General features: G+C 43.5%; 1 protein-coding gene and 1 long non-coding RNA gene across 8 annotated transcripts; one reads left to right on the plus strand and one right to left on the minus strand.

The window, feature by feature from the left end:
- The first annotated feature begins 9605 nt into the window (after positions 1-9605).
- RNF144B (ring finger protein 144B) lies at positions 9606-158848 on the plus strand. Of its 7 annotated transcripts, none has more exons than XM_079147096.1 (8): positions 9606-9737; positions 90449-90649; positions 120344-120448; positions 131070-131130; positions 150153-150357; positions 152006-152150; positions 155457-155546; positions 156645-158848. In XM_079147096.1, the coding sequence occupies exons 2-8, from the start codon at positions 90485-90487 to the stop codon at positions 156783-156785; spliced, it is 912 nt and encodes a 303-aa protein (XP_079003222.1). In that variant the 5' UTR covers positions 9606-9737; positions 90449-90484; the 3' UTR covers positions 156786-158848. The 7 variants fall into 7 exon arrangements, with proteins under 7 accessions (XP_079003222.1, XP_079003223.1, XP_079003219.1 ...); XM_079147097.1 differs by lacking the exon at positions 9606-9737 and adding an exon at positions 9762-9986; XM_079147093.1 differs by lacking the exon at positions 9606-9737 and adding an exon at positions 18384-19074.
- A 21892-nt stretch (positions 158849-180740) lies between these two features.
- On the minus strand, positions 180741-186265 carry LOC306664987. The gene is made up of 3 exons (XR_013764884.1): positions 185891-186265; positions 185390-185490; positions 180741-180834 (listed from the first exon to the last, which is right to left on the minus strand). It is a non-coding gene; the product is annotated as an uncharacterized lncRNA (long non-coding RNA).
- Between the last annotated feature and the right edge of the window lie 102093 nt (positions 186266-288358).

Consider the following 288358-nt stretch of genomic DNA (forward strand, 5'->3'; position numbering starts at 1 on the left):
AGATGGTGGCAAAGCTCTGAGACCAGGTGGGATCATGGACAGTGAATGCAGGTGGCCGATGAGGGAGAGGTTCAGGACTGTACCCTGAGTGCTGCAGTGTTCACAGGTTCTGGAGAGAAAGAAGAGCCAACCAAGGAGATGGGAAGAAGGACTGAAAACAGTAAAGTCGGGGCGGGGGATCAACTGGAAGCTGTGTCCCAGCTGCCAAGTGACAAAGGAGTGTCTTCTGAGGAGAGGGTAGTTGACTGGGTCAGATGTGCTGCAAGGTCAGGTGAGATGTGATCTGAGGGCATTGGATACAACAATGTGTTGTTGGCGACGATGACGAGTGTCTCTGTGGGGTAGTCAGGGTGAGGTGCCAGGCGAGGGGTGTAGAGAGATGGGCAGCAAACGCCTGCAGACACTCTGCCCAGGAATTCTGCTGACAGGAAAGCAGAGAGACGGAAAGGTAGCTCAAAGCGAGTTTCATTTTAAAAAGGGAGATATTATTGTGTAATTGTACTAGGACGGAAATGAATCGGGAGAAGGGGAAAGGTGGAAACCAGGCCCAGTGGTATAACCTGCGATCCCAGCCACTCAGGAGGCCGGGGCAGGAAGATTCCAAGCTCGAGGTAAACCTGGCCAACTTTGTGAGATGCTGTCTCAAAACAAAACATAAAAAGAGGTGAGGATGTAGCTAAAAGGTAGAGCATCCCCTGGGTTCTCTACTACCACAGACACTACCCCCCTCCAAATTAGTATCTTTTAAGAAGCCAGGTGTGGTGGTACACACCTATCATCCCAGCAGCTTGGAGGCTGAAGCTAGCCTGGGCAATTTAGTGAGACCCAGGCTCAGAATGTTATTTTATTTTATTTGGTATTGAACTCAGGGGCACTAAACCACTGAGCCATATTCCTGCCCCTTTTTATTTTTATAATTTTGACACAGGGTCTCACTAAGTTGCTGAGGGCATCACTAAATTGCTGAGCTGGCTTTGAACTTGTGATCCTCTTTGCCTCCCTGGCCGCTGGGATTACAGGCATGCACTACTGTGCCCGGCTCCATCTCAGAATTTTAAAAATAAAAATAAAAAGGACTGAGGATGTAGCTCAGTGGCAAATCGCCCTGGGTTCAATTCCCAGTATTACAAAAGAAAGGGAAAATTTGACGATGGGCCAGAAGCAGGGGACAGAAGCAGGAGCCAACCGAAAGCAGGAATGTCAGGTTGGGTTTTCTGTGAGCAGATGCTGAAGAAGAATTTGGGGCACCAAATTGGCGGATGAACAATGCTCCACACTGAAAGGAAAGGAGAGGAAATAAGATTGGGCAGAGGAAGAGGTCAGACCACAAAGCTGATCTGACAACCTTCAGCCAAGCCCCTGGGCAGCTTTGCAGTGAGCACTGCTCTTCTGAGAGTCCTGCGTGGCTGGGCTCTGAGTCCCCTCAGTGATCAGGCACTGCATGTAGGCTGCCCAGGAATAGCATGGCCTCCATGCAGTGCCTGCAGCTTTGGCAGGTCCTGAAGGAGTGACAGTGGGGCTGTCTACTGACTGCTGGCTTCCGAGGAAGGATCTGGGGGCACAGAATGTGACAGGAGATGGAATCTAGTGCACAAGTGAAATTCTCCTTCATTGGGCAATGGACAGTTTCTACATATGTCTTAGTCTGATCTCTCTTGTTATAACAAAGATACCTGAGACCCAGTAATTTATAAGGAAGAGAGGTTCGTGTGACTCACTGTTCTGGAGGCTGGGAAGTCCAAGAGCGTGGCTTGGTGCCAGCATGAGCTGAGTCCCTGGTGAGGGCCTTCCTGTTGCATGCTGTGAGAGGCCTCAGATGCTGAGACAGAGCAAGCTGTGCCAGCTCAGCTCCGCCTTCCTCTTCTTAAGAGAGCCACCTGTGCCATCCTAGCCTCATGCTTAAGATGTTACCCAACCCCAATTACATCCTTGAAGGCCTCTCCCCCAAATACAACCACGTATGATGTGGGGGGATAAAGTTTCCAACACATGAAGTTTGGGGACACATTCAAACAGCAACAGATTAACCAGAGGGAAGACAAGATATGTGTGCAGACTCAGGGGGGAGGTCGGCCGGTGGGTTGGGGATTTCAGAAGTTCTTAATCCTTTAAGTTTCTCACTGGAGTTAGGAGCAACACCATTGCCTGTGAGTGTGGAAGAGACTGTTAGAGGTCAAGAAAGAAGAAATGTGAGAGGAATGGAGTAGAAAAAGGAGTGGGTGCCAGGCAGCTGCAGGACCCTTTGAGGTTCGTGCTGTGCAGTCAAAGTGAGACCAGTTAGCATTACTGTTTTTCTCCAGCCATCTTCAGCTACCTGGTAGTAGGTACAAAATGGAAGAGGCAGCCGGGCGGGCCGGCAGCTAAAAGGAGAGAAGGGTAAGTAGAAAATAGGCACGAAACAGTGACTGGTGATGGGCCACAGCGTGCTGAGCAAGGAGGGAAGAAAGACTGGTGATGGGCCACAGCGTGCTGAGCAAGGAGGGAAGGATGAGTCTGAGTCCAGGACAGGATTACTAAGTTACATCTTTTTTCCGGCCTTTGCTGCATTTATCACCACCTGAAAGTTCCCCACTAAAATGTAAGCTCCCTGAGTTGCAGGCTTCCTTTCTCTTGATCATCACTATATTCTTATCACCAAAAGCAGTGCCTAATTCAGAGTAGCTGGTCAGTAATTATTTGCCTAATGAATGAATAAATGCAAACCAAAATAAACTCGTATTATGAAGATTCAGCATTTTTAAAATTAATGTGATGAGAAACTATATTAGGTTAGAATAGACTACTTCGTGGCTTAAAAGTTTATTTTTTGCTCTATTAAGCTCTCTAGTTAGTTCAGGCAGCTCACCTGGGCTTCTTTCCATGCATGTGGTTTACTCATTGCTCTAGGCTACTTTGATCTTGAGAACCTATTACCTCAACAGTCCTTCATGTTCCTGGTGGTAAGGAAGAGAGCAGGAGAACCCATACCGAAGGCCTTCGGTTACGTCTTTCCAGTGATGAGTGACCAGATCAGGCGTAGGATTCCCCCTGGGGCACACAGGGACTAGCTGGTAAGCACTGCTGCTCTTGCTGTGGAAGGAGCCAATAATTGCAACCTTGTCTTGAATAACTGGAAGGAACAGAGAGGATGTGCTGGGAAGTACCTGTTGGCCTTATTTCGGTAGTTGTTAAAACCTCCGTTCTTAACATTTCTCTCATTTTGCCTCTGAGGTGTTTTTACGTTCATTGCATGCCCCTTCGGATCTTTCTCACGCACATATCTATCCTTCCCAGGCTGTAAACTTCGTGGGCAGAGACTGTCCAGTCTTCCATTATGCGCTCCTAGAGTTTGGCACAGTGCCTGACATATAGTAAACACTCTAAAAATATTGGTCTAATTGAAATGCACCCTGTTTTGGTTCTTAGACAGTGGTATGCATCTGTTGTCTACATGCTATTTAGAGACTATCTAGCAATATCCACTCAGTATATTAAAGTGACTTGAATAAGCTGATGACCAGATTCTTTTTTAAACCAGGTCATAAATATAAATACAGGGACACATTTGGTTCTTCTAAAAACAAGATATCATACTCTATTTTTGGTAGAAAGAGTTAGCCCAAGTACACAGTTTGGTAATTTGAGATTAGGTTTGAGAGTATCTGAATGCAGCAGTGACCAGTTGGTCAATGATAAACTGGGTTGCTCTAGCCTGAAAATGGCCAAGTAAGCAGAGAAAAGGAGGGAAATGGTAGTGAGACTTGGAAAACTCAGAGGTCAAAGGATGAGTGGTTACCCAACTTCTGTCCCTAGTAACTAATTTCGCTCTATACCTTATAGGTATCTTTTGTAATGCATTTCATTAATGTATCTTATCAGCTGTTCCATGTAAGGAAACCAAACAGAAGCATAGAGCTTTGGTATATGGGTTTGTCTGCTGTAAAATAAAGAGATCATCTCAGTAGGGGGGGGTTTTCTGCATATGGTGCATTTAATGTCATTATGGTGTCTGGTTGTATTTAATGTCATTGCGCTGGCTAGGTCGTAACATCAGGAAGGATGTTTTTCACTAAATTTGTCTGAATGTCCTCAACAATTATAGGACTCAACATGAAGTATCTTAGCGAATAGATATGTCTAACTCTAAGATAGTCCTATCAATTTATTTTGAATCTAGACCTTTATAAATATTATAATTTATTCTAGGGAACTAGAGAGGGTTTGAGTATGTACACGTCCCATAGGCTGCTTGGGTTTAAAAAATTAAATTCTTTCCTCTGAAAGACATATTTTCCAAGTAGGAAAAAAAAAGGATGCCACCTCCTAATATGTTTTTCACCAAGAAATGCACTTATTGTATCTTCTGTGCACATGTGTTCGTCAACTGTCTGTCACTGTAACAAACCCTGAGACAGCAGCTTAGAATGGCTTCATTTTGGATCACAGTTCTGGAGGTTTCTGTCCATGGGGGATAAGCCCTGTTACTTTTGGGCCTGTGGTAAGGCACAGCAGCGTGGCAAAAGCACGTGGCTGAGCAGAACCACTCACCTCATAGCAGAGGAAGGAAAGAGAGAGGCCAGGGCCCCACAGTCTCCGTTAAGGGCACCCCTGCAATGACCTGAAGGCCTCCCACTAGGCCCCACCCCTGGGCATTTTCACCAGTCTTGATGGCGCCCAGCTGGGGACCAAGCGCTGTGGGTGTGAGGCCATGGCTACTGTCCCTCAGCACCACAAAACAAAACCGGGAAGGCTCTGTTGACATCTAGTGAGCAGAGGCCAGGGATGCTGTTAAGCCTCCTGCAATGCTCAGGACAGCCCTACAAACAAGGGATCATCCGGTAGAAAACATCAGTAGGCAGGAGTGACAAGCTCTCATCTAAAGCGATGTGCAGTCTTCTCCACCATTCCAGGAAAACTGCTCATAGAGACGAGCAAAGGCTTCCAAATAATCGAGTTGAAAGGCTTTTTTCTTTTTCTTTTTTTAAACTGGGGATTGAACCTAGGGGTGTTTGACCACTGAACTGAGCTTCGTCCCCAGTCCATTTTTTTTTTTTTTTTTCTTTTTTTGATACCAGGCTGCCTGACTACTCAGTCACTTCCCCGGTCATTTTTAGTTTTTATTTTGACGCAGGGTGTCACTGAGTTTCTCAGGGCCTGGCTAAGTTGCTGAGGCTGGCTTTGAACTTGCAATCCTCCTCACTCAGCCTCCCAAGTCTTGGAGTACAGGTGTGCTCCACTGCGCCCTTGAATTCTCTGATATCGGGTTCTACACAGCAGGTTTCACACTGTTTGCCCTCTCCTTGCAGAAATTTACTTTCTCTTCCATGACATTGCTTTCTCTTGCTTCTCCTCCTTCTGCTGTATCTGGTGGTCTCTCAAACGTCCTTCAGGGATCTACCAGGGGCCCTTAGCTCTTTTACTGTACATGATTTCCATGGCTAATCTCTTCCACCCCCATGATATCAATGGGTCTAGATTTTTAAAATCCAAATCAATACATTTAACAAATTATTCTCTTTGAGTATCACACTACTAACAAGTGCCTATTGTATACCTCTGCTCAATATCTCATCAATATTTAAAATTCCACGTTATAAAAAACCTAATTCATTTTCTAGCAAGTATCTTCTCTTTTTCCTGTTTTACTTAATCTCATTATTGCCTACCTTGTCATGTGAGCTTGACAATTGGAAGTCATCTCAGGCATGTCCTTGTTTCCAACTCCTCACATCAGGAAATCGGGATTCTGTCCTCTAAATATCTCTCGTGCCTACCCCATTTTCTCTCAGGCCAGATCAGCTCTTGACTTAACTGTTATTAAGCTTTTTCCCTGAGCCTTATCTTGTCCTTTCCAAACCAAAAAACAAGTCCACCAAACAAGGAATAATCTTACAAATTCTATAGACTAGCTAGTATAACTGGCAAGCAGATTAATCTAGTAAGATTCAAAATTTTGCCTTCTATTTTCTTTTTTTTTATTATTATTTTTCTATTTTCTTTCCTTTTTTCTTCCCTTTTAAAAGCATTGCCTTCTGAATGGAGCATTTCTCATGTCTCTGAAGCTGAGACACTGGTCCTCACGCTTCATGTGTCCCTGTAGTACTTGGCTCCTATCTTTACTATGGTGCTATTTGCAATTCTGCCCTTAGAGCAAACATCTACTGAGTTGTCTTGCGGAAGCACCCTTTCTGAAGAGCTGTCCTTCCCCTCAGCCTCTGAAATCCATACAGGTAGATGAAGAATTCTTGTAGGCATGTTTTTACATCGTGACTTATCTCAGTAAGGCCAGTTAGTCTCCTCTCTGGGAATATGGATTTGAGAGAGAAAAATATTGATTCCACTTGGTAATTGGATCTACAACATATAAAGTTAGGGACTGGTGGGAAATTTTTCTGGTATGTGAGTGGGAGAAGCCCTAGTCTGCAGGGAGAGAGAAGAATGAAGATGAAAGAGGATTGAGTTCAAACAATGTGATGGTTAGTTATGTACATTAACTCCACAGGCCGTAGAGTGCCCAGAGAGCTGATAAACATCACTTCTGGATGTGTCTGTGAGGAGGGTGTTTCCAGAAGAGATTAGTGTTTGAACTGGGGGACTATATTAGTCATGGTTCTATAGAGGAACAGAACCATTACACACACATGCACACATGATATTATATATATAAACATATATATATAATATAACATGTGATAATATAGAATTAGAAGAGATTTATGAGGTTGGTACACATGATCAGAGGCTGTAGAGTCCCACAATGGCTGGCTGCAGGCTGAAGAGACAGAAACCAGTAACTATACAGTCCAAGAAGATGGAGCCTCAGAACAAGAGGGACCAGTGATGTGGCCCTAGACCAAGACCGGAGGCCAGGAAGCCCCCTGGAGAGTCAGTGTGAGCCTTGTTGAAGGGCTGAAGAAGCTGGAGTTCATGTCCACAGGTAGGTGCTTGGCAGCATCAAGAGTTGCACCTGTTCAAGAAGAACTGAGCCGCCCGTGCTGGCAGGCTTCCCCTTCTGCTTTGTCTTGTTTTGTTTTTTGTTCCATTGGGCCCTCAGCCTATGGGACGGTGCCACCCACGTTCAGGGTAAGTTTCTCCAGTCAATTTGCTGTTCTACATCCTCGTCATCTCTGGAAACACCCTCACAGATACACCCAGAAGTGTGCTTTACCAATTTTCTAGTTGTCTTTTAATCCAATCAAGTTGACAATCAAGATTGACCACCATAGAGACTGAGTAAAGCAGCTACCTCCCCTATGGGGATGGTGTGGTACAAAAAGACTCTTTGTGACTGAGCTGGGACATTGATCTTCTCCTGCCTTCAGTGTTCCTGATTTTCAGGTCCTCAGACCGGTAGACAGCTATGTGTCAGCTGCAGGTGTCCTGAGCATGTATAGTATTTTTTTGTAATCATTTCCTAAATAATATGGTATAGCAACTATTTACATACTTTTATATTGTATTAGGCATTTCACGTCATGTAGAGATGATGTAAATCATGGGGAAGGAGGTGGGATGCTTATAGCAAATGCTGTGCCATTTTATATAAGGTATTGAGCACCTTCAGATACCTTTGGTATCCTCGTGAAGTACCCCCCCACACACATCTGGAGCCAATCCCACACTGGGGGATGACTGCATGTTGTATATACCAAAGTGGCTCCTGTGTGTCAAATTTCTCTTCATCCTGCTACTCTGTTACAAATCAATACTCTTTTTATCTTTGAGCTATGTGAGATAGTCACTATATAATTAAAACATTTAGTTTAAAAAGTCATTTATCTATTTCTAATTTCAGTTCACCTCTTATTGTTTCTCAGTTGTCTACTACCACTGGCCCTCTTCGTGCTATACCTTCCTTCCAAGACTTGTCTCTCTGGGGACTTGTCCTAGGACTGAACTTAGATTTCACACAGGCACGAGGATATGTATGTTGATACTCACTGATTCAAGTGTCGCTTTTAGAGTCCTCCTCCTTTATAGGTCCTCTTTACTTTCATCCTCCCTCCTATCATCATTTATTCTCTGCCTACAGCCAGTAGTCATTCTCAAATAAAAATTGATCTCTCATATTACTTGGCCAATAATATCACAATGCTTTCCTCTTGTCTGTGGAATAAAGTGCAGTTTTTAAAATGTGACCTAGAAAACACTACATGATCTGGCCTCTACTGACCTCTCTAGCCTTATACCTCCATTCTTCTTTCCAGTCATCCCCTAAAGGCCCCCCTGCCCCACCCCACCCAGAGATGGTCCTTCAGCCATAATGAATTTCCTTAAATTATTTGAATTGCCAATTTTTTTTTCTTTTGGTTTTCTCTTCATGTTTTCCCCTCTACTAGAAAACTCTCCTCCTACTTTTCTACTCCAGGCCAAATTACACTTACCCATGAGTTCTCAGGCATAGTGCCCTCTGTGTGTGCATTCTCCATCAAAGCATCTACTTTTGCCCCTAAGCTTATGTGTCTGTCCCCCTGCTGGGCTTCATGAGGGCAGGACAGGGATGTTGTCTTGTTAGCTTTTATATCCTCAACACCTATTTACAGTAACTTTAGTGAGTTTATATTCCAACATCTACTTCTTGCCCAGTAAAGAAATCTGACAAGTAATTAGGAAGTACCCCCTCACACACACATCTAGAGCCCTCAGGTTAGAAAGTTATTTGATAAATTCAGAATAGGATTAATATGAAGGTCCTTTAATAAGTGTTTGCATTTCCAGGGCTCTGTGTTATAAAATGATTAAGAAGTTAATTCCTACCAGCCTATAAGTTATAACATGACTGAATAATGTTATACTACTCTTAACCTCTCCCATAACTATATATTATATTGATGGGCCAATGAATAAGTAGATTGTCGTTTGACAATGCACCTTCCACATTCCCGGTGGGGATTATGTCACTCCCAGCTCCTGCACGCTAGTGATAGGGGATGTTTCCTGGCTCTCTTCCCATCCTTTCCTGTCTTCTGTATTATTCAGGAAGCTCTGCCCATTGCTGGTTCGCTCTCCATTAGGTCCCCTCTTCTTTGAACACATCCTCCTGCTCCTTCCTGGAACTGAGCCTCAGAAGCGGGTCTCTCCTAAGGCTCAGGTGGGGAAGGCTCAGTAATCAAGGTGTAATCAAGGTTCCTCCCGGGACTCTGGGCGGTGACAGGTGGCAGGCATCAACAGTGCTGGCAAAGGAGACTTGCCCTGACTTGAGGAGCTGAACATATCCTTCCGGCAGCCAATGAAAGGTCCTGGCAACCCAAGTTTAAGTAGTGGGGATGTCGAGGATGTTTTGCATTTTTAAAATAATAAAATGAAAGGTTTGTTTTGGTAAAATCTAAGTGACTGGCAGGCGAGTCTCAGAACGCGATCTGTACAGGAATCCCGAGCACTAAGTGATGTTGTGGTAAAGACAAAAGAGAGAGGGCGGAGGATGAATGTAAATGCTGCCTTGAACTTCGGTGAACAGATCAAAGGTTTCAAACGGGTTTTCTGAGGTTGCCCAGCGTCGGAATTTGCAGGCGCACTTGCGCTGCCTCCTTCCTAAGGGGAGTGCGCTTCTGGGGGAGGTGCGCGCAGCGGCGCGAAGGCCGGAGAGGGGCCGCGACCAGCGCGGGGCACCGCGGGAGGGGCGAGCGGGCGGAGGAGGCCGGGCGCCCGCAGGAGCCGCAGGAGGGGCCGAGACGCCCGGAGGCCGAACGCCTGCGCCGCCCGAAGCCGCGGCTGGAGCCCCTGCGCCCTCCTGCTCGGTGCGCGGACCTCGGGCTCAGGTAAGGGCGCGGGTGCCGCCCTGCGCTGCCGGCCGCGCCGTGCCAGCTGCAGATTCGGTCTCCCCCGCTGTCACCTTCTGGCCGGGTCCGGGGATCCCTCGGCGCCCAGCGTGTTGCTCCGCTGCCCGCGGGACCCCAGCCGCCTCTCCACGGTGCACCCGTCGCTTTCTCCCCGTCCCGGGTGGCTTCGGAAACGCCGCGCCCCGGGCTCTGGGTTCGGGGAGACGGGAGGTTCCCCGCCTTGTCCAGGTGAGTGGCAAACGCCGACACCCCGATTTCCCCCCGGGGCTGCAATGCTCTCCAGGCGGAGAACTCGCAACCCCTTCCTCCGGGACACACCCGTCCTCCGACCCTGCCCTAGCTTGTGAGCACACTGACTGTTGATCAAGGTGGACGTACCGCCCTCCTATCTGCACCCAACAGTGGATGGGGTCCCCCTTAAAGACGAGGATCGGGCCACAGGTTTCCTGAATGACAGCGGTGCTCGAACTTTATCACAGCACAGAGCTCTTACTGGGCGTGGGACCCCGCCCTGAGATCCTGGTTCACATCTGGGGGGGGGGGGTGTGCCCGTGTGTGTTGCATTTAAAAAGCACCTCAAGTGATGGCGAAAACCCCCTCCAAAAAAAATCTACTCGAAAAAAGCCAGTAAGGGGGAGAGAAGGGGCACCCAGTGTGGCCAAGCCGCACCTGGAAATGTTAGAGCAGAGTGGCAACAGAGAAAGCCAGACCTCCAGCTGATGAATTTGGTGCGGTATCTGTGGTTCTGAGACGACAATTTTGGGAAGGGAGGGTTAGCATTCATTTAAAATTCTACTGTCATGTACAACTAATTAGAACAAATAAAATTAAAAAAATAAAAAATATATATAGGGTGGGGAGAAATGCCATACTTCGCAGAGACTTGGTTGTAGAGTAAGCTTTTACTTTAAAAATATTTTTATTGATGCATATAATTATACAAAATAGACGAGTTAGCTTTAAAATATCAATTGAAAAATTATCAGTGCTGGTACCTGCTAGGCAAGCACTGTACCACTGAGCTACACTCTCCTGGCTAGGTCATCACAACTAGAAATGGCTGAGGGTGTGGCAGGGTATGGTGGCACATGCCTGTAACTTCAACTACTCCGGAGACTGAGACTGGAGGATGGCAAATCTGAGGCCAGACTGGGCAACTGAGTGAAACACGGTCTTTAAAAAAAAAAAAAAATGTGATGTAGCTTGCTGGTAAAAGGCTTCAGGGTGTTCCATCTCTAGTAACACACACACACACACACACACACACACAGAAATAAAAGAAAAAAAAATTCTTCACTCACCACTCCCTTGACTTGTCAGTTTCAGAATACAGGCCGCTGGTAGTTTTTAACTGTTGCTTACTTTAAGACAAAAGACTCAAATGGATTATTATTTCTAGGCACCAGGGGAAGGAATGATTATTTGCACTAAACTCTTCTACCTTGAATTGGTTAAGAGAGCCTACAAATTACATTGTATTTACACAAATGCTGTTCCTCCATCTTTCACTTTGCATGTATGCGTATCTGCTGCTTTTTGTGTGGGTCCGTATATGTACCTGAGCCATTTTAGTGCCTATCAAACCATCAGAAGGTGACTCCCAGGGGAAATAAGTATTGCTGTTTGTTTGTCTTTTGGTAAATTGAGGTGAAGGACTAATTTTTTTTAAATCCTGCAAAAATAGGTGTAATAGGTATAATATTAAAGCAAGTATTTCCTTTTATGAAATGAAATGCCTGTTATGAAATCAGGATGATACTCAGTACTTGCTTTCAAGGATGTTGAGGACAAGCTGGAGACTATAAAGCCTTTTGAACTTTTAAGAAAAGACTTGCTGTCTAGTTATTGAGCCAATGTGATTGTTTTCCTGGCAAACTTTTTTTCCTTTCTAAAATTAACTCTCCCCCAGGAAAAATAGTGCAGATGTACATGATTCAGCCCAACCAAGGCTAGAAAACACTGTGTTTGAATTTTAAAAGTGGCCTTAATCCATCCCTATAGATCTGGTGTTTGCAGCCCATGCCACAAAACATGCAGAAATACTCACTGCTTGCTGACTTTTGCAAAATGGTGGTTTAATGAGAGTAGTTATGGACAGAGTACAGTATCATATTATAAATTTTATTGGTTTAGGCAAAACTATTATTATTTTCCTAAGGTTTTTGTGTACATGTGTGTACGCTGGATCTGGGACTTAGCATAATTATATATATGTAACATATGTTTTTAATAGGAACAAAAAACCCACAATATTTTTCTCTGTGGCTGGAACATTGTAAGCATTAGGTTTTGATTACTTTTTTCATGGAAATTTTAATGTGACAGAACTAAGAGCCTCAAGAAAATGATTCCACAAAGTTCTATTTGGAACTAGAAGTTTTTTTTTTTTTTTTTTTTTTTTTTTTTTTTAAGATATTTGAAGTCCTTAGTCTGCTCAATGCTCAGCCTATGTGGAATAATCCTTTGTAAGTAAGGGTGTTGGATCCAGTTCTGGCAGCCTCAGAGGGTAGATGATTAGACCCTGCCACTCTTCTGCAGACCTTTAATTTAGTCTGTAACTTGATGCTTCACTGACCCCACACTCTCCCTGCTACACTAGCTCACAGAGGAATTGCTGGCACTTTGGACCGAATTTTTTTTTTGCCTCCCATCAATTAGAACATGTATGCATAGGTTGCAGAATGCAGTTACATTTTTAGCTCAGTAGGCAAAGAAATACCTTTGGCTACAAAGAGACAAGGCTTCCTGTAGCCTGAATCATGAATTGCCTTATTTCATTGTGCTGTGTTAATTTCCCAGTGATTCAACTGTGTAGAAATAATAGAGTCATAGAGCATTAAAATTGGAAGGCACTTTACAAGTCATCTAGATTTTAATCATTTCTTTCTACACATGAATATTGAAGTGCTCATCACCATAATCCAAACTTTGAGAATGGACAATAAATTTTATATCTTTCCAGTTCTTGTAGTAATGAGTATTTTGTTCACTTTGAAATGAATTTATATATGAGTTCAAGAATGTGGCGATGGCAGCAAAGTATGTTGCAAATCTCAGCTAGATTTCCGCTGAAACTTGAAATGTAGCATTACAGGCAATGTAGGTCATTTGAAAGGCAGTGAACTCTAACATCCTGGATTCTTCATTGCACTGGATGCTGACCACTTCAACTGGCTGACAGAAGAAAAACGGTGTGCTAAGACATGTGAGTGTAAAAAGAAGGAAGGAGAGCAGGTGTGTGTGTGGAGAGCGCAGCTTATTAAGTCAGCAACATTCAGGAGTGCTTAACATTCAGACCTGCCCCAGATTTTAACCTAAAATAATAAAAATAATCATTGGAGTTTCTTACCCTTAAAAACTCTACCTAATTAAGCCTTCCCCTGCAAGTCCAATTTATCGATGCTTCTATCTTTCAAGATCTTCTATCTTGAAGATCTATCTTCCTAAGAACCTAAAAATACTTCTGAGAATATTTTTCCTGGGAATATTTTTCTTACCATTATAAAAGCTTTATGCTCATAGGTAGGCACTAGGGAGGTTTGAATTCAACTTCTAGAGATCATACCGGATATAGAGAAGTATCTTGCTTGTACCACAGTTTGCTACCATTTATTGAGCACTTTACATACATTAAGACAATGTCTTCCCAGACCTAAGAGGTAGCCATTATGACCCCCGTTAGCTTTTTTATACCTGACATTACTTTCTTAACAAGTACAAACTGTTGAGTTTGTAGGTGACAATATGCTAATTTTGGGATATCTGAGATATTTCCTAATTCCAAAAAGGCTTTATAAAGTCTTCATATATTTTTATACTTCAATTTATGTGTATTCAATGTATGAAACTCAACAGTCTTCCATTGATTTAATGATTAAAGACAACTACTACATCTCAAACACATGTTCCAAAGTAGCAGCAACCTCAGTGACCAAGATGTCCTTAAAAATAGACTTTCTTTATAATTTCATGCAATTTTGGTGGTTCACATCTACCAACATGGCTAATTTGCACACTCTTACTGCTCTCTCAAGGGTGATGCTCCTTCAAGGGTTTTTAGAAATTCTTTTAGTTTGTCCTGCCACAACAGTTACAAATTAAAACATGTACTACTTAACTAAAGTTTACTTTCTTTTGTGTTTCTTTATATTATAGTTAGGATGTCCTATTTGTTTTGTTTTGAGAGTGTATATGTTTGGCTACATTTTCTGTGAGTTTCATTTCAGGATAATAAAAGGGTAACCTATAAAATATTTGTCATAAAAATGAGCCTGGGTCTGATGGAACTGAAAGTCATCGTTCTATAAAAAGTCTATCTTACTGGATGAGACAAATATAACAATTTAGCAGCAAGACCTTTAGTTTCATGAATTTCTATATTTCAATCTGCTACCTTTAGCTTTTGTTATTTATTCTGCTTGATTAGCATTGTCTTGGTCCTCCTAGTGTCTACTGTTTTTTCATTCTACTTTAGACAGGTTGTCTCTGTTAGTCCTTTAGAATTAGGAGTCAAGATGGGTCCTGTGGCATGTGGTGTGGACCACTGTCTGACTCCATGGTCAGATAAAAGGAGAAGTCACAAATTAAAATGTGTTGAGATTTCTTTCACCACTTCAGAGAAAAGAGAAGAGAGCAAGAGACAGATGAGAATAGAAAAGGAAACTTTGACTCTAAAAAATTTTCCTTATTTTAAAATGCTTGAACTTCATTAACATAGAAACCTCTTGTCCCAGTACTTTAGCTTTCTTTAAAAAATATTTTTTTTAGTTGTCAATGGACCTTTATTTATTTGTTTATATGTGGTGCTGAGGATCGAACCCAGTGCCTCACACTTGCTAGGCAAGTGCTCCACCACTGAGTCACAGCCCTATAATTCAGCTTTTTGTCTCTGTAACAAAATACCTGACGAAGACCACTTATGAAAAAGAAAGGTTTATTTAACTCACGGTTCGGAAGGTTAAAGGGCACATGCTGGCACTGTTACAGTTTAGTGACGTTTCATCCTGGTGAATAGAAAGCTGTGAGTGTGTGTGGGAACAAGCACGTGACTACATCTTGAACCAGGAGCAGAAAAAAAGGACAGGCAGGGCCAGGTTTGCTCCTTTTATAACTGTCCTCTCAAAATAACTCAAGGAGTTTCATGTCTTTTATGGCCTAAGGTCCCACCTCTTGGCAGGGCCACCCAGGGACCAAACGTTTAAACACAATGAAGCCCTTTGGGGGACATAAGCCATATTCAAACCATGGCACCCAATTTTCAAATACTTTATAATTGTCTTATCATTAAAATAATTGCTTTAGAGCTGAAGGACAATGACCTTTGGATTTGGAAGCTTGTGGATTGAATACTTTCCTAACACTAAGTGGAAACTTTGGCAAATTTCTTTAGCTTTCAGGCTCATTTCCTTTTCCTGAAGAGCAGGGTTTGAACTCCTGGGAAAGGTAACAGTGGCCTCATAGAGCTATCAGGAGTGCATGGGGTGATAGTCCTATGGATTGTCAGAACACAAATGGGTGATAGTAGCCACGCATGAGGTGGCCCAGCGGGGGTGAGGAGTGTGAAGAGTCCTTCAGTAGAAAAACTCTGAGGATACAGAGGAGTCCGCAGCAGGAGGCTGAGGAGCGCCGAGTGCAAGAGAAAGACCAGGAGAGAGTGAGGCTGGGGCTGCAAAGGAAATACAGAAATTTAAGATGAGAGGAGCTGTTATTAGAGTCATATATTAATTATGAAGATGAAGAAGTTGCCATTGGGTTTAGCAATTAGGAGCTCAGTGTGACCTTAACCAAAGGCAATTTCGGTAGAGATACAGGTAAAAAGACCAGCGGAATGATGAAAGAGTGTAAGATTGGAGAACTTCAGAAAAGGTGTTTATCCTTTAGGAGCAAGGGAAAGGAGAAAGAGGTCAGCAGCTCAGAGATACTAGGATCAGATAGGATCAGAGTATTCAGATTTGGGTCTGAAGGGTTACCCAAGTTTCAAAAACAAGTTAGAGACCTAAGGGGAGCCAATTTCAATTTTTTTCAATTAAGGGTGTTAAAAGCAACCATCTAACATGATCTTAGAAAAGATAATATTAAATTGAAAAGTTGAATAAATTAAGTTTATGAGAAAGTATCTCAGATCGTGAAGTTTTCTTTCTTTCCCTTAAGAATTTTCTTCCCAGGGTTCCAAGTCCATCTCTCCTTCTCCTTTAAGGTCCTGACTTCATCAGTGGTCTTCTCAGATGTTTCCCATGCCTTCTCTGCTGACTCTTTCCCATTAGTTTATGAGCACCGTCTGCTCCCCTTAGATCAGAAGAGATGGGGCGCATTCAGGGTGGTATGGCCTTAGACCACCCCCCTATCTTAGGAAAGCAGGGTCAGAACGAGTGAGGACTCGAATGAAGCAGCACAGTGGGCAGGACCCACCGGCATTTCTTTTCCCCAGAGCCCACCCTTAGACCTCATTTTCTGCAGTTGCAGGTTCAGTGTTGCTTATCCAAATGGCTTGGGACCAGAACTGCTTCAAATTTTGGATTCTGGAATATTTTAATATGCATAAAATAACTTGAGATCCAAATCTAAACACAATATTTGTTTATGTTTCATGTATGCCTTGTATACACATAATGTAAAAGTAATTTTATATAATAGTTTAGAGCACCAGTGTTTGACTATGACCCATGAGGTCAGGAGTAGGATTTTCCACTTGTGGTGTCATACCAGTGCTCAAAAAGTTTCTCATTTTGAAGCTTTTTGGATTAGGGATGCTCACCCTGTATATAACTATTGGGAGTGGCTTCTAGGAGTTTCCATGTCAACAGAATCTGTGTGTGGGGTTTATATATATAGATGCTTACATACACACATGCATATAATACACACATACATATATACACATACATATACATACACACATGCATATACACACATATACATACATGCATATACATACATACATATACACATACATATACATACACACATGCATACACATACACACATGCATACACACATATACACATACATACATATACATATGCATACACACATACATATACATACATATGTATATATGGATATACATGTGTGTATATATATATGTTTTTACTGAAAAAATAAAGATAAACCAATTGATAGAAATATGAGTATACATGTAATCGGATGTTAGAATGGAACCTTTTTAGTTTCTGTGTTAGCTGTGGCCCAAGACAATAAAGGTCACATTCCAAAGTCAAGAGAAGAAGTCAGCTTTAAATGCCCACCACACCGTCAGATTACCAGCCTTCCTTAGATCATAGTATCTGACTTGGTCAAGGAAGAATTTTCCTGCTGCCTCTTCCTCCCCCATCTTATCCCCAGAATGAGGGCCTGGGTTCAGAAATTGGAGTCACCTAAATTAGCAATATGGAGAGAGCAGTCTTTCCATGTCCGTCTTTCCTGGACAAGTGGCCAGTGTTCAGCAGGCTATAGCTGAAGGAAGGAAAAAGTTCATCTTTACGTGCATGGAATAGTTTGCTGCATTAGATCGGACACATTGATAACAAAACTGTGATTGATATTCTAGACTTTGAGTGACTTGAAGAGTCTTTGGTGACTAGAAAGGTCATGTCAACTGTCCTGAATTTAAATCAAGGACAAGGAAATACCCAACCCCACATAGTAAACTTAATAGAGTTCTCCAGAAAAACAGAAGGGATAGACTATATATCGCTCTATATAGGGGTATTATGGATGCCGAAAATTCCCCTGATCTTAGGACTGCAAGTTAGAGAAACTGGTGGTTAATTCTGTTCAAGTCTGAAGACCCCACAACCAGGGGCTCCAATATCTGGGGGCAGGAGAAGTTTGTGTCTCAGCTTAAGAAGAAGAATTTGCTCTTCTGCTGCTCTTTTCCTTCTAGAGGCCTCTAATGGATTGGATGATGGCCTTTTGCTTTGGCGAGGGTGGATCTTCTTTGCTCAGACCACTGGGTCAAATGCTAATCTTTTCTAGAAACACCCTCACAGACACACTCAGAAATAATGTTTTACCAGCAACCTGGGTATTCCTTAGTCCAGGCAAGTCAACACAGACGTAATCATCACAAAGAGATAGTGGAGAAAGCATACGAAGTAATTTTTCGATTATGCCCCATGAATCCTGCTTGTTCATTATTATGGTCATGAATATCAAATCATTTATAATTTTCAATGATATGTAACTGAGGAAAGGATAGAAGGGAAGGGCAGAGATGATTATTGTAAGAATTAAATTTATTTCACAGAAATGTCACAGTAACTATTTGTGTTTCATAAATGATGCTAGGAGCATATTAATTAATCAATTTAAATACACATTAGGTAATTTTAAAATGAGGTTTGCAATCTGTTCCACAGCTGGGGAAATGATCTGAGATATTGCCTGTGTGTAATAAGCACCCAAGACATTTTACTCCGTCTGCTTTCAGAGAAGCACAGAAGCCATAAATGGCTAAGATTAATTGTTCACATTTATATTCTGTCACTGATCAATTAAAAAAAAAAAGTGTTCCTGTAAAAAAATAAAGATGATACCCATAAGCCAATAAGCTCTAAAACACACAAGAATGCTAATGGATTTATCTTTGCAGCATTTGGGAATTTTAAACGGGCTTTAAATTATTAGCTTCCTGATTATCTTCCAAGAATCTGTAATCTTATTCAATCAAAGTCTCTTAGTGGTAAAGAAGTGACAAGGGGACAATCCAAGTAACTTTTCTCTCACTGTGTTCCTGAAAGTCGAAAAGACAACTTGAAAAATACATGTGAGTCTCACGTGAAACATTTACAATGACAGAGAACAAGAGCAACTTATTCCACAGAAGTAGAGTTTGGAACCCAGAGGCAGGACATGGGATTGGCCTGAAAGAATGGAGACAGGTGGTGAGTTGGCAGGGAGACATGACTCAGTTCTCTGTGGTCCTCGAGGAAGCCCTTGCTGTGCCCTGAGGATCCTGAGGGCCTGGCAGTGTTGCTGTAGTGCTTTTGTAAATGCTGCGGGGAGCAACTTGGTGCAGGTACAAGCCAGAGTGCTAGACATAGGCTACCAGTAAGGCGTGTGACCTTGGAGTTGTCATTTACACCTGCTTTTTCCCTGTGGCCAAATTCTCTTGTCTCCCAAAGACTCCCACCTGCTGGTGTGCTGCAGCAGTGGGTTCCTTGAGTGAGGGCGAGACGTGTGAGGATGGTGGAACGGCTACTCCCGTGTCGAGTTCCATCAGCTCTGTCAAAGTTGGTTGGAAAGAGATTCTCCTGCTGGTTCTTGGGATGCAAGTCACCATGTCATGGGAGGGCCCAGAGCAGCCACTAAATTTGTGGTGAGTTGTTTCATGACTATAGAAACTAATCCATCCCCCACTTTCTCCCGTCTGGATTCTCAGAGTTGTCATAAGCAAATCCTGGAAATTCTCATTCTGTCTCCGTGTCTTTTTCCAGAAATTTTATTCCTCTATATTGTGCCCTGGGTTTCTTTAGGTTTATCATTAATTTCATGAATTCTCTCCTTCGCTGACTGTATTGATCAGCTTTTGCTCTGATAAAAAAATGTTCTAAATAACCTTGAAACATCAGCGGCTCATAACAACATTTATTTCTTACTCAAGTTGCACATCAGTGGCTGCAGTAAGTTCAGTGTTTCCACTCCAAACGTGGATCAAGTTCGGTTGCTCCCGTGGGCCTTCTCATCTGAGACCCAGGCTGAAGGAGCCCCTGTTAGGATGTGAGGTGCTTGTTGTGCACAGAGACTTGCAACAGCTTCCTCTGGCCTCTGCTTATGATGGCCAACACAAGACAGTAGCCAAGCCCAGCGTCAATGAGATGGAGAACTACATCCTTCCCAAAAGGAGAGGAGAGAGGCACTTTTGAACAACAGTAAGTGCAATCGACCACGATGGCTGTTTCTTTTTCATCAGTGATATTTTAAATTCCAGGTCTCTATTTGGTTCCTTTTGAAATCTCCTTGTTCTTTTATTTCATAATGTCTTAGCCCTTTGGATTCTGTTCCATCTCTTATCTTGGCAACCATTTAGAAAACATTAGAGCTGAAGTCCAGGTGTTTTTGGTGGAGTCATTTCCCTTTTGTTTCATCTGCCTACAGCATCTTTCTCGGGTGGGTCATTGGCCCCCGTGCTGCCTCATCATTGGCTAGTTCAACACGTGGGCCCCGCGTCCCTGTCTGTGGAGGTGTTCCTCTTGGCAGTTGTGCATTTCACTTGTAAAGGCCTGCGTGCTTAGTTTTGGATCTGGTTTCCAATGCTGTGTAGCTAGCGTTCACTTGAATTCCTTCCGGAGATCTAGAATTTACAAACTAGAGGTGTGTGTCAAATCCTTTTGTGGAACATTTTCAAAATACTCATGAAACCTTCTGATTTAGTAGGTCTGGGGTGTGGATGAGTATGTAGGCTTGGCAAAGTTCCCTAGGTCATTTGATGTACTCTTCTGGTTGAGAACCATTTCTTTAGTCTAGCCCTTTAATTGTATAGATGAGAGAGTTTTCTTGGAAGAAAGAAAACTGATTCTAATTTAAGATTGCCTTGGTTAACATAGGTAGTTAGCAAATTGAAGTCTTAATGATTCCATTTCTCCAGTTCTTTCTGAGCTCATATTTCACCACCATCAAGTTGCAATTTGGTTTCTGACTTAATGACTTGGGCTTTAGGTAGGTCTTTATTTTCAAAACAAATCTCTGTTTTTCTATAACGCTGATGAATGAACAATGCTCCCCACTGTGTTTTGGGTTCAGAAATCGTGAGACGCTCTTTAATTATAATGATCCAAGCTGTTGTAAACATTCACAGCCAGGAGGCAGCACCAGAGCTGCTGGACCCAGTGCTGAAAACCACACTGAAGTTTGTATGGTGTCCATGGGACAAAGACTCAGCCCTGGGCAGGAACACAGCTTTTAAAGACCCATGAAGTTTATTTTATATTCACATGCATCTAAAAAAATGAACAGCCTGTATAATCAGTGCATCTCCTGCCCTGGATATGTTTAATGGCTTTTTGAAACCAAATTTTGCAACATGGTTGATAAATCATGAAGTTTGCATAAATATAAAGTTTACTTTTTCAGATGGGCAAAGCAGGATCCCATAGGCAACTGCAAAGCGAGAGTGTCCTTTCACAGAGAAGTCTGTCATTTGTGTACGAGGAAGGAAGGTAGTTAATTTTAAACTTGGTTTAGATCATCTGCCCTCGTTGAGTATTATCTAACCAGGACTCTTGTTTTTTTTCACTCATTAGGTCCCCAATTCAGTTTCCTTCACAGCACAGGTCAAGATATTTAATAACACAGGATCTAAATAAAGTATTTGGGTTTAAGTGACTTGCTTCATAATTTTTCCTTTTATTAGGAGATAAAGGGAGACGTCATTTAAAGAGTCATATTTCTAATTTCACATGTTCCTTTTTCAAAGAGGAATTTATACCATTCTATTTCCATATTATATAAAAACCTAACAATTTTTTCTATAAATATTAGTCTGAATGCCCAGCATGGTAGCTCATGCTTGTAATCTCAGCAGCTCTGGAGGTTGGGGGCAGGAGGATCATGAGTCAAAGCCAGCCTAAGCAACTTAGCAAGGCCCTAGAGCAACTTAGTGAGACCCTGTCCTTAAATAAAATATAAAAGACTGAGGATGTGGTTCTGTGGTTAAGCCCCCTTGGTTTCAATCCCTGATTAAAAAAAAAAAAAAAAAAAAAAAAAGAAGAGTCTGAATGATCAGGAGTAAACATGAGTGTCCATATCTCAATTGATTGGACAGAATGACCTCAGTTCAGGTCAGGTGTTATGCACTGGGTTTTGTGAAGAAAAGTTACAGGATGCATTACTGTCTGGTAGAATGAAGTATTCTCTCGGCCTGGAAGAAAAGGGACAAATAAAAACAGAGAGAAATATATGACCAAAAGTTTATGCACCTAAACATAGCAATGTAGTCATGTCCAAGTGAACAGAAAACTTTTGCCTTGATTGAGGAAATTACTTCTAGATGTTGATGTGAGATTCTCTGGAGAAAGCTTTACGCCACCAGCATGCTGTACTTCCTTGAACTATGTGAGATGTTTTGCTTCTGTAACTCTTTTAAACAGCAGCAGCAACAACAAAGAAAAAAAAAAAAAAAAAAAGAAAGCGAAACCCCCACAATCAATAGATTATCATTATCCTTTGGATGGTAAGGTTTTTTGAAATTAAAATTTTTATATTCGAATGTTGCTTTTTTTCCTGTCCTGGGGATTGAACCCACAGGTACTTTACCACTGAGCAACATCCTCAATACTTTTTATTTTTTATTTAGATACAAGGTCTCACTAAGTTGCTTAGGGCCTCAATAAGTTGTTGAGAGTCTGGCTTCAAATTTGAGATGCTCCTGTCTCACCTTCTGAGTCACTGGGATCACAGAGATGTGTCACTGCACCAGGCTGAATGTTGCATTTTTAAGAGAAAATATCTTGATTTTAGTATTGATAATGTAACTAGTGAAAAAAATTTCTGTACACACTCCTAAATTTTTTTAGTTAGCATTACAGCTCTTATAAGACTAGACAGGTCCTCAGAAATCATTTAGACTCACCTGTGACTTCGCAGATGAGGAAGCTGAACAGGACTTCCTGGGGTTGCCAGTTAGCTAGCAGCTAAACAGGGGTCTTGCTGGAAGTTTGGATTCTTAGTGACAGTCCTTTCAGCTTCTTTTGCTGTAGGATTAAGAAAAATAGGTTCTTAATTCACTGTTGTGTATTCGGAGAGGGTGGGGATCCAATTTTTCGTGTTTCAGAAATATATGGTGTGGTAGTCACTTCTGTTCTTCAACTATTGCTGGCTTTCTGAAGGTGCATTTCCTGACCCCCTGTGACTACTGTGACCAATGATTTGTAAAGAGAATTGCGCCACTTCTGAGTAGGAGTCTTTTAGATTTTTAATTTGCAAATATTGGATATATTTATGGTGTACAATGTGATGTTTCTCTCTTTGAGGTATATACAAATATAAAGTTTGCTTTTTTGGATGTTAGAAGCCTCCTGCAGACAACTGGAAAGCAAGAGTGTCCTTTTCTTGTGTTGAACAGTAGGAGGAAACCCCATAGAGTAGTGCATTGTTTGTGTAAGAGAAAAGGAGGTAGTTAATTCAGTTGGTTCCCTGCCTTCCTTTCTTCCTTCTTTCCTCCTTCCAGTCATCAAGTCCACTTCCACTCATTAAGTCAGTCATTGAGTCCAGACTTCCACTCTGAAGTCCAGTACTCAAGCAATCTTCCTGCCTCAGCCTCCTGAGTCGCTGGGTGCAGGTGCATGCCACCACATCCGTCTTAAGTGATGTTCTGATATCTGTGTACATTGTGGAATGGCTGAGTCAGGCTTATTAACATGCCTGAGTAGGAATTTTTAACCCATGCTGTGAGACTCCAGGGGTTGTTTGTAACCCCTGGTTACAAACCTGCTAAAGAGTGTTTTATTGAAAGAAAGAAAATGCTTCTAATTTAGGCTGTAGTGTTAAAGGGAAATGAAGAATTGAGAAAACACATTTGGTATTTTAGAGCAAAATAGTGTTTTTTTTTTTTTTTTTTTTTTGCTTAGTTTGGTATTATGTTTTTGTATCATTATCTTGATTCTTCACTCTTTTAAAAAAAGATTACCTGTGTTACAAAACTATATAAGGAATGACTGTTATGACCAATCTTAAAAATGTTTGAACTATTGTCATTTTAAATTACAGCTACAATTTAGTAAATGAATTGAAGAGTCAAGGAATCCAGGTCTTGGTTTTTATCTTGTCACTGCATGACCTTCAACCTGGTTGGGTCTCAGGACACACACTCATCTATAAATAGGTGTTGAAACAGATCATCCTGAATATCTTTCTAGCTCTGTTAATCTGTAATTCCAGGAAATCAAAGCAATATGCTGCTAGCTGTTATGAAGTAGGGAATTCTTCTTTCTTTTCTCTCATTTCTGGTCCCAGGAATTGAACCCTGGGTTTCAGGCACGGTAAGTACAACTGAGCTGTATCCTGAACCTCGGAGTCAGGGATCTTAAACACAATTTTAAAGTACACGGACTAGACCTAAGAATAGCGTGGTGTAGCAATTCGAGGGATAGTTAATGATTCAGTCATGCAAAACTTGAACTGTCCTGGGACATGATATGTTGTACTTTTAGTACTATGTCTTTTGCGATTTTTAAAAATATATTTTTGAGGCTTTTCTGATATTTAGATGTATTTGCCTTGTATTTGTGAAAATTTTTCTTCTCTAGCTTTCAAAAACTGTTTCCCAGGGATGTAGTGGAACTGTGCCTCTGGTGTGTTTAACTTGCTTTTTAACGTGACCGTGGTTTCTTACAGTGGTGTGAATGGCAGGATCCTACTGCTTTCTCATGACATGGGTCAGCTTTCTCTCCCTGAGTCCTAAGACCTTAGAAAAGCACTGGCGGTCTCGGCACTAGATTTTCCTTTGATGGAAGTCTAGCCACGGCTGCATCATGGTTCAGCTCCCAGATCTGTTAGAATGTTTTGTTTGCAGTCAATTTGGAAGGAAGGCTCAGAAACAAAGCCCTAATGGTGGAATTGGTGTCACTGGTTTCTTTCTTTGGCTTTTTGATTTCTATCTTCTCAGAGCCCAAAATAAACTGGCTATTGAGTCTCAAAGCCATAACACCTGCCCAGAGGTATCTGTCTAAATTGTATTGATTTTTTCAGGTGTGATGGCCAACTCCTATAATCCCAGTGACTTGAGAGGTTGAGGCAGGAGGATTGCAAGCTTGAGGCCAGCCTCAGCAACTTAGCAAGACCCTATCTCAAAGTAAAAAAAAAAAAAAAAAAAAAAAAAGTATAGGGGGCGCTGGGGATGTGGCTCAGTGTAGGATACCTTTGGGTTCAAATCTCAGCAACCAAAATAAATAAATAAGTGAAAATTTCATTTATATCCCAATGGATTGGCAAAGCTACTAAATGATCTGTAAAAACCAGTCCAGTTATTTCTGTTATGTGGACACTGTGCTGAACTCTTCGTTTTTTTACTTCACTCTTTGCACTGACATGTCAGCATAATACTCTGTCTTATGGACTCAGCCGATGGAGAATGCTACTCATACTGATTGCCATTCCCCTTGGTCTCCTTGGTTATAAAGTAAACTTTTATAGAAACAGAAGCTGCCTGAAAATATAAATCTACTCAGGTATACTGAACGTTTTGTTTTGATTCAAGGCAAATAAAATGTTCTTTATGTAAAATGAATTTTTAAGAAAATAGAGTTGTGACATTTTGACTGGTGTTACTTATTTTGCATTCCTAAAATATTTTCATTTTTTTGCCTTCATCAGAATCTTATTTATAAAGGGTTTCAGTGCAGTTATCCCAAGAAATAAAAATAACCTAGCATGAATACAAACATCACTCAGTCATGGTTCTTATTAAGCTTCAAGACCCATGTACAAAAGCACCATTCAATGCCTTAAAAAGATGGACGTGGTGATCTTAGAGCTGAAAAATCATATCATCTTTGGCTAATCATTCTGCCCGACCTTGAACATAGACTACTGTCGTGTGGTGTGGTGTTGGAGAAGGTGATTCAGTGTCCCCAGATTCCAGTTGATATTCAGGAATGCACTAGCTCCCAAGGCCAAGGTAATGCACTGTAGGTCTTCTGTCTATTTGTGAACCACACTCTTGGGGTCTCTGGAGAAGGGCAAGAAATGTTACTGACTCCTTTATGCCACCAGGCTCGTAGCACTCAACTGAGCTAACCAGAATCCACATGTTCCTACTTGGGTGGCTTAATTCCTAAGGAGTGTGAATGGGTGGAATGCAGTAATGGAGAATGTGTTCAGGTTTGATGGTATGAGAGATATGCACATTTCACATGATTATTTTCAGTGGAACACTTGCTGTTCTAGACATTCTTTCTTAACCTTCTAAAAGCAAGTTGTGGTGTTTGCTTGATTTGCTATCATAGTCATTTCTCAAAGTTCAGCAAACAATAATATTAAGAAAATCCTAATAATTACATCAAGCTTTCAGTGACTATACCTCAACTATTCACAAAGAGAATGAACTCTATTCTCATGATACTTAGCGTTTGAGATAAGTGCAAACCTTTTTCATTCACACTTTGGAGGTTTTACAGCACACTTAAGTAACTGTACCCAGCACGCCCCAAGGAAATGATGACAATAATAGGTCTAATATTTGGGGAAAAAATTGTTTGAGTTCATTGAAGTGAAAGCAAATCAAAAAGCAAGGAAAATATTATTCTTGCATAAGTGTTCTAGGAACTCAGCTGTGTTGGGCTCCAAGGGCAAGAGTGAGCCACTCTTCCTAACCGAGTGTGGGGTGCCAGCCAGCATCAGCTGCTGCCACTAAGTGTCAGTTATGCAGGGCCCCTGACCCTTTTCCATTTTCAGAACAAGAATAGAACTAATTGTAGCATCAGGATGCAATGCATTCCAAAATATATTTACTCCAAAGCAGTAATCTCTTTCACATCCTGAAAAATAACCAAGAAGGACATAATTTTTGCCACTTAGAACATTTTTGACATTGGATTTGAAACTCTAAACTTCAAATGTGCTGAAAAATACAGTTCAAAAAATTAGATTTGGGGCTGGGGTTGTAGCCCAGTGGTAGAATACTTGCCTAGTATGTGCGTGGCACTGGGTTCAATTCTCAGCACCACATATAAATAAATAAAGGTCCATTGACAACTAAAAAAAATTGTATATAATTCCAAATAGTTTAATAATGAACTTCACGAGACCATCCACATTCTTTACTGTTGTGGAATTGTAGGCTATTAACCAGTACTTGAAATGAGTAAACCAATTTTAGAAAGCACTTCCAACAGTGGTGTTTGTCATAATGGCACTGTATCTGTGTCCACATCCAACCCTTGGTCAAAGCACAAACTTGGTAAAGTTTACATCTCTCTTCTTCATTTTCTTTGTTCTTTCAGTTTTCTCTAGCGCTCTGAAGTCATTGCCATCATTCCAATGAATTCCAGTATTGGACAAAGTCCCTCCTTAACCATGTAAAAAACCCTGATCTTCAGAAAGATTGCAAAAGGATGTGCACTGGTCTAATTAATCAGTAGCTAATAATAAGCAGTCGTAGGAACCTCTAACTTTGTTCCTGGACTAATTTCTTCTGACAATAAGAAGGTCTCACAGTTTCTGCAGGACTTGGAGCCACATGATCTGGGTCTAAGTTCTGGCTCAGTCAGACCCCCAGCACTCCATATTTCTTTCTTTTTTAAGATTTTTTTTTTTAGATGTTGATAGACCTTTATCACTTATTTGTATGTGGTGCTGAGGATCGAGCCCAGGGCCTCACACATACTAGCCGAGTGCTCTGCCACTGAGCCACAACTCAGTCCCTGCATTCCTTCTTTCTGAGCTTCAGTTTGTATGTATCACTTGGGGGCAGCCATGAGTCCGTGAGACGGTGCACACAGAGAGTTTTGTAAAGTGTTAAGGCTCCCTAACTCAGGAGTTTAAACATTGCTTTAAAATCACACAGGGAACTCCAAATAGGAAGTCAGAAGCCCTGTGTTTAGTCAGCTTTCTGGTACTGTAGCAAATATCTGAGAGAATCGACTTATAAAGAGAAAAGGTTTATTTTGTCTCCCAGATTGGAGGTTTCAGTCCAATATCACTTGGCCCCATTACTTTTGGGCCTGTGGTGGGGCTGCACATCATGGCAGGATACATGGTGAATCAAACTGCTCATCTTGCAGCCAGGAAGCAAAAAAGAACAGGGAGTGACCAAGATCCAGTAATACCCTTGAGGGCACGCCCCCCCCACCCCCAACGGTGCCCAAAGACCATCCAGGAGGCCCCACCTCTTAAAGGTCCCACCACCTCCCAGCTGCACCACCCTGAGGACCAAGCCTTTACCACGAGGGCCTTTGGGGATAACTACCCCCACCATAGCCGTCCTGCTTTGATACTTCCTCCCCTCTGAGACCTGAGAAAAACCTTCTAACCCTGCCAGACCTGTTTCTTCTCCATAAAAACCTGCAGGTCAAACCAGAGCATCTCCAAATTCCCTTTCAATGCAAGGTACTTTACAATGCCATGGATTAATATCATTTACAGTGAAAAAACCATGACATCTAATACTAGGAGCAGAGAAGGTGCAAGAGTTTGACCTGGGAAGTGAGTAGAGGGACGAAGGAGGTGGTGATGATGGGGAGGGGGCCTGGCCTCCCAGAGGAGTGACGAGGGAAGCTGTAGCACAAGAGGCGGGACCCCCTAGAAGCAGAGGCATCAGTTTAGATGAGTGCACGGCTTTGGGGTGAAGGCTGCAGGGATCCTGAGGAACAGATGATGGTTAGTAGAACTTTTTCTTTCATGGGAGATGTTGTGTTGTGGGATCTAAGGCTGCAGGGGTTCCAGCAGTCAGCAAATGCAGGGATGAAGGATGAAGATGGAGGAGGAGGAACAGAGGACAAGGATAATGAAGACAAGGACAACCTCTTTAATTTGTCTCTTCCTTGGATCACCAGGCGGTGAGAGTGCTCAACTTAAAATGTAGATCAGGTGACTTCTTTCTCCCCATTGAATTCTTTCACGTCTCTTTGTATCAAGATGACAAATTCCTCATCGCTGGCTTTAGTGTCTTTGAAGGAAGGGACACTTGCTTATCTCTCTAATCCCCCTGCCCCCTGTTCCACTCCACTTCCTCTCCAGCCACACCAGGCAGCTCGAGGCCACCAAGGTGCATGCCTGACTCTCCACCATCCCTCACAGGTCCTCTGGTTCTGTGGGATCTTAGTTTGTCTTCAGACAGGCTCTCTCTGACACCCTGCCTGTCGTGCTGTCCACCGAGTGTCCTGCCGCACCACCACGAGCTAGAATTGTCATGCTCTCTGGTGTCTGAGCAGAGGCTCCTTTATCAGGTGACTGAATGAATGAAGAGTTGACGTTCTTTTTTCCCCCTTCTCTCTCTTCTTTCTATATTTCCTGTGCTTTTTGTTTTGTCTTTCCCTCACTTATTTAAAGCTGTAGCTTATATAAGTTTCTGATTATAAAGGCAGTACATACCCATGCCAAAGAAGTGACACTTGAAAGCACAAGGAAGAAAGCAAAGAACATCGACATTCCATCACCCAGAGGAAAACCAGAACTAACATTTTTCTTTTCTTTTTTTTAAATTTTAAAATTTTGTTTGTTATAATTAGTTGTACATGACAGTAGAATGCATTTACACATTTTGGTAGGTCATGCATAAATAGAGTATAATCTCCCATTTTTCTGATTGTACCTATTGCAGGATCACATTGGTTATGCAGTCATACATGTACATGAGGTGACAACGTCTGCTTCACTCTATTATCATTTCTTCCCCCACAGGCCTCTCCTCCCTTCACCGATCAATAAATGGGCTAAGGAACTGAACAGACACTTTACAGAAGATACACAACCCATCAACAAATATATGAAAAAATGTTCAACATCTCCTTTGTTTTCTTTTTAAAAACAGACACATAAGAGCATAAAAAATTATATGTAGCAGTGTGGTATAAAAACATTAAATATCCTGTCTTCTAACCTTTTTTTTTTTTTTTTTTTTTTTTCCTTTTTACTGGGGATTGAACTCAGGGGCACTCGACCATTGAGTCACATCCCCAACCCTATTTTGTATTTTATTTAGAGACAGGGTCTCACTGGATTGCTCAGTGCCTCGCTGCTGCTGAGGCTGGCTTTGAACTCGTGATCCTCCTGCTTCAGCCTCCTAAGCCACTGGGTTTACAGGCGTGCACCACTGTGCCTGGCCTGTCTTCTATCTTTTTGAGATGCATAGCACATAATTGTTACCTGTCGTCACCCTATTGTGCAGTAGCACACAAAGCATCTTACTGTAATTTAGTATACATCTTATTCCATATGCTTCTGAAGTTTTTCAGTACAGATGAAAAATGCAAGACGTGTTCTGTTGCCTGTGCTCTTTTGAGCTTCCCCCTCTACTTAGTGACACACATGAACCATTATTTTTCCCTTCTTTCCTCACACTCATTCCCCTTCCATAACAGCTTATAATGTGGGACTAAAACATGTAATTATTAATTGTCTTCATTGGAGAGTTGTAATATCTGGTTCTTAATTTTAAAAAGCAGTTGAAAGTAATATTTTTCTTTCCAAATTTCAACAAAACCAAGTTGTTTTTCCCTTAAAAGACCTTTAATCAATGGAGTCTGTGTACCCTGCCTCCCATGGACATCAGAACTATTCTTCTCTGCCTGTGGGTTAGGCCCTCCCTGCCTTTTCCAGGCATAATCCAGCATTTATCTTTGGTATAAAAAGTAACTGTTATTCTTGTCTGTCACTGCCAGCATTGCAGAATGGGCATTTAAGTGCCTTGGATTGTGTATTTAGAGCAACTAACAGCTGCATGTGCTATTTCCACTACTCTAAGATCCACCCAGGATGTGACCATGGGAATGCTTGTCATTTCTTTCTTTCTTTTTAAAATTTGGGAGTGATATGCAGAGGTGAGAACTAGGTGAGAGATTCTTCAACAGATTGCGGGCTTGCCATTTGATAGCTAGAGAAAACTGCATTCCTTGGAGAGGCTCTGAGAATGCTAGTCTGCCTGAACTTGGGTCAGCCACACAAAGTGCCTGGGACACTCAAGTAATATCAGTGTGTTTCCAAAACAGACAAGCAAGCAAATTCCACACTTGTGCATACATACCCCCATGTGCATATGTATACACATGACACTGTGACACGGCCTGTAAATCACTAACCAACTAACAAACCAAACATTCAGATGAAAACCCTCAGCTTTTCCCTTGAAAAAGAAAACATGAATCAGTTTCAGTTGGAGGAAATGGGCAAATCTTCCTATCTTTCCCTTCCTTGAAGTGTCGCCATGCACAGATGAACCCTCTTTCTGGTTGTTTCTGTGTAGCGGGAGCTCCATCAATAAACATGAGCACTGTTTGGTGATCAGACTAGGTCCAGAAATGCTTATTACATTTTAATAGGGTCAATTTCATGGATTTTTCTCAAAATAATTTTCAGTCCAAGTCAGGTGCTGTGGTGTATGCCTATACTCTCAGTGCCATGGGAGGCTAAGGCAGGAGGATCACACGTTCTGAGGCAGCCTGGACAACTTAGCAGAGACCCTGTCTCCAAATAAAAAATAGAAAGGGCTAGGGAGGTAACTCAGTGGTAGAGTGCCCCTAGGTTCAATTTCCAATATGGAGAGAGAGAGAGAGAGAGAGAGAGAGAGAGAGAGAGAGAGAGAGAGAGAAACCAACAAGCAAACAAGGAAAAAAAATTCAGTTCAAATCCTAATACGAAATGAGATTATTCATGTCTGTCCTTTTCATATTTTATGTTGTAAGAACTTTGTGCTTGGGAAAGTATGTTTACAATTGGAATGACTCTCCTTGGCCATAACTACTTGAAACGACATCACCACCAGCTCCTGACCATTGTCTGGTTTGGTGCATGGTGGCGGCCACGCAGTTAGCACGTTAGCACTTGCATCATGACGCCCGGTAAGAATATGTTGGAAGGACGTAGCAGATGCTGTCCGTGCCCTGCCCACGCGTCATTTCATGGCGATTCACGCTCCCAACCCGGGGCGGCGATACCAGCCCCCAGAAGCCCTCCCCCAGTGGCGGATGGGAGCAGAGCGTGGCCACCCCGGGTCCCCTCCCTTGGTCGACGCGGCCAGGCCCGCCTGTCTTCAGTGCCCTGCTGGCCTTAGGTTCCAGTCACTAGTTCACCCACGCATTCTTCACCAGCAGTCTTCCCCTTCCGGCCCCCTTGCCAGGATTGGCATCGAATCAAGGTCTCAAATCCAGCCAGATCCCTGTTTTGGTGGCTCCCTAATCCAAAACAAACGTCCAACCCTCAGGCAACATTTTAATCTGTCTTCCTAAGTAGGTAAAATAATTTTTTGGTTTAATCTACTATTTATCAAGCCCTTTATGTGTGTTTCACTCTCTGGTAGCAGACATTGCTAATTGTCTACTAAATAATGTCTTTGTTATTTATCTTTTAAAGGAAAAGCTTTCCTACATCTAAAACAAGATCGAAACAATTAAAAGGCAATGAAAGTATCAGATGAATAAGTATGTAGGTTAAACCCAATCATATTTTGATTCCCAGTCTTGACAGTGACACTTAAAGGCAGAGCAGAGCAGAATACATATGTACCAAAGGCTAAATTTAGTGATCGAACTTTTATTTTTATCATTGCTTTTCATAACATCTTCTGTATTAGAGAACACCAGAGGCTTATCCAGAATTTGTCGTTTCAGTGACACTGAGGAGTAAATCGATAAAGCAATTCAAACATAGTGTCTGATGAACAGTAAGCTCCTGGTAGATGGTGATCATGGTTAGGGTAATTGGTTGTCCACACTGGTACACGTTCAGAACTGGAGGGTGGTGCTACGAAATACCTACAGGGGCTGGGAGCCAGCCCAGGAGGTGTGTGGCTCCAACACTGCAAAAAACAAAAACAAAACAAACAACCAGAATTTATTATTTTAATTTAATTTCTAAATTATATTTTGATGCACAAACTAGTTTTATTATATGACTAGGCCTAAAAAATAGTTCCATTTAAAACTTTCGAAAAATAAAATTCTTCCCTTAAAATAGAAATAGCAAATATCCACGTACATTAAACTAAAAATTAAACCCTTCATATCTTCTTATCAGAACAATGAAAATCACATACAGTAGAGTGATTATTTTTGTTAGTCACAATGCTCAGTTTTTTAGTCATATCTGTCTCATTTCATGCCAGTTTTTGAAGGATGCCCTTTCCTTATAATACATTTTTCTGATATGAACTGATTTTTAATTTTTTCATAATGCTTGGAATCTTTTTTGAAGTTGTACTCTACATGAATAAAATTTCACTATTCTGTATTATTGTTAGACACCAATAAAAAAATAAAAGTTTCTCCCCACCTGTAGATATATTCCAAAGAGCAATTAGAGAATTTCTAAATTTAATCGTGGACACAATTTGAATGTGCATTATTCAGGTTTTCAGTTCTTCCTTGACCGTGGCTGGGAAGTTTCAGTACCTTCTCCTTTGTAAGTTTTGTTTTCCAAAATTACAATTCTCCAAAAGCCTCAAAAGCAGAACTCTTTTCAGGCTCTGTGAATTCTTTGATTGAAATCTCTAATTGATATTGAACATAATGCATTTCAAATCTAGAGGACTCGATAGAAGTGTTCAGTATCATTGGTAGGACACAGACTGATGTGCTAAGGCGTTCCTATTGATGATGCACAACAGAGAAAGAAGTTTCTGGAGGTTAAAGTTTATTTTTTTTTTAATGTTCTGTTTTTGTTTTTGTTTTTTTTGAAGGGGTTACCAGGAATGGAACTTAGGGGCACTTGACCACTGAGCCACATCCCCAGCTCTGTTTTGTATTTTATTGAGAGACAGGGTCTCACTTGTTGCTTAGCAACTCACTATTGCTGAGGCTGGCTTTGAACTCATGATCCTCCTGCCTCAGGTGTGTGCCACCTCAACCCAGCTATCTTTTTTTAAGTTCAACATCAACTTTATCACAAAAAAGTTTGTAGTGAAACTATCCACTATATTTGGAATTCAAAAATTTTAATAAATAGTTTCTATTGCAGTTGGTACAATATTTCAGTTTCCTTTGATTAAATTATGATTTGTTTATACTCTAATTCTATCTCTGCTTCATATGTTAATTTAACAATTAGAAATCTTAATTTAATGAGGTTTTTTTTTTTTTTTTTTTTTTTTTTTTTTTTTGTGAGCACCATGATCCAAGAGGCTGCCCCCCACCTGCCCACCAGTGCCAGGGATTGAACCTAGGCCCTCATGCATTCCAGGCAAGCGCTGTACCACTGAGTTACACTGCAGACCTCACATGTTGAACTCTCGTAAGATTCAGAGTAATGTTACATGTTCCATCTTATATGAACCAAATTTCCAAAAAATGTTGCTTTGATTTCACAGATTAGAATAAAAACATGAAATCATTGCTGAAATTAATTGATCCTTCTGGAGGCCTTGATAACTCTTATACAAAATTCGCAACAGCAAACTGTTTATAAAATTCCTCTGCTTTTAGTACCAACACATTATAGTGTTTGCTTCATTTTTTGGTACAGGAACACAAAAACTTGAAATAAAAAATTGGCAGTCAATTTAGAATACCATTCTGAATGTTACATAAGCACCTTCTGCAGCTGCATGTGATAAATCATAAAGTACAAGGACAGGGTTCTCAAAATAGTGACTAATTTTTGATGTGGATTATAATGCTTCTTCAGCAGATTTGTGTTCTTGGGTTTTTCACATGGTAATTGACGTTAGTTTGTTCCCCATGGCTGTAGGGGTGGGATGGGTAGCAGATGACGTCATTTTGTGCAATTTAACATTCATCATCAACTTACTTGTGTCAGAAATTTAGTACTTAATATTTTACTGAGTACGCACTTTCATTTTTTAGCTCATTGCTGTTGAAAGGATTTATTGCAAAATAAAAAAAAAAAAATTACCAAACAAGAATTTAATAGTTGTAGGAGCACATCATAGAAAAAAATGGCCCAATTCCATCGTGGCAAGGATGTTGTGTTAGTCAGCTTTCCATTACTGTTACTAGTTTCCGAGATAAATCAACTTATGAAGAGGAAAGGTTTGTGTTGGCTCAGTTTCAGAGGTTTCAGTCTATGGTTACTTGACCCTGTTGCCTTTGTAGACTATTATGGTGGGAGTGTAATTGGAGGAAACTACTCATCTCATGGCAGTTGGAAAGAGAGAGGGAGGAGGGGAGGGAGGTGGGAGGAGGAGGGGGAGAGGGAAGGAAAGAGAGTAAGGAGCTGAGCTGGAGTCCAGCTGTCTCCTCCAAAGGCACATCCCCAGCGACCTAACTTCCTTTTGCCAGACCCCACTCCCTCAAGATTCTGCCACCTGCCAGTTGTGCCACAGGTTGGCAACCAAGCCTTCAACACACGGGCCCTGGGGATGTAAAGAATCCGATCCATAGCAGGCTACAGACCTGCTCTCTCTTCTCTGAGCAGCACTTGCAGCCTCTCTCCCTGCGTCATCTCACATGACCCTAACCCTAGTCAGCTCCTTTCTACTGACCTCCCCTGACCTGTGCCTTGGCAGTTTTGCCTCTTGTGGGCCTTGGAAGCCCTTGTTTGAGGTGTTTTTTTTTTTTTTTTTTTTTTTTTTTTTTTAAGGTAAGCAAGTGCCCTTGAAAGGCAGATGTGTAAGTTCTACTGGGGGGGGGGGGGTATTGGAGAAAGTAGAGGTGGGCAGTTGTTACTCATCTTTCAGATTTACCCTCAGGTTAAAGCGATCCCTTTGCTTCCCATTCACATGTCGCAGGACTAGACAAGACCATGGCGGAAGCTAATACTAAACCAATCCCAGCTTATTTTAGTGCCACTATCAATGACAATTCCCCATTAAGGTGAAAAAGATCTAGCGGAATGTTAACAACCAGACAAGAAGGAAGGACAACAGGCCTTGACTAAGACCATTCAGGACAAAAAACAAAAACAAAAACAAAAAACACCCTAGTTACAAGGGTGGTACATTGTCTTAAAAGAAGTTATTGTATAGGAACACTAGAGGGCGCTTTAGACTATAATTAATAATTCTGCTTTGATTCATATACATGTACTATATCAGATTGATGTTATAAATTTCAATAGTGAATGTTGTTTAAAAGCTTAAGCAAATCCATATCAAGCTGTTTTATCTAGCATACAAGAAAATTTCAGAACAAGTGTTCTGGTGTCCTATCCCTTCTGTCCCACCCCGCTGGAGTAGAGATTATATATGTCTGCTTTACTTCAGATTTTTTTTTTTTCAAAGTAACTGAAGGTTAGATAAAGATAGGGTTGCAATCTGTTTCTGCTTATTGAGATTTTGGAGCGTGTGTGTGTTTAATTCAGCCAACTAAAGTAACTGTCGCATTATCCTTTAGAGATTAGCCCGGTGATGATGTTCTAGGTACATGTAACACTTGTTTTTTTCTAAGTACTAAGACAAGTGTGTTGTCTTCGGGTAGCAGTATGACACTGTGGGAGAAGGCCTCATTTGACTAGATGTCTGGTCTGGAGCTTGTGGTTCTGTCCCCATCTCTGTGACTTTGGGCAAATGATAATCTTGCTGGGACTATTTCTTAGTACTAAGTGATGAGTTTTAATTAAATGTCTCCTAAGTCCTACTCCAGTCTTAAATCCTGTAATTCTGACTCTTATGCTTATTTTTGATTCATTTTCAATGTACATTAGCACTAGGTGTCACACTGAGAAATCATCTTCAAATTCATATTGTGCAGCCTAGCGCCATGCTGTGAAAGCTTGATTCAGGAGGAAGTGGGGATGCAGGTGGCTCCATTTGGAGCCCTGATCAAGTTCTTTATAATGGCTCGTTTTACATTAGAAACAGACAACTTTTGGTCAACTGCTAGAAAACATTTATATAAGCACCACTACCAATCTTAAACTTACTCTGAAGTACAAATGATAGTGAGATGTTTATCTGTCAGGGATTAGATCCAGACTAGATTAAAAAATAAGAAGCCAAAATTATTTGTGCTTTTAAATTAAATCTCATTAGTCTTTCTTGATGCTACCAAAACACCCAAGACAGACATTTGCCAGGTAAGATATAGACTCTGTGTGTCCTCATATTATTGTGGTCCGCTGCTTCATTGAATATTGTAGCCATACAGTTTTCTAACTCCTGAAGAAGTCTCTGCTATTCTTGACTGAGTTCTACTTCTGAAACAAACAGCTTGTTAAATGGTGTATAAAAAGAAATGCTGGCAACATTTATGTTTGTTGGAAAGAAAATAATTTGGTCAATGGAGTTGTATAACCCTTTTATTATGTAGACATAATAGAATCATTTCTTAGTATGTTTCTAAATGTGTTAACTTTTCAATAACCTCTTGCAGATCTTAGTGTGTGCATCTGTGTGTATGTTTCTGTGTGTCTTGTGTCTGCAGGTGTGTCTCTGTGTGCTCATGTTTCAAGTGCACTGTTTTCTACACTTAGTAACTCTGAGACGGTAACTCATTTTACATTTTGAAGGTTTCTCCACATTCTATGGGTTTCCCACTGTGAAGGCGAAGTCAGCATTAAGGAGGTCAGAAGGGACCTTCCATCTCTTGACCATTTCTTCATGACTCCTAATGTTGGAACTGAGTGTTGAGAGAAGCAGGAAAGTGTACAGAAAGAGAGAAACCCAAGCAGAATGAACCAGCAGAGCGGGTGATCCTGGTGGACTCACTCCAGGGAACTGGCAGGTGGGTGGACAACTGGTTCAGGTCCCAGGTCCCAGGGCCCAGGAGTCAGTGCCAGGGGAAGTCAGCCCTTGCATTCGTCAACCTGTGTTGAGTGCCTACTTTGTGCCAGGTGCTACGGTCTGTGAAATGAATGTAGAAGTTTCTTCCTTCAAGCATTTGAAGGACTCGTGGGTAAAATAGATATGTCAACAAACCATTATAAAGTCATAGATGCTAAGAGGATTGCCCTGCAAGCCCCAGGAATTCCTGAGACAATCAGTGGTCTCAAATAAATTAGCAAGTCTATAAGGGCAGAAGCAGGTGCAGCTGGACTAGAGGTTCCAATGATGCCAAAGTCCCCTCTCCCTCTTGGTCCCTCAACTCTATTCCACCTGTCTGCTTATAGTTTGGAATCCCACATTCCTTTTTTTTTCTGTTTTTAAGTATATTGAGCATTCTAGTGAAAGAGAACTTAGATTGGGCTCCATGTGCCAGGTGATTGATGGACGGTCACTTTGGCCAGTATGATAGAAGTGATGATAAAACTGTAGGGGGAAAAAGTCTTCTTGCCTCCCATCTCCGTACTTTTGTTGGACAAAAGTTGCTTGCTTGATTTACTGCTTCCTTTCAAGCTTTATAAGTGGTGTCATCTATCAGGCAACAGAAAGGCAACCCTTCCTCTCCCACCAAACCTGGCCCCAGATTCCTTCTCTGCTGCCTAAAATACAGAGACTTGGAGATTGGTTTGATTTGACAATAAGAGGGAATGGGGAGTTGAGGTAGGAGAGGATGCTGTCAATCATTTGCACTTTAATGTGAATTAGAATAACCAGATCATTTCCAGGTCCCGGCTCGTCGCCAAGGGGACTGCGTAAGTAGGATTATGGAGTTGGAGTGGAGAGTGAAGGTGAAGTTCGGCGCGCTCGCAGAGCAGGCTTGTACAGACTTTGCCTGAGCCTCAGGCAACTGGGGAGAACCAGGAGAGAAGAGGAACTGAGGAAAGCAGGGGACAAGGGCAGAGGGGCCAGCTCTGCTCTTGCCAGTCTCAGGCAGGACCCAATGGGGCCCGCTCCTGCAGCCCCCAGCAGCTGTCATTTGATGCTTGTGAAGTCCCTAGCCTGCTGGAGTTTTGAAGGGGATGTGCAGAGCTAGATTCTGCAGTCTTCCCTCCCTCCTTGCAGATTCTCTGGTGATAAAGCGGAAGTTTCCAAGGCCAACTCTGGGTCAAGCAGTGAAAAACAGACTTTCTTTGTGGATACAGTTTATCCTCTTTTCAAAAGTTGGAAATTACTATGGCCTGGACTCCGAAAGGCTGCTGGGCAGAGGGGGCAGGGCCTCTTCCACCTGGTCAGTGTTCTTTCCTAGCTTTCTAACAGTGGATTGGTTGGTGGGGAATGGTCAGCGTTGACTGAATTACGAGTGAAGTGGGAGGCAGGAAGGAGGTTTCTAGGTCTGTGGTGCTGACCTAATTCTGGATGATGTTTTCATTGAGTTGATTATTTTTATATTCTTTTCTGGTAAGTGAATTACCTTCACCCACCTTCAGCTTTTCCATGTCCGGACTTCCAATTCTTCCAATTCCTCACCACATTGTAGGTGCACTTGAAAACTCACTCCTTAAGCTATTTTCATTCTTTCAGCCCAGAAGAAACAATTGCCTGCTTATTATTTCAACAGCAGCCTTGCTGCTGGCATAGTGAACACCCTGATCTGCGTAGGGAATAGGTTGACATTTGTTGTCAGGGCTTTAAAGGGGTTATCTTTAATGTTTAGTGTACCAGTCGACTCTTTTTACTTTAATCACCTTTGTTGTTGGGTGATTAAATATGAGTCACCAGACCTGGCTTTTTCACCAATCCTGAAAACTAGTTCCCTCTTAAACAAACAATTTACTTGTTTTCTAGTGTTACATTCACCACATACTGTGGTTACTGACTTTTTTTTTTTTTTTTTTGGATTTCAATTTCAATGAAAAAAATTTGTAACAAATCACTTTAAAAATATATGTTCTCTTTACATTTTGAAACTGGGGTATTTGTGTGTCTTGTGGTTAACTTGGGCATTTGTTCCAAGTTCAAACCCATGATTTGTTCCTAAAAAGTGCTCAATTCTGCCTGGTGTCTGCTGGTACAACATAACAAAAAGACTCTTGTGTAAAATGGATTTTGTATCATCCATCTGCTTTCCGGTAAACTTTAAGATTCTTTTCAATCCTAAAAATCAAGTGGAATAGTTACTAGATCAAGCATGACTTTTACAAATGTTAAATAAGTGGGGCACACACCTGGAATCACAGCGACCTGGGAGGCTGGGGCAGGAGGATCACAAGGCCAGCTTCAGCAACTGAGTGAGACCCTGTCTGAAAATGAAAGTGAATAAATACATAAAAAGGGCCAGGGATGTGACTCAGTGGTTAACCACCACTGGGTTCAATCCCTGGTACCAAATAAATAATAAAATAAAATAAAAAATAAGAAAGGCTGGGAATGTAGCTCATGGGAATGTAGCTCAGTGGTAAAACACCCCTGGGTTCAATCCCCAGTATCCAAAATGTAAATAAAATGTTAAATAAAAAATAAAGATATTGAATAAACAAGACTCATTGCTTGAAGATAATTTTTAAAAATGAGGACATTCCAAAAAGAATTATTCCCATAGAAGTATTAAGCCCTCCTTGTTACAGGTACTCTTGGTATGACTGGTGTGTGTGTGAAAACTATGTTAATTGTAAATAAGTACATTCGGTAATCCTTTAAGTAACAATTACCGTTCCCTCATTTCCTAGGATAAATATTTTGGCCTGGGCATGGTGGCACACACCTGTAGTCTTGAGAGGCTGAGGCAAGAGGATCACAAGTTCAAGGCCCGCATGGGCAACCTAGTGAGACTCTGTTTCAAAATAAAAAATAAAATGGCCTGGGGATGTAGTTCAGTGAGAGAGAATCCCTGTATTAAAAAAAAAGAAAAAAAGAAAAAAAAGGTAAGAAATATAATTTTATAATCAATGTCCCCATTTTTGCACATTAAATATGCAGGTATAGTTTTTTGTTGTTTTTGCTTCCTTTTCCTATTACTAATGAGAAAAATAACTTTCATTGAGAAAGCAGGAAAAATATTTTTGGCATCTGTTTTTCTGCTGTCGTAGCTGTGCTAATGAGTTCTGATCATGGAGGTCAACTTTGCAGCAGCCTCAACTAGTTTAGTTTAAAGTCAGATTAAAACAAGTCCCTTCTTCCTGTGCCTCCAAACCCATAATTTAGTTCTGAACTTTTAAAAGGATGCTTGGCCAGTTTTTTTCCCCTCTAACCACAATTTGATATAATTTCCTTAAAAGGCAAGAAAATTGCCACATTCAGAGATTCTAGAGCTAGTTGTTTAGGGGCTGTTTTTGATGATGGGAAAATTAGGTGGACCACCACGTAGTATTTTTGAGCAGTGGAAAGAAACCAGGGGCCGGGGAGACTGGGGAGAGGCAATCAGCTCAGCAGGAAGAATTGGCAAGATTGGGATTCCCCATCTTTGACCTCAGCATTTCAGTAGGCCTTTGTTTTCATGTGAATCCCCTCAATCCCCCCACCTCGTTTCCTTCCTATTTTTTTCCCATCATACAAGCATTTTCTTGAATGTGCCAATATTTGGATGCCCTCTGAGCTTTGGAAAGGCATTTTCTTTGGGTTCTGTCCATGGACTGCATTTAGTTCTGCTGTGCATTCATCAGAAAAACCTTAAGTGGAATGAAGCACAAAAAGTATGAAATTCTCTTAAGTTCCTTCTGGAATCATTTCAGCTGTAGTTTCTCTTCCTTTTGCTACATAGGAAATTGAGGTCTTTGGAAGCAGGGAATCCCCAAACCACAGAAGCTCTACTGGAAATCCACGTCCTACAAACCCAACATCTTCCCACTTCCCCATATAACTCTGCACATTTGCTTTCTGATTTGGTAAATGCTGGAAGGAGGGGCTCTGGTTTAAGCAATGATGAGAAGGAAACTTAGCTCAAATTCCACAGCACAGCAAAGACGTAACTCTGTAACCTGAAGATTTTTATTAAGTAGACAAACAAGGGATTGGTGTCGATAGGTGACTTATAAAAGAGGAAATTTGTGGTGGTGATTAAGACTAGAACCTTTGGCATTAGCCAAACCTTGTTTAGAAACCAGCTGAACCATTGTGGCCAGTTCAGCTGATCCTTTAGCTCCTACAGGATAGAAATCAAACAGGGCTAATAGTATCAGAAATAATCATTTATTGCATTGATTAATGTAGCAAAATGGCTATCCCATAGGCAGAGTAACCAGGCAAAGTAGGCAGGCAAAACCACCACTCCATAGACGGTGGTTAGGCAGCTAAGGGGTGAACAACATTTATGTAGTTATGCATCAGGAATCTGCATATATATAGGTTACTCAGCATTATTCACGATTATGTTGCAGCTTAGTGCACTACCGTGTTGCTCAGGGTCAAAAATGTGTCTAAAAGTGTGTTAGGTCTCCCTTCTGGGTGTGCCTTTTAACATGGAAAAAAAAAAATCATTTAAATGAACGTCCCAGTTATTTTCAGTCAAGGGGTTTTATTCAGCCTTGCTTGCATTGGTTTTGTTGGTTTTGATCTGGGGGAGGCCTTTCTACCAATCATCCTGGCATCAAGCATGTAGTGCTTTCCTGTCACCAATTTAAACTTCAGCCCTTTCTCCTGTCTCAAACTGACAAGCCGGGTGACCCTGATCTAAGGGTTTTGCATCTGTGAAGATAATATGTAATACTTAGTATTGTAGGACTAGTACGCCCATTGTGGTGTCCAGGACAAAGTAATTCCTCGGGGGCCATTTGTTTATAAGTGCATTTATTCATAAATGTTATGTTGTATGTACAAAGAAAGAAATATGTATTACTAATTTCTTAGTGTCTGTCTCGTTGAAATAAGAGTGACGGATATTGCTTTTGGTATTAAATGTCCCCATGGATAAGGTGACTTGGCATGACGTTCACCGGTATTGATTATAGCAGAGGTATTCTCTCTGCCTCCTGCCTGGTAAACTATTTGTCCTTCAGACCCTGTCCTTTCTCACCTTGGCTGACCCTCCAGACAGTGATTGGTCTGGACTTTTCTCTGGGTTCCTTTTGTATTCATGGGCACTATTTGGATCAGGGTTTCTGCTGTCTCCCCTTCTGGACTGTTGGCATTTTGATATAGGGATTATTTTATTTATATTCCCTCTCCTTCCCCGCTACTGTCCAGCGCAGGCATGGGGGTGACCACTAGGTGGATAGAAATGAATTGAGTTTACTCGAATCACATACCTGCCTTGAAAATAGGACTGTGGGGCTTGCAAGACCCCTGACTCATTTTATAGGCTTGTTTTGGATCCGACCTTCAGCCCTGGTTTAGGAGCAGATTGCCCGTCCATTCAATGTCACCCGGGACTCTTGTTGCAGCCCAACAGTGCGCTGTGTTATTCAGTGCCAGCAGATGTCAGGTTTCTCGTGGCTGCACAGTTGGATTTGCTATTTGTTCTCTGAGACATGAATGGCTGTGTGGTTCCGCCTTCTGGAATTAAGAAAAGATTGCCATAGGGAGGAGGAGGTCAGGCAGAAGCCAGGAACTGCGCTCAGATAGCCGGGGTTTCCTGGCAGCATTCAAATGGATTTACTTCTTTGTCAATAAGTGGATTTCTGTATTTGTAGCCTCTATTAAAGAACTTTTGTGTTCTTTGGTATCCTTTTTAAGAAAATAGGACTAAATTATTCTACTTATAGGGTCAGTCAAAAATAGCAGCGTTATCTTCAAATATTATTTAAAAACCCATGTGCCATATTTATTTACAATTTTTAAAATACAGTTGCCACATCTATTAGTAAAATTGCAGCTGAAATGTAGACTTCTTTGCAGGATATTGACCTTCTTGAGAGTTAGATATAATTTTAATACACGTTCTCCTCTCTGTTGTAATTCTCTGCTTTCCTTTCTGTGAGTCTTTATTTCTTATTCCAGAATTGATTTCACACTCTTCTATTGGCTATGATCCACCAAATGGGGGTTGGAAGGGTGATCACATTATGTGCATAATTAAAAAAAAATTTTTTTTATTGGGAATGGAACTCAGGGGCACTTGACCACTGAGCCACATCCCAGCCCTATTTTGTATTTTATTTAGAGACAGGGTCTCACTGAGTTGCTTAGTGCCTTGTTGTTCCTGAGGTTGATTTTGAACTTGCAATTCTCCTGCCTCAGCCTCCTGAGCTGCTGGGATTACCAACGTGCATCACCACGCCTGGCTACATAATTTTAAAACAATAATAAAACCAACTGAAAATCAGTCTGCTTTTTAATATCACCATCTGCTGGTTATTCTAAACAAATGTCAGTGATAAAATTCTCTTTCCTGAAAAAACTCGTTGGTTGGCCTAAGTCTTAACAACTGCTCTGGTTACTGTTGAGTTTTAATACTAAACCTGTAATCCACAAATGGGCACATTTGTATTGCTTATTCTTTAATAAATATTATTTCTGTGTAGAGATTGATTCTGAGAGCTCCACTTATTTACAAAAAATAAAACAAAAGCTTGCTTATTTATTTATTATTTATTTACTTATTTTGCAGTACCAGGGATTGAACCCTGTGATGCTGTACCACCGAGCTACGTCCCCTGTCCTTTTATTTTCTTTTATTTTGAGACAGGGTCTAGCTGCCTTGAGCCTTTGACCTCAGCCTCCCGAGTTGCTGGGATTACAGGTGTGCACCAATGTGCAGTGGCCTTTTCCCAAGAACCCATGTCCGCTGGCTGACAGCCAGAGTTAATCCAGGACGCTCATCTGAGCAAATGCATTAGTCCAGGTGTCACTGTTGCACACAAAACAAAATATTTTCAAAGAGATCAAATAATGGTGTGATTTTTAGTCTAGTGGGGTAAAGTGAACAGTGTTCCTGGAGAAAGAATCCTGGCTTTGGCCTTAGGAAAATCAGTGTATAACTCCTGCCTCCTTAATTTTATTAGCCCTGTGATTTGGAGCAAATGACTGTCGCTATGAGACTCAGTTTCCTTATCTCAGAAACAGAAATGATAATTCCAGCTGCTGGGGTTGTTTGGATTAAGTGGAATAACAGATGACAGAATGCCCAGCATATTATAGGCGCTATTCACTGGCAGGTATAATGGTGGTATTTAGCACCATTTTAGGCTCCTCTGAAGTTGTATCCTCTGTATGAGTTTCTGCCTGGACATCTGATACAGAGCACTGGTTTTCTTTGGAGTTAATAGGAAAATTCTATCAACTGGAAATAGTCCCCAAACACTTGGGGATTATTAGCCTGGATGTTGGTTCTATTATTTGCTTTAGGCAGGTTGTTTTATTATTCCTAAGTCATCTACCCTTGGATTTATTGGCGTCTCTTCCAGTATACTGATCACAGAGCAGTTGGAAGGCTGAAGGGGTGATACATTCAACTGGGGCAGGAACTTTTCCTGAAGGAGGGTCAGTATTTACCTCTTCAATACAGGGGTGATTCTCTATGTGGTCACAATGAGGGTAAGAAAGCACTTGGTTGAGTCTCTTACATTTACAGGTACAGAGATTAGTGACTATTCCAAGAGAGACAGACCATTATAATATGTGTGTGTGTGTATATATATATATATATATATATATACACATATATATATATATATATATATACATTTTTTTTTTTTTTTTTTTTGTGGTGCTGGGGATTGAACCCAGGGCCTTGTGCTTGTGAGGCAAGCAGTCTACCAACTGAGCTATATCCCCAGCCTGTGCATATCTTTTTTTTTTTTTTTTATTGTAAACAAATGGGATACATGTTGTTTCTCTGGACATGGCGTAAAGGCATACCATTTGTGTAATCATAAATTTACATAGGGCAATGTTTGATTCATTCTGTTATTTTTTCCCTTCCCCCCACCCCTTGTGCATGTCTTAAAAGGACAAACCTCAGTGTTTCCACCTTGGAGGGGAAAAATAGCTGTGACTTTCCCTTGTGTGAAAAAGCCCAGTTGAACTAATGAGGAACTTTATGGTAGTCTGACAACGCTCCTGAGGATCTGGACTAGTTATTGGACCTGTTAATTCAGTGCATTTCATTCTTTTGGGCTAAGGAGGAAAATTACTTTTTCCTTAATTTCCATATTAAATAAAACAGTCTGGTGTCTATTTTTAATGAATGACTATGAGAGTCGGCAAAAGCTGTTGAATATGTCAGTTTCTTTCTCTGTAAAATGAGGGAGCTGGAGGCACTCAAACCTTTTCTTCCCCCACAGTCTCTGATTATAATGCAAACCAGCAGGTCCCACTGTCTGCTGAACATCTATCTGTTGGTCATGCCTAACCTTCACAGGAGGGTTGCCTGGGCCCTAGAAGATTGTACACTTCTACTACTCGAAGGGAAGATGTCATTTAAACTTTTATATATGGGGGCCAAAAAAGCAGCAAAAGAAACTTAATTTTCTACTGTTATCCCCCCCCTTATCAATCAGCAAGTCATTGCTCCTGTGTTGAAGTTAAATAAATGTTTACTTCCCTTAAGTTTTCCCAGGTGACTTTGCAGGGCTGTGAGCTTTCCTCTGATAGAGCGTGCTCTGTAAAAACCTTGTCCTCCTTCTACTGGGATTCTTAACCTGTGCCCACTGGCAGCCACATCACATTACCCTGTTTTCTGGAAGTTTCCATACAAATGCAAAACTGAAGAAAGCAAAGTTCAGGTCACGTGGCACTAATGTAAGTGACATACTAGTTCTTGCCATCTATCAAATTTGACTCTTTTCTACTTTAAATTTCACTTATTTTTCTAGATATCTTGGTTAAAATATGTTAAAAACATGTTACCCCACCCAAGGGTTTAGAGTAAGTTAACAAGTATATCACATTGCAACAGTTTTCCAAGTTCTTTATTCATCCTTAAACCCATTTCATTGTCTCTTAAACCAATCGAAGTCTTACATCATGTTTTATAAAGTTAAGCATTGTTATAATTATCACCTTTTTATAGATTAGGAAGCTGAGATATAGGAAGACTGAGTAACTGGCTGGGCATGTTAGCATGGAAACCCAGGGCCTGCATTCAACTTCTATGATCTTCTGGTATTACTAGCTCAGTTCAAGTCAGCAAGCATGCTGTAACATGTCCCTTTTTGCAGTGTAAGGAATTTGTAATGCTAGAATTTTACTTATTGTGAAACTTTGGACAGGATTTCTCTATTTCTTGATAAATTACATAGGCCCCACCTCATAATTTGTTAAAGGTGGCCTGATAAAACAATGGAATTCATTTTAGCCACAGTGATGCATGCCTATAATCCCAGTGGCTCAGGAGGCTGAGGCTAGAGGATGGCAAGTTCAGAACCAGCCTCAGCAACTTAGAGAGACTCTGACTCAAAATAAAAAATTAAAAGGGATGGGGATGTGGCTCAGTGGTTAAGCGCCCTGTGTTCCATCCCCCATGCTCCCCCCAAAAGAGTATGATCCACTTTATAAAGAAGAGTTTCAAAATGTTCAATGCAGGAAAATTCCAAGGGCAACAATCAATTAATTCATTCAACAATTAAGTGAGGCTCCAGTCTTCTAAGGGGCTGCAGAAATGGCAGTGAGAAGAAGAGACAAAAGGTCCAGCCCTCATGAAGTTGACCTTCTAAGGAGTGAGGTGGGGAGACGGACACTGAACAAGTCAGTAAAATACACGGTGTGTGTCATCTGACAGTGATGTTCTGGTGATACTTGCTGTGGGGGAGAAAGGCATGGCAATTGTAAAGAATGTGAATGAGAAGATGGGATCTCGTCATTTATGCCTAAAAGGGCAGGTGAGGGAGGAGCCTGGGTAAATGGAGAGGTAGGCTCCCCGGGCAAGGAAACCAGGCCAAAGGCCTAAGGTGGACGCTGTCCTGGTGCCAGGGAAGCTGTCATCAAAGGAGGAACAAAGCCCACGGAGCCCTGCAGCAGTTATAGGAGGAACTTTAGCCCGTAGCCAACGGCGGCTGGATGGTTTGTGTGATTTCCTGAGGCCTTCAGCACTAAATGGTGGAAGTGAGATCCTTCCCCAAATCTTTACATACAAGGATAGTATTTTTGCCAGTTTTGCTAACACTTGTAGCAATTTCATTTTTCATAAATTCCTTTTTACTATATAATTGTTTGATTTTTTTCGGTGCTGAGGCGGGAACCCAGAGCCTCAGACATGCAGGCTGGCAAGTCACTGCCACTGAGCTCCCTCCCTGTGCAGCGTGCCATTTTACGGAACAGGCAGTACATTTACCAAGTGTCACAGTGTGTAAGTTTAAAGCGTCCCTTTAGTATCTCGGATACCAGTTCTTCCCCGGGGAGGCAAGGATATCCTTCCTTTCTTCTGTGCACAGGGAAAGGCTAGACAACGGGATGCACATACAGCCCCGAGATTGGGGCACCAGCCTGCGAGCCAGCCTCCTGTGTGGTTGTCTTGGTTTTGGTGCTCACCCTGTATGACCTTGGGCAAGTATCTCAAGGTCAAAATGCTTCCAATTTCTCATCTACGGAGTGGAGAAAATAATACGTGGTTGTTCTGAGGATTAAATGGGGTTTTCTTTGTATAAAATAATATAAAATCATAAAGAATTCATGTAATTTCTAGCAAATAATAAATATTCAGTAATTGTTTGCTGTTATCAGTGTACTTAAGTCTCCTTAGCAGCTTTTATGGTGCCCCCCCCATGTACACAGGAGGAAGAGTCTTTGAAAGGTCAAGAACTGTCGCAGGAAACGGGCTGGCCAGTGATGGCCCCGTGATGGTCAGTGGTAACTACAGTCCTGTGCACCTGGGTTTCCTCTGTGAATATTGTCCAGATGGCTCTCAGGTGTCTTCCTTTTAGCTCCATGAGCTGTGTAAATGGCAGATGAGTATAAAAATGACAGCCAGGTATTTGCTTGGGATCCTAATCACATTCCTTTCATTTATTTTTCTTATTTTTTGGCACTGGGGATGGAACCCAGGGGCACTTAACCACTGAGCCACACCCCAGCTCTTTTTTGTATTTTATTTAGAGACAGCATCTCCCTGAGTTGCCTAGTGCCCCACTAAGCTGCTGAGGCTGGCTTTGAACTCTTCCCTTGGCTTCCAGAGCCGCTGGGATTACCAGTGTGCACCACGCTGGCTTCCTTTCATTTATTTATTTATTTTTTGCGGTGCTGGGGATCGAACCCAGGGCCTTGTGCTTCCGAGGCGAGCACTCTACCAACTGAGCTATCTCCCCAGCCCCCTTTCATTTATTTTAATGGCTTCAGTCAAGGATATTTCTACCTTACTCAACACCCTTTCTTTCGGCAGATGTCCCTTGAGCACTTGCTACCCTCCATTCCCACAGTGGTGAAAGAACTAGACCACCCCCTCCCTATGATGGCTATAGTGGAAGGAGAGATTTAGACACATCTATCTTTAAAATACCATGTCATATTTGCTCCCACAGAGATTTATCCAAGTTGAGGAGAGGATAATTTCCTTAAGCTAATTTCCAAGACATTTCTTTCTTTTTTCCTTTGGAGAATTCATCAGGTTTATTGCTCAGGGATGTACATCAAATAATTCTTGGGAACGGTAGGCTTGCTTTTCATTTGGTATGCCTGAGAATATTCTAAATATTTGGTGCTCTTGCTTGCTTTGAAGGTTCAGTGGGTTGCAAGCAGGTATTTGCCAACAGAGAAGTCACTGGTATAGCACACAACGGAGAGTATGACTTCATAATGCACAGAGGGAAGACAATAGGTATGGGTTTTAAGTAGATTGTACTTAAGGTGGGAAATGTGAGTGCGGTCTGCCTTGAAGCAATGATAAATTATAAATGCTGTCAGCTATTACTTCTTATATGGAGGAAGTAAGAAAAACCTTGAACCATTAATTCTGATTTGTCTGGCATACTCAGCCCTACGTGCCCAGGGGAAATAAGACATATAATAGAAGGCTTGAAAAATAATAAACTCTTCAATCAACCTCAACCTCAATCAGGCTTTTTTTTTTTTTTTTGGTCATGTCTGGTTTTGTAAATTTGCAGATAAATCATGGTAGGAGCTCAATTAAAAAGAGAAGAAAGTATATGGTAATTTAACACACTTGCTTATTCATTGCCATCAGTGAGAGTCACTGGGCCTTCTTTCTCTCAGGAAGGTTTGCACACACCTTCTTACCTGCTTCCTCATGCCTGTGAGGTTGTCACTCTCACTCGCCCTTGACCTTGTAAGGTTTTCCTGGTAGGAAACCTTACGTCTCTACCCCTGCCTTAGTTATGGGTGGGACTTACCTGCAGAACTGGGTCTGCCTTCCAGTTCCACTTCACAAGATTGGACCCAGAGCTGACCACAGCCCACTTGAAGAGACCCAACGCTCACATTCATGGATCTGGACTATAGCAGCCAAGATGCTGTTAGTGCTGTTGTTGCTTCTCCTCCTGCTGCTGCTGCTGCTGTGGGGTTCTTTGCCAGACTTCTGCTATGATCTGAATGTTGTCACAGAAATCCCTGCTGTTGACATCTTAACCCCCACTCCACAAGATGATGGTATTAGGAATCGGGGCCTGAGGAAGGCCACTTGGTCATGGGGGCAGGGCCCTCATGCATGGGATTAGCACCCTTATGAAAGAGGTCTGAGAGAGACCCCTGCTGCTTCTACTATGTGGGGTTACAATAAAAGGTGGCTTTCCATAAACTCAGAAGGAGGCCCTCATCAGACCCTGAGTGTGTCTTGATCTTGGACTGTCCAGCTTTCAGAACTGTGAGGGATAGGTTTCTGTTGTTTCTGAGCTATGCCTGCTGTAGCAACCCACGTGGATCAGATACCCCTTCCTCAGCCTCTCTAGAACTTGTCTTTGTGCATCTAGTCCCGGATTCCTTTACGCCTTTCCATTCAGCTGTTGGGCATACAGTTCCAGAACTGTGAAGGCCTCACTGTGTGCCCACTGGCCTGGCAAATAGCTCTGGACCTCAGGAATGCTGGAGGACAGGCAGATTTCCTGGAGAGGTACTGTTGGATGGTCATCATATAATGTCACAAGCAGGTAGACAGGGAAAGCTTGGCATTTAGCATCCACTCACCATTGCTTTCCCTGAAGACACAGGCAGTCACTCCAGGCCACTGGCCAAATATTTTCTAAGACCTCAGATCTGCATCCTTTTCTCCACTACCTGAGAAGAAACCTAAGGCCTGATGAGGGGATTGCTGTTGTGTTCCCCTTGGTGAGTTGGAGACACCGGGTTTTCTTAAGGGCAGCCTCATGTCTTGTCGTTCCTCCAAGTGGGCGGACCTCAACCATTTGTCCGGACTTGTTAAGATTTGCCCTGGGAAGCAGCATGTCTGAATGAAGCTCCTGTCCCCTTTCAGACCTCAGTGAGGCCTGTCCTTTGAGTCACGGAGCTCCACAACTCCCTCTCCTTCAAGACGCCTTCCGCAGCCGGCCCAGTCACACTTACCTGGCGGGCACCCCACAACTGGCTCATTCTTTAGCCTCCAGCCTGCCAAATCCACTTGGAAGCTTTCACTGGCTATTTATTTGCCTTTTGCATAGGCTCTGCAGTGATTTGATTCTTTCCCTCAGCGTAGTGTGTCCATGACAATAGGCCTCATGTCTGACTCTCTGTTAAGTGGAATAAAATACATCCCACCTGGAACCCAGTGTTTGGTACGTGGTAGGGAGTAAACATTAGCTTGCTTGATCCTTTCTGATTTTTAAAATTTTTTCCTGGCAACAAGTAATGTGTGGGCAGGCTCTTGAACTTTCACTTGCTGAGCAGTATTACAGTGTTATGGTTAAGATAGCAGACCTTGATCCTTTACGTTTCAGGTTCAAATTCATCCTCTAGGTGACTCCAGGTAACCTAGTCAGATTGCTTAACCTTTGTGCCTCAGTTTCCTTATCTGTAGAGTTAGCATTTAGAAGAGTTCCTATTCATAAAGTTGTTGTAAATGTTTGTTGATAGGTGGGCATAAGACCTTGTACCTGGTACATAGTGTGGAATGTCAACTACAGTCTTTAAATTTCGGAGACATATGCTGTTATATTAATAGTGTGGCGCTCCAGAGGTTTCGGTGGTTTTTGTTGCTGTTCAGCATTAAGTAAGAAGAGCTCCTTCTTTCTTAGTTCAGATCGCAGCTTGGTGTGGCGGGTATGGGGGAAGATCTAAAATAGGGCTAAAAAAATTCCAATTAGCCTTAGTGGGGACTATAGTTTTTGACTCAGCTAAGTAAAAGGCACATTTCTCAAACCGCAGCATGGGAATCCTGGGGCACTAGCTAGATGCACAGACTCTGGGGGCCTTACCCAGACCTGAATCAGAATCTTCAGAGAGGGGCGTGGAAGCTGATGTACAACAACCCAGACAGATAATACTACCTGGAGACACTAAACAACAAGTCACCTGGAGAAGCTTAAGAAACACATTCCTGAGTCTCACCCACTGGATGTTCTGATTGGCTCCTTTAGGGGTTTGGGCATATATGCATAAGGACTTTTTCCCTCTTCTTCCTTCAATCTTTTCAGATATTTCTAATGTGAGCCAGGATTAGAAACCACTAAAATAGAGAATCAAACTTAAATTAGATTTTTTCAGAATTAGTTGGGGTCCATGCTTCACATATGTGTTTATAAGCCCCTGCTCCTGCCTGCAGAATTGGACTGGATGGTTTCAGGGGAAAGGCGAGGGCAGGCAGATGGGGAGGGAGGCCCTGGAATTTGCATTCTGAACAGGCTTCCCATATAATCCTTGTGCTTGCTGGACTATGGGAACAGGCTGCTGACTGGTGTGAAAAGGATGAATGACAACAAATCACCCTTTCCCATCCGCTGAGACCGACTTGTTAGCGATATGTTTATTCACGTACAGTAGGTAAATTTATTCTGTAGGCATGTTGACAGTCTCGGTAGGTAAATTGACTGTAGGTAAAGTCATCCTGTAGCTATGCACTGTAGGTATGTTTATTCATGTACCCTAGGTAAACTTATTTTGTTCTCCTTTGATTGGAATAGGGCTTACAGACAGTTGCCTCATTTTTTAACATGCTTTGATTTGCCCTAGGAGAAACTGATGGGAGTTCTTTTTGGTTTTCAAACAGCCACATGAATGTAGCAGGGTCAGATGATGAAATCAGGTAAACATGCTGCGCACACAGCCGACTGGCGGAGCAGGTTGGGTTCAGTGTAGGTGGCTGTGTTCCCAAGTCTGTAATCCAATGTCTGAAACCACCAAGGGCTGGTTGTGGGCTGCTCTCGATCGTGGAGACGGGGCACTAGGCGGCCGAAGCCCATGTGAAGCTCTTCCACTGCCAGCCTTTCCTGTGAGCCGGTTCTGATTTGGCTTACTAGTGCACCTGATGCTTGGGTTTCCCACGAAGTTTGTCTAGACTCTCACTATTGAAAGTGTGGCTCCCGTATATTCTCAGGCCCCACCCGACCAAACCCAGCATGGTGGGGCTTCCTGACACTGTGGCACCTGTTTTTCTGCCTCACACTCACTGATTTCTGTTAGAATGAGTCACCATTGGTGGTTTGATTGACTTCAAGATACCGATGAAGGAATTGCTGAGCCTGTGAGGCTGACAGCAGACTGGGCAGAGGTGAATTCATTAAGAGACTGCCACTGAACTGGTGGCTCATTGCCCTTCTTCAGCTCACCCTCCACTTCTCATGTGGTGCCCTTTAATTTCAGCACCGAGAACCCACTCCTGCTGCTGCAGATAACTGAACGGGCCTTGCTTCCATCTTGGCGTGAGCACTGCAGTGACCTCTCCTTTACCGCTGCAGGGACATGCGTCCTCCAGTAGCTCCAGAGCCATTCGGGACTTCGGCTGCTTCTGGAAGTCTCTGCAGATGGTAAGGAAAAGAGTCTTCCTGAAATTCTGCAGGGTGCATCTGTCTATGAATTGTTACGAGCATCGTCTTCCATTTTAAAGACTACTTATGTAGAGCAGCTTTGGGTTCACGGCATGTCCCAGATGCCCCTTCTCAGCACATGTGCGTGACCTCCCATGTGAGCAACCCCCCTTGGGGCGTCCATTTACCATTTTTTAATCAGCTGCAGCCTGTACTTTATTCCCACTGCCTTAGTGTTTACCTGATGGTCCTCTTCTGTCCCAGGATCTGCCCGGGACAGCACATTACATGTGGCTATCAGCTCTCCTTAGGCTTCTCTTGGCATGTCTCTCACAATGTCTTTGTTTTTGAAGAGCTTGACTGTTTTTTTTTTTTTTTTTTTTTTTCCAGTGCTGGGGATTGAACCCAGGGACTTGTGCATGCAAGGCAAGCACTCTACCAATGGAGCTATCTCCCCAGCCCCAGCTTGCCTGTTTTGAAGAGTATTTTTGGATGGTTCCTTAGTGGGAAGTGTTTTTTTCTGGTGTTTTCCTCATGGTTAGACCGGGGGTGTGGGTTCTTAGGAAGCAGAGCACTCTTCTCTTATGCTATTGGGGGACAGACTGTCAGTGTGACTTGCCAGGTTGATATTAGCCTGGCTGAGGCAGTTTTGGTTGGGTTTTTCCACTGCAAAGCTTCACTTCACCCACCTTTTCCCTACAGAACTCATTAGAAGGAAGTCACTATATGTCACACACACTTAAGGAGCAGGGTGTTATGCTGCACTTCCTTGAGGGTAGCGTGTCTACGTGCACAAATTATTTAGAATTTTTCCAATAGATTGGTCTATTCTCATCTATTTATGTAAGTATGGATGTATGAATATTTAATTTTATGTTTTGTACTATAATTTAATACTACTTTATTTTGTTGCTCAAATTGTAGAGTTTTTTTTTTTTCTTTTGGTTGTTTTGGGTTTTTCAATACTGATGAGATTGAACCCAGGGGCACTTTACCACTGAGCCCATCCCAGTCTTTTTCCTTTTTTATTTTGAGGCAAGGGCTTGCTAAATTGCTGAGGCTGACCTTGGACTTGCAATCTTCCTGCCTTAATCTCCCAGATCATTCGGTATTATCGGTGCATGTTACCATGCCTGGCTGGGTTTTTCTCTTTTCCTTTTAATTCTTTCTTTCTGTGCGTCCATTAAAAACCTGGGACTTTAGCCTTTGACTGGGTCTAGGCCTGCCTGCAGGCGAGAGGTGAGCACCTAACTCTGAATCCAGTGGCATTTCCCGCCAGTCTTCAATGGATGCTGTTTGAAGTAGTTACTCCTTCCGTTAGTTTGGAGGGGTGCTGCAGGGCAGCACCATGGCCTGAGTGGCTTGTCCAAGATCCAAGCGTCAGCTAGTTGGGTTTCTCCTGAGGTCCTCCTCTTTGGCTTGCAGATGGCATCTTCTCCCTAGGTCCCCACACAGTCTTCCTTCTGTGTGTTGGTGACATGATCTTGTCTTATAAGGACACCAGTTATACTGGGTTAGGTCCCACCCCCAGTGACCTCATTTTAACCCAGTTACCTCTTTAGAGACCATATCCTCAAATACACTCGTGTTCTGAAGTCCTGGGGGTTAGGACGTGAATTTTGAAGGAACACCCATTTGGTCCCGAAAGCTCCCTAAAGGTACCTTGTGTGCATACACATTTTTGCCTAGCACTAACTTGAAGAGGGAATTGTTGGTTGTGTTCTTTAGTTTACCTGATCAGTACCACCATCATTGCCATGAGGCAATGGTGTTCCTCCTCTTGGGTAGTTTAAGACCCAGGCCATTGGGGGGGGGGGGGGTTGGAATTAGTTGCTTTGCAATTGAAAGTACTATGATAGAGAACCCTCTGCTGCGGTCTCCATCATGAGACCGCTGGAGGCGCCAGTGGGTTTGAGGAAGTGAGGGGGCTCCAGGGCGTGGAATTGAGTAGGAAGTGTATAGTCCCATACTTTCTGTGCAAGATGCACCTGCCTGTGTTGAGAAGCATCTTACATTCATTGCTTGGTCACACACAGAATCCGTAAGGATGAGCTCAGGGTCAAATGTGTGTATGCAAACTGGTGATTTATTTTTCAGGGGTGAATACATCTTTGTAGACCTGCTGCTCAGTGTTCCTTCTCTATTCTTAGCTTAAGGTCATGTTACAAAAGACCTCCTGGCTTGATGCGTACCTTGCCCAGAACGGGTATGGGTGTTGTGCAATGAACACATATCCCTTGATCCTAAGCCCAGTGTTTGAAGCTTATTATAAGGTCATCATGACCCTATGGACAACAGATCCTGCTGGTGAATGTAGTTCCGTGTCTTCAGCTTATTCAACCATGGCAGAAGGTAATGGTGTTGAGTTTTAGTACTTGTGTTTCATGTCATGTAAATGTCTTCTAAGGCCAGTTATGACTTGGGAAAATTGGCCCGAATGTACAATAGTGATGACTAGAGGTTGGGAAGGGTCGGGGTGGGGTGGATAAAGGGCACAAAGGCACAGGTGGCTGGGAGGAAGCCCTGGTGTTCCACAGCACGGAGATGACTGTCATTCACAACAACTAGACATGGAGGGAGTGCTCGGAGGCTCCAGACAGGAAGAAATCATAAGGAGAGGGTGGTGCAAATTCCCCCGATTTGACCCATGCATGTTGGGTACAGGTGCTGGACCCCACGAGTATGTACAATTAATACATATTACTAAAAAAAAGTTTCAAAAATGAGGTTGACTTAAGCAAAAGAGAGCAAATTTGAATGGAGAGAGCCTGAGCTATGTTGCAGCTTTCTTCATCTGTGGCAGAACCTGCTGGCACAGATTCCTCCCCAGATTCCACTTTTAACTTCTTCAGCAACAGAACCTGAGCCCGGTTAAAGTCTACACGCCTCAGCCTCCACTGCAACCGAATGTAGTCACATAACTGAGCTTCAGATAATAAGATGTAAGTAGAAGGGCTGTGGGAAATTCCAGGAAGGCTGTCGAAGCGGGTGGGTCCTTCTAGAAGGATGTGATGGCTGGAATTTCAGCAGGCATCTTGGGTCATGAAGTAATCTTAAAAATAGAAGCCTGACACAAGGATTGTAGAGTAGAAGACAGAATAAACTCAGGTCCTGAATAACTCAGCCACTTTATAGGCATGATTATGTGCAGACTTAAACTTTTTTATATGAAGGAAAGAAAAAGCTTTTATCTTAAGACATTGCTCTTTTTTTTTTTTTTTTTTTTTTTTTCGTGTTATAGGCAACCAAACCTAATTCTTAGTGAATTCTAGGTACACATTTAAATCATCTGGGGAATCTGCTTAAACATATGACTTCCTGGACCCTCTTTCCAGATCTTCTGGTTTCACCGACTTAGCATTGAAATCCGGCAAGTGTTATTTTAAAAATGTGCACCCAGTGATTCTAGTGTGCCACAGTGTCCTCGCTGATACCCTGTATCCTTCAAGTAGCTACTCTGCTCCAGTAATCGTGGCTTCTCACAGCACTGTGGCCCTTGTTTTATTTCTGTACTGTTAGGGAAGGGAACAGTACTAGGGACAATCGATAAGAGAAGCAAATTGAAACAATGTGTGTTTTAGCTATTGAAAGCAATTTTTGGAATTCGAATGGTAATATGGATATGAGCAGATCCTGAGGCTCAGACAGCATCAAAATCATGCTGAAGATTGTGTCATAAAACTTTACTTCCGAGGAAATAAGTGAAACTCCAGTCTTCCACACGTCCCTTCCCTCCACCAAGTTCAATGGCACTTGTGGAGTCATGGAAAACAGAAGGGCTGGGAAGTGTTTCAATAAGTGTGTCTTAAAGCCAAGAGGTAGTTGGCTGTATGGAAGGGGAACAAGGGTAACTTTGAGCAAATTTTTTTTTCATGGATACAGTTAACGCTTGGGTGTATGAGGAGAATCAATGGGGAAGAGAAGTCTAGTTTCTTAGACCATAAGTTATACTGACTGGACAGTGATTTCCCTCTTCCCTATAGTGTTCTTTTAGTTGCAGTACTTTTGCAAGTCTTAAGATGCTAATCCCTTAATTCATTTTAGCATTCACACTATAAAGCTTGTGATTTTTGGATTTTTAGTCTAACATTCACGGCTTTGGGTTTGCTAGCAGCAAGATTGATTCTTGTCATATGGTAAGAATTTGAGATATGAACCTGATGTCAAAACTCCCCTTTATCCAGTTTCCTTTAGGTTGTTTGCTATAGAGTTTTCTGTGGGAAATCACAGGTAGGGAGAAGCAGGGAGAAATAAATAACCAAGGTGCATGTAATCAATTTGATTGCAAATAATGAAGAAAATTGCCATATTGTGTTTTGTTATTTTGGCAGAAGTTTTTATGTAAGCATCTTAGTGTTCAAAAACAATTAGCTTTAATTGATCTGACAGATTAGAGATAATCAATATGTTAGAGATGTGCTTTAGAAATATCCATATGTTAGGAATAATGAGCAACTGTTGACTGCAAGTAGCAGAAGCTTGGGTAAAATTGCTTTATGCAGAAAGTAAAATTTACAAGTTCACATAATCAGAAGCTTGGGCACAAGATGTTTCAGGAGCGACTGATTTAGCAGTTCAACGGTGTCCTCATGAACCGGTTGTTTCTATCTTATCTTCTGACTTTGTCCTCAGTATGGCAGCTGATGACTTGTGGTTGTCTGACAGAATGGCTGCAGCAGAGCCAAGCATCATGCCCGCATTTACCAACGGCAGAAAAATGGAAGTGGTCATGTGCCTTTTCCTTATGTCTGTCAAGAACAGACTTTTTAATAACCACTCAAGCTGGTTTCCCCCTGGAAGTTCATTGGTCAGTTTTGTGTCCCTGTTTTTTCCCTAAATGATATCCTGGCAGGGGAATGGAAATGCTCTGGTGGACCTATTCAACAAAGTCACCCCTTTCTCCTTGCTAGAAAGGAGCCCTGCTAGGAAGGGGCCAGCCACACTCAGTCTCGTCGCTAGCGATGCCTGTAACGCTCCGTCTCTGTTGGCCACTGGTCACTACCTCTAGTAAAAAATATTCATGGGAAGCTGGGCAGGGTGGTATATGCCTATAATCCCAGCTACTCAAGAGGCTGAGACAGAGAATCCAAGTTGGAGGCCAGCCTGGGCAACTTAGCGAGACCCTGCCTCAAATAAAATAAAAAGGCGGGGAATGCAGCTCAGTGGTAGATTGCTTGCCTAACACGTGCAAAGCCCTGGGTTCAGTCCCTAGGACTGCCACACACACACACACACACACACTTCATGGTTATAAGTAAAGTATGTATGATTAAGCATAAATGTCATGTGCATGCTTATATTAGTGCAGCACATAATTTTTGTGCATGATAGTACATAACATGTCCATAGTTATACATGTATAGTACTAGCACACACATGAATGGAGCAAGCAGATGAAATGACTGGAGCTAGGGAGGGGGCTGTGTAGGGGCATGTGGTGCAGATTCTGGAGAACTTGGGAGTGACCCAGGCTCTGAAGCCTTAAGCCGTCTTCCCGGTGGTGTGGATATTCAGTCTTTGCTTCAGCATCATCGATATGTTGCCATGGTTTTCTAGTAAGACCACTCTCTATTTCCTTAGCCTTCATTGATTCCTTTCACTGGGTCCCTTGGTTTTCTTCCTACTGCTGTGGTCATTTCTGTTTTCAACCTTTGCTGTCTCTATTAGTGTTCCAGGTTCTAAGCTGTCTTCACCTCAAACTTGTATGACTGTAGGTTAAATCAAAATCCATGGCTTCCATTCAAGAACTAGGTAAATTGACTTCTAAACTAGTATTTTCACAGACCTGTTGTCATAGAGCCCAAGGCATTCCACTGTATAGCTCACCTTGAAATCAACATGCTTAAGTCTGGACTCATTTTTTCTTCCACAGTTGCTTTGATCAGAAACATGGAAGTCCACATTGAATTATTGAACTCCCACATTACCAACATCCTTGCAGAAGTTTTTTGTTACTATCAGCATCATCTCTAAACCTGTACTGTAATACCCTCTGACCTAGAAACACCTGCATTCAATTTTGCTCCCCTTCAATCTGTTTCTACACTGTAGTCAAAGTGGTTATTTGAAGACTACAGATCTGGTAATACTAAAGAGGCTTCCTGTGGTCTGTTAGTTCAACTTTTACACTTCCAGATTCCTTCTTTCTCATCTGGCTAACCCCTTTCTCAGAAGCTGTTTCAACCTCTCTACGATCCAGCCCTACTGAATTCTTTAAATTCCTCACATGCATCATGCTTTTCTGCCCTCTGTCCTTTAACCATACAGTTTTCATTGCCTTTCATCACTTTTTTCATATTTATTTTCTGACTCCTGCTCTTCTCCTTTCCCAGCTTAGATGTCAGTTCCACAGGGGTTTTTCCTACCCTGTGACAGACTGGTGGTTCTCAGCTCTTCACTCTTCATTAGAATTTTTAAATTTTTTAATTTTTTGGGGGGAATTTAAAAATTTTTTTTTCTCTTTCCACGTATTTATTGGCCGTTATAGTTATACATACTGATGGGATGTGTACACATTCGTACCTGCACACAGTATGCCAATATGATTTGCCAGTATCACTCCCCAGCACTTACCTCCTCCCTTCCTGCCTTCTACTTCTTGGTCTCTTTCTTCTACTGAAGTCCTTGTGATTTCCATGAGACGCACCCCGCCCCCGCCACCTTTCTTTTTCTTTTTCCTCTCTAATTTTCACATATGAGAGGAAACGTATGACCCTTGACCTTCTGAGTCTGACTTATTTCGCTTACCATAATGGGCTCTAGTTCCATTCATTTTCCTGCAAATGACATAATTTCATTTTTCCTTATGGCTGAATAAAATTCCATCGTGTCTGTACCGCATTTTCTTGATCCATTCATCTGTCGATGGACACCTGGTTCCAGAGTTAGGCTAATGTGCACTGCACTGCTATAAACATGGACATGCATGTATTGCGATGGTATGATGACTCTAATTCTTCAGAATAAATGCCCAGAAGTCACATGGTGGGTCATATGGTGGTTCCATGCCTAGTCTTTGGAGGAGCCTCCATACTGATTTACATAGCAGTTGTACTAATTTATAGTTAGTTGGGGAAGCTTTAAAGGAACTCAGTGATCTAGCTGAACTGCTGTGGGAGGGGATTTGAATCAGAATCCCCTGGAGGGGGTTATCAAGCATTACCCACACTGCTGGACCGGGCGGGGACCCCACTTTGACCCCATTGCTCCAGGTGGGGCCAAGCCTGGGCCAGTGAAGGGCTTCCACAGCTCAGGCATAGCATGGGCACACTTCAGGAAGACTGCTTTTAAAAAAGGCTTTTCCTGCTAGAAAGGACGGACAGACCTTTTTACTGTGAGGTCAGGCACACTGGCTTTTTGTTTACCTTCATATCCCTGAGGTCTAGCCTGGCACATAATAAGGATTTATTTAATACTTATGCTAAATAAATGAATAAATGTTTCAGTTTGGGTAAGAAGGTAGTGTCCAGATAATCCACAAGTCAGTTCAGGCAGCAATAATGCAGACGTGAGACTGGACTCTGCCTACAAATCTACGGGTGACGTGGTTGATTTTGGTCTGTTCACCCAGAATCTTACTGAGGGTGCTGTACATGTCTTGAGGTGCCACTGTACCCGGTTCTCCTCAAGTTCACCCTTAACAAACATGAACAGCAATGTGCGAACATTTTTTGACTGACTGAGTGCAAGACAAGTCCATGAAAATCTGGCACTTATTTGTGGTGTGTACAGGTGTGTACTTCCATATTTGTGTGCTTGGTGGTGCATTCTTTAGCAATGACAGGGTAGAAGACAACCAAAGAAAAACCAAAGCTGCACATCATGCAGCGCTCCATTGCCCAAAATTAGGTTCCTTAGAATTGACTCGCAGAAACTTCCTTCCCTCAGCCATGCTTAGGTTGTTGTGGACTTAGTTGCATTGGTGGCGGTTCTGAAATAGATAAAAAAAAAAAGCAAAAACCTTTTATTGCCTGCACATTGAGTTTTTTATTTCTTGAGTAAAAGATCAGCATATAGTTTATAGTTATAAAATATTATATGGCTTATTTATTTGCCATTTAGGAATACTCTTTGTATGAAGCATAATCCTACAAATGACAGACACATTTTCTGCCTTCCTGCACAGTTCACCAAAGGAGAAATTCAAGTAGGCCAGTGATTAAAATATAGGAGAGTAGGGCTGGGGAGATAGCTCAGTTGGTAGAATACTGCCTTACAAGCACTAAGGCCTGGGTTAAATTCCCAGTATCACAAAAAAAAAAAAAAAAAAAAAAAAATATATATATATATATATATATATATATATACACACACACACACACACTCACACACACACAAACACACACACACACACATATAGGAGAGTAAATGCATGCTGTGCTTGTTTATGATCTGTCCCCTCCAAAACTCACAATGAAAAATTTTTTTTTTTTGTTTTTTTTTTTTTGTGGTTCTGGGGATTGAACCCAGAGCCTTGTGTATGCTAGGCAAGCAAGCCCCTCTCATGATGAAATTTGATTGCCACGGTGACAGTGCTGGGAGAGGGGTCTTTAAGAAGTGATTAGGTCTTAAGAGGGATTCATGGTCCGGCGCAGTGGTGCATGCTTGAAATCCCAGCAGTTGGAGAGGCTGAGTCAGAAGGATCACAAGTTTGAGTCCAGCCTGGGCAACTTAGCAAACGCTGTCTCAAAAATAAAAAATAAGGAAGGTTGGGGATACAGCTCCCTGGTAGAGCATCCCTGGGTTCAATCCCCAGTACTCCAAATGAATAAATTAGGAAGAAAGAAAGAGAGCAAGAAAAAAACAAGTATGGAGACTCCTAGGGTTTCCTAAAAAAAGAGGGGTTCATACCTTTCTCAAGTGAGTGAGTTCTTCCTCTTGAGGGGCTGGGTTAGCTACTGCAAGACTGGGTGGCTATGAACTGAGTGTACTCTTCACGTTTTGTCTCTTCTGCACATGCCTGCTTGTCCTTCTGCTTTCCACCATGAGTTGAAGTAGCACAAGAGCCTCACCAGATGCAGATGGCTGATCCTGGACTTACAGCCTCCAGACCCTTGAGTCAAAATGAACCTCTTGATTTTATAAACTACCCAGTTTCAGGTACTTCATCATAGTAGCAAAAGTAAGACAGTGCTATCATAGACCAAAAAGTCCACCTTGGGAATAGCTAAGTGTTTTCCAAGATTAGCTAGGACCTGAATGTTGTATTATAGCAGAAGGGGTAGTTGCAGGGGTGGGGGGGGGGCTCATTTTTGTAGGTTACCTCTTGTTTATGGGTTGTACCTTGGGGTACATTCTGAGACATGGAGAATTCGAAGAAAAGCCAAGTATAGAAGTTTATCATTATTGTTCAGTACTTGAGGATCCGTGCATGAGGTTCAGCAGGACCATATATGCCAGAAAATGTGCAATATTTCATATTTATGTAGTACTGCTCCATTGAATTCTACTAGAAGTTATAACTGTGCTGATTTTCACAATCAGATGTGGCAGTTAAGTGCATTTTCTAGGGGAGGAAACTAAGCCTTTAAAGTTTCCTCTAGACTAGATGGTTTCTTTTTAGGAGCATCAAAATTTGAATCTACCATTGGCAGAGTCAAAAGTCTATGCTCTTTTCATGGAATTCATTTTCATGGAGTTTCTCAGAGTGACTTACTTTATGGTAATATGGTTTAATGAAAGGGCTTCTAGCCTCAAATAACTAAAATAAATTCAAGCTAGCTTTAACAAAAAGGAAAATGTACTGTAAGGACAGGGGGTGTCTCAAAATGCGGAATGCAGATGGCTTCCAGAAGGAACTGGAACTGAGAAGGGGAAAGCCATCATTCTCGTTCTCTGACTCCTCTCTCACCTCCTCCTTGCACATCCGTTTTTTTGTTCCCTCTTTGGCTTATATAGGTTATGCAATATGGCTGCTGCTCCAACCAAGCACAGAGATTAGCCGCCCCTAAATCCCAGTTCCAAACTCCAGATAGAGAAAATTCAACTGGCTCTGCTTCAGATAGACATTCATCCTGGTCTGTGGTCAGCTGTAGCCAAGGAGGCAGAGTCACATCACCCAGGTGTGGCTGCCGTGGAATTTGGGGCACCCTCCTTTCCTGTAGGTAGGTCTGACTCTGGCCTGTTCTTGCTCCTCTGGTTTGGCTGCCTCCACTCTGGGTCCTGTTACAGGGAGAAGTCTAAGTTTCCTTCCGGGTCTCACCCATGATGATTGCTCTTTGAAGAGAAAACAACACTAGCAGAGGCATGGCCAATACGTCATTGAGTCAACGATCCTCCACTTTTGAAGGGCATCATTGCTTTCCTTCTAACTCGTTCCTTATCCTGAGTGTCTCTGCCCATGAACGTGTGCATACACATGAGTTCAGTTAGTGTATCTGTTCAGAAGAAATCACCAACTTCCTGTAGGGCTTGACTTGTCTCTTGGGCTGCAGCAGCAATAGCTCTACTTAACTCTCTTGGCTAACAGAAAGTGAATTAAATCTCCCCCAAACTGTTATCTTTACCGCCTCCTTATAATGTGAAAAGTCCCTTTCCCCCAAATCACTGTTATCCAGAAATGGGTCCAATGACTCTCTTCGGGCACACTGGGAAGAATAAATTCACCCTGAGTCCTCAGCAGCAAATGGTAGTCACCAACTCCATTCTCCATGGAAGTAGCTCCTAAGGGAAGGAGGTCAAACCTCAGTACCCTGTTACACACCTGTGTACTTTCTATTTTCTTCTACAGCAGTGAGGAAGAAGAAACTCAAGGAGAAAAATATATTGTTACATGTTTTATTGGTGGCCCAAACTTATGAATATTTAGCGTTCCAGAAGTTTGTTTGCAGACCAGTTGTTTAGAACTCGGAATTCACCTTACTATGGAAACGATACTGTCCTTGCCAAACTGTGAGTGATGGTTTGGCCTATAACATGGCTGAAATGGTCATTGTGACCTTGAGGTTTTTCTCGTCAATGGCTCTGAACTCAATAGCTTCCTGAATCCTTGTTCCTCAGAGCTTCTCTGAAGTTTGGTGCTTCTGGAATCTCGATTTTCTCTTACTCTAAAGGAGACAGGGAAAAACCATGGAGGTATTTGGGGACGCCGGGTGTGGGTGTTGAAAGACGCAGGGTGGTATAAAAGAAGGCAGGTGGAGGGGGAGGATGTGCATTTGATGTCCTAGGTGATTCCAGTGGGAAGGGCAGACTAGGCTGGGGAAGAGGAGCGGGAGGAAGGGCGGGCTGGCTGGCTGCATTTTTGGACAAGTAGGTATTGCCATTAATTGGTCAACGTCTGCCTTTAAAGTGCTCACTGACTCTTCTTTCTTGAATGCGTCTCTTTGAGTTGTTCTTTCCCCGCCATTAGCCTGCAGTACATTTTGACAGCATTCCTCCTTTGCTGAGTCTCTGAACTCACCCCCTGGGCTGAGGCGTCAGGACTGCATGAAGTCCAGCCAGGTAGCTGCAAGGTAGGAGCCAGGCCCCCACTGCATGGTTGTCATCGCAGCGTGCCTTGGCGGGTCCTGCGCATGTGGCTTCAACAGATGATTTCATCTCCTTCTCCAACTTGGAAACAGACAACCTCACATTCTCAGCAAACAGATGGACGACAAGGTTGAAAGAGGATCTGGTACTGAAATAGTCCTTGAGTCATCCTCTGACTGTTCCCTCATCCCGGGCACTTGCCTTCCCCTTGCAGAAGGCCAGTGCCGAGAATTCACTGTACTGGGAATTGCTGGCCTCCCGTCTCAGTGTACGCTTCATGTTTTTGTTTTGGGTCAAGGTTGGAACTCTGCTAATGTAAGAATTTTGTCTAGGACTAAGATATAGCTTGGTGATAGGGCACTTGTCTAGCACACATGAATGAGGCCCTGGGTCAATCCCCAGCACTGCCAGAAAAAAAAAAGAATATTGTCTAATTTGTTTTGGCAGAACACCTGGTCTTTTGCCCTCAGGAGATGTTTAAAAATAGAATTTATAATTAAAAGTTTTCTATCAACATTCTATTTTTGTCCTCTTTTAAAAAACAAAACAACCCCCCCCCCCCAAACCAAAAACTAAAACACAAAAATACAGCCCCTAACAGAAAAAGGGGAGTGTGAGTCTTGATGTCACCTGTAACATTTTTGGCAAGTGAAGGTAATCTGGTTGGAAATCATTTGACTTCATCCTTGGGTTCTAGTGCTTGTCTGCACTTGTGACTGTGTGTGAACTCTAGATAGTCAGTGTGTCATTTGGTGCTTTCTTTCCTCATCTGTAAAGTGGGATGCAAAACCTCAACACACTTCACTAGATTAACAGATTTCTATTAATTTCCATAGATTAGGGCTATTCTACAGCAAAACAGTTGATGAGCATAAAGCAATTAATCCACCTGAATATTTGCTTATTCTAAACTGTGTGTATTATGCTCAAATGCCCTTTATTTGATCCTTGCTGGAAAGCAGTTATTGTGTCCTCTTCTTTGTGATTACACCCTCCATTTGATTTGATTTTTTTTTTTTTTTTTTTTAATGTGGTGCTAGGGATTCCACCCAGGGCCTTGTGCATGCAAAGCACACACTCTACCCCTGGGCCACACTCCCGGCCCCTCTGTTTGATTTTTTAATGCAGTATAAAATGCACTATAGCCTAATTCAGGACATGTTATGGGTCACAGTGTCTCATCCTCATTTGGAGGTATTTTTTGCTGTCAGGCTTTCTGGTAAGAGATGGAAGCTGAGTGAAATCACAGGAACTTGAGGAGCAATCTGAGCTGTTGAACTGAAGCCATCAACATAAATCAGCAGGTGGCCACCCAAGGTTACCCCGATCTTTTGAAGATGAAGGTATCCACCTTCTAATTCCCTATCTCTCCCCAGTTTTGATAGTTTTAGGCAGGTCCTGTGACATCTGCTGTCCAAATGTGTGTAAAATATGTGTAAAAATTTTAGGAGGCAAAGATTGGAACTTTTTTTTTTCTTCAGGATTAAGTAGCACTGTGTAATGACATCGTTCACTCTCAAAAGTTTTCTCTGTGTTGCTCAATGCATGGATTACTTCCACCAAGAGGGTAACACTTGGGATGATGATTTTCAAGGTAACCATAGGGAGAGAGCTACAGCCTTTGTGTGTGTGTTGGATCACATAGGAGGAAGAAAGAGGTTTGACAAGCCTCCCCTGATCCCAGGAGAATTCTCTGGGACGTTTGGACTCATTCACCTTCACCTGGGGTGGTGAACAAGTCTTTTCTCCTCAAGCCATTTCTCTGTTTGCTGTGTTGATGTCTTATATGACTGAACTGTGCTTTCATGATGCTTATCAGAGAAGTCATAAAATACCCCTCTGCTCTCTAGATAAAATTTGACAGCTGTATGTGATGTTAACGTATCACCTAATGGTCCCCCTTGGGTTTAAGAAAGCATTGGGGGCTGGGGAGATAGCTCAGTTGGTAAAGTGCTTGCCTTGCAAGCACAGGGCCCTGGGTTTGATCCCCAGCACTGAAAAAAAAAAAAAAAAAAAAAAAAAAAAAAAAAAGGAAGCATTGGATATTAATATAAATTTAGGAATAAAGTTAGGGTTGACTTTTCCTAATTGTTTTGCTTTTATTAGCACTTGTAAAAGCTTAAAATTAGTAGTTCTAAATGTCATTTTTTTTCTTAGTTCCTCATTGTGTTTAAGAAATTTTGCTTTCCACCCTTGCTATGATTTTGCTTTCGATTTCTTTTGCCCAGAAAGCCCTTCTTCCTCCTGCCCCTTGTCTTCCCACATGGTTCTCTGTTAAATTCTCCAGATTCTGGAGGGCTGGGCTCAAGAAGCTGCCTGTCTTCCTGGATCCCAGAGAGGCCTGGCATGCTCTGACCAGTTAACATGTCTGACCTGTCTTTTCCTACACCACTTGAAAATTGTATTTTGTTTATCTTTGTGTTCATAGCACCTGATAGAGAACCTGGTAGATAATAGGAGCTTAATAAACGTTTTTCAAATGAAGCATTGCACCAAGAGAGGAATCCCAGAAGAGGGTATCTAACTCTATGTGAAGGGAAAGGTAGGTTGTGGAAGTATCCCAGAAAAGACAGACCTCGAATGACATTTCCTGTGAGGAGGAGCTATTAGCAGATGAGAAGGGCAGGGAAGAATGACCTTGGTAAATGGAAAACTAGAGGAAAACGTGAATGTGGAATTTGAGATGCTTAGAAACAGCAAAGTATAGTTGGAACTTAAATGCAAAGTGAAAAAGACTGAAAAGAAATTGGCTCTAAAAAGGATGGCAGGTTCTATGTTATTTTGAATTTTGTGCCAGTTAAAATGATTATTTAGGTTATTAGCCAGAATTACCTCTGTACTGCACTGATCAGCAGTATAAAAGCCAGGTGTGGGACTGGATTTCATGAGGTTATTTAATTAGAAGAGCTTTGCGTGACAATTACTTCAAAGGAAATGGATGGGTTTATCAGTCTTTGTTTGAAACAAATGTTTGCTAAAATCACAAACTAAGACCTTAAAAGGTTCAAGGGCATTCTTCCTGACTTAGAGACAAAAACCCTGGAATCTCAATTTAACCTCAGTGATTATCTATGTCTCATGTCGTGAGACAACTTTATAGCTGAAGCTGTATTTTTCATGAAGCTTTCCCGGTACATCAGTTGTCAACCACTTAAGGATGTGATACTCATAGTTCGTAAGTAGATAAGCCTAGATCATTTACTCCAATGACAAGTTTTATGAAGATCAAAGGAGGTAATATCTATAAAATGCTTAGTCCCAAGCACTATGCCTGGCACCCTCTGAGGACTCGACTCAACAGCATGCTCTGATTCTTCTGCCACCCCACCAGAGCTGAGGAAGCCTCCACTTTGTGATTATGAACTTAGAGAAGTAACTTTGAGAAAACAAGTCCACGCCTCCAATTGTCCCTTTGCTGATTTGTCCTCTCTTTCGAAAAAGTCTGGACTCTCCTTGGTGGTTTTAAGCAAGGCCTCCTTTTTCAGATATGCTTGCTGTGTGAGTCTTAGGCCATCAAGGATGTTCTGGTGGGAGGACAAACTCTTCACGCCTCCGTGTGTCTATGCGTTTCAGTGATTGCTTGTATTACAAATGCTCCTGGTCCTGCTCACCTGAAAGTTTCAGGGAATCACGGCGAGGCCTTCTTGACATGTCAGGCAAAGGTTTTCCTCTGTTGGTGGTGGGCAGCAGGTTTGCCCAGGTTTGTAATAATGAGGAGGAGCTGAGACGCTGCGGAATGACGAAAACTTACACCAGGGTTTTGGTGGGCATAATGTAGGAGTATCACATGCCTTTGGTTTGTTTGGATTAAATTCCAAGATGATCTAATCACCTGACTATTAAGCATAATTAATTGCCTTGTTTTCTACCTGGAGGTGTAATGGTTCCAGATTTGCAGGTTGAATGCATTCTGCAACAAGATAATGAAACATGAACAATTGTCCCTGTGATCTGTTCTGTGGCAGGGTAGGGCAGGACGCCCGTTGGCAGCACTCTGAGACGTTTCAGGTAGCATTTCTTTGGAAATGCACGTTTTTCTTGTGCTTCAGTTTGAAAGGCGATGAGGCTAGCCCGGCTTTCCCCCAGCTCTCTCCAGACGGAAGTGAACTGACACCTTTCTGTGAATAACTGCAGGCAGGGTGCTTGCTGGTAAGCACAGGTGCTGTTCCTACTGTGGCGCTCAGGACCGCAGGCCCCTTCCCGTCTACCGGGCAGGAGCAAAGGACTGTGCCCAGGCCAGCGGAAAGCGCGGGAAGTCTGAGTGCCCTTGGGGCCGCGGCTCTGCCATTTTTTGTATGATCTCAATCTGTAACTATTCATTTGTTGGCTCATAACTTTAAAAATCATTTTGGAACGACCCCTTTCGGCAGAGTATGAGCTTAAAAAGTGCAAGTTAAATGAAAAAAATCAAAAACCAACTTTCTGTTTCTCAAAGATGGTGGCGGCGAATCTGTAATTCACGAATCGACCCAAACAGCATCAGTGTGTAATTATCTTAAGAATAGTTGGTCCAAAGACGGGGATCGAGCATGTGCTGCCGCAGCGGGTGTCCCGCATTTTCCACTCGGTGAAGCATGACTCCTCCTTCAGTTCACATGACTTTTCCAAATCTGTTTTGCCTGTCATCAATATTAAGTTTTCTTATGCATGTATGAAGGAGTGAATTTAAAGTTGCCAATGTGAATGACTCCATTAGCAGAAGAGCAATTTGTGCACAGTTTTAAATCATGCAGTTTTTATACTAATATTACCAGATGCTTCAAATGGAATCCTAGTTTATTACTTGAAAGATTTATTTTCATCTAATTTATGGAACTAAAGTGTTTAGAAAAATCATTCTACTGACGTTTAAATACTATATTACTGTGAATTCTAATGTGAATTTGGTCCAAAATTTTATCATCAAAACTAAAATTTAAGCCGGGCATGGTGGCTGGTGCCTCCGCGGGAGGCTGAGGCAGGAGGATCATGAGTTCAAAGCCAGCCTCAGCAGCTTAGCGAGGCCTTAAGCAACTTGGGGAGACCCTATCTCAAAATATTAAAAAGGGCTAGGGATGTGGCTTAGTGGTAAAGCACCCCTGGGTTCAATCCCCAGTACCAAATATAAATAAATGAATAAATAAAATAAAATATATAAAAAATAAAATTTATTTTTAAATAGCTTTATGAAGGTAAAATTTGCACATCAGAAATTCCACCCATTCTAAGCTTATCACTTGTTGGCTTTTAGTAGGTTTATGCAGCTGGGTGATCACTGCCATCCAGTTTAGAACACTTTGGTCCCTCCACGTGATCTGGTGTCCCTTTGCAATCAATACCCACCTTCCCATCCAGCCTCAGGCAACCACTGAAAATTATCTATTTTTTCAGTGAACATGCAAATACGTGTTTTGGTGACATAATGTCAGAATATAAACAATGGAATTGCTTAAGAGAGAAATCCATGGAGCAGAAAATGGCACATATAACCCATTTCATTCAAACAAACTGCAATAGAAATAGTTGCCAAAATTTACAAATGCAAATGTTTTTCTGTATGTGACAAGTAGTCAAATTGCGAAATTTTTGTGACAAAACCGATGTTGAATATAAAGCATCTCTCGGCAGGCAGTGCATGTTTTTTCTCTCTGCAAACCATTATCAATCCAATTTTTGTTTTGAATCTTTGAAAAGCTACTGTGAAAATCTGTGCCTACTAATATTATGGACTTTTTTCTTTTTGCAAAGAAAGTTTTGGTTATATTTTCTTGGAAATTTAAAATTAAGGTAAATAAGCAAAATATTCACCTTTTGCAATTTTACAAATTGCACTAATGGAAAATGAAGCTTGAAAACAGGAATGTTCTGGAACTCATCCTTATAAATACAAGGTAGGACCTGAGCAGATTAAATAATAAGAACTCAAACAGACAGCACACAGGATTTCATTTGGAAGCCTTGTAATTATACTTGGAATATCGGGACTTGTAAGAATCTTTTGATGAAACTAGTGTTTTTAACAGGATATATTTTTCTTTTTAGAAGAAGTCAAAGTATACTGAACTTTAGAAGGCCTGCAATTTCTAGGTATCTAAATTTGGTTAAATAGTAACTAGAACCATAAATAGACACAATTTGTTTGATGAGTTTGGTTGGCATAATTTTTTCTCAAGAAAAGATATTATAAGCAAAAGATAATATTTTTGAAAATAATTTTACATATTACAATCTAAAAGAAAAATTAAGAATATACTTCATTTGAGAAGATATACCAGTGATTAATAAATATATGAAAAAGTGTTCAACATCTCTAGTAATTAGAGAAATGCAAATTAAAACAACTCTAAGATTTCATCTTACTCCAATTAGAATGCCTGTTATCAAGAACACAAACAATAATAAATGGTGTGGATGTGGGGAAAAAGGCACACTTTTACGTTGCTGGTGGAGTTGCAAATTGGTGCAGCTACTCTGGAAAGCAGTGTGGCGATTCCTCAGAAAACTTGGAATGGAACCACATTTTGATCCAGTTATCCCTCTCCTCAGTTTATACCCGAAGGACTTAAAATTAACATACTACAGTAGAGCAGCCACATCAATGTTTATAGCAGCTCAATTCACAATAGCTAGATTATGGAACCAACCTAGATGCCCTTTAACAGATGAATGGATAAAGAAACTGTGGTATATATACACAATGGAATATTATTCAGTCATAAGGAAGAATAATATTATGGTATTTGCAGATAAATGGATGGAATTGGGGAATATCATACTAAGTGAAATAAGCCAATCCCTAAAAAACAAAGGCCGAATGTTTTCCCTGATAAGTGGATGATGATACATAATGGGGTTGGGGGTGGGAGGTGAGAGAAGAATGGAGGAACTTTAGATTATGTAGAGGGAAATGAGGGGTATGAAAAATGGTGGAATGAGACAGACATCATTGCCCTATGTACGTGTATGATTACACGAATGGTGTGAATCTACATTGTGCACAACCATAGAAATGAAAAGAAGTACCCCATTTGTGTACAATGAATCAAAATGCAGTCTGTAAAAATTAAAAAAAAATTAAAAAAGATAAGGAATTGCCCTCAAAACTGTTGAGTAATATCTGGGAAGCCTAAGGCAACTTCACATGGCCAATTTAAATCTCCTAAGAGACTGTGCCTCAAAGTGTTTTAACAGTAGAGAAGCAGTGGACACTTACCCTCTGCACTAGGAAAGCTTAGGAATGCCAAGACCAAAACCACCCTGCGCCCCTGCACTCCTGCCTTAAGGACTTTCTCCATGAAGCCCACAGACCTCCTTTGTACTGAAACACAACCTTCTCCACAGAGCGTGAGCAACCTCAGAGCAAAAAGCCAAAGCTGCAACATATTTATCTCACTATACCAGGTGGCTAGCTCAAACCTAATCTGACTTCAAAAGGCTACAATATTAAAGAAGATGATAATGGTTCAAAAATGCTGCATCTACATACAATATATTTTAATGAACCATTTGGATTCATTAAAAGTCAAGTTCTGCAGGAGTTATTTTTTCAGTTAACTCTGACCTCTTTGAGCAAAATGTACAAGATAAAATTAAATAAATTGACGTAAGAGTTAAAAAAAATATACTTCATTTGGAATTTTTCCTGAATTTAGTAGGTATTTGAGCATAGAAGAGAGTATTTTCTCAAAATTATTATGGTCTACAGAAAAGAGTCAAGTGTCATCAATTTCAAATTTATTAACTATGAAATACACCTTGAAGGATATTTTTATTAAAAACATAGGAATCTCTATACTGCTTTCCATAATGGTTGCACCATTTGGTCCAGTTACCCACTCCTCAGTTTATAACCAAAGGATTTAAAATCAACATACGACAGTCACACAGCCACATCAATGTTTACAGCAGCTCAATTCACAATAGCTAAACTATGGAACCAGCCTAGGTGCCCTTCGATAGATGAATGAATAAAGAAAATGTGATATGTAGACACACACGATGGAATATTACTCAGCTTTAAAGAAGAATGAATTTCTGGCATTTGCTGGTAAATGGATGGAGATAGAGAATATCATGCTAAGTGAAATAAGCCAAACCCAAAAAACCAAAGGCTGAATGTTTTCTCTGATATGCTGAAGCTGATTCACAATAAGGGGGTGGGGCTAGGGAAGAATAGAGTTACTTTATATTAGGTAGAGGGGAGTGAAGGGAGGGGAAGGGTTATGGGGGAGGAATGATAGTAGCGTGAAACAGACATCATTACCCCATGTACATGTATGACTGCATGACTGATGTGATCTTGCAATATGTATAATAAGGAAAATGAGAGATTACACTCCATATATGTGTGAGATATCAAAATATATAAATGCATTCTACTGTCATGTACAACTCATTAGAACAAATAAAATAAAATAAATTAAAAAAAACATATTGAACATACTACATCCATGCTTATCTAATCAAACACCATTGCATGGAATAGTACCATAAATCGGTAGAAATCAGTTATTTGTGGAAAAAGTATTCGTAAAATACATTGCAGAAAAAGTGTTAATAACTGAAAGTTAAAAAGAGCTCTTATAAATCGACAGGAAAAATATCAACCATTGTAAAGCAAAACCAACAAAGAAGATGAATAGGCGATTGGCAGAGTGACGCTAAGATGCCGTGTGTGTGTTTGTGTGTGTGTGTGTGTGTGTGTGTGTGTGTGTGGGCGCGCACACACACACCATGTATGATTAAATGAGCACAGAGGAGATGTTTAGAAGACACCAGCATCTGTTGACCTTGTTTCGGGGTCGAGCGAGGGGCTGATGTGAGCAGAAAGTCAATGACAAGATCCCGACACTCTTTCACAGACGCCTGAGGGAGTTGCGTGGCTGCATCGTCAGGATGCCCCCCTGAGTGCCACAGCTGGGGAACAGAGGCAGGGCTGGCTGAGGCCGGCATGCCTCCCTGGGGAGAACCCCCACAATGCATCGTCTTCTTCCCTCCCGATGAGATCAGTCCTTGCAGCGAGTGACATGGCGGCTTCAGGATTGAGTACCCCTCGAGTGGTCAGGCCAACAGGCGTTCAGAGGTTGCCGTGCGGCCCTGGGAAGACAGCTCCTCGCAAAGGCGGGCTGCGTGGCAGCGACGGCTCCTTCCAGCAGCCCATCCCGCGTCCCATCGGATTTACTCGGAACGGGATTCACCTCCAGGGGAGCGAGGAGGATCTGCTTTGGGAACCTGACTTGTAAGAAGGCCGTCCCTGCCACCCTGTTTTTCTGGAAGATGGCAATATTGTCACATGCAGTTTGGGGTCCTTGCTACACTGGCCAAGTCCCCAAGGTGCCCCTTGTGAGGACCGTCCGGTGACACGTGCCTGCGAGATGCCTTGAAACCACAGCCCACTCTCCTGAGACCTGTTCTGTGGGGGACTTCAGGTGAGCAGCAGTGAATGTGGAAGGAGAGTGGACTTTTTCGTCCCAGGGGAACGTTTCTTCCTCATCTAACGTGAGACGGGCTCCCCCAACTCCAGGCACCCGCAGCTGCTGGTCCTCTCCCTACTCGTCCTCCAGCCCTGGCGCCTGTGCCTTGAACTCTGTTTCTTTGATCTCTGCAGATGATGCTGTGTGTTAGTTCTATCCAGCTTCTGAGTTCAAGGGGGACCTGGTGATTCACTCTCTTGTGGGAAGAGGAAGGTGGGGCGGTGCGGAGGAGAAGGTGGGAAAAGAAGAGTGTCAGTCATTAAGTCGTAGGGGAAATGTAAGTTTGTAAGGGACCTTTCCAGAGGGCTCCTAGAAAACTAACATCTGTGGTAGTCCTGTCGATGAATAATTTGGGTCTGAAAGAGCAGAGCTCCCCACCTGTTAGACCGAGATGTATTTTGACTTTATAATTTATTTTTGTGCTAAGACTTGAACCCAGGACACACTTCATCACTTAGCTGCCTACCTATGCACGCGGTCCCATTTGACTCTTGATTCACTGCAGCCCTTTGTATCACATTGGATGCCAATATGATATGAACCCGTCTGCACATTGCCTGGGATGACTCTTCAAACATTGGGGATTTTTTTTTTTTTTCATGAATTGTCTTTTGTATCAGGAAATTTGGAGGAGATGATAATATCAGTGGAAGGATTAATACAAATTTCACAAACATAAGGAATGGCAAGATGATTGAGATGATTTCATCCAACTGTGTGTGTGTGTGTGTGTTGCTGGGATTGGACCCAGGGACTCATGATGACTTCTCTACCATTGAGCTTCATCTCCAGCCCCTTATACTTTGAGTCAAGTTCTAGGTAAGTTGCCCATGTTGGCTTTGAACTTGCAATTCTCCTACCTCTGGGATTACAGGCGTGCTTCACTGCGCCTGGCTAACTCCATCTAACTTCCTAGTGGGGAATTTTCATTCAGAGGCATTTTTTCTAGAGACACTTGGGCACTGACTTCATTCTCCCATTGGTCCTGAGATGGGGCGACTGACTCCTCTGGAGTTCTGCTGTCTCGTTCAGCTCTCCACCCTGAGTTGTCCTGGGGTCTTGTGGCGTAATGACAGTGGCAGATTGGGACTGTCTGGCTAAGTTCTTCTGTTGGGGCCCAGTTGGTTGTGGCTGGCTCTGTGAGGCACCGAGGTTCATCTGTATGAAACAGAACGCAATGACACACCTCCAGCTTTTAACAACGCATGTTACTGACCTGCAGAGATGGCACGATGGCATCTCCGTCGTGATGGGCTTTCCGTGGAGCTCAGACTCCCTTCTTTACCTGGGGTGTACCTCTGGCATCATTTCCGTCATTATTGGTAATAGTCTTAGTTGTATTTCAAATTGTGCCTTATTGTTAGTTCTATACCCAGTGTGCTCAGTAAATGTGGGAAAAAACACAAAGAAGACGAAGCTCAGGAGGCACGAGAGAATGAATGGAAACGGAATGGGAGCCGCTTGGAATGAGCAGTGGCCAGGCCGGGCACACGCCACAGCCTTTGCCTGAGACCTCTTCCCATGGAGAGGGAACCGGGCCGGTGGCCGAAGCTGGTGACCCAATACTTGGGTTCTTTCTTCTGAATGAATCATTGGAAAAAACTTTAAGGCGCAGGATATAATTAGACTGTTAAGTCTAAGGCACGTGTTGCTAAGTTCGTAGGGAGGAAGAACAGAAGAGTAGATTCGAGAATGAACCTTGATTTTTCTTTTCCTTTCTAGATCAATATTGGAGCACTTTCTTTTTAAATTTTTTATTAACACATTAATATTACATGTTCATAGGGGGATTCAGTGTGATATTTCCCCACATGTGTAGACATCCGCCCCCTCACCCCCCCACCCCCGGCTCTGGTAATTACTCTTCCACTTTCAGGTCGACCTTTCTTAGCTTCTGCACATGCGAGAGACCATGCGGTACTTACCTTTTCAATTCTGTCTTATTTGACTCAACATAGTCTCCAGTTCCACCCATCTTGCTACAAATGACAGGATTTCCTTCTTTATGACTGAATGATACTTCATTGTGCTTATATTAATGAAAGAGAATTTTCCAAAGAAGAAATTAGATTTTTCTTACTTAGAATTATAATGCTTCAGTATTATATGCCTATTACATAGTATGTTACACCATATATAATATGATACATATTATTTAAGTATATTGCACATCTACACATAGAATGTAGTAATTATATATATGAACATACATACATGTGTGTACTTATGTATATACACACATATGTATACACACACATATATATATATATTAGCCTTATATGTGGGAAAAACTTTAAAAAAGCTTTGACTTTATTTTAATTTTGACTTTTGTATGACTTAGATATATTGAAATTAATATAATTTAGATTGCTTGCTATTAATGTCAAGAATTTGTATGCCTTTTCTTTAGGAAGGTCTGTAATTTAGGAAACAATTATTATGATGATTATCAACATGATTATCCTCTCTGGTGAACAATTTGTAATATATCTTTGCTCAAAAAGATTTAAAAATATTTTTGTGGATTGTAGTGTCTGGATTTTTCTTCTCAGTTTGAGATATCAAATATATTTATTTTTCTAGCCTAAAAGAAACGACTCTTTTCTCAGGCATAGCTGAAGTCTCCTCTTAACCTATCCTTTAAAAACTAGGGTTCCTCTGGGCTCTCTGTACTGGCCCCTTTCTTTTATGTCCACATTTCCTTTCCCTTCTTAGATGAATATCATTGACTGAGTTCCTATTGTGTATCAGGCTAGGACAGCTAAGCAGGTTGTGTACTGCACAACCCCAGGAAGTGACATGCTTTGCCCCACTTGCAAGACTTGTATAGTACAGGTGTTTCTGTCCCATTGGGACTGTGCTAACTATTTTACAAACGTCTCATTTACTCTAATAATAATTTATAAGATGAAAATCATCCTTCTTACTTTAAGGAAGAAAAAAACTGAGTTTATGTTAACAATTTACTTAAGGTTTATAATAACAAGTGGGCAGTGGAGTTTGTCTGGATCCAAAGCATCTGCTTCCTTCTACAGGATGCTACTTTTTATGGGTGACCTAACCTCGTGGTAATTTCATCCATAGCCACCACCTCAATGATGGCACTTTCCATAAGACACTCCACCAGGTCTCTGGTGGCCTTCCCGTATCCCAGAGACACGTGAGATTCTGCAGGATGTAAACTGAATCAGCATCGTCTTCCTCATTCCATCTCCTTAATTCCCACTCTTAGTGAAGTCGGCATCTGAACTCCTCTTTCTCTCTCTCTCTCTCTCTCTCCATATCCAATTCTGCTTTTGAATTCTCCCTTCATTCCTTTTCAAACCAAAATTGTCACTGCATTCATGCAGGCCTTTGTTCTTCCATTCTGCTCTTCCTAAACTAGGAAAAGCTTCACCTAAAATCTCCTGGCTAAGCCTTTGCACTCACATTGCTCTGCCTGCTTTCTCCACCCTGTCCGCCTTCCCCATTCAGCCACTGGAAGACTCTGGGTTTCATGCCTCCTCGTAGAAGCCTTCTTTGAGCCCTTTTATCAGCCCGCTTCCTTGAATTATTCTTCTCGGCTCTCCTGGCACACTGAGCTTGTGTCCCTCCGTCACATCCTCATCTCAGTATCCTGATCATTGATTTGCTTCTCTGATTCCTGCCTTGGAGTGAGAGGTCTTTGAGGACAGGGACCATGTATACCTTACCTTTATCTGCCTCACACCTAGCAACTTGTCTGGAAGGAGATCAATAAATGCTCAAGGGAGTGATATTCATTCACGTTGTGGATTCCTTAGGTGGATCTGAAGGGGTTGTTTGCATTATATTGTAGCATTGGACATGCTTATTTAGTCTTATTAAATTTTGACTGCAATTTTTGTGAATTTTCATGGTTGGAATAATTTTTGTGGTGATGTTATCCAATTACACGAAATATTTGTGACCACAGCCAGTGTGACGACGGCCTAACCGTGTTTCATTCATATTGGCAGACGCTTCATACCCTTATTCTACTGATAAGAGATGATAATTTAATTGCATGGTAATTTGAAAAGTGGACTTTGTTGAACTCTGGTTCAAGGCTCAGAAGATGAACATCAGGCACTAATGAGCAAGCTGCCTCTTTGGGGTGCTTTATCTTTCCTGTTTGCTGTGCACCAACAGTGTAGGAAGAAAATTCCTTGAGGTAGATCATGTAGAACCTAAGCCACTGCTCACTCTGAAGTTAGATGTCCTTTGGGGTGGTTTTCATTAATATGCACCTTTCTCATGTAATAAAGATTCAGGTCTCATGTCAGCTCTGTTCTGGTTTGGCCAACCACTTAAATGGCCCTGGGCATCAGTCTCCTTGTCTTTAAATTTAGGTGTTTGGATTCAGATAGCCAGAAGGGCTTTGCAGGCTCAAATACGATTTGGTGACATTTCTGTGGCTGTGTTTCTCCTGCCCTCTCCTGTGCCCTGTCCTCCTGTTCCCTACACGACTGGGCGGGTGCTCCTGCAGGTCCGAGCACCCCAGTAGTGAAGCCGTGCTCTTCAGCACTTGGCTTTGACCTACAAGTGTGCTTCCACGTGAGCTGAGAAGCAGGTGGCTGTGTCCTCTGGAGTGGCGCCATCCCTTCCACAAAGGACTTGGGAGTTCCTTCCTTTTAGGAAGAACTTTCCTGACAATGGCTGCAGAAGTAGAACGAGGTTGCAGAGTGAGCACAAAAAGAGGCCCGCGTCAGAGGAGGGACTGCTCAAAATGACCACGTTCCTGCATCCGTTATAAATGTCACGCGAGCGTCCGAAGTTTTGGAGTGCGGAAGGCACGTCGTGGTACTCACCTCCTGGATTGTCTTTTACATTTCCTTAAACTGAGCGCACAACTGATTAAGTTACCATGTGTTTCTTGAATAACTTGTTGACAAAGCACCTCCATGAAATCCTGGCCAACCCTTGTTCACCAAGGCTGCTGCCTGCGGTCTATGAGGCCAGCGGAGACCGCTGGCTGCCTCGATGTGCCTACATTCTAAACGTGTCGTTAAGCGCCAAAGGACAGATCAGGTGCAGGCTGCGGTGGGGACGTGCGTGGGAGTGCTTGTGTGGAACCAGGGGGTGGGAAGGCGGGTCTGGGCCGTGGGAGGACCGGAGCGCCGGGAAGGAGGAGAGGAGGGGTGGCCTGCGAGGTGCTGTGCAGAGAGGCGCCAGCGCCGAGGCGGGGCCGAGCAGGCTGAAGGGCGCCGGGACTGCGGCGCGGACACCCGGCTCGGGATTCCTGCGGCCGCGCGGGCCACCCGCGCCACGTCCTGGCACCCGGGCGGCGGCAGGCGGACCCGAGCGCCGGGCGCGCTGGCCGCGGAGCTCGGACAGGGTTAAGCCATCACCTGCCTTGAAGTGCGACCCAGATGGGAAGTAGGAAGTGCGGCGCCTGAGCTTCCTGTATAAATAAACGCGGCTCCCGGCGCTGCCGCCGCGCTGCGCCCCACGCTCGCCCTGCGCGGTTGCCCGCGTCGCAGCTGCCCATCAAGGCCGGGAGGCGGACAGGGACTCCTCCTCTTCCCCAGCGATAGGTCCGGGCGCGCGCGTCGCTGGCGATCCTGCGAAGTGTGAAGCTGTCAGCCGCAGAGCGCGGAGGGAGAGGAAAGGGAACTGGAGAGCGCCTCCGCCCCGGCGTGCGAGCCGAGCAGCCCGGGCTGGCGCTGCGCGCAGGATTGGTGCGGAGCCGCGGCCAAGGGGACACAGCCCTCCTGCCAGGTAGGTGCAGAGAGCTCCTCACCGGCCGCAGGCGGTGCACGCCAGGAGTGGTGTCAGTCCAGGCGACAGGGGAGGACGAGAGAGGCGAGGCAGCTGTGCCACCTTGGGGCTTGGCTTCGTTTTCCGCTTCTCGTGCTCACACGGTACAGGACTGCATGCGTTCTGAACGCCTTGAACACCTGTTAACTTTTTTAAAAATAGACGCCTTTGTCAAGGTAAAAACAAACGAGTTTCATTTGTAATAAAACGATCTTTACAGAACGTATCATAAGATCGAAGATTAGAGCAAACCTCCCTGAATCGGTAGGGGCGACCCAAAGTTGGCTTCATCGTGGATGCCTACCTCTTATTATTTGGAAATGCACGGCGGTATGTTGACACACGTAGCTCTGAATACAGCGTTGTGTTGATCATGGAATCCCGGCCATACATCACCATGGTTATTCTGACAATTACTATAAAATAGAATTAAACTCTGACCGGAGTCTCAAGTTGACATTAAAATGAAACCGATTTCTGTTTCAACAGGGGGAAGGCATCTTTTGCTTAACCTTTTACTTTTCTTATTAGTTTCAGGGATTCTGCTGTGAATCTGCTCCTGACGCATATACTTCTTTCATACAGATTTCTCAGGATGAATTCCTCTCTCTGAATAAATGTTCTCTTTCTTCATGTTTCCACTATAGATTGTCAGTTTCTTATTGTCTTCTGTCTCTCGTATCTTATCGACACATAGGCTGGGGATCCTAACAGGGACTATCAGTGTTCTTCTGGCTTGGCATTTCTGGGTATTTATTTGAACATCTAGAGGTATGAATTAAAGGATAATGTATTTAACATTTCCAAAGCAGGAGATTAGGGGTGTCTATGCCCAGAAGCAAAATAAATGAACTTTGTGATGACTCAGTTTTTAGGGTGTGGATGAGGCAAAAGGAACCCAGCCGGTCTTAACTGAGTTGCTGGCTAATTAAAGCATCTGCTGCAGCTTTCCCTGCGAGGAGCTTCCTGGGCTCTGGTCCCTTTCATGGTTTACTCCTCTCTGGCTTCCTCCCCGCCTTGCTGTGCCCTTGCTTCTGAACATTAGTCCTTTTCATGAGTAGCAGCAGTTCCTTAAGTATTTCTAAAACTATCCTGAGGAGAAGGAGAGAGAGAGAGAAAAAAAGAGAAATCTCCTGCAGATGCACAAAGCTACTTGGAGATAATTGTATTATGAAATTCAACGCTGGGATCTCACCTAGCGCCTGCCCTGCCCTTCCACGCCTGTGGCTGGTATATTATTCTTTGTGGTGGGCATCAACTTAGAAAAATGCCTCTGTTTCAAAAGTACTCTGACTATCTTGATGGGTTAAAAAAAAAAAAAAAAAAAAGGGCATGTTAAACATGTATAGTGAATGTGAAAAAAATGTCAAGAAGCAGAATTGGGTTGCTTGGTTTTTCATTTAAAACAGCTGCGCCCCCCCCCCCCCCCAAAAAAAAGCCACAAACCAATCACCTTAGATAACTTGCTCTTGCACTACTGTGCTGGAAGGAAGGTTTGAGCGTGGTCAGACACCATCCATTTACCCAGAGTTTTACAAATATTTACAGTCATTATGCCAAATATCTTCATGCTGAGCCCTGAAGAACATTCTCAGCATTCAAAAGCCCCATTCTCGTGAATGGTTTCAGTTCACTTGTAATTTAAAGGCATCCGGGTTTCCAAACTAGGTCAGTTGAAGATATGTCTTTTAAAAATAATCAGCTTTTGGGTCTCAGATTATGAGCCAGGTTTTTGCAGCCATATTCTACAGCAAAGAGAAAAGTATGCTCTCTCTAGAAAGAAAAAGTTTGTTTTCCCTATCTAGTAAGGCCAGTTAGCTTCCCTGAAGATATCTTTCTCTCCAACATTATGAGTACTTTTAATCAGGAAACGTACTCAGACTTCCTTTCTTAAAAAGCTGTTTCAATATTTCTGGTGTTTAGAATGTTTATATCTATGTAGGAACCATTTCTCTTAAGTGTGTCAGTGAATCCTGGCCTCTTTGTTTCCCCTGGCCTTGATGTGACATTACTTTCTTGTTGAGTGAGGTTCTTATATTTGCTGTCTCCAGTTTGAGGTAGAGGTCAGGAATCATGTTGAACCCAGATGTTGATGGAAGAACAAAGTCCAAACAGTTTTGGGACTGAATCTACTTTGTGCAACTGATTATTTGGAATGTGGGAAAGGGGCCAAGCTGCCACTCAGTCATCTTTCCACTCTGGGGAGTGGGTATTTGCTGTGATTGCTTCAGAACACCGAGACATTTCTTCCAGGGATTTCTGCCTGAACTTATAGAAGCTCCTTTGCTATACCATGTTATCAATATTTTAGGTTTTGGATTTTTGAAAATGAGTACAGATGAGAACCAGTTCTTTAATATTTTGTCTCCCCCATGTACAATCAATACTCTACTGTTGAGTGACTACTGTTTGCCAGGCACTATGCTAGATGCTGGGGATCTGAGGAGGTAGGAGCTACGTACAGTCTCTGTCCTGTAAGGATTCTGATAATCTTGGCAGTGACTTTGGACTAGGTGGTCATTCTTAATTCAGGTTGTTTTACCAGAGTGTGAAAACCACTTTAATGTTTTTCATCTTGATCATGTGTTTTTCTGTGCGTGTGTGTGTGGGGGGGGTTGTTGTTTTAGGTTTGTTTTGGTAATGTTTCTCTGATGTCATTTGATCCTTAAGTAACTTGAAGAGGCATAATAACACCTAAGTTCGGTTAGTTAATATTTTAATTTTATTTTTTCCACCTTTAAGTATATGGAGGAGGCTTTGGACTAATGTCTTATTTGTTTTAATTTGGCATTTGCTACATACTCGGTTGTTGAGCACTTCTTAACCCGATGTATCATACTGTACTAGTTATCTAGAAATGGAAAATGATACATGGTAGAGAATAAAGGTGACCAATGCTTTTGCAACATGGAATGAGAAACTTCCCATCTCTCATGGGCTCCCTTTTTTGATTGGAAACACAAGTGAAACGCAATCCCCTTATTCATAGCCAGAGAGACTTCTGATGACATGGGCTGCGTATCGATTAAGAGTGTATTTCGAGGGCTGGAGTTGAGGCTCAGTGATAAAACACTTGCTTAGGCACATGTGAGTCACTGGGTTCAATCCTCAGCACCCATTAAAAATAAACAAATAAAGGTATCGGGTCCATCTACAACTAAAAAAAAAAAAATTTAAAAAACAAAAGCATATTTTGAAACCCAGACCTTATTGGTTTCTAACTTCTCTGAAGTCATGCGTTTGAGTCCTGTCCCTTAGTCAACCTGTTGTTTGTCTTGGGAAGACAGAATAAGGTAGCTCATTTCTCTTTGATGGGCTTGTGGCTGAAACCATAAACCCATAGATTCTTCTGTATGGTTCTATGAAATCATCTGTTGACAACCTCCCCAGCTAGTTTCCCCTTTGTAAGTAGGGACTGGGTTTAATCACCTTTGCATCCCTACCACCAAACAGGTGGAATCTGGTTCTTTGTGGGTTGACTTTGTTTCCTGCATTATGGGTTCCTGCTGTCAGAACCTTATTTGGCAAAGGCATGGAAAATAAACACCCTGAACCTTGTTCAGCATGGGAGGCAGGAGACTCTGCTTCCAGATTGGTCTTATACTTATTTCTAATTAAAAAATTCTATATGAAGTTTTCTACCTTTATAGGAAGGATGATATTTACGCATGCATTTATTAATTTGCAGGAGAATTTTTGATTTAGATGTTCATGCTGTAGTGGCTGTAGTTTCCTGGTAATATCCTGACCCAAGAAATGAGCTGAGTTTTACTCTGTGGGGCTTTCTGGAATATTCCTTCTCCTTGATCTGTTAATTGCATCATTGTCCGACCTGCCAGTCAGTGGCCTTCCTTCCTGCTTCTGAGCTTTGTTGTTGTGCCAGGCAGGGGGAAGAAAAGTATTCAGCAGGCCTGTATAAATAGATGTGGGAGGCAGGGGAAACCATTGATTAAAAGGAGTGGGCAGGGCAGGCTGGTGGTGAGGTGAGAGCTGCCACCAGGGTGTAGAGTTACAGTGCCCCAAATCTCCAGTCTCTCCCCATCTCCTATTCACTCCTACCTTCTCTGAGAAGTTTGCATTGTTAGCAAAGTGGGAATGGATTTCCATCTCTGGGGCCTTGCCCTGTAGTGTAATGAGAACGTGGCCAGAAGACAGAATTGTGCTCTTTGCCAAAAGGAAGACCATAAACGTGATGTCCCCGATGCCACGTAGTCTGTAGGGTTAGGGTCATCCTCTCACTGTGTCATGTGTTCTGTTGGCCATATTCTCACATCTCCCTCAGTTTCTATTTTGTAGGAAAAAAATTTTAAAAATGAGATCTCATTAAAATAGTTGTCATGAACTTTATTTGTAACCTAGTTTTAAACAGCAAAGAGATGCTTTAGAAAACAGTTCTTGTGGGTATTTAACATGCTCCTCCTTCCTCACAGAATGTCTGGTTTTTCCACCCACAAAAATGATTAATGAGGTAGCCAGTCACGTGCCATAGGATGTCTCAACCAGGGCGGACTGCATGTCTGACGGTGGTCCCAGGGTTCCAGCAGAGCTAACACCTGACTGTCGCCTAGGGACGTGACAGCCACCCCCTGTGCGAGCATTCCTCAGGTGTTTGTGGTGGTCCAGGTGTAGACACCACGGCACACGGTTCAGAAACCATAACACCTCAACTCGCGTGCGGTATGTAATGCTTGATACTACACAGCTACGTTATTGGGTTATGGATTCACTCTGTTATGCCGCTCATCGGCACTTGAGAGGTGCCCTGTCACCGGCAGCAGCCTCTCACGTCTTCTGTCCACCGTGGCTCATGGTCACATCGCGAGGGCTGGCCTCTGCCGTCTGCGGTGCGCTCTGCCACATTCACACAGTGACGAAGCTGCCTCCTGAGGCGTTTCTCAGACCATGTCCCTGTCCTCAGGGGATGCTTAGCAGATCAGTTCCATATTTAGAAGATAATGGTCCACAGGTTACGAAGTTAAGATCTCGTCATCCTGGAATCTTGATGCGAAGATGCTGAACAGGAGCTGTGGATCGGAATGCCCTTTCGCCTCTGAATGAAGCTGTGAAGCGGGAGAAGACAGAAGTCCTCGGTGACGAGCAGCGTTTCACGACACTGCCACCTCACACAGCCTGGGCAGGGGATATTTACTTCCATGGCATCTACAAGCCAAGCATTCCTTGGGTTTGCTTCTGTCAGAATATTTTCTAATCTATGTTATTAAGAAAATAATGACAACGCATGCTGTGTGTGGCATCACGTGTTGACCAGTGCGCTGGCCTTGAGCACAATTCTGTCACACATTCCACAGATTTGAAGTATGCTTGAGTAATTGTGTTTCTCTGGAGCTCCTCTGCCGATGTTCCATGTGTCTTGAGCTCCTAGGGCTCATGCGAGAACTTTCTGATTTTGCTGATACTGGCTGGTTTGTCTTGTCCCTGAATGACTGGAGCCCTGATCAAAGACACAGTAGCGTGGAGCACTGCTCTGGGTCTCTGCTCCTAGCTCTGCCCTCAGGGCCTTTGCTCTTGCCTTGCTTCTGCTCCCAGCCAATGGGTCCACCTTGTACCCCAGGATGAATTGGGTGGAATTTCAGCAAATGGCTAATGACCGACACTGGTCAGCACTTTACTAGCTCAACCAGTACCATTCGAGTCCCCAGTAGCTTCTCTTAAGAACACAAACCAGTGGCTCAGTAAAGTACTCTATTGGGTAGAAGTGCAAAGGTCAATGCAGCACACTTGGATCTCTATATCCACAGGTTCCACATCTGTTGAGTCTGAGGATGCACCCAGTTGTGGATCAAAGATATTCAAGGGAAAAAATTGAGTCTGTGCTGAGCATGTACAGATATTTTTCTTGTAATTATTTTCTAAACAATTAACAGCCATTTATACAGCATTTCCATTATGTTGATAAGTACTCTAGAGATGACTTAAACTACACGGGAGGACAAGCATAGGTTATATGCAAATACTATGCTATTTCATGTAAGGAAGTTGAGCATCTGTGGACTTTGGCACCTGAAGGGGTTCCTGGAACTGATGCCCCATGGATACAAAGGGGCTACTGTACCGATTTTCAGATTGTGTTGTATGGAAGCTGCTGTCTGGCATGCCATTCTTAGCTGGAGTTGGGAAAACTTTCAGAATGGGGCAGTGATGGGTCCTTTGGATTGCTGCCTCCTTCTTTTCCACGAGAGCACGGACTTCCCTATGACACAGGCAGCCCTTCAGCCTTGCCTCCCACCACCTACCCTTCCTGCAATCCCTCCCCTCTGCCAGCTCCCTCCGAGTCTGCATCCACATCTGCCATTCCAGCTACTTCAGATTTAGGGTCTTGTAAGGACCTATAAATGTTTGGGAATATTCAGGTGTCTCCTATTCCTTCTTGTCCCTTGTTCTTAAGTAACTCTTAGACTTTCAGAGTGTAGTCTGGAATCAGGGCCTTTGCGTGGATCAGCTGGAGTTTGACTTACATTCTCTTACACCAATAATATTTAGTTGATTCATTCTGATAGTTTTCTATTTCCCTTAGTCTCTTTGTGCTTTGTTAGTTTATCTAAGTTTTCAGGGTTTTGCAGAAACCTAAAATTTTAAAAATCCTAATAACTAGATGAGCATTCCGATAAAACGCTGTCCAGTTACATTATCGTTTTTGTGCAAGGGGAGAGGGTTTTGATTTTGGATAGTCTAACAGGCATAAACTATACTAGTAAAAAATGCTGTGAATGTTGACTCTCTCACCCTCTGCACTGTGGGAGCAGATTGCTTTTTTAGACTGGCAGTAGAAGATGAAAATTCCTTATCCATCCTGTGCTTCCAGCACAGCTCCTGAAGTGGCCCTTTCATTGACGATTCCAATGAAAACACATGCGAGAAAAGCGACTTTCCCGCTCCTCTCCCATCAGATGGCACTTGCTGCTCATATAACAAACACTTTATAGTGCCAGGCACTCTTGGAGCTGGTAGAGTTGCTGGTTCTCTTTTCCTGGTAGTTTAGTGCAAAGTCAGATGGTTTAGAGTGACTTTCCTATCTTAGGTGGCCTGGCTAATCTGTCCTGCTGTATGGCTAGGGATTTGTAAGCACGTGAAACCTACCACCAGTCTTAGAAAGTTTAAACCCAAAGACAGCTGCCAGATTTCTCTTCTTCCCAACACGCCCCTGCATTCTCTGCCAAATTCTTTACCCAAGGGGTTCTTACCCAGTGAGGATCGCAGTTACATCTGTAATACGTGTAAAAGTAATTATAATTGTTACCTTTTAAATTCAAGTGGTAGGTGTATAATTCAAGTCACCTTGTTAGATAAAAATGTGAGGCATGAGGAAGATCCAGTGGAGCAAGCCAGCAGACCAGTGAGTGAGTTAGCATCTCTGGAAGACTTTTCTTCAAACCTGGTGGGGAATGGGAGTGAGTTGCCAGTGTGCCGTGGAGGTGTGGCTGGTGATAGGGGCAGGACAGGCCTGGAGTGTGTCCTCAGTGTCATGAGACAAGGGAATGATAGGAATTGCTATAGCTGTGTGTTATGCAGTAATAATAAGCTGTATTTGGTATTGGCCTAAACTTGAAACATTAAAATAAAGGCGCCTGGTGACAAACTTGCTGTGTGGCAGGATGGCACTCCTGCACGATGCCAATATGAACCTTTACCTATGATTTGAGTGGCGGCTCCTGGTCTAGTCGTGTTCTGGTCTTTATCCATGAAGATCAGAGCATGATTGGGCTGAAAATCACTTCTTAAACCCCTGGACTTTTGGAGCAAACTGTCAGCAGCACCGTGACCAGGGGACTCCACGTCGCTCTGTCTCTTGACTGCCCCAGCTACTGTCCTCTCCATCACTGATTGCTGATTGGCTGTTGTCACGGAGGCCAGACAACTAACCACCTCTCCCGCGGTGACGACTACCACCCAGCCTCCGGCTTATCGGACACCCAAGGCCAGCCAAAGACATCCGAGGAGCTGAGAGAGGCTACGGCTGAGAAGAATCCCCTCGGTCTTGCTGACTGACTTCTAGACTAAGAGACGTTGCGTTGAGTAAGTCCATGGGGACTGGAGTCTAGGTGAACAAGGAAGTGGCTCTTCAATGATTTGTGACTTGCTGTTATTAGGAATGTTGAGTTGAGTGTGCACTGCATGGATAAAATCCACTCGTTGGAACCAAACTCGATTCCTCTCTTACTCACTGCTCACAACACTCAGTCCTCCTGTGAACACACCCTCTGGGCTTTTTGTCATTTCCGAGGCAGTTTGGGGTGTGACAGTGAGACTGGTGAATTTTTTTTTTTTTTTTTTCAGTACTGGGAAGTGAACCCAGGGGTGCTCCAACACTGAGCTACACCCGCAACATTTTTTAAAACAATTTTTTTTTTTTTTTTTTTTTTTTTTTTTGGTGCCGGGAACTGAAACTAGGGCTGCTTAATCACTGAGCCCCAGCCCCAGCCCTTTTTTTTTTTTTTTAAATTTTGAGACATGGTCTTTCTAAATTGGTTAGGGCCTTGCTAAAGTGCTGAGGCTGGCCTTGAACTTGCAATCTTCCTGCCTCAGTCTCCTGAGTCATTGAATTACAGGTGTCACCACCATGCCAGGCTCCTTTATAAACTTTAAAATTTTTATTTTAAATTTTATTTTAAGACAGGGTCTCTCTAAGTTGCTTAGGTTGGCATTGAACTTGAAATTCTCCTGCCTCAGCCTCCCAAGTAGCTGGGGTTACAGGAGACTGGTAATTCTTAAGACACAAATGAAAAACAAGAAGAAACTTCTATAGTTATTCACAAGCCATGGGGGATTTCAATGGGGTACTTTGGAGTCTCCTGTTTACTATGTGAAGAGCTTGATTTCCAGTGAATCAATGGTGAAATGATTCCTTATTCAATTTTTTTAAATGAAATGCTTGCTATGTGTAGTTCATTTTTTTTTTTTTAAACATTCATTATTGAATTTGCCTAAAGTGAAAAACTCGAAGTGCTGGTTTTCTGTTTGTGCATGTAGTGGTCTTAGGCGTCTGTAATGGCACCAGGGAGGCAGGGAGGCAGTCATAGGGATGGCCCTGAGGCTGCCTCTATGAACCAGCACTACTTAATCTCTCTTACACAGTGGTGGTTTGGTAAAGATTTTTGTTTTTATGAAATTTCATTGCTTGAAGAATGTTTGAAAGCCATCACATTAGGGAATTGATGTTATTATGCCAGAAAATAAATTGTTTCTTTTTGAACAATCATTTTGAATTGTTAGTATCTCAAAAGAGATGAAATATGTGTCTTCTTTCCTGTATCTCACTGAGTCACAAGTCCTCTATTGAAATGCTTAGAATTCCTAATTTAGAAAACAAAAACAGAATGAGTTTTTGCTACATAAAAGGTTTTGGTGTCATAAATGTATTTTAGGATGGGGGTGCAGCTCAGGGGTACAGCATGTGCTTAGCATATGCAAGGACCAGGATTCCATCCCCAGCACCCAAAACAATGTATTTGTTTTTACATTGTTTGTAACTTTGATATCACAGCCTCTGGGCATGTAACTCACAAACTGAGGAGTAAAAACTTATACATGTGACAAGAGACATGGTTTTATTTCAGACACTCTTCCTTGGCTAGCACAATTTCTCTGCCATGTATAAGCTCTGAAAACTTTAGCCAATTCATCTATAAAATGCAGAAAATAATCATCCTGGTTATAAAAGATTAAATGAGATATGCGAAGGCATACAATGAACACTAACACTCTAAATCTTTAAAAAAAAATCTGTAAAGCTTTCTTGCGTACAAATGTTCATAACATCTTTATCAGAACAAAAACCTAGTGTTTCAGCCATTTTTAAATGTAAATTCAGTGGTGCTAAATCCTTTCCGTGTTGTGTAACTGTTACCACTATCCATTTCTAGAACTTTTTCAGCATCTCAGGCAGAAACTCTGCACCCATTAAATAGTAATTCTTCATTGCCCACTCCCACCTATTAACCCCAGTTACTTTTTATCTCTATGACTTTGAGAATTGTAGGTACCTCTTTTAAGTGCAGTAATAGTATTTGCCATTTTCCACCTGGCTTATTTCACTTAGCATCATATCTTCAAGGTTCTTCCATATTATGGTACATTAGAATCTCATCTCTTTTCAAGGTGGAATAGTATTTCTTTGTACATTTTGTTCATTTATCTGTTGATGGACACTGGAGTTGGTTTCCTCTTTGGGTTGTTGGGATAACACACAATGAATAAAGGTACAAATATCTCTTGGAGACCCTGCTTTCTGTCCTTTGGGGTATAGACCCAGAAGTGGAATTGCTGGATCTCATGGTAATTCCTTAACATTTTTGAGCAACACCTATTTGAAATGTTTTTGTGAACCTGCTGAACTGGTCGAAGTGATGCAACTCCTGAATGGCATGTTTATTAATGGCGGTGATTCCCTCCCTCCCCCCAGCTTTATTAGGATATCTGTGACAAGTATAAATTGTGTATCTTTGTAGTGCGTACATGTGAAATGAGTAAATCAAGATAATTAGCGTATCATCACCTCACATAGTTTTTGTAGTAAGAACATTCTAATTCTCAGCAATTTTAAACTATATGATATATTATTATTGATTATAGTCACCAGGCTGTACAGTAGGTCTCCAAAACTTATTCATCCTGTCCAGCTAAAATCTCATGCCCTGGCCTGACCTCACCCCAGGCCTCTGCCACAGTGGTCTTTTAATTCCCACAGCTCGTACGCTATGAATCGGGACAGCGAGGTGTGGTCAGCTTAGATTTCAGGACTCTGGGAATACCTTGCCAAGACATCAAGCTGTCCAGCCCAGGCTTCTCAGAAATGTATTAGCTGCACTCTTCGAGACCACCGAGGATGAGGATCTGCTCAGCTGGTCTCCAAATGTGTTGCTTAAACAATAGTGGTATCAATGCACATAATATTTTCTGCTTTGGCCCTTCCTGCAGGGATTGAGGAGACAGAAGAAGGCTGAGGACAGGCTGATGGGCTCAGTCGGTAGGCTCCACTACCTCACCATGACGGCTGAAAACCCGACGCCTGGAGACCTTGCTCCGACCCCCCTCGTCACTTGCAAGCTCTGCTTGTGCGAACAGACCCTGGACAAGATGACCACGCTCCAGGAATGCCGTTGCATCTTTTGCACAGCTGTAAGCTTTCCTTAATGCTTTTGTTACGAGAGAGTACAAAGGGAAAAACGGAGTACAGGATGCATTTCTGTGGCTTTTTGAGAAGCCAGGGGTTGCTACCATATGGTCCTGCTTGGAAAACAACGCCACTTTCCAAATAGTACCTCGCATGGTGAATCCAATGTTTCATGGTTTTTTAGTGAGTATAATGGGTAGATGAAATTTAATTACTGAATAAGTGGAGTTTGTTCTTAAGGTTCTAACTAAGGAATAAAATAGATTACATTCAACATCTCTAAGAAGGTAGCAACTTCCTGAATTTTCTTTCATAGACTTGCACACCACATACAAAGACATGATATACTATTGTTTTACGGTGTCATATTTCCTTTCTTTCTATAATATTCTGAATTCTTCTAGTTCCACATAAGAGAACCCTAGAGATATCCAGGGGTGAGCTTGTCTTCTTTTAGGGTGACACCAGGTATCAATGCCTGTGACCTTGGTTACAAGTTTCCTTGCAGGTTGATTGGTTAAGGAATGAAGGTAGGAGTTCCTGTAGGATTCAGAAATGGCAAAGAATATCGTTATGTCGTTTGTTCATCCCACACAGGTCTGTTGAATGGCACCTGTGTCCCAAGAACTGTTTCAGGGGCCAGGATTTTATCAGTTAGAGAAACAAAACCCAGAATAGATCTTGGCTCTCAGGAGCTTATAGTCTATTAAGGAAAGTTATACAACAAATAAAAATCCTAATAAATAGGTCAGTTAGAGAGTATTGAGGAAAAGGATTTAGGGAAAGTGCAGAACCTGGCAAGTGTGTGGTCGGAGGGCATGTGGCGGTTTCCAGGAGGGTGGTCAGGAGTGGGCCTCGCTGAGACTTGTATTTAAGTTGCTTCTCCTTCCTCTTCTTGCCAGTGTGCGTTGCTCTGTAGGAAGTGAGGAAATGACCTTGTTATCTCAAAGCAACTTCCGTTTCCTTTGGTCTTGCTTTGTTTCGGAATGCTGTTCTTCAGAGACTATTGTTTCTCTTTCTCACATATGTTTCGAACCCTTGCTAATCCTCGAAACAATGAGTCAGAGGCAACATTTGTTGAAAAATCACGATGGAAATTTTCTCAAAGGGTAACTGGCGTTTAAAGGCAGGATATGGAATTCAGTTTTTGCCATGAGGCTTCAGTGCAGAATTAAAGTTTGTGCGTCAGCACTGGGTAAAGAATACCCAGGCAAAGGTTGTATTTCTTACTCATAAGTAGCCATTGCTGACAGGTTATTGTTTCAATAGATTTTAGCTCCTAATTAAAAACAGCACAACTACCTCTTATTTCTCCTTCAGCAATTTGGGAGTCGGAGTTAGTACAATTAGACTATTCTGTCATCTAGATTCATACCTTCTTAGTGTCAGGGAGTGCCCCAAACAGAAAACCAATGGCTGGATACTTTAGTCTCCCTCTTCAAAACTTTTGTACCTGTAGGCATTAACCTCCCCTGGCCTCCTGTTACCCTAGGGTTCTACCAAAATAGGAAGTTGTGTATGTGATTACATTAGTGCCTGTACATTTGCAATTAGAATCAGACTTGTCTAAAATGCCGTGTTAACACTTGGTTTCTGTTAGAGATTTATTTCTTCTTTTTCACAAAAATATGTAAAAATGTGTCCAATACCTCCAGACTTTAATTTGCATTCAAATTAAAGCTATCAAGTACCTTTTGTGTTTTCAAGGTTGAAAAGAAATTTGTAACATTTTTTTCATATGGCTGTATTCTCCCAATTTCCTCTTCTAAATAGAACGATGACATCTCCCAATTTTTGACTGGGAATGACTTCTTATATATTCCATATTTTAAAGACAGTTTTACTGGTTTTGCTAAGAACTGCCCCCACCCACCCCTCCCCTATGGAATGGCCAAATGAAAGTCTCCCCGCTAAAGTTGGTGCTGTACTGCTATATTTTCATGGATTTAATGAAGTTTTTAAACATTCTGTTTTTGTCTCTTCTCCTTAAGAGGCATCCCGGGCCATTTTGCTGGGAGCTTAAATTCTTTTTGCTTCCAAGGTCACTGTTCCAGTTCCAGCTCTGCCTCAACTCAGCTGTGTGATTGGGCAAATGATTAATCTCTCTGGGCCTCTGTTTCTCAGCTGTAAAACAAAGGTGGCGGGACCCTTCACAGCACTCTAGCTGTGGGGTGCAGGGGTGCATTATATTCTGGGCATGCAGAGTGAGCAGATGTGGAGATCTGTCTTGGCGTGTCAGTGTTAGCCAGCTCCCTTCCTATCTTCAGGGAGAACTGGCCTCTCTCCGTCCTATGCATGTTCCATGGGCTGGCAGTTCTCTGAAGCCAAGATGATTCTTTAATAAAACTTCCACAGTTGGATTAGCTTGGAAACGTTCCCCTTGGAGGGAAGTAATGAATATTTGCATTTTAGAGGCTCTGTGAGAACTTAGGGGTAAGAGGAAAGCAGGGGGACCCTATCTAACCTCTTATAAGTACGTCATGTGAATCGGTTTTGCCACTGGAGTGCCACCCCTGTTTAACTTCTGATGAAGGACTGCCACCGTACCTTACCACCTACTGAATTGTCCACAACTGGGGCTTTGAAGAACACTGCTTTAAATTATGTCATACAACTTCTAGTGCTATAAACAAATTTAGTAAATTAGCAGGATATAAGATCAATATGCATAAGCCAGTCACTTTATTATACTCCAATTATGAGTCTGCTGACGAAGAAATTAGGAAAACTATCCCATTCTCAGTAACCTAAAAAACAAAACAAAACAAACAAACAAAAACTTGGGAATTAATCTAATGAAAGAGGTGAAGGGCCTCTACAATGAAGACTATAGAACACAGAAGAAAAAAGAAATCAAAGACGACCTTAGAAGATGAAAAGACCTCCCATATTCTTGGTTAGACAGAATTAATATTGTTAAAATGGCCATCCTACCAAAAGCACTATACAGACTCAATCCAATGCCCATGAAAATACCAATGACATTCTTCACAGAACTAGAAAAAGCAGTTCTAAAATTCATTTGGAAAAATAAAAGAGCCAGAATAGCCAAAGCAATCCTGAATAAAAAAGAGTGAGTCTGGAGGCTCAATAATACAAGACCTCAAAAAAAAATTACAAGACCTCAAATTGTACCACAGGGCTTTGGTAACAAAAGCAGCATAATATTGCACCAAAAAAGAGATGAAGGCCAGTGGAATAAAATAGAAGACACAGAGAGAAACCCACATAAATACACCCACCTGATACTAGACAAAGGTGCCAAAAACGTATGTTTGAGAAGTGATAGTGCTGGAAAAACTGGATATCCACGTGCAGAAGAATGAAGCTTGACCCACACCTCTCATTGTGCACAAAAGCCAACTCAAAGTGGATCAAAGACTTGGGAATCATACTGGAAACTCTGCAATCGCTAGATGAAAATGTAAGGACAGCACTCCAACATGTTAGGACAGAATCCAACTTCCTTAACATGACTCTTAAAGTGCAATAAATAAACACCAAAAGTCAATAGTCAAAAGTCAAAAAAAGGACAGCATCAAATTAAAATATTCTGCACAGCAAAGGCAACAATTAAGAGTGTGAAGAGAGGCCCTAAAGAATGGGAGAAGATCTTTGCCACCTGCTCCTCAGATAGGATATAATATGCAGAATATATAAAGAACTCAAAAAGCTTAACACACACACCACACACACACACACACACACACACACACACACACACACACAACACACACCATCGAATAATCCAATCAGTAAATTGGCAAAAGAACTAAATAGATACTTCTCAAAAGGAGAAATACAAATGGCCACAAATATATGAAAGCAATGTTCAACATCTCTAGCAATTGGAGAAATGTAAATCAGAACTACCTTGAGACTTCATCTCACTGCAGTTAGGATGGTGATTATCAAGAATATAAATGATAATAAGTGTTGGAGAGGATGTAGGTAAAAATGTACACTCATACATTGTTGCTGGGACTATAACCACTTTGGAAAGCACTGTGGGGGTTCCTTGAAAAACTAGGAATAGTTCCAGCAACTTGGGACGCTGACGCAGGACGGTCACAAATTCAAAGCCAGCCTTAGTAACTTAATGAAGACCAAAGCAACTGCATGAGACCCTGTCTCAAAATAAAAATAAATAAATAAAAAGGGCTGGGGATGTGACTCAGTGGTTAAGCCCCTCTGGTTTCAATCCCCAGTACCCCAAACCAAAAACAAAACCCAAACAAACAAAAGCCTAGGAATGGAGCCACCATGTGACCCAGGTATCCCACTCCCTGGTATATATCCAAAAGATCTAAAATCAACATACTATAGGGATACAGCTGTATTGATGTTCATAGTAGCAAAATTCACAATAGCCAACCTATGGAACCAACCTGGGCGCCTTTCAACAGGTGAATGGATAAAGAAAATGTGATGTAGATATATAATGGAGTATTACTCAGTCATAAAGAAGAATGAAATTATGGCATTTGCTAGTAAATGGATGGAACTAGAGATTATCATGCTAAGTAAAATAAGCCAGATCTAGAAAGTCAAAGGTCAAATGTTTCCTCTGATATGTGGAAGTTGGTCCAAAATAAGGGAGGAGGGAAGGGGGAGATTCCATTAAAATAGAAGAAAGATCAGTGGAGTAGAAAAGGGGATGGAGGCGGAAGGAGAAGGGACTATATGAGGGAAGACAGTGAGATGAATCTGAACTACCTTCCCACGTACACATAGGAATTTACCACAGTGATGCTCGCCATCGTGTACATCCACAAGACACTAATTAAAAAAACAAAAAAAAAAACAAAAAAAACCCAAGTAAATAGCAGAAAGATCAGTAAGGGAGGGAGAAGAGGAGGGAAAGGGGAAGCATCAGAGAAGATTATATCCCATGCTTTTATATGTCTAGATGCATCCTAATGCTGTATGTGACTAAAAAGAACCAATAAAAATGTCTCCTACAGAAAATTCTTGATTTAAATAATGTCCGGAGAAAGCAATGGATGTACATTGGTTCACTGAAACCATTGATGAATCTAGTTTCTTGTTAAAGGATGTTCTGTGTGTCCAGATAGCTTCTGTTAGACGGTCTTCTCAGCTTTAAGAAGATAGGGTAAAGCAAGAGAAATTTAGTATACAAGACAAAACAGGCATGGCTCTCACTAGTACGCTGAAAGTCACAGGTCATGAGGTGTGTTACAGAGCCCAAGAAGTTGATGTTTCGGAGTTACAGAGAGGTGCTGCATGATTAGTTGTCCTGTTCTGAAAGTTAGGTACCACAGGGATGTTAGTCCATTAAAGATATGAAAAGAGTATTTGTCTCTACTTTTATTGCCTGTTGATTTAAATAATCCAAATACGAAAATTCACTTTCCTTTTCTGACTTTCACAGCTCACTCTTTCAGATAATATCACAGAATTTTAATTCAAGTGAAAGAAAAATGGTCATAAAATTCAGCTATCAAAGTAGTGAAAATTTGTGGGTTTGATCTCTCCTGGGCAGTATTTGACTCTGATTTATTTTGGATGCTATTTCTGTCAGCCATGAATTAAGGAATAATGAAAACACAGTTTTTGCTTGTTTTTATAACCCAGATAATTTCACCTGAAAAGAGTCGGTATGTTGGGCATGGCCTATTTACCTTTCAGATTACAGACAGGATGTGCCGAGCGAAAGGAAAATAAAGTCCAGCCATATTCTTGCCTTTTTCCATTACATTTTATTGGCTCTAGGTAGTTAGAGCTCCTTTTACTATTCATTTCTCTGGGCTGAATGGATTTTCCAATGTTTAAAAAGTGAGAGGAAATATAACACTTTTTAGACCAGCCCTTCTTTCCCCGGGGGCTTGCTGGGTGACCTTTAAGAAAAGCCCACAGATGGTCTCGGAGACATCCATGTTCGGGAAGCTCATATTGTGTGTGCGCGTGTGTATGTGTGGACGTGCACGTACGACCTGGGTTGGCAACTCCAGAACGAGCGAAGAGCCTGCGCGGCTGCTTTGCTGGGTGCTCACTCACCTCTGCAGCGGGAGAAAGGAGTGCTGTTTTCCTCCGTCCCTGCCTTGCAGCCTAGCACAGTGGTTAAGAGTGCAGGCTCAAGTTCAGGCTTTGCCATTTAAACAGCAATGCTTGATGTGGGGCAAGTTCTTTGGCTTCTTTAGTCCTTAGTGTCCTCACCAGTGAGATGGGGGAGGGAGGAGTCGATGGTGCCTATCCTGGGGGGTGGTAGGAGGCATCAAATGAGAATCCCAGGGAAGCTTCTAGCACAGTGCCAAACCCGTAGCAGACTGGCATTGTTGTGACTCTTTTCCTTCCTAAGTTCCATTGTATAACAGCTGTTTTTTTCACAATGGTCTACAGAAAGGAAGGTCTGTAAAGATTTGACTAGCTTCCTCTTTAGCCTTTTAGAAAACGGTGGTTGTAGGTAGGAGATTTCAACCTGACCACTCTTCTGAGACACCCACAGACTAGCAATTAGGAGATGAGAGGGGGTGGGGAGAGACAGAGAAAGAAAGAGGAATATTTCTCTTTTGGGTTTGTCCAAAGTGTGGCTTACATCTGGAGTTTCAAACTGAAGTTCCAAAATATTGTTGGTCAGGAAGAACAAAATAAAACAATGCAACTTTAAAAGGGAATCAACAGGGACATTGCTGACGGAGGTAAAACATTCAAATGGAAGGGTCTCAAGCTGCCATTTGTTTAAGAGCAGCTTACCCCCAAGAAGAATTTAGTTATTTGTTGGCTTGATAGGGTAGTCTAGTATAATATTAGGAATCTTTTGTTGAGAATTCTCTGGAACTGCAAGAAACAACGAGGCATGTTATCCAGGCTGCTTTCTGACCCCTCTTCTGGCCTTGTGAGCAGCCAGTCTTTTCCGAAGCTTTGAAACCCTCCAGCTCTCCAGATTGCCATGCCTCCCATTTCTACTGCCATGTTTAGCTAATTAGAACAATTTTTTTTTTTAAAGTCAAATTAAAAAAAAAAAAGAAAGAAAAGGAAACCCTGCCTGTTGAAAGCACTCTATTCTATATATCTTTGTCCTACAGTGTATTAGTTTTCAAGGTTAGTTTTATGTTTCCCTAACTTTTGGGTGGTCAAGAATAAGTAAGTGAATTTACCTTGATCTTTGTAAAATGACTTCCGTACACTCACTGTTTATAGCTGTTAAAAGTTTTAGTGAGCCAGGAATGGTGGGCCATGCCTGTAATCCCAGCGACTCAGGAGATGGAGGCAGGAGGATCTGACTTGTATTTATCAGATACGTCACCGGTTTGAAGTGAAAATTTCCATTTTATGCTTCCCCATTGACAACTGAGCTGCTGCAGGGTCAGATGTCATCCGAGGAATAAGAGCAAGGAGTAGCAGCATGAGAAATAGGTTCGGGGACTCAAGGAGGAGTGGCTTCCCGAACCTGTGATTGCCTCCACGCCTGAGCTCACCACTTTTATCCAAGGAGAGTAGTGACATGAAGCAAGAGCAGCTGGAGGACACTGTGCCCTCAGGGTCCTGATGACTTCGTCAGCGCATCACAGGCCTAGGATTGGAAGGAACCTTCCATCTTCTCGTCCCTAACCACACCCCCAATTAAGGAAGTCCTTTTACTGGATGCCAGGAACCCATAATTTGGTATCTAGAAGAACGGGACTCAAGTTCAGTTGCCTGGTCTTGGTTTATTCAGCAAATGTTCGCTGTGTCATGCACAGTTCTGGTGATTAGGAGATAATAGCGGACATTTAGACCAAGGCCAGATTTTTAAAATAGCTCGAATTTTAATGCATGCTGCAGATGCTAACAAGTAAATACAGAAGTCAGGTGGTGGTCCCTGAAGCAGGATGGCAGAGGCAGTGAGCCCTGTGGGGCTGGGATTTTATGTTAGACAGTCAGGAAGTCTCACTGTTAAGGCGTCACTTGAGCAGAGAGCCCAAGGAAATGAAGATCAAGCCCTGCAAGTGCGCGGGGGAAGGATTTTAGGCAGCGGGGAGCAGCGTGGAGTGGCCTGGTGTCTCCCGACACAGTAGAGACCAGGTGCCCGGAGAGGGGTGCACACGTGTGGAGGAGACTGGGGGCCGGGGTCGGGAGGCGCTGGTGGTTGGCTGGTCTGCACGCGTGGAACCAACAGGGCTTTGCAGGCTGCGGTGAGGATTTTGGCTTCAGTCTGATTTGAGAACGGAAGTCTCTGGAAAGTTTTGACTCACAGAGTGACATAATCTGACAGTGTTGTAAATGGATCACTGTATTCGTAGTTTTCCAGAGGAAAGGAACCAATAGGCAACTACATATGTAAATATGTTTAGATTTATTATAGGGAATTGGTTCATCCAGTTCCAGAGGCTTAGCCCCACCACCTGCGATCTGCAAGCCAGAGGCTTGGGAGATTTAGTGGTGTAAGTTCCAGCCCGAGCCCAGCCAGGAGAGGTGAGGTTATGCGCCCCAGCGTGAGGCTGGGAGAAGACCAGTGGCTAGCCGCTCAAGGAGTCAGACAGAGGGGGCTTCGCCCCACTTCCGTGTTTTTGTTCTATTCATGCCCTCAACTGATTGGATGAGGCCCATCCTCATTAGGGAGAGCAATCTGCTTTAACAAACCTGCTGATTCAAATGCTAATTTTATTCCACAACACCCAGAAATAAAGTTTAACTAAGCACCAGGGAGTCCTCTGGCTCTGTCAGGTTGACACATAACATGACCGTCACAGTCACCCTTGCTGCTCTGTAGAGAGTAAATCTCAAGTGTCAGGACAAAAAGAAGCCGACCAGGTGGAAAGCGAACACCAGGATCCCAGCTAGAAATGCCATGCCGCTGGCTGGTGGCCGCTCAAGTCTTTGGGTTGTCCAGATCTTCATTTTTGTTTATATACTAAAGGGATTACAGTAAATCGTCTCATGAGATTGTAGAGAGCGTAGCAGTGGGTAACCCGGGTGAAGTGCTTAGTGTAGCTCCTGGACTGGCCCGCATGCCCAGCTCCGCTAGCCTTAGTGTGACAGGGCCACCTGTAGGACTGGGACATACCTTAACACTGGCTATTTGATTATGGGGTGCTTCTAAACTCGTTTGGAGGCTAGTTCTCTCTCTAGAAAAATGTTGGTCTACGGCTCATTTCCCGTTCCTCCTTGGACTCTCATTCCGCCTGCTGGCTTCGTATTATTGGAATGGTTATCTTTCTGTTAGGGGCGAGGATTAGATTGCTTGTTAAAAATCCCTCCGGCCCCCCTTCCTGTGTGGGAAGCAGAGAGAGAGGCTGGGTCAGTCCCGAGGATGAGTCAGCTCTGGCGCTGGTTCTAATTCTGTCTGTTACTCTAGAACTCAGAGCAAAATCATTTCTCCAGACTTTCCTCAAATGACAGCTTGGTTTGGAATACTGCTAAAACAGTTTGGGAGGCTTTTTCCTCCCAGTTGTCGCTTCTCTAAGCTGAGAATCCTCAATGACTGCAACCAGCCAGATCATTCTCCTATGGAGGATTTCAGGTTGCCGAGGGATATGTATGATTAAACTTACTGGTTACTGTTTCAGTGTACACTTATCTTCTATATTTAGATCCCATAATCAAGTGAGTAAGATCCTATTCCATTTGTGATAGAAACAAAACTGTCGTATTCCCCCAAATCCCTCTCCAAGGTGGTGTTCCCTTCTCCCTTTCCCAGGGACTGGCCTGCAGATGAATATAAAGGCCTGCAGTGACATAAAGGTTTTACCCCCTTGGTTTAATAAAGAACAACTTTGAAGGACTATTCTCCCGGCAAGGCACCTTGATGGATTATAGTACTGATTCGGGCCCTGACTATAATTGTAGTGCAAGTGTCAAGATCACCTTTTGCTAATTCTACCTTTCTGACTCTTGGGCATTACTTTGGTGAAGGTACACCCAGTAAGTCTTCGGTCTGAAATCCTCCATCTAAGAATCAATTTCTAGGGAGTATAGCTGTACTATAGTTAGAAGCTGTATTAGTTAGCTTCTCGTTGCTGTGACAAAATATCTGAGAAAATCAACTAAAAAATCAACTTATTTTTGGCTCTTGGTGTCAGTTTGCGGTTAGTCAGTTCCATAGTTTCTGGGCCTGTGGTGAGGCGGAACATCGTGGTGGACGTGTGTGGTGGAGGAACATCGTGGTGGATGTACATCGTGGTGGATGTGTGCGGTGGAGGAAAGCTATCATTTCTAGGTGGCTGAGAGCGCAGGCCAGGAGGCAGAGGGAGGGAGAGATTAGAAGGAGCTGGGGACAAGATAGAGTTCCCAAGGGTATATAAGCACAAGGACCCACTCCCTCCAGCTGGGTCCTACCTCCTACAGTTTCCACTACCTCTCAATAGTCCATTCAGTTATGAATCCCCAGCGGATGAATTCAGTGATGAGGTGAGAGCTCTCAGGATCCAATTGCATCCCCAAATCCCTACCCTGAACATTCCTGCATTGAGGATGAGGCCTTCAGCACATGAGCCTTGGGGGCACATGCCAGATCCAAACTGTGACAATTGAAGACCCAAATCCACAAATCCCTAAGTTATTATTTTTCTTAGCTAGAGCTCCTATCTTTGTAGCTCCGGATGGGGTTTTCTTTTTTGTTATTTAAATGAGCATCTCATGATTGTCACAGGATCTTCCCATTACCTCTAAATTCACCTAATGACGTGTGGGGGGAAATCCTTATGTGTGGTGTGTTCTTGCTTTGCACAAGTCTGTAGAAACCTTTTTTTTCTCTTTGAATGTACTCACCTCCTTGGAGTGGGTATAAACAGATGGTGCTTTATGCCTCCCAGCCCCCATGGACACAGTCCTTTTGAAATAAGCATCACCTGCACAACATTCTTGACTTTGATCATGGGCTGAACATGTCCTTCAGGCTGTTCTGTGTTGTCTGAAAAAAGCTTATGATATAGGGTTGGGGCAGAGCTATCATATGGGACAGACTTGTATTTCTTTTTCACGAAGTTTTTAAAAAGATGGGAGGTAGGTGATCCATAAACAAATGTCATATAGACTCTTTTTTTCAAAGCACACTCCTCCCAAAGATCAGTCCTTCAAACTGGGTATCACAACGTGGTGGACAGGCCAGACATGCACACCATGACCAGACAGCAGCCCCAAATGGGCTTATGAGAGAACTTCTCCCTACTCAGTCACCAAAGTCTATCTATTTGTGCTTTCAAAGCTGGACCCCATTTCCAGTCTCTTCTAAGCCTGCCCATCCATTTGGTACTGCTGTGCCAGGCACTGTGCTGACTGTGGAGCAGAAGAAAGTGTGCCAGGCGTAACCGGCCCTGCTGTCCTGTGGGCAGCAGACGCTCTGGTGAGGGAGGTACAGGGTGCTACGGAGCACATAGGAGCTCACCTGAAGTAAACTAGGGAGGCCGGCAGAGGTTTCCTGGAGGGCTGAGACTGAAGGGAATAGGAGGTTGCTAGATGGTGGTGCTGGTGGATGGTGGGTGGGAGGAGTGTTCCAGGGAAGAAGGACCAGCCATGTGTGAAGGCACAGCTCAAAGATGTTCCTGGAATACGTGGCTGGAGGCGTTTGTATGCGTGGGCATGAGCCTGGAGCAGCAAGCAGGGGCTAGATGGTGGTTGAGGGGCATACAGAGTTCCTGGAAGGCTTTATTTGGGAGTCAGCGGGGAGGATGGTTCTGGAATGAAAGTGGGCAAGATGGAACAAGAGGAGGAAGCACAGCAGATCGGAGGTGAAGCTCAGAGAACAATGCCCTCATCAACTCGTGCTATACATCTCATGGCAAACTCCAGCTTCGAGGTCTGGAATATATAAATCACTTCTATGTCCCCAATTTCTTTCATTTTCTGCCTAATCTACTAATGTCAGTTTTCTCAGAAGGTTGCTGTTCAGATACTGCTACCATCTCTAAGGACGCATTGTGCTTCTATTTGAGTTGTGAGCCCTCAGCCTGCTCTAAGTCCCTCCCTTAGCTGTCGCACAGTGTGTGTCCTGATCACTGGCTGCCACCTCTTAATTGGGGGCAACTCATACCACCGTGTCCTTTCTTCTGGAACTCTCCTCTCCCCTTCCTCTTTTACTCCACCAGCTGAATTCCTAATGATTTTCATTGCCTGGTTGGTGCACATCTCCATCCATTATTCAACAAAGACTTATTTTGACCAGCAGTATACTAGGTGGTGGAGGATTTATTGATGAAAAAGTCCAGCATGGTTCCTGGTAAAGTAAAATGGCCATCCCTTCTCTGCAGGCTTTTAGTTTTTTAAATTGAATTAAGCAGATTTTTTTAGCTATCTGCATTGCCTTATATTCTAGTTATTTGACATAGGTCTATCCTATCTTTCTGCTTAGAATTAAATTTTACTGAGAGCAAAAGCTCAGGAAGGCAGTTAGATGTCACTAGTAGTCATTACTGTTGCAGTAATAGCAGCTAGCGATTGTTGAACACTTATTCAGTGCAAGGCATTGTTCTTACTACTTTAATTCATTTTGTCCATATCATGACCCAGATTGGGATTAAGAAATCATCCCTGTTTTGCAATCATGAAACTGATATGCAGTAGCAGCCGTTCACTAGTGTACCAGGTTTTTGGATTTGTGCAAGCATGTTCTGAGCCAGCTCATGCAGATCACCCACCTAATTGCCACTTCCTAGATGTATTTGAAGCAGGCAGACTACCTGTGCCATCCCCTGATAATTACCCCAGCTAACTTCAATGACTGCTGCAAAGTTTGCAGTAATTTATGTTGGATTTTAGTTCCTCTATTTCTTTTTGGAACTAAGAAGCCAACAGGCATGAAAAGGGCCCCCAACAGAAGAATCCACAGGGAAGGCTGCCTGCCCCAGCTCTCCCCCTTGCACCTCCCAGGGCAGAGGGACTTTCAGCCCTAGGCTGGGGCTTCAGCTAACGCAAAGCTTCTGGTAACCAACTTCATGTCACTGATGGGAGTATAGAATTTAATGAGAAATATAGTGAAACCAGAAACAGTGAAACCTCAGTTACCTGTTTCTCTTCCTTCTATCCCCTGTTCCTTGCTCTCTTCTTTTTAAATTGGAAACAATTGACTTTAAAACACAAACAGAAACCTCAAAAAGTGCCGAGTGTATGACTCATTCACCTGTACACTTCCAGACCCTTCCCCTGTATGGAAATCAACATATAAATGGATATGTGTGTACACATGTAACTCTGTAGAGAAATGAGATTTTTATAGATGCTGTAACTTAAATTCAGTATATGTTGATATGTTTCTGTGTAAGAGTATGCAGACCCACCTTTCTTTTTATTATTTTATTTTACTATTATTTTTGATTCGTTGTACACAAATGGGGTATAGCTTTCATTTCTCTGGTTGTACACGAAGTAGAGTCAAACCGTTTGTGTGATCATACATGTACATAGGGTAATGATGTTTGTCTCATTCCATTTTCTTTCCTTCCTTCCTCCCCCTCCCCTCCCCTCATTTCCCACTACACAATCCATCCTTCCTTCGTTCTTCCCTTCACCCCTACCCCCCCCCCCCCCCATTATGTATCATCATCCACTTATCAGAGAAAACATTTGGTCTTCAGTTTTTTGGGATTGACTTATTTCACTTAGCAAGACATTCTCCAACCCCATCCATTTCCCTGCCCTACCTTTCTTTTCAAATGTTGTATATTGTCCTCTGGTGTGACTGTGTCAAATGTATTTAACTGAGTCCCTCCTAGTAATAGATTTTGAGGTTGTTTCCAACTTTTACTTTTATAAATGAAAATTCCTGTTCTTATATAAATGTGAAAATATCTCTCCCTAGGATAAAGTTTTAGAAGTGGATTTGCCTGATCGAAAGATATGAACATTTTAAGTCAGTGTGTGGCTGAATGACCTCGCCAACTTCTGCACCACTTTAGCTGTCCCACCAACAGCGTAGGAAAGGCCCCTCCTTTGACACTCTGGGTATTTTCAAACTTTTCACCCTCTCTAATCTTATATGTAAAAGGAACATATCTCACTATTCATCTGTGCTTCCTCTTTTAAAGAGGAAGAAAGTTGAAATAAAACAAGTTCATCTCATGAATCTTTCTTTTTTTTTTTTTTTGTGGTGCTGGGGATTGAACACAGGGCCCACTCTACCAACTGAGCTATATCCCCAGCCCCTCATGAATCTTTCTTTAAAAAATGTGTGCATAGTATGTTCAGGGTTAATAGAGTTCAGGCTGATTTTACACCTTGCTCACAATATTGTCAAGTTATAAAAAAGTGAGCTATACCTTGAAAATGATGTTATACGAATAAGACATGAATCAGTGAAAAAGTTTATAATAGTGGTTCTAAGGCAGAGGAGAGGCGCTTTTATCACAAAAAATTATCTACGTTTAGTGACAAGGTGTTACTAAGTGGAAAAGGAAGTTTTAAAAACTGAGGTAAGTTGAAGCTGAAAGAGATTGTGAGTTAACTAACTTAATTCTAGAATTCCATTTTCGGAACATTTCAGTTCATCAAAGATTGGTTGTGTAAGACCTGGGTGTAGATTCCAGAAAGGCAGCATACCTGTTGGAATCAGGCAAGACAAAGTCAGAGCCTCATATCCAGGGAAATAGGTAGTCTTGTGTTAATTGAGGAGGGTCTGTGGTTTGGACTCACTTCTCAGACCCAGCGGGTAGGTAGTTCCTTTTGGTTTGACTCTTCTGGAAAGTGTGTGGGTTATTTACCACGTGAACCTAGGGTGTTCACTCAATCTGTTTGAACTTCAGTTTATTTACCTGTAAAAATGAAATTAAGGAAGGAGGGAAAGCAAGGGCATTTGGATGCCTGACATGTCAGAGGTATTATGCAAGGGCACTGTTTTTATTTTATTTTATTTTTTTTTCATTTACTTTTACTCTTTAGTTGACAGATAAGGAAATCAATGCAGTGTTAATGCCTTGCCTAAGGTCTGTGCTCTTCATGCCTTATTGTAGTGTCTGGACGAAATAAGAACCACTCTGTAAAGACGTAATTGTACTACCTGGCACTTGGTATGTGCTCCCTAGATTTTTGTTTGTTTGTTTGTTTGATACCAGGGATTGAACTCAGGGGCACTTAACCATTGAGCCACATTCCCAGCCCTTTTTTGTATTTTATTTAGAGACAGGGTCTCACTGAGTTGCTTAGCGCCTCACTAAATTGCTGAGGCTGGCTTTGAACTTATGATCCTCCTGCCTCGTCTCCTGAGCCACTGGGATTACAGGCATGTGCCACCGTGCCTAACCCTCCCTAGATTTTGTCAGTGTGGCCCACATGAAGTTTTAATGATCATACCTGTAGTTTCTAAAGTTTGAGAATGACCTATATAATGCAAAACTGATGAATAGTGGAGATTTTATGTACATGAAAACAGTACACAGTAGATGTAAGGAGTAACTGATTTTAAAAAATATAATCCAAGGGGTTTTCCACAGGACAGAGACTATGTAGTCTCAGTACAGTGGTGACCAGGGACACAGGAGAGGGATTGCAGTGTGCTACGAATTTTGACCTATGTGACCTTGGGCACATTATTTGAGGACACCACATCTGAGAGGTTGAGGGGGCTGGTTTACACATTGAAAACTCCCAGGGCACTGAGTGTATTTTTGGTGTTGAGTCTGGAGTTGGGGTGTTGCCCTACGCTAGAGTGTCTCCCACTCCTCACACACACCTGGTGTTACGGTGTTACTGGGGTTCCCAAGAGGACCTTAGTTTGGTGGTTGTTTCCAAGTGATTCCTGTTTGCTGAGGTAACTGATGCATGGGTAACTCCAGAGCATGGAGACTATTTCTGCAATTGGGAAAAAAAAAAAAAAAAAAAATATATATATATATATATATATAGCTGTAACATCTGCTTTTCCTAGGTAGTTATAGGTTAGCTATAGGTTGTTTTAATATGAAACGGTGACTGGTCTTTGATTATCTTATGTTTTATGATATTGATAACCTTTAGAAAGAGAATCTTATTTTAAAGTTGTAAAGGTTCCAGTATTTTCTCATCTTTTAGTACTAATAATGTGGAAATAATCGTGACAAGGGAAAAAAGGCGTGGGCTCAGTCTCAATTAGGCCTTAACTGCTGTATTCATTGATCTTGTGCAGTGAGGGTGAGTTTCTCAACTGCTTTATGAGGAGCGTGGTACTACCAGTCAGTGTTGCTATGAAGGTGAAGGAGATCATTTTCAGGTGCACACTGTATCAGTCAGCTTCCCGTCACTGTGACGAATACCTGAGATGACCAGCTTATAAAAGAAAAGGTTTATTTTGACTCTCACTTGGAAGTTTTCGTATGATCAGTGGGTCTCATCGGCCTGTGGTGAGGCCGCTGGGTAGTGGCAGAAGCACATGGAAGAGCAAATCCACTCACCTCATGGCCAAGGAAGCAAAAAGAGGATGAGAAAGAGATTGGAGGTCCACAGTCCCCTTCAAGGGTGTGACCCCATGACCTGAAGCCTTCCCACTAGGCCCTAGGTCCTAAAAGTCCCTCCACCCCCCAGTAGCACCAACCTGGGGAACAATCTTAACACACGGGCCTTGGGGGTCATTACAGATCCAAACCATAGCCCCACGCTGACCTCACAGGAGTGTGGCGGATATTCTCATTCCCATCGTCTCGCCCTCTGTCCTGCCTCTCATGTGGTGGATGTTTTAGTTCCAGGCCGCTGGTTCTCAGAACCTAGAGCTCACTCCAGCAGCACCTGCGGACCCGTTAGTTATGTAAGTTCCTCAGCTCCACCTTAGACCTGCTGCGCTGGGAGCGCTGGGGATGGGGCCCGGCAGTCTGTGCCTCAGATGGTGCTCCAGGTGGTACACAGGCCCTGGGTGTTTGCAGAGCTCTCTGTTGGTGAAGCTCACATCCGCCGCTCATTGCCAAGTGCTGTGCAGTACTTAGGCGCCTCTCTTCTGCGAACACTGACGTGTATTTCTGAAACATCTGGTCATGTGACTTTGACCCAGGCTCTTTGCCTTGATGATCTAACATGCTAGAATATGGTGCTAACTCAAAGCCTTGCGAAAGTGGCTGTTCTAGGATAGTTTCCAGGATAGGTTTCAGCAAAGTTAGAACTAGCCTCAGATATGTCGGCATATGGATTTACTAAAAAAGAAAAGACTGCTGCAAATTATGGCAATCAAAATTAAGAGAAAGAAAGAAAGAAAGAAAGAAAGAAAGAAAGAAAGAAAGAAAGAAAAGCACCAAACGTAAAGTCCCTTGATTTCTAGAAACTTGTTTTCAAGAAAATGTTAAAAAAATCGCAGTTTTTCAGAAGAAACTCTTGGATGAATATTATAAGATAAAGAATAGTTACAGAGTTGCAGGTTTTTTTTTTTTTTAATTAGAGCTTCATGGTTATGTATAGTAGTTGGTTTTATCCTGACATACATGCATAGAAATACTTCCAGTTTAGTTGAAGTTTTGATGTAGTCTAAATTGTTATTAGAAAGACATTTTGCTGTGGAATAATTTAGTAAAATTAATTCAAATGAATTTTGAATAGACTAAGTTTCCTAATAACCGACCCAGTCATTGTTAAACCTTTTCTCTTTTTCAAAGTTCACATTTCTTTTATTGGATAGATTCTCTTTTGTAATATAGCCAAGGAGAAAGTTTGCCTAAGGCTCAGGTACATCCTAAACCAATGTCCTTAGTCACCAACTATCCCAATTATTATTCCATGTAGAGAAACAATGTTCTCTTAGAACAGCGTTACCTCTGGGCCATAGATGTGAACTACTTTGCATTCTGGATTTTTAGGTTATATGCTATAGAAAAGAGGTATTTGATGATGAGTTAGCATTGTTCTTTTATACAGTATAATATTTCAAAAATTTAGAGTCATTAATGATTATTACTGCCATTAATTTTAATAAAAAATTAATAAGATATTTTACTGTAAGAAGATATTTCACTACAATTTATTCAAATTCTGGTTTACATATTAAACTAGATATAAACTAGATAAACTACATATTAAACTAGATAAAACTTGGACTTTTATCTAAAATATAACTTTAAAATGTAATTTCTGCTATAAGGAACCTTAAAATTTGAGATTTGATGACTAGTATATATTTTTTATTTTGCTTTTTAGTTTCAAAAAATTGTATAATAGTTTGTTGTGAAACTTTTCAAATATATGAGAAAGGCAAAAGAATTTTACAAAGACTACCTATATACCCATCACCTCTTAGATTCTGTCTTACTCTGTTTGTGTTGCTATAACAAAATAGTTGAGACTGGGAAATTGATAAGGAACAGAAGTTCATTCTTGCAGTTTTGGAGTCTGAGAAGTCCAAGGTCAAGGTGCTGGCAGGATTGGTGTCTGGTGAGGGCTGCTCTCTGCTTATCTTTCAGAGGTAGGGAAGACTCTGTCCTCACAAGATGGAAGGCAAAGCAGGGCAGAGAGCTTCCCTTTTATAAGAGTGCTATGACCATTCATGAGGGTACAACCTTTGTGACTTAATCACCTCCCAGAGTCACACTTCTTAATACTGTGGCTTTGGGGATTAGGGTTACACATGATTTTGGAGGGGACACCATCATTCAAACAAACCCCTGCAGAGTCTCATGTTATCTTTTTACTTACTTTTTGGGGTATATCTTTCCATGTATCCTACTATCCTTTACATGACTTGGTTTTAATACTCATTCTGAATTCCCTAATAGAATATAAGTCCTCAAGGAGTTGGCTGACATTGGGTTGACTGGTTATATTTTATTCATAACTTGCATAACCTTACATCATGGGTGAAGGGATTTCTTGACCCTTTTCTAATTTGGCCTTGTTTCTTGCTGTGTTGGCAAAACCTTCCAGGCCTTCTGAGAGATTCAGAGGTGCTCTCACAGAAAGAGGGAGAAAGAGACAAAGGAACTCAGTGAAATCTGCCTTTGTTGAGCTCATTCTCACTGTCGGAGTAAGGCCAGTGTGCTTCAGCTCTGGTGCCAGCTGAGGGCCTACAGTTCTGAGGGGTGGTGTTTTTCCTGAGGAAATAGAAGGATGTACACTTGGCAAACCTCCTTCTTTTTTTTTTTCTCTCGGAGCCATCGGTTGCTTTTCTGGGTATACTGTGTCATAAGGCAGCACCTGGCCCAGATGGTTCTTTTGGGGACTAGTATAGGAATTGTTGCCTCACTCTCTTAAGAAAGGTAGCCCTGGTGGGACAAAAGGAAAAACCTCTGGAAGGCCAGTGAGGAGTTACGGAATTACTTACGTTGAAAACAGATCTTCCACTGCTAGTGGCTGCTCACGGCTTTGATTGGAATGTTCTTCCAGTTTAGCAGATTTGATTGCTTCATTTTGAGGACTGGACCAGCCTGCAACATTTCCAGTGAGTTTCTCCTCCCAGTATTTCAGTCCGTGAGTTTCTTAATTTAGATGTTTCATGATCACTTGAGATCAAGATAGAAGTATTTGATCACTCTTGCTTGGTGGGAACTGGAGGTACTTTTGAATGGAGCCCAGATTTAATCTCCCATATTGAATGTTCTCAAACTTACCAGGTGGAACTTTGTACCCTTTTCCAGAAAAAGTAACAGCACTATTTGGGGTTAAAGTATTTTAAAACTCTCAATCAGAGTTTTAAATTGTACATATATGATTTCCCCTGTAAACTTCCTTTACTTCCTGAACTAGCTAAATACATGTATTCTTCGGGGGGATGTTGGTTAGAAAGGACCCCTTCTTTTCTCTGGAGTTCATGTGGGTCATCATTATCAAATGTCTTATAAGCAGTAATGATGGATGTAAAAGTATCTTCCCTGATTGGAATTGAAGGCACGGATAGTACTGAACTAGTGGTTCTCAGGCTTGTTTGCCCAGTGGAATCACTTCAGTAGTTTAAATATTGATGCTGGTTTAGCAAGGTTGCAGAATATAAGATCAATATACAAGAAACAATAGTATTTCTGTACCCCAACAAAGACTCATATGATAGTGGAATTAAGAAAGCAATTTCAGTTATAATCACATCAGATGGAATAAAATAGTTATGAATTTAACAAAAAAGTGCAAAACTTAAGTTCTGAAAACTATAAAATATTATTGAAAGAAAACGAAACCATTGAACACTCCCAGTTCATGCACTGGGAGATTTAATATTGTGAAGATGATGATACTCCCTAAATGGTTCTACAGACTCAAAAACCCCACCTGTCTGTAGAAGTGTACAAGCTGATCTTAAAATTTCATATTGAAATTCGAGGGACTTAACATAGTGCAAACGATCTTGAAAAAGATGAACAAAGTTGGAGAACTCACGTTCTGATTTAAAAACTTACAATGGAACTACAATAATCAAAAGAGATAATACTGTCATGATGATAGATAGATTTATGAAATAGAACTGAGAGTCCACAAATAAATCTTCATATTTATTAAGAGTTGGTTTTCAACAAGATTGCCAAGACAATTCGGGGGGAGGCGGGGAGAAAACAACATTAACTCAAAATGGACCATGGGCCTGAATATAAGAGCTAAAACCAGAAAACTCTTTGAAGAAAATACAGGAAAACAGAAAAAAAAATGTTATAACCTTGGATTAAGTGAGATATTCTTAGATGACACACACACACACACACAAAAGAAAGATAAATTGGATTTCATCATAATTTAAAAAATCTATCTTCTGTAGATGACATCATGAAAGTTGAGAATGGTAAAAACAATGATGCAGGTCATCTTATAAGGGACATATGTAGAATATATGTAGAACTTTTATATCTCAATAAAATAACACCATGAATAACCCAGTTAAAAATGGGCAAAGGAATAAATAACTGCATAGATGTTTTTCCAAAGATGTGCAAATTACCAATAAGCACATGAAAAGGTACTCAGAATCATTAGCAAATAGGGAAATGCAAATCAAAACCACAAAGAGATCACTTCACACACATTAGGATGGCTGTAGTAAGTCAGAAAATAACAAATTTGGGTAAGGATTTGAAGAAATTGTAACCCTCATACACTGGCCGTAGGAATGTAAAGTGGTACAACAGCTTTGGAAAATCTCTGGCAGTTCCCCAGAATGTGAACAGACCTAGAGTTTCCATATAATATAAATACTCCTAGGTTCACTCAAGAGAGATGAAAACATGTCCACCCAAAAACTTGTTCGTAGCAGCACTATTTATCATTGTTCCACAATGGAAATAACCCATCATCCTTCAACTGGTGAATGGATAAATAAAAAGTAGCATATCCATACAGTGAAATACTGTTCAACAATAAAAATAAATGCAGTACTGATGCTTGCTGCAATATGTGTATGCACTTTATAAACATTGTACTTAGTGAAAGAAGCCAGTCACAATGGATTACTTATTGTATGATTCAACTTATAGGAAATGTTCAGACAAGGCAAATTTATGGGTATAGAAAGTAGTTCCGTGTTTGCCTAGGGATGGGGTGTGGAGGATTGGGAGGCAGATGTTATCATTCTGTTAGTGTAACAAATTACCTGAGGCAATTACTTACAAAGAGAAACAGGTTTTTTAGCTCACAGTTTTGAATATTGCAGTCCAAAATCAGGTGGTTCCCTTGCTTTGGACCTCTGGAAAGGGTTGAACAACAATGGTGTGAAGCATGTGGTGGAGCACACATTATGGATAAGCCAGGAAGCAGGGAAAGAGATGAGACCAGGGTCCCACAATCTCCTTTAATGGGATTAACAATCCCCCTTAAGGAGATTTAAGCTCATATGAGGCTCTACTTTCTAAAGATCCAACCACCTCCCAAAAGCGTCATCCTGGGGTCCAAGCTTCTAACATAGATTTTTGGGGGACACTCAGCATCCTAATGATAGCAGGCAAATAGGAGTAAATGCTCATGGGCACCAAGTTTCTTTTGGGATCACAGAAGTTTCTAAAATCAAATCTAGTGTTAGTCACACTCTGAATAAATATGAAAAAGTACTGGATTGGACGCTTCAAGTGGTAAGTTGTATGGTGTGTGAATTGTATCTCAGTGAACCTGTGCCTGTGTGAAGACTAAGCACTGATCCTTCTCTAAGAGAGTGTGGATTTACTCACCAGTGGCGTGGCCTGAAAATCTCCCCAGATGACTCTTGGGTGGCTAACATGGAGAGCCTCTGTCCCAGGTCTCAGTACTGACAAGTGTGGTCTTTGCGCCAGCTGCACCAGGACCTGGGAGCTTAGGAGGAGGCAGAATCTCAGTCCCCATCCCAGAGCTAGGGAGTCCTCATCTGTATTGAACAGGAACTTCCAGTGACTTGGGTGAACAGGTTGGAGTCTGAGAAGCACGGTTAGTAAGGCGGTTGAACAGCAGGGCAGGGGAATGCTATCTTTTGAGAGTCACTGCCTGCCTCTTGACGCACCCGCTCCCTCCTGCCGGGCCTGTCTCAATAGCGTCCCAATAGTTTCCAATGTTTCTTTTCCATAAAAACATAGCTGGCTTAAATCTTTTTCTTGAGGGTTCTACATACACACACACATAAATATATGTATATGTCTACATATGTATGTATATATGTATACAAATTATATATAATTTATATTATATATAATATAATTATATGCATAATTTTATATATACTATAATTATATATAATACACAATTATATACAATATATCATACATATAATTTTTATACATACATGTATTTATATACATTTTATATGTATATGTATATTAACTTTTTAGAATTAAAACCCTGTCTGTAGAAACCTCCCATCACCATTCACAACTAATCATGGCAAGAGAAAATATAAGCTCAGTTTCATCTAATATCTCAGTGATTTCTTAGCAGAAGGCAGAATTTATTTCTCAGGAAAAGCCCAGGCAAGAGGTAGCAGTGCCCAGGGTGGGGGCAGAAGAAACAAAGAGGTTCCCATCCTTCTCGATATTCGGGACATGGACTGATAAGAGTTGGGCTTATTAAGTCATACAACAGTGTGATGGGGTACCTTTATGCTTTCCTAGGCTCCTTCAGAAAGTAAGAAGTCCTTGTTCTTTCAGTGGGGGCAGCAGATAATGCAGCAGTAAGTAGTATTAGCTAGTGGTGAATGCTAGGAAGAGAAGCAGAGCCAGGTCAGGGCACCTGCAGGGGCAGGGAGGGCTGGCCTTGTTAGCTGGGGAAGGTTTATCTGGCAAGGTAACGGAGCTCGGAACAGAGAGTGCGTGAGCCATCTGGAGGAAGAGCCTTCCAGGAGAGGAAGTGGCAAGTGCCAACAGGACCTCACGGCAGGAGCAAGCCTGGCACGTTGAAGAACTAGAGAGAAAGTCAGGTTCCCAGACTCAGAGGGACAGCGGAGTGGCAGCTGAGAGTTGACGTGCAGGACCTTGCAGGCCGTGGCGAAGAGTGTGAGATGGAATCTCAAAAAGATGCACGTTCCTCAGAGGGTTCTGGGCAGGAAAGTAAAAGTAGGGTTTATGTTTTAAAAAGATGTATGAAGATCACTCTGGCTGACTGGAGGTGCCGTGAGGGTCATGGCACAAGTGATTGGACTGGGGACATATTTTGGTTGTGGGGTTTGAGGAAAAGGGGAATCAAGGATGATTTCTTCTTTTTGCTAAGCAAAAAGAAGTTGGACAGTTGGTGATATTCTTTACTGAGATGAAAACTGAGTATGTGGGGAAGCAGGTTTATTGGATAGGGTGTCCGAAGCTCTTGTCAAGTCAGTGGGTGAAGGTCTCCAGTGGCAATCGTTGGGAAGAGGGTAAAAGAAAAGGGTGGGGTGTCTCGGATGACTCCCAGGTAATGTGGCTAGGTGCATGGAAATGCCATTTAGAGAGGTAGAAGACAGGAGATAAGGTCTAGACTAAGGGGGAAGATCACAAATTCAGTTTTGTGTTTGTTGAGTTTGAAGTTCTGGTTCCTTCCCATCTTAGGGAAATGAAATTCCAGCAAAAAAAAAAAAAAAAAATTGAGTGGGAGAGATGGGGAAGGAGTGGCTAAGAGGAAGAGCCCAAGCCAAGAGAGTGTGGAATCCTGAAATCAAGGGAGAGAAGTTTCCAGAAGGTGGGAGTGGATAGCTTTGCCTGATGCTGCTGAGGTCAGGAAGGGAGAAACTCATGGACTGGACTCAGTGACATGCGGGTCCCTGGTGACTTTAGACAGCACTCTGGGGGAATTGGGATGGGGTTGATGAACCAGAGGACAGACAGCTCCTTCAAGCCATAAAGAGGAGAGGAAGGTAGAAGGTGGTGTCCACCAGGATGGGCAGCGTTGTATTATTTTTCTTTGATTAGGATATTGCTGAGTGTGCCTGACTGCTGAAGAAGGACCTAACAGAAAAACGTTCAAGACCCAGGGAAGGAAGTGGGTGATCAGGAGAGAGTGCGGGCTAGAAACTGGCTTGACTCCGGACGTGTCCATGAAGGAGGCCGGAAGATGCACGCAGGGGTGGGTTTGCATTTTTCAGCGATGGGGGCCCAAGGAGTCTGGCCCCCAAACCAGTAAGTGGTAGATTCAGGCTTCCAGCTCCTACAAGAGGCTGGGTGTCTCACACGTGCCAGATCCAGTGGTGAGTGCTTCCAGGGGAAGAAAAGGGGAGTAGATGTGATCCAGACCTTGGAGGAGCTCCTGGGCTGTTTGACAGAGAGGTGGTCACTGTCCTCGCAGTGCAGGTGCTGAGGCTGCGTGGCTCACAGGTACAACATGCTTCAGTTGTTAAGAGCTGCTGTTACCTAAGGTGGCCCGGGAAGACGGGTAAATAGGGAGGAGAAGCCAAGTCTTCTGGGGAGTCGTTGGGAGACACCCTGTGGAGTCTGATGTTCTAACATGTCCTCAAGGAAACATGCAGTGTCGACTCCCCCTTCTTTTGATGGGTTTATGTGGCTTCCTTCTGAAGAGTGAAATAATTAGAACCCCAACACTGAGCTATTTTAACATTAGCTTTATGAGAGTCTTATTAAAGCTTAGATGAACATAATACAAGGTATAAACATGTTTAGGTGTGTATCTTAAGTAACAAGCAAATGGCAGAATGAATGTGCGAGCTGAATAGTGGCTAAAATTAAAGACCAGGAAAACCCCAGAGCATTAATGTGATGGGTGATGTTTGACTTCAACCAGACCACTGTTTACAGGTAGGCTCCGAGTTTGGGTTGTTCCCGTGAGTACTGGTGATTGTATGATCCTGCCTCACCTCTGAATCGCTCGCCGTCCTGACTTGTATAGTTGTTGCCGGGTCTGGATTCCTCCACCCTTTCTTCACCTGCTTGTGACAACGAAAGCCTTCCTAACTGAAGGAGCAGACCACAGCACACGGTACCACAAACACAAGTGTGAACTTTGAACCTGGGTGAAAATAGGGAGTTTCCTGAGATAGTTCAGAGATGCTTTCACAAAGATTGTTGAGAAATCAAAATGAGGAAATCTTGCTAGGAGGAACTCACAAACTCCCAAGAACGCTTTCTTGCAATATGGAAAAGTTCAGTGCTAGCTGGGCTCAAGGTGCAAGGAGAGCAGATGGCCTGGGTGTCCTACCAGACTATGGAGGGAGGAGGCAGGGAAGAGTTCTGGACTGAGAGAAGCTGACAGATGAGAACTATGAAAACAAAGGTCTCTTTTTAACTGTACTTATGGCTTCTGTTTGATTTAGGGGTTCTTTTTAATAATTTGGTGCCAGGTTTTCCTATCAGCCCTGATGTCCTGTAGGTTGGCAAACACTTAGGATGAGGAAGTTGATCTCTATCAGTACTATCATTCTGGTTAAAAGCCAAGGTCTTTGGAAAAAGTTCCAGCATCAGACTAAAATTGGTCGCAGCTTCCAGCTTAGCTATAGACTGTTGACTTGTTTTAATTTTTTTTTCAAACCAGAATGCTTTTGGCATGTCAGTAGACTCTTGAATCAGGAGAAATACCATCATGAGTCGTACTAATAGTTGAACTCACTGGTATCCTACAAAGAAGGCTTTGTTCTCGGATCATGTGTGGAGATTGTAATTCCAACTGGAATAAACAGAATACTGGCCTCAATATGAGCTGATCTGTAGAACACACTGGAGATATTGTGATGAAGTTATTTACTGGGGCAGAGAAATGTCCATCTGCATTTGATGGAACATTTACTTTGATGTACATATTGTACCTGGAATGATAAAAAGCAAGTTGGAGATTCAAGGTCGGTATGGCTTGTGCTTGTAGGTTCTCTCTCATCACCTTCCCTCCCCCTCTCTGCCAAGTTAGGAATGAGACACCAAGAGAGTAGCCGTTCACCAACTCAGCTGCAGTTCAGGAGGTCTGCTAGTCCTTGCCCTCAGGACCCTGCATCCAGGAGCCACCGCCACTCTGGGTCTTTTTCTACACAATTGCTAACCATTTAGTTGCTTGGTTTGTGTGACATGCACAGGGCTTCTTGCAAGTGTTGTCAGTTCTTTTGTGCTTTATTAGTCAGAGGTATTGAAGAGGAGAGGGAGGATTTGAGACTAAGTTTTTTTAGCACAAGCGAATGGAAGACAATGAACCTGGGGTACTTGAAAATTCAGTAAGACACAGTAACTGGGACCAACTGTTTTCCCTCTTTGCTTTTGAGCAGAAATGCATGCCGTCCTGGCGGGTCAAGTGCCTGTGCTTTAAGATTACTGAACAACAGGCACTTGCAGATCTCTATCTTGAACAAGTGTTTCTTAGAATAAAAACAGAGAGGATATGTACTTAAACCCTGTAGTCAGTGTTTAAGTTCCAATTTCTCTCCTAAAATCATAGGTCACACAGTGTTATTTGCAGCCAAGAGCGTGCTTGTGGGAAGCTTCAAAATTCATTAGGTCGATGAATCATGGTTTGCAGTGCACCTAAGAACATTGCATTAGCCAACGACACATCCATTATAAGCTCTTGGGGAGGTTTATATTTCAACTTTACAAATTTGCAGTATAAGTTTAAATGATTTTTTTTTTTTTTTTTTTTTTTTTTTTTGTCTCTAAAGACTTAAATGGTGTCTCTGGTTCCTATTTGACATTAAACTTTTTTATAGACCCAAATAGTTCTAAGGAGAAGCTTGCCTAGGGGCATGTGGAAAGTTCTGATATGAACCTCTGTTTTATCTGTGTAGCTTCTCCATCTTAAGTGGTTTAACTGGCTCCCTGCTGGGAGCAGAGAAATGGTTTTGATAGAAAGTCTAAGTTCAAGTGAAGGCAGTGAAAACATGACCTAATATTCTGCAGTTTGTAAATTTAGAAGATAAAATTTCCAGGGGTAAGTGTGTGTGTCGGGGGTGGGGTGTTTTAGACCCTGTGAGGTAATTGTAACAGGTATTATTGTTCTCATTTTAAAAATTTAAGGGATGTAGGCCTGGGTCAAAGGTAGAGTCGTTTTCCTGTTGTCTCCTGGCAGAGCGGAGCTGGCTCTAAACCTAGTGGGAAGGATCTGAAGTTCATGGCACGCTTCACTTAGTTTTCCTTGGACTCCTTTCCCTGAGCCTGGAGACCATATTGTTTTGGAGTCTGTTTACAGCTGGGATGGGGCAGGGCAGTTGCTCTGAACTCACCTGGCTGATGGGAGGCAGAGAGGCCCAAGCAGAGCCCGTGGGCAGGCCTTCACATCATTGACCTTGGGATCACCCCCTTGTGTGAGCCCCTTTACTGTTTCTCTGGGGTGTTGACCTGCCCATTGAAATTCTCCCTCATGTTGCCTTGCTGGCTGATAGCACTGTTCCCGGGGCTGGAGATCATGTTTGGCACGGTGAATCCACAGCAAGTAATTGTTTACTCTTCTCTTGAACAAGAAAGTGAAAGTTAAAATCTAGTATATATAGTGAGGTCAGTCGCAAGGGAAGAGAGACTTAAGACTTACCTCTGCTCCCAGTTATTTTTTATTCTCTATACTAAATGGTATGTGTTTTCCCATGCCTTTACACATCAGCTGGAAATACTTTTCATGATTCTGCACCATCTGATTGTATGAATTTAACGAAATTTATTTTAAGTGTTCTGTGTTGGATAGTGAGGTTATGTTCTAGTTTTTGCTGTGATAGAAAAAAATCAACTCCTCGGAGAAGGGAACTTTTAACCACTGGCAGAGACACAAGTCTGCTTTCAATGGTTGCCCAAGGTCATTGATTCCTCAGTACATGTAGCATCATTTGAATCAGATGAATATATATTTTTTAAAAGTAATACGATAGTGATATTAGTTTACTTTTCAAATGGAAAGAATGATTGAAAAAAGTCAATGAAAGGCATAGATGTCACAAAGTGTATTCTGACCATAGACTTTTCTGTAATTATTCACGTATCGGTGCATGGAATTATTCTTAACATAGCAGGCTGACATATAAATGTGTAAATTTGAAAAATTGAAACTCAGTTATAAATAAGCCTCACTTTGCAATAGTCATGACTTCATTGACTAGCTTATATTTTGGGGTCAATACATTCCTCAAACATTTGAGCTTGACTTGCAAATAGAAAAAGACTCACCAATCTTGAGCAAACAGGTAGAAAGTGGGGACCAAGTTTTCAGATGTCCTGATTTTATTTGCTGAAACTACAGTGGTCCCTCAGTATCTGCAGGGAGTTGGTTCCAGGACTCCCCGCGCATATCAAAAGCCACAGATGCTCAAGTCCCTTATATAAAATGACACAATATTCGCCTATAACATAGGCACATCCTGTAAATATACAATGTAACTATTATATAAATAGTTGTTACACTGTGCTGTTTAGGGGATAGTGACAAGAGTAAAACTGTATATATATTCAGTGTGGACCCGGCCATGTCAGGCAACTACATAGTACGTGTCAGCCACAACATAACTTTTGTGTTCTGAATATTTTCCATCAATTTGGTTGAATCTGAATGTGTGGAGCCTGTGGGCAGAACGGGCCTACGCTAAGGCCTCCAGTTTCTTGTGAGCATGTGAGGCTGGGTTGGGAGGTGGAGAGGAGATGTTGGAGGTCTCCATGACAATGTCGGCTCTTCTCCTACATTCTCGGTCAGTCTCATGTCTCCACCAGCAGCCCAAGGCCCAGGCACAACAAGCAACGAGGCGATTCGGGCTGTGCTTGGTGTCCCCCTCTTTTCCTCTCGGGTTTCTTTTTTAAAATTCCATTTCTTCCTTCTCCAGTTGGCCACTGCCTTTTGCCCTACTCAATCCCGCTCTGTCATATATCCACCAAAACCTCCATTTGGGGGAGGTTCTCCTTTTCCCAAAGTCTTTGCTGCCTCCAGTCAGCAGAAGGCCACCTGACTTTCTCAAAGTTGATGCGACCTTTTGTTGTCAAGCATGTTCCGAGATCTGTCACTGCCTTAATCTTACTTTGATTCTGCTCAGATAGCTTGTGGTGGGGTCACAGAATTCCGCTGTACTCTGGGGCAAACTTGGAAGGAGGGGGCCACTAGATAAAAATGGGATTTGGGGGCTGGGGATATAGCTCAGTTGGTAGAGTGCTTGCCTTGCAAGCACAAGGCCCTGGGTTCAATCCCCAGCACTGCAAAAAATAAATAAATAAATAAATAAATAAATAAATAAATAAATAAATAAAGTGAGAAGAAAGTCTTTGCCAAGCGTGCGAAAGTGTTTCTTCTCTTCCCAGTCTATGGTGGATGAAATGTGTGTGCATACTTGAATAAGCCCTTGACTTGAATAAACTCTTTGGATGAAGTCATGCATAATTAATGGCCTATCTCTGCATTCTTTCCACAGTGATGGCTCTTAAGTGTTCACACTCCTGATAAGTTATGTTTCCTGAGTATAAGAACCCAGGACAGCCAATTAAGGAAGAGCCAGTGGTGGTTAAGCCATGTAACCTTGGTGTTCCTGGAGCGGGGTGGGTAACTGTCTTGTCTTTTTTCTTTTTAACTTCCAGTGCCTGAAACAGTACATGCAGCTGGCAATCCGAGAAGGATGTGGGTCTCCCATCACTTGCCCTGACATGGTGTGCTTAAACCACGGGACCCTGCAGGAAGCTGAGGTATGGGCGTCTGCCGCAACCTTCCTTTCTTTCCTGTTGACGTTATTTGTTGGATCTTGACTCTACACACCTCCCTATGAGGGAGGCTAGCAATGAAATACCAAGGTTCACTTTTTAAAGGAGGACTTTATTGCTACATACTGTTGGATTCCTCATACAAACTGTGAAAGCTGCCATGTAGCTCAGGCCTATTTATGTCTGCTGTCTTGAGTGTTGAAGAAGGCCTAAAATAGGTGAAGGCACTGGAAATCAAACTGACCAAATGTGAGGTGTGGAGGCTGTCTTGTGATCTTGAGTACTTTAAAAACACGTAGGCCATAGATTAGCCACAGTTACAGAACATATAAACTGTTTTGACTCTATAATGGTAACCTGAGTTGAACTCTTTCCAAAGAGCAAAGAGAGGCCTTTTGATCAATCTGTATCAGGCATTGGGAATGTCCTTCTTTTTTTGAATGAGTTACCTCATTTTCTTAAGCTGGCAATTTATCTTGTTCTTTGTTAGTTCGGTTTTTGAGCATCAGTCTGCCCTTAAACCTGCCTTTTAATCTTTGGTTCCTACTCACTTTAAATTGGAACATATTGAACTCTCACCCATTCTTAAGGAGTTTGTCAGCCTCTGAAAGGGTTCAAGAAGCAGATGAATGTCCCTTCAGTGAACACGGACACCTGCTTTGCACCCAGCACTCCGCTACTTCCTTTTGTGGTCAGTATATATTTAATTGTCTCAACAGACTTTGTGGAACTGGATTTTTTTTTCAGATACAGAAACAGAGGTCCAGAGGGCCTTAAGTAATTTACCAAAAAGTACCTATCTAGAAAGTAGAATAGCTAGAATTCTAACCTAGTTCCTTCTGACCACAGTAATTACTTGGCTTTAAGAATAGAACGAGGTCAGTAGGCAACACAGGACTTGATAATTAGAAGGTCAATGGTGTGCATGTTTGCACGCGGATGTAAATGTGTTCCTCTGAGGATGTGTGTGTATATACACGTGTTTTATGAATGTATGTGCTTTTACATATAGATCTCCTTTGCTTTGTAAGCAAAGTAGTCAGAAAGATGGCATAGACAGGGATTATCCTGTGTTTCACTTATGGACTATCAGCTGAGTGGTACAAGTGAGTTAAAAGTGTTTTTTAGGGAAGCACAGAAAGAATCCATAATGATTTAGAAGTGATTCATTTTAAGAAAATAAAGAAATAATGAAATTTTGATAAAAAGTTATTATTGAACATGTAACTCCTTCCATGAGGACGCGTGTTTACTTTTGTGGGGTAAGGAGTAGGAGGAAATTAATGTGAGGGAATTTAGTCTACCTACCAAGAACACTGTTGATTTTTGTAGAATTGCTCTGAAAATGAGCCTCAAGTATGTGGAAGCATCTTTCCATGCATACTCCTTGCAGGACAGAACTTCCTTTCTGATTTGCTTCTGACAGGTCACAGGTGTTAATGGAGAGAGTGCTGTGTGCGGGCCAGATGCCAGTCAGGGATGGAGCTGAGGCTAGGCAGGCCCAGCACTGTCCTGGTGGAGCTTCTGATCTAGCATAGAGATGTCCAACAGAGAATGTTGGAGAGTTATAAAGGGGTAGGCAGCAAGAGCTGGAGCTGGTGTGACGCTTACCTAATTCCTGTGTGCAAAATCTGTTAAAGGTAAATGAGTAATTTGGTGAAGTTTCAAAACAAGCCTATGAGATTAATCATAGACCTGTGCTGTCTAAACCAGTAGTCACTAGCCACATGTGCCTATTTAACTTTAGACTAGTTAAAATTAAATAAAGTTAAAAACTCAGTTCTTCAACTGGACTAGTCAGGAACTGTTTAAGTGCTCACTAGCCTCTGAGGCCCATGGCTACCTGATGGGACAGCACAGAATGGGGCATTTCTGTCACTGCAGAGAGCTCGGTTGCATAGTGATGTCCTAGGCTTCTCACAGATGGTAAGCACTGACCATTGACCCTTTGGATATTGGGAGTTAGGGCTAACGTATCCAGAGGAGTGGGTGAGGCAAGTTGTGCTTTCCACAATTCTCTGGAACAGAGCTTGACTCCTCTGATTTTCTTTGCATAGACTTTTTCTCTTCTTAGTCCCCTCTCTTTGTTCTCTGTGTCCTTTCCCCACTGTATACATTCTAACACTTTCCTGCTTATAGCTCTGTTCATTCAGTTGTACTCTAAAAGTAATTTTGCTTTTTAGGCTGCGTTAAAACCAAGCAAATCCGTAATGACTCTTAAAAATTATAAAAGTATATTTGAAAAAACAGAACAAAACCTTATTCCAAACTAAACTAATTTAAATTCTGCAAAGTCTTTTTCTCATTAGATGAGTAATAAGATACTCCCGGGCATTAACAAGCCATTTCTATTCTCACTGGTCTTGCTAAGAGACTGGCCAAAAATAAGCATCCATGTATACAATTGTCAAATGTTCTTTACCAATTTGCTACTTTTCTTCCTCCCCAGAGTTGTAAAATGATGTGGTGGTGGTGGGAATGTTTTCACTGTGAATTGAAAATCGAATAGGAGATGAGTTTGGAGATCTGAGTAGCTTTATTAGTTTACATGGGACTCCTCTGAAAGTAAATAAATACTACACACATAAAAATACCACTCAGGGGTGAGCTGGGCGGTGCTACCTTATTTCTCACTTGCTTTACCTCAAGACTTCATTAGTCATTATGATAAAGCATAGCTCGTAACCCGTGCATTTTTGAGTATATCACAATGGGGCTCATTCATATGATGGTTGACTGGATTCCATCTCTATGACTACTACTTCCCTCCACTTTGAAAAAAAAAAAAAAACCTTTCAATTATATGGGCAACACATAGACATACTTTGCTTGTGTATATTTCTGGTTAAACCCTTTGTCCTGCTGCTGTTTATGTTATGCTGTTTAATCCCTCTCATTCATTGTCTTATAAAATGTTGGAAAGTATAACATCTCTCCATCTTGAAAGGACACAGGAATTGAAGTTCTTTGCTCTGCACACTTTCCTGCCCAGGGCCAGCTATCCTAGTTGGTTTTAATCCCTGAGCCTGCCTTCTGGATTCCTCCAAATTGGCTCTGCCTCTATATTTATCTCTCAAGAGTAATCCTACTAGGGAAGCACTTAATGTCCAGTTCACACACTGTTCATGCAGGAAACAGTGGAAAATGGCAGCTTCCCTCTTAGTGCCCTGGAAGCTGGTGAGAGATGGTGATTCGGGGACAACCCGTGGCTCGAGGTGAACACTCTGGGAGCCAGAGAAAAGTGCAACTTTCCTTCGTTGCATCATCTGGTATTTTCAGCTGTTGCTCTGCAGGGCTTTTCCAATGTACTTCATCCGAGAACCTTGTCCAACATGGAATTATGAAGGCAGGACACAGATAGATTGTTCTGATAGCAGTACTTCAAGCAGAGCCCTTGCTTGAAATTAGCAGCCCTGTTGAAAAAGGGAGTGTCTGATTTGAGCAGTTTCCTTACAGTGCCATGGAAGTTGCACACCCTAACCCGTTTGAATAGTGCCTCCCATTCTATGGCCTGAGAAATTGAACTTCTTCCAGCTGCCAGCTGGCAGTGGAGGGCAGGGAAGAGCTTCTCACTCACCCGTCTCCTTCCAAGTCCTGGGGCCCTGAAATAACCAGCCTGCCTTTTACTGCTAACACCACAGCATGCACCAGAGGAAGGGTGGAGATAGCTGCCCTTGCCAAGAACAGGCTTAGGATTTCTATAGGAAGGGATTTAGAGGGTGGCACTCTGGAGGCCCAGAGGAGGGGGAGGAGTGGAGTGCTAAGGAATTGGGAGCTACATTTGCAAAATAAGTAGTTTTTTCTTAGAATGCACATTTATTTAGGGTGACTTTGGAAAAGGCTGCTGGAGTTACAGGATCCAAGCATTTCCCCCAGATAATCCCACAACACTGCCTGCTCCTGCTGGGCTGCCCTTAATTCTTCTTCTTTCCTGTTATCACAGTGGGAAGCTGGAGCAGAGGACAGGTGAGGAATTCCCAGGCAAGGGGGAATATTCCCGTGGCTGTGGTTTGAGGATCTGAATACAGGAAGGAATCGAGTGTGTCTAGAATGACCTTTATGATGTGCTGTGATACGTGCTGGCCAAAGAAAAGTTCAACTCTGGGGGTGGCAAGAGACGAAGGAGTCTGCCAAACCAGAGTTAATCTCAAAAATTCCCAGCTAAAAATTTTAAAGAACAGATTGAGGACTCCATTTTGAGATGCATTTAAAACTGCATATAAAGTAGAGAATAAGGTTCTAAAATTCTTCTAAAACTAGAGGCAAGTGCTGTGTAGGAACACCCAGCAGTGACAGGCTGCATGTGTCACATGGAGCTGCACACGAGTGTGTCCCACAGGTGAGCAGAGGGAGGAAAGCAAGAGGTGATAGGGGATGGTGGCTCTTGGTGTCGTGGTGCTCCGAGGCTTCTGCAGAACGTGTGGGGGAGCAGGGAGCTGTGCCTGCCCCCGGCCTGGATCCCGTTCCCTCCCATCTTCCCCTTCCCAGTGGGCTTGCACCTGCCTCTCAGGTGACGCTACCTTCTTTTTCCAATCAGGGTCACCTATCTAGTGTCTAGGTGCATTTTATTCAGGTGAATGTGCCATTTTTCTTCCATGTTAGAAGGAACGTTATCTCCTGGGTGGAGATGGAAGCTATTCTTAGTTTCTGTACTAGTGAGATTAGACGTTGTGCAGGAAGCAAGGGCCATCTCTCCTGAGTTACAGTAATGCAGGAATTGTCCAGGCTCGGCGGGTCATGACCATCCGCTAGTGGGTAAGTCCATCTACAGACGCACCTTTGCTGTAGTCTGTGTTCAAACCACCCCCACCTGCCTTTTTTAAAAAAGCAACTGTAGCAGAAGAAAAAAGGGCCAAACCTAAGGGACATCTTGGCTTCTTTTCCCTTCCGTCTTGACTTTACACCCTCTGCTGAGCAGTATTTCCCTGAAGCCTGTCCCTAACTTCTGTTTTGACTCTTTCATCTCCTTGACTGAGAATCAGTGTCCCCACTGAAAAGCAGCATCCATTTCTTCCGGCGTCACACACCACTTTCAGCATAAACGCAGCTGTGTGAGCAGGCTCCACCGTCTGCCTCCCTTTCTCTGCCTCTTCTTGTCATTCCTCTGTGTGTGTGTGTGTGTGTGTGTGTGTGTGTGTGTCAGCAGGTGGTGGTTATTCAGATGTTACGGTGGTAGTTAATAATACTGATAAGGGAGGGTGTGCCTTGCTTCTCCTTTCTTCCCAGGGTTGGAGGTTAGAGATACCCAGTCAACTGTTCCGCAGACATCGCAGTGTCCGTAGACTGTGGTCTGCTGTGAGTGGAATGGGGGAGCCCAGACTCAGCCGAGTAGAGGCTGAGTCTTTAATAAGTACACCCAGGTTCATTTTAACCTGGAAAATTAAACAAAGCAAAACAAAACAAAACAATCACCAACAAAGAATACAGGCAGGTTGTAGCTTTTTGTTGTTACTATTCTGATATTATTGCTCTTGTTTTCTTAAAATAAATCTGAAGTTATTTTATTTTTTTTAAATACCTTTATTTTAATTAATTAATTAATTAAATTTTTTGTGGAGCTCAGGGTCGATCTCAGGACCTCACTCTTGTTAAGTGAGTGCTCTACCACTGAGCCAAAACCCCTGCTCCTCATTTTATCTTTGAATTAAAGTTTTTTTTTTTTTTTTTCTTTTTGGAAAGAATTTCTAGGATGATGATGAGGAGGAGAAATGTTTTTCATGCGTGTATAGGAAAGAGAAATAGGTATAGCAGCACAAATTTCAAGAGTAGCAAAAAGTGATTTTAAATCAAATTAAGGACCTTTTAGTAGTTGATCTGAGGACGTGGCCTCTTGATAACTCAGAAGATACTTATCTTTGCTACTTCTACTAAAATATAGATCTGGTTAGTAATGGATTAAAATCCACTAAGTAAAATAAGTATCAGTAGTGACTATATTGACTTAAAAATGAGTAAGCAAATAAATGGGGCAGAAGAGATAGCTTTTCCTCAATATGAAATCTTTTAAAACTGACTTTTAAGTTGAATTTATTTTTAACTGGTGCAATAGCACACCAGAACTTCTTGCTCCTATGTAACCTGACAGCAGAATTCTAATCACCAAATACCAAATGAATGATGGAAATAAAAAAAAATCATCATTAAACAAAAAACACATTAATGTTTAGGGGGAAGAGTTGCCACTGGTAAGTAAAATTAGTGAGCAAATTTGTGATGAGAAACAGGGTTTGCATAAAGTATCCCCCTGTGGTAAATTATTATTATAATTTCATGTTGCCTTAGCATCCTTTGTGAATACAATTTGGACCTTCTCATACCAGAAACAGGGCTGAGTCACCCTTGACATAGTTACTCAGTGTGGTCATCCAGAAATCTGCTTTGTACAACTTCCCCCTGGTGACCACCTCCCTGTGGGACAGCTAGATGCAGCCTACTTGAATGCCATAGTCACCTTCACATCCTACAGGAACTTGCAGATACGCCACAGTGACCACTTCTCAGTCATAGCATGACCGCTGGTAACTGTGCCTGCTTTCTTTAAACCCACCAGTCAAAACCCTTTGTGTGAAACCTACTTTGATAATACCCTGCCCCAGTGAAGGTGTTGGCCCCTGGTCCCTCTCCCTGTCCTCTATGTGTATCTTCCAAGCATGCTCGTATTCCCCCCCCGCCCCCAGGACCTATACACAATAAAATATCTCTATCTTGTGTCTGTCTTTATTACCTTGAAGATCTTAAGTTAAAACACCCCCTACAAGATACTTACCAGTACAAAATATGGAGAAACCTGGTAGACGTCGCCTCAATCCAGTCAAGAAGTTGACATCACAGTAATGAGACATGTCCTCATGTGTCTCCTGATGACTCCAAGATCATACCTGATAGTCTTGCCAAAAATACATAACTCCTTTCTAATCATGAGAAAGAATCAGACAAATCCAAATGGAAGAACGTCATACAAATAACTGACTTGGGCTTTTCAAACATGTCAAGGACTTCTTAAACTGAAGCGTCACAGAAGGCAAAGGAGATGCCGCAGCTAGATGTAGTAACCTGCGTTGGATCCTGGACTGTAAAAAGATATTACTGGGACAATTTGTCAAATTTGAATAAGGCCTGCTGATGATTTCATTGTACATATCAATGTAAATTTCATTATTTCAATAATTAAGTGTGGTTATATAAGATGGGCTCTTTAGGGGGAGTTGAAATAACATTTAGGTACTCTATACAAGTTTTGTAACTATTTATAGATCTAAAGTTGTTTCAAAATAAAAAGCTAAAAAAAGATGTTCTAGTGTGATTTTGGATGATTTGAAATTTCTTTGTTGGCAGAAACAGGATAAATATACCCCACAAGACTCCTCTTTATAATCTTATTTATTATTCTTCAGGATTCTCAGTCTAGTCTCATCTAGTCTGATGATGACAGAATATTTGTGAATATTCTCAAAAAATTGCTTCTAACCCTTTACCTGCAGTCTGATTGAGTCTCCCAATGTCATCCTAATGGAGTTATTTCAACCTTATAATTGTAGAGGTGAAGACCTTGAGCCATTGTGACTTAGCTCCAAATGGCAGTGGAACCGGGAACTCAATATGTTGCATCATTTGTTATTTTGAAAATAGGTTCAGCCTTTCCTTATCTAAAGCCACAGTGTGATAGAAACATTTTAGAAAATTAGTCCTAATTTGAAAAATCCAACCGAAGACAAGCTCCCCGTGCAAATCTTTTCTCCGTCTTGTATGTGGGTGATTTCAGTTCCTTGAGTCCAACCTCTGTCTCTTTGGCCTGGCCAGGCATCATGCAGGGCTTTGCCCGTAGTGGACCATCACTTCGCATATGGAGAAGATGCAAGTTGACACAACAGGCTGGAGAAGAGATGGGTGTCTTCTGGGCATCGCCTTGATTCCAAAAGAATGAAACAGAGTGAGCAATGGTAGAAATAGCTTTTCATGATCACCAATGTTAATGGAAAAATGGAACTACCTTATTAAGGTTCAATTCCATAGGAACCTTGGACTTAGGAAATAATAAGGAGGAGCTTCAAAGTAAAGTAAGAGGCCAAAAAATTAGAGATTATGACGTTCCCATTGGTAGTAATAGTAATATGTACTTTGATGAAAATTCCTACTGTTGGTGATATTATACTGCATTAATTTCTGTTGTTTTTCTCATTGGCATTTCATTTGTGTCTAAACCATTTTTTAGTCAGGCTTTTCACTGCTGTGAATAAATAACCCAACAAGAACAGTTATAGAGGGGGAAAAGTTTATTTGATGGCTCACGGTTTCAGAGGTCTCAGTCCTTAGAAAGCTGGCTCCATTCCTCAGGGCTTGGGGCGAGGCAGAACATCATAGTGGGGTGGAGGGAAGCAGAGACAGATATCTCCATTTTCCAGATACAAAATAAGCACCCTAAAGGCACACACCCCCAGTGACCCACCTCCTCCAGCCATACCTTATCTGCCTTCAGTTACCACTCAATTAATCCCATCAGGGAATTCATTCATCGGTTGGGTTAAGACTCTTATAACCCAATCATTTCTAAACTTTCTTGTATTCTCTCACACATGCATCTTTGGTGAACACCTCACAGCCAAACCTTAACAAATATCTTCAATTTACCTTGTCTCTCATAACCTGTATTTGACTCAACTCTTATCTAAGTTGCTCATCATTGAGACGTTAAAAATTTTAGGGGTTGACGCTGAAGAACTTAAGGAAGTTCTCTTTTAGATGGGGGTGGGTGGGGAATAGGGCCACTCATAGAATCAGTGACTTCAAATAGCTGAGGCTTGCTGATCATGGAATGTGACAGAGGTCTTAGACCCAGAGGTTATCATCCTCAAATCAACTTGGTACAGAAGCTAAAGTCGCAGTTGGCTGTTTGTCCTCCACATGCAAAGATCACTGACAGAGTCAGAAAGGGAACTCTGATATCTGTGTCACCTGCCACTTTACTTGCTGCACCTGCTGTCTCCAATTCCGAATTTTATTTGAGAACTTTCATCTTTCAGGAAAGATGTTCAGGTAGTGTTATAACAAATGCACAAAGGTGGCTTTCAACATCGCGAAAGTCCAGTCATGCTTTTTTAAAAGAAATGGCAAAATGGTGATAACATAAAAGTCACCCTATTTTTACAAGGATTGCTAACGAGTGTTTATTTAAGGTACCAGATGAAAATACAATACTTTGTCCCTAATTAGAGAAAAACTAGAAAAGATGTTTATAATTAGATTTGTTTTACCATACTTCATTTGGAGTAGGGGAGATGGCACTGTGTTATGGTTCTTCATACATTTTAGTTCAAAACTTAGTTTGTTCATTTACAAAATAAACAAATTGAGATTATTTTTGTGAGGGGATTAATTAGATTTCTAATTCATTTCTAAATGTATTATATAGTTTTAGATATAGTTTTAGCTGCATCATCTTGCTCTGGTTTTCTCAAAGCTGTTTTCCTTTGGTTGTAAGAACCTCCATCCAGATAAGTTTTATAACAAAAACACATATATAAATGTATGTGCACACATGGCCGTGTGTGTGTTTATGTATAATTTAGAGGAATTGTCAAAACTGTCTTACTTTAACTTGCTTACATCCTGAAGGCTAATAGCAAATCCTTTTATTTTCTGTTATAAATCTTTTAAGTAACGTCAGTATACTTGTATCTTGACGTCAATGGAATTAATATTTTTTAGAATGCCAGTTTAAGAGTGGTTAGCCTTTTCTGCATTGGCCTTTGAAATACACTTTAAAATAATTAATGTCACTTGGTTAGGTATGAATCATTGTTCACTAGTAAGCCTTTGGTTCACTGTACTATCTGAAATGGAAATGAACGTCTAGCCATAAGAAGTACCTTAGGGCATATCTTTTTCTCCAGGGTCTGGGATGTCAATGTGTGGTTAACTAAGGGATCTATGAGTGATCTTTATTAGGAATAACTTTTTTTGTTGTTTAGAAGACACTATTTTCTAGGTGCCAAATGATGTCTTCCTAATTCCTGAGGCACTGTCTACTTGACCTTAGTTTTTAAGGGTTCAAAACTAGAACCAGTCTTTTTTTAAAAAAATATTGGTACATTGTGATTATACATCACAGGGGGATTCCCTCTGATGTGTTTGTACACGTACGTAGCATAATTTGATCAATTTCATTCCTCAGTACCTTACCCTTCCTCTGCCCCTTCCCCATCTCCTTCCTTAGCACCACTGGTCTCCCTACTTAGAACTATAATCTTTTTGAATTTTCATAATTGAATGTAGAAAGAAAGGAGCATCATTCATATATGTACGCAAATAATTTGGAAAGTTCAAATAAATTTTGGTTGTCTGGTCTGGGTGGTGCTGATCAAGAAAGGAGGGCAGTCGGTGAGTTTTATGATTGACGTTTTGGTGAGTCCTCTCTGTTTTAGCAGGTGGGGATGATCTGACAATTGCTGCAAGTTTTCCTGCATGAGCAGCGTGAAGAAAAAGAAGTTTGCAAACACTGGTACGGGGAGAAAATAGTAGGCAAAGGCAGAAAGAGAAATCATAAGCGACTGATAACTCAAGGGCCTACAGTGACTCGATCTCACCTCTCCCGTGTCTCTGTTTGCAGATTGCCTGTTTGGTACCTGTGGATCAGTTTCAGCTTTATCAGAGGTTAAAATTTGAACGAGGTATGCATTCTTCTCCTTATCTTGGTGGGGAATATGGTTTTCCATTGTGTCTTACACCCTTCAACTTGGAGGATTAAGGCAGCCCAGGGCTGTGACGAAGCAGCCAGGGGCTCCTCAAGGGGAAAATTGTAATTGCAACATAAAATTTCAACTCTCAGCCACAGTTGGGGGAAGACAAATGCAGATTAGCTGAAAACAGAATTTTCCCTATGTTGGTTGCTTTCTATTTTCAAGCTGGCTTATGTGAGAAAGGTATTGCAAAAATTAAATGATTTCATAACAATGGTAATAAAAACGAAGCAACTCTCAAGATGGATTGTTCCACCTGTTTCCCACTCTCAAAGGTCACTTCAGAGCATTAATCAGCTCAAACCTTTTTTTTTTTTTTTTGGTACCAGGGATCGAACCCAGGGGCGCCTAACCACTGAGCCACATCCACAGCTCATTTTTATATTTTATTTTGAGACAGGGTCTCATTAAGTTGCTTAGGGCCTCACTAGGTTCCTTAGGCTGGTCTTGAACTTGTGATCCTCCCGCCTCAGCCTCCTGAGCCGCTGGGATTACAGGTGTGCACCACCATGCCCCGCCAGCCCAAATATTTTTGTTGCCCTTTATGATATTCATTGTTTGTTCTTTGGGTACTACCTTTGTGATCATAGCGATGGCTAAGAGAGTTTAGTAGTGTCACCCTAATGCAATTTATGATGTTGGACTAATTTGCTTTCAGATATTTGGGCCTGGGGTAATTTATACAGCTTTTTACTTACAGTGCCTTATTTTATGTACAGGAATTCTATTTTTGCTCCTTTTGGCCTCTGATAGGTCTTTTGTAGGAGCCCATTCCCTTTGCTACTCCTTAAAATAGTCTTGAACGAAGAGGTCTATTTTTTTAGTATCTGAGAATTCAGAGGAAAATTGTCTCTCTCAGCACTCACAGGACGGGTATAGTTTCACTGAGTATATATAAAAAAGAAATCTGTAACCTAGTATGAACATTAAGTTTTTGATTGCTAACTTTTTAATCAGTATTAATAAAATCTGGAGATGAGGGGCTGGGGAGATAGCTCAGTTGGTAGAGTGCTTGCCTTGTAAGCACAGGCCCTCAGTTCAATCCCCAGCACCCAAAAAAAGAAAAAAGAAATAAAATAAAATAAAATCTGGAGATGAGAGTAGGGGGAAAATATACACATATCTATCATGTGCAATAAACTTGGTCAACACAATTACCTTTATCTCATTTAATTTTTGTAACTCTGCTGGCAGATAATTCCCTTTATGCTCATATTAGTGCATTGTAGTTATATGTAATAGTTGGATTAATTTGGACAGAACCATACGTGCATGGAATTTACTCCACTTCAGTCCCTGGTGCTGCCCCTTTCCCTCCCCTCCTCCCTCTTTCTTTTTCCCTTTCCTCTATTCTGCTGGTCTTCCTTCAACTCTGTTATTTATTTATTATTTATAATTGGTGATTATAGATACACATGAAGGTGGAATTCACAATGGTAGATTTATACCTGGCAGATAATTCTTGCAGGAGAAGGAGAAAGAAAACCAGGCAGAGTATGAAGAGGGCTATTGAAGGGATACTTGCAGGGGATTCTGGGAAGATGGCATTCGCTGCCTTGGACCGTGATCCAGCTTGGTCTTAGGGACTGAGAACACTGGGTTATTTATTTATTTTTAGCAAGCTAATAACAGATTTATCTCTTGTTGGTGGATCATTTAACTCATACAGCTGATATATTAAAGCTGAATATGCCAAAAAAAAAAAAATATATATATATATATATATATATCTTAAACTAGCTTGTTTGAATTTCAGCCAGCATGGCAGGTGCATTCTTGCTCTAAAGATTCGGTGGGAAGCCAGGAATTAGAAAGCTGTTGCACATGAAATCAGAACAAGGAGAGTCAGATGAATTTAGGGTTAAGAGATGAAGACGTCTGCTATATCGGTCTGTGTGGGTTCTGAGCTCACTGGAGCAGTTACCCCTGGGTGCAGTTTGTACTGCTCTTGCCAATCCACCCATGCAGGCTGACCAGACTGAGCATCGCCACCCGAGATTCCTACTTGTTGGACGTGGTGGTTGAGGATGAGAAGGGCCAGGCACGTGCCCTGCGTTCTCCCACTGTGTCCAGTGACCTCCACCATGCTTGCTCTGTGGGTGACTGTGTGGGCGGCCCCTGCCTCGGCGTGAGGGCTCCTACCTGCAGAAGGCCTGGGGTCGGGCTGGATTCTCTGGCTGCTCCTTCTTGGTGAGACAACAGCTTAGCAGCCTCTCAGTTCCCTGTGACCTGGTGCAGTTTGTTTATAGCCCTTGCTCTCCTCTCTCACGACCACCAGCTCCTCTCCAGCCACCCCACTGCCCCAGCAGTCCACAGCAGGCCTTAGTCCTGGTCGTTTACATGTGAGAGGACACGTTTATCAGCTCAGATGCCTTTTTTTGTCGTTAAATTCTAGCAATACCTGGAATTAAAACTTTCTGTGGTTTGTTCTCACTGAAGAATGTAAAGTTTTGTTTGATTTAAAAATACTGGCAAAAAGCCTGGTACAATTGCAGGCTTTTCTGCTTATTAGCTTCATGACCATGGGCAAGGTACTTAAAAAGACTCCTGTACCTCAGTTTCTTCATCTGTAAAATGGGGATAATAACCATCCCCATACCATAGGGTTGGGATAAGGATTAAATGAGTCAATACCTGTAGAACACTTTCTATGAGAGCTTCCAGTGTCTCAGTGTTCAAAATAGCAATAGATGTTGATAATGAAAATCCTAATAACTTGAAAGGTAGCACCTTCCCATCAGAGTGTCTTCAGTGTTCTTCCTTCTCCTTTCCCCAGATGAGATAATCGTAACATTCTTTAAGAAAAGTCCTCATTTTAAACACACGCGATTGTCTTGTGGTCACTGGGATTAGGACACTTTTGGTTAACGGGGCACATCCCCCGTCACATCCAAGTAGGAATAGCCTTGCCATGGATGAGGGGCACATGGAAACCCATGGGCAGGATCCACACTCTCTGCCAGATGCTCTGCTTTGTGACTGGGGCTTTTTGAGTTTCTTGTAGGGCTCCGTCCTACCTGTGACTGGCTTATGTGAAGGGACAGGATTTTCTCTGGTTACAGTCCTGTTGGGCAGTGGTTTTCAGAAGGCATTGCACATATCTACGTTCATCCATTACAAATTGATAAAACAGTTTCATTTATACATGGACTTTATTTTTTCTAACAATTTCTAGGCAGATATCCCACTATATGTCTCATGCATTCACAATTGATTATTTTATCAATGAAGAAACTGAAAATTTGGTTGTGATCTATTCTACCATATCAACTGTGTCTAAAGTTCTCATCTATAAATAAAAACCTTTTAATTCTGTGCTTTTTATTGCACTAAAATATATACCATAATAGTTGCCTTGTTAACCACTTGAAGCATACATCCAGTGACACTAAGTAAGTTCCTACAGGTGTGCAGCTCTCTGCACAGTCTTCTAAAACCCTTTCATCAGCCCAAACCGAAACTCTGTAGCCATCAATAATTGCTCTCAGCCCTCATAACCACTGTTACTTTCTGCCACTATGAGTTTGCCCACTGTAGAAATTTCATATAAGTGATATCTTACTTGTCCATTTGCATTTCTTTTATTTTACTTAGTATAATTCAAGATCATGTATGTTGTAGTTTGTATCCACATTTCATTCCTTTCTGTGGATGAGTTAATATTCCATTGTATGCTTATACCACATTTTGTTTATCTGCTCATTCGTTGATGGACGCTGGAGTTACTTTCACCTTTGGCTGTTGTGAATCACACTATTATGAACATTGGTGGACAAGTATCTGTTCCAGTTCCTACTTTCAAATCTTTCGGATATTACCTAGAAGTGAAAATCTTGAGTTGTATGGTAATTCTGTTTAGTTTTTGAGGAACTACCATTCTGTAAAACCCTATAAATATAAGTTTAATTAGACATTGTACTATTTAAAGTATTTAAGTATATAAAATTTGGTGACCAATTGGTTCAACCCTCCATTTCATATAAAAGGAAATTGAGACCCAGAGACATTGTGCTCTTAGATGATTTTGGAAGTCATTTTGTAATCATGTAATAATTCATTATCACCCATTACAAATAAATACTATTGGAAAATAGAAATTCCAAGTAAGAATAAGTTTGACATAGTGAAGTTCTACATAATGAAATTCACTTGATGGGATAATCTTTATCTAAATTGTATACCAAACTTCTACCTAATACACTTCCTGTCAATCTCCAACTCAAAACCTTTATCATTGGGTAACTTTATAGTCTATTTCATGAAAATATCTTATATGGAATTGTTACAAAGGGGATCTTGGAGTGCATTAAACATACAGTAATAATGCTGATGGTTAAGTGACTGAAAGTAAATCTCATTGGCTGGGTTGTGAGACAGAATTGTAGAAATTGTTGCTCTGGAAAAATGTAAAATCAGGTTAAATGAAGCCCTTTTTCTTACTTATGAGAATTATTCTTAACTTTGTCCAATTCCTGTTGCCTACCAAGTTCTTTTCTCGTTTATGGTTTGTTGTCCCATGTGTATATTGTCCTCTGCTGTTGCGTGTTTGATTAACTTGCCTTTTATGTCTTTGTCTTTATGTAAGTCTCCATGGAGAAAAAGCATATTGAATAGGATCGGGAAAAATTCCACCACAGCTTACATAAAACAGAGAAGCACCCTTTGACGTTAGTTGGTTATTCTATTCATTTTCCATTCAACAGCTTTTTCCATTGACTACCACTCCCTCTCTGTGTCAGTCTTTCAGTATTAACACAGTGAAGAGAATGGTAATTTTCACATGTGTTGATCATCACTATTTTCTTTGTTTCTTCAAGTACATGCCTATTGATGAATGCTAGAATTTTGCTTTGCTCTTGTTTACAGAATGTGCTTTTTCATAGTCTCACCCACTGCCCCTCGCCCTGAAAAATTGTGCAAAGATTATGTATCTCTAAGCTGAACATGGTGGCAAATATGTGTAATCCCAGTTACCTGGAAGACTGAGGCAGGAGGATCATGAGTCTGAGGCCAGTCTGGGCAACTTGGTGAAACCCTTTCTCAAAATAAAATTTAGAAAGGCCCGGGTGTGTCACTCAGTGATAGAGTACTTGTCTATCATGCACAGACATTGGCTTCAATCTCCAGTACCATTAAAAAAAAGAAAGAAAGAAAATTATCCATATCTAGTTCATAAGCACTCTTCTTATTTTGGGGATCCCTGTTTGGCTGTATGTACCTACCAGTTGCTTTAGCTACTCAGTAAGTCAATGTGTCTGTTCTTGGATATTTGTTGTGTTACCACAGAGTGGGTGGTAGCACTGTAAACAGAATGGAGTGCCGTATTGTTCTCCATGCAGAAATGAAGCAAAATAGGAATGTGTTTTTCAGGTTGTTGTTCATTAGTCCTACCGTACACACCCATGCATTCAATTCGTGCTTATTTATGTACTCTCTGTCCTGTGCCAGGTGCAGTTCCAGATGCTTCTGCAAGCTATGGGTCCATCTTTTTTAAAGGCCCTCTTGTTCCATGTATTCTTTGTAAGCCTTCATTTTGAGTTTTCCTATTTATGATGGTGCTCTTCAAGTTCCATCCATTCTCTTGGATTTGTCCTGGGTGAAATCTCCCCCGCCACCATCTTTTGTATCTGATCATTAGGGTTTTATCTCATCAGAACTCCCTAGGCCATTGGTTAGTTTCTTTGAGTGTTTTTTTTTTTTTTTTCCCTCTTTTTAAGACTATGTGATACTTATTGACTTTATCATCTGCCAGTTTTATTTGCTCACACCTTCCAGCTCTCGTTGGTCATCTTCCTTTTCATAGTCTTGTAATCTCAAGCCCATTGCCATCAGCTGTGTGTGCATGCGTGTGTGTGTGTGTGTGTGTGTGTGTGTGTGTGTGTGTGTGTGTGTATTGATCCCACACTTCTGGTCTTTTGTGGTAAATGTATGCCTGTGTCCGGAGTTTCCTTCCTATACGGTTCTGTGCTTTTGGATGATAACACTTTCTCCTCAGCTGCCTGTGTCCTCTACTTTGCCAGCCAGTTCTTTCTTGTTGATCAGTTTTAAAATCTAAAACAGCGCCCTCTCAATATTTCAGCTTCCTTCTGAAATATTGAAGAGAAGGCATTCTCGTGACAGACTTAGACTTACCAGCAGGTAGGGTGCGGTTTTTAAAAGATGATCTGAATGAGAGACACGTGTTGGGAGTTTGCTCCTCCCTGTGTGGATTTCCATCTCCTCATCTTTAAAGTCGGGGATGATAATGGAATTGTTATCCTAGGGTTGTTGAAGATAGTCTGTCACAGGATGCAATAAATTATTACTGCCATTATTTGTTATTATTTTTATTGTTTGTTTCAATCAGTTTTTTGTTGCTGTGACCAAAACACCAGGCAAGAACAATTTAGAGAAGGACAAGTTTATTTGGGGATCATGGTTTCAGAGGTTTAGTCCATGGTCAGCCAACTCCATTGCTGTGGGCCTGAGGTGAAGCAGAACATTGTGGAGCAAGGGTGTGACAGAGGAGAGCTGTCAGCTCATGGCAACCAGGAAACAGAGAGAAAGAAAGAGAGAGAGAGAGTGAGAGAGAGGTAATGCACATGAGAGTGCGTGAGGAGGCAGGGACAAAATATAATCCCGAGGACGTGTCTCCACTGACCTACTTCCTGCAGCCATGTCTCCCCCGCCTACAGTTACCACCCAGTAATCCATTAAAATTATTAACCCATCAGATGGATTAATCCACTGATTAAGCCACAGCTGTCATAATATAATCATTTAACCTCTGAACATTGCTCTGTTGTCTAGAATGAGCTTTTCTGGGGACACACCTCATATCCAAACCATAACTTTATTCATGACTATTACCACCAAATATTTTTTCCAGTTCTTCAAACTGGACTAAGAAAATGTCTTCCAGAATCCAGGTTATACCTTGGACTGAGTATATAGCACAATAATGTCACTACCTCTTTTATCTTTTTCAGCATATTTTTATCCTCAGTGCCCTGAGTTCTAGAGATGTGTGGAAACTTGACAATGAGTGCCAACTTCATCAGTCGACTCTCTCGTCAATTTCCTTTAATGCAGGTCAGCCTTACTCTAAGCACGGATCCCACCTTCTCTAACCACTTGCAAAGGGTGTCATGACTTACTGAGACAGGGCATCTAACATGGCTACTTTAAGAGAAAACGTTCCTGTAGTGATAGTAGAAGTTAAAACTTATTTAATAAAAGAGTTTGGTTTTTTTTTTTTGTTTTTTTTGTTTTTTTTTTTTGCATAGACAGTGGTATTCTAGGAGTTAAAAAAAAATCCGATCACATGCTTACTCAGGAAACCTGTTATACAAATGTCCAACTCTGTGCGTCTAACTACAACAGTGTTAGACTAGATCACCTCAAAGGTTGTTTCCAAGTTTGACAATCTGTGGTTCTCTTCAAATTTCTTGAGAGCAGATATCTTGAGACCTCCAATGCTGGTCACCGCTGTTTGAGTATATTTACTATAGCAGATGTTAATGCTGATCAGTTTAGTTTAATTGCATTTTAACTATCTGCAGAAGACCTTTGTTCTTTGAGATAACAGAAAGCAAATTAACTTTGGCATAATTAAAAATGCAGTGGGTCATAAACGTTAAAGCAGTTTGATTGATTTCAACTGATAATTAAATTAGCTTGGGTGCATGATGTTTTTTCCACAATACTAAAAATTCATGCGATGTCTTTTTTTGGCAAGACTCACAATAGTGGAGGATGGCAGGAAAACCTCTTTTGTTAATTCAGAGAATAGACAACAGAATAAAAGGCGTACTGTATGTATCTAACGTTATTTGTGCCAAGGGTCTTGGATTCGCTTTTTGAAAATTGAAAACAATCATTTGGGTCAGACATGGTTGCTAGTCCCATGGCAATTTTAGTCTCCCGGAATGTTTCTATTTCCTGATAATTGTCAGAATACAGAAGTAGAAAACAGTTTTAAATAGCATCTCCAGCCTTTTGCATAATTTACATGAACAAGAACAGTCTTAAGATCGAATAGCCCTGGGCCTTTACCTCAGTAATCAATTCTCCTTTCTATAAGTAAACTGCAGTTCAAGTCTGTGAATTTGTCTGCCTCTGATATAATTGTGTCACAGTTAATCACTCCTGAATCATGGTTCACATTAAAGTTTCAAGGGTCACTGTTTTGGAGGGGTGCTCTCCAGTTCTCTGGATTCTCCCTTTCTGGATTTTTTAACTTCTCCCCGTCTCAGAGTTACACGATGCTGTCATCCCTGCAGATGCAGTAGAAATTAGTTGAATGTTTATCAGTTCACTTTCTTTTAACTTTAGGTTAGACATTAGAAGGAGGAAGTGGCTACATCTACTATTGGGATCATTGTGCATTTTGTTTACATAATAATCGTGTTTCCTAGGCGAAGAGCCAGAAGGTAGGATTGAATGGCAGAACAGTAAAGAACGTCTCCTCCCCTGGACTCCTCTCGTTTCAGATCCCTGCCAGGACATTGTCAGGAGATGAGAAGAAGCTGCAGGTCTTCCTTGTGTGTCAGTGGTTTGACCACCCCCTGGTATCTGTCAATTTGCTCCTTTTGGCCTGAGTCCTGGGCAGTCCTGCCGGAGGCCAGGGCTGCCAGAACCTGATGTCCCTGCCACGCTTTCTCCTTTGCCCCTAATCCGGCCTCCAGGCCCCACTTGGCACGTACTCTGCCGCAGGAGATGCAGTAGGCTGTCTGTACAATGTGCCTGCCACGTCCAGGGATTCAACCAACTGTGGATTGAAAAATATTTTCTAAAATATGTATCACATGTATCACACACAGACTTGTCTTCTTACTGCTATTCCCTAAATGACGCAGTGTAACGACGACTTTTGTAGCATTTACTTTGTGTCAGGGGCCCTAAGGCATCTGAAGATGACTTGAAGTATGTGGGAGTATAGGCTACACAGAGTACTATGCCACTTTATATAAGGGACCTGAGCCCAGTGTTGTTACCTGCAGAGGTCCTGGAACCAATGGCCCTGTATGCAGAGGGAAGACTATATATAAGCAAAAGTGCTCTTAACGACATATTGGAATTAAAATAATTTTTTAAAAGAAAGGCAACTCTTTTACTTTCTGCCTACTTTTGCTTCTAGCTGCTCTTATAGGGGCTGAGCTATAGGGTATTCTGAAGGACAGGTGCCTTGCCACGCCCAGATTCCTTTTCTGTGGAATGTAGCTGTAGAGTATTCTGGGTTCCTATTCCTTTTGGAGAGGCTGTCCTCTAAGAGTGGCTCATACACATCTCTCTGGGTGATGCTTCTGTTTTCCGGAAGCATCTATGCGCAGGACCAGAGTGGAACCTTGCCGTCTGTGCTGCCATCACCTGTTGTTACAGCAGGGAATTGCTCTACCAATACTTTTTCTTGTACTTTTCCTCTGGGGCTTCATCATTTATTCAGTAAATAGTGTTCCAGACATCTGGCTAAGTCAGTGGTTCTCAGCTAGGGCTGAATTCATCTTCTGCAGGACATTCAGTGGCATCTGAAGACATTTTTAATTGTTACCTCTAGGGAACGGGTTGCTGCTGGCACCTGGTGGATCCAGGTCAGGGATGCTGCTGAACATCTAATACAAGGACAACCTCCTCCACTAAGAATTCTCCTGCCCAAACTGCCAGTAGTGCTGCTGTTAAGAAACCCTGCCCCCAATGAGATGGAATCAGTGATTGTTAACCCCCAATTTTTGCTCTAAAGAATTCTGGTGTGTGGGGAGCTAGGTAATAAATAATATGTACCATTTATGTAAATAAAGGTCATAGGAAAGAGATGGATGGAGAGGGTATTTTAGGTAGGATTTCTATGGGAAACCTCTCTGAAGAGGTGGTCTCTGGGTAGAGACTTGATTTGAGGTGTGCAAGACACAGGAACACCCATGGGAGTTCCTTCTCAGGCAGAGTGCAGAGTAAATACAAAGGCTCCGAAACAGGCCCAGCTCCTCCGCAGGAAGCTGCAAGGAGGCCTTTGTGCTGGAGCTAAGTGAGCAGAGGGTTTCTCTGACTGTTGTAGGAAGAATAGATGGGAGAGGAATGTGGGCAGCAGACAGATCTCTTGGGAGGCTCATGGAAAGGTCTGATCCACGATGGCTTTGGAGTGTGTGTTCCAAGAGGAAGCGCTGAAAGCTGCCCCCTTTGGAGTAGATTTGGAAGGTAGAACTCTCAGGCTTTCCCTGGTAGTTTGAGAGTGGAGAGGCACACAGGACCAGAAGCACATATTTTGGAGTCAGGTTGATACCCGTGACGTGGAGCTCGGCAAGGAACACAGTGTGGATAAAAAAGTGGTGTCAGGGCTGAGCCCTGGGGCAAGAGAGGTTTTGGAGGTGGCAGGTGGGGCAGAAGAGGAGAATCCAGCAGAAGAAGCTGACAAAGGATGGCCAGAAGACAGGTGACAGAAGCGTTGAAGGACTGAGTGTCGGCTGAGTCAGATGCTGCTGTGAGCTCAGGAGGGAGGAGGAGCGGAGTTAGGAACAGGTAGTAGAGTTCAGTGCCCTGGCGGGTGGGGCTGGGGGAAGAACCTGCTTGGAGAGGGTTCAACATGTTATGAGAGGAGAATGGGGTTAGTGGATAAGTTTTAAAAAACTCCTCGAAGGGGTGTTTTGTTGTCGTCTTTTAAAGAATCCGCGATCCAGCAGAGGGTTGACACAGGAGGGAAGAAAGGGGCAGAAGCCAAATCCTTGAGCTGCCAGTGGGTGGAGGCCAGTGCAGGAGGCAGGGCTTGGGTTTGCTCAGGGCAGACTCAGTTCTCCCATCTCAAGACGAAAGGGGAAAGAAGGCAGCTGGGGCAGGGGCGAGTGATCGGGAGCATGGGTTCTCTTTCATTGCTTTCTTCTCCCGAGGAGAATAAGAAGGGAGCTCAGCAGCTGAACGCGAGAAGAGAACAGGGGTACTGGAGGTTCAGAGTAAGAGGAGGAGCTTTATGTAACAGGAAAGTAGAGTAAATCTGGGAATAGTGAACACGAGCTTCCCACAACGCCTCCCAAGCTGCACACGTTCAGAAACCACTTAACCGGTGCTCACAGAGCCCAGCTCTCTGTCCGTGGCTGTGCGTTCTCAAGGTAGCTGTAACCCAGAAAAAGAAATTGATGTTCCTCGTGGTCCTCTCCATCTGCCGGTTGCGCATCTGCAGATTCAGGCAGCCCCAGACTGAAAAACTACCTATGAAAAACTGCGTCTGTACTAAATGCGTGCAGACCTTTTCTTCTTTTCATCATTCCCTAGACGATACAGGACAGCAGTTATGTACGTGGCATTTCATAGGCTCAGGCATGGTAAGCCACCTGAGATGAGTTAAAGCACATGGGAGGTGTGCGGGTGCTGGGCAAACACTGTGCCAGTTCATAAAAGGGACTTGTACATCTGCGGATTTGGGTATCTGGCGGGGGAAGGGTGTTCCAGTAGCCGACCCAGAATCCTGAGGTGCTACTGTACCTGGAAAGCCAGCACACATGCACACCCCAAGATAGAACCGACAGAACTTACTGATGCAAAATGTGCTTTCTTTTCTAATCTTTCGTTTTTTTAAAAAAATTACTTCTTAACGACTCAGTTGATTTCGCAATCCCTTGTTCGAAAAAAGCACCATGAGAAAAAAATACAGATTTGTGGGTCCCCTTTCAAAGAGTTTAAAATCACATTAAAGTTGAAGATTAAGGGGAACAAAAATGGGAAGAATTCCACTAATTCTTGTGAAGACCCTGCTCCGTGCTGGGCACTGTGTTCAGTATGTTATAGACAGTGTCTGTTTAACCTTGACTCCTGGTTTTTTAGGAAGAGACATGTTGGATTAAAGGACTGCTCTTGGAGGTGGTAAACCCACACTTTCTCTGGGATTAGGACAGCCCTGGCTGAGCTCCGTGAACACCAAGTCTCCTTCCACTCTGGGTTTTTATGCTTTTGTAAGACCAGACTGCTTCTTTACATGGGCACATCTCTACTTTTGCTTTATTTGGATCTATCAGATCAGTTACTTATTTGTGGTTCTAATCTATAGGCTTAAATGTGGCTGCTAAAAATGTGCAGTTATAAATAAGCCTCAAAAGCAGTACGGTTGGCTCAGAGTCATCTGGTTGTCACAGATGTGACAATCTCAAAAGATTTCTCTCTGGCAATTCTAATCAAATTAGCAGTTCCCCAATTGAAAGAGTAGAAAGTGTGCATTCCAGCTGAGGGGTCTGTGCCATGAATCAAAAGTAGGGGAGGTAGGTAGAAAAACAAATTATGTAAGTGTTCTTTGTGTCTAGGCCCAGAGGCACGGTGTGCCTTTTCTTCAAAATGCCTATTCTACAATAAGACCTGTGCCTGGCTATTCAGTTGCAAGGAATTAATCTCTTTAGTCCTGTCCCTGTATTCCAGGAAGAGAAATGGGCTCACTCACTGCTCTGAGTATCCACTCTTGCTAACTCAGCTCCGTGCTTTAAGGCAGAAATATAAAGCAGAGAGGACTGCCGGGGACTTGACCGGTTTGTGTTTCCACGCGACTTTTAATGGCTTGACACGCAGACGATGCTGGCAGGTATGTTCTACACAGCCAGAGCAGTGTTGAAAAGCCACAGGACAAACTCAGGCACCCACATGAGAAAATGAGGTCTGTGTCCAGCAGACCTCACGTAGGCACCTGCTACCGCCGGCTGTGTGGGTGGCCATTCTCCGGGCCATAATTGCGCCAGATTCCAGCTAGCAGGCCTCTCTTTCATATTTACTTAGAAAGGGGGCTTAGGGCTGGGGGTGTGGCTCAGGGATAGAGCGCTTGCCTAGCACGTGTGAGGCACTGGGTTCGATCCTCAGTGGCGCATATAAATACATAAAAAATAAAGGTCCATCAACGGCTGAAAAAATATCTTAAAAGAGTGGGCTTCATGGTAGGAGGGGGCCTCTCAGAGTAGTAATTACTTTGAATTCATAGATAACTGGTCACACCCTCAGTGTAGAGATGTTGGTCCTCTGCGGTTGACAGGGATGTACAGAGTGCGTCTCATCTCATTGGTGGCGTGAAGGGAGATCCAGAAACCTCTCTCTCTGTCTGTCTCTGTCTGTCTGTCTTTCTTTCTCTCCTTTTGTACTGGGCATGGAACCCAGGGCTTCACACATGTTAGGCAAGTACTTTACTACTGAGCCACATCCCTAGCCCTATTTTCTTTTTTTAATTTTTTATTTTGAGGTAGGGTCTTGCTAAGTCATCCAGACTGGCCTTGCACTTGTGATCCTCCTGTCTTGTGCTTCCAAGAAGCCAGGGTTACAGGAAGTAACCACTCCCAGTCAGAAGCATTTCCTTTCACTCTACTCTGACTTTATGTGGAAGAAACAGCCCGTACGCCACTGAGTACTTCAGTGGAACTTTGCTCCACAAAGCTCCACAAAGACTCCAGACGGATATACTAGAAGCAATTAATAATGAATCGGGATATAGAACCAGAAGCAATCTACTCTTTAGAAGATGTGTAGGCATGCGGGTTTTACTTTAGGTACATACTCCTATCTATGTACAGGATGAACGGGAAGTAGAAGTGGTTGTCAGCTTAAAAAACTGTCCCCACTGTGGCTTCTCTTCCTTCTGGACTGTGTGTTCTGCTCTTCACTTTCCCTCTCTGTGCTCCATGCTTTTCTGAGCTGGGTCTAGGTTTTATATTGTTGTGTTTACTCTTACGAGGGCCTGTGTTCCATGGTGAACAGTCTTTCTAGGAGGGGAAAAGCCAGCTCTGGGTTGTTGCACATGCCACTTCCTAAGAGGTAAATGCTTCCACTGTGATTGACCTGCTGCCAGTGTGCTGTGCTGTGACTGAAGGTGGGGTTGGGAAGAGCTGCAGGTGGCCTTGTGAGCTGCCTGGAGCTTCCTTCAGGACTGCTGGTGTCCTTGCTTAGTGTTTCCTTAAGTCCAGAATCTTAAAGCTGATATGTGGGAAGAGGCTGTTCTCTCCCTTTGTATCTTCCCTGTGCTGGCCACCTGCAGAGTTGCTACCTGGGAGGCTTCCTTCCTTCCTTCCTTCCTTCCTTCCTTCCTTCCTTCCTTCCTTCCTCTTCCTCTCCCTCTCCCTCTCTCTCTCTCTTTCCTTCCTTCCTTCCTTCCTTCCTTCCTTCCTTCCTTCCTTCCTTCCTTCCTTCCTTCCTTCCTTCCTTCCTTCCTTCCTTCCTTCCTTCTTTCCTTTTTCTCTTCTTTTCCTTCCCCTTCCCCTCCCCTCCCCTCCCCTCCCCTCCCCTCCCCTCCCCTCCCCTCCTCTTCTCTCCTCTCCTCTCCTTTCCACCTCTGCTTCTGTGGTGCTTTAGATCTAACTCCACTCAATCTCTTTGCGCTCCGCACACGCTGTCTCCTTTTTTCAGTGATTACGAGGGACTAGTTGAACTTTCTGATTTTAAAGTATTCCCCATCTTAAATGGGGAAATTTCATTGTGGATACTTGGATAAAAAAGCTCTCTGTAAATAACTCTTAAATGGTCCTATCTCCACCCCTGAGCTGCTCACAGATACTTGTTCATAATTTCATTTTTGTTGTCTCATGGGATGCACTGTCATTTATTTGAATCATTTGATTTGCCTTTTTTCCTTTCTTCTTTTCTGACATTCTGCTTGTCTTGCACATCTCTTTTCCTCTTCATACTCTGAGATGTCTGAGGAGGGAAGTCTCTGTTTTTCCAATTCATATGTTTTTCCATTTCATTTTAAACAGGTACCTGAAATCAGTCATTTGTTGAATGAACAGTGAAAAGGAGGCATAGCCCCAGTTTTCAGTTTTATAATCACAAGAGGTCATGCCTGAAGAAGACATCTGGAATAATCCAAATTAAAGTGAGAGTTGAGCCTAGTGGTAGCATGAGTCCTATAAGTAAGTAAAACGTGGATGAAACCTAGGACTAAGTCCAAGAGCCCATCCATGCCTTGCAGCAAAGGTAGCGAGACAGAGGGTGATCATGGGAAGGAAAGAGAGGGGAGGAAAGCGCCTTACCCAGGAGACACAGTTATAAGAAGACCGTCAGATGTGAAGTGCCTAGAGGATGTCACTTGGAACTTTAGAGAGCAGTTTATTGCAGTGCTTCTTTTAGAAACTTAGGAATGAGAAGCCATGAATGTGGATTCCTCAAGCAAAGACTGACGGGAGGTAAAACAGATGTGAGTTATAGAGAGGCAGTAGGGTTCCAGATGAGATGGTTATTTTTGTTTTCATTACTATTTGCCCTCTTGGATGACACTTCATAAAAGAGGTTTCATGTTGAAGTACTACATGCAAAGGTTTCATGTTTTGCTACATTGATGTCTTTCCAAATTTGAGAGCCCTAATTGAAGCGGGTGGAAGTCGTGGCCTACAATACATTGTAACATGCGTCTCACACCAGGACTATTATTGGGCAGTTTTAGTGTGCTAAATACATCTGTGGATGAGCACACTTGGAGAGAACTGGAAATTCTACTGCAAGGCAATTCAAGATGATATTATTAGTGCATTATTATAAGCCAGTTGTTTGCACGGAGGATGTCTATGCTTTAAAATCACCCGAAATTACTGCTTTAAGTCAATAGGTAGCAGTCCATTACCATGTCAGCAAATTGGAACACACAAATAAAATGAAAAACAGCTCTTCCCTATGAACTAAAGGGAGAAAGGCCATCTCCATGAAGAATTAGAGAATAGCAATTAACAGGATACGGATTCTGTGACCCCAAATTAAGGTAGCACATAATAGCGGTAGGTCCTTCAAGAATAGACTTGAGGCTTGGTAAAGAAGAAAGGGTTTTTAGTGAAAAGGAAAAGTGTAGAATGAGAATTGTGTACGTGGAGAAAAGTGGGAAACACAGGGGAGGTTTGCATATGTTTCAGTGTTATAAAAGGTAAACCATTCCCAGGGGACAGCTGAATTCCAGAATTATTTGTAAGCTCATTGCTCATATGCCAAATTGAAAATAGTTTTATAAAATCAGTTTTTCTAAAGTATATAAGTAGTGTTAGCATCTTTAATATTTTTTCAAGTTAATAATAGGGTAAATGATTATCTCTTTCCCCTATTTCTGACCTTTATGTAAGGGTAACTATTAATATGTTACTTCAACATTCTTCTGAAAAATGTTAAAATATTTCTCTATATACATATTTTATCCATATGGCTCATTTATATTCTTCTGCAATCTGCTTTGTTTTCACGTAGTTTATCGCAGAGGCCTCTCGGCGTTGTCATGTTGATTTACCTTATTTTTTTCACTCTGTGTAGTGCTCAGCTGTATGGATGTACATTATTTGTCTGCTTACCCACGTAAAAACCTTATAGATCTGGAATAGTGCATTAACTTTTTAAAAGTCTATAAATTTTTATTATGGTGCACAAGGTTTTCTACAGAGTGAAGTATGTGGACATGTGTTTTGTTTCAGTTTACACGCTCACATTTCCATGCCCCTCACGTAGAGGGCGATAAAATCACTGGTTGGGAAAGACTTTGGAGGCCATCTTGAACATGGTCCTTTGATTAAAGTAAATGCCACATGGAAGGATGAGTCCTTGTTTGAACCACAATTGCTGGAGGTAGACTTATTAGTAGAGGTGCTTTTACCTGCAAGGAAAAGAGTGTCAGACCACAAGTGACTGGAACAGCAAGGACTCTCGTTGCCTCACATAGAGGCAGTCCTGAGGCAGGCTGTGGTGGCTTTGGTTAATCTAGCTGCTCAACTTCTCTCCATCACTTAGCCTTCCCTCAGAGTTCCCGGTGGTCATGTGGTCCACACAGCTGTGCTCAAAGGCTGGCAGGCAGGACAAGGGATTCCTCCCTGTGCATCAGGGAGGGGAGGAGGATTTTCCCCAGAAGCCCTTGGTGGGCCTCCCCTGGCCTCCCATTGGTCAGAGTCATGCCAGGGCCCAGGCCTTCACTGTTCAGAATTGGGAAAGTAAGTCTCTGGAATATTCAGACTGTGGAGATATGTGTTTCAGCAAGGAAGTTTGAAAGGGGCAGGAAGAAGTGCTGAATACTTTACAGAACCCAGTTTTACTTTTGGACAGAGAATTGAAATCTATACCCTGTGTCTCCGCTTTGGTCATAGTTAAGCTGCATAAACCTTCCCCCCGAAGCAAGACTCTATGAGGGAAATACACATACCACATATGGATATTTAGCCAAGAATGAAACACATATATGAAGGTGGTCCCCTAAGATCACAGCACCAGTGACATCTCGCCAACTTAGTTTGGCCATGAGGAAGCCCTTCCTGTCTCCCTTCTCCCCATCGCCCTCACTCCTTCGCATGAACCTTTATGTTCCATTACAGTGGGGAGAATACAGATGACCACAGTGTTCTGTGACTTTCCTTGCCTTTGCATTGCACGGCGTGCCACAGCTGTCCTTAGTGGCCTTGTGGCAATTCATCAAAGTCTACAATCGCTTCTTTATTGTTTCTGCGTCTGCCGGACCGCCCTGGATACCTGAATGATAAACCGATGGCAGCCGGCCAGAACTTCTGCCCAATCATTAAAATTGATTGACACTACCCGGATGAACGCATCCTTGTGTCTGTTTAAGTGATCACTGGAGGTGCTATCAGCAGCATGTTATTCTGTTAAGATGTCTTAGTTTTTTTTTTTTTTTTTTTCATTCTTTTCCAACCAAACTTTTAAAAGACCTCTGACAGGGCTGGGGTATTGCTCAGTGGTAAAGCACTTGCCTAATATATGTGAGACCCTGGGTTCCATTCTTAGCACCCCCAAAACAAAACAAACAAAAGCCTCTGAGTGGTAAGTAGATATCTGATGTCTGAGTCCTTATCTCCAGTTTACACACTAGCCTTCAGTTCTTTGGGCTTAGGATAAGTGAAGCAATTATAGAAGAAGAGCTTGGAAGAAAATACTAAATGATGTGGAAGCAGAGACCCCGACCTTAGAACTTACCTATGTCACTACTCCCTTGACTTTCCAAAGTTTGCAGGTATTAGAGGGTCTATCTCTCTTAGAGTCTGAGAGTCTTTGAATAGGAGGATCCGTTCCTGCTGAAGAGGTTTGTATTAAGGGCCCATCGTTCGCCAATACCATTCCCCAGAATGGTCAGCTAAGACTGCGTGTTTAAGGACGTTATTTTAAAATGAAAAACACGTAATAAGGATAGATTGAGTTACTACTTTTCTAGGTAAGACATCAGTGGAGATAGTGTTTATTGGAATATTTCACATGTACCCTCTTCCCCAACCTTGAATTTAGGAAGTCATTAACTTCAAAAACTGAACTCCCACTTAAGGCCTTCACGTTCTTCTGCACCACCCTTTGGACTGTTTGCCTTCTATCTATACATCTCTAGGAATCACAAGCCTTAGGAGGTTGAAAACTAGACTCTCATCTGTTTGTTGTTTACAAAACAATGTTGCTTCAGAGGAGGAAATGCTATGCTGTCCCTCAAGTGACCTCGTTTTCCACCGGGTATGTTTCCTGGGAGGTCGTGTTATACCAAGAGCGATGGAGTCTGTGACCGAACAGAACAGAGAGGCTAAGCCAGTTTTGTAAACAGTCAATGGACAGTCGTCTGCCTCCCACCCATCTTCTTCCCTGTGTGCCTCGTGGACCTAGCCTGTGTCACAGGACTGGCTACCACTGATGGTCCGCGAAAGCCCCTGCCTCCTAGAGACTGTGGGTCTTTTACAAACTGTCTCCCACTAGCACATCGAACAGCAGAAGGCTGAGACTGAGGAAACCTGACCAGAGGCGGGAGGAAACATTCTAGGGCTGCAAAGTTCGATTGGAGAGAACACCCTTATCTGTTCAGGAAGGCAGTGGTACCCTGTTCCGTTGGTACCTACTTTGAGAAACGCGGGCAACCCTGCGGCTGGTAGGGTCAGACCCATTATGAAGAGTGACTGTAGAAATCATCACCCTTGGTTATATTATAGCCCATGTAAAAGGGTAAGGGAAGGGGGAAAGCCTCAAGCTTGAATTAGAGACAGACAGATCATCCTGTCTCTCCCTTTATGTTCTAGAAGTTCACCTGGACCCCCACCGAACGTGGTGTCCTGTTGCAGACTGCCAGACAGTGTGCCCTGTGGCAGCAGGTGACCCAGGACAGCCTGTGCTGGTGGAATGCCCTTCTTGCCACCTGAAATTTTGCTCCTGTTGCAAGGATGCTTGGCACGCCGATGTCTCCTGTAGAGAAAATCAGCCCATCGTCCTGCCGACAGAGCATGGGTAAGAAAGGAAGCTGTCTTTGAGATTACTCAGGAGTGTTCTTGGAAACCCAGCAGAGGTTCCTCGGGGGAAGAGGGATCAGTGTGGCATTCAGACTCACTATTTTCTTATAGAGTATCCCTGACAGGTGTCTCAGAGTTGGTCAACTGGCAACATAGAATAATGACAACAGCATTTCTAAAAGGGATTTTAGTTACTTGCCCCAGAAGAATCTTCCAGGTATTGTGAAGCTAGAGCTTGTGTGAGTCTGACTTTCTCTGGGTGGGGAGGCTCCATACTCTGGGGTTCTCGGTAGAGGGCGTGGCTGTCTGCTTAGGTACGGCATCTGCCTGCCTGTGGGCCATCTTCTCCTTTCTTTGTGCAGAATGAGGCAGATTATTTTCCTACCTGAGGAAATTGCCAGCTCCTGAGTGCACCAATCAGAGCAGAGAGAACACAGCAATACAGTAACAGTCCTGAATTCTTGGGAAATGGAGGAAGACAGCTTCACTTAGCACTATATTCTCTGAAAAATGGTGTGGAGATTTAGATTTTGTTATGATGAGAAGCTGTTAAACCAGCATCTCTTCGTATGGAGTTTCGGGGGGAGAGACCTTTGTGTTGGATCCCTTGCTTTGCCTGAGGCTGTGGTTGCTCTGCCTTGGCAAGAACGAAATGCCAGTGTTATGGGCCAGTTGGCTTCATCGCCCTGCACCCTCCAAGCGTGCGGAGCAGCCTTCAGGAAGGGTGATGCTGCCTGGAGGTGAAGCTGTGCTCGAATCTCAGACCAGACAGAGGAAGAACAGATTCAATACACACAGCAGGCACCGGCCGCCTTACCCAGGTTGAAGCCTCAGCTGTAAGTGCCTCCTACAGTCACGCTGTCATGGCAGGATGTGCCTGGGCCTCAACAGGCAATGTGAAGAGCAGGGAGGAGCAGATGATGTGAGTTCTGACAGTGTCGCTTGGCATCTGTGTGTCCTGACACAAGACACTCATCCCGAGTCTTTTTCCCCATTAGGGAAACAGGTATGGAAGAAGAAGCTGTCCCCCCGCAACAGTGTAATGCTCTTGCCAGTACCAAATCTGTCAGAGACTGGTAACGCCTTGTGCCTGAGATGTCCCTGCGCAGGAAGGCATCTTGAAGAGCAGTAGCTGAACTGTTACCCAGAGCCCTGGATCCTCCCTCCCACCTGCTGGTCCGGCTTCTTGTTTTCTATGCCCCTTCAGGCTGCAAGCTACATTGGCCTCATCATCTAATATTTTAAAGCACTGATTATTGAACCCCACTCCTCCATTTATCGACTGAGCAGATCATTAGATAGACAAGGCATGCCCCATCTGGATCCCGAGCTAGTTTCTCACGCCTCCAATTTATTATTCATTGTACCCAGGGAATGAAATATTAATTTGACAAAGCAATGAGTTAAATCAGCTGTCGAAAGTGTAATTATATAATTCACTGAAAGCCAAAATAAATAAAGATTCTCTTTTATTTTGAGTTATCTGAATAACTAATAATCTGCGTCTCCTATTTTTTCTCCCTGCCCTTTTTTTGAGAGTGAATTAAGCACAGGTAACTGAGAGTTCATTCCCGACCATCTAGAGAGCTGGGAGATCAGTTGATGGCCGTCAGCTGAACATAGCTTTCCGTCTGCTTTGTTTCTAGGGCCCTTTTTGGGACAGACTCAGAAGCCCCCATTAAGCAATGCCCAGTGTGCCGTGTGTACATCGAGCGCAACGAAGGCTGCGCCCAGATGATGTGCAAGAACTGCAAGCACACGTTTTGCTGGTACTGCCTGCAGAACCTGGACGTAAGTCCCGTCTGAAGAGGGTGGCCATGTGGTCTTTCCTGCATGGTATCTGCTCCACAGCCTCTATCCACAGCTGTTCCTTTTAAAATACTGAGCCTATTTTTGTCCTGAAAAAGGTATTTATTTTTCTTAATGAGACTTCCTGAGCCCACTGCTTTGTTTTTCTTCTTCTTTCCTTTTTTTTTTTTTTTTTTTTTTTTTTTTTTCCTGCGCTGGGGATTAGGCCCTCTCCCTTTGAGCTATACCCACAACTCCCCTGCTACCTGGGGTTACTATAAACCCTTTCTTTGGCTACCTTAGATGTGTTGCCTTACCTTTAAAGACAGGCTTCTGTTTTGGGGACATTTTTTTCTTGCTTTCTGACCATTTTCTCACTCTACTATGAAGGGGCCTGTTAGTGTATTTGTTTTATATTACTATTGTAACAAATGATCACAAATGATCATAAATTTTGTGGCTCAGAATAACACAAGTGCATTATTTTGTATTTCTGTACATTAGAAGTCCAACACAGATCTTACTGGGTTATAATCGAGGTGCGGACAGGGCCACATTCCTTTCTGGAGACTGCAGAGGAGAATCGCTTCCTTGCCCTTTCTGCCTTCTAGAGGGCACCTACATTGCGTGGCTGGTGGCCCCCTTTTCCATCTTCAAAGCCAGAAGCAGTACATCTCTCTGTTCCTTCTTCCACAGTTGCTACGCCCTCTGACCACAGCGGGATGTTTCTCTGCCTTTAAAGACCCACACAGTTAGATTGGGCCCATTTGTATAATTCAAGAAAATCTCCTCCGTTGCAAGGTCCTTACTTCCCATCACACTTGCAAAAGCCTGTTAGCCATTTACAGTGACATTCACAGGTTCTGTGGATTGGGCTGTGAGTGTCTTTGGGGACGCTTATTCTGTCTACTATAATTAGATTAATTTCTTCTTTTTGAATTTAAAGAAAACAACAATCCAAATCAGTGGCATCTCTTCACTGACTGGCTTTTGTCCGTTGGCATGGCAGTAGTACATGCCGTGTTTTGTCCTGTTCCTTTCTGGATCTAGGGACTTGCCTAGTCATGGTTTCTTCTTGCTGTTCACGTGACCTGTCTTCTCAGCTTCCGCTGCGGTTTCATTCAGCCTTGTGCCCAGGTGCGTGCTCACCTCAGAGCTGACAGCCTTGCTCTGATTCTAGTCTTTTAAAGTCGTGGCAGTGCAGATTGTTTACAGATATCCCAACTTGGGCAGTTTGGACCTACAAGGCCAAATCAAGATCAGCTCTCAGTCTTGGCTGGGTGGCCATTCTTTTCTCAGCTCTTGGTTTCCTTGCTTGGTTTGCTTTAATTCAACAGGCAGTGTGTTTGGTGATCTGGAATCCTACACACTCAGTGAGAGAGAGCGCAGGCAACAGGGCCTGTTGGCCACAGAGGGAAGTTGTTCAGGTGATATGGATCTATGAGTCAGCTTGGTCTCAGTGTTCTCAGGAGACAGATGAACTGAGATGAAAATGGACGTTTTAGACTCTAGCAGTTCAGCTCAGATTGAAAGAAATGTTTGTCACTTTACATTTGTTAAAATTTACCATAGTCCCTTAAATCACAAGTATTTGTGATATCTAAGACCTGTCAGAATTCTACATGCGTGATGTTCCAGATGAGGCCCTCACTGGTCACACCTCCACCGGCTTTACAGATGACAAGGAAATCATCTGTTTTCCTTCTGGTTTAGCCACAGTGTTGCTGGGCTCCTATCCCCAAGGCAGCTGGGCCCAGGAGATTCTCTTCAGGAGTCAAGAGTGTCAGAAACTAAATGTGTGCTCCAGATCTCCATCCTGGGGCTGAACAACACTGCCGGATGGTGTTGTGGGGAACACTCTGTTCTGTCATCTGTGCTGCTGGTCCTCGAGATGAAATGGTGCAGATGTTCAGTGGCTGAGCACACAGATTTCAAATGTGGAAGCATCTTTTTTAGCCAGTGTGTTCTGAGATCCGTTCTCTCTGTTTTGGCCCAAGGCATTGGCTTGTCGGTAACGATGTTTTCTCTAGGCAACTCTTCTGTATCACGTGATGGTGTTGATCTCTGTTTGTGTGAAAGTTGAGAGGCTGGGGCTGGGAGAAGGGGAATTTTCTAAATTCTGAGTCTGAGGCAGACACCACACAGAGATTTTGAGTGTTGTGGGGCACTGAGTTCATTCCTGCCTGGACCTTCGCCCCTGCAGTTTCAGAGACTGAAATGTTCTTAACACTGCTTGAGAATCTTACTCCCATGGTGGCTTCAGAGACTGGCTCCCATTAGTTATCTCTTCTCTATTCTGGGACTTGGACTTCCTCTCTCCACTTCCACCGTGTCCGCCCATGCCACCGTGTGCCATGTGGAAGCCAGCCTTTCCTCCAGCCTGCCCTTTGCAAAGCTGGCTGCCTCTTGCTGCTGGTCGGTCGTTACCTGCAGGCAGTGCGGTACGCTCACGTAGCCCTCACCCGACTGGGTTCTTTCCAGGGTTTCGAGTGACTTCTTGGTAGAATCCAGTGGAGACTTCAGTCCTGACCCTTCCTGGCTTCCACACTTACTGTCTTGCTTACCTCTACTTCAGTCACCCTCTCCACTTGCTTTCCTTGGCCTTTTCTGGCCACGTCCTGCCCCCTATGCAGGCCCTCTCTTGATCCGTTCGGAAGTCTTTGAGTTCAGTGGCACCTCTGCTTCCCAGTGGCGCTCTTCCCGGGCATTCTCATTCATGGCCGTGAATTCTTCCACCCCAGGTACTCTGATGCCCAGGTCCCCCTGTCCCAATTCAGATCTCCAGAATGAGCTGCCCTTTGGACAGTACTGCTTGGATATCTCCCCTGTCTGTCAAGTTCAACATCATGTCCAAACCATGATTATCATCTTTCCCCAAAGCATCTGATCATCAGTTCTCTGGCCTGCTTTCAACCCCCTGTCTATGGTGGTGCCTCCTGCTTCCCCCTCTAGTTAATATCTCATGGCTGATAACCTGTCCTCCATCCGGCCCTGGGCGTTGCTCTCCCCCAGCTTGCTGTCGCAGCCTTTGAGCTGCTCCTTCCTGGCCCTCCCGTTCCATCTCCACCTCTGCTGGGGCTCTCGGTGGCCTTGCTAAGGGCTTTGACTTGATTGTAGAACCAATCAAGAGTCACACTGATTATGATCTGTTTTCACTGGGTGATTTATAAAGCTACCATGAAAAGTGAAAGATGACAGGCTTGGAATTCCGAGAGGGGGTTCTCCGGCTTACTCCGTGATTGGTGTGGTTTGTATCCGCCTCTCAATTTGGACTGCGTGTTTCCTGAAACCGCTCCCTTTGTTTTCCAGAATGACATTTTCCTCAGGCACTATGACAAAGGACCATGCAGGAATAAACTCGGCCACTCGAGAGCATCAGTGATGTGGAATCGAACACAGGTACCCTGAGCTTAAAGGGAGTGTGAACGAAACCAGGCTCGTGCCGGCCTCCAGAGCCGCCTCTTCTTCCCGCCACTCCGCTCCCCACTTACCCATGCCGGCCTGGGAGGAGCTGGCACGTTCTGGGGCAGGGAGATGCCCCATGTTGGGGCAGCTGCCCAAAGATAATTCATGAGCCAGTCAGGCTCCTTGAGGACAAATGGAGGGGCAGAGGCACCAGAGAGTCAACAGAGAGCTACGGAACACGGGGCAGATGCTCCTTCTTCTGGAAAATGGGGGAGGTCTTTCCTAAGACCCTGTAAGGCACATCAACTATCAAAGAGCCCTGCTGGGACTTAGGTCTCCCGACGCATGCCACTGTGTGTTTAGCGGAAGGTTCCAAGGGATTCATGGTTTATTTTTGTAGTTTTTATATCAATCAAAGCTCCTTCTGATGGAGCTGACGTTAATGTCCTGCTGATCATTATCAACCCCACTGTGAGACCATAGAGGAAACGCAGGTGGAGAACGAGCCGATGCCTAGTTCACAGTTGTGCTGAGCTTGCAGTGAGCTCTGGTTAGCACTCGGGGTTTGTTCTCACCCTTGACTTAGTCCATTGTGTCTTTTTGGTTTATGTCCAACTCAGACTGTTGCCAAACACTGACTGGAATGTCCCATAAATGTAACTGTCCTGTGTGCCTGAGATGATGTCTTAGTCTTTTGGGTTACTATAACAAATGACAATAGACTGGGTGAGTTAAACAGCAAAAATTTACTTCTTACAGTTTTGGAGTCTGGGAAGTCTAAGCTCTGGGTGCCAGCATGGTCAGGTTCTGGTGAGGGTTCTCCTCCTGACTCACAGATGGCCACATTCTTGTCGTGTCTATAGGCGACACAGAGAGGGCGACAAGAAGAAACAAGTTCTCTTGTGTCTCTTCTTATAAGGACTAATCCACTAATTGACACCTAGAAGTTCTATCACCACATGTCATCACACTGGGGATTAGGGTGTCAATGTACAAATTTGGAGTTGGGGGAAGACAAGCTTTCAGTCTATAGCAGATGGTATTGTTGGAATATGGATAAGTGCTGACATGTGCTTTCCTCTGAACTTCCAGGTGGTAGGAATTCTGGTGGGATTGGGCATCATTGCCTTGGTGACTTCACCATTGTTACTTTTGGCCTCCCCATGCATCATCTGTTGTGTCTGCAAATCCTGTCGGGGCAAGAAGAAAAAGCATGACCCATCCACAACCTAAAGATCTCTGAATTCATGTGCCACAAAAGTCTGGGTTATATGAGACAGCACAGCGATAAAGCCCCACTTAGTGATCTTGCCTCCTTCTCCTTGCCAAACTTTGGAAGTGCCTCTGCGTCCAGACTTTGAACTTGCCTTCAAGCCTCCGGCATTGGGAAAGGCTAAGTCCTGGCCGCAGGTGTTCCCGTGTAACAGGAACTGTCTCTGCAGTCCGGGCTGTGCCCGCGGAGCATGTTGGGAGCTTTGGGGTTGCTTGGGAGGAACTAACAAATCATTTTATCATCTGGAGGACCCCACTGGACTGTTCATCTTCCAGCCAAATCCAAGGAGGCTGAGCGAACGTTTCACATAATAAATGTGTTGTCGCGGTTGGCAACATTCATGCTGAGAAGAAGAGTCTGCTCTGTTTGATTTGAGCACCCTGAGAAACGGGGAAACCCATCGCAGGAGGGGAAGGCTAAGACTACGTGTGAGAAATTCTCATAAGAGCTACAAAGCAGGCTGCTTATCTTAGCAGCTGATGGTTGGTTGTGCCTCTGCCCGTTACTGGGTGTGCTGTTCCCAACGTTCCCACAGTGACTTGGCAGAAACACAATAGGTTTCTCTTCGTGTGATCTCAGCTTCAAGCAGTTGAGACTGCTGTGCGGAGGGAGTTGGCCTTTCCCAGTGAAAGGGTTGCAGCCTGAAAAACAACACCATCTAGTTTAGTGTCTCTCCTTTGGCAAATGTTTCTTTTCTAAGGTGACCACCTTGTCTCTGACAGCCAGTAGCTGTGGTCTGCAGGATCGCTTTATATGAAATATGGGTCGAGTGGTAGAGGCTCAGAACTGGCATCACAGACAACAAGAACCTTCCTTGGGCTCTGTGTTCACACACATAACCCATCTTGAATCGGATCTAAACGTACACATCAAGAGTAAATATTAGGGTCTATATGTGTATCCAGAACCCCTGTGACTTGCAGCCTGCCTAGAATTTCTACCCATTGGGCATGCCTAATAGTAGACACAAAATAAATATTTACCTAAAACCATTTTCTCTATCACTAAAATGGTTTATTATCAACCAACCTAAAGCATTTTTACCCAGTATATATGTAGGTTTGGGTTGCAAATTCATAACTTACCCAAGGACATAGACCCAGAAAGATGACTGTCTTCACACGATACTTAGTACAAATCATACCATGTCTATAAAAACAGGAATTGATAATCATGATATTTACATATAGTCCAACAGTTCAGAGCAGCTCTCTTCTCTGCATAATTTAATATTGCTCTGTCTGCATCTGTTAAGACAATCTGAGTACGTACTTTCTGTGTGTATGAGGCACCTATAAGATGACAAGAACGTAAGGAATAAAATGGGAACACTTTATGTATTGTAAAGAAATTTATATCACCTCATTGTGACTTACCTTTCCCATTATACCATTAGTCAGATTTGCAAAAATGGGCCTTGAAAGACAAAAACAGTTTCTCTAGCGACAGGATTATATTCAACAGTGCAGCGGTGGTTCACAAGATAGGCTACATGTTAACTGAGACCCCTCCCCATAGCCAGGGAGACTACACTGGGAAAAATCAGGACCTGCCAGACTTTCTGAGGTAACTGAGTAACTAGGTTATTAAATTGCTGCTATCCTGGACCCATTACTAAAGACGATGCTTTGTCTATGTGATGGAATGTATCCTAAATGTGGATGTGTACACTTAAGAAACTTTAATTCACACATACATATTGATATCCGATGTACCTATAGTGCACTCATGGGTCATATTCTTCTTTGTTAGTGTATGTTAATTATACAGAATAGTGGGCTTCGTTGTATCATATTTGCATTAACATTTTGATCATTGGTCTTGTACTTTTTCATTTAGAGTTTGAACTCTGGGAAAACTTTTGAATGGCAACCACACCCCCCACCCCAAATTTTCATCATTACTTAAAAATGTCTCGGTAGTGAGTGACTTTCATTTCCTTTGAATCTTTTAATACTTCAGGAGAAAAAAAAAAAGACATGAACTCTTCCATCAGTGTATCTCATGTTGGTATAACTATAAATGTACATATATTTGAATAGTTAATTCGCAGACTACTTCCTCATTATAGAAAAGGGCATTCGTAACTGCTCAGGGGATCATAGGAACCCAACTGAAACTGAATTTTTGTACCAAGGATGACAGTGGTGGCCATGCACACCTCAGTAACCTCCCTCAGCTTGGTTCCACAGAGACTCTCCAAACAGGCAGATTTCAAGTGACTGGAGTGCTATGTTCTTAGGAATTTGGAGCAAAGGTGGAAGAAAACATCTATGCTATTTCCTTGGTAAAATTAAAGGAATTTGTCTTCTCACAGAGATTTTATAACAGAATTAGCTACCTTTTTTTTTTTCTTTGCCAGGGCTAGGGAATGGGGGATGTTTGTTAAACTGATTTTAAATAACTGGATTTAATATTTTTTAATGTTGTAAAGTGCCTGAAAAAAATGGTGACCGAAAATGTGAGTTGTCAGAATCAACAGGAACAGGTGGGTAGGTTGAACCCACACTTATCCCGGGTGCATCGAGGGCAGAAAGCAAGTCAAACCAGAGACCGAGTTTACACAGGAGAGAGCTGAGAACCGTGATATCAGAGGCTGATGCTTTTATTTCGGATAATTGGTCAGTGACAGAGTGTAGCTTGTCCCCTTCCTCTTTCAGCTCTATCTTATCCTGCTGATCCTGCTTTAGGAAAAAACCTGGATCTACATATGAATGTTTGGATGTTGTGACAAAAGTCTCCTTGTGTTTGAAGTAGTACAGTCTATTTGACGTAGAATTCAAACATTCTCCACCAAATTGCAATCTGGTGTAATAAGCCACCATCCAGAAATGCCACCAGCTATTATTAGGCCACAACATCTCGCCATTGCCCCTTCTAGGAATTTTTTTCTTGTTATTAGGGAGGAGGAGGAGGAGGAAAGCTGAATGAGAGCCAGCCTTAGAATCTTAGGTATGCTATTTGTTCATGCCCCAGGTATTTGCTTTGGACTTGAAATCTGTACTTTGAAAGCAGCCTTTGAAAAACAAATAATTCACAGTGTGAGTTTTCTGGAAGCCTGCATCCCACAAATCTTACCTATCCAGGTTTGAAAATCTACATGTTTATTTGAATGTAAATCACTCAGAACCCTAAATTTTCTCTGAGAATTATTCAGAATCTAAATATTCTTCCCTACACAGTGCTTCTAAAGAACTTCCCTTTCTGTTCATGAATAGATGCCTTTATGTGCGTAGAATCCTGTGTATGTGTGCAGCTTTAAGGACAATTTCAGAAATGCCTTAGATGATTGACATTTGATAAAGCCGTCAGAATTGATACCTCTAGGCTGTTACATCTCATGTCGATTCAAGACCCAGGAAGTTTGTTATGTACTTTAAAAAGTTGTATTATATTTTTCCAATTCTTTGGGAGGAAAATAACTGTTTTAGTTTCTCTAGCCCCAATAAATGTGAGCAGGAAATCAAGTGTGTTAACCTTTGTTGTGCTGGGTGATTCTAGACACATTCAGTTTTATGAACCAACCAAATCACTGTCAAACCTAGGTTTGGAATTTGCAAAAGTACCATAATGTGCAACATTGTCTATGGAAACGAGTCTTGCCACTTTGTTTCTTAAAAGAAATGGAAGCAAGTATAATGCTTTTACTCGTTGCAGACTTTCTTACTCTAGGGTTGGGGGTGAATTTTCCACACTACCAGTGCACAGGAATTGATCATCATTCAGAGAGATAACCAATATCATATGTCTTTAATCATTCTGATTCAAAATAAAATGCTGCCCGGTGTCAAAGTCATTGATCTTACAGATAAATTAGGGTTGAACTGAATGTTAAGACCAGTTCCATCCAAAAGCCTGTCAGAAGCATGTGTCTCCTTGTTAAGAGTTTTAAAGAAACTTACATGAGCATTAGGGCCACTTGCCTTGATCAGTATTCAAGGCAGACCTGGCCTTAGGTTGGGTGCCAAAAGCTGGTTAATAGCTGGAACTTGTGTTTCTCCCAAACTGAAAGCTCACTGTGCTGGTATTTTTGCCTTTTCACTGGATTTTAGAATAACCTAAAAGGGTGCCTGAGCTCAAGGGTTTACAGTTGCTCGCAATTCAGATTTCATTGTCATTGTTTTGGAGAAATCAATAAGATCATGTAAAAACATTTTGGTTTTATGGTTTCTTAATTTTCTTAATCATCTCCTAGAATGTCAACAGTATTTCATTTTCAAAGCTTGCTTACTGTTTGCTGAGCTTGAATTTGCATTCCCAAAGAAATATTGAATGAACTATTTTATATAGCAGTGATTTTAATCAATGCCCTAACCAGCAAACTCATTGCGATGTAAATTATGAATCTCATGAATCTGGAGGAGAATTATAATTAGTTTTTTTTCCTGTAATTTAATTACTTTAATTTGTTAGATAATAAATCTGGTTTTTCTTTAGACCCTAAAGATCATGTCCAACTCTATAGTATGAGACAGAAATGCATTTCTTCAAATAACTTGTAAATAGTAATTATTATGCTCTATTTATATATTTTTACATAAACTATTTAAAGAACTTTTAAGAAGAATCCCGTCAGATAATGAAGCAGATATGAGATCTATTTCATAGGGAAAGTAACGGTTCAGGGTTCATGTTTTGCCAAGGGTCATACTGCTGATGGGTGACAGCCAGAAGAACACAAGACCCCTGCCTAGGAAGTACTTCAGTGCCGTCATGTGTCACTGACGCCAAACCTGCCTTCACATGCAAACCTGTGAGTTCTGAGAGAATGTACACCCCTCTGCGTTGTCTGCCTTAAGGGAGGGTTAGGTAAGAATCATTTCTGTTTCAAATTATTAAGGGTCTGCTTTGGGGGGTGTGACAGTGTGCCCAGAGCAGACGGATACCCCAGAGGACAGCCCCCATTACCACGGGGGCTCAGCTAGGGAAAGACAGGAGATGAGGATGATCCCTTAGAGAAATAACAAGGCCCTGTGTGTCTGCCTTCCCAATATCAGAACCACGATGACCCACGGCCCCTCATACTTCAAATGCCAGCGTGCCCGCCTTTCCCAGTGAAGTGTGTTCCCACGGTGCCTTTTGATGTTGACAGTCCAGACTCAAAGCCATTGTGACCCAGATCCAAAGCTTTCCTATTAACATCTCCAGCTCAGACTCAAACGCGTATTTGTGACCCATCATTAAATGAATCAACCCGCAGTTTTGAGAGCTAGAAATGGGGCTCTGGATGAGGAACTTGCTGAATGCGTTTCTGATGCGCATGAAGAAGCTGTGCTTTGAATTCCATTTTCTGCCTTCATGATTTTCAATTTTATCAGGATTCCATTTGTTTCCACTCTTGTCTTTTTTGTATGCGGAAGCCAGAATCCAGGCTTTGGATGAGAAGGAAATTAGTCTAATGTTAGACGTTTCATCCTGTAGTTCATTAAGGACCTGGGATGATTTGAGGTGGTATATTTTCTCCAGGGGCCGAGTAGAGAGGTGGTTGACGTTGATATTGTTGGACATGTTCAAATAAAATGGTCATCTTTTCTTCCCCAAAGCCCCTTCCCGGTACTGGGGATTGAACCCAGAGCCTGGTGCGCACTGTCATGCAGGCTTCCTTGAAGTAAATGATGAGACTTCCCGACTCTGGGTTAGCCAGGGCTCACATTTTGAACCCAGGCCAATTTGTTTAACTAAAAGCAAACAGATTTAAAAATCTACACACAGCCCTGCCCTGTGTACCCTGAGTTTCAGCCTGGTCCTGGGACTTCAGCACCACAAGGGCACGTGAACAGGTGTGGGATGAGGGCTGGCAAGTCTGGGGTCACCCCGGGCAGAGAACAAGTGTGCAGGGTCATCTTCTGACCTCCCTGCCCTCTGCCAGTCCAGTTGGTGCAGTGTTGGAGACAGACCCTGACTTGGGGTGGGCTGACTTCTGTTCCAGGTCAGCTCTGGTCTTGGCTGGGGCACGATCCAGTCATTTCCCATAGTGAGATTTCATCCCTGTCTCGGGGCAGATTGGGAGGTTTGGATGAAATCCCGGGTGTCAAAGTGCATCTAAGTGTTTGCTAGGGAGGCAAGAGGAGAGGGAGCCACCGTGTCATGTGGACTTGTGGCTGCCAGTGTGGGTGGTGAGTCCCAAAGGAGACCAGAGGTCAAACTTGGGGATCAGTCCTAAAATACTGTTCAAGTTTAAGAGTGTTTGTTGAGGGAGATACGAAGCCCTCAAGTAAATGTTTTGTCTTTGTAATTTAAAAAGAATTCCTTTATGTCAGTTTTTTGCAAAGAAATATTTCACAAAATAAAGCTATCTAATTTTATGCTTGATGAAAACAGAGTAGAAAATATAGAATTGGTATCAACACGATGATCTTTGGAGGGGAAGTTATTTATTGTAAAAGCCTGCATTTACACAAGGCCTCATGGGGTACAAAGCACTGTCAAACGGATTTCCTTTTGCTCTTCCTGCTGCTCTAGAAGGTGGATATTAATATGCCTACCCCTGCCCCTAATTCACAGATGAGAGACTCAAGGGTTCAGTGACGTGGCACAAGGTCATACAGCAGGTTGGTGCTGGGTAGAATTCAACCTTACATCTTGCAAGAACCAGCCCAGGATCTCTTAGTATTACTTAAACATTTTTAAAGCAGCTTTTTAAGTACCATTGTTGCTTTGATTTCTGTAGGTCTGAAACCTGCTTGGTGTGGCTGGGTTCTCTGCTGGTCTCCCTGAGCTTAATCCCTGAGTTTAACTTCAAGGTGTTGCCTGGAGTCCTGGAGTTTGGGACCCGTCCCAGATCACAGGGCATTGTCGGAATCCAGTTCTTTTCTCAGGGCTTCCTTGTGGCCGCCTCCATCTTCAGGCCAGCAAGGCTGGCCATGTGACTTCCTCTTCTGACACATCCCTGACCTTTAGTTTACATGTTTAGATGGCTACAGGAGCACGTTCACTTTTGTTGTTCTGAAGGAATTGTAACTGTTTCCCCACCCCCTGAAGGCAGACCGTTCACGCAGGTGACAGAATCAGCTTGACAAAAGTCACAAACTCGGGGAAGAACTGAGAGCAGCACTTGACATCCGACAAATGACTTTCGATTTAAAATTGCTGTTGAGCCTGCTACAGCCCAGCTGTCAGTGACCTTGGGAAGTTCACCTTATCTGTATGTCTTTACCCAAATGGATTTAGAAAACCTGGTTGCATCTCCCTAACACACCTTTAGGAGACTCAGGGCTGGTTAGACTCTGGATTCAGGAAGGACAAGTCCTTTCCCAAGCTGACCTTCCAGAGTGCAAGATGACCTTTCCACTCAATCACACCAATAAAGTAGATAGATTTGGGTTAAGCAGTTGCTGCTTTGGCCCAAAGTCAAGGTCATCCCCCCTAAACTCTGGGCAGGTGCTTCAGATGTTTTGAGCCAGTTCTTCTGATTTGGAATGGAAGTTGAAACAAAGGGCAAAAGCTTCACTAGTCCTTTGTGGCCTTGGGCAACGTACAATTTCTTTCAACCTGTTTCTTCATCTAGAAAATTAGGAAGTTATTATTTTCTAAGTCCAGTGCAAATATGACATTATGACTAAGACGGACAAAATAACCCCTCCAGACCCCATTGTGAGCCCCATATGCATGAGAGCAGATAGCACAGGGAAATTCTCCTTATTAAACAAGGAACTAAATTATGAGTAACTCCAAAAGCAGGTCAATATATTACCAATTTACTTAAAATAAGCAAACTCAAAGAACAGTGGTTGAACTTCATGATTTGTCCACGCTCTTGGTGGTTGAAAAGATCAATAAAAGTAAGTTGGGGAAACTTTCCAAGATCTGTTTCTGCTAGTAACTGTATTAATATCAGACCTCGGTATCTTATTTGGAACACATCAGACTTCAGTTTCAGGTGCTTGTGATTACCTTTTCTCTACATTTCCAGTATACACTGACTATTCTGTGAATTGAATTAAATTTAAGGTACATATGTACATGTGCTAATGAGTAGCATGTATGTATAATATATGTACAAAACGTGTATCTATATAAGGGGTGTGTGTGTGTGTGTGTGTGTGTGTGTGTGTGTGTGTGTGTGAACGAGTGGAAGGGAGGTGGGCAGATGTATAAGCACATTTATTCAGATACAAAGATATTTTTATTTCGACTTAATAAATTTTACTTTCAAAAGAAGAACACAAATGAATTTTGGATTTTAAAAATAGCAAATTAAGAAACAAGAGTTAAATACTAAAAGAATGCTTTTGAAAACATTTTGACTTTTGAGCTGACAAGTGCTTATTTTTGGATATTGCTGGAAACTGTTAATAAGTCACTCCTAGAGATGATCGTGCCCACTGGTGACAAAGTGTTCCCACTTAGGCTTTTTAACAGCGGAGTCATTTTAAGAGTAGTCGTACTGAATACCCATACCTAGTGTTTCTAGCTAATGTCACAAATGTATCGTCACCTAACAAGGAAAACAAAGACTTGAAAGAAAATCTTCAGGCTTAATTTGCTACCCATTTCAATGAAAATAAAAATGTGTATTGATTGCAACTTAAGGTGGAAATGATGAAAAAATGAAAATAATTGTGTCTTTTCCTCATTCCTCATTCATGATCTGTAAGGTATTTCTCAAACATTGCCACAAAAATATCCTCAGTGGGTGTAGGAACTTGTATTTATCCCTGGAAGAGCCAGAAGATGACCTGGAGACACAGTCCCCATAACGGCTCGGGGATAGCTCCTTATTTGACATTTCCTGTCTTATCTATGAACTTTATTGTTTTAAAAATTCATTTGAAAATTATAATCCACTTATTATTTTGATTTCAAAGTTAATATTCTAAGTTATTGAAGTAAAGGCAGCTTCTTAAAGAGGTACCATCTTTAACCTCGAATCCTCCGTGCCTTGGTGTGGCCCTGGGTACCTCTGGATGTACCCACACGTGCTGGGGAAGTGGAGGCCCGTGGCTGGACGCGTGGGTGCATCTTCAAGGTGGCCAGCTAACTATTTAGCACATAGAGCACCTTCCTCATAGGCGCCGATGTTGGCATTTAGCTGCCTCAAGAGGTGTAGTCAGGTCTGGAGAAAGGACTACTGAAAGATAAGTAGTGTGTTGAGTCCTGCCTGGTCAGTGCAGGTTAGTGGCCTAGACAGGTTAGTGGCATAGACGGAATGAAGAGGAGGGTGGACATCAGTGGGACTTTTCTTTAAGGCGGCCTTACTGTATCAAGTCCTTGGAAGATTATTAGGATTGCTATCAGCAAGGGTATTACAGAAGACACGTGACGTCACAGCAAGGTGGCTTGTGACTGATGCACACTTAGCTGCAATAAACTGGAACAGAGCGCTGGAGGGCAGAGGAGAGTGGCAGATGACGGAAGAGGCAGCCTTGCATGCCAGGGCTGGGTCTTTTTGGAATAGGGTTTCATTTAAGGGTTCTGAGCTACATTTTAGAAGGTTGACTTGACAGCAGTGTGTCACCTAAAGGGGGAAAACTGCAGGTAGCATGCCAGTTAGGGTCAGTTAATGAGGACTTGGTCCAGAGGAGTGTCTACAGGGAATGAAAAAAATTTTTTTTTTTTTTTTTAATACAAGACAAATAAGAGAACACAACAAACCCATAGCATTTTGCATTAGGGTGAGTCTATCATCCACAGAAGTCCTGCTTTAAAAAAGTTTTCCATGATAATGTTTTCTTACTTGAACATTTGACTATATTATTGAATTTTAAACCTCTACACAATAGCTATCAATCTTAATCCAGAGCCAGCTTAGAATGGGTTTTGATAAGATGAGGTTTACTCATAGGACTCACCCTGAAATCATTTTTGGAACAAAGCGAGAAATAAATGAAATTACTCATAGGACACGAAGAAGGAGCGACCAGGCTGAGTACATAGAGACTGAGTGGCAGATGGATTTGTACTTGATTTTGTGATTTTAGTTAAGTATGAAAGCAGGGGACGAAGGAGAGGTTCTCATATTAATGATTTCATCTGTGTTCAAGAAAGGGTTTCAACCCAATGACTTTCTCCTCTGCTGGGGAGAACCAGGGGCACTGAAGTATATAACCAGCTGGACAAGGACCGGAAATGGAGCCAAGTTCTGAAAATGCTTTGAGGAAGTTAATTGCCCACGTTGTTTTCATTGAGTTGGAAAAGAATTCCCTCGGACAATATGTGAGGTGTGTCTTTCCTCTTAGCTGCCACACTGTCTGCTCAGAAGATAAACCGGTGCCATCTGACGTTATGTGCTTCCATCTTGTACAGGAGGGACTGCAGCTGGCAGGGCGCCGGGCTCCCTGGTGTTGCTGTGCTTGGCGGGCAGGCCATGGAACCCATGGAACCCGTGTGCAGGGTAGCTGCTGGCGCCTGCTTGATAGGACCAAGGGCAAGACCTGGGAACACTGTATCCGGGCCAGATGGGCCTTGGTTAATCAATACCCATCAGGAGGGAGGGGGAAAAGGGAAAGGAAGGCAGCTTATGGTCAGAAACCAGCACGGCCTTCACACTAACCCACACCAGGAGGAAAGCTCAGTGCCCTGGGGTTGGGTCCTGATCAACTGATGCTTAAGAGTTCGGAAAAGCCACCCCTGGGCAAGTGTGGCACAATTTCTTTGCTCCATAGATGTTGGTGTCTGCAAATGTTCCTCTGTTAATTCCCTCAATTCATCTGTTATACTGAGAGCTCAAAAATGTCAAGGTCTGAGTCATGTGGAGAACTCTCTTCCAATGAAAAAACAACCCCCATCTCCAAAGGAGGTTTTTAATCTGGTTTCCTTGAAGTTATTCTTTAATAACCAGATATGTGTTTGTTTCTTAGCCTTTTCAAACAATGAGCTCTTGGAATTATTTTTGCCTTCTAATTCATTAATTTGATTTTACTCTTTATTAAATTTTTTCCTTCTGCTTTTTAAAAAGGTTTTTAAAAATTACTTTTTTTCTTCTTGGGTTGTATGCATCACTTATTTTCATTATTCCTAATTTAATTATAAAAGCATTTAAAGTCATAACATCTCCTTCCAATATAACTTTGGTAGCCTCCTATAAATTTTAATAAATAATGTCATTGTATTTACATCTATTTTCACTCACTAATGGTTTTGGTCAGACAAGCTTTGGTTTCCAAGTATATTTTGTTTTTTCCCTTAAAAATATGACAAATTTCGAAGTTTATTTTTGCCTTGGGTCACATTGCTTATATAAGCTTTACTTTGGGGACTTTACTGAGAACTTCTTTGTAGAGAAAAACAAAATATTTCATAAGTATTCTTTCCGAGGGGTATAAAGTTTGATAGATAAAAATAAATGTTGCTTATTAACTCTCTTATTCTATCCTATCTTTGTTTATTACTTTATCTGCATGGAAAGAAGGTTTTTTTTTTTTTTAAGTTGTTTACCCCTATACTCCCCATTTTATCAATTTCCTTGTATTTCTAGTATCTCATGTGTTTTAAAGTTATTTTAATCAAAATAACATCCACATTATAACATTTTATTAATATAAACTTTAATGATAAGCTAGAATTATCCTATAAAGTTGATAAGCAAGATTTTCTTTTTACGTATCGAACCTTATACTCTTCAGAGAAAATGCTTACTGAAATAAAACAAGAGCCCCTGACCTCTTCTCTCTGCTTGCTGTTGAGGCCCAGGAAACCCACTTTATCCATTTTGGCTTTGAGTTCATCTGGTGGTTCCTCTGTCAGTCTAAATAGCACGTAGATACCACATTCTTATAGGGGAAATTCATTTTGGTATCATTACAGTGTCACTTGACTGGCAGCTGTTAGTCATGTGAATTGCACCTCTTATGCAGGCTGTCTCCAGCCTTCCCCACCTCCTCCCATAAGTGTCCCATCATTACTTCAGTTTCTTTCTGGTCTTGAGGATTAACGCCTTCATTCCTCTTTCCATCGACTGTAGGCAGTGCAGCCCTGACTCCCCCAAAACATAGCTAGCCTTCCTTCTGCCTCCTGTCCCATTTTTTCCCCATTTTAGTTCATAAAATCTATCAATTAATCATAGTTACCTTTTTTTTTTTTTTGCAAAAACAGAACAGGAAGTATCAGTATCTAGCGCAGAGTAAATGCTCATTAAAGATCTGTTATCATTACCGATGGGGCTGTGCAAATGCTTTGCATGGCAATATAATGGAGGAAGGATGTCATCCTGCGTTTGTCCAGCCCCACAGCATGGGGAACATCCAGAAGGAACTGTAATGGAAGCCACGGACTTTGAATTGTCATAATGCCGGACTCTGGGGTGCAATGTTGATGACGGCATATGCTGCACACAGGCGGAGCGGGGACGCCATGAGCTCCGCCCCTAGAGCCAGGTCATCCTGTGGTGGATGGAATTGTCACCTGAGTAAGTTATGTCACCTCCTTGAGCCTTTCCTGTCTATAAAGTGGGAATAGGTTGCTTCTAAGTTCGGCATCTGGTACACAGTAATTGCTTATTAAAATTTTTTTAAATATGATCAATACATTTCAAAGTATATTATATTTATTTTCTCCTTTGTGATATGATCTGGTCCTCTGTGCTGTCATTATCAATAGATTGATTCTAATGGTTGAAACCTCTTAAACGTTTTTGTCTTATGGGTTGAGAGGCGAGCTATGTGCTGTGATCACGTTTCTGCAGAGGGCCACCTAGAGGAGACCCTTCAGGTGCGTGGCTCTCGCTTGTGATCCACTCTTTGTTCAGGATGCTGCACTTGTAGACCATGCCTCGCTGAGTAGCTCTGTGTTTATCCTGGATTCCTGGTTCCTTTTCTTTTTTCCAGGTGGGGAAAACCTTGCTCTCTGTCTCTTGATCATGATCACATTTAAGAGTCACACTTGTTCTCCTTTTTGCTGGGGACCTATTCTATTCTTGGCTTCAGAACCCCTGAGGTGCTTGCACTTCTACTTGGTGGGTTCCCTTTAGGCTGGTACCAGGACTTTCTGGCCAACTTCCTGCTTTGGTCACCCCGTTGATTCCATTATAGGCGGCACTCTCCTCCCACTGATCTGTCCCACAGAGTCCTCCTCTTCCTCCCTCCACCTGCCCCTCTCATGGGCTTCGTGCTGAACCCCTTCCTGCTCCTGGTCGGGTTGACTTTCCTGGCTCCTGCCTCTTCCTTGCCTTTGCCTGTCCCCTGACTTTGCTGGAGCAATGGACTCAGGAGGCACATTTTCTGAGTTCTTGCTCGTCTCGATATTGTTTTGTCTTTTCTTTCACATCACATCCTCTTCTGTTGCCTTTGAACCCTTCTATTTAACCGTGTGTCTGAGCAACCGTATTTTTAGTCTCCCAAAGCGTTTTCTTATCTTTTTATTCTCCTTTTCCACAACATCCTGTTATGAAAGCAATCTCTCCAAGGATGCGGACCAGAGATTTATTTTTTAAAAACGCTCTCCCTAGTTTCTTTCTTTTACGTGGCAGGCTTCCTCAGATGTTTGTTGTCGTGGCTTGTCTGTTCATTTTTGGGACGCGGGAACTGAGCCATCAGCAGCCCCGGGTTCCCGGTTGGGCTTCCTCAGGTGGCAGTTTCTTGAGCTGAGCTGTCAGAGAACCGTCCTCCCACGGCAGCCTCTGAAGGCCAGGGTTGCCCCTAAGGTGCCAGTGCTGCTGCTAACTGTCCCTGCTCTCCCGTTTCCTGGCTTTCCTTTGGAGATTATTTATTTATTTTTGCCGAGGGGTAAATGCCTATTTGAGCTTCAGCTGGTGGAAGAGGGCAGGCAGAGGGGGGAGCCCTCTGTGCCCTTCCCTCAGCCCATTTCAGGTTGCGGCCTGGCTCCCTGCCTCTGCTGTCCAGGTCCTCTGTCCAGTCTGTCCTGTTATCCCTGCCATTGTTCATGCTGTGGCCACTGTGCTCCACAGCATCTGTCCATCAGCGGTTTTATTCCCTCCTCTTTGTGGCTCTTTCTCTGCAGTGGGTCAGCTCTTTGAAAAGTCACATCATATTTCAACGTCCATTCCTGTGTGTGGGTCGTCTATTGATTAGCTTTCTTGCAATGTTTGTATAGAAAACTTTTTTTTTTTTTTTTTTGGTACTGGGGAATTGGACCTAGAGGTGCTTTATCCTGAGCTACATCCCCAGCCCTTTCTATTTTGTAATTTGAGACAAGATCTTGCTAAGTTGCTGAGGCTGGCCTCAAACCTTGTAATCCTTCTGCCTCAGCCTCCTGGTGGGAGCCGCCATGTTCAGCTTACATGGAGAGCTTTTGACATTTCCATTCCAGTGTTTCTCTTAAGCACTAAAATGCCGAAACACATCTGATTTCAAGGTGCTCTTTCTCTGCCTTGGTAGGACCGTGGGATTTTGTGGTTTTCCATTCACAAATCCTAGATTTGTGGTTCTTTGGGGTGCTAACCTAACCTCTCGTGGAATCCTTCCATGGCAGATCTGTCCTCATTATTTCTCTGGTCCCTGCCTTCTCGTGAAGCTCAATAGCCGGAGTCTTCTTCAGAGTCCAGGGAGCTTGGGATCTCTTCTAGGTGGCAGTTGGAATTGGCTTTATAACCCCTCGAGTGTCACACAGAACAGAACACATCCTCAGCGGGTGTCTGACGTAATATGGGTATCAGGCAGACTTCCTGTCTTCAAGATGTCTTTCATTTCCTGGCAGGTGGCTTTTGGGTCTTTTGGTCCCATGGGCTTTCTGGATCTTGATGTTGGGAAGTTGGGCAGGTGAGGTGCTGTGTGCAGTTACTTTTGTGCTGAAGGCTACAGGGTGACGTGGGAAATTTCAGTGCCTGAAAGATGGAAGTCCAGAATCTGCCTCTGACAACTTTACTAGAAGGAACTTCCTTTCGACAAACAGGGGCTGAGACATTGATGCTTTGAGAGAGAGAGAGGATGGTGGAGGAGCAACACAAAGGCCGTCGATGACTAATCACGAAGGCATATTCTGGAAGCACTCAGTCAAGGCTGGCAGCACCTTAGAAGAGAATCCAAACCTCCCCTTGGCATTCTTCCCAGGGTCTGTGAAATTCTTGGGTATGTGTCCAGCAAGAGTAGGGATTTCATAAGATCTTTCAGTGGTAATATGTAACCTCAATAACTCATGCTTGCCTCAGAATCTTATTTTGCCTCTAGTACTGGTACTAATATTACTACTAAGGGATAAGATTTGGATGTCCACCTCAGACTTTGGCATTGTGGTTTAAGATAATATTTACCATCCTTACAAGGTATACATTATAATTTCTTTATGAAACGACTGAATCTCACAAAGCTTTGATAACTTGATGTAGCAAATACAGGACCAAGATTTGAACCTGGGTGTTAGGTCTGTGGGGGCAGATAACACAGCTGCCTTCTTAGGCCGGTACTGTGCATAATAGGTGCTCAATAAATATTTGAGTGACTGAATGATTCTCATATTTGAATGCTATCTTCTTTTTATTATTTCATATTAGGATTAGTTAAGGATTGGGCCATGACCTTCCTGGTTCTGTATAGCTGATATTCCAAGGGGATCTGAGGGTAGAAGGATATTACTAGGTGATCTGGTCATTCTTAGTGAGCTGGAGGTCCTTGTACACATGGGCACTTGGCTACATAGGATGGCATAGGTTATGTGGAAGTAATGGCTGACCTATAGAGGTAAACCATGTTTAGTAAAGGGTGTTATCCTTTCATGTAATACGTTAAATAAACAATCTTTAACATAGGAAGTATAGAGTCCAAAGGGGTCCGTGGGAGGTCCTCAGGAAGTCTGTGAATACTGAAAATGCATGCAAAATTGTATTATGTACGTATTTTTCTTCCGGGGAGAAGTTCTGTAATGTTTAGGATGCTGTAACACTAGAATGATCAACATTGTTCAATAGGAAAACTTATTTAAATTCTGGTAGATAAGTATTTCTATGTGAAGTGGGAATTAGAAGTATTCTTTTTGTAGGTTATTGTGATGGTTTGGATGGTGTCCCCCCAAAACTCACATGCGAGACGATGCAAGAAGGTATGAAGGAGAAATGATTGGGTTGTGAGTCTTAATTAACCCATCAGTGCATTAACCCCCTGATAGGGATTAACTAGTGGTAACTGAAGTGGTGGGGTGTGGCTGGAGGAGGTGGGCTTTGGGCCGTGGCTTTGGGTATATATTTATATCTGGGGAGTGGAGTCTCTCTGCTTCCTCAAGATGCCAGCTGCTTCCCTCTGCCTAACTCTTCCGCCATGATGTTCTGCCTCACCTTGAGCCCCGAGGAATGGAGCCGGCTTTCTATGGACTGAGACCTCTGAAACCATGAGCCCTCAAATAAACTCTTCCTCCTCCACAATTGTGCTGGTCAGATCATTTATTCATAGCAGTGAAATAGCTGACTAAAACAGTTATTAAAAGGAAAAATTTTATTCTCTCCTAAAAATAATGGATTTAAATATGTTTTCTGGTACAGTTCATATGTCTGAGCTTGGTCCTGTAACGTATATCTCTTACTAAAAAGCCCAAGTCACTCATTGCATTGAAACCCAAAGAGAATATTAATTAATTTCCAATTTACTCGGAGGCAGGATGAAAATAAAGGGTCTCTGGCCACCCAGACTGCCAGCTACCCTGCATGCTTTTTCTTGTTCCTTCATGTTCTGGATTCACACCAGATAAATCAGGGTCTTAAAGAGGTTTTCTTGAAATAAGCTTAGTGAGCATTTACCTGTGTCGGAAAAATCTTCCCAGACCTGCCTGCCTAATTTTGGCAATCAAAGCCCAGAGACTGCTAGCATTTCGCCTCCGCTTTGATCTGTGCCGTGTACGACACTGTAGTTTTTGGCTGCTCTAAAGCAGACTGCCAGTTAGATCTGAATGTGTCGGACAGACTTGGAAAAAGTGGCAGTGGCCAAGTTCCCATTAGTGGCTGCTACTGCCTGAGGTCGTAGCATTCCATCCGTTTAGAAACAGAAACCTAGTCTCCTATTGCATCCGGGGCTCTGGGAGTTGGGGTAAATGAGAAATTCCCAAACACAATCAAATCTCTTTGCATCTCAACTTTCCCCCCCACACACACACAGAAGAGGCTCTGTTAGGACGTTTGATTCTCTGGTTCCACTGGGACTTGGGCTCAGGTAGAGAAGGATGAAGAGAAAAGAACAGAAAGCCACACTTATGGGAAACAGCTCTGTGCCTGCAACCGTGTTCACATGTGATCTTGTCTGATCCTCCAAGAATTCTAGAAAATAGGGATTCGTATGTAGGCTACTGCTGAGGACACGGCAGTTTCAGGAAGAGAAATACCGGCTTCTGTCTGATGCCTGCGGTAGGTGGAGGGATCTTAGCAGGCCTCTGTTGGCTTCAGCAGCCTGCACTGCTGGCTGGGCACGGAACCAGGCGTTAGTGATTCCAGCGTTAATTCCCCTAGGTCTGTCAAAGTCAGGAAAACCTGGGCGCACAATGGGAATGGGACCTGAGTGTCCTGCAGCCAATTCCCACTAGACGTTTACCTGAGAGTCACCAGAGGAAAAGGACAGGGACCTCCTTCCTAGGTGTCAATCTCTGCATTAATGTTCAGAAATGGGCTCTCTGGTTTCTTGAAATCAGAGAAGTAAACCGCAGGGGGGAAGGGATTGAGGAAAGAAGAAAAGCAAACCTCTCCTGTTTGTTCCCGGCACATGTCTGCACTTGATTATCAGTGACAACAGTGGGTGTGGGTTTTGCCCATCTCTCCACCTCTCAAGGAGGATCCCGAGGATGATTCATGGGGCCTGAATTTCACTTTGGTACCGGTGAATTCTAGAAATTCACAATGCATTTATTTGAACTTATGTTTAATTTTTAAATTTCTCCCCTGTGCTTATTTTCTAAGCATGTAATTTGGTATTTGGGCTGATTTACACCAAAGTTGGTGGAATGTGCAGGAGTACCACTTCAGAGAAGGGAGGTTTATTTTAACCAGAACTTTCAGCTGTGGCGAATAGCTTACAGCAGAGGTCATCGAACTTTTTCCTAAAGGTCAAATAATAACTATTTTAGGCTTTGTGGGCCACATGGTGTCTGTGGACCTACTCTGCTGTGGCAGTGTGAAAGCAGACATGGACAATATGTAAATGAATGGGCGTGGCTAAGTTTCAATAAAACTTGATTTCCAAAACAGGAGGAGGGCCAGGTTTGGCTTGTGTGTGTGCAGCTTGACCAATCCTGGCCTAGAAGATGCGCTGTGTTTTTCTTCGTGTGTGACACCCATAGCCAAGCACATAGTAGGTGTTCAGAGTGTTTTAAAATGACTGGCTGTATATGTAACGGAGTAGCAGAGCATTTTCCAGAATATGACAAAAAACTATGTTACATCTTAAGAAACAAGTTGGGAGGAATTCATTATAAAAGAAAGCATAAAAAACTTGGCCCCAAGAAGTCGCAGGCAGATTTCTACGTAGTAATCAAACTTTTTGGTTCTGTTCCACGCTGTGTTTACTAAGCTTCCTTGGTTTACATTACTTTATCTTTTATTCTAGGGGAAGCTGCTTCTTTAGAAGAGAACGATATCAATATCTGCTGTACCAGAAAAGGTCCTCTGACTGGGTGCAGTGCACATGCCCGTGATGGGAGGCTGAGGCAGGAGGATCACAAGTTCAAGGCCAGCACGGGCAACTTACTAAGACACTGTCTCAAAACAAAGCAAAAAGGTTTGGGGATGTGGCTCAGTGGTGGAGCACTTGCCTAGCATAGGTGAGACCTTGGGTTCAATCTCCAGTACCAAAAAAAAAAAAAAAAAAAAAAAAAAAATGCAGATAAGATTCTCTGTTGTATCAGAAAACCAATTCTAACAATGCAGGCAATTTGTTGGCTGAGGGAAAAGGAGAAGTCTAGCTGTAGAGAAGGCTTCACTTAAGGTTATGGAGGACCCAGTTGCTCTTGTTCTCTCTGCCACTCCAGTACCTTGCAGGACCACCTTTGAGGATTTCATGCTTGGGGGTGGTGGGATGGGAAAATGAACTCTTCCTCAAACTTAGGCTGACATTGACTGATGGGAGAAACAGTGTAGATGAGAATAGGGTAGGGTTGGGCAGTTAGCTCAATGGTACAGCACTTGCTTAGCATGGGCGAGCCCTGGATTCTGTTCCCAATACCACACACACACACACACACACACACACACACACACACACACACACACGTTGGACTGCCATCTTATCTCCGTCTCTCCATGGAGATGAGGAAGCAGGATGAAATTGGCAAGTCAACTGAAGATTTGGTGGTTCTGAAAACCAAGAACAAGCAAGAGGGTAGGACAAAGGAAAAGTCTAGGGAGAGTAGCATCCTGGAGGTGTGGAAGGGCCTGGCGTTTCTGCTTAGTCCAAGGTTGATTAGAATCGCTGGGGGAGGGGTGGGGCACACAGGTAGAGATGGACCAAGTGCTGAAGTCACTCAGGGGAGTCAGCTGTTAGCTCTAGGAGGAATGAGGTATTGCTGAAGAATTTTGATCAAGGAAGAGATGAGATCAGACATAAATGTTAGAAAATTTTGCTGAATGCTTTAGGGAAGGAGACTGGGGGGAGGCAATGAACCTGATCTAACAGTAGAGGCACAGCGGGGAGGTAAGGAGAAGCGAGTGAGTAAGGGAGCTGTTGTGTGGAGACAGCCCTGGACTCGGAGAGAAGCCAGCTGGCCAGGATGACCGAGGGCTTCGGCAGTGCGTCCCTGAGCCTGATAGACACAGACTCCTGAGTTGGCTTTTGAGGCCACATGCATGGAGCCTGCTGCCGAATCTTCTGTACTTTTCCCAGCTGTGTGGGTGAGGAGAAGACAACAGAAGGGGCAGTTCCCAGACAGTGTCCTAGTTGCCTGAGTCAGGGTGGCGTCTACGCAAAGGTCTGCAACTGGTTTACACCCTGGGTCTGATTGCTGCTGAGGAGAAGGGATGAGCCCTGGCCCTGGGAGCCCCTGGGCTACCCAGCCTTTTCCCATCCACTGGGTGGAAACAATGTTGGAGGGAAACTCCTCCCTAATTTCCTTTTGCTCCTGGCTAAGGGAAGATATTCTCAAACAGCCCTGAAGGGGAATGGAGGCCTGTCTTTTGCTTTTGCAAGAATCTCAGCAGGAATTCATGATATGCAAATGCCTTAGACATCCTGACCTTGAGGGCACAGGGCCCTGTGTGCCTCTGAGTCTCAGCAAAAGGTCCCACACAGAGTATTTGCCAAACCCACCAGGGTGGGGTGGTAAAGAGACTTGGAGGGAGCTTTGCCATTGTTCTGGCCGTGGGAACATATGTCAGGAATATTGTCCCAGTCACTGCCAAAGGGCTCCTAGCACTGCTTCCCAGCTTGTATTAGGTAGGTAACAGTAGTAGCTGCTGGTTCAGCCTGGGGGTGACCAGAGGAAGAGTGGTGGATGCTCAGAGATCGGAGTATGGCAGTTATGGCTTTTTGTGGGACACTTTTCCCTCTGCAGGCTCTCAACTCAGTGTGCCTGCAAAGGCTGCATGGAGAGACTTGCAGGTGGGAGGTGAACTGAACATATGATTTAAAAAAAATTGGTATATATGCTATTATTTTAATTGTACATATTTATGGGGCGCCAGGTGATAATTCAGTACTTGTCTACAGTATGCAATGATCAAATAAGAGTGGTTAGCATTTCCATTTCCTTAAAGATTTGTAACTATTTTTGATTGACACATAATAATTATACATTTATGGGGCTCAGTGTATACATTCGATACGTGCATATGCTGTGTACGGATTACATCAGGTAATGAGCATCTCCATCTCCTCATCACTATTTTGTTTTCGGAGGCATCTTGAGCTCCTCTCTAGCCACTTACAGAATATATAACAGGTTATTGTGAACCTGTGAATATATATATCCCTGTGCTGTTGTATAGAACACGAGAACTTATTTCTAGGTTTGGGTATCATACACCTTGATTGGTTCTTCAGTTAGGAAATGCTTGGAGATTATGGTAAAAGGGATTCTAACCTGAAATGCAGTATCATGTTGTTCTCCTTAGAGATCCAGGAAGCTTGGGAAAGCCTCAGGCAGAGTGAGTTGCATTTCAGGTAAAGCCAGTCCCCAGACCACAGCTGAACAACAGGGCAGCCTCAGGCAGGCAGGTGGGTGTGGCAACAGAGTGGCATGAAACAGTGAGAGCAGACTGCTCTGGAGGTACCTGCTGCTTTCCTGTCTATCCAAATGCTCTTTCCTGAGATTGTGGCAAAGAAAGAGACCCATGCACTGGGCTTTAGGTGAAGACGAAGATGAGTGGCAAGAATTTTGCTCAGTCCAATCCAACAGCCTCTGCTGCCTGCTCACTGTGGGCCGGGCGGCGTATTAGAGATGGAGGTCAAGGGGAAGGTGCTCGAGACCCAGCTCAGGCTCCCCAGGCGCCCAGCCTCAGCGGGCAGGACGGGCTTTCTTTAAAGTAGTCCTGACACAGGTCAGACTCCGCATGGGCTCAGGAAAGGTAGGAGCAGGACAGAAAGACGGGAGGAAGTGTTCCGACCGGGGGAGGCATCCGGAAAGAACTGGGGTGGACGGCGCTGCCGAGTGAGAGCCACAGAAGGTGGCGCCGTGGATGGACAGGGGCGAGGATGGTCTTGGAGGAAATGCAGCTGAAGGCTAAGCCAGGGAAGGAGAAGCGGGGATTTTTTCTTGCTGTGTCTCCGTGGTTAATACTTATCGCGTCCTTCCTGGGCACTGTGGAAACCCCCTGGTCGCAGGAATGCGCCATCTGGTGAGGGAGGTAGGATGCTGTTATATTGCTTAAACCACATGTTTTGGGGAGATGCCGAAAGTGCGGAGACCTTTCACCTCTCAAAACTTTTTTCTTTTTCTTTCTTTCTTTCTTTCTTTTTAAATTTTCTTCTGCCCTACCCAGTTTTACTTTACCAACAATTTTCATGTAATAACCCCAAGTTAAATCTTTTTTAAAAAATCTATTTTAGTGGTAGATGGACACGATACCTTTAATTTTATTTATTTACTTGTTTATGGGGTGCTGAAGGTCGAACCCAGTGCCTCATGCATGCTAGGCAAGTGCTCTACCACTGAGCTACCATACCAGCCCCTCTGAGCATTTTTCTTAACCTGCTGTTCTGTACAAGCTGTGATGAGGAGTGGTCTCTCATGGGCTCTTGTTTTGGATGTTTGGAGACCTGCCTCTGTACATTTGAGGAAGTCATACACATCTCATTCTGAGTCAATGCTTTCCGAGATGTCTCATTGGTGGTTGCATAGCATTGTTAGGGTCAACAAGACTCGTCCTAAGAGCTGTGGGGAAAGGCAGAGGGGATCCTCCAAAGTCTAGAGAGGTTGTGTTGGGGTTAGGGAGCGTGGATGTGGCAGGAAGTTACATTTATGGAATAACTTTATCCACTGGGCACCATGCTAGGTACCGTATAGGCAGTATCTTCATAGTCTTGAAGATCTCCTGAGTGAAACAGGTGGTATTCCAATCTAATGATGAGGAATTGAGACTCTGAAAGGTTAGGTAACTTGGCCAGGCTCATCAACGTAGCAAAGAGGTAGCCATGATTCATAGACCAGAACAGGGCTTGCTCCGCCCCGCTCAGCGGCTCCTGGGCCGGTGCCACTCCATCAGAGAACAACACTGCTGTCCCTTCACTGTGCTGATACCAGGAAGCGGCAAAGTGCCAACAGCACTACCCCAACCCCTGGGACCCTTGCCGCTGCTGGGACAAAGCTTTTTAAACTTTTTTGACCACCATGGTAGTAAGAAGTACATTTTATAGGCGGACCTGGCACAGATTTATATATAAAATAACAGAAGTTTTTATGAAGCCATTCTTACATGTATGAAGTGGTGAGTATCCAGCCACTCTATGGAAGTCATTTGTTTACTGGTTCAATTTAAAGAGTACTGACCCCAACACTGCAAACCGGGTGGTCTGCCCGTGGAAGCAAGCTTGGGGTGCCATAAATCGGGGATTTATTCATAGCTTAGGACAAAGGAATTTCGACAACTTCTTTCCTCTTTTGTATATACCCCACTGGCTAAGGACCCAGTGGTACCTTTTTATGACCTATTTTCCCCACAAAGCTCATTGAGTTCACACTAGATGATTCACCCAGAGCCCTACACTCTGCTGTGTGTAGGGTTACACCCTGGTACTGTCTGCATCTTGCAGTTTCCCACTGACAAAGGGCTCCAGCCTGGTTCTAGCTCAGTGGGGGGTGGGGGTGGGTTTGAATTTGAGGAAGCTGATCATATCTGCTTTGTAAAAATTTGCCCTTGGGCCAGGTCAGGCATAGAGATTTTCCTTTATGATTTCCTCTCTCTGAGTAAAGAGAGCTTTTAAAGTAGCAATCTTGTACTTCAACATGGAAACTTCTGTTACCATCCACATGGTTGTTCCATGAGATGGGCTTATGGGTCCTGACTCTGAGGGACTCTCATCTAAAGATCATACTTCCAAGACTTGTGGGACGAACCCTTCAGGAACAATCTTTTCTAGGCCAGTTTGAGCCCTCTGAAGCGCTGGACAATACGAGAAATGATTGCTAGGAAAGGGAAAAGCTCCCTGTCCTGGCTGTAAAGATGGTGGCCTCGCCCAGGCTAGACTGGGGACTGTAACAAACTGTTGCTTTTTACCTGGCCACAAAAACTGTTGCTCTTCATTTAATCAATAAGTCAAATATTTATCGATTTCCTGTTAGATACAAGTATTTGCCAGGCTCTCCTGGAGGCTGAAAACAGGTGAGATATGCTCTCTGCACCTCGTGTGCTTGTAATTGATCTTCGGGGAGAACAGGAATGAAACAAGTGACCGTTTCAGGAGAGCATGCTTACTGCTACATGGCGACAGTGGCCATGAGAGAAAACCCAGAGGGTTGGACTGGTCGGAGAGACTCAGGACACCTCAAGGACTGTCAAGAAATGTCCGGGTTGAAAATCAGAGAGGGTTGAGGAAGTTGCCTTTGTCTGGAAAACGCAGCTCAGTAACTTGGCGGCCTTGAGATTTATCTGAACTCCTGCGTGGGGGGCTCAGGACATCCGGGCACTTCATGGCTTGGTAAAGAACTCAACTTAAGGCCCGTGTTGTCCGCATCTCTGTGTCTTTTTCTCCTCAGTCTGCCGTCATGAGATGACTGAAACAAGAGAGACTTTATTCCTCCCAGTTCTGGGGGTGGGGAGTCCAGGATCAAGGGGCCAGCGAGGTAGGCTTCATTCTGAGGCCCCTTTTCCCAGGTAACAGGAAGCTGCCCCCCGCTTTGTGCTCACTGGGAGAGAGCTCTGGCCTCTTCCTCTCCTTACAAGGGCACAAGCCCCATTGTGGGGACCCCACTGCTCAGGATCCCATCTAAACTTTCCACAGAACCCCACTTCCCAATAGCACCACAATGAGGGGCTCAGGCTTCAACATATGAATCTGGGGGGACACCAACACTCGGTATGCTCAAGCTAAATGATGAAAGGCGGCTGCAATAGGCACAGGGGACTTCCACCCCATCAGCCGCCTGGAGCTTTGTGCAGAGAGAAGGCATCCCAGACCCTCCCCCGTGTTCGACCTGCTCAGCCTCAGTCCTTCGGGGGCCACGCCTATCTCAACATCTTTGTCGCATCTGAAACGAAGGCTCTGACTTTTATATCAGAAGGCTGCCTCACTGCCGTGCCCCGATTTATGTGTGGGGTACTAAAGCCTCCTGAAGGCGTGTGTTGGAGAAGCGCGCGCTCTCCCATGCAGTTCACACCCACATGGAACATCTGCTTCCATAACTGACAGGACAGGGGCAGTAGGGAGGTCGCTGCTTGGTCCGCACCAGCCAACCGCCTGGATGATACATTTTCTCCCCCTCTTTGATTCTTTCATTTAGCATTCCCCACATGCTGTAGTTTGGATCTCAAGTGTCCCACCAAGGTCCATGTGGTGATGACTTGTTCCCCAGTGTGGTGCAACCGGGAAGTCATGGAAACTTGAAGAGGCGGGGCCTAATGGAAGGTCTTTAGATCACTGGGGAGGTGCCCTTGAAGGAGAGGGTGGGACCTTCTGTCTCTCTCTTTGCTTCCTGAGCAAGGACCAGGGGTGGTTTTTCTCCACCACACATTCCTGCTGTAATGTGCTGCCTCCACACAGGTCAAAAAGCAATGGGGTCAACCAATAATGGCCTAAAACCTCCATTGTGGGTCAGAATAACCCTCTTCTCTTTATAAGTTGATTATGTCAGGTACTTAGCTGACTAGCACACCATGTCATCTTCCTCCTATCTGACGCTTCACCTCTGCCCCTTCTTCCTTGCTCAGGAAGACATGAAGCAGCAGTCAGTTGTTAGTTTGTTTTTCTGCCTCTGTATCAGGAGGAGCAAGACTTGGTACATTCATTTAAGATAAGCAGGGCTGGGCTATAGTTCAATGTTTGTAGATAATATTCCAAGGGAAACAGAGTGGGGTTTGGTCAGGGCAAGTGCCCTCTGAGTCAGACTTAGGAGAGGCCCTTGGCATGGTGCTTGCCCAGAGGAGCGTGGCCATTTGAGACAGAACCCCATGACGTCAACAATGGCCCACGGCCACTGAGCCTCTGAAGTTCTTCCTCCAAGTAAAGTAGGCTACTGGGAAAATTCCAACTGGGTAGCCCCATTTTTCAACACGATTTTTCTTAGCAATATTTTCTTCATTTGCCACGGTGGCCCCCTAAAACATGTCTGTCCCTTCTGGAGGGACCAATCCGGATCTCACCACCCTGGGTATCGCGAGGCTAGACATATGATTGTACAGAATCATAGGCACTTGTGGATGGAAGGACCTTTGGAGCAGCGAGTCCAACCTTCTTGATTTTGGGGGAGGAAAGCAAGATCCAGTGAGTGGTGTCTTCTGCCAGTCAGCAACAAAAGCTGAGCCCGAATCAGGGTTTCCTGACACTTCCACAATTTGTGGTGCTGTTTACTATGCCTGGGCTTGGAAAACTCTTAGTGTGTGTGTGTATGTGTGTGTGTGTGTGTGTGTGTGTGTGTGTGTGTGTTCGCGACAAGCTTCCTTTGAGGATTGTCTGGCATTTCAGCAAAATACTGGGAGTGTGATAACCTCATGGTTTAGGAGGCTGGTTGGCATTGATTTCACATCTTTAGCAGAGCTAGGAGCAGATCTAGAGGTGATAAATAAAGCTTAGAAAATGTGCCGGGATAAAATCTCTTAAGTCAACAAACCCCAGGCTGTGTTTTGTTCAGGCCTCTGCATTATGCTATGAACTCAGGCTGGGGTCAGTCTGCAACATTGCCCTTCTCTAAATTCCGCAGCAAGTGGATACAGAGAGGCTGTCTTCAGGCATTGTGATACATGGGGAGAGAGAAAGAGAGCAGAGGTGGTTTTGTATTCACAGAGGCTCCCAGGACAGGAAGTCAGGAGGCCCAGGAGCCTCAGCTGTGCCGCGAGGTCAGGAGCATCCACTGGGGATGATTTCTACCCCTCGGGTTCCCGGTTCCTTATTGGGGTCCTAGGGCGGCGGATGCAGAGCTGCCTGGAGCGAGGCCCCCTCCCTCCCCGACCTCTCACAGTGGAGGTCACAGAGGGCTCCTGGAAAATGCTTTTGATCGTTCAAAGGAAGACCTGAGGTTGCCTGAAAGAAACCGGCCTCGGCACCCGCTGAGGCCAACCACTGCGCTTTCCGTGGGCCACAAATCGCCCTTTCGCGCTGCCCCTGGGAGTTGCCCGTATGCTCAGGCTGCTTCCTCCCGTTGAGTGCCGCCTCCCGCTTCCCGGGCTCCGAACCTTTGCCTGTTGAGGGCTCCTTTGCTTAGCGTGCAAGCCATCTTGCACACCAGGGCTGGTGATTTCCTGCCTCTAACAACGTGGCGCACTCTCGCAGGGTGGGGGATCACAATCTGTAGGCTCAGTCTGACACATCAAAGAAAGGCGGTGACCTCCAAGCTTCTGTTAGATGTTAAGGGTGACGGATTTGGGGTCCAGGTAAACACTGGAATAGGCCATTTTGGTACAAAGCTCAGGCCTCCTGGGATGATCTAAGGGAGAAGAGGGAGGACACAGCACCGCTGCTTTGCACAAGGCACCGAGGCAAGTGTGCTTTCTGGGCTGCAGCTTGGCCGGACAGTGGCGAGGTCCCTAGGAGAAGGAAGCATGGTAGACATGTCGGAGGGGCTCAGGGATGCAGCTCAGTGGTAGAGCCCGTGCCCAGCCTGTGCAAGCACTGGAGAAAGAAAAGAGAAAAAAGAAAGTGGGGGTGGGGGAGAAGTCCAGCTGGACACCACCACGTGAAAACCGTTTGAGGGTGAGGAAGAGAAGGGGCCTGGGGGCTCTGCAGGGTCAGGGCCGAGAAACTTTAAGAACAAATGATGCTGAAACTCAACGGTAAGTGGTAGGTTTTGCCTCTGGAGCTGCAGGCCCTCCTCTGCTACGCCTGGGATCTTAGCCTGAGTTCCTCCATGAAACGTGGGGACCGTGTCCCCTGTGTTGAAAGGACGTGGTGAGCACAGTGGATGGGATGGAGAAAGAGCACCTGCAGGCAGCTCTCGGGAAGAAGTTGAGAAACCTGAGTGGGACGGACGGGGGGACAGGCCTGCTGTGTGCCCTAGATCCTGGGAACAGTGCACAGGCGGGTGGTGGGTAACAGTGGAAGGGTGGCCCCTGGTAGTGTAGAGACTTTGGGTCATACAAATGGGACACACACACACACAAACTATATGCAAATGTCCTGTGGTACCTGAGTAAGGCCGTGTCCTCCCAAGGTATCTAAGTCCAGGCTGCCCTTTAAAATCTCCTGGTGACCTTAGGAAACCTGTGGCACTGTCTTGTAAGAGCAGCCTCTGGGGACCAATCGGTGCTGGCAGGTGGGCCGTTAGGTCACGATAGAGGATTTCCGTCAAAACCAAGGAGTTCGTGGAAGCTCTTCTTGCACCATCTGGAACACACCTTCCCACAGAGCCTCAAGGAGGAGTGGGAACTGTGGAACCAAAGCATGGTTCTGCACCCTGATTTGCTTCCCCAGGCTCTGCTTTCCTCCCCTATCACAGGGCTTTCCAAGGTGTCCAAGGCCCGAGGTGGAACCTGGGATATGGAAAGGTTATTCCGAGGCTCCTTCAGCTCAGGGCAATTTGTGGTAAGCGTTGGAAGGCATCCAAGAGAGAGCAGTAGCGGGCGGGGGTTGAACTTGCTCCTGGTTTCTCCTTTCCGACCCCCACTGGCAAGGTCCCAAAGCTGGGTGCAGGTATGAGCTGCCCGAGGTCCCCTGGGCAGTCTGGCCTGCGCAGGAGGTGTGGGGCACGAGGGCGTGTCCTGGGAGTACCATTCTGTTCTCCCACAGCTTCCAGATGGCACTCAGCGCAGCAGGGAACAGCCCTGGGGCTGCTGGGAAATAGGCATCTCGAAGCTCTGGGACCACGGGTCATCCACGGCCCAGGTGAGCATGGCCCTCCTACTTGCCAACGAAGACACCGTCAATTATGAAGAAGTAGGAGGGGCTAAGGTGCTACTGAGTTCCGGGGCTCCCTTGGAGTCAGCTCCCTTACTTGTAGGTCGCGGGGGATGATCTCCACTCTTAAGGGTCGGGAAATTTAAAAGCGAGGCTGCCAGAGGGCAAGAAGCGGAGCAAGGAGCAAAGCAGGTACCCTTCAGAGAGTGGGTCAGTTGCACAGAGCAGAGAGGAGAGGGGGTGCCCGGGGGGGGGGGGGGCTGCCGGGCCTCGGGTTATCTCACCAGGCTGGCCTTTCTGGTGAGAGGTGGTCTCTTAAGCCTCCCTCCCATGGTGACCCAAACTCGACTGTGGGAGATACTCTCCTGTAAACGCTGCTCTTTCCCTCGGATTTAAAATTCAGGTGTGTCCGACGGGGTGCGGGTTCAGTCCTCTCTTCCCCTTTCCTGTCCATTTCCCTGTCCGAGGGGGTGAGCCGGGAGGAGCGATGGAGAGGGCTGTGTGCACAGAGGGGTGACATCGGGGCACGGGGAGGAGGGGCTTTAGGGACTCCCGTGGCTCTTCCCCGTGTGGCCCGGGCCCCAGTGGCACTGGGCTTGGGCTGGGAGGACAGGGGTGCTGGCCGGGGACGTCTGCCTGGAATGGAGTCAGGGGTGGCTGTTAACCAGGGCGCCGGGAGGAGAAGCTGGGATCTGGGAACCGAATCGGCTTCTTTTCCCCAGGGCACAGTGCCTCCTGCCGCTAGAGAGAAGATGTCCCCAGGTCCCAGGGCACTGCGTGCTCACTCAAGGACGAAGCCACCTGTCGCAGCTGACAAAAGCCTCCCTGTCCGGTCGCACTGCCAGGTCTAACTCTTAGCAGACTCTTGGGGAGAAACGCGCAGGGGCTAGAGGTCGCGGCTGGGAGGCACGAGGCTTCTGGGCCCACACTGACGCCGGGGGATGCAAGTGACTTGTTGGAGCACCGGCTTGTTTCCACTCCTCCTGCGGTCTCTGGGAAGACGTCACCCTGAGGGCCTCTGGGAGGCAGCGAGCAGAAAGGAGGCTTTCTGAGCCGCGGAGCGCGGGCCTCGCCCCGTGCGGCGGCTTTTGGCGCCACCTAGTGTGTCCTGGGAGTACTTGCAGGTGGCGCCGTGGTCAGAGGTGATGGTTCTGCCAAGTGAGTTTTGGGGGTAGACTTCAGTTTTTGACAAACCAGGGTCTGTGGGTGGTTGTCCTTATTTGGTGGGGGACTGAGAATTTTCTTTCCAAATCACCTTCTCCCACAGATGCTTTAGGATTGGAAGGACAGAGCCGATGTACAAATTCAGAGTATGGAGCTATTGCTTATGCCCCTAAGTAGTGTATGAGGAGGGCTATAGAGAAAGAACCCCAAAGGAGGGAACCTTCCCTGACCCAAAGCCACTAGAGTGGGCAGACAAGCTTGGTTAATGCATTCATCTAGAGAACACCTGCCACACCAGCACCAATACATATCTGTTCAGCCCGACACCCAAGGTACACACAATTTCAGGCACAGTGCATCTGGAGGAAGCAACTGGTGACCTGTCCTGGCCAGCGGTCGTCTCAGGTGGCAGGTGAGTGGTGGGATTCTTCTCTTATTTCCGCAGAGGCAGGCAGCCCGGGCACCAGGAGATACATCCTCAAAAGCCAAATACCAATCTGGTCCTTTCCTAGAGACAAGGGCTGGGTTTTGTTTTCAAAGGATGTTCTGCGCTATGAAAGAGATGGGAGCCATTCAGCATAAACTGACAATGTTAACCAAACTGTTTGTAGGCCTCTTCCTAGCTTCCAGAGCGGGGACCAGAGGATGGGAAGCTAGTTGAGGAATTGGCAGGAAGGGGTCCTAATTTTAGAACAACTTGCACAGGGCAGATTCCTGAGATTCCTTTCTTGCTCTAGCAGGAGCAATAGAAGGGATATTTGGAAACAGTATTTGTCCTCAGACAGTTTATTCTTGCTCTTGGCAGCCCACAAGGCTCACCAACCTCCCCAGCCTGGGGGGCTTCACTGGCCACTGCGTGGTGGGCTGTGGACAGGGCAGCCACTCAGGAAGGCACGTGTTGTGAGCTTCCTGTTGGGAAATGGTTTTCGTCCAGTGAGGCAAAGTCTACAGCCCCAACTAAGAGTAATGATGTTTCCCCTTTTCTCCTATTTTATTTTATGCTTACTTTAGCAATATCGTGTGAGTCAAAAGTGCTTTTACATGTGACTGTTTAAAGGAACTGTAGTTGATGCTTTTGAAAAGCAAGAGCTCTTTTGGCATAGTAATAATTACTACACAATTCACGTGACAATCTGTGAGTTAGCGAGTACGTGTTCATTTAAGATTTCTGTTGTTAAATACATACCAAGTGTCGAGGGAATTCAGAAGCACATTTAGTCCTGGTCTTAGAAATGGGTCGCCTGGGTGGGTGTTGTACCTCTAGGGCAGACATGTGCTTAGTTCACATGCCTGAGGCTCTGGGTTCAAGCCCCAGCACCAAACAAGTGAACAAACCAAACCAAACCAACACACCACAGAGAAACCAAAAGACTGTCTGTTAAGTCTTTACTGAGGTGAAAATGCATGTTCTTTGTTCACAAAATTATAAATCATGAATGGGTTTCCAGGTCAACCCTCCAAAATCAGTTAAATCCATGATGTAGATAAAATAATAAACCGTGTAAGTGAAGTAAGAGCACTGAGAGAATATTCAAAATTGTAAAGGAGATAAAAACATCCAACGGAAATCGGTTTTTAGTTATCACTAAGATGTTTCAGGAAATGCAACATAAAGAAGAGACTTCCGTGAACTCTTGAAGGACTATAAGAATTTGAGTTGGTGGCACTGATTCTTTTGAGTCTAATTCAATCTAAAAACATGTGGTTTTCCTCTGAGTGGATCTATACTAGCTTGTAGTTACCAGTGAGGCCATTTCTCCTGCCAAAATGGAGACAAGCAGAGTAAGGAGAGATTTTCCTGGGCTTCAGAAGTGAGACCTGGAAGATAAAGAAGGAAGTAACAGGATTGGGAATACATATATACAAGCGTATGGAAAAGCTATCCTGGCCTGTAAGCAGATTACTGGTCAGCGAGTGGCAAAATTAAGGAAATCAACACATGATAGCGTGCACGATTCCTCTGATTCCCAAAGGAGGAGAAACTGCATCGATTCCATGTTGACTGACAGGTACTTTGAAAGGAGATTAGCACTCTGTATGTTTAATGACTTAAAATTCATTCACAAAGTTTTTTGCTGCCCCCTCAACCCCTCAACATGTGACAGTGTGTTGAGAAAGGAATATCAATTCAGGAATTTTATCTAAAATCAAACTTCGATCTTCCTTCTCAGTTTCCTTTCAAGGTGCTGTTTTTGATTCTTATAGGAGTGAAGGGCCTAATCTGGGCTTCTCGGGGTGGCATTCCATAAAATTCCATGGCAACTGAGCCTTTCACGACAGGACACGTACCCAGCTGGTTTTCCATCTATGTGTGGAACAGGCAAGCAGCTGTGAGTCATCAAATACACATGGGGTCATTTGGGAGATAATCTTTACAGAGATGAAAAATGCATTTGAGTGTTTATTGATTTCGTTTCAGTGTGAGATGTGAGGCAGCGGACCCTGTGAGTGTGGTCCTGGCAAATGCAGGTCGGCAGCCCTTGAGAACTTGCTAGAAATGCAGACCGCAGGCCCCACCCCAGACTCCCAAATCAGAACCTCTGGGGTGGGGTTCCTTAGTCAGGGTTTTAAGAAGTCCTCTAGGTGATGGACGTGAGCTCAAATTTGAGAACCGTTGAGTCATGCAGGGGTGAGTCAGGAGAACGAGGGCAGAAGAGGGCAGCAGCCAAGCCAGGCCAACCCCACAGAACTCCGGCACGGCGCTGTGGCCCAAGGAAGCTTGCTGGGAACGTCAAGGGCGATCTTCATGGTGAGGAAGTGAACCTGACACAGCCCGAGGGCAGCTGGGGACGGGTGGAGAGAGTGCACAGGCTCAGTGTCCCCATTGGAAATGCCTGGGACCCAGGAATGTTTCAGATTTCAATTTTTTTCCCGATTTTGGAATATTCCCATATGCACCTTGGGATTCATTTGTGCTTCACATATTCCTTATACAGGTAGCCCAAAGATAACGTTATACAATATTTATAGTGCAGGTTTTGGCTGTGACCTGTCACAACAGGTCAGGCATGGAATTTTCCACTTGTGACATCATGTCAACCCTCAAAAGTTTCAGATTTGGGGGCATTTTGGACCTTGGATTTCCAGATTGGGGATGCTCAACCTCTACTGATTTTCTCTTGGAGTTGAAGCCGAAAGGATTAAGGAGGTCTAGCATCTCTTATCCAAAATTCCAACATCCCAAAGCTCTGAGAACCACTAATTTTATTGCAAGTTTGGCACCAAAACTCATTGGTGGTGAGTTCACATGAGACTGTTCTAACTCATTGCGTTTCCCCCTTAGGGTGAATATTCACGTTTGCTTTGATAATACTAGTACATTTAATTATGGGCGTGGTTTTGGATCTGTTGGAGCTCTTAGTAATACAGCATAATTGTCATCTAAAACTGTAAAAAATTCTAAATGCCAAAGTATCTCTGGCTCAAGGATTTAAAATAAGGGACTCTGGACCTGGATGTGTTTCAGAGCCTCAGGTCACTTCTCTGAGCTGGCCACCTGGAGCTGACTCCCATTTCCACCCTCTTGCTCTGCCCTGTGATGACCCAGCTGCCTGAGGGATGGGATCTTCCAAGCCAAGCACCAACTCAGCGAGAAGGGTAACTGCAGGGAGGGCTAAGCTCTAAGTTGCGACTGGAGAGGAGGGCCCCACCTTCTTGTCCACTCCTTCCCACTTTGCAAACTACTAGAGTACAAGGCCATAGCTTGGCTTCTTTGAGCCTCATGACCTTGTCTAGGACTCTGTGAGCTGGAAATGAATGGCAGAGGCCCTGTCCTGAAGAGGGGAATCCAAAGAGGTGCAAACTCGTTCCAGTTCTAGAGTGGAGGGACTTAGGTCTGCCTCATCAGGCCATTGAACTCTGAGAGCCAAGACTCACAGGAAGCAAATGTGGAGGCTACCCTTCTCTCCCGTAAAAAGAAAAAAAAAAAAAAAAAAGGAAAGAAAGAATAAGGAGGAGTTTCAAGATGGCGGCCTAGAGGGTGGCTGCATTTCATGTTGCTCCAGGACTCAGGATTCAAAAGAGGAGATATTGAGACACTTGGGACCAACTCAAAGCAGCCGGGTGACTCTCACCCGTTGGGAAGGCGTCCCGGATGGGACGGTGGTCCCGGAAAGCAGGGAACTTTGTGAAGTAGAGCTGCCGGCGAGACGCCCCTCCCCCCGCTGGAGCAGTGAACTCGGACAACTGGGAGCGCTGGAAAGGAGGCCGCTCAGCACAGCGCTGGGACTCGGAGCAACCACTGGGGCTCCGGCGGCTGCCCAGGGGAGGAGTGGCGAGGAGAGCTGTGTGGACTCAGGACACCAGGGCCTGCCCTGAGGAGGAGGAGGAAGAACGTGGCCGCTTGGATTCGGAGTGACTGCACCAGAGCTACAGGCGGTTGCCAGAGGAGAAGCTGCGCGGCGAGCTGTTTGGACTCAGAACGACTGCTTCTGAACACCGGGGCCTGCCCTGAGGAGGAGGAGGAGGAACGTGGCCGCTTGGATTCGGGGTGACTGCACCAGAGCTACAGGCGGTTGCCAGAGGAGGGGCTGTGTGGCGAGCTGTTTGGACTCAGACCACTTCTGAACACCGAGGCCTGCCCGGAGGAGTAGGAGGAGGAGGAGGAGGAGCGTGGCGGGTCGTTTGGACTCGCAGTGACTGCATTAGCGCTCCAGGCGGCTGCTCAGAGGAGAAGGCGAGTGGTGAGTTGTTGGACTTAAAGCGACCGCTCCTGAACACAGGGGGGCTGCCTGGAGGAGAAGCGTGGTGGGTCGCTTGGTCTTGAGTGGCCGCACCAGAGCTCCGGGCGGTTGCCCAGAGGACCCATGCAGCAGGTCACGTGGATTCAGAGCCACTCAGAGCAACCGCTCCTGAACACCCGGGGGGTTATCTGGAGAAGGAGGAGGAACGGGGAGGGTCACTTCGACTCGGAGTGATTGATTGCCCCGGGCTACGGGTGGTTGGTGGGAGGAGGAGGCACGCAGTGAGTTTCTTGGACTCCTAGTGACCGCACCGGAATACTGGGTGGCTGTCTGGAGGAAGAGGCGTGTGGTGGGTCTCTGGGACTCAGAGCGATTGTACAGGGCCCCAGGTGGCTGCTCAGAGGAGGGGCCGCATAGCCAGGTGATTAGGTGCAGAGCAGGGTCCCAGGATCTAGGAGGCTTCTTGGTGGAAGAGCCGCACAGAGACAGGCTTAGGGCGGAGCGAAGGTTCCAGGCCTGCGGGCAGATTCTCTGAGGAGGGGCAGCCTAAGGAGATTCATCTGCGAAGGGTGAGACTCCCAGGCCCAGAAGGTAGGGCCAGGCCCCTGGGAACTTTGCAGAGGAAGGCAGCCCAGCCCAGGTGGTAGCTGTAAATTGAGGGGACCCTCTAGGAGGGAATTGACCAGCAACACCTCCCCACCGGGTGAGTCTTCCCTGCTGGGTGAGGTTTCCCCACAAGGACGGTAAAACCAGAGACTCAGGCCCAAACAGGCCTTGCCTCAGCCCACAGCCTAGGTCCCCTTTGGATGACCATTGGTCAACAAGTTGAGGCACCTCTGCCCACTAGCAGGGATTATACCCCACCTGAAGGCCACCACTCCTAGAGAGGCAGCTTCCTTGTGGAGCACCGCATTATCAACTTCCTCCAAGACTTCAGCCTACTGAAAGCTAAGGGGGGATATATATAGAAATCTTCAGGGACATTGTAAGTCAATAGAGGAAATCTGCAATATCTCAGCGGTCCTCTGATACCTGAACAATATGAGAAAACAAGGAAAGAAAATGCTGCAAACAAATCTAGATGTTACATCAATAAAACCCAATGACAGCATGGCAGAAGAAATGACAGAAAAGGAGTTCAGAATGTACATAATTAAAATGATCAGAGAAGCAAACGATGAGATGAAAGAGCAAATGCAAGCATTGAATGATCGCACCAATCGACAGTTAAAAGAGCAAATACAGGAAGCAAAAGATCATTTCAATAAAGAGTTAGAGATATTGAAAAAAAACCAAACAGAAATCCTTGACATGAAGGAAACAATAAACCAAATTAAGAACTCCATAGAAAGCATATCCAATAGGATAGAACACCTGGAAGACAGAACCTCAGACATTGAAGACAAAATATTTAACCTTGAAAACAAAGTTGAACAAACAGAGAAGATGGTAAGAAATCATGAACAGAATCTACAAGAACTATGGGATATCATGAAAAGACCAAATTTAAGAATTATTGGGATTGAGGAAGGCCTAGAGAAACAAGCCAAAGGAATGAACAATTTATTCAATGAAATAATATCAGAAAATTTCCCAAATCTGAAGAATGAAATGGAAAATCAAGTTCAAGAGGCTTATAGGACTCCAAATACACAAAATTACAACAGACCCACACCAAGGCACATTATAATGAAAATACCTAACATACAAAATAAAGACAGAATTTTAAAGGCTGTGAGAGAAAAGAACCAAATTACATTCAGGGGGAAACCAATACGGATATCAGCAGATTTTTCAATCCAGACCCTAAAAGCTAGAAGGGCCTGGAACAACATTTTTCAAGCCCTGAAAGAAAATGGATGCCAACCAAGAATCTTATACCCAGCAAAACTTACCTTCAAATTTGACGATGAAATAAAATCCTTCCATGATAAACAAAAGCTAAAAGAATTTACAAAAAGAAAGCCAGCATTACAGAACATTCTCAGCAAAATATTCCCTGAGGAAGAGATGAAAAACAAAGAAGCAAATGAGCAAAGGGAGGAATTATCCTAAAGGAATTGTCAAATAAAGGAGGAAACAAGTTGTGTCAAACAAATAAATAAATAAAATTTAAAAAATGAACCAAATGACCGGGAAACCAAATCATTTCTCTATAATAACCCTGAATGTTAATATCCTGAATTCATCAGTCAAAAGACATAGACTGGCAGACTGGATTAAAAAGAAAGATCCAACAATATGTTGCCTGCAAGAGACTCACCTCATAGAAAAAGATACCCATAGACTAAAGGTGAAAGGATGGGGAAAAACATACCATGCACATGGACTCAGCAAAAAAGCTGGAGTATCCATCCTCATTTCCGATAATGTGGACTTCAAGCCAAAGTTAGTCAGAAGGGATAAAGAAGGTCATTTCATACTGCTTAAGGGAAGCATAAATCAGCAAGATATAACAATCATAAACATCTATGCCCCAAACAGTGGCTCATCCATGTATGTCAAACAAATCCTTCTCAATTTCAGAAACCAAATAGACCATAACACAATAATACTAGGGGATTTTAACACGCCTCTCCCACCACTGGACAGATCTTCCAGACAAAAATTGAACAAAGAAACCATAGATCTCAATAACACAATCAATAATTTAGACTTAACGGACATTTATAGAATATACCATCCAACCAAGAGCAAATACACTTTCTTCTCAGCAGCACATGGATCCTTCTCTAAAATAGACCATATATTATGCCACAAAGCTAATGTTAGCAAATACAAGAAGATAGAGACACTACCATGTATTCTATCAGATCATAATGGATTGAAGTTAGAAATAAATGAAAGAGTAAAACACAGAAACTATTCCAACATCTGGAGATTAAACAATATGCTATTATATGATGAATGGATAACAGAAGATATTAGGAAGGAAATTAAAAAATTCTTAGAGGTAAATGAGAACAAAGAAACATCATATCAAAATCTCTGGGATACTATGAAAGCAGTACTTAGAGGGAAATTTATTTCATGGAGCGCATTTAATAAAAGAAGTAAACTCAACAAATAAATGACCTAACACTACAGCTCAAAGCCCTAGAAAAAGAAGAACAGAACAGCACCAAAAGTAGTAGAAGACAGGAAATAGTTAAACTCAGAGATGAAATCAATGAAATTGAAACAAAAGAAACAATACAAAAAATTGACAAAATAAATACTTGGTTCTTCGAAAAAAATAAACAAAATTGATAAACCTTTAGCCACACTAACAAAGAGAAGACGAGAGAAAACCCAAATCACTAAAATTCGGAATGAACAAGGAAATATCACAACAGACAGGATTGAAATACAAAACATAATTAGAAGCTATTTTGAAAATCTATACTCCAACAAAATAGAAAATTTCGAAGGCATCAACAGGTTTCTAAAGACATATGAATTGCCTAAACTGAACGAGGAGGACATAAACAATTTAAATAGACCAATTTCAAGTACTGAAATAGAAGAAGTCATCAAAAGCCTACCAACAAAGAAAAGTCCGGGACCAGATGGGTTCTCAGCCGAGTTCTACAAAACCTTTAAAGAAGAGCTCATTCCAATACTTCTCAAAGTATTCCATAAAATAGAAGAGGAGGGAACCCTCCCAAACTCATTCTATGAAGCCAATATCACCCTGATACCTAAACCAGACAGAGACTCATCAAGGAAAGAAAATTTCAGACCAATATCCTTAATGAACATCGACGCAAAAATTCTCAACAAAATTTTAGCAAATCGCATACAAAAACATATTGAAAAGATAGTGCACCATGATCAAGTGGATTTCATCCCAGGGATGCAAGGTTGGTTCAACATCAGGAAATCAATAAACGTAATTCACCATATTAATAGACTTAAAGTCAAGAATCACATGATTATTTCAATAGATGCAGAAAAAGCATTTCATAAAATACAGCACCCCTTCATGCTCAAAACACTAGAAAAAATAGGGATAGTGGGAACATTCCTTAACATTGTAAAGGCCATTTATGCTAAGCCCATGGCTAATATCATTCTAAATGGTGAAAAACTGAAAGCATTCCCCCTAAAAACTGGAACAAGGCAGGAATGCCCTCTTTCACCACTTCGATTCAACATCGTTCTTGAGACTCTGGCCAGAGCAATTAGACAAACCAAAGAAATTAAAGGGATACGAATTGGAAAAGAAGAACTCAAACTATCCCTGTTCGCTGATGACATGATTATATATTTAGAGGAACCTGGAAATTCCACCAGAAAACTCTTAGAACTCATAAGTGAATTCAGTAAAGTAGCAGGTTACAAGATCAATGCCCATAAATCCAACGCATTTTTATACATAAGTGATGAATCTTCAGAAAGAGAAATTAGGAAACCTACCCCATTCACAATAGCCTTGAAAAAAATAAAATACTTGGGAATCAATCTCACAAAAGAGGTGAAAGACCTCTACAATTAGAACTACAGTACACTAAAGAAAGAAATTAAAGAACACCTTAGAAGATGGAAAGATCTTCCATGTTCTTGGATAGGAAGAATTAATATTGTCAAAATGGCCATACTACCTAAAGTGCTATACAAATTCAATGCAATTCCAATTAAATCCCAATGACGTACCTTACAGAAATAGAGCAAGCAATTATGAAATTCATCTGGAAGAATAAGAAACCCAGAATAGCTAAAGCAATCCTTAGCAGGAAGAGTGAAACAGGGGGGTATTGCAATACCAGATCTTCAACTCTACTACAAAGCAATAGTAACAAAAACGGCATGGTATTGGTACCAAAATAGAAAGGTAGATCAATGGTACAGAATAGAGGACACGGACACAAACCCAAATAAATACAATTTTCTCATACTAGACAAAGGTGCCAAAATATGCGATGGAGAAAAGATAGCCTCTTCAACAAATGGTGCTGGGAGAATTGGAAATCCATATGCAACAGAATGAAACTAAACCCATATCTCTCACCATGCACGAAACTAAACTCAAAATGGATTAAGGACCTCGGAATCAGACCAGAGACCCTGCAGATTATAGAAGAAAAAGTAGGTCCAAATCTTCACCTTGTTGGTCTAGAATCAGACTTCCTTAACAGGACTCCCATAGCACAAGAAATAAAAGCTAGAATCAACCACTGGGATAGATTCAAACTAAAAAGCTTTCTCTCAGCAAAGGAAACTATCAGCAATGTGAAGAAAGAGCCTACAGAGTGGGAGAATATCTTTGCCAATCATATTTCAGATAGAGCACTAATCTCCAGAATCTATAAAGAACTCAAAAAACTCTACACCAAGAATACAAATAATCCAATCAACAAATGGGCTAAGGAAATGAATAGACACTTCACAGAAGAAGATCTACAAGCAATCAACAAACATATGGAAAAATGTTCAACATCTCTAGTAATAAGAGAAATGCAAATCAAAACCACCCTAAGATTCCATCTCACCCCAATTAGAATGGCAATTATCAAGAATACGAGCAACAACAGGTGTTGGCGAGGATGTGGGGAGAAAGGTACACTCATACATTGCTGGTGGGGCTGCAAATTAGTGCAGCCACTCTGGAAAGCAGTGTGGAGATTCCTTAGAAAACTTGGAATGGACCCTCCATTTGACCCAGCTATCCCACTCCTTGGTCTATACCCAAAGGACTTAAAATCAGCATACTACAGAGATACAGCCACGTCAATGTTCATAGCTGCTCAATTCACAATAGCCAGACTGTGGAACCAACCTAGATGCCCTTCAATTGATGAGTGGATAAAGAAACTGTGGTATATATATATACAATGGAATATTACTCAGCCATAAAGAATGATAAAATTATGGCATTTGCAGGCAAATGGATGAAATTGGAGAATATCATGCTAAGTGAGATAAGCCAATCTCAAAAAGGCAAAGGACGAATGATATCGCTAATAAGTGGAGAATGACACATAATGGGGGGGAGGGAAGGGTTAGTGTTAGGGTTAGAGTTAGGGTTAGGGAGGGGGGCAAGTATGGAGGAAGGAAGTACTGTATAGAGGGTAAAGAGGGGTGGGAGGGGTGGGGGGAAGGGAAAAAAATAACAGAATGAATCAAACAATATTACTCTATGTAAATTTATGATTACACAAATGGTATACCTTTACGCCATGTACAAACAGAGAAACAAACATGTATCCTATTTGTTTACAATAAAAAAAAAAAAAAAAGAAAGAATAAGAACAACCAAAACCCAAACTGAAACCTCTGTCCTTTATTCCAGTTTTATTAGCTTTCCTGTAATTAGATTGTGGGCAGCTTAACAACCAAGCCATCAACTCAATCAACTGCAGTCCTACAAGATTCTAGCTCCTGGTGACGTGTGGCCCCTGTTGTGTAAGCACATCTGTGATGTTTGCATAGCCCCAAACTCTCCTAGTGACGCCTGTCTCAGAACGAGGCTCTGTCCTCAAGCGATGCATGACCAACTGTATACTTTTCCACTTGGTCGCCATGTCTCCTTAGGCTCCTCTCGGCTATGACTGCTCAGACTCTCCTGGTTTTTGATGACCTTGACCCTTTGGAAGAGACCCAGTAGGTATTTGTGGACTTCTCCTCTTCTGAAATTTGATTGTTTTTCTCCTGGTTAGACTGTGGTCATGGGTTTTGGGGAGGAAGACCTCAGAGGTGAAGTGCCTCTTAATCACGTCAGGTTGGCGTTATCATGACAGGCTGTGGTTGTGGTTGGCTGTTATCTGGCTGTTCTCTTTATATCAAGGTCACAGTCTCTGGTTCTCCAGGGTTACCTTCATTTCCACAGAGGTCGGAGTGGAGTGTTGGGGCTGTGTGGTGCTGGTCCTTGCAATTGTTGCCAGGAGACAAAACTCAACTCAACTTGGCTTAAAACAAGGAATTTCTTGATTCATGTTACCATAAAACCTAGGATGTGGGTTTTGGGCACAGCAGGATGCAGGGACTCAATCACAGTCATTCAGAATCCCTCTCTTACAGTGGCTTTGTTTCTTTGGGGTTGGCTTTATTTTTAGGTGTGCTCTCTACAAATTTTAGAAAGAGGATTCCCGGGCACTTCAGAATCTTCGTAGGATCCTTAGAAAGAAGATTTTTAGGGAAAAAGAGCATACTTTCATGGAAATCCCGCAGAAGCTCCCAGTAAAGGTTCCATTGGCTCAGATGGTTATTCCAAGAACGGTGGTGGAGAATTTGCTGCTCTGATTGACCAGGCCTGTGTCACATGCCCAGCCTGAGTGGAAGACTGGGGTCACCTCTAAACCACACACCAGGAGAGAGAGGGTGGACAGTGGCATGATGGCACCTTTGGTGAGTTCAATGATGTACAAACTCATTTGTTAAGGCAGAAACAGTAAAATGTGTAGGGGTGTACTGAGAACAAAAAGAAAATTCATATCCTACCTATAATATGTGGGGTGCCCACTGTGGTAAGCCACCTGCATTTTTACATATGCTGATTCTTCTACTATTTGGAGCCACCATAGGAAATTGCATTATTCTCCAACTTTATATCCATGGGAGACCAGTGTGCGCGGACATCAGGCAACACGCTCTGTATGATTGACAGTTAGTGGAGACGAGCTTTGCACCAGGCGTCTCCCACCCAACCCGAAGGCAGGGTGGTGGCCTCTTCCTCTGCCCATGGCACCCAGCCCGAAGCAGCCGCAGTTCACATCTGAGCCCCTTTCTGTCATTGCCCTGCGTGGAAGCCAGCAGCCTGGCCGGGGTTCACACCAGGTTTGGGGACAACCCGTATCCAGTGATTCCATGATGCAAGAGTTCAAGGGTCTGTCCTTCTGGCTCCTGTGGGGCCATCCTGGCTCCGGAGCCTCCCTAACTCCAGTCAGCACGTCCCTGCGCCTGCTGGTGCCCTGACAGCGCTGCTCAGTAAAACTCTTGCTGCCGCCGATCCCAGCTCAGAGTTCGCCTCGGGGGAAACGCCCTGGTCTTGTGTCTTCCACAGTCTAGCAATGACGGAATTCCGGTGCAGTGTGCTCCAAGATAGGAGGAGGAGGGTGTGGAGGCGTTTCTCAGGGGACGGACATAAAGATGACAGCATCGCCCATCCCCTCCTGGGATAAGGCCCCCCAACCATGTGAAGTACACACTGAGCCCTCTAGTGAGGCCCTGTGCTATGAGCCAAGCCGTCCTTGCTAACTGGCATAAAATTCCCCCCTCCCCATACTCAATCTCTCCCCATCCCTCCTCTCTGCTTTATTGTCCTATCATTTCACTCATCCCCAAATCTTTCCCTCTATCATCTGTCTTGTCTCAATCTCCATTTCTCAAAAATCGCTCTCTTTATGTCTATCTCTACATTTTTTAATCCTCCTCTAGCCTCTATCTGTACATCTTTATCATTTATTGACAGGCTTGGGTATAGATCTCTTTATAACATCCCCCGACGCAGGCGCACACCCCTCTTTCTGCCTGCGACAGCCCCCGAGCTCTGTAAGAGGAAGAATTTCTATGGCGTTCATTTCATACTCGCTGCCACATCAGTCTGTGGTGCATGCTGGGTGCTCATTAAGTGTCTGTTGAACATGTGAAAGATAAAACAAGCAGATTCCCTAAGAGAAGGGCAAGAGAGACGCTCACAGAAAGCAGCAGCTGAAGGCATAGGGATCAGCAGCAGCAGCCCCGCTGAGCTTATCTGCCACACTGTGGGGCCCGGACAAGAGCTGTGCCCTGCATGGTGCACCCCCTTTTCTCCTGGAGAGTCCTTGACCCCTTTTAACAGGCAATCTTGAGTTGCTAGATCCAAGGTGTGTGATCTTAGACAAATCGCTTTTCTTTGTCAGCCTTATTTATTTTAATCTGTAAGATGAGGATTCTGTGCTTCTTGCCTGACAGAGACTCAAGGTGACCCCTTACCTGGAGCTTGTAGAGAATCACGTGTGCAGCACACACTACTAATACTGTCTCTCATCGGCTGGGGTATTTGTGGTAGTAGGAGGAGATCTGTGATCTCTTGGGGTGTTGTAGACGGGATTTATTGCCCCAAGCAGAGATTGGACAAGAAAATGACTCAACCTTTTTCCACTCTGAGTCTGTAACTGTAGGGAATGATCTGAGTGGAGACTAATTTTCTTGTTCTGATAAGAGCAAAACTCACTTTTTTTTTTTTTTTGTAAATATATTTTTTATTTGTTCTAATTAGCTCACTCTTTGTTTTGATGGAGTAGAGTATTTTCCCTAGTAACAAACACAGGTGGTTTGTAATACAGCACAGTGCAGTGGCCCAGGGCATGAACTCTGAAGCTGGATTATCGGGTTCACTTTTTGGCTCCACAGCATACTAGCTGTGACACTGAGCAGTTATATAACTGCCCTCTGTCCTGATTTCACCTGGAATATGGAGATAATAATAATAATAAAAGGGCTAAGTCTACTGTGCTACCTTTATCTTAGACCTCATAGATACTCTTTTGGGCAAACACAGGGACTGGTCATGTCACAATTGTCATGAGATTGCCTAAGTATTATTGCTATGTGTCTGGATAATAAAGCAAGATGGTGTCCAATGGGATTGGAAATCAGCGCACTAAGAATCGGATGATGGAGCCAGATGGCGTAGCTAACCAATGCTAGTTTTCTCCAGCTGCATAAAGCAACTACTCAGAGCTTCATGGTGACAGGCCCTCTCATAATGGGCTGGATCTCTCTGGACAGGCAGAATCCATTGCCGCCAGCCCGAGCCCACTTTTCATCACACACTGGGGAGACCTGTGATTCTCCTTCTTCACCCATCTCCTGGGCTTGCTATTCTCTATTAGCCCTCGCTGAAAATGTATTCTTTGAGCTCAGTAGAAAGCTGTGGCCTTTAAGATTGATGTGTCATGATCTGGAGGGACACGTCCAACTAAGCTGCATGTGACTGGATGACTTCGTTCTTTGTGTTTTTCTGTTTCCCATAATGTACACATTAACTTTTAAAAGATAGAAGCTATTAACAAAAGAAAAAAGGAAAGATTTATTGTGCCAGAATACCCAGTTCTGCCAGCCCTCAACCTTCATTCAGAGATCACTTCTGCAGTGAACATTTCTCATTTGAGTACCTTTCACTTACTTCCCAGAGGAACACAAAGGGCTCACTGGTAAACATAAGTCTCCTGGGCCATGGACAACACTGTGGGTGGATAGGATGCTTCCAAAGCCTGAATAAGACACAGCCAGTTCCTCTTCTGCAGAGGAGAGGGAGTTAGTTATGAGGTAAGCAGACTGAACAGACCTGCCTGCTCCAGCAGATCTGCTGTTGGGCCCAGCTCCTTGCAGATGCCTTGGGGTGACCTTGACTGCAGGCTAGCTGTCTGCATTCTAAGGAGAAGAAGAAACATGGATGTTTTTTTCTTTGAAAAAGAAAAAAAAAAATTGTGTCTTCAGAATTCCAGTTGGCCTTTTAGCTACCTTGAGTTGAGTGGCATTGCCCCACATCCCCCCACCCCCACGCAGGTTAGGGATAGTGTGTAGCGATACACAGGTACAAATGAGAGGAACCCCAGGAATCCAGGGGCAGAAGACTGTGAAGATGCAGATACAGGATCTGCACTTCTGTGTATAAGGGCCAGCAGCAGTATGTTCCCCTCACTGTGACATGTCTGTCCCTTGACAGTTCTGTGGCAGATCTCAGAAGCAGAATTGACTCAAAGTCATTAAGTTTGTAGCTTGTGCTGTGTCTGCAGGCAACACTTGCTAGTGAAAGTTCAAAAAAGAAAAGGCAAAATGTGCTGGGTGTGGTGGCCATGCCTGTAATCCAGTAACTCTAGAGGCTGAGGCAGGAGGATCACAAGTTCAAAGCCAGCCTCAGCAACTTAGCAAGGCCCTAAGTAACTCAATGAGACCCTGTTTCAAAATGAAATATAAAAAAGGCTTGGGATGTGGCTCAGTGGTTGAGCAGCCCTGGGTTCAATTCCCCGTATCCAAACAAAAAAGCAAATGTAATCTCCAGGGGTGATGTTGTTCCAAGACCGTGAAGAGACTTTCAGACCTTCTAGAGCTGTGGAGCAGCCGTGCACTCTGGCGTGCTGTTAGAGCCTGCCAGTCACTGCTGTCAAGGTCAATCTGTCCTTGTCATTCTCGATGACATCAAAATAGTGCACACATAAAGACTTCAGCAGTTTGATTGATCCCTGCTGCACCATGAAGTTTGTGGAGTGAACTACAAAAGGCTACTTTGACTTTCTCTGGTGCAAGGATTTGTGGAAGACGAAATCGAAGTTGAATTGAGGTCACATTAAAGAAAATAATGTCTAACCTTTTCTCCTTCCCCTTTTTTTTAAAGAGTAGCGTGGTTCCTTCTGAAATCTCTCTGTATAGCCACACTAATATTCAGGCACAGATCTCCTTTCTGTATTCAACATTTAAGGCACATGATTCTTCAATATTTATAGTATTTATAGGATCTTTTTACTTCATCTTTTCATTATATATTTATCTTCAAAATAATGCTGTTATTATGAAGGATCATATGATCAGTATAGAAAATTTGTAAGTAAGAGGGGAGTAAAATTAAGAAATTAAATAACATCAAATTAATGACAGATGCAGAATTGTCGCAGCCTAGAGCAGACCTCAATATTTTATCAAGGTGGTCAGGGCCCAATAAGATTTCAATTTTTAGTGCATCACTATTTATTATTTATTACACTGAAAAATATCAAATCATTACCCACAGTCACACTTGGGGATAGGACAATTTGCTAACTCATTTCCCCCTACATTTATTTAATCTTCATTATTGTTTTTGCAGCTTCTTTGGAGGAATACGTGAACCTTGAACTGCATACATTTCAGGAATACAATTTGATGAATGTGTGTCTGTATCTATATGTAACTGCCATGAAACTACTACCCACATCAAGTGTCACCTGCAGAAGTTTCTCCCTGTCCCTCCTCCATCTCCAGTCTACCATTACAGATCTTGCATTTCTTTGATTGGCCACTGGATGCACGTCTTCTCTGTCATAACGAGGTTGGTGATCCTCCACTTAGGAAGACTCATGGAACATCTCTTGGTGGATGGTAACTTAGCTGTCAGTTATAGTGAGACTGTCTTTCTGCTGAGCAAGAGGCTGGAGCAAGAGTTTCAGCTTAGAGCACCTGTCCCTGGATCTTTTTGTGATCGATGGGATGCATTTAAATGACATCTTACAACTTCGAAGAAGAACTTGCAAACCCCACAGAAGAGGTCTTCAGAAATACTATGTCTTTAAGACATTGGTTAAAAAACACAGCCCACCCTCCAAGTAAGCTTGAAGATATGCACGAATTACTTTTTAATGTAAATATCCCACATATTTGAAAGAAAAATTGAAATCATATATACATCTATATTTGTCCTTCTAAACTTCTGTATAATCCACAATTTTTCCATACTAGAAAATACTCAAGATCATAATTGTTATCTTAATAACATTGTAAGTACATAATCATTTAACCAATACCTTATATGTAACAATTAGTTTGTTTCCTATTTAAATTAGAATAGTCGCAGAGATTGATACTTTGTATTTATTTGGATTCTTTTCTCAGAAGCAATTCCTAGATATAAAAATATCTGTAGGAGTCACACCAATTTGGGGATTTTTGCACGTGTTGGCAAATCGCTCTCCAGAAGGCTAGAGCCTGTTTATTAATTTATTTACGGTCCAGAGGTCTTTTTCTCTCTACTTTTTTTCTTGCCCCATCAGGCCGAGACGCCTGGGGAGCAGGTGCCGTGGCTCAGGTGCCTTCCCGCTGGATCTCAGAGCGGCTCTCCAGTGAGGCCGGGCCGGGGCTTCTTTTGAACCAGTTGCCTTTTGGCGTGAATTCCTCTTTTCCTGATCGTTTTCCTGCAGGCGATTCAGGAAGTTGCCAGCTCCTAGGATGGTGGATGAGTGCGACACGCACGTCGATCCTCTTGGCAAGGGTCTCGCTCCTGCTTGTTTAGCCACAGCTTGCTGGAATGACTCTGTGCACTCTTCCAGTTTCGCCCTGGTGACATTTGTGGGGTGTCCCCTGTTGAACAGCACCCATCCCTTCCATTTCTTGTAAGATTCACCAAAGGAACAACTCCATAGATTAGAAAAGGCCTCTCTCAGGAGCATCTCCTCTTTCCTTTGTGTTCATCACGCTGGTGACTTTCTGGAAGATGGCAATTCTAGCTGAAGGGCAATTTGAGCCAGTTCAGGCTCCTACTACAAGGCGAGCACATTCATTTCATCACATGGCACACTAAACATTGTTTTAAAAAAGTGTTAGTTGGGCCTAGTGGCACACGCCTGTAATTCCAGTGGCTTGGGAGGCTGAGGCAGGAGGATCCTGAGTTCAAATCAGCCTCAGCAATTTATCAAGGCCTTCAGCAACTTAGCGAGACCTGTCTCTAAATAAAATACAAAAAAGGGCTGAGGATGTGGCTCAGTGGTTAAGAGCCCTTGGGTTCAATCCCTGGCACAAAAACAAAACAAAACAAAAACAAAAATCAAGTGTTTGCCAAGTTAATAGAATGAAATGTTATCTGTGTTTCACCTCATACTTCTTGGATTACCAATGAGTTTGAACTTTTAAAATAGGAAGATTTCAGTGGTTACTTCTATTTTCTCTGTAGTAAATTGTCATTCTTTTTTTCAATCAATAATCATTGATTGAATCTGACATCACTTTCCAATGTTCATATATGAATACACGATCAGTGTAATTCCATATCATGTACACTCACAAGAATGGGATCCTGATTAGAATAAGTGATAGTCCATGCATGTATAATATGTCAATATACACTGGACTGTTAAGTATATCTAAAAAGAACACATAAAAAATACTTATTGATTGCCTACTAAGTGTGAAGCACTGTGTGCAGTGTGCAATGTAAGCAGCAAACCATGGAGAGAAAGAGAATGAGAGAGAGAGGACCCCGCTCTAATGGAATGGGAAGCTTGATCGTAATCCTTCCACTAATTAAAAACAAAAAACAAAAATAGAATGCTTAGCTTCTCTTGCTCACTTAAAATATAGCATTTTATTAAGAATTTTGACTCTGTGTTATGTTTTTGCAGATTTAGCCTTGGTTATCTTTTTAAGTTTGATTCATGGTAGTTCTTGATATAAGAAAGTAATCCACAGAAATGGGAGGAAAATTGGTCTCTCTCCCTTCCGGTTCATTTTGCTCCTCTGGCATTTTGATTAGGAAAGTATTTTGAATCCTGTATCACAATCCATTCGTGTTTCTTGTTTCTTTTAGATATTTTGAGTATAGTTTTTATCACTTAACAACTTAACCTTCTCCGAGATATAGATTGTTCCATATCATCATGTAGTGATTTTTCTTCTTCTCAAAGTACTTAACCCTCAGTGTGAGCACCAATTATGAAATAATTCTCCAGGCAAAGCCACATCACTTGTAGATGAAGTCTTTTTGGCGTAGGTTTGTGTTGGGCTCCACTTATGGGCTATTTGTCATCACTACCAACTTTTACGTGTACTGTGTCATGTCACCGAAGTGTCGCAATATACCTTATTATCTGGTAATGCCGGTTCCCTGAATTACCAGGAGAGGCAGCAAATGATTTTTAGTAGCTGCCAGGGTTCAGGCCAACTCATGGGAGTGTACAGTTTCATATGTAAACACATTATTTTCAAATGAACTTTTTCCTTCTGTGTATAATGTATCTCCTGTTGTAAAAACCTCAATAATCCAGGAAAGCGTAAAGGAAGAAAACAAAAAGCACTCCAGCTCCATCAGCAGGGAGACGTTTAAAATATTTTGAATAGTATGCCTCCGGACGTTCAGAGGTGTGTAGGATACCTGTATAATTTGAGCATTCTTAATCTGAAAATCCAGAATCCAAAATGCTCCCAAATCCGACACTCCTTGAGCACCAACCTGACACCGCCAGGGGAAAATGCCACACATGGGGTGTCACGGTTCACAGTCAAAACAAGGTGCTCTAAACACCTGCTGGGAAATTACCTTCAGGAATGTTCAAGGTGTCTGTAAAATATTAATGAACTGGACCCCATCCCCAGGACCTCTCGTTGTGGGTATGGAAATAGCCCAAGAAAAAAAACAAATCCAAAATCTGAGAAGCACCGATGGTCCCAGCAGACAGGGGAGACCCAGCTGTTACTCTGCAGGGCTCCTGCCCCTATTTCAAGCACCAGCTAGTGGATATCAGTGAAAGAGTATCTCAGAGGCACAGTGCAGTGTTTTCTATGGTGTTAAATAGTGTTAGTTATTTAAAACATTGTTTTAATGATTCCATATGACCTGGAGGGTGTGTTGTAGCATATTCAGTCAATCCTTAAGATTGTTCCCAGTTTTCTCCTTTAAATGGGGCTGTGATTCACATTCTTGGGCCACGGAATGGAATATTTTTGCCTTTCCACCCCTTTCTTTCCCTGACCTTGGTGGGGAGAGATCTTTAGTACACTGGAGAATGGTGACAGCTTTGATAGAATAAAAACATCACACTAATCCCAAGAAAACTTCAGAGTGGGCAGGAATGACGTCATGACCAAAAGATGGACTCTGTGCATTAGGACGTATCTTGGCTTCGTATCCCTAGAGTGAATTACATGGTCAGAAGGATTACATACAAATTTCATCGTTTTTTTCTGGACACATTGAAGGTTAAAAAGATTAGCGGCTTTGTGTCATTATTGATATTAGCAAGAGGAATTTTTCCCTCCGTTTCCTTTTCTTGAGAATGTTCTACTGTGAAGATTCTGATGGACTGAAGAGCTTCCTGTAGAAGCCAGTGGAAGTTCCAGGGTCTGCGGTCCTCGCTGGGTGGAGCTGGGAACCTGTGTGGAGGGAAGACAGCCAGCAACAGGCCTGGGCTGTCCTGGGGAGGGGAAAGAGAAGATCAAACAGAGACGGATCCCCAGACGGGTCCCTGCTGGGGAGGTGGTTTGACAGTCTCTGGGCACATGTTGGATCACTCTTCACCTTTCATTTCTAGAAAGAAAATTTCTGGGCCAAAGGGTGTCGGTAACCTCAGAGCATCGCGCTTTCTGGAATCTGATTTGAGTCGTGGCTCCTGAACTTGCCACACGCTCTAGCCACACTGGGAACGGGCGTGCGACGTGGAAAATGTCACTGAAAGGCGGGTCTGGCGGGTGTCGCTGTGAGCTTCCCGGGTCATGCATCTTGGTGGCACTGCTCCTGTCCCCCTCAAGTCAGCACAGAGTCATGTTGAAAAGACATACTTCTGATTTATAGTCCTTGTTATTAAAAGGTGTCTTGCAAAAATGTAACGGGTCCCAGACAACCGACGAGAGGAGACCGTCGGGGTTGGAGGTGCATTTCAGCTTGCGGGTAGGACTCGAACGTGAAGTGTCTTCGAGCTCTTTCTCTGCTGGCTCCTGCCGAGCTCAGTCTAGGTCCACGAGTCTTCAGCTCCTTGACTGCTAACACGGCCACACGTAGATGCCCCAAGACTCCCTCACACATCCCGAGCTCTCCCCCTCTGCACCTCCAGTCCACCTGTCCCTGTCCCCAGCGCTCTGGACTCTTGGCTCTTTGGGGGTCTCCTGGAGGGCAACGTCGGTCCTCACACACCTTCCTGTCCTCCTCCCTGGCACTCACCACTGTCCCCGGGGTCCTCTGCTCCAAGGCTCTTTTTGGTAGCCCAGGTTCTTCCCTTGGGCTTTGGAGTGGGTGCCACACCTTCTCCACCCCTTGTGGATGAAATAGCACATGATTGTTTAAAACACTGAGCCAGGTGCTTGGCATACACCCATGATCCCAGCGACTTGGGAGGCTGGGCAGGAGAATCGTGAGTGCAAAGCCAGCCTCAGCAACTTAGTGTGGCCCCAGGCAACTTAGCCAGACCCTGTCCTCAAAATAAAAAATTAAAAAGGGCTGGGGATGTGGCTCAGTGGGTTCAAACCCAGCACCCCCCCAAAACAACAACAAAAACAAAATAAAACACAACACTGAGCTCCTGCAAAAGGCAGTCCCAGCTCCCTGCAGTCTTCCTGGCACATGGACCAGGAGTGGAGCCAGGTGGAGGGGACAATGCTGCTTCTGTGGAGTTGGTGCTTCTCAGGAAAACCGAGGGAAGCCCCTGAAGGCAATACCTACCGTGCCTGTGAACTTAAGCATGGTCTACCTGGAGGTGAGCTCCCAGCTGTGGAAGCTGCCACTTCCAGCTCCTAGCATCCCTGGGAAGGGGAGCCCAGGTAAAGGATCAGACAGCAAGGGAGAGGGGGAACACAAAATGCGCACCCCTGAAATTATGAGAGGCACCTTAGAGTTACAAAATCTGTTCAGTGTTACGGTATAGCTAGGAGGTGACCCCCATAAGCTCTGTGTGAATGCAGCATGTTCTGGGGTGACGTGCTAGGACTGTGGGAGCTGTGGCCATCGTCAGTCCATCCCAGTGTGAATGGACTGGGTGGGAACTGTCAAGGCAGGGGTGCCTGACTGGAGGAGGTGGGTCACAGGCGAGGCCTGGAAGGGTGCATCTGCTCCTCCCCTCTCTCTCTGCTTCCTGGAGATCCTGAATGGAGAGTGCTCCTCCACCATGCCCTTCCGCCATGATGTCCTGCCTCATCTGGGGCCCTGAGCAATGGACTCGCCCAACATGGACTAGATTTCTGGAACCATGAGCCAAAGAAACTTGCCCTTCCCTAAGTTGTCCTTGTCAGGTATTTTGGTCACAGTGAGAAAAGCTAGTTTGGAAATATCTTCACTCACAGGAATTTTGTCAGTGTATCTGTAAAGTGAAATAAGAAAAAAAAAAAAAAAAAAACCCTCAATTGTCTAGAAATAAAACATCTCTTGGTATTTAGATTAGTTGCTCTTTCACTTCCAGTAGATGGAACACTGAACAGCAGTGAACAATGCCAAGGGCATTCTTGAAGTCAGGGCCACTCCACGTTCCACAATGCAGGCCAACCACGCCATCTTGAAGTGCAGCAGACTGGGGCTGTTCCCTGCAGATGCAAAAGGAAAGGGCCTGGTCTGACCTGTCCACCTCTGGATCGGGTCTTAGCTCTGGACCAGATGTCATGCTTCCCACAGGTCCACAGTCCACAGAGCTGGGGTGCTTTTTTTTTTCATTGTATGGTTATTTATAATGACAGAAGAACTGGTGGTAACATAGATGTCCAGTGGAGGGGGAATGCTTAAATGAAATTTTTTTTGGTCATTTAAAAAAATTTTTGTTTTTTACAGAATGTGAAAGAAGTTTTGTGAGTGAGAACAAGTGAGGTACTTTGCCCCATTTCCTGAATGACTCTGAGGCAGAGGAGTGGCGGATAGCACAGGACCATAAACCGGTTACCTTCCACAGTTCCTCAGAGTGCTGCCTTTCTTAGGTGTGCAAACCTTCTAATTCCTTGGTGGTTGTTCTATTGGAAAGATAAGCTGAAAACTGTATTTCAGGATTTCTGGTGAGATTCAAAGTGGTCGTTCAAAAGATGCAGAGAAAGATGAGAGGCAACAAAACTTCCACGTTTGTTTTTGGTGTAAGCGTAATACAATGTGACATGTTTTGTATTATTATACTTAATTTTGTTTTGCTTAATCTTATATAGCTCAGAACATATGTTAATCTATTGAAGAATTATAAATATTAACTTAATAAATATTTTAACTTATTAAATAATATAAACTTATTTAATAAATAATATAAAAGTAGCAATCCTTCATACTCCCATTCCCAAAGATGACCATGTTCAGCCATTTGTGATATTTTTCTATAGCTTCTTTTCTTTTCCTTAAACATATACGTCCTGTATTGTTGTCGTGCAATTACTGTAATTACTGTTCTATTCGTATCATGAGGAAGAACACTACTTGGCAATCTGCATTTTCACTTTGCTTTATATTTTGAGACATCTTTTGATATGAGCTCATCTGTGTAGGTCATTGTGTTCAGAGCTGAATAGTTTGTCCACTATGTGAATCAGCCATAAATTTCTCTAATTATCCTGTTACCCGAGGGGAATTTATGCTGTCTATACCTTCTCATGAATGAACTGTGTCTAGTGCAGAAGCGCTTTAGAAAGCCAAATTCCTAGGAGTTGTCAAACTGGTTTAAAAGCCCCCATTGCTATAATTTCAACATATTTTCAAATGTTCTCCAACATACATCAGCTCTGAAAATGTAGTGGAGGACCTGCCTCCTCACACCCTTGTCAACGCTGGACATTATAAATTATTTTAAAAACCCAAGGCATAGAAAAAGCCAATAACATGCATGCTTTTAAGGGGTTAAAGATGAAGAAGGAGGAGGAAAAAGAGGGAAAGGATTACAAGGCAATAATTTCAACAAACGAACGAAGAAAAAAATTCACACGGAAAGCCCGAGTAACTGAAAGTCCAGAGCAATGGAGGATTAAAAACCTCATGTTCAGAGGACTTGAGGTCCCCTGGCTCTTTGTGGCTTCGCTCACGTCAGCCCGGACTTCTTGGCTGATGGGTGAGGTAACTCTGCCAGGAGGAACGCTCGGCCCTGGGCAGTGTGGCCAGCTCCGTGGTACCGGGACTGCCCTTGGCTTCTGGGGCTGCCCGGGTCAAGGAGGAGAACGTGCGCCTCACCTGCTGCAAGCACGTCCACTTCCCAGGATCACAGAGTTTCGGAAATTAAAGATCCATCACAGAAAGTATGCAGCCACCAATGCAGAAAAGTGCCCCAGTGCAGATGTAGTTCACTGACTGGGCACCAGACCACCCTTTTGTCCTGCTTTGTCATGTTGGAGCCAGACCCTATGACGTCTCTCCTTACCTGGCTGGCACAGCCCTGAACTTTCAGTAGAGGGCATAGGAGGGACCTGCGGGAGGAAGAGGCTTCTCTTTATGCTCTGCTGTGTTTTCAAAATGTATTTTTATTTGAATCGACTCAGCAATTCACATATTTAAGGGGGCGCACTGTGACATTGAGAACATGCCTGCGCGTGCGATGACCAGGGCGGCATCATTGGCATGCCCGTCACTCCAGATGCGGCATTCCTTGTGTTGAGAGTGTCTTCACGCTGGTTAATTGAAATGCTCAATTGTTTTCGTCAGCCATAGTTATCCCACCCTGCGGTAGCACGTGGGAAGTGATTCTTCTATCCACCCGCTCCGGGTTGCCCACGAGCCATCCCCGGCTCCTCCCTCCCGCCCTGCACACCCCCTGCCAGGCTCTGGGAACTCTCTTCTCTTCCCCATTCCTTGAGATCAACTTTTGGGCTTCTGCATGTAAGTGAGAACCTCTGGCACGTGCCCTTCTGGGCCCGGCTAATTTCACTCGTCTAATGTCCTCCAGGTTCCACCCAGGTTGCTTCAAAAGGCAGATCTCGTTCCTCTTTACGGCTGCGTGTTTTCCGCCTGTCGATTCTCGCAGAGTGGCTGCTGGTGGTGTCAGAAGGGGCCCTCCACCTCCGGCAAGCTGTGCTGAGCCCTGGCTGGCGGGCCTCCATGCCCCTGTTCTCTGCCTCTGTTTCCACTCACCAGCTATGCAACGGCTCTGGTTTGGGGCCATCTAGGAACTTCTCTTCCATTGGGTGGCTCCCTCTCTCCATGCTCGGCTTGCTGGCACCCCAAGGGGAGTCTTCTGCTGACCAGGCCCTGACCCAGGCCTCCTTGCTGGTGGCCTTGGGCGACTGCCCGTGGACCAGCTCTGGCCCCCAGCCTGTACCAGCAGTGTCCCGCTCCATCCAGGGGCCAGTTGCCCTCCTTTCTTCTCCAAGGGGCTCCATGTCAGCCTTGGGAGAAGTTCCCCTTGTGGATTTGGACCTTGTACTCTCCTCAGTTCTAAGGATTCAGTGGACTCTATTCTACCCCTTCTTGGTCTTGTTCCTAATTAATCAATAGTGCTTTATGTTACGTTCTCTCCAGTGCAAGCTGTTGGTGTGGGTTCTGCTCCTGACGGGGCTCACAGGGATGCAGATGTGGTAGCAGGAGCATCCTAGGAGGCAGATGATCATGGATTGGATTTTGGGATTAGTTTGGTTATGCCTCTCTGAGATCCTCAGTGGGAAGCAGAAGGCTAGTGATGCATGATATGTAGACCCTATCAATCAAGCTCTCTGTGATTCACAGGGATGAAGACCAAGTGAAGCAAGTGCTGTGGAAGTCCAGGTCTGTTGCACTGTTATGGAAATGATGACAACTCATAAACCACACTGAACATGGACGGGGATGGCGAGGTAGGCAGGTGTGCGTGTCCTGCATCCTGAGGCTTGCGTACAGCCCACCTGCAGCTCAGGCTTTCTGCGCTTCTGAGACGAGCCCCACAGTGATCTGCCATGCTGCTGGTTCGCTCCTTCCCAGTGGTTCTCAGGGCAACCAGCTAGCCATCCTTTGAAAGCGTCGTGTTCAGAAATGTATTGGTCAGCGGTGTTCAGGAGACGTCCTGGTCAGCGGTGTTCAGGAGACGTACTGGTTATTGGCATTCAGGAGACGTCCTGGTTAGCGATGCTCCAGAGACATGCTGGTTAGTGGTGTTCAGGAGATGTACTGGTTAGCGGTGGACTGCTCTCTTTTAACCCATTGGAAAGAGGAGGGTTGCCATCATGACTTTGACTTTACCTGCTAATGTCCTTGTTCCACTCAGTGGTCCTCGTGGAAGGTGGCAGTTGTCGACTCTGCCTTGCGAGTGAGGGAGCCTAGCAAGTCCACCCTTATTGACTGTTCACTAACACATACTCTGTACTAACAAGGGCTCTTGCTAAGTGGTAGCAGCACTAATCAATGGGGGATAATGAGCCCCTCCCTTGTCAGGAAGGATCCCTGCCCCAGACCCTCTGCCGATGATCCCTCAGAGATGAGGAGCCACCTAGGGAAGTCTGGGGCAGGCATGGGATGGCAGGGCCTAATTTGTTTCTAACCTACTTTTATGGAGCTTTTAAATTAATGTGGGATGAGTACCTACACAGGCTTGAACAGGTGTGAGTGAACACACACTTTAACCAGCTGTGTAATTGACCTCAGCGGACCAAGCCTCACTAATCACCTGCCCATGTCCAACCTGTGGCTGTAAAAAGGCTGTTCATTTCAGTGAAAGATTCCCCAGGTCTATCTGGAAAAATCCCATGCTGGGTTGGATGCGGTGAGTTTCTGGGTCACTGAGCACATGTAGCACGTGGGTTAATTTCCACCCACTACACGCCAGACACGCTGCTGCTCCCTTTGTTTGGCTCATTTGTTTTTAGCCTTCCTAAAATTTGGGGGCTCCCGTGGATGTCGTCTGTGGTTGTGGACAGACGGGCCTCCGGCTTCAGACCTGAGAGTCCAGGAATTTCAGAGTTGCGAGAGCTCTTCTGCCATTAGGGGCTCCTCTTAGTTCAGGGGTTGCAGACTGCCGTGTAATTCGGCGATCTGGCCTGGCGTCTGTCTTTGTAAATAAGGTTTTTGTCGGAACACAGTCGTGCTCACTGTCTCTGCAGGATCTGTGCTGCTTTTGTGCTACTATGGCCGAGCTGAGTAGCTGTGTGGGACACTGTCGTGATGGGCAAAAGCTGAAACCACTGACTGTCCAGCTCTGGATGTCAAAAGTTTGCTGACCCTGGAGATTGAGTCTGATCCATTCTACATTTTTCAACTTTTTGCTGTAAGTTGTAGATGTTATCCTTTAAAAAAGTGTTTTCCAGGAGCCCATAGTATAGCAGATGAAAAGAATATAAATATATGTCAGATATATGTAAATTCCTCCCAAACTTTGATTTCTCCTTATAAAAGATTTAAAAAAAAAATCACTTCCAAATACTTCTATTTCCTTGCATGGTAGATTGGGATCCCCTTCAGTCTGTACCACAGCACCTTGCTTTAGTGTGTTATCTATCTGTTAATTTGTTTGCCATCCATTTTCTTCTGCACAATGCAAGTTCTACAAGAGGGAAATTTCACATTTCTTCTTCACATATCCCCACAGTCTAGAACAGCAGCCTAGAATATGCTAGATGTGCAGCAAGCACTGTGCTGTATGAATCAAAGAAGACTTCGGGGGTAAGCTATGGCCATTATTTATATACCAATAAGGAAAGAAAAAGCACTGGCAGATAACATACAACATAGCTGAGATAATGTTGATTAAAAGATGTGTTCTTATTTCAGAGTTGTTAAAATGTGGCACAATATGCATCTGGCAACTACCTGAATGAGGGTCATTGTCAAGTGGGTGGAAGAACTGAGGGTCTTCGGATATTTTTTCAAGACTTAGCTAACATTTCACTTAAATCACAAACAGTTACTAAGGAATTATGTGCAATATTCTGGTCTTGTAAAGTCATCTGTATTAGTCAGCTTTTTGTTACTATAAGTGAAACACCTCAGGCAGACTACTTTCTAAAGAAAAGAAGTTTATGGATTTAAAGCAGTTTTGGATGCTAGGAGTCCAAACAGCGAGGTGAGGGTCACCCTTGGCTGTATCACATGTGTCTCTCTTTGTGATCTCTCTTCTTCTTCTCCTCATAAAGACAAAAGGATTCAGTCATGGGGGTGCCACACTAATGATCTGATCTAATCTAATCGTTTCTAGTCAGATTAAGTCCCCACCCTCTTGATGCCATAAGACTTTGGGGATTCAGCTCCTACACAAGTTCAGGGGACAAACCATCAACCCTGACCATGCCACCTGGGGAAAGGTCCTCTGAGCTGCAGAGACTCAGGGCCCACAATGCAGGACTTGATCAGATACCCTCTCTTACTGATCACCACTGTTTCTAGTGGAGTTGTGGTCTGTTCTCCACAACTAAACTATAAGCCCCTAGGGCATAGGGACCAGTTTTCTTTTAAATTGTGTATTCTTCACAATGCTTTCCCTTTCTCTTACCCAGAAAGGAGAACACGGCAATCGAAGGGCCTGCAGAGTTGAATATGAAGTACAGAGAAAACCTAAGACTGCTTTGAAACAGATGGATAAGAGACCAGCAGAGACAACATATTGAAAGAATGTACGAGAAAGGGTAACCTAATAGAAATTGATGATGTGTGGATCTGGGGCTTGCTGGCGAGACTGCACGGCACAGGGCAGAGGGTGGGCCGAGGAGGTGCAGATCAGGGTGGTGCGTGGACAGGAACATGAGAGCCTGCCCCTGCTCTGCCTCTGCCTACTACCTGACCTCCTCATCCCTGTGCCTGTTGTCTTTCCTCAGCAACCCCAGGCTTTTGATTGGCAGGTCTTTCCTAGTAAGACACCTCCTGCAAGTAGGAGGAGAAAAGACCTGCTAGTCCAGGGAGACTCAAAGAAGGAGCCTCTGATTTATTGGATCACTTCATTTTCCTATCTGCTAGGATCTTTACATAGGCCTTTTATTTAATCACAATCACCTTTGTAAAGATTTTAGATTCTCCTCTGCAACCTCAAAGGCATCAACTAGCAAAGCTGTCATGCGCACTCTGGTTTAATCTAAAATGTGGGGTCTGGTTCCAGAACCCACTGCCTTGCTTGCAAGAGAGCATGCTGCCCCTTCTGGTTGGAAAAGTTCATGTTTCCATGCATTCCTAGATTTAATAACTTAGATATTTTTGAATACTTAAAGAGATTTTGCTAACATTTAGAATATTTTTTAATACAGCATCCTATGTGTCATGACTTTAAAAATATCCAAGATGAGAAAACAATCTCCCTCCATGCAAAGCATGGAAGGAAAATGCTTAAGCACTCTTTCAGAGACTGATGCTTAGACGAGGGGCAGGAGCCCCATGGCCTGCATGTCCCCTCCAGACAGAGTACAGGTGTCAGGCCTTCTTGGTGGGACCAGTCGTTTTGTTTTATTTTCTTTCCTAATGAACAATTGGACTAAAGGATCAGATTTAATTATAAGGAGAGTCCCTTTCTGTTTGTACATCGCTGCAGACCTAATTGTAGGCTGGCCTCCCTGCTGCGGCCCAAGTGGTCATTAGCTGATAACGGCCTGTTCTTGTCAACAAGGCCTCATTAACCATTGTTTTTTTTTTTTTTTTTTTTCCCCCAGCAAATGGGTTGTAAGGGTTTGAACTTGTGATTGAGGGCATTTGGGCTCGCGGTACTCAGACAAACTGTGCAGTTGGTTTCCTGGCCAGGTTCACGCACTCTGGTCTCAGGCAAGCGATGCCGCCCAGGGGTGACCCGGGTCTGTGCTGCCCCACTGGCGCGCCATGACCTGAGAGCGCGCGGTCTGAGGTCTGAGATTCTGGTCCCCACTCCGCAGCTCTGCGGCAGTGTGGCTTTGGGCTAGTCACTTCTCTTCCCATTCCTCCGTTTCCTCACTTGAAAATGAGAAAACCCTATTGAATGACTGGTGATAGAACTTTTGGCCAATAAAATGAATCTTGCAAGCTTCTCGATGCAGGGTTCTTTCTTCTTTTGAATCAGGGATTTTGTCTTCTCCGGCTTCCCACTAGAGGGCAGTGGTACATTAGTATTACCAACGAGGACTGCACAGTACACAGCCGAAAGCCTCGGACATTCAGGCTGGAAAGGGGACCTTACTTATTTCTCATTCAAATATAGAAGTTGTGCTGCAGTGTCCTCCGCTGAGATTCACCCTGTCCTTGTTGCGTATTCCAGTTGGGAGCCTTGCTAAAAAAGGTGGCTTTTTTCTCTTGCTAGTTCTTGTTATTAGCAAGTTCTTTCTTCAAATGATAAAAAAAAAATCTGCTTACCTGAAAATGTCCTGTAGCACCACAGGAAACTGTCTAGCCTCTTTCTCATAATGGCAACTCCAGATATTTCCTAGATTTGTAATATTGAATAATTATACTTAGATTCGTTGGTAATGGTAGACTCCAAATTTTAGTTGTACTACCTGTGTGTCAGGCACCCTACCAGATGTCTTACCTTATTTTTTTAATTTGCTCCTCACAGTAAGTGCTGAGGGAGATCTCATCTTTACTTCCCTCTGCTTCGCTGAGGCTCAGACCCAAACCATGTGACCACTATGTCGTGAAGGTGGGATTTGAACCCAGGCTGGATGGACTGACATCCTAAGAGCCAGAGAAGCAGGCGACTTCCGTGTGATCATATGAATCAATAGAAAAAGAGGGAACTGGACTCTAGGGGTTTGGGGACCATGTTTACTGTTCTTTGTGGCCCAGCATGACACCCTTCAAGACGGCTGCCACTGGTTGCCTGTGTCCTCTTTTGTATGTGTAAATGTTCCCAATTTTTCTTGATTATTATTCCGATGGGTTCCTTGCTATCCTGTCAATATTTTCTGAGCCTTCTCTTAATTTGCAGTATCCTTTGTAAATTACAATACTCAGAATTCAAAACAGTGCTCGGTCTAAACGGGACAGAGGCACGAGATGGCCCTTCCTGTCATTTGGACTCAATTTTCCTTTAAACATTGGCTACGGTTGCATTCATCTTTCAGTACAACGTTGGCTGAGGCCGGCTGTAAGGTCAACAATACTCCCTGTTCCTTCTATTTTTGTTTTAATTTTTTATGAAATGTAAGAACAAGACAAAATGATCCTATTTTATTGTTATGATTTAGAAGTAAAATCTTCTCGACCCGAGGAGGAGACCTAGGGAGCAGAGGTCCCTAGAGCAGATCCCCGGCCTCCGAAGACGTTTAAGGGAGTGGAGGCGGACATACTCACCTTGCTGGGACTCTGATGGAGCTGGTGTTACCAGTCGCTGGTTGGTGTCCACGGTTGTCTTTGCTCTGTGAGAAATGCTGGCTCCTGTGTGTGGCGGATATGAGTCCCTGTGTTTTTCCTGTCCAACATCTTTTTCACAGCATGACTCTCAGGTCTCTTTAGAGAAGCTGCCCATAACCCAGAGTGGCCCTTCACCAGGAGATTCCTGATCTTCTAGGCCAAGAGATGGGCCTGTGAGGCCCTGCTCCCTGTGCCAGGGAGGGAGTGTGGTTTCTGGTGGCCCAGGACCGAGGACCTGGAGGCTGGCTCATCCTGGGGACAACAGTGCCCCAGCAGTCTCTCCTTAGGTCCTGCTGTCTGATCTTGTGGCCTGACTGACATTTTCTTTGATCTGCAAGTTACTGTTTCATTTCAATCATAGGTAAGTGTAGGTATACAGAGCTGTTCCCCAGTACTGGTTCCAGCCCTCCACCCAGCAGACACCCAAATGTACGGGTGCTCAATATACATATGTTTTTATATGATGGTGTATCAACTGCAGACTTGAACTCATCTCTAGATTACTTATAATATCTGGTCAATGTAAATGCTATGCGAGTAACTGGGACACTACATTGTTTAGTGAATAATGACAAAGAAAAAAGGCTGTACCTGTTCAATACAGAAAACAATTTTTTTTCCTGAATATGTTGATCCGTGGTTGGTTTAACTTACCGATTCAGGAACCCATGGATGCAGAGGGTGAATTGTATGAGTATACACATGGGAGTGTGGTGTGTGTGTGTGTGTGTGTGTGTGTGTGTGTGTGTGTGTACATGCATAATTTAGAAGATCGTTTCTGATAATTGCAACCAAAACAATTTCTACTCAATCATTGATCTTTGGAGTATATTTGCCTTTTGACACAGGTGTATCAGAAACTTTTATTGTTTCACGACATAACAGAATAGCTAATCTATCCAGAGTTTGTTGGTATACCATCTATTGTGGAAACTGTTTTCTGATGCATTTGGGGGGATTATAGTTCTTAAAATATGCTTGCCACGTCTAATGTGAGAGGAGTATTTCTGAAAATCAGTGATAAGTAAAACTTTATAAATTAATTTCATTAAGGGCAATTGCTAGTCAATAAAATCAGTGTTCACATCCAGTGTTGAATCTTTTAGAAGGCTAATCACTTATCTGTTTAAATGTAAAATTTAATGAATTTACTTTTTTTCCAAGAGTCATTTTTATGTTTTCTATTAAGCGCTGATTAAGTGTTGAAGCCTATTAGTATATGATCTTGGTGACGACATTATGTATTATCTAGGCAGTGTTTGTACACATCGGCATGGGCCTTCACAGCTACAGGATCTTTCCAGTTCTCTTTCTTTTATGTTCTCATCCACACACTGGGCATCTCTTTCATGTGAGAAAATTCCAAATTCACTGATGGTCTCATCCTGACTTTCTGAGCTTTAGATCCGCACTCTGAATGTGAGGAATATTCATCGTGTTATTCTAAGGGCAAGCACAGTTTGATGTGATGTTCTCAAACCAAATTGTTTATCCCAAAGCACGGTATCGAGAACATTTTTACTGCTTCGTGAATCTCTCTGATAGTCCAGAGTGGCGATTTCTCCCTGGTTTCAGTGCGAAGGAGAAATGGGCTTTTCCTACGTCCCTGGTGGGCTCTGCTCGTGGGCCCTGTGACTTTGGGGGTTGTGATTATGAGAAAGTTTCAAGCTAAACGTGAGGCCTTCTCTGGCTCACCCATAGCTTCATTTTATCTTTCTACCCTTATTTTGCTCTCGTCTTCTTGTTTTCTTTATTTCTTTAAAAGCTCACTATTTTTTCCTTTTTGTAGCATGCACATTTTGAAGATGTTATAAATCTCCCCTTTCTCCCTTCGATAGTGGCATAAACAAGTAAAAACTAACACATGGAGCCGTCCTGTTTCTCCAGCTCTGTCTCTTCTTGCTTGCTTTATCCGTCTCTTCACTTTAGTCATCTGAGGCTCCTTTAAGCCTCGAGGTTTAAAACTGGAGTTATTTGAAATCTTTCCTATCCCTCAATCCTCTTGATTCCTCATTCCCTGATGGAGTATCAGAAGCTGTTCAGCTGTACTTTCATTATATCGCTTACAAAATGGGAAAAAAAGGCGATGGAGTGAGGAAATGGTCAGCTCTCTGGAAAATCTGGGGACAGAATTTAAAGAATGTGATAATCTGCTTCCCTCCGATTGCTGATCTTTTGTTAAAAATCAGCAGCATTTATACCCATCTATTCTATCCTTTACCTTCTTGCAATGATCATTTTACCCAGATTAACTTTTCATTGCTGGTTCTCTGGATGATTAAATTACCATGTTTTTGATTCCACAACCTGAGCATGTGACAGAATTCCCCAGATGGCAGGTTAAAAATGCAGATTTCTGGCCCATTTCCAGATTTTCTGATTCAGTAGGCCTGAGGTGGGGCCTGATAATGTGCTTTCCTGACACGTTCCTAGGTGCCCCAGTCGGCCTGGGAACCCCACTTTGAGAACCACTGCTCTCCACGGCTCCTTACCGTGGTACACCCTGCTCCCAGGCACAGCTCTTTCCGGGGTGCTGCTCTTCTCAAGTCTTCACTGGCCCTTCATTGTTTCAAATGTCCAGTTCAAATGTCCTGCCTAGTATTCAAGACCCTGAATGATCTCAAGGCAACTTGTCTCTTTCACTTCCTGATGTTTCTCCCAGGTCTGCCTCACTTTTCTCTTCCTTCCCTCATCTCTGCTTATCCATGATCAGTGTCTTGGCTGGGTCTCCTCAAGTGCCCAATCTTTCAGGAAGTCTTTCCGATGGGTCCTGGCTGTAATGGAGAGCCAGCCCTCTCGGATTCCCTTTGAGTGGTCAGAGCAATGATGAGTGTAGTGGTCTTGTCTCCTCTGCCGAATTGATCGAACGTCAGTGCCCAGGATCTCCGGCTCTGTTGGATGCACTTCACATGGAAATCATTCTTTCAATTCGTTGACTGGCTCCTGTATAGCGATTTTGAGCTTGGGAGCAGAGAGAATGAATGTTATTATGAAACAGTTCTCCTGAGTTCACATTCTTTGTTTAAAAATCATACCAGGGCTGGGATTGAGGCTCAGTGGTAGAGCACTTGCCTCACGTGTGTGAGGCACTGGGTTCAATTCTCAGCACCACATAAAAAATAAATGAAGAAAATAAAGGTCTATGGACATCTAAAAATATATTTTAAAAAATAAAATAAAAATCATAACATTGCTCATTTTCATGAATATCAATGAAATAGTTCACAAAACACAAAACAAGCAATTAGGGCATACGGACCTTGATTGTCTCATCATACCTTGGGATTTCAACTGAGGAGTAATTTTTGTTGCATCTTGATTATTGCCAAGGTTTATTAATTGAATATTATGGCCAGTTTATGGACCAAGTCATATAGATGATAATCTGTCATTGAAGAATATCCACATTTGCCAATTTGTAACTGATGAAATGTTCTAATTTTAAATAGAAAAATGAATGATTACATTAAAATAATGTGTCCAAAAACTTTCTGGAGTACTAATATTAGCTACATGGATATAGGATTTTTAATAAAAAAATATTTTTGTAGTTGTGGATGACCTTTGTTTTATTTATTTATTTATATGCAGTGTTGAGGAGCGAATCCAGAGTGTCACACATGCCAGACAAGTGCTCTACCACTGAGCTACAACCCCAGCCCCAATAAAGGAGGTGTTTTTTTTTTTTTTTTTTTTTTTTAAATCAGAGAAGTTTAGAAAATTTTAGATTAAATGATATTAAATCTTGTTGAGCTGCAGGGTTTCAGATTCATACATGCTAATGTGTTTTAGAAATCTTTTTAAGGGGGCACGTAGTATATAGCATTCTTTCAAAGTTCTTTGTGTGTTGACTTATTTTATTTTAAAATTGCAGAGTGGCTCGCAGTGGTAACTCCCGTGCTCACACTTTGGGAACGAGGTGCAAATCTCCTGAGTGTGTGTTGACAGTTGTCCCTGCAATGGCCTGAAGCGAATGTTCAAGAGGCAGCACTGAGCATTCAGTAGGCGCTTACCCTCTTATGACCAAGGTAACCCCAGGGCAAGGACGCCGAGTGCACATCTAATCGGTTTCTTTGCGATTTCTCGGCTTTCTCTAAGTCACTGGGCAGGAATGTTGTTTGAGGGTGGACCTGGGAGGCTGCTGGACAGAAGACCCAGCTGGTTCCTTCCTCTGTCAGCTGTGCTCTCTTGTTGCAAGGGCAAGATTCTAACTGGGCCTCATTGCCTGAGCCAGATGAGACTCTGGACAGGGCTCCAGCAGAAAGCCTACTGTACAAGCCTTTCTGGAACATTCTGTGTTCGGATGGGGTGACAGCTATTTCAAGCCCGCCTCTAAGATTATTGCTTATGTAGGGGGTTACATCCAGGTCCTGGGAAACTAAGATTTCTCTGCCACAGGGTTTGTGTGTGAGGCCCCAAGAGTGTGTTTTCCCGAAGTTGCTCCTGCTTTCTCTTTGTGGAGGAGGTGGGAGGTGACTGTGTGGATGGATATGAATAGATGGATACATGCCCCTTGCTAGCCTTTTCCTCTGGGTTTTCTGGATAATTCTCAACTCTATACCCCCTCTCATTCAACCTCTTTGCTGACTATCAATGAATAGAATGATTCCTTCGCATAATTTGTGATTACGAGAATTTGATTTGATCCAAAGGGCAGAAAAAGAATCAGCTCTCTTTGATGTCAGTACCTTCAACCAGTCCCCTTGGCAGAATGACCTGCATCCTGGTAAAGTTTTCCCCCTTTCCAATCTATCAGAATCTTAGATGCTAACTTCTATTCTGCATCTGGGAATTTATTTTACCATCATCTTTAAATCAAATGCAGTGTAGCAAAATAGTTTTGAACTATTTGTTGTCTGAGTTCCCAGATGAGCATGCCTCATCTGAAAATCTCTAATCAGCAATGCTCCAAAATCTGAAGCTTTGCGAGTGCTGATATGATATGCCACAAGTGGGAAATTCCACCCTGACCTTGGGTGACAGGTCAAAGCTGAAATGCAGGTGTGCAAAAAATACTGTCTGAAATGAAAGTCAGGCTGTGTGTATAAAGGGCGGATGAAACACAAATGAACCATGTGCTTAGACTTCGTTCCCGTCCCAAAGTTATCTCATCATGTATATGTAAATCTTCCAAATCCGAACGTTTCTAGTCCTGAGCATTTCAGATAACACTCAACTTGTGCTATCTCTTTCCAAGGATGTTGACTCACGATTTTGCTATATCTCTTTATTTTGCATTTTGCTCGACTCAGGTTTTCCTTCTGAATCCTACAATCAATGCCCAGATGACTCCTATGATCGGTCTGTTTCTCCTAATCACTGAGCTCAGGAGCACTTACTGAAGTCTCAGAATTATTTCTTCTAACTTAGATATGCAGTCCTTTTAGGTTTGTTCTAACTGCTTATCTACCGTTGGGGCACACTAGTGTACTGATTGATTTTTGAAGCCATAGAGGTGAAACGTCTAGAGTGATCACTTTGTTCTGGCTTGATGCAAAATGGTTAACTATTCTTAAGCTCTGTTTGTAGGTCAGTGTTGCTGCTATATTTTGGGTTTTCAGATGGCCAAGTGGGGATTAAAAATCCAACAGACTGTCATTTTCATCCCAGAGTTTTGTAACAGTCCAGTGATCTATTTAATGTCAGCGGATCTTGAGATCTCATACACTTTACTCCAGCTTTATATGTATGTTTTAGTTGTAGGTGGACACAGTACCTTTATTTCATTTTCATGCGGTTCTGAGGACTGAACTCAGTGCCTCATGCGTTCCAGGTGAGCACTCCCCACCGAGCCTCAGCCCCAGCCCCTTTGCTCCAGTTGCTAGGTCTCATTTCACCAGCCTTTTTTCCTTTGGTCCCTGGCTTGGCATGCTCAGGTTTGCGACCCAGCTGCGACTACCGCAGCCGATCTGCCTCTTGCTCTGTTTATTAGGAGTGGTGAGTTGGTGTGCACAGACATCCACATCTGAAGATTTTCTTTTTAAAACAGGAAACAAGGGTGAACCCAACAACGTGTGGCGGAAGTACTGGTACCTGTGAGCCACACAGGTGGAAAAAGCTGCCTGTGAAGCAGTCACTCCTGCGACAGCAAGAGAAGAGCGGCACCTGGCAGAGGCTGCGTCTCCCTGAAGCAGTGAACCCCACCTGGGTCTCCAGAAGCTCTTTTCTTCCACTTGAGCTCTAAGACTGTTGCGTGAGAGTGAAACAGGGGTGAACTCTCCCGTGTCTAGCTTTTCCAAGACATCCTCTCCACCCCTTAAACGGTTGCTCCTGGAAGCTGCTTTCCATTGCGCCTGCAGGTGTTGGGTTTGGTGGATCTCATCGGCATCTCTCCTGGTAAAGCTTCTCTTTTTCCGTTTCCTTGAAGGTTACCTTCTATTTCTCTGGAAGGAGAAGGTGATACTGCTCAGGACCCCTCCTGAGTAAGCTGTGGTCCTCAGACAGAAAAACACAGGTCGGTCATGGTGGAAAAGCTTTTGAGAACTCGGGGGGACAGGTGAGGTCCTTTAATGCTTAAATTGATCAAGAGGTGAGACTCCTGCCCTCTAGAAACTTGGGTCGTAACCACTCATCTTTGATAGTTTTCTCTCCATGGATGTCACATGGTATGGAAACCCTTTTCTCATGGCCGAAAACAATCTCAAGAAAGTCTCACTGGGGGAGGAGGATGGAGTGGGGAACGGAGGGATGTCCCTGGCCAGGAGGCCGGAGGTGCCCCAGGAAGCTGTTTCCTCTGAATAGTTAAATGGCTGCCTCTCAACTTGCACAATGTCACATTGAATTTGAAACAGGGAACTTTTTATATTTTTCCCCTGATTGTGCTGGCACCTGGCAGATGCCTATTTACCACAGGCATCAATACACATAGTAATCAAAGGAAATCAGAGGCACAGATTAGCAACAGCTGCAAGTCATTAGTGACAGACACGGGAAAACACAATTCTGCACCCAACTTTGAAATAACCAATATGAGTATTTCAGAGCACGAGGGTTACCGCAGGGCACTCGAGAACACGAGAGCAGCCAGACAATAGCTGGGCTTGTCTCTCCAGAGAGCCTCTTCCCACACACTCTGTATCATCAATCAATCAATCACACGATATTGGTCCATTGAAACGTGAGCCCTTTGCGCAGCACGATGCCCATCTGATCTTCTGATCAAAGGTCGTCTGAACTAAGAGATACCCTCTGGCCGCTGCAAAGTCCTGCTCGCCCCGCTCCGAATTTTTAGTGGTAGGGACTTGAGTAGATTTCTGATGACTTAATTATATTTTTGACCTGTTGGGAAAAGGGGCATACCGAGGGGGAAATAAGGCATTTCCTCTCCTGTTTAATTTCATTTTTTTTCCCCCACAATTCTGTTTGAAAATCGGTGGTGATGGATAGCTGTTCTTTTGCTGGTTACATATTTTCATTGGCAGCACTAACCTGAGCCTGCTCCAAAACATACTATTCAATTTTTAGCTTTTTCCTAATCAATTCATTCAGTGCTTCGGTGAATACAAGTTGGTCATTTTAAAAATTTCTAGCTGTTGCCTGATATGTCCCAAAACAAATTTAGCCAGCATGGGTTTCTATTTTAGACCATCTCTGGAAATGCAGATTTACTGTACAACTGGGTAATGGCTGAGAGATAAACAGACACAGTGAGCTGCTGTCTGATTAGCAGGACTGGGCAAAATTTAGCAATATATATATACATATATATGTGATATATATGTGTATATATATATATATATATATATATATATATGTATATCACAATAATTGGACCATTGGACCATAGGATGTAACTTAAATTGGTCTCACCACCATATGTGGTCACTCCTCCCTTTACTTGATATGAAGGTTAAATTACTTTTTTCTGTTTTAGAAACTTTTTTCTTCCCCTGGCCTCCCTGCTTAAAAATCTTATGAAGGTTTTTCTACACATTCTTATAATAATAATAATAATGATAATGATAATAATAATAAAAAATAACTTGTTTTGGAGATTAGGAAAAGAAATGGGGAACATGGTGCCTTTTATCTGGTACAGAGCCAACTGTTGAATATCTGCTGTTTAAAAGAAGCAATGTCAGACTGAAGAAGCCTTCCAGAGAGCACGGGTTTTGGAAGGTGCCCTATAAGCCACAGATGTGTGTTATGATAGTCGTATGTCTTGTTTTTTTTTCAACTCCCTAAGGAGATATTATTTTATACTTCACTAAACACCATACTCTCTAGGTTTAGGGAGATTTGATTTCTGAGGGTCATTTTATGAGAAAGTGAAGACATAATATTTATTCACAATTTCATTTACTAATTAAGTCAGCATGTACTTATTGAATATCTGCTATATCTCAGGGAATGTTGTAGGCACTATGGATATAGCAGCAAAATTAACAAGTGACTTGGATATAATGAACTCAAACAACAGTGAAGACATAAGCAGACTGTATCTGAGGTGGCAGTCTGACTATAATTCTATAATGACTGCGTTCATTTTCCCCCCTCCCCATTCTTCTCTGTCTCTTCCCATCCCACTCTTTCCCTTTCTCCTTAATTAGTATTTTAGACCACAGAGAGGCATGGGTTGAACAGGACTAATTCAGCAAAGTACACATTTTTTGAGAATTAATCTGTATTAGTTAGGATCAAGCTTCCATAATAAATATAGTCCAAGACTTCAGTGACTTAACACAGTAGAAGTTTATTTATTGCTCCTGTAACAGTCCAGTGAGAGTATTTATTCTCAACTAGTGGAAGACTTTCCTCCATGAAGTGACTCAGGAACTCAGGCTCCATATAGCTATGGCTTTGCCAGGGTTCAGAGTCCTCTGATTCCTGCAGGTGCAGAGGGAAATAGGGTGGAGAGGACATGGTCATTTTATTTTTTAAAAATTCTAATTTTTTATTGGAGCATCATAATCATATATGATAGTGGGATTCATGTGACAAGTTTGTATATACACGTACTATAATTTGGTCAAGTTCATTCCCAGTACTTTCCCTCCACTCTGCCCCCTGGTCTTCTTCTTGTACTCAAATTGTTTTCCTTCTGTTTTCATGAAGTACTCCGTGTACACACACACACACACACACACACCCACACACACCCCTACTCCTTTTCTCTCCGCCTTCCACATTTGAGAGTAAACATATAAACCTTGACCTCCTGCATGTGGCTTATTTCACTTAACGTAATGTTCTCAAGTTCTATTCATTTTCCTGCAAATGATATAGTTTTGTTCTTCTTTGTGGCCTAATAAAACTCCATTGTGTAGATGTGACACGATTTCTTTATCCATTCATCCACTGATGGACAACTAGGCTGGTTCCAGAGTTTGGTTATTTTGAACTGTGCTGCTATAAACGTGGGTATGCAAGTATTTATGCATATATTACTGTAGCAGGATGACTTTAATTCTTCAGGGTAAATACTGAGGTGTAGCTGGGTTGTGTGGTGCTTTCATGCCTCATCTTTTGAGGAACCTCCATACTGATTTCCATAGTGGCTGTACTCATTTACAGTCCCACCAACAGTGTGAAAGTGTCCCCACACCCTCTCCAGCATTTATTATTGTTTGTGTTCTTGATGGCTGCCGTTCTGACGAGTGAGACGAAATCTGCATGTAGTTTTTATTAGCATTTCCCTGATTGATAAAGATGTTGAACATTTTTTCATGTGTTTGTTGGCCATTTGTATTTCTTTTGAGAAGCGTCTGTTTAGTTCTTTCGCCCACTTACTAATTGGGGTATTTGTTTTTTGGTGTCAAGTTTTTTTGAGTTCTTTGTATATTCTGAACATTTGTTGAAAGAGTGGCCGGCAAAAATTTTCTCCCATTCTGTAGGCTCTTTCTTCAAGCTCTTGTTTCCTTTGCATGCAACCATTTATTGATCAACATGGTTTGAAAGAGGTACACATCACTTCTGCTTATATACCATGGGGACAGCTGTTGAGATGGCCCTACCTAAGGGGCCTGGGAATTTCTCAGCCTTGCCTCAATGGACACTTCAAGGTGGAAATTCTGTACCACAGAAACAGAAGGACAGGTGTGAATAGATATAATCATGTGCTACCATGCTAATTTCTGGAGATAAAAGGTGGGTAAATCATGGTCCTTTTGAGTGGAGACGGCTATGTGGGTACCACACTGACTGCACATGACAGAACTAGAAAGAGTCAGCTGGGAGCCTAGGTGCAGGGACAAATACCTCATTGGGGATGGACTCAGAGGAAGGGCTTCCAAAGCAAGTCTCCATGCAGCAGAGAAGAGGAAGGAGAGAGGGAGTTGGTCTGAGCCGACGTTAAAGCTGAGCACGTCCAGGACGGCCAGAGACCCGGGTCTGCTCCTTGTGTCTAGTGCTCTCAGTGTGGGGTAACTGAGGCCGGGTCAGCGGGCCTTGAGGCCGTGCCAGAGCAAGAACTGGGCAGGAACGTGGATGTGAGTGGTAACTAGAGGCTATAAACCCAGCCTTCCCATTGCACTCCGATCTCAGAAGTATGTACGTGCAGAGAAACTGATCCGTAGCACTCAAGAAGTTCTGTGTGACATTTTAAGATCAAAGGTGGTTTCTCAGAAAGCAGAGCATATCCTTGGCAGCCTCAGGATTTACTGGAAGGAATGTGTCGTTTTACAAAAGGGGCACATTAAAATGTGTTGATCCCTCATTTGACTTAAGCCTGATGTTTCGTCACATTTTCAAGTTCCTGCTCCTCTCCCCAATACTTGTAGTGGTGAAGATGCTTTCTTATGATGTCAGGGAGAGCTCAGAGTTCCAGCTACTACAAAAGCCCGAGGGTGTCTCAGCCATCACAGAGGGAGAATGCTTACCCCATTCTGATTGACCCTGGCCTAGGAGACAGGCCAAGAACTGTGTGATTAGATTATGAGCGGGGCAGCCATGTTGCTTCACCCAGAAGTTGTAGTAACCAGAATCAGGGAGCCGGAGGAAACCACAAGGTTTTGATGCACCTGTAAGCAAGGCTTTTGCTTATCTGCAGGGGTGCTTATCTCACAATGAATATTTGCTTTCTTTTTTCCTTAGATGATCTCAAGGTAAGTTATCAATATGACCATCCATTCCTATGCTCGCTTTTATGTAAAGAGAGACTAGCACTGTGAAATGAAGTTTGTGAGTTTGCTTTATTAACCTGAGCTAGTTAATGCACGTTCATTAATAATTGCAACTCTTTGCCTTGTAGTGGAGATGAGAGTGTTAAAAATATGGGTAAACTGAGGTTTCTGTCTATATCTAACAGTTGTATATGGTCAGCTCTATGACCACAAATAATGTGAAAGTTTCCTTAAGGATGGAGTTGACAGGGAGAAGAAAGAATTTGTTACTGTAGAAAATCAAGGAAGTCATAATGAAATAGGTGCCATGGGAACTGAACTTTACAGGAGCAATGAAGTTAATCTAGGAAGAAGCTGGAACTGAGATGTGAGATGTGAGATAAGTACAGGAGGGCATATTCAAGAGTCCGGAGTCAGGACTGCATTCACCAGGGAAAGGGAGACAAGGGAGAAGAAAGTGGTCTCAGGAACATTAACACTGGGGTCTCGAATACATGGTTAGGGAACTTGGATCTAAAATGGAAAGGGTCTACTCTTAAGCTTTCAGACTAATAAGGTATTATTTGACCCCAAAGCTCAGAGAAGTTTCCAGAGACTGTTCCAACGTGGGTCGTACTTCTTGCAGAAGAGGCTCAGACACACCTCCTGGCAGGGCTGATGTGAGGCTGCAGGGCAATCTGAAGTCAAAGGTCGGAGGGCATGAGCCCTTGGCTCTGCGAAGGACAGCGTGCTTCTTTCAGCCAAGTGTGAACACATTTAGGACTTTTTGCAAAAATAAACAAAAACCAAACTAATGATGGTTTGATTCCACTCCATGAGCCGAAGCTCTGGCTTCTGGCTTTGTCACTGCTGCATGGTTTGTTCCTCTTCTGCAAGTTCAGGACAGAGGATGCTGGTTACCTAGGTGATCAGAGTTCCATGGGTTAGAAGGACGGCTTGTGAAATAGAAATTCGGATGATGATGACTATCAGGAGAAAACCTTCTGAGAGATGAAGAGGCAGAATTTACTATAGCTGGAAATGGATAACTGCTGTCCAATTGGCTTTTTTCTTTTACTGTAAAATATAGAATGGAAAATGCTTGAAGATTTCCTTTTTAGAACTTGGTAAAAATGATAGCAGATGAACATTCGGCAAAATCAAGGGGGGATTTTGCTCACATAGGAAAGTTTATAAGAAATCCAGTTGAGTCTGGTTTCAGTATTTGCTGAAGTTTGGGGCTGTGTCAACAAAGATGGGTTAAAGTAAGCATATTTCAGATCCTGCACGGAGCAGCCTCGTGTCTGGAATAGAGAGGAGCGTTAAAATGCTTTAAAATGGGTTTCCTTTTCTTTCCCTCCAGCTGTGCCTAGTGCTAGGGGAAGATGAAGTGGCATGTTCTTTGTTACACAGCAACATACCCACCCAGGAGAGTTAGGCACATTAGATTTTCAAAACCTGAAGTCCTTTCAGTCAGTTGGTGGAGTTAGGAGAAAACGGCTTGGGAAAGGCTGCCTCATCATTAAACATGGCATTTCAGCACCTGAAACATTGGAGCCAGATTCTTCAAAATAGCGCCTATGGTCTCCTTGGTTAAAATTGAGCAGCAATTAAAAGACCCTTTCTAGCATTTGCTTCTGCATCTTTTGGCCCGTCTTGATTACTACTGTTTGTCTAGTAATTAGTGTATATACTTTGAAGAGTATAGAGAAGGCATTAATATTCAGGGAATATTTTAGTTTTATTTTCGCACCTTCTTCATTTTACCTATAAATCTCTACCCCACTGAGCATTGTCTTTGTATAATTGATTAGTCTCCTGCACATCTAGAACTAAGTGACCCTTTGGGAACCCAGTATCCCGTTGTCACATATTTATTTTCTCACTGATGCAAAATCAATTTTCTAAAAACTGGGAGTGAATTTTTATCTTCTTCTTATGAAATGCTCTGTATTTATTGTGCCTAGTTATTATTATAATTTTTATAAGCCCCAATTTTTTTATCATTGTAAACAAATGGGGTACAACTTGTTTCTCTGGTTGTACATGAAGTAGAGGTGTACCATTTGTGTAATCATACATTTACATAGGGCAATACTGTTTGATTTATTCTGTTATTTTTCCTACTCCCCCACCCCTCCCACCTCTTTTCCTCTATACAGCTCCTCCTTCTCCATTCTTGCCTCCCTCCCAACCCCCATTATGTGTCATCATCTGTCTATCAGCGAGATCATTCGCCCTTTGGTTTTTTGAGAATGGCTTATCTCACTTAGCACGATATCCTCCAATTTCATCCATTTGCCTGCAAATGCCATAATTTTATCATTCTTCATGGCAGAGTAATTCCATTGTATATATATGCCACAGTTTCTTTATCCATTCATCAACTGAAGGGCATCTAGGTTGGTCCACAATCTGGCTATGGTGAATTGAGCAGCTATGAACATTGATGTGGCTGTATCTCTGTAGTATGCTGATTTTAAGTCCTTTGGGTATAGGCCAAGGAGTGGGATAGCTGGTCAAATGGTGGTTCCATTCCAAGTTTTTTAAGGATCTCCATGCTAGTTTTCCACAGTGGCTGCACTAATTTGCAACCCCACCAGCAATGTATGAGTGTACCTTTTTCCCCACATCCTCGCCAACACCTACTGGTTGCTTGTGTTCTTGATAATCGCCATTCTTAATTGGGGTGAGATGGAATCTTAGGTTAGTTTTGATTTGCATTTCTCTTATTACTAGAGATGTTGAACATTTTTTCATATATCTGTTGATTGCTTGTACATCTTCTTCTGTGAAGTGTCTATTCATTTCCTTAGCCCATTTGTTGATTGGATTATTTGTATTCTTGGTGTAGAGTTTTTTGAGTTCTTTATAGATTCTGGAAATTAGTGCTCTATCTGAAGTATGAGTGGCAAAGATATTCTCCCACTCTGTAGGCTCTCTCTTCACATTGCTGATAGTTTCCTTTGCTGAGAGAAAGCTTTTTAGTTTGAATCTATCCCAGTGGTTGATTCTAGCTTTTATTTCTTGTGCTATGGGAGTCCTGTTAAGGAAGTCTGCTCCTAAGCCAACAAGTTGAAGGTTTGGACCTACTTTTTCTTCTATAATCTGCAGGGTCTCTGGTCTGATTCCGAGGTCCTTGATCCATTTTGAGTTGAGTTTTGTGCAGGGTGAGAGATATAGGGGTTTAATTTCATTCTGTTGCATATGGTTTTCCAGTTTTCCCAGTACCATTTGTTGAAGAGGCTGTCTTTTCTCCATTGCATATTTTTGGCCCCTTTGTCTAGTATGAGAAAATTGTATTTATTTGGGTTTGTGTCCGTGTCCTCTATTCTGTACCATTGATCTACCTGTCTATTTTGGTACCAATACCATGCCGTTTTTGTTACTATTGCTTTGTAATAGAGTTGAAGGTCTGGTATTGCGATACCCCCTGCTTTGCTCATTCTACTGAGGATTGCTTTAACTATTCTGGGTTTCTTATTCTTCCAGATGAATTTCATAATTGCTTGTTCTATTTCTGTAAGGTCCATCATTGGGATTTTAATTGGAATTGCATTGAATCTGTATAGCACTTTAGGTAGTATGGCCATTTTGACAATATTAATTCTGCCTATCCAAGAACATGGGAGATCTTTCCATCTTCTAAGATTTTCTTTAATCTCTTTCTTTAGTGTTCTGTAGTTCTCATTGTAGAGGTCTTTCACCTCTTTTGTGAGATTGATTCCCAAGTATTTTATTTTTTTCGAGGCTATTGTGAATGGGGTAGTTTTCCTAATTTCTCTTTCTGAAGATTCATCACTTATGTATAAAAATGCGTTGGATTTATGAGCATTGACCTTGTAACCTGCTACTTTACTGAATTCACTTATGAGTTCTAAGAGTTTTCTGGTGGAATTTCCAGGTTCCTCTAAATATATAATCATGTCATCAGCGAACAGGGATAGTTTGAGTTCTTCTTTTTCAATTCATATCCCTTAATATATTTTTGTATGCAATTTGCTAAAATTTTGTTGAGAATTTTTGCATCAATATTCGTTAAGGATATTGGTCTGAAATTTTCTTTCCTTGATGTGTCTCTATCTGGTTTAGGTATCAGGGTGATATTGGCTTCATAGAATGAGTTTTGGAGGGTTCCCTCCTCTTCTATTTCATGGAATACTTTGAGGAGTATTGGAATGAGCTCTTCTTTAAAGGTTTTGTAGAACTCGGCTGAGAACCCATCTGGTCCCGGACTTTTCTTTGTTGGTAGGATTTTGATGACCTCTTCTATTTCATTGCTTGAAATTGATTTATTTAAGTTGTGTATATCCTCCTCGTTCAGTTTAGGTAATTCATATGTCTCTAGAAACTTGTTGATGTCTTCAAGGTTTTCTGTTTTGTTGGAGTATAGATTTTCAAAATAGCTTCTAATTATGTTTTGTATTTCACTCGTGTCTGTTGTGATATTTCCTTGTTCATTCTGAATTTTAGTAATTTGAGTTTTCTCCCTCTTTCTCTTTGTTAGTGTGGCTAAGGGTTTATCAATTTTGTTTATTTTTTCAAAGAACCAACTATTTATTTTGTTAATTTTTCCGATTGTTTTTGTTTCAATTTAGTTGATTTTGGCTCTGATTTTAACTATTTCCTGTCTTCTACTACTTTTGGTGTTGGTCTGCTCTTCTTTTTCTAGGGCCTTGAACTGTAGTGTTAAGTCATTTATTTGTTGATTTCTACTTCTTTTGTTGATTGCGCCCCATGAAATAAATCTTCCTCTAAGTACTGCTTTCATAGTGTCCCAGAGAGTTTGATATGATGTGTCTTTGTTCTCATTTACTTCTAAGAATTTTTTAATTTCCCTCCTGATGTCTTCTGTTATCCATTCATCATATAAAAGTATATTATTTAATCTCCAGGTATTGGAGAAGTTTCTGTTTTTTATTCTGTCATTTATTTCTAATTTCAATCCATTATGATCTGATAGAATACAAGGTAGTATCTCTATCTTCTTGTATTTGCTAACAGTAGCTTTGTGGCATAAAACATGGTCTATTTTAGAGAAGGATCCATGTGCTGCTGAGAAGAAAATGTATTCGTTCTTTGTTGGATGGTATATTCTATATATGTCGGTTAAGTCTAAATTGTTGATTGTGTTATTGAGATCTATGGTTTTTTTATTCAATTTTTGTTTGGAAGATCTATCCAGTGGTGAGAGAGGTGTGTTAAAATCGCCTAGTATTATTGTGTTGTGGTCTATTTGATTTCTGGAATTGAGAAGGATTTGTTTGACATACCTGGATGAGCCAATGTTCGGGGGCACAGATATTTATGATTGTTATGTCTTGCTGATTTATGCTTCCCTTAAGCAGTATGTAATGTCCTTCTTTATCCCTTCTGACTAGTTTTGGCTTGAAGTCCACATTATATGAAATGAGGATGGATACTCCAGCTTTTTTGCTGTGTCCGTGTGCATGGTATGTTTTTTCCCATCCTTTCACCTTTAATCTATGGGTATCTCTTTCTATGAGATGAGTCTCTTGCAGGCAGCATATTGTTGGATTTTTCTTTTTAATCCAATCTGCCAGTCTATGTCTTTTGATTGATGAGTTCAGGCCATTAACATTCAGGGTTATTATTGTGATATGATTTGTATTCCCAGTCATTTGACTCATTTTTGTTTTTTGACATGATTTGGTTTCTCCTTTATTTGGCTATTCCTTTAGGCTAGTTCCTCCCGTTGCTGATTTGCATCATTGTTTTTCATCTCTTCCTCATGGAATATTTTGCTGAGAATGTTCTGTAATGCTGGCTTTCTTTTTGTAAATTCCTTTAGCTTTTGTTTATCATGGAAGGATTTTATTTCGTCGTCAAATTTGAAGGTAAGTTTTGCTGGGTATAAGATTCTTGGTTGTCATCATTTTCTTTCAGGGCTTGGTAAATGTTGTTCTAGGCCCTTCTAGCTTTTATAGTCTGGATTGAAAAATCTCCTGATATTCTTATTGGTTTTCCCCTGAATGTAATTTGGTTCTTTTCTCTCACAGCCTTTAAAATTCTGTCTTTATTTTGTATGTTAGGTATTTTCATAATAATGTGCCTTGGTGTGGGTCTGTTGTAATTTTGTATATTTGGAGTCCTATAAGCCTCTTGTTCTTGGTTTTCCATTTCATTCTTCAGATTTGGGAAATTTTCTGATATTATTTCATTGAATAGAAATATTATATATTAATAAATTATATTATTTCCTTTGGTTTGTTTCTCTAAGCCTTCCTCAATCCCAATAATTCTTAAATTTGGCCTTTTCATGATATCCCATAATTCTTGTAGATTCTGTTCATGATTTCTTACTATCTTCTCTGTTTGGTCAACTTTGCTTTCAAGATTAAATATTTTGTCTTCAATATCTGAGGTTCTGTCTTCCAGGTGTTCTATTCTATTGGTTATGCTTTCTATGGAGTTTTTAACTTGGTTTATTGTTTCCTTCATTTCAAGGATTTCTGTTTTTTTTTTTTCAGTATCTCTAACTCTTTATTGAAATGATCTCTTGCTTCCTGTATTTGCTCTTTTAACTGTTGATTGGTGCGATCATTTAATGCCTGCATTTGCTCTTTCATCTCCTCCTTCAATGCCTGCATTTGCTCTTTCATCTCCTCGTTTGCTTCCCTGATTGTTTTAATTATGTACATTCTGAACTTCCTTTCTGACATTTCTTCTGCTGCGCTGTTATTGGGTTTTATTGATATAGTATCTAGGTTTGTTTGGGACATTTTCTTCCCTTGTTTTCTCATATTGGTCAGATGTCAGTGGGACTCTGAGATATTGCAGATTTCCTCTATTTGCTTATAGTGTCCCTGTAGATTTCCAGTGTATCACCTCCCAGCCTTCAGTAGCCTGAAGTCTTGGAGTAACTTGATAATGCAGTGCTTCCGAAGAAAGCTGCCTCTAGCCTGCTACTGGTTCCAGGCTTGGAGCTGGCTCTGTGTGGAAAGGCTCTCACTGGGGGGCCTGCTCCGAGAAGCTGGCCATGTGGGAGGAGCCCACCACCGGAGTGCGCAGGGTTGCCTGGGGAAGACTGTAGCTGTCTTGGCCTACTCTGATAAGCTGCCCCTATCTGGGCCTGCTGCCCAGGCCGATCTTCATCTGGTGGGGGAGACTCACCCCGTGGCTCTATTTTAGTCTGAGTCTCTCAATGCCTCCCCTTCTTGAATCCTGGGTTCTGGAGCGACTGGAGATGCAGTCACCCTCTAGTCCGCCATCTTGGATCACCCTGAGAAGATCTTAAATTTATACTTTGGGCTGATTCTTGGCACAGAGACAGCTCACAACAAAACACACACACAAACAACAAAACCCATCAAACCCTGAGGAAGTGGGAGAATCTTTCCAGAGGTACCATGTTGCAAGAGTCAAATGTCCAGTTTCCAACAACAGCGATAAAAAATAACAGTGCATGTAGAGAAACAGGAAATTGTGGCCCAATCAATCAAAAGAGAAAATCAAAAAACAAAAAGTCCCCTGCCACCAAAAAGAAAAACCAACAGAAGTGTCCCTAAAAAAGACCTGATGGTGGATCTACCAGACAAAGACTTTAAAATAATTGTTTAAAACATAATCAAAAAACTAAAGGAAAACATGAAGAAAGTCAAGAAAATAAGATATGAATAAAATGAAATTATCAATTAAGAGATAAAATGCCTAAAAAGAAACCAGAAAAGAAATTCTGGAGCTGAAAAGAACAATAATTGAAATGAAAAACTCAAGAGAGAGGTTAGAGGCATATTTGAGCAGGCAGAGGGAAGAATCATCAAACTTGAAGATAGGACAAAGGAAGTTATTGAGTCTCAGGAACAGAAATAAAAAAGATTGCAGAAAGGTAAACAGAGCATAAGGGACTTGTAGGATACCATGAAGTGAATGAATATATGCATTATGGACGTCCCAGAAGGAGAAAATAAAGAGAAAAGGACAGAGACTATTTGAAGAAATAAAGGCCCCCAAACTTCCCAAATTTGATGAAAAAGTATCTAAAGGACTTAACAAACAGTGACTGGGGAGGTAAGGCATCACGAGTTCAAAGCTAGCCTCAGGAACTTAGTGAGGCCCTGTCTCTAAATTAAAAAAAAAAAGAAAAAAAACCACGAATTGCAAGTAGTATGAATTCAAAGAGGTCCACAGAGAGACACATTTTAATTACACTTTTGAAAGTCAGAGGCAGAGAGAAATCTTGAAAGCAGTAACAGAGAAATGACTCATCACATACAATGGAGCTTCAATGAGATTATTAGCACATTTCTCATAAAAAAATTTGGAGACCGGAAGGTTGAGGGCTAATGTAGTCAAGGTACAAAAGGAAAGAAAGCTTGCTAATCAAGAATTCTATATCTGGCAAAACTGTCCTATAAAAGTGAGGAAGAAAAGAAGCTGAAGGTATATAGTGGAATGTAAGAAATGTTACAGGGAGTCCTCAGGCTGAAGTGAAAGGACACTGGACTGTAACTTAAGGGTGCATAAAGAAACAAAAACCCTGGGCTGGGAAGATAGCTCAGTTGGTAGAGTGCTTGCTTCAAAGCATAAGGCCCTGGGTTCAATCCCCAGGACTGCAAAAAAAAAAGAAAAAGAAAAAAAAAAAAGGTAGCTTCCTGGGTAATTATCAACTCTAGTATTATTCTAACCATTGTAACTCTACTTTTTTTCCTACATAATGTAAGAGACTAATATATCTTTGTGAAAAAGCAATTATTAGTATAAAAGCTATTATGATTGTAAATTTGATTTATAACTTCACATTTTGTTTTATACATAATTTAAGAGTCTAATGCATTCAGAATTACCCACTTATATTTTTCGGGCATATAATGTATAAAGATGTAATATTGTGAAATCAACAATAAAGCTAGTATTATTCTGACAATTATTTGCAACTCCACTTTTTTCTATATAACAAAAGAGACTAATGTGTCTTTGTGAAGAAGAAATTTTTGTTCTAAAAGCTATTATTATTGTAAATTTGATAACTCCACATTTTGTTTCATACATAATTAAAGAGTGTAATACATTCAAAATTATTTGCTTATTTTTTTGGATATATAATGTATGAAGAACACTGGATTAGCAAATAGTGCATAGTGAACTATTGCTCCTGGAGTAAATGAAGGGTCAGGTTCTTTAGAGCCTCTGTCTATAACATTTCCATCAGCTGATCAAAGTGTAACCTTGCTTATGTGTGTTTCTGTTTACAGACACCTCCTTTAGCACTGAGCTCCAGGCACTGTGACTCATGCCTGGCTGAAGTTTATCTGACACAGATATTTTCTCCTTATAGCATGTCATAAATTTCTTATGCTTAGGAGTCCTAGATAGCATTTCAATCCTATCTTGGGGCCATTTTATTTTATTTTTGTGGTGCTTGGGATTGTAACCCACACCTCATGTGGCAAAAAAATTTGGCAGTAAGAAGACATTAAGGACATTCGTTTATAGTTTCAGAGCTAAAACTAGAAGGTGGAGCATTGTCTGGTCCTGCCTCAGCTCTAAGATTGATGTTGGCAAGTAACAATACTGCATGGTACTGGCATGAAAACAGACACACAGATAAATGGAACAGAAGACACAGAGACAACCCATACCGATACAGTCAATTGGTCTTTGGAAAAAAGTGCCAAAAACATACATTGGAAAAAATGACAGTTTTTTTTTTTTTTTTAAACAAATGGTGAAGGGAAAACTGTATATCTGTGTGTAGAAGAATGAGACTGAATTCCTATCTCTTGCCCTGCACAAAAGTTAACTCAAAGTGGATCCAGTCCTAGGAATTTGACCAGAAACAATGCCTAGAACAACTCCTAGAAATGTAGGGTCAACACTTCAACATATAGGTACAAGCAATGATCTCTTCAAAAGGACCCTCAAAGCTCAGGATATAATCCTGCTACGTGAAATAAGCCAATTTCCCAAAATCAAAGGCTGGATGATTTCTCTAAGTGGATGGTGATACATAATGGGGGAGGGGGAGGCAAGAATGGAGGAGGATGGATTGTATAGAGGAAGATGAGGGGTGGGGAGGGGGTGGGGGAAGGGAAGATAATGGAATGACACACACATCATTACCCTATGTACATGTATGATCACACAAACGGTCTGACTCTACCGTGTGCAACCAGAGAAATGAGAGTTGTACCCCATTTGTGTACAATGAATCAAAAGAGTTAAATGGGATGGCATAAAATTCAAAAGTTTCTACACAACTAAGGAAACAAGATTGTGAAGAGAGAGACTATAGAATGGGAGAAAAATCTTTGCTAGATACCTTCTGACAGAGAATTAATATCCAGAATATAAAAAGAAAAAAAAAAAAAACTTAACATGAAAAAAAAAACAAATCAATAAATGGGCAAATGAACCAGATAGACATTTTTCAAAAGAAAAAATACAAATGGCTAACAAACATTTGAAAAAATGTTCAACATTGTTTGCAATCAGAGAAATGCAAATCAAAACTTTTCAGAGTGTGAACATTTTAAAAATATTAATTCTGCCTATCCATGAACATGGGTGGTCTTCCCATATTCTAATATCGTCTTCAATTTCTTTCTTTAGCTAACATTGGATATTTAAGACCTTTATATCCAACAAGAATAGATTAGGTAACATGGCAAATCGAACATCAAAATATAAAATAAAACTATTTTAAAATCTCATCTCACTCCAATTATAATTGCAGACATCAGGAATATAAACAGGGGCTGGGGTGGTGGCTCAGTGGTAGAACACTTGCCTAGCATGTGTGAGGCCTTGGGTTTAATTCTCAGCACCACGTATAAATAAATAAAATAAGGGTCCATTGACAACTAAAAGAAAAATTTAAGAAAAGGATGCAAACAAAAGTAAGTTTGGAGATGTGAAGAAAAAGGAACATTTTTATACTGTTGGGATTGTAAATTAGTACAACCATTATGGAAGTCAGTATGGTTCCTCAAAAGACTAGGCATGGAACCACCATATGACCCAGCTATACCACTTTTTGGTGTTCATCCTAAAGAATTAGAGCCATCATACTATAGTGATACATGCATACCCATGTTTATAGTTCAAATTAACCAAACTCTGGAACCAGCCTAGGTGTCCATCAATAGGGGAATGCATGAAGAAAATGTGGTATCTACACACAATGGAGTTTTTTTTTTTTTTTTTTTTTTTTTTTTTTTGGTGGTGGTGCTGGGGATTGGATCCAGGGCCTTGTCATGTGAGGCACACCCTCTACCAACTGAGCTACATCCCTAGCCCCACACTGGAGTTTTATTCAGACCCACTGAAGAAGAAAAATGGATGGAACTTGGGATCATTATGTTAAGACAAATAAAACAAACCCAGAAAGTCCAGGGTCATATGTTTTCTGTCATGTATGGAAACTAGAGAGGAAAAAGGACAATAAAATGGGGGAGATCTCCTGAAAATGGACGGGAGACCAGAAGAGCAGGGGAAAGGGACCAGGGAGAGGGAAGAGGCGTGGGCAAAGGGAGGTACGGGGAACAGTATCGGCCAGATCACACGGTTACCGTGCGCGCAGGTGTGAATATGTAACGAGGAATCTCACCATTAAGTGTGATTATGATGCACCAATAAAAATATGAAGACAACATCCAGTGATGGGGGAGGGAGAAACGCTGCTCAAGACTGATACTCCGCCTCCTCCCAGGCTGCTGGGTCCGCATGAGTACAGGTGAGCAGGACACAGGGACACTTCATTTGGTGGAACAAGGATCTACCAAGCAAGAGCTACTGGGGGAGAAGTTGCCTTGCGCGTGTGGGAACCCTTTTCCTCTGCGGTCTCCCTGCCTGAGGAGATGATGTCTGGCTTTGCGACTCCTTCTGAAGTCTGGGGAGGGATGAGATGACTGCCTCCCAACTGGTCATTTCTCTCTGCGGATGGGAGAATCAGTGCTAATTGATACTCTTCATATTTAATTACCCTTAATTTCTTCTGTCTGGCTGCCCTGAAACCAAGAAGAGGAAAACAGTATTCTACATGCAAATCTTCTCACATAAATATTTCTTAACCTCATTTGCTTCGGGATTGGTCCAAATATAGACGCCTTAAGATGAAAGCTGGTGCAAGTGGCTTCTTATCTGTATTTTGATCCTGTCTCTTGAGGCCCTCCTCCTGGAAACCATCTCTGAACTTTCTGGGATGGGAATTTGCTCACTTTCTAGTTCCCTAACCTTCAGCTCTTCTGTGTTCATTTTGAGTATATTATGTCTGAGTCCTTTTGTTGGTCGCCTAAACACAACCCCTAAGCTTTAGGTCCTCCCTCCTCTCTCTCAACCACCAGTGGGACTTGGGTCTCAGTGCTTTCTCAGCAGAGTTCCCAACCTGGTCCCAGCTTACTGCTTCTGCTTGTCTGCCATTCCTCAGCACCAGCCAACCTGTTTGGGGGGACTGTTCCCTAAAGTCCTACACTTTCCCATCTGGAAAACCCTTCCACCATTCCCTATCTCTCTCAGCCCAACATCTGAGGAGCAGATCCCATCTCTCCACTCTGAGATGCGCCCCAGACCGTCTCCATGTGATGAGATCATTCCCTCCTTTAACATCCACTGAATTAGGGCTGGGGCTGCGGCTCAGTGGTAGAGCGCTTGCCTAGCATGTGTGAGACCCTGGGTTCGATCCTCAGCACCACATTACAAAAAATAAGTAAAGTAAAGGTATTGTGCCCCTCTACAACTAAAAATATCATTTGAATTATTGTCAAGCATATTCATTTGGCAGTTTAGAGACTCAACCTAGGCAAGTAAATGGAATAGAAAGGAGGGTCTAGGGTTAAAAAAAGAAAGAAAGGAATTGCAGGTACGGGGATTGGGAGTTTAGATAAGTTTAGTAATTTTCATTGATTCTCATTTTCTTATTCCTACGACAGAGACGATTCAACTGTTCTGCTTGGTCTGCGTGGTTGTGGTAGAGATTAATAAATGTAATCTACATGCAAAAGTCCTGAAGCTTTGCAAATCCTCTGCAAGAGTGACTTCCATCCGCTGTTTCGAGAACTCTGCTGCCGCATGGACTCACTGTCAGAACCTTGCTTTATGTAATGCTGGCTGTATCTGTGCCTAACCAGCATACCTCGCTTCTTCAGCCTGGTGCGGATATGCCATCAGCTGTTACTCTTCTAATCCATGACCTGATCCACTGCCCACGTCCCTCTCCCCCAACACTCACACTTTTTTTGGTACTAGGGATTGAGCCTAGGGGTACTTTACCACTGAGCCACATCCCCAGTCCTTTTATTTTTTATTTTGAGATGGGGTCTCACTACATTGCTTAGGACCTTTCTAAGTTGCTGAGTCTGTCTTTGAACTTGTGATCCTCCTGCCTCAGCCTCCAGAGCTGCTGGGATTACAGGTGTGTGCCACCGTGCCAGGCAACACTTTCAAATTGTGTAAGAACCAAAGAACCAAAGGGTATATGGAGCTTTAAATGGCCAGTCTTGCTTCTTAAAGAATGGAGAGAGAGAGAGAGAGAGGAGAGAGGGAGAGAGAGGAGTTCACTGTTGAACACTGGTGTCTTCTGCTTGGTGGACACTGTGGCATTTAGGAATAACCCTCTCACAGGCCCCAGTGCTGAGGAAGCTCTGGGTTCCCAAGCATGACAACATGACATGCTGCAGGTCTGTGGTGGCCTTGGAGGTGACAGCTCAGACGTCACGTGCTGCATGAGCATGTCTCTCCGCCACCTTTACACTGGTCAGGTGTGGGTGGCGCTAGGGCCAGGACTCAGTTGCTGACAGCGGGGGCTCCCCCACGCTCCCCTGGCTGCCACCTCTTGTGAACTGCTCTGTGCTCCGGGCTCCTTCCACCAAGCCCTGCTTCCCTTCACGCTCAGATGACCCCTCCCGGGTTTTCCTTCCCTTCCATTCTGTAGGAGCGTTTCCCCTGAGAAGCCTCCTCCACTCCTGTGTTTAGGAAGATTCTCAGCCTCACCAGAGCCCGCAGACCCAGACTCCGACCCTACGTGGCTCCTGTCCTGGAGGGCACCCCTCCGAGACGCCCGTCCTTGCCAGTGGACACAGTGTGGGTGCCATTTTGGTGCCTCCTGGCAGCTCCTGGCCGATGTCCTGGTTGTGCATCTCAGGGGGCTTGGGGAACCTCAGGGGTTCCTTCTGCATAAGGCCTCACTCCAACTGCAGAGCTGGGGGGACACGTCTGTGCCTGCTTAGGTCACAATGTCCTGCTGTCACCCTTACACGTTGACCTTTGAGGAGGAGAAGTTGAAGTTATTTTTTTCTAAAATCAACTTCTCCCCAAACAAATAACATTGTGTGCAGGTGACCGGCCATCCCCAGCGCTGGGCTGCATGCAGTCTCACATGGCTTAGGTCTCCCTCAGAGACCCGGTCCCATGCTGTCCCCCTTCACAGTGCTGTTGGCTGCTTCAGAGCGGCTTCTTGGGTTTTGGGTTGTTCATCTGTAAGATCTAGGGCTACCCTAAATTCTCTTAAAGATTCCTTTCAGTCGTGAGCTTTGCAAGGGAGACGTATTAGAGATGGGCTAGTGCGTGATTTTCTTCCTCTAAATACTGTGTGCACACTGTGGGTCAATTTACCCTACGTTTATACATGGTGTTTTCCAGTTTGCTCATGGGCATTGCATGGTTTAATCCTTATATCACCTGTGAAATGGCAGCATAAATAGGAGCTGCTTTTGCATGTGAGGAACTTGAGACCTGAAAATGAATGACAAGCTTCCTGGAGGAAGCTCAGGGTCTGGTGGTGTTTGTCCTACTCATTGTCTGATCAAGATACCACATGCTTTTTTGACTTTTCCCTTCATGCCACATAACCGTGAACTCAGCACCCTTCATGAAACATGCTATATAGCCTATGAAATGATTTGGTGAGTTTTTCTACTTTTATGAAAAGTTCCATGTAAATAGCACACATAAAATATTATTAGATGCTTGCTGTGTTCTTGGAGTGCTTGATACACATCTTCGTGAATCCTTCACAAACTCATGAGACATCTATTATTGTCCTGATTTTACAGACAAGGGGCTGAGGTCCAGAGCTGCCCTAATTTGCTAAGATCACACAGGATCAAGTCTAGTTTCTGACCTCAAAATGTGTTCTTGCTCTTTATTTATTACATCTTGTTCCCAGAATCCCCAGAGAAGGGAGAAAGGGAGAAATGAAAAAATGTAGTGCTTTTCCTATTTTGAAATGTGTTAAAAGTGGTCACTCTATGGCGATCACGAAAGGCAAGAAAACAGCCCTGTTTTCTGGAATGGAAAGATGTGCTTATCTTTGGGAAAAAAGGGAGGAAGGGGAAAGAAAGGAGATGCCTTTCAGCCAGATGACTCTTCCCATCTTTCAAAACCTCCAAGCCAGATATAGGCAGGGCTCCCAGCCAGCTAGCGTCTGGCTTTTATATTCAGGCTGCCCGTCTGTTTTGACATCATGTCCTGTGACATGTCCACTAGGAAACCCCAGGAAGAGAGAGAAAGAAGAGAGGAGAGAGAGAGAGGAGAAAAGGAGAGAAAGGAGAGAGGAGAGGGAGAAAGAGAGAGAAAGGGAGGGAGAGGGAGAGAGATTGTGCTTTTGTTTAGGGTCTGAAGTCAAGTCCAAATATAACAAGATCCCAATAACTTCCCCCACCCGCCAGGGTTGAAGCAAGCTCGCTCTGCCCAGATGGCTGCTACTGAAAGAGCATTCACCCACCCACAGCTTCCTGTCTTGTTGGCTGCCCCCTGATTACAGCTAATGACTCCCAGCTGTACTGCCTCCAAAGACTTGGGGAAGATGCATCTTTAAAAAAATAATTTAATAACTAGACTCCTCCAGGGGTGGGTGGGGTTGATGGCGGTCCTGTTGGAATACTGTTCCATTCAGACTCTGGCTGGATGGAGTGCCTCGGGTCGGGGGCCAGTTGCTGCATAGACTGAAGCCCTCTGAGGTTTGCTGTAAGACTTAGATTAACCAAAAAACTCATCTACGACTCCTTAAAAATACTTCTTTAAGTGTAAATACTTAAAAAAGGTGCATCTGGGTCATAGAGACCTCTACTCTGTAAGAAGCATTTGGGAAATGCTGACGAGCAACAACTTTATCCAAACCAGACGTATTCCAGTGTCAGTGTCTTTGGAGGATTTTCTACTGTATTCATATCACACAAAGAGTAGATGTCCATGAAACTTTAAAACTTGGCTTCCTGGTGTTCCCTGCTTGTCTTCAAAGGCAGGTTACTTTTAATACTGTGGCCTGTGCGAGCCCAACGGTGCACAGCAGACTCACAGAGACCATTTGGGACGTCTCTCTCCTGCCTTCCTCTTTTCTTCTTCCTTTCCTCTTCTTCTTCCTACTTTCTTTTTCTCTTCTTCTTTCCTGTTTTTTTTTTTTTTTTTAATCAAAAATAACACTTGGAAATACTGGGTGAAGATGATAGGGAGTGATATAATTTTAGCAACCAGAAGTTTGATAGTTTTCTCGAACCATTTTCTTTTTCTTTTTGGACCTGGGGAATGAACCTGAGGTGATTTACCACTGAGCTATGCCCCTGGCACATCATGAATTTTATTTTGTGACAGGGTCCCGACAAGTTTCCCAGGCTGGTCTTCAACGTGCATCCTCCTGCCTCAGCCTCTCTGCTCACTGGGATTGCAGGTGTGCATCTCTGTATCCGGTTCTCAAAATACTTTCTGGAAGTGTTTGATGGCATTTGGCATTCCCCTGCCTTCTTAAAGTCTGTCCCTAAAACCGCCCCTGTCATTTATTCCCTCTGCCCAGGTTGAAGACCTCCTGTCAACCAAGCCATGTGCTGAGGTTAGATACACGGCAGCTTCTTGGTTTCTTCATGTTCTTTCAGAGTCCTGATTGAATAAATGCCATTCTTGAGCAACTGACCACTCTGTGATCTTGTCCTCCTTATCTTCCTGGAGGTAACGTGATTTACCTGAAAGAGCGTGGCCTCCAGCATCAGAGGCGAATGGAATTCTGACATTTCCTTCCCCTTTCCCAAACGTTCTGAGTTTTACTTTCATCATCTGTAAAATGGAACTTGCAAGGTTGCTGTGAGAACCAGCAGCCTGTTGGGGTATGGGCAGGCCATGTAGGTACTTCCTCTGGGCCTCCCTATAGTACTTATTTTACTTCCTATTCATTCTGGATTTTCTACAACAGTCCCAATATTAGAACATTTTAATAATGGCATTTTATTGAAATATTACCTAAATTTAATTCCTTAATAAATAAGCATATACATAGAAAAAAATAACTTTTTTTTATCAGGTTCATATCCTGATTTTTTGATATGACAATATCACAATTTGTATAATTTAAGAACATAATACAGTAATTTAATAGTTATATAATGTAGGATGGTACAATTCTAAAGCAAACCATATTTTCTAATCTGTTTTGAAATGCCAGAATATTTTATTGACCCTAAGACTCTTGTTATTCTCAGCGACTCAGTGTTTTACTCATAGAAGATGCTCAGTAAACACACGTTGGGTTCCATTGCATTTGAGCACTGAGGTGTCAGCCTGGGTGCAGGCAGCGGTGGCACAGAGTTCTTGGGATTCTTTAAGCTGAGCTTGACCCCTGAAAGTTTAGCCTCATTTTATCTGAAACAGACAAGGTCTCGAGTGAAGGCTTTGTGGCAGTGTACCTTCCTGACTGACCTTTCTTCAAGGGATGGACACAGGCTGACCAAGTTGGCCCAGGCTGCCTGGGGCTCATTGGTTTTAGCACTCGAAGTCCGTGTCCCAGGAACTCCCTCGGTTCCAGTCAAACTGGGTGTTTGGTAATCCTAGCCAAAAACGAATTTGTTTTTCCTAAGGATGTGTCGAGATGGTCAGGGAAAGTGAAATGCCTATGAGAATCTTTATTCTGCACCTCTAGGGGCAGGAGGTTTTATTTCCAATTTGTTGCTAAGGTAGACACTTTCTTTTTTTCTCTTTTGGTCATAATCCCAAATACCCAGGGGAGAATTTCTGATTAGTTGGATGGGAGAAGTTGGGTTTGATGGGAGAAGTTGTCCAGTTGTCACTGACAAGTGGGGAAAGACAGACTGGCCCTCTGCCAGCATGGGTAAGAGGCTCCTAGTGGATGGGGTGGACGTTCTACAAAGGCGAGGTGGTCTTAAGAATTGTGTGTGTGTGTGTGTGCGTGTGCGTGTACATTATATATACATGTGTATATGGCCACTTTTGACTGATCATCTCTATAGTAAATACAACCATACATTATTTAACAACCTGGCCACATTCTGAGAATTGCATCAGATGATTTGTTGCTGTGTGAGCGTCAGAGGGTGTGCTTGTGCAAACCGTGCTGGTGTAGTTCACTCACTCAGTGGGGTCTCTCGGTATAATGACAGACACGAGGCTGCTGCAGGAGCAGCATGGCAAACTGCTTTGCAGTAAGCTCTTCCTTAAGCAGGTGAGACTGCACTCTGAAGTAATGGTCAGCCTGAGGTAGTGTTTTTATTGTCAGGTATTATGTGCTGTACGCAATGGTAACTGCTGTCCTTTTGTTCACACCAGCAAGCACGTGAGGAGTGGGTGGCACCTCCGTGTCGTGGTAGCCACATGCCTTTCGAGTGTTGGGAATTTTTTGGCGCCATTACAATCTTAAAGAACCACTGTTGTGTCTGTGTTTCTTTGGCCAAAATGTTACGTGGGGCACGACTGCACAGGAGAATGTGTGGTGTGTTAAGTGTGTTAAGCAGAAGTACATGTATTATATATAATTAGATAAAAATATTTATGGGTATTTATACACACACACTGCTCTTATATAATCAGTCAAGAGAGGTTTTCCTAATGCAGTCAAATGTCTCTGGAGGAAAAGGGATAGGGGAATGTGGACTTGTGTTATGAGGTGCTTTGAGTTTTGATCTTTTTAAATTTTCATCTCTCTTAATTTTAGGTGTCTGTGTTGGTGCGATACGATTCACACAGTGGCAGGGTCCGCTCTGAGTATTCATACCTACAGCACGTCTCTTCATCCTCCCTCCTCCTTCGCCCTGTCCCCTTTGCTCTACTCTTCTGGTCTTCCTTCTGTTGTGCAGTGTAATTTTGTGTTACAAGGGGATTCATTGCAATGCAGCATAGTTGCACCTCTAACCACTAGAGGTGTATGCCACTAACCCTATTTTAAAAGACAGGACATCAAGGCTTCCCCTTAACTGATCCATTCCAAGGATCTTTGGAGGATTTTCCATCCTTTTTATAAGATATACATGATTAGAAGCTTATATAGTTGAAAACTTTGGGATTCTAGAATTTCTATTTTGGTTTTGAAATATCAGATCTTCTGAAAAGTTGATGTCAAATACTTGACCCACTCTGCATTCTATCCCGATTCAGAATAGAGTTGAGCATGCCCAGTGTGTCCCCATGGGCAAGCCCCCTGGGAGCCGGCTGCATTTTTTATGGGCACATATTAATCATACAGAATGGTGAGTTTTGCGGTGGCATATCTGTATGTGTGTATAACATAATCTGATCAGTTTTCCTCCTCAGCATCCACTGTTCCTTCCTCCCCTTGATCCCCTTTCTCCACCCTAAGGGTCTCCCTTCTATTTTTATGAAATGTTCCCACTCCCCCTTTTTCTCTCTTGACTTTCTGAGTCTGGAGTTCCATCCATTTTCCTGCACATGACAAAATTTCGTTCTTCTTTACAGTTGAATACAACTCCTTTGTCTGCCTACACCACGTATTCTTTATTCATTCACCCACTGATGGCCACCCAGGCTGGTTCTGTAGTGTGGCTATTGTGAATTGTGCTGGGTGTGTGTGCCACTACAGTACGACTCTCATGCTTCAGGATAAACACTGAGCAGGGGTGTAGCTAGGTCATATGGCGGCTCCATTTTTGGTGTATGGAGGGCCTTCCATGCAGATTTCCAGAGTGGCTGGACAGCCTTACACCTCCCAACAGTGCCTGAAGTTCCCTCCTCCCTGCTTCCTCGCCAGCATTAGTGATTTGTGTTCTCAATGGCTGCCATCCTGACTGCAGGGAGAAGGAGCCTGCGAGCAGGTTTGATTTGTATTTCCTCGAGGCTTGGAGATATTGGAGCGTCAAAGCCGGCGAGTGCTTTGAGCACTGAGAAAATGTTCAGCCTGCTTCAAGGGTTGGCTCCCCTGGGGATGAGTTCAATAAAAGCAAAAGATAACTTACCCTGGGAAATTTATTTAAGAGTCTAACTTTAATGGAATCTCTTCTTACTAGACATGTTATAAAATCCAGAGAAAAATGCTGCACAGTGTTATGAATGGCTACCATTTTTATTGGTTCTTTTTAGTTATTTGTACCATTAGAATTCATTCTGACATGGAATATAATTTGCTCCAATTCAGTCTCCGGTACTTCCCCTTTCCCTCCTCCCCTCCCTCCCTCTGGTCCCTTCCCTCTACTCTTCTGGTCTTTCTGCTATTTACTTATAGTTTGTTTGTTTGTTTTAATTAGTGGAATGGCTACAATTTTTGTCAGACGATTAAAGGGGGCAGACACAGAACTCAGCATGGAACAGGGGCTTGCTTCCTGTCCTCCCTCCCTCCCTCCCTCCCTCCCTCCCTCCCTCCCTCCCTCCCTCCCTCCCTTCCTTCCTTCCTTCCTTCCTTCCTTCCTTCCTTCCTTCCTTCCTTCCTTCCTTCCTTCCTTCCTTCCTTCCTGTTATTAGTGCCTCACACACTTCTTTCTGTTATCAAACCCTACCTACTCCACTGATTTTGGGGTGGGGCATGTGATCTAGATTAGGCTTGTCAGTGTCTCCTAACCAGGAATTTGAGTGTTGAGTAGAATTTTGGGAAAAGAATCACCTAGAACTGGGTCACGTGGTGGCTGGGCCCTAGCTTGACAGTCCATGGGAGGCCTGCTGCTAACCTCTGGGGCTACCCATGGCTCCTGTTCTTCCTAAGGTCTTGTTAGTCACCTCTTCCCTACGGATGAATTATCTCAGTACCTTTCTAATATGTGAATTGTTCTGCTCACATCAGTCAGTTTACATTATTAAAGTGAAGAATTGTAACTGATTAGACATACTTTGTCTTAATCTTCACACTAGTCTATTAGTAGGCCTTGCTATTCACCTTTTACACATAGGAAACTGAAGTTTTATAAAGATAAGCCATTTGCTCAAGATCAGAGTCAGGAAAAAACAGAGCTGGTGGTCAAATTAATTTCTACCTGATACTCCCAAGAAATATCACATCACGATTTTTCTGTGTATGCATTTGCAGATTTAAATTGGTTTTCTTAAAATTTATATATATATATATATTTTTAGATATACATGACAGTACAGTGATTGCAATGTTTTAATGACTTAAATTTGGAAGAAAACGAAATTGGGAAAATATTTGCAATGTTTGATACAATTCACACAGATTAAAAGTCTTCAGATAGACAGTCTTTAAGAATCAATGAGGGCTGTGGTTGTAGCTCAGTGGTAGAGCACTTGCCTAGCATGTGTGAGGCACTGGGTTTGATTCTCAGCACCATACATAAATAAATAAAATAAAGGTTCATCCACAACTAAAAAAAAAAAAAAATCAAGGAGAAAAAAAATTTAACATACTAACAAAAAAATATTGTCAAAGGACATAAATATCTCTATAAATTCAGAAACTATATTTTACAGTCCCAAATTTGTTCAAAGGCTTTAATGTAAACATTTATTCTAAGAAAACAATCAAGGATATTTATTATAATATTATTTATAATGGCAAAAGTTATAAGCAAATAAAATGTTTAATGATATGGAAATGAGAGTAAGTGGAAAAAAGCTATCCAGGTGACGTTAAGTTTTCAAGGAACAGGTGCCTTCCCTTCTCTCTTCCTTGGCCCCTTCCTCCCCTCCAGCTTCTAACCACTGTTTTATTGTCTCCTTCTGTGAGTTCAAGTGTTTTATATTCCACATACATCAATGTTTATAGCAGCTTAATTCACAATAGCTAGATTGTGGAACCAACCTAGATGCCCTTCAATAGATGAATGGATAAAGAAACTGTGGTATATATATATATATATATATATATATATATATATATATATATATATATATACAATGGAATATTATTCAGCCACAAAGAAGAATAATATTATGGCATTTGCAGATAAATGGATGGAATTGGAGAATATCAAAAGAGGCCAAATGTTTTCCTTGATACGTGGATGATGATATATAATGGGGGTAGGGAGGTGGGGGTGAGAGAAGAATGGAGGAACTTTAGATTATGTAGAGGGAAATGAGAGGGAAGGGGGTGGGGGTATGAAAGATGATGGTTGAATGAGACAGACATCTTTACCTATGTACATGTATGATTACACAAAAGGTATGAATCTACATTGTGCACAACCATAGAAATAAAAGTTGTACCCCATTTGTGTACAATGAATCAAAATGCAGTCTGTAAAAATAAAGAAAAAAAGAAGTGAGTCAGGCAGCACTTGTCCTCCTGTGCCTGGATCATCTCACTTAGCGATGTCTTCTGGCTTCATCTGTGTTGTTGTGGATGACAGAGTCTCTTTCTTGAAAAGTTTGGGTGGTATTCCGCTGTGTATGTGTACCACATCTTCTTTATCCATTCATCTGCTGATAGATGTTGAGGCTGATTCCGTATCTTGGCTATTGTGAACCATATTGCAAGAAGCACAGGAGCATAGACAAGTCTTCTCACACTGATTTCACTTCCTTTGGATGTATACATAGAAGCCGGATTGCTGAATCATATGGTAATTCTATTTTGGGTTTGCTTGACTTGATAATTTCACATTGTATTCATATGTCAACACATTACACTGTATCCCACGAATACATGCGATCATTACTTTTCAATTTAAAAAGAAACAATGGAGGGAGAAATTCATAAAAAGTTCAAAAAATCAGGAAGCTTATACATTCACTCAGTCAAATAAAATCATTTATTTTATGTTATGGGCAAGACAGCATTATAGGCAGCAGAGCGACTAGTGAGCAAAATAAAATCTCCAGTGCAGTGGAAATTGCATTTTAGTGAGGGAGACAACGAAAACAAATACATGTGTGATGTAGGTTCAGGATCAATGCTGCAGAGGCCAGGGGACAGGAGGTGATGTAAAGGTGGCTCATGAACCAAGATCTGAATGAAATGCAAGATACAAGATGAATCAACAAAGTATCGCCATAGTCCCAGTAGTTTAAGAAAATAGACATAACTTCTTATCCCCATTCATTAGAGCATGTGTATGTCTGAGAAAAATTGTGAGTTTATTTTACAAACCGTAAAAATATTATTTTGAAAAACAAAGGAGATGTCTATAGAGATCCCATAGAGAATTAATAGTAAGACACATCAGTGCCACGGCTTGGGCGGGCCAATGAGGTAAAGTCAAAATAAATCTGACCATGTTTTTATTCATATGTAATATACACATTACATAGATCCCACATGTGATTTTATGTATATGGGATCCATATGCACATATTTTATATATGTGATACTTATGCATATATTATATGTGCATATGTAGTATATTTTGATTAGACATACATATGATATACATATGTTTATATACATAATGCTTTGGTTATACATATATGATTTGGTATATATGGGATGTATGTCATACATACATAAATATGGACACTGATTTATAACAAAAAATAACGTATTCCCCACTCAGTTTAGTTGTGTCTTACAATCTTGCTTGTGTGCTTCAGATCTGTCTCCTGCCCTCCTTTCTCCCCTTCAGGTTAAAATCCTACAGATATAGGTGAAGGCCCTGTAAGGAACCCAATGTCATTCTTTTCCCACCGTCCACAAAGTATCAACTGTCCTAAGTTGTGAGTTGTAATTCCTGTGACCTTGTTATACTTCCATGTACCTTAAGCCATCTCTACTGTTGCTGTGTCCATTTTCCATCTTTAAGCTGTGACGGCTTCTCTAACTTTCAAGGCTATTGAGGAGCTGAGGGTGGGGTGTGGAAACAGACCAAGTAAACATGCCACACAGCTTCATGCTTTTACTGAGAATTGTGTTTTTCTTGAATAAACATTCCCTGTGTTGACGAAAGCCTTTGGTTAGTTTCCAGAGTTCTGAAAATGTTGTTTTTGACAATTTTGCAAGTGGTCTTGTCACTTTAATAGGGGAGTGAATTTTCAGAAGTTCTACCCAACTATTTCACCCGCATCACCCATTGGTCCATAAAAACTTAAACTGTAAAACCTAAATAATAAGATGAAGTCATGGAAAATTTTTTATCCTTTTTTAATGCAATGTCAAAAATTACTGTTAGCTCTGACATTCAGAGGAAAAATGTTTTTCCTAACACATAAATTTAATAATGCTCTTCATGTACTTGGAATTCTAGTTTACTATGAAAAATAAAACCAACAGTAACAATTTTTCCACATTATTTTATTGTTGCACCACAATTGTACATATTGGTGGGATTTATTGTTACACATTTGCGCATGCACCTAGCATAACAATATAATCTCTCCAATATCACTCCCCAGTATTTTCCCCTCCTTCTTCAGTTCCTATCCTTGATCCTTTTCTCTTCTGATCTCCCTTTGCTTTCCAGAAGACCCCTCCCCCTTTCTTTTCCTTTTTCCTCTCTAACTTCCATTCTGAGTTTGTCTTTTTCACTTTACAGAATGTAACAGACAACTTTTGATGCAATCGGAAAAAGTTCAAGGAAAGTCAATAAAGGAATTCTATCATTTGAAGTCTGGGTAGCAGAGAAATACCCAGGGAAGGAGACAGGTGTATTGTCCATGAAATTAAGTTTGAAAATGTTGAGTCAGGAAAAAGATCTTTTGGCAAAAGGGAGTAACAGTGCTGCATGTTTTGAGATGTCACATAAAGTAAAAATTAAGAGTCCCCTGGGTTACATGGACGTGACTGATCCTCTTTTTCAGGTATGTGGGAGGAGTCGGGTGCTGCGTGCACAAGAGAAGTCGGATTGGAGAGCATTAGAATTTTAGGACCTGAAGAAGTAGGAACTTTGACAGTCTTTGGATAGGTCGGTCATGAAGAGAGGGGAGAGTGATGGTGTTTAGTTTGAGTAGAGAAGACACACACGTGGAGGCTTGAGAATTTGGAGAGGTTGGAACACAGAAAGAAGGGCTGAGCACACAGCAGAGGCAAACTCAACGATGCAAGTCCTTGACCAAAGCAGCGAGACCAGGATCTGGAATGCACATGGAAGAATGGACCATGCATAGCAGGATGAAAGATGGGTATGTGTTTTTCTTTTCTTTGGTGGCTGATGGAGTTAGCGTCTGAAGGCTTCTACTTCTCCAAGGATCCATCTGCAGGATGATAAAGACTGATGATGGTAGGGGGTTGGAGTGCTTGAGAAACGTTGAAAGTCAATTGGAGTATTTGATGTTGAGGTTGGTAATATCTGGGGGCAGATTTTTTGGGGGACCAAGTGCAGTTATTGACCAAGAATTTATGGTGTTTCCAGTCATCCTGGTTGAGTGAATTGCTCTGGTAGTACTCATGAAGGGTTCACTGAGCTGTAGGATATTGAATTCATATAGGGCTGAGATTTTGTTAGGCAGTTGCAACTTAAAGGTAAGGAAGCCAGAAGGTTCCTGAAGGCTGGGAAGCAATGGTTGAGCTGTTCACTACAGAATCAAAGATGGAAAGGGGAGAAAATGAAACCGAGAAGGAGTGGCAAAGGAGAAAGCAAATTAGTAAGTGCCCTGGAGGTTCTAGAGGACCGAGCGTATGTGTGTTGGGAGTAACTCAGTGTGCAGGCCTGGCGACAGTCAGAAGGTGGCTTCAGTGAGCAAGCACTTTCAGAGGTGGTGCAGTTTGTAGGTTCCGAGTGGTGTCAAACCCAGCAGAGAGCTATAGACCGAATGTCTGTGTCCCCTGCCCCACAATTCATATGTCAAAATCCCAACCTCCTCTGTGAAAGTCTGGCTCCTTTGGTAGATGATCAGGTCACCAGGGTGAAGCCCACACCAAGGGGATTAGTGCCCTATGAAGAAGACCCTGGAGAGCTCCTTGCCTCTTCTGCCATGAAGGACACAGCAGGCACAGGACTACCTACAGAGCAGGCAGGGAGCTCTCACCTTATGCTGTGTCTTCTGCAGGTGCTGGTTTTTGGCATGTTGGTGGGTTGATAGCAACCCACCCGGGCTGAGGCGGAGGGGACAACCAAAGCGGAGTGGAAGAGGTTCCTGAAGCCATGAGTTTGGATTGTCTATGAAGATGATAAACTCACTCATGATAATGGTAGAATTCAGGACAAAGAGGAAAACTGCCGGCTGTTACCGGAGAATTCAGCAAATGCCCCCACATAGTGAAACCAGGGCCGAAATGGGACTCCAGAGTCCTAGATCGTGCTTTCTGGAAGGGTGTCTGTTCTGAACTTGCCTTGATCTTGCTCACTGCACCACCTACCACTAGGTTATATCCATCCCTAGGACCTCTCCTTTGACTGGTGATAAGTTCCTTTTGGTTCAGAGTTAGTGTGTGGATTATCATTGTGTGGCTCAGATTACTCTATCTCTGATAGACATGCACTGGCTTTCGTGTTGGTTAAATAAAGAGAGAATTAAACAAAAACATGTTGGAGAGAAGAGAGGCACAGGCTCATTTTCTTTCTTTCCCCCGATTTTCCTGCCTGTGGTTTTAGACAATCACGGGCTTTTCTCTTTCATGTATCTAAAAATGAGAACAACATCTGGGGATGCTGATGAAACCAAATAGAAGGAAAAAGGCTTTGCAGTTATTTACCTCTTGTTAGCAGGTCGTTCAGGTTTTAAAAGCCTCATCTTGGATTCACCTTTCTCCTCCCTGAAAGTCAAGAGGCGGCTGAGAGATAATAAATCAATAAAGAGACACATTAAAGTGTGCTGTCACCTGAGTCTTCTACAATGCTCCATCTTCAGAATTTGTCCTGGTGACAATTAAGCTTTTTAAGAACAAAAATCGTTTCCCATATGGTCTGATTTGTCTGTTTCTTGGCTTTTTTGATCATTTAATGAAAGTGCTATTAATGCTTTGAACCATGAAAACCATGAAAATGGAGATGGGCACAGATCAGTCGAATGGAATCTCACGTTTCTCAAACTTCCATTTGTAATTTTCTTTCTGAAACCTGGAAACTAGAGACCACAATGGAGGGTGAGGATGGAGTCAATTTTGTGGGGAGACCCATACTGAGGATGGAACCCAGGGACCCTTAGCTACTAAATCACATCCCAGCCCTTCTTTGTGTTTTATTTAGAGACAGGGTCTTGCTGAGTTGCTCAGGGCCTCACTAAGTTGCTGAGGCCGGCTTTGAACTCACAATCCTCCTGCCTTAGCCAGTGTAACTGCTGGGATTACAGGCAGGTGCCATTGTCCCCAGCTAGGATGGAGTCAGTTGAGTGGAAAAAAGGAAACTGGTCCAATTCTGCTGCCTAGACCTATTACTAGGGCTTGATTTCTACTTTCTTGGACATCCTGTTTAATATATTTTCTTGCTCCTTTAAGGGATGAAAGAGTAAGCCGACTTTGACAACTGTCACCACGTTGGTCGCTGTGGCTGACCTTTCTGGGTAGGGGACTGTGCTTTCTTTCTTTGAAATCCACATGCAGTGTGTTCTGTGAGGGGGATGGCCTCCAGTTCCGTGTTTCACCAACTGCTTATGCACAGTGAGACATGCCAGTCAATGTTTCTCAGGCTTTCCTCCGTTGGTGCCTCTGCCTCCCTTCTCTCAGGTTTCCGGTGTGGCTCTGGGAAACTCTGGTGTCCAAAGTCCAGTGCTGGAGGCCTTCACGAAGGCTCCGCCTTCTCTGACATGCTCCATGCTTCACCTCTCCTTCCCTTCAAGCTTTCCATTAAAATTCCCCTTCCCCGGATCACTGAGTTGTGTAGCGTCAGCTTTAGCTTATCACAGACTTGACTCCAGTGCGCAAAGGACTTATTCTTTAGTGTGAGTCAAAGTTTACCAGCATAAGCAAGCACAAAAAGTCATTGAGGATCAACTCTCACCACCCATAGGAATCATTTTTCATAGAAAGAAGAAGTCAGTATGGGCTAGAGTGGTAGTAGAGGAAGATGCATGGGATCCAATGCACCCGGGTCTGGAGATACAGGGTCTGGATTTCCCTACTGAAACAGTTGATAATGAGGAAAAGGAAGGTTTATGGCCTCACAGGGAGGTGCTTTTTGTCAGAGCTACGTACACTCTTCAAGTCACGAGCTTCCTCAATGGTTCATTTTTCTCCTATAAATCAAGCGTATGGGGGAGCTTTGCAGAATTCACACATGCACAGGGCTCAGCTCCCTGGGATCCCCATAGGGAGTGACTGCAGATGAAGATGATCCCAATTATGCTACCCTGACCAGCCCAGTCTTCGGCTGCATTATGTCTGCAATCTGGAAAGGAGCTTTAGGTCAACACTTTTCAAACGCTTGAGACGCCTCTAGATTTAATAGTGTTTCAGTGACATGAAGAATCAGACTTTCTTTCTGCAAACTATTTTCCAAGAATTAGCCCCGATATTTCTGTTCCCTCTGGCAGAGCAGTTAGTCTGCCACTCTCTGTCTCTCTTTTTTTCTTTAACCTAAATTTGATTTTTGAGGGATTTAATCTCATTCCCTATCACAACATTATTTTTCATAACAGCAGGAAGAAATTTGATAAACTATTCTAGTTTCTTACATTTGTGAATTTAATTCCCACTTCGTCAAAATGGGCTTCTGTTGGGGGATGAAACCAGATGCACTGAGTTGTTCAAGTCTTAAATGTCTCTCCAGTTCGTTGAAGCAATTACATTAGAAATCTTAATAAATATGGTTGCTGACTCTCTTGCTCCCTGCGATCCTGCTGCTGTTACGCTATTTACACTTGAGCTTTGGCCATGTCTGGTTAGACAGCCCACCCCAAGCTCCCTGTTTTAAGTCACTAGGTCCCTCGAGGCTTCCCTTCCGTGCACTGAACTTCCAACAATTTCATTCTTTGACTGAAAAGCAGCAGAGTGGAAGAGCGGGAAGAGATGTGGGGCTTGCCTTCTCGCTCTGACGTTTGCTGGTTGGGAGATCTCGGAGATTTTAACTCTCCTGACACTCAGTCTTACCACACTTACCTTGAAGAGTTATTGAGATTAAACAAGATAAGTCATGCAACAGTATCTGCAACAACACTTATTGCATAGGAACATTCATGTTATTTTTTATACTTACTGCATGCATTTGGCCATAATCAAGAAATAGCAAATGTGTTCAAAGAGGGTTTGTCAAACCCTCGTTCTGTGGACACCTGTCCTCCACACAGATCACTAGTCCCCATTCTGATTTCTTAGTTATTGGTGTTTTCCACATCATGTGTGTTATTGTTTTATTATTTAGCACTTGAAGCTGATAATGTGCTGTTGGGTTAATGTGCATTCTAGTGTGTTTTTGTTTGTGTGGCATAGGCAACCTGGAATTGATCTAGTTGGTTCGTCCTTCTATAAGGGGTATGGCTCACACGGTCTCAACTTCAGAGGCCACTTGGCCAAGAAATTCAATTGTAACAGAAGCGGAGCTCCTCCCTGGAACTCTGAAGACAACAGAACCATCTACGGGGTTCCAAAGAAACATGTAATAATGGTTTCATCTAAAATTTCCCACTTCTTGGAAATTACACAGGGAAATAAAATGACAGGGGGAAAAATCCATAAATTCCATTTTCAGTGAAATAGGAGACCCAGAAAATTCTCGAAGTACACAAATGCGTATATGCTGACCGAAGCCCCCAGGGGCGAGGGAATCTGGAGAGAGGCTCCGGGGTAGATGGTGATGGACAAGAAGGGTGGGGAGACAGACATCTGCTGTCGTGAGTCTGAGGAGCACAGGGGCGGTCGGACTAGAGGGCAAAGCTGCCGTCCTGAGTGGCAGCTGCAGGGAGCAGGGGCGAGGTCAGGGTGACCAACTCATGGCGGTTTTCTTGGAGTTTCCCAGTTTGGGCAGTGCGAGTCTCATGTCCTAGCACCCTCCCACCCCAGTCTCCGGCAGGCTGGGACATCGCTCATCCTAGTGAGCTGGAGCGAGCTATGGCATTGCAGGGCAGTGGGAAGGGCCTGGGGGCCACGCGGTGGCACATACTGAAAATCAGAGCATGTGTGCACCGACAGAGGGACAGTCCATCTTGAAAGGCAGAGACGTGTGGCTGTGGCTGCTGGAGAAACTGGGGGAGGACAGACGCAGAGCCACTGCATGCCTTCAGGCCAAAGGCCACGTGGTTGCACAGTGCAGGACCTTTAAAGAAGGGAGTCTGCTGCAGGAGGAGGAGGCCCTGAACCGTGAAGCCTGGAGGGCGGAAAACTCTCCGTCCCTCCCTTCTGCTCCCGCATCATCTCTGCAAATGGCTGGTCCAGGAAAATCACACTCTTTCTAATACGAGTAACAACAACAACAAAACCAAAGAAAAACGTCAAAAAAGTTAGTACGGCCTCTGCCCTGAGATCTATTATACTGTAGAAAAGAGCGGGAGGACTTTCCACTAGATGAATGAAATGCACCAGAAAATTGTCATGAAGAAGCAGATCAACATCGAGACTTGACATTCTACAAAAATCATAATAAAAAGTCAATGGGGTAATGAGCGAAGTATCCAAAGCAGAAATACCAGGACTCAGCACTGGATAACAGAAGGCGATGTGCAAATCGGAGGAGGAGGTAAAATGGGATTTGGCAGAGATTGTGAAAAAAAAAGAGAAGAAAATCAAAATTATTTCAGAGGCAAAGGCCAACTTAGTGCACATGAGAAACACCACTGAAAGCACAGAAGGGACAAAAGAGAGAGGAACGAATGAAACAGATGACAAATGTAGAGATAAGAAGGTTAGAGACACAATTACAGGAAGAAAGCACAAGCAAGAGGTCAGGCACAGACCCACGGAGCCTCGCAAGAAAAAATCAAAAGAACAAAACAGTATTTAGAATTACAGTTCAAGTTTCTAAAACAAGAAGGCATGAATTTACATATTTCAAAGGCTTATCGGGAAATATTGATCTAGAAAAATCAACATCAAGACATATCCTAAAATAATCAGACTAAAGAAAGAATATATTGGGTGAGGAGGTAAAAATGTCCAGTCACTCATGACAGAAGGCAGTTGGGCAGGAAATGGACTTCTCTAAAGATATAAATTGAGCCAGGCCACTGTGGTGAGCACCTGTAAGGAGGCTGAGGCAGGAGGTATGGCCAGTTCAAAGCCAACCTCAGCAAAAGTGAGCTAAGCAACTCAGTGAGACCCTGTCCGTCTCTAAATAAAACACAAAAAAATAGGACTGGGGATGTGACTCAGTGATTGAGTACTCTGAGTTCAATCTCTGGTACACACACACACACACACACACACACACACACACACAAAATGATATAAATTGACCTCAGGAGACAGAGACACTGTCCACTGAAAGGATGAACCCAAGACTGGACGTGTGCCGGGAAGGTCTTCCTTACCTGGAAGACTCTAGTAGGACAGTTTTGAATGCACGAGAAAACACAGGGAACATTATTCGTATAAGCCTGTTTCCAGGAGATGCTTAGCAGTGGCTGGTGGAACCTTGGGATGCAGGCAGCGCTGAATATCTTCAACTGCAGACCAAAGTCAAGGCAGAGGGGCGGATAACAGGAAGCAACGGAGCTGGCAGGACGGATCCAGAACCTATCTGCAGGGCTGAGCCTGGACGTGATGCTCCCTCTGTTGGACAAAAGGAGGAAGGAAGAACTGATTGGGTGAAGAAGATGGTTTCAATTTTTTCTGTAAAATAAAAATCAGGTCCATTTATTGAAAGTGGTGGGCTAGGACCAGGGTAAGGGTCAACAGAAAAAAATGTGGTAGAGGGGGATCGAGTTTCCAGAGCACCACGGAGAATATGTGCAGGAAGTCTTCGCTGTTTAAAGGCAACCCATGGGTCTGCTCACTAAAGCAAAGTCTTTATCAGGAGGGCCCTAAGCTTACTGTACGAGCTGGATGTCAAATGGTATCTGCAAGTTTAGCACAGACTTTCATGCTATTTTACATCTGTGGAGATGATTCTTTGCATTTTTTTTTGATTCATTGTACACAAATGGGGTACAACTTTTCATTTCTCGGGTTGTACATGATGTAGCGTCACACCATTCATGTAATTATACAAGTACATAGGGCAATGATGTCTGTCTCATTCCACTCTCTTTCCTTCCCCCAACCCCTCCCCACCCCTCATTTCCCTCTACACAATCCAACACTCCTCCATTCTTCCCTTACCCCCCGCCCCCTGTTAAGTATCAGCATTCACTTATCAGAGGAAATGTTCGGCCTTTGGTTCTTTGCACCTTAAAATGTAAATCCACCCACTTAGTTTTATTTTTCTCCTATGTTCGGATGCACGGAGGGTTAGGAGTGTCTGCCCCATGGCAAACCGTCAGGTGTTCATCCGGTAAAGATGAGATAAATTAATGAATGAAATGCACCGATAATAATCCACAGTGCTTAATATTTATTTTCTAACATTCATCCTTGAAGAACCACCTGAAGAAATTTTTACTTTTCATAATCATTTCATTTTTAGTCTCCAAGGAAATAATATATAAACTTGAAATTTTGGTGAAGCGTGGAATAAAAAATCATATTTTGTTTGCATGCTGTGCTGGGGATTGACCTAGGGCTTCACACAGGCCAGGAAAATACTACTGATCCACATCATCAGCCCTCACAATTAAATTTATAAATGTTAGAATAAGCATCTCTGACGTAGTAAATCCTGGTGTAATATGTATCTTATAGCCCTCATCCAGAAACGCCAGTGAATTTTTAATATAATAAAAAGCCATAAACGAAAGAATGTATGGGGTGCTGGGTTCCCAATAATGTCACATGGCCAACCAAGATGTCAACAGCAGATAGGAATTTGATATGGATGAACCGAAAAAGGCCACTTGCCTAGGGATTTCAGGATCCTTCCACAGCCAGCACCAGGGAACTGTGGGGCCATACTAACCAGGGGTGAGAGGAAGAACCATTTTCTCTGGGAGATTTAAATGAACTACCGTCAAATTGCTTGCCTACTGGTGTGGCCAAGATGGCGATCTCAAAGATCCCTTACCAATTTCCACTAATCCAAAGAGAATTTCCCAAAGACATCCTCTCATTCCAACTGCCATCAAACCAAAAGACGCCAGCCTCTGTTTCCTCTACACAGTGTGAGAAGCGTGTGCTCTGTTGCTGATCTGCTGTGACCTGTCATTGTCCACATGTAGTGCCTGGCTCCCCATTTGATGTGAATGGGTTGGCCAGTATCCAGGACAACTTATGTTACCGGATCATTGCTACGTCACATAAAGAAAAGGAAGGCTGAGCTGATGAACAGGAAGCAAACTTGCAAAGACCTGGATACTCCGAACATTGTAGAATTGATCTCCTTCCTGAGGAAAATGTCAGAATGATGATTCCAAATATTTGTCAGAGTAACTGTGTCTTGGGATGGAGTGACGCTGAGGCCAGGTAAGAGGACAGCCCAGAGCCATGTGACGCAGCCCTCCTGCCTTGACGTCTTCTAATCTCTCCCCTTAAGAAGGACCCCAGATCTAACATCTACAGCTTTACTCACGTTTTGGGGAACGAGACTGTTGACAGAGTTGAATGAGCACAAACTTTGGGCCCCACTCCTCACTGCAGAATGTGTTTGAGGCCAGACTGTAACAATGCCTTTATGTGACTGGTTACCAGATATTGCCAATAAAGTGAGCCAAGTCCTCAGCAGAGCCATGGGCACTAGCAGGAGTATGATGAGGGGCGATTCCTATTGTTACTATTTCATGGCAAGACATTTATTAGGGTTAAAAAATTCTCAGAGGAACAAAACATCCACAGATCTCAAACAGCCCTCTGTTCTGAGCCACCTTCTTACTGTGGAACTCTAACTCACTGAATCGATTCAGGCGCCCTCATAAAACTCACCATAATGAGATTTGGCCTGCACCAGAGAAAAGCCATTAATGGCCTAATTGTTAAATCTAATGACCTGTTTTCAGTCATCTTCCTATTTAGCCCCTCTGTGACATGTGATGTTATTGACTACTTTTGATTCATTCATTTGGATTCCTCCGGAAGAGGGAAACCTCCTGGGTTTTCTCTGATTTCAGACTCCCTTCCTGGGGTCAGGATTTTATTTTTTAATTTTTTTGTTCTTTTTAAATAGACATGACACTAGAGTGTATTTGGACATATTATACATACACGGAGTATAACTTATTCTGTTTAGAATCCCATTCTTGAGACTCTACGTGGTGTGGAGTTTCCCAGTTCATGTATTCACATAAGAACATAAGAAAGTGATGTCCGATTCACTCTGCTCTCTTTCCTATTCCCGTCCTCCCTCCCATCCCTTCATTCCCCTTTATCTAATCCAATGAACTTCTATTCTCTCCCACCCCCTACCATTTGTGAGTTAGCATCCACATATCAGAGAGAACATCTAGAATCCAATCTTCGATTTTCTGGAACTGGCTTATTTCACTTGGCATAATAGTCTCCATTTACCAATGTATCCATTTACCAGCAAAAATCATGAAGTCATTCTTTTCTATGGTTGAGTAATATTTCTGTGTGTGTGTGTGTGTGTGTGTGTGTGTGTGTGTGTGTGTGTGTGTGTGTGTTTATCCATTCATCTGTTGAAGGACTGGGGTTAGGACTTTAAAACAAACTTTTCTCGGCTTCCTGGTCTCATCTGTGAAGACTTACTTCATGTCAGGCAGAGTCAGCACCGTTCAGCCTTTTACTGTCCCTCACATATACTTGGCTGTCTTCTAGGTATTGTGGTAACAACAAATGCGACTGCAGTGGCGAAGGTGTCATTTGTTTACCTGCGTGGGTTTGTTTTCTTGCTCCGGAACACACTGGAAGCTTCTCTGAGGTCTCTTGTCCTCATGTGGGAAGTGGCCCATGTCACTAATTCCAGCTGTGAAATGATGTGAATGCAAATCACAGGCAGAGACACTGAAGAGCCAGCAGGGTACTTCCTTGGGTCCTAAGCTATTGTGACCTGGAAGTGAAGTGCTGAGCTGGCCATGTCACAGTGCAGGGTGGTCTGGGACCCTGATGGTCAGAGACAATTCCAACCGACTTGCGTCAGATTTGCATGACTGAGAAATAAGCTTGTTATACAAAGTTGCTGAAATTTCAGAATTTGTTATCGCACCCTGTTCTTTTCTGTCTCAACCTAGACTACAGTGCAGTACACCTAGAGAAATGGGTGTATGTCCACAAACAAATCCCACCAAGAATCTGAGCGAAGGCCCTGATGAAGTACTTACCACGGGTTCTGCAGCCTTGAGAGTGGCAGTTACTCTGGCTGAGGAGGGCGGGTCTAGGGAACGCCACTTCCTGTTCCAGCTCCTGGCTCCGTATTCTTCCTCTCCATCCCTGGATCCAACTTTGAGGAGATGCAGGGGAGAGAGGCTATGTCTGAACTGCTCTCAGCACTTCTCGGAACAGAGTCAGCCAGAGAAGCAACATCTAACTAAATCTGAAAGCTCCCTTAGGACACAGTCTGGAATACTTTTACAAATGTCTGAGTCTTTTAATTTATTTCTTCATTTTTTTGTGCTCTGCAAACCTCCCCCAGATCTCTCCAGGTCTCCCCTTCAGGTAGGGCTGACTGACAAATGTGCTGCCTCTAGTTATTACGTATTCATTATTGTTTTTCCCCACAATAATGCCATTATTGTAAGGTTGGGATCCTCTTGCCATGGAAAATGTTAGCTGAGCCCCAACTGAATTATTTACCTCCTCTTGGTCAGAGTTCTTCTGGCATTTTGTTTATTTCAGTTTTTAAAGTTAAAAGCCTGTGGACCATGCCACAGTCACCAATTTTTTTGTTTGTTCTTGTCTGACCTTGAGGTCTGGCTCTCCTACATTTTCTGCTGAACTTATGAATGCCATTTTCTGAAGCTTCCTCCCCGCCTACATACTGAGTCTCTCCTGCTCTGACCAACGCGGTCCACTAAGCCGCACGTGTGGGCTGAGGGGAGAGCTGAGGTGAACGTAGCACAAGGTATTCAGGTGACTAAGCCCTGAGGTCGTCCCACACAGAGCATGGGCAAGAAACACCAGTGTGTGTCCAGAAGCTTCAGGAGTTTGACACAGAGGAGGCACAGATCGTATTAGGACTAGAGGTGTCTCAGTGCCTCACTCCTGGTGTGTTGGTTGAGTCACAACTTAGAACTGGATTCTCAGAGCTCCTAAGAGTTCAGCTTGTTCATGCTCAGAGCAAACAAGGATTCCCAGAATTGAAGGGTCAATTTAAGTCAGTATATTAAAGAAAGTCCAGATTCATAAGAAAGATCAACTCTGCATACCAAACTTAGGAGGTCCCCAGTGGGATCCAGGTTGAAGTCAGAGAGTCAGGAGTGTAGAGTCAGAAAAGATGAAACTGGAGTGAAGTCGGGGCGGGGGGGGGGGATCCGTTAGGGGCTTGGGTTCCTATTCGTTTGTGATTTGTCTCTATGAACAAAAGGGACCAAGCTGGGATCAGGTCGTGGTATGGACCTGGAGCAGGGCAAACATCTAGGAAGTGAGATTGGGAAGATGGCCACAGAGCTTACCATGCAGAATTCTCATCTAAGCATATTGGATCAATACTTAGAACTTATTTCACATAATTACATATACATATTAATTTATATAGAATGAATAAAGAATTTAAAACAGGAAAGAGGAGTCGTCAGATTTGCCTTGATGGGAAACCTAGCAAGCGCAGAGGTTTGGACTAGATGAGAGTGAGACCGGCTGGGAGGACCTGCCAGCCAAGAGGCCACTGCAGTATCAGGTGAGAGGACAGAAGCCAGTCAGGGCGGCAGTAGGAGAGTGGGCATTGGTCACTTCCCTGAGGGTGGGGGACCTGGAGGTGGACCGGAAGCCTCTGTGTCTACGACATGCCTGGCGGAAGGGAAAGCGGATTGGCTAGCTGGGTGTCAGCAGCAGAGCGAGGAGTCCAGGCAGCGGGGAAGGTCTCTTGAGTTTTGCTCTAGTGGCTCCGGCGTCCCTTCTAGGTGTGGGGTTGGCAGTCTGTCAGAAGTATCGTGCCTGGTTTTAGGCTAAAGATGAGGGTGAACGTCTGGAAGGACGAGAGGGGGAGGCATCAAGGGCCAGGGTGGGCGTATTGTTCTGGAATGGCAGAGAAGACGCCGTCGTCCCCTGAGTCTGCACAAACCCGAGTGGGACTGGGAACAGGTACAGACGGTTGAGGAGGTGTTGGGTCAAAACGCTGGGGAACTCTCCAGGACGCGGGAGGCGCTGTTCTGCCCCGAGGGAGCAGATTCCCCACATTCTTTTTCTGCTAGTGGGTTGACAGCAGGGGCTCCAGGCCCACGACCACGTCCCTCCCGTTCAGCAGGAAAGCCGCAAGGCACACCTGGCACTGCCGCTGTCACCGAGCGCAACTCTGAAGCAGGTGGCCGGCAGAGTTTAGCCTGCGAGCCACACTTTGCGGCTGCTGTGTTACGGGATGAGGCTTGAGGAAGGTGTCAGGCGTTTGGATTTGACTTTGTGGGCAATGGGAGAGGGTGCTGTCGGCAACAAGGAGTGGGGTCCCGGAGGAGCTGGGGTGCAGCTGACCTTGGAAGGCACGTGTTGTCACTGTGTACAATCACAAAAACGGGAGTGAACTCCACGTACGTGTGATACGTCAAGACGCATTCTGCTGTCCTGTCTAACTAACAACAACCCGGCAACAGGGGCACGTGTTGTCTCCGGCTCCACGGACCTGGGTTTGTGCCTGGTGGTTCCGAGTTGCTCCCTCCTCTGGGATCCCCTTGCCTTCCCGTGACACAGTGGGAAACATTCCCCAGACCCGAGCTGCAGACGCCAGTCCCATCTCACTTCAGTTGAATCCGCCCAGGCCCGTCTGGTCCTTGGAGGACTGGTGACTCATGTAGTGACTGTTAGCCGCTCCGAGAAGCTGAAGTCATCCAGCAATTATGGCCCCACACACACGCATCCACTGTTCTCTCTGTCCCCCTCCGTGCCCCCCACTCCATCTTCCTGTCTTTGGAACAAAAAACATCTCTGACTTCCCATGGCCAACACAGCTGTCCAACTGGCCGAGCACACAGAAGTGACTGCAGGCAGTGAAAAGATGAGTCACTGCACAACAGTGTCATTCACCCACCCCCGCCTGGGGTGCTGCTGCTTAGAAGTAGCGCTCACCACCTCTCCAGGGGCCATGTGCAAGGAAGAGCCATCGGGGGAGGAAGTCAGGCGCCTGGAAACTTGGTTGTTCATTCCTGGTCCACAGGACTTAGCAGTCATTGGAGCTAATGAGGATATGGTGGCTTAAAGGGCACAGACAATAGGTGGAGTGGCTTAGTGGTGTTAAAGTATTTTCTGGAAGAAGGATACCCAACATAGGATTCAAGACCCGAGTCTGCACAACTCAGCTGTGACCTGGTAATCACACAGATGGAACCTACAACCAGGAAGGCTCGTGGGAACCGTGCTAATCTTACTCCCTGAAGCTGTCGTCCAAATTAATTCAGGAGAAGTCTTGGAAATGAACATCTTATCTGGCAAATGGCTCTGCCTGATTGTCTAAGTTCAGTCCATTTGTTTTTATCATGACAATTTTTTTTTTTTTTTTGTACCAGGGATTGAACACAGGGGCATTTAACCACTGAGCCACATCCCCAGCCCTTTATTTTTATTTTGAGACAGGGTCTCGCTATGTTGCTGAGGGTCTTGCCAAGTTGCTGAGGCTGACTCCTGCCTTGGCCTCCTGAGCCACTGGGATTAGAGGTGTGCCCCTGTGCCCAGCGATCACCATGATGGTATTTGGATCAGTGTTGCCATGGGATTTAAAATCCATGAGACTAGATCTTTAATAAGAACAGCATCAGTCCCTGACTGATAGGTGATTTATTTTCTTGCTGGGATCTCTTTGCATCACGAGTTCCTCCTGACTTGAGAGCATGCCATTCTCAAGCATGAGCTTGCCCGGCCTTGAATTTATCTCAGTTCTCACGTTGACGGCATTTCCTGCCTTTTCAGGCCCCAGGTCAACTCTCTGTAATCCTAGCCCCTGCCTTGCCCTCTTGCAAAGTTCTCTCTCCTCTTTGTAACGGGCTTCCCGGGGGATGGCACTTGGATCCTCAGGCTGAGGGGACAGACGGAGACAAGAGTGGAGCAGGAGCAGCTGCAGGTCCGCCCGCTGCCAAGGCTTGGCAGCGCCTTCCTGGGGAGGCAGCGGGCACCTGGTTCACACGGGACCCACACAGCTGGTCCAGCTTCTGACTGGCAGAGCGTGGCTTCCTTCGTCACCAACGTGACTGGCCCTGTGATCTCGCTACAGCTTGCTGAAACCGAGAGGGACACAGTGAAAGCGGGACACCTCAGCGGAGCAGGTGCAAGTCACATTTCACTAATGAACAATGGGCACTCTGCACACAGGAGGCTTTGATCCGAGTTCTCAAAAGCCCTCTGTTGGACAGGCTGCTGGCTGAGGCCGCAGCAGAGAGAAATGCCGGGAAGGATCCTTTATCCAAGAAGGTCAATGCAAGAGCGACCATCAAATCATACGTGCAGAGACACACACGCTCCGTTTCGGGGATTGCTCCAGGAGAAAGCAGTGCCTTTGTGGAAGCAGAATATTCATGAAACCGTAGATCCCCAAGATTGGCAGGTGCAGTCCAAACCTCCATCTCCGCCGGCCAGCCAGCACGGTCGTTTCAGAATGACCGGCTGGTCTAGACCCTGAGAGTGGTCTTCAAACACGTGGAAGGCTCTTAGGGTTTTCCTCGGGTAGCATGTCCCAGGTAACCGCAAGGCGGAACTGAACACACTGGGTAAAAGAAGCGTAAGTTCAGAAGAAGTGCTTTATTCCTCTGGGGGAAGGTCAAATACAGAATTAAATGATTAAGGAATCAGAAGAATTACTGGGATCCAGTATGTTAATAGGGCATCTTTAATAAATTTTAAAATAAGATAAATTAATTAAAACCAATTAAATAATAAATAAATTTACAAATAAATAACAAATAAGGTAAACTGCTATCTCTATGTACCACGTGGTGACTCTGTGCGGGTTACCCCCGCCCCTGCAAGCACCCAGGGCTCCGTCATCTCACCTTCCTTTTCCTACCTCCACTCCTGAGGGTGGTCGATGCTGAGGCTTGGTGTGGATCCCAGCCAGGGTATCTCTTCCCTTGTGAGTATCTGAGTACTTTTCTCTCGCTCTTCAGGAAGGAGTGTAGAGTGTCTGGCTAGGGATTCAAGGCAGATGAGAGAGCAGTGTTTCAGGCAGAGAGAAAAGAGGCCATGTCCACGTAAGGATAGGGTCTCCACAGGGAAGACTGTGAGGGCATGTTGGGTATCGCCAATGCCAGACAGAGGGGAGTTATTCTCCATGGGGATGCTTTGGGCATAACCCATGGGTCAGAACTCAAATCCCAAGGAAGACAACCAGCACAGACAGGTTGTGCCCCAAAGTTGGATATGGCAGGTGGGCACCCAAAGATAGGAAAGTAAGTTTTATCAAAGAAATGAGGAAGTTGGGGATTGGGTGTGAGTGTCTGAGAGAGGAGAGAGAGAGAGAGAGAATGTACCTGCTCTTCTACGTCTTGGTTGGGGGGCCACAGCAGTGCTTTCTTAGACGCTAAGTTGACAAGTGGCAATTCCTTTTGTCATGGTTTTCTCTAAAAGGGTTGGAGGGCTGTGAGTTGGGGTTCAGACCTGCCCACAAATATTACTGTTCCCTCTTAAGTTTTCACTTCAGGCTTCTCCTACCATTTGTCCATTTTTGGGGTAGCTTTCACAACTCTCTTATTTATTTTGCTTTGCCATGAATGGAAAGTTTGCACTGGGATTTTTCAACCTTTATCCTGTGTTTTGCAATTTGTATTTCTGTATTGTTTTGTAATTTGTATTTTGGATTTTGTTGCAATCTCAAATTGCATAAAGGCGGTCTTAGTCTATTTCGTGTTGCTGTAACCCAAGACCAGACTGGGAAATTTGTAAAGAATAGAGGCTCAGAGTTTCTGGAGGCTGGGAGTCCAAGGGCACAGCTTGGTATCTTCTCGGCCTTCCATGAGGGTCTTCCTGCTGCACCTTCGCGTGGCAGAGGGCGTCACACGGATGGAAGAGCAAACTCGAGCTCAGGTCTCTGCCACTAATGCCATCGTGGGGCCCCATCCTTGGGATCTCATTTAATCCTAATTCCCTTTCAATAGCCCACCTGCAAATTCCATTAACATATGAATTTGGGGATTATTCTTCCAACATTTGAACTTTGGGGAATATATTCAAACCATAGCAAACGCTTCCCCAGCCTCCTGCATGGAGGCTTCTATACCCTTAGATCCACTTCTTGATCCAGTTTGTCTTCATTTTCATCCGGGGTGCAGTGGGGTAAGTGGGTGCTGGTCCCAAGCCTTTCTCACCCGCTTCTGACCCCGGTTCTTTCTCAGCTGTTCGTCCTCCAGCATGGTTCTGCTTGGCCCTGGTCCTCCTGCCAGAGAGTTTGGAGACAAGCCTTGACATTCGTCACCCTTCGTTTTCATGGTGAGGGGAGCCGGGGAGGGAGAGGGGCGTACAGGGGGTCCTCTTTGCTCTTCCCCCGAGCTCGGGTCTCATGTTCGACACAGAACTGCTCTCAGTGCTTTGGGCCTGGTGCACCCCTGCAGAACTTGTAGCAGTTTTGTGCAGGTCTTGTCTCTGCCATTGGGACGTGGTCTGCATTCTGGCCACCAGTCACACTGGCCTTGCTTCATGGTAAGAAGGCGTCCTGGCTCCCAGCATCCCGCCCAGCACAGTCTGACCCAGGACTGGCGGTCAGTATGTCAGGGCTGAACAAATGAGTAGGTGTGGATTTTGTCCTGAATGCTGAATGTGGTGGCATCCAACCAATGTTGCTAAACGGTTACTAAGAATGTGGTTGAAAACCACCTGCTTTACACGTTTTTAATCTGTGGGAAACCTGCCCAATTTTTTTCTTGGCCATACCTAATTCTTGATTTTGTCTCTTGGAAATAAATATAAAAGGCTGGGATTGTTCAGTTTCTTTCCTTCAGCAGGACCTAAGAGATCTGGGCTCAGAACCACTCTGTGCATGCGTTTACCAACGTGCCTGGGTAGGGGGCGTAGCAGCCCTCACAGTGCAAGGGAGGAAGAGGAGCATCAGCCCCTGAGGATCTCTGCAGAGAACCGGCTTCTCTGAATCTCACGTTCTGGCCGCCTGTCCTCCCTTAGATAGGACTTCAAGCAAAACATGAAACACCTGGTCATCGTCTGGGATGGCTCTTAGATGAAGCCGTGGAAGACGTCACTAGGAATGTCAGCAGGGACTTGGGCCGGGAGCGTAACAGGGAGACAGTGGTTCACTGGGAACCTGGCACTCAGCAGCGGGTTCTCAGTAGCCGTGAGCTTCAAAGGTGAATGTCGAAGCTTAGAACGCAGATGCAAAACCCAGGAGCAGCCAAGAATGGTAGGTGTGGACCAACTGCGGGGGCTTCCGTGATGAAAGGAGACAGGGGTGGGAGGTCATCTCAGGTGGAGGCAGTCTGCCCTTCTCAAATCAGAACCTTCCAGAACATACGCAGCTAAATGAAGTTGGTGTAAACAGTGGTCGTGTGGTTGGCGCCATGCCAATGACACATCATTGCCCCTGAGGTCTTCTTTAGCTCTGGTCCAAGTTCATTCTTTACATGAATTGTCTTACGTCCTGGAGGTTCAGGAAAGTAATATTTTTCAGAGAAAGAGCATCAGAACTAAAGTACAAACCGAGAAACCCCTCGTTGTTCCAGTGGCTGAGCCCACATATTGCAGTTAGGCTTTTAAAATTTCATTTATTTTATTTTTGGTTCCCTTAAGTAATTGAGAAACCAAATGAAAACCAAACTTTTTTGGGGGGCATGGGATGGGAAATCCCTTATTCCAAAGTCACGTTGTCGTATTGGGGCAGCGGGAGATGCTCTGGCTATTCTATAGCCACTGGGTGTGCTCCCTCGAGGCGGTGATCTCCACCATCACAGAGTGGCCTCCTCATTGTGATTGTAGGGGGCTAGGTAGAAAAACTGGGTCTCGGCCTTGTGCCCCAAGGACCGACAAAGTTGCCATCATGTAGAGATAGTGCCAGCGTCAGATGCCCCCCACCCCAACGCCCAGGTCCAATGCTTTAGAGTTTAGCTGGCACCAAGTGCTACCTCTCCAGGGCCAGGTGGAGCTCTTAGGCTGCATGCTTCTAATTACCTCGTTTGCATGAAAGCTTCCTTTCTCTTTGCCCTGGAGTGAGTGAGATTTCTGGGTCCCCCCTGGAGCCGGCGTCTCATGATGACTCCTCTCTTAGTTTTGAGGCGTGGCCTCAGAACACTGGACAGTGGATTGAAAACGGCAGCCTGACTCTCAAAGGGCTTCTCCCTCCTCACCTCCCTCTGCCAGGGCCCTTGCTTCGTCCCCAAGTTGTCTTTGCTCACGGGCCGGTGACTATTCCAGATCCCCACTTTCAAGTTGCTAACCCTTCCTCGGTGGTTGGTGTCTTCCGCCCTCCTGGGCTGGTGCACACAGAGGCCTCCTTTTCTCTGTAGCAAGTCTGCCTCTCCCACGGCCACTGCCATGCCCTGCTTGGGCCCCGTCTGTACCCACAGTGCCCGTCACTCGGCTGACCCAGGCTGCAAGGCAGGGCTTGGCCTTCTCAGTGATGGTTCCCGATCCCAGACTCTCCTCTAGAGAAGCCACTCAAGAGGGTTTCTTGACTGAAGACAGAAATGCACCTTGAAATCAAATGATCTGTTTACTAGACTCACTCCCTCCGACTTCCCATCTAAAGTGTGTGGATACTGCCGGCTCTACAATGCGACATGGTTTTCCCTGCTCCCAAGACAGGATGGATCAACCATCAGAGTCAGGGGGACAGAGAAGCACAAGTGTGTCTGTGGGTTCAGGCCTGAACTTCGGGGGTTGGGAGACCTGAGTGGAAGTTTTGGCAAATCAATTAAAAAACAACCTCATAGCATGTGTAGCCAAGGATTCTATGCAAAGCTTCATGTCCTGGTGTCCCGCAGACCCTGAGAGACATCACCCCTCCAAGACTGGCTTCACTCCAAGTTCCCTGGTGTTGAGTCCTGCCCCTTGGGGCTGACTCACCCCAACTTCTTGTTAAATTTTTGGGCACCGGCACATATACCAGGACTGGATTTTTTTTTTTTTTTTTTTGGTCTTTAAAGAGTACAGAGTCACATCAGAGAACTTTCTCCGACTTCTTTCCCTGCAGTACTCACTGGTTCCAGAATACTTTTATAGGTGTAGGAAACAGTTCTACATCCTCTGAATTAAATTTAATTGCTGTTTCTTAAGCGTTCAATGAAATTCTACTTTCCTCTTTGGAAAATAAGGGCTTTTTATACACAAACCCTTCCTATTGATTAATAAAACGTCAGTAGTAAATTTAGATATAAAGAAACAAGTTCTACTCAGAAAAACCACCCACTACACATAATAGAGTTATTTATAATGAGAAAATTCAGAGAATTAAAACACAGACCCAGCCCTCAAGGAACACAAGATGGCAATAGACACATACTAAAAAATAGAAACATAGGCCAGTGTCAAAAATAGTAGAATGTAGGGATTAATAAAGAAAATACAAAATGAGGCATTTAATAGTCTCACAGGAACATTGTCAAAACTAGTGAGATAGTGTGTTGAAAAACTTGGAGAGGACTTGAGGAAAGTGAAGGTATATGTTGGTTCAATGGGGACATGGATGTTGACTGCATTATAAGTTTATTGTGTGGAATGAATGACTTAGCAGGTATAAGGCATTTAGAAACTGACTCATGGGAAGCTGGCAGTACATGCTAGTTATTTTACATGGTCATATTTTACTACTTCAAAGCTCTTTATAAATAGTTGTTATATTTACCACATAGAGAGAAGAACCTGATAATTGTCCTTCTCAATGTATGAAATATGCTGTAATGAAGGAGTAAGTCCTCTAGAACTATCCAGTTGTCCCTACTACCCACCTTTTTCATGACAACTCAACAAAAGGAAGAGACCGTTAGCAACAGACATATAGTCTGCATACAAAAAATGTTTGATTGACTTTCAAAAAGTCACATAAATTAAACAGCTGTTGGATGATGCCTCACCTATTAATCGGCAGATCTTTACAAATTGCCACAAACTGTCAAAATGAATGACATCTACTTTGCTCCTGGGTGATGAAAATCAAACCCAATAAGTGAGAAGATAAACTGAGCTTGTTTTTTTATTCCACATCAACAAAGTGAAACAAAACGATTGCTTAATTCTTGTTATAAGCTGGGCACAGGGGCAGACACCTGTGATCCCTGCTACTTGGGAGGCTGAAGCAGGAGGATCCCAAGTCCTGGGTCAGCCTGGGTGATGGGCGATTTAATGACCCTGTCTCAGAAATATAAAAGGGCTGGAGTGTAGCTCAGTGGTGGAGTGTGCCTGGGTTCAATCCCTAGTACCAGAAAAAGGAAACACAAACCACCCCACTTGTCCTGTAAAATGGGAGTTCACCTTTATTTATTATTTATTTATTATTCCTTCCTGAACTGAATGCCACAGTGATTCCTTGGGATAGGACTGCATTATGGACACCAGAGTAAACTCCCATTTGAGCTGCTTTTAAAAGGAATAGTTTGGAGTGTTCATGTAACAAAGTGCAGAACATGGCTCATGTTGATTTGTCAAAAGATCACACTTGAGTCCTTGGAATCAATGTTTCCCAAAATAAGAGCATTTGGGAAACTTTGAGCTGTTTTAGTGCTTTCACAGGAACTAAGAGGCCTTTCACATTCTGAAGGCGGAATACTGAGTAACAGAAGAAACAAGAAGTCCTCAGTCTGCATGGCTCTGCCTGGGGACCACTGGACTATTATTAGCAAGGCACACAAAATAGATTTGGTAAACATTGGAGAAACCTTGCCAAGCAGCGTCTCCAAGACATATGGTCTTTTGTAAGTGCCACGATCATTATAAACAAGCAAGATGTTCTAATTAAGAAGAATTCTTTGTGAGACAACTTGTTCTGTAACAGCACTGAGACCCAGCACAGAGACCCCCACGACTTTGGGGGCAGGGTCTCCTTGCAGCTAGCCTCGAGGGTGGCACCAGGGCTGCCATCTCCACTTTGACCACTAGAGGGAGGGCCACTACGTGGAATTCGCCGGGAGGCGGCTCCGACGGTCCTGCTCCGCCAATTGCAGGGGATGCATGTCCTGGTGCATCTCAGCCCCACCTTTTAGGTTTAGTGTGGCTGTTCTGTTCCCATTTTACAAGCCTCACTGAGCGGAGTGCAGATTTGGTTGAATGACTGAAGGAGGCGATTGACAGCCGTGCTTCTAACCCGCTCGAGCTTTGCTTGCTAGAGTCTCTTTTGGGTGAAGTCACTGACTCTCGGTAATGATTTCATGGGCTGGAGGTTGGATTAGGTGAACGCTGATAACTCTTCCAGCCCTAAGCTTCTGGGCTCTGTCTCCTTAGCTGGAGTGTGAACTCCCACGGGTAAGGGGCTGGCACCTGGGTACATGCCTCCTGCCAAATCCCATCTTCTGGGGACGCTTGCTGCAGAGGGCTGGCGGGCCTAGGCTTCTCTACCAACTAGGAGCCCTCGCAAAGAATGGGCTGCTTTTGATACCCAAGGTGCACAACTGTATTTCCTCAACACGTTTTTAACATGTCAAAACCCAGAGCAGTGGTGGGGAGACTTGGTGCTCTAAATTCTCTCTCTTCTTCCTCGCTGTGATCACCTTCCCCAACACACATTCAGACACACACATGCCACCTGCTGCAGGCCCCACGTACAGGTTCTAAGGCAAACAGCTGTACCAAAAGACCCTGGGCTCGGCAGTATCTTTTTGTGGGAAAAAGTCTATCGCATCGTCCTAAAGCAACAATAATCAATACAATAAACAAGAAACTGGAACTACTTATGATTCACTATCAAGAGAGGTATTTCTACTTTTAATAGCATCATGTAATCATAGAAATGGTTTAGAGATGTTAGGAATCATCTCCTTTATTTTTTTTTTAAATTTTTTATTGTAAACAAATGGGGTACAACTTGTTTCTCTGTTTGTACATGAAGTAGAGGCATACCGTTTGTGTGATCATACATTTACATAGGGTAATGGTGTTTGATTCATTCTGTTATTTTTTCCTTTTCCCCACCCTTCCCTCCTCTCTTTTCCCTCTATTCAGTCCCTCCTTCCTCCATTCTTGCCCCCACTCCCATCCCCATTATGTATCATCATCTGCTTATCAGCGAGATCATTTGTCCTTTGGTTTTTTGAGATTGGTTTATCTCACTTAGCATGATATTCTCCAATTTCATCCATTTGTTAATTTTCTTTTTAAATAAAGGAAGTGACTGATGGTGTTTAGGGGACCGTACAGGGACCAGAGCTCAGGTCTGAGGCCCCTGAGTCAATCCTGTACATCAGTGCCCAGGTTCTGAAGCCAGATTACACAAGTACTTAGAATCTGGAGAATGTTCCTAGATAATAAATGAACTGGGGCATCAAATGTAAGCCTACCACAGGAGGAAACCAACATGCCTGAAAAAAAAAGTATTGAATGGGGAGACTTGATTACATTTAGTGACATTAACAACAAAGATGTAGACATTAAATAAACACAAGGTTTCTATCTTGCTTTTGCTCCAGTCACAGGAAGAACATGAATGAGGACATAAGGATCCAGTGGAGGCTGCTGTGCGTTTAACTTGATACTTCCCCTTTAAGATAAAAAGTGTGAAAATATCAAAATCTACCATAATTCTCTTAATACTAAGAATAGAATTGCTGTCTGTTTGGTGAAACTACAAATTCAATTAATTCCAATGCTGGTTCCAATAAGCTCTTTATGAGTCTAAAGGGATTATTAACACTGCAAAGTTTGAAAGATGGAATCGCAATAACAATTTTTTTGCGAGATTTTTGGAGCTTCGAGCAGGTTTGCTTTCATGAACATAATCATGTATTAACCTAATGCAGAGTGAGCTGGAAAGAGGGAGCAGAGGCCCTCAGGAAGGGAGGGAGGGTGTGGGAGCTGACAGCTCCTCTTTCACCAGTCAGGTGGGAGTCTGAGCTCAGGGCAATGCCAGGCCCTCCCCGCCCGCCCTCTGACTTCACAAGGGTGAGTTCTGTTTAGGATCTATCTTGTGAGACAGGCATATTTTACAACACCGAATAAGGCTGGGGCCATTTATGGCCCAAGTGTCCATCTGTCAATAACAGAGCGAGTCGGTTCTCACTAAGCACAAGATGGAGCAGATGCATCTCCTTGGCAGACATGGTGCTACTGGGGATGCTGGTGGCACCACTGAAGAGTCATTCCACAATTGGGACTAAAAACAGAAACAAAAATAATTATTAAGATGGCCCTTTTAAAAAAACATAGTAAAGTCTCTACTGGTGTGTTTGTTTTTATTTATTTATTTTTGTGTTTTTTTTTTTTTTTCTTTTTTGATTCATTGTACACAAATGGGGTACAACGGTTGTCTCTCTGTTTGTACGTGAAGTAGAGTCCACCATTTGTGTAATCATACATGTACGGACGGTAATGATGTCTGTCTCATTCTGCTATTTTTCCTCCCCCCCACCCCTCCTACCCCTCTTCTGCTGGTTAGTTTAGGTCTGAATATTACTGAGTCTTGGGCAGGCCACTCCCTTGAGGGGTCAGTACAGACTTCAGGCCAAGGGGGGCTGGAGCAGGGCTCATCAGTAGCCTGTGTCTATGCAGTTTTGTTCTTTTCCTTTCTTGATTTTTCTTTTTCTTTTTCATTGGGCTGGGAATTGAACCAGGGCCTCTCATGTGCTAGGCATGCACTCTACCACTGTGCTACCTCCCAGCCCATGAATCTATGCTTTTATTATTTTTAATATTCCAGGTCTTCATGTCTAATTTTAATGATTCTTCTATTTCATAAGAAGCTACAGGGGCCAACATTTTTTTCCAGTGTCTTATTACATGGCATAAGAATTGTCCTGGCAGTAGAAATGTAAAAAGGCAAAACTGCTGTCTGCAGCTGTTTGGTCCCATGACCTTCTCCGCCGTTGCTGATGTACAGACCCCCGGTTGGAGCTGGATGGGTTCCGGGTTGTGCTGCTCTCACATGCACCTGAGCTCTTTCTGTACCCACCTGGTCCCATGCACGGCTCTCTTACTGCCTTTCACTCTGGTCCGGTGGTCAGAATCTCTCTCTGGCCATGGTCACTGGCCATGTCTCTCTTTTCTGGACCTCTCCCCAGACTCCACCACCAGTGGTGCTGATTTGCCACACACCGGCCTGCCTTGGATCAGAGCCGACTGACCCCTGGACTGCTTGGCTGGTGTGCCAGGGAGGGTCTGCCCTGATCCGTGGGGCTGGGAGCTGCTCCTTGGCACCCTGGAAGGGGCCATCGGCTTCCTCCCGGGGCTGGGCAAGGGATGGCAGAGCCTGCGGGCAGAGGGGATCCACTCAATACTTCTTCATTTCAATCAAGCCCTTTCTTTATGTCCCTTTCCTGTTTTCCTGCTTCTGGAAGGCACCATGGCCGCGTCTATTCAGGATTAAAGTGGTGCCTTAGGCATTTAAAGACCATCTAAGGGAAAAGTCCGGGGACCTCTGAAGCTGCGGCTGCTCCTCCCTCCACTGTGCCCAGAGCTGCCCACACAGGGCTCACTGACGTGCTGAGTGGAGTCTGGCTTTCTTCCTGGGTGGGTGGCCACTGAGCCGGGTGGGTTGGCCCCAGGGAGTCAGGAGCTTCCTGTGGTGTGGAACACTTTCTCAGGATGTTCTTATTTTGAGCCATAGGGCGGAGAATGGGGTTTAAAAATACCAGGACCCTTGTAACGTAGAAGTGTTCCATGGGGTTGGTCTGACCTACAGAGGTTGAAGTGAGAGGACGCCTCTTGGGTCTCGGGCAGAGCTGTTAGGTCAGCACGGTTTGCTGGCTGTGGCTTTGTTCTGGTCTCCCTTAGGAAAGTCGGATTTTATCAGTGCCTTTCTAGTCTGATTCCTGGAATCAGAGAACAGAGAGGAACACTTTCTCACATGCCAGGCGAGCTCACCTGCTCCTCAGGAAACAGGTGTAGGAACAATTTTGTCACCTACTGTCTACACCTTCTTTCAAGAGAAAAGGGAGGAGCGTGAAGCTAGAAGGGGGCTTGGGGGATCTGGACATCCCCAGAGGGTTCCTGTCCATGGATGTTTCCACAGCCATCGAAGAGGTTATCTCGTCCAGACCCTGAGTCAGCAGGTCCCAGGATCACGACCGTTGAGAGGTGGGCTAGAGGAGCCCATGATGCTCTGAGAGTAATAAACTCCAGAAGCAGAACTGAAGGCCAGCTGCTGAGACAGCCCTGAAACAGGTTGCTGAGGAGGACTGGTTACCCACTGCCTTTCCACCTGGTCTCAGGCTGGAATGGCTCCCAGCAAGCCAGGGAACGGAAGAGCCTTGGATCTGGGCAGAGGAGAAGCCGTCTGCTTGGCCTCACCTGATGGGAGGGAAGCCAGTGGCCAGGAGGACCGGATGGAGGCGGGGAGAGAGGAGAGTGCCAGGAGGACGGCTGCCAGGAGATGTCTCTGGCGAGGGCAGCTGGCATTCTGCTCTGGTGGAGACTGGCTGGCCCAGGAGGGGCCTAATTACTGCACCACGGCTGCCCCCACAATCACGCTGACGGGAGCCGTGGGCGCCGAGCAGATGGGTGGAGCTGAGGAGGGTGCGAGAATCCGGTTCCAGCTCACACCACAGGAGTGGTGCCTTGTCCCCAGCGCAGCTCCCGCCTGCAGGTCTGTCCCCAGGTCCTCTGGCCAAGGCAGGCACAGGCTGCCAGCAAAGCCTTTGGGACCTCTTGCTTTATGGAAGGTGAAAGGAGAATTCAAAAGTCTGGGCAGGGTTCACAGAGAGTGGGTTGGGAAACGAACCTCCATTAAAAACCATGAGAGAAGAAACCTCCTGGGGTTGGTTAGGACCAATCAAAGAAAAGGACTGTGAAATTTAGGGGTTGAAAGTATTAGGGGAACTCTTTGATTCCAGAAATTCAGAAAAAAAAAAAAAAAAAAAAAAAAAACCAAAAAACTTGAGGCCGTTTCCCTGTCCTCAGCCCTTATGCTCCCCAAGCAAGAGATGTTGTTGTTTGGACGAAGTCCCAGGTTTGGGGTGAACAGTCACTCGAATGGTGACCAAGCAGCACCCTTGAGGCCATATTTCAGTGGAGGATTAACTGGGGGTTTTAGAAGTAAACCAGGGCGTTAGAACCAGGGTGGCGTGGGCAGCCATGGGGGCCGAGTCGCAGTGCAGAGGGCCGCAGGTCCTGCTTTGATGCGTTTCCTCTTTGGTGCTCAGGTGGACACCAAGACCGGCCATTTACCCGGCCTCTCGATGAGCCATTGGCTTCCTCAGCAAGATTTTTTTCCCTTTCTTTTTAACCAGGCCGTCTGACTTTTGATACCAGAGAAACTTCTGGAAAAAGGAAAAGCATAACCAGTGTGTTGACTGATCTTGCTCCTCTTGGGAGAGGTGACAGGTGACAACTACTGCCAAAGCTGGGGATGCTGACCTGCCACACTGATGCCCTGGCTGGGCTTCCTGGAGGGGAAACTGCAGAGCCCGGAAAGCCATGGCTCTTCCTCCTCTGTCTGCGGCTCAGCCCCAGCTTTACGGGGCCTCTGGCTCCAGCGCATCATGCGACCCTACCAGTCCTTGTTACCCTGACCTCTGGTCTCCCATAGATCCAGTCCGTCACTCTCATCTGGTCCTTTCTGGACCCAGGACTTACCTTTAGATTCCGAGTCCTTTTCAGCTGCTTTCAGACGGTAGGGCAATACTGGGAGTGGGGAGCCAGGGGGTCTAGTTCTCTTGATAAAGGGCAACTTTATGCTTCTGGGGAACGGACTTTTGTTTCCCACTCTCTTCTGTTTATTCCTTCCAAACCCCTTTAGCTTCGTTCATGAGAGCGAATGTGATCCTAATAACATTCCCCTTGAAAAGTCGTCAGTTCCAGGGTGTCTCGCGCGTTGCCGTGAGAGATCCCCATCTCACTGTGGACTCCTAGTTAAGCCTTTGGAACCAAACAGGACTTGGGTTTCATTTCCACAGTTCTGGAAGTGTCGTAGACCATGGTCTTTAACATTCCCAGTCGCCATAAAAGAATTGGGGATTCGTAAATGCTCCAGCTTTAAAAATCACAGAATCGCCTGGGTGGTGTTAGGCGGGCTGATTGGGCATAGCTGAACCGGGACATGGTAGTTTTTCTCTTAGATGATAATCCACCCCCCGCCACAAAATAGATCTTGAAAAAGAGAAGCAAGCAATGGATCCTGGCATTCAACAAGGATCGTTTTGGAAACAACAATCAGAATCATGTGCTTGGGAGACAAACAGGAATCAGTGCCGTCAATGACGCCATTTACATGTATGCAGCTGGCCGCAGGCCCCAGTGCATCATGGATCTGTCATGCTGTGTTCCCACGCGGGATCATTTATGGTACGCTGAGCAGGCAGAATGGAAGCCATGCAGCCTGGCTGGTCTGCTGTTGGTGTGCACCATGGGCAAGTGGGCCATCTTTCTTCCTCTGGGTCTTAGAATGTCCCACCCCAGACTTGCCCTGCATGGTTCCCTGTTGGGGAGTAGGAGGGGGAGGAGTAGGGAGGTGGGCGTCTCCCTGTTTCCCGGCTTCACTGCTAGGTTGCTTTGAGGCTGGCCCAGTTTCCTGCCACTATTTTCCATCTAGGCTACTTAAGCAGTCCTGTGCCACGGGGTGACATCTGGCCTATAGCAGTCTATGTACCATGTTGGTCCCATAAGATTATGATGGAGTGAAAGGTTCCTATCACCTGGCCACCTGTCAGTGTCATGACCGTATCGGACGCATGACTCAAGCATCGGTGGTGAGGCTGACTGTGCTGCCAATTGTGCAAAACTACAGTACTTCTAAGTGTGGACAGTACATAATATTATAATGATGATCCGTTAATCAGTGGCTATGTTACTGGTTTGTATATTTATTGTACCATGTTAGACTTTTTTTTTTTTTTTTTGCTACTGGGGATTGAACCCAGGGGTGCTTAACCACTGAGTCACCTCCCCTGCCCTTTTTATTTTTTATTTACAGCCAGGGTCTTGCTAAGTTTCTTAGAGACTTGCTAAGTTGCTGAGTCTGGCTTTGAACTCGTGATCCTCCTGCCTCAGCCTCCTGAACCACTGGGATTACAGGCTGCTGGGATTCTGGCATGCACCACCATGCTGGGTTGTTAGGCCTTTTATCATTGTTTGAGTGACCTTCTCATCAGACATAAAGGTTGGCTGGCAAACAGCAAGCCCCCTTAGGCTGGCGGCAGCCTCATATACCTGGTATTTACAGCATCTCTTAAGTGCAGCAGAGACACCTGGAGTTACCTCTGCCACCCAGGCTTTGGCAGGTGCACTCTGTGGTGTTTGCACAGAGGTGGAGTTACCTAGCACCTGACCTCAGGTGTGTGTTCCTGTCCTTCAGCCATACATGACTGCACGTGAGAAGTTATGTTACTAATTACTGTGCAGTCCTATTAGACCTGAGTGGTCTTTTTCAGACACATTTTCAATGTTTAGATGCACATTCTTATTAGAGTTGATCAAGCAGGTGACTTGATGTGGGGTCAACATGGTATTTATCAAATCCACATGCTGAAACCCAGGTGAAGTTATGTGAATGGTGAGTGTACACATGGATTTCCATATGGGCATGACTAATACATGTCTGATCCAAAAATGCCCAATTTATGTCACTGAGTACCGAGATAAGTGTACAAAACTATATGCCATGATGATTCCACATCTGTAAAAATATGCAAAGGGGAAAAAAACTTTCTAGGGAATATGCCAAATACCAGCAGTGGTTATCTGTTGGCATTGCAGGTGATTTTTCTTATCTGACAATTTCTACAATCAACATACACAGTTTTTATAATCAGAAAAATATTTTTATAGTAAAACTAGTCATGAAAGGGAAATTTCATACCAACATAGCATTGGCTATGAGCATCTCAATCGCACACGATGGGAAGGTTAACTGATGTGCCTCGGCAGAACCTGGAGTCCGGCTCTCTGTCAGTAGCACACCACTGCTGAAGACCAGTTTCTAAAGGAAAACCAGCCTGTCCTATTGTGTCCTTATGTACGGCGCCTTTCACAGGCACATAATCTGCCAAGAACTGGAGGCCTGCTTGTGAGGGTCAGTATAGGTCAGTGAATGAGCTTTCCGAGACTTTCTTAAGATCCTGTTGGAGGGGCTGGGGCTGTAGCTCAGTGGTGGAGCGCTTGCCTAGCACAAGTGAGGCGCTGGGTTTGATTCTCAGCACCGCATAAAAATAAACAAGTAAAATAAAGGTATCGTGTCCATCTACAACTAAAAAATAAAAAAAAAAAATAAAAAGAAATCCTACTGGTCGCCTCTCCTTACTGAGCCCTGAAGACCATGGGTGGTGAGGGGGAGCCACTAAGCACCGGGAAATATGCTGAGACACGGAGGAGGAGTCACCGAGGGTATGGTGGTTCTGATTTCAGGTAGAAGGCAGGCTGTGCTGTCCCTCTGACCTGAAGGAAGGTGGTGGTGTCGGTGGGGTCCTATGTGCTGAGGAGACACGTATCTTGCTTTATAAGCTCATCACAGAATTTAGTTTAGAGGAAGGGTCCATGGTTTGGGTTAACCGTTTTGGTTGGGGACAGACAGATCTCATGACCCCGATGGTCTGAGTGAGGGAATCATAACTGGATGAATAATGTGAGGGACCTTTGGGGTCGAAGGGCACATTGAGGAGGCAAGGAGACCCAGTGTCCCTGTGCTCCAAATGTCCTGTTGGAGCAGGGACGTCGAGGAGGGAGGAGTGTGTGTGTGTGTGTGTGTGTGTGTGTGTGTGTGAGAGAGAGAGAGAGAGAGAATGGGGAGAATCAACAGAAGGTGGGGACACTTCTGCAGTGGTGACCGAGAGCGGCTGGTGGAGCATGCTGCAGGACCTTTAAGACAGGGGACAGAACCTCTTTCCCACCAGTGTCTGCCCCATCTCCTCCACCGAGATTTCCTGGAATTTCCAGTGAAGAGTCTACTTCGTGCGATGGCCCAGGGGTCAGCAGTCCGTCTGGAAAACCAACGGGAAGGGGCTCTCTCCCATGGAAAGGCTGACGTAAGAAGGAGGGAAGGGAGTTGCCACAGGAAGAGAGAGGCGGCTGTAGGGATTTCAGCAGAGACTGGGATGTGGAGATAACATGTGCTTCGCCAAGAGTTCCCAGAAACAGGCAGGCAGCGCTGCCCACTGCAGCAGGCTGAGGCTCCAACCCATCCTCAGACTCCCTACGGGGTCACCCCAGCAGGGCCACCCCAGCTGACATTTATTAAAAACTTTCAGATGAATTGATTTCTAGCTGACCAAATGCCCAGCCCAGGAAAAGCTCAGTCCAGAGTTTCAACCCTCATCAGGACCAGAGAGTTTCATCTTTCTCCTGTTGCTTGAAGTAAGACAATTTGTAAGTTGAGACTTGAAATTGTCAATATCTGTTCTCCTGCCAACAGATTTAAAAAAAAAAAAAAGTGTGAAAAGAAAGTAACCAAAAAGGCATTTTCATTAGTTACAAGAAGGAGGTTTATTTCTCCCCACTGGGTGATGTTTTCCAAAACGTCTTCAGAGAATTTAAACTGCTCAATCATTTGTCTGTTCGAAGCTTTACAATTGTACTTCATCCCATTAGGACGCCCCAGTCCAAGGGCACAGGGTAGAACCTTCAATTTGCTGCCAGATTTTACTTGCTGATCCCTCAGACAGAAAAGTAGGATCCGAGACAAGGCCGATGCTGTTCGTAGTGGGGTACTTCTAATTGTAAAAATCACATTTCTGGGTGGGGCAATGGCAAGGGACCACAACCTGTCAGCTGCTAAGCCAGGTATTTAAACCTGATGGCCAGAGAAAGAGTCGTTCTGGTTAGTTTTAGTTCTTATTTATGAGTTCAGAGGACTTTCTTTTTTCAGATATCCTTTTTTCCCCCTTTCTACCCTGTTTTTTTTAATTGGATAAGTTCATTTTTACTGGGATCAACAAGGAAAAATGAGTACGGAGGAATTATCTGTGCTTAGAAGTGCACTTTTATGGAAGTGTAATTTCAGGTTGAAGTATTATTAGATGGATTAAACGTGGCATGATGAAAAAGCAGTAGCAACCGGGAGATTTGGTTGTAGTTTATGTGTCTGGCCAGCTTGGGATGCCGGCAGGTCTCCTAGGTCTTATCTACCCTACTGGTTGGGGGCAGAGGACAGGCCCTGCCTGAAGACACAGGGCGAACCCAACCACCGCCCCTTCCCTGGCTACAGTGTCTCTGCCTCTGTGGTCCCCACCCTGCTTTGTGTTCAGGCATCTGTCGCTGCCTGACCTCCATTGCGTCTGCTTTTTATAATCTGTATATCCAAAGAAAAACTAGACTCCACGAAGGCAGAACTCTCTGTGTTGGTGGCAGCGCCAAGGTAATAACTGGCCTGTCCCACCTGACGGATAGAGATTTCTAGTTGCAGGATTGAGGATGAGGAAGCAATCTGGTGTGACTGAAGCTCAGAGGTCAAGACACCCTGGTTCAAATTCGTTTCACTGTTTCTAGTGGTGCGACCCGGGGTAGGTTAACAAGCGACTCGGGGCTTTGGTGTTGTCTTTTGTCAGGGATAAAATGGGCCCAACAGGAGTACCTCACCTGAAGTTGTTCTGAGAACAAATGAAACAAGGTCTGTCAAGTAGTCAGCCCAGGATCATGGTCAGCACTTAGCTCTGAGCCTCTGGCTTTGGGATGCCTGGACTCACCTTTTCCAAACCAGCATGAAAATATTCAGTGACACGATAAAGACTTAAAACGACCAAGGTGTGCTGTCAACTCACAAGAGAGGCATGTTCCTGGCAATTCCAGTGCGGATTGAAGCCCGCGCTGCTCTTCTGGGGAGGGAGGAGGACGGGTGGAAGGGAGGTTCTTTAACAGGATGACCTCTTCGGGACGCCACGTCTGAAGGGACAGCTGGGACAGTGGCGAGCCAGTCTGGAGTAGCAGATGAACTACTTTGGAGCCCATAGGCTATGGGGACCCTGTGTGGGATCCCTGTGGAGGCAGCAGTGAAGGCGCTGGTGATGCTGGGGCCACATGCTAACAGGGAAGGGGACACTGTCGGGTGTCCCCAAGCTGGTGTGGACTGAGCAGGAAGGGTGTCTTAGGACCACAGTCACCAAGGAGAGGAGGGATGAGGAATAAGGAATGCAGGAAGCCAAAGTGAACTCAGCACTGAGGCTCTGCTGATCACTGATTTATTTATCGCATTTTCGTTGGTTCGTGATGGTTATCCATAACAGTAGGATATATTTTGACATATTTGTAAATGCATGGAATGTAATTTGCTCCAATTCAGTCCCCAGTACTTAACCTTACTCTCCTTCTCCCCACCCCCTTCCCTTTCCTCTTCTGATATTTCTATTTGCGTTTTAAAAAATCAGTGTCCTGAGGATATAGATAATGGAGAGATTCACTCTAGAACATTCATATGTACATTGGAAAGTTAAGTGACCTTTATTCCATTTTTTTTCCTTATTCCACCCCTCCTCCCAACCCCTTAATCCTCTTCTTCTGCTCCCCTGATCTTTCTTTCATTTTGATGGAATCTCCCTGCCCTGCCCATTTCTTTCTCTCTCTCTCTCTTTTTCCCCTTGGTTTAGATGAGCTTCTTCATATCGGAGAAAAGAGTCAACCTTTGACTTTTTGGGTCTGGCTTATTGCACTTAGCATGATAGTCTCCAGTTCCATCCATTTACCAGCAAATGCCAGAATTTCATTTTTTTCATGACTGAGTAATATTCATTATATATATATCCCACATTTTCCTTATCCATTCATCTGTTGAAGGGCATCTAGGTTGATTCCATAGTCTGGCTTTTGTGAATTATGCTGCTATAAACATTGATGCAATTTCTGTTGATCATTTTCAACAAGTTGTTACTTTGTAGAGTCTTCAAAGCAACTCCCAAAATCAGCAGTTTTTTATTTAATAGTTAAGGGCCGAGGAAGGTTGAGTAACACCCTCGGAGGCCATAGCAAGAAAGGTATAGAACAGTGGCTCAAATTTAGGCTTTACATTCAGCAGAGCAGTCTGACCTCACAGAAGAGTCAGGACCAGACACACACACACAGAGCTCAGCAGCAAGAGGGAAGTGGAGCCAGCTGCCTCCTCAGGTGCTCTTCCATGTCCCCTCCAGCTTAGCCTAGATCTGGACAGAGCCCGGAGGTAAGAACTGGTGGAGCAGCGGGGGCTGTGGAGGGCAGCATCCCTGGCTTGCCCTGGTCCCTGGCTCCCCAGGAGCGCGCTGCAGAGGGTGTTCCCCCTGTCAGTCCCCGCAGCTCTGCGCCTGGCGTCTCCTGTGTCTGTGTCCTGCTCTAGCGTGTCCCTCCTTGAGCTCAGGGGGGTTGCTTAGTTGTCACTTGTCCTTACTACCCACTCGCTGCCATGAGGCACTTGGTGCTCGTGGCTGCTGAAGAGCTGAGTGAGGGGGCTGGGGAGGAGGAAGGGATCTTGGAGCCAGTCTTGACAGTCTGACCCGACGCCGCCTGGCTCCCTCTCATGATGGCTGTCTCATTAGCCTTCCAGAGCTTTCTCCCCTTCTGCCCCCTCCCCACCCTGCCTTTCCACAGGAACAGAATTGGCCACTGTCGCTCCAGAAGCAAGGCCATTATCCTCTGCTAGACCACGTGGGACGAAGGTGGTGGACCCCGTGTGGCTCTGTGTCCCGGTTTGTCCTCTCTGGGGAAGGCGAGGGGTTGGTCAAGCATCGTGTTGTCACTGACCCCAACGGTTCTGTTTGAACTATACAGGGGAAGTCCTGCCCTGAGGCTAGTGCCGGGTTCTGTGCGCCCAAACTGCTCCTGACACCTCTCACCTCCCCGTGAGCTCTGCAGATTTACCTGAGCTCTGGGCTTCAGTTTCCTCATTTGCAAAATGACAGTGTTTGGAAAATTAAATGAATTACCAATAATGTCACACTTAGAAGCAGGTTTGGCACTTCGGAAGCATTATTTGGTGCATTATTATTATTGTGATGAGGTAAAAACTCCAGAAAACCATTATAATGCAGATTTCAAAACTTTGAGGGTCTGCCTGTCACAGTAGACAGTGTACATCGATGGCTATTGTTACTTCAGTTTTCAATGCTAGAGATGCAAAGAAGAAGATGACAAATACGTAGCTAGGTGTAGTGGAACAATCGCTAGAGTCTGTTAGGATTGAATTGAAAGTCCTGCTACTCAGCTGCACAACCTTGGAAAAGTCTTTTATCTGTTGGTCTCAATTTTCTCTCTTTTCTTTCAAAGGAAGTGTAGAATTAGGTCAAGGATAGCAGATAAACGTGAGCCAGCTGCTTCTCCCCCTACCATGCCCGTGGAAGGCATGGCTAATAGATACCTGCACATTTCCCTGCTGCTCCTAATTTGGCTCAACACTGCAGACCAGGAAGCCATTACTAGTCAGTTAGTGTTGGCAAATAAAATAAAACCAATTTCCCACTCATGGAATCGTATCCTCTCCAAGGTCCCTTCTCATCTTATACTTTTGTGATTTAATGACTGAGAAGTTGAGTGAATGCGTTAGAGGTTGATTTGTGTAGATTTAACATAGCTGGCCTTGGGAACTTTCCAGGAGCCAAAGGAGAATGGAGAGCTTTCTTCAAAGTCTGGATAATTTGATCTTCCCCTGGGGGTTCTCTCATTTCAATGTTGGTATGAAGGCTCATCAAATTATATGATAAGTAGTTAAACATTCCAATTTGATATGTCATTGGGGACTAGTCTCCAAGTCTTGTGAAATCTGGGTT

The sequence above is a fragment of the Sciurus vulgaris genome (genome assembly GCF_902686455.1).
Source record: "Sciurus vulgaris genome assembly, chromosome: 7".
Taxonomy (NCBI): domain Eukaryota; kingdom Metazoa; phylum Chordata; class Mammalia; order Rodentia; family Sciuridae; genus Sciurus; species Sciurus vulgaris.

Excerpts from the sequence above, each read along its gene's own strand:
- RNF144B (XM_079147091.1), top strand. The coding sequence starts at position 79,630 with ATGCGTTCTGAACGCCTTGAACACCTGTTAACTTTTTTAAAAATAGAC. Across the intron at positions 131,131-150,152 it reads GAGGTTAAAATTTGAACGAG|AAGTTCACCTGGACCCCCAC; the intron begins GTATGCATTCTT and ends TTTATGTTCTAG. Across the intron at positions 150,358-152,005 it reads GTCCTGCCGACAGAGCATGG|GGCCCTTTTTGGGACAGACT; the intron begins GTAAGAAAGGAA and ends CTTTGTTTCTAG.